We start from the raw sequence: 288,358 nt of genomic DNA on the forward strand, positions 1-288,358 counted from the left end.
TAGAAAAGGAAAACCTGAAACAAAACCCAAGAGATAATGGCAGTAACCTCAGACTGACTGACATTAAAAACTACCAATTTTTATTTAGATTTTTTTTTGAGCTGCAACTCTTTGGAAAAATTCAAAGCTGGACTGAGCCATAATCCCTTCTGTCCACATCTGTTTCTTCACCTTGTTTTTATAGCTGTTTATGTGAGAAAGAAAATAGTTGAAGATCTATATATTCTACTTGCATCTTGTCAGAAATATCTATGGTTTTGTTTGGGATCTCTTTGTTATATATGATGACTGATAGCCACTTGCAATTTAATAAACAGATACTTTTTCAAGTTGTGTTGGACAGTTCACACTAGGGAAGGCTTTATAGAGCTGATCATGAATGGTACAGGATGTCCTTATTCTGAGCAAAATTGAGAAATCTGTGGAAGCTTGCTTGAAGCAGTCCTGGTTTTTCTTACCTGAGTTCACCCATTTCCATCCATGAGCCCTGTTCTGAGGCCTGATTCTACTTTCCCATGGCTGTCAAAGACCTGGTTTGTGCTTGTTTGATATAAACACTTGGGTTTTTGTGAATTATGGAAGCCACTTCTGGGAGGAGAAGGGCTCGAACCTGAACAAATCACTGGAGTCCAGCCGTCCAGGGTTCTCAAGAGAAGAGCTGAAGCTAAAGACCTTCCCTAGCTGGGCCATCAATCTGAATCAAAAAAGTACCTGTTCATTAAATTGCAAGTGGCCATCTGCTTGCTTAATCATGTGCTACTTTTTAGAATTTTGGGCTGATCTTTATTGTCTGGTCTGGCCCCTTTTACTAATTAGCCTAAACTTGAGCTTTAGGCGAGCCTCTTCCATTTGGTTAAGCCATTTGAAGGCGAAAAATATTGTTATTCTAAAGTTTACAAGGACTGGTTATTCAGAATTTGAGTTGATATTTGGCTTTTGTGGAGTACATTTGAATACTCCCATATGAATTGTTATATTTTATTCTTTTTCTCAGCTTGGCAGTGTAGATAGTAACGTTTACATTTAGGGTTTCTTAGAGCTAGATAGTATTCTTTGTTTCTTAAGATACATACTGTAAAAGATTCAGTTGTAAAGTTTAGATAACCAGGGTAACCGTTTGGTCTGCATTCTTTTGCTATGTCTGTAAAATACATGTTTGTGTGGGATGGGCTGATATCTAAATGTAGCAAATAAAACTATAGAGAATATTTCCATAATGTGATGGGGTGGAATGTGGAAATGAAGGAGGGAAGCTTCTTAAGCAAGATGGAAAACACAGAAACTTGGAGTCAGATTTGAATTAAACATTTAAACATTCTGAAGATGATATCCGGTTTGGGAATTGTTTATAATTCCCAAACAATTGAATGTTTATTTCACTAAGCATAATGTTTTCAAGGTCCATCCATGTTGTTGCATATATCATGCCATTTAGGAAAGGAATTCCAGGGTTATGGGGACTCAGGGCATGTTCTGGAAGGGGGATGCCTTTATGTGGGGAGGAGTGGAGTGAGAGGAAGATGAGAGCAGAGGCCCAGGACAAGATATAGTGCATGGGGATAGACATTGCATCATTTATTGAAGCAAGTAATTAGAAATATTGAACTGCCTAACAGTAGAGGAAAAGTTGAGTATATCCCTTTCATAAGCCACTAAACTATAAGCAACAAAACCCTTAATTTTGGGGACTCTATAGCAACATGGAAGCTATTTACTGTAATATCTATTGTGAAATATCCAGGCTGCAAAATTGAATGGACACTATGAATTTAACTACATAAAACCTCAACTAAAGGAGGTCTGCGTCTTGGAATTTATCCCACCAATATACTTGCATATCTGCATTAAGATTAGAGTACCAGAAATGCTGGTTGTGGCCTTGTTTGTAATAATAAAAAATTACAAATCAGTGATTTAGTATTCTACTGGGACTAGGTAAACTATGCTACATTCAAACATTGAAATAATATGCAGCTGTTAAAAGTAGTGAGACAGCTCTGAATAGACACATACATATATATTTTTTAATAAAAGAATAGATCCCCTAATCTTCTGTTTCTCTCATACTGTCACACTGTTAGAAATTTGTTTTTTAAAATCCAGCATAATTAACGTATGGTGTTATATTAGTTTCAGGTGTACAATATAGTGATTCAATAATTCTACTTGTTACTCTGTGTTCATCACAAGGGTACTCTGTAATCCCCATCACCTATTCCACCTCTCCCCTATCCCACCCCTCCTCTAGTAATCTGTCCTCTGTAGTTAAGAATCTGTGGGGCATCTGGGTGGTTCAGTTGCTTAAGTGTCTGACTTAGGCTCAGGTCATGATCTTACAGCTCCTGAGCTCAAGCTCCACATAGGGCTCTGTGCTGATAGCTTGTCTGCTTCAGATTTTGTATCTGTCTCTCTGCCCCTTTCTCACTTCTCTTTCTCTCTCTCTTAAATATAAATAAAAGTTAAAAAAAATGTTTCTCTTTATTCCTTTGTTCATTTGTTAAATTCCACATTTAAGTGAAATCATACAGTATTTGTCTTTCTCTGACTTCTATTGCTTAGCATTATATTCTCTAGATCCCTCCATGTTGTTGCAAATGGCAGGATATCATTCTTTTTTTATGCCTGACTAGTATTTCAGTGTGTGTGTGTGTGTGTGTGTGTGTGTGTGTGTGTGTGTATGCCACTTCCTTATCCATCTATCTGTGAATCTGTGTTTTCATATTCTTTGGACAAGTACCCAGTAGTGGAATTACTGGATCATATATATGGTAATTGTATTTTTTAAAAAAAAATGTTTATTTTTGAGAGAAAGAGCATGAGTAGAGGAGAAGAGGAGAGGGGAGAGGGCAGAAAGAGAGGGAGAGAGAATACCAGACAGGCTCTGTGCTGTCAGTGCAGAGCCTGATGCCGGGCTCCAGTCCACAAATTGTGAGATCATGATCTGAGCTAAAAACAAGACTCAGATGTTTGACCAACTGAGCCACCCAGGAGCTCCTGGTAATTGCATTTTTAATTTTAAAAAAGTACTTAAGTAATCTCTATACCCAATGTGGGGCTTAAACTCATGACCCTGAGATCAAGAGTTGGATGTTTTTCTGACCAAGCCAGCCAGGCATCCCTGTTTTTAACTTTTGAGGAAACTTCATACTGTTTTTCATAGTGGCTGCACCAGTTTACATTCCCACCAACAGTGCAAGAGGGTTCCTTTTTCTCCACATCCTCACTAACTCGTGTTGTTTCTTCTGGTTTTTTTTTTTTTTTTTTAGTTTAGCCATTCTGACAGGTGTGAGTGATACTTCATTGTGGTTTTGGTTTGCATTTCCCTGATGATGAGTGATGTTGAGCATCTTATCATGTCTGTTGGCTATCCATATGTCTTCTTTGGAGAAATGTCTGTTCATGTCTTCTGCCCATTTAAATTGAATTATTTGGGTTTTTTTTTTTTGGTGTTGAGTTGTATAAGTTCTTTATTTTGAGTACTAACCTTTTATTGGATATGTCATTTGCAAACATCTCCTTCCATTCAGTAGGTTATCTTTTAGTTTTGTTGGTTGGTTGCTGTGCAGAAGCTTTTTAGTTTGATGTGGTGCCAGTAGTTTATTTTTGCTTTTTTTCCCCTTGCCTCAGGAGACCTGGCTAGAAAAATGTTGCTATAGGGCTGTTGTCAGGGAAATTACTGTCTCTGCAGTCTTCTAGGATTTTTATCGTTTTAGGTCCCACATTTTGAATTTATTTCTGTGCATGGCGTAAGAAAGTGGTCCAATTTCATTATTTTGCATGTAGCTGTCCAGTTTTCCCAACAATGTTTGTTGAAGAGACTTTTTTTTTTTGCATATTCTTGCCTCCTTTGTTGAAGATTATTTGACCATATAATCATGGGTTTATTTCTGGTCTCTATTTTGTTTGGTTGACCGGTATGTTTGTTTTTTGCCAGTACCATACTGTTTTGATTACTACAACTTTATAGTATATCTTTAAATCTAGGATTGTGATACTTCCAGTTTTGTTCTTCTTTTTCAAGAGTGGTTCAGCTATTCAGGGTTTTGTTGTGGTTGCATACAAGTTTTAGGATTGTTTGTTCTAGTTCTGTGACAAATGCTGTTGGTATTTTGATAAGAATTGCATTGACTCTATAGGTTGTTTTGGGTAATGTGGACATTTTGACAATATTCTTTAAATCCATGAACCTGGAATGTCTTCCTATTTCTTTGTGTGGTCTTCCAATTTCTTTCTTCATTGTTTTATAGTTTTCAGAGTACAGGTCTTTCCCTTCCTTAGTTAAGTTTATTTCTAGGTATTATTATTTTTGATGCAATTGTAAATGGGGATGTTTTCTTTATGTCTCTTTCTGCTGCTTCATTACTAGTGTGTAGAAATGCAATGGATTTCTGTATATTGTTTTTGTATCCTGTGACATTACTGATTTATCAGTTCTAGTAGTTTCTTGTGGGGAGTCTTTAGGATTTTCTATATATTGTATCATGTCATCTGCAGAGAGTGAAAGTTTTACTTCTTCCTTACTAATTTGGATGCCTTTTACTCCTTTTTCTTGTCTGATTATTGTGGGCAGGACTTTCAGCACTATGTTGAATAAAAGTGGTGAGAAAAGACATCCTTGTCTTGTTCCTGATCTTTGGGGTAAAGCTTACAGTTTTTTCACTGTTGAGTGTGATGTTAGCTGTGGGCCATATATGGCCTTTATTATGTTGAGGTATATTCCTCTAAACATTCTTAGTTGAGGGTTTTTATCATGAGTGGATGTTGTACCTTGTCAAATGTTTTTTCTGCATCTATTGAAATGATCACATGGTTTTTAACCTTTCTCTTGTTGATATTATGTATCATGTTGATTGATTTACAAATATTGAACCACCTTTGTATTCTGGGAATAAATCCCATATGTTCATGGTGAATGCTTTTTTAAAAAATGTGTTGTTCATTTTGGTTTGCTAATATTTTGTTGAGGACTTCTCATCTATGTTCACCAGAGATATTGGCCTGTAGTTCTCTTTTGTTTGTAGTGTCTTTATCTAGTTTTGGTATCAGGGTAATGCTTGCTCTGTACAGTGAATTTGAAAGCTTTGCTTCCTCCTCTACTTTTTGGAATAGTTTGAGAAGAATAGATATTACCTCTTTTAATGTTTGGTAGAATTCAGCTGTGAAGCTGTCTGGTCCTGGACTTTTGTTTGTTGGGAATTTAAAAAATATAATTTATTGTCAAGCTGGTTTGCATACAACACCCAGTGCTCATCCCAACAAATGCCCTCTTCAATGACCATCACCCATTTTTCCCTCTTCTCCACCTCCCGTCCACCCTGAGTTTGTTCTCTGTATTTAAGAGTCTTTTGTGGTTTGCCTCCCTCCCTCTCTGTTTATAACTGTTTTTTCCCCTTCCGTTTCCCCATGGACTTCTGTTAAGTTTTTCAAGATCCACATATGAGTGAAAACATATGATATCTGTCCTTCTCTGACTGACTTATTTCACTTAGTATAATACCTTCCAGTTCCATCCATGTTGCTGCAAATGGCATGATTTCATTCTTTCTCATTGCCAAGTAGTATTCCATTGTGTGTATAAACCACACCTTCCTTATTCATTCAACAGTTGATGGACATTTAGGCTCTTTCCATAATTTGGCTATTGTTGAAAGTGCTGCTATAAACATTGCCCCTATGCATCAGCATTCCTGTATCCCTTGGGTAAATTCCTAGTAGTGCTATTGCTAGGTCATAGGTTAGTTCTATTTTGGGGGGAACCTCCATACTGTTTTTCAGAGCGGCTGCACCAGTTTGCATTCCCACCAGCAGTGCAAGAGGGTTGCTGTTTCCCCACATCCTCACCAGCATCTATAGTTTCCTGATTTGTTCATTTTAGCCACTCTGATGGGTGTCAGGTGGTATCTCAGTGTAGCTTTGATTTGTATTTCCCTGATGATTAGTGACGTTGAGCATCTTTTCATGTGTCTGTTGGCCATCTGGATGTCTTTGTTGGAAAAGTGTCTATTCATGTCTTCTGCCCGTTTTTTCATGGATTATTTGTTTTTCATGTATTGAGTGTGGTAAGTTCTTGATAGACTTTGGATACTAGTCCTGTATCCAGTATGTCATTTGCAGATACCTTGTCCCATTCCATTGGTTGACTTTTAGTTTTATTGATTGTTTCCTTTGCAGTGCAGAAGCTTTTTATCTTGATGAGGTCCCAATAGTTCATTTTTGTTTTTAATTCCCTTGTCTTTGGAAATGTTTTGAATAAGAAATTGCTGTGGCTGAGGTCCAAGAGGTTGTTGTTGTCTGCTTTCTCCTCTAGGGTTTTGATGGTTTCCTGTCTCACATTTAGGTCTTTCATCCATTTTGAGTTCATTTTGTGTATGGTTTAAGAAAGTGGTCTAATTTCATTCAACTGCATGTTGTCCAATTCTCCCAGCACCATTTGTTAAAGAGGCTGTCTTTTTTCCATTGGATACTCTTTCCTGCTTTGTCAAAGATTAGTTGGCTATACACTTGTGTGTCCAATTGTGGATTCTCTAGTCCATTGGTCTATGTGTCTGTTTTTGTGCCAATACCATACTGTCTTGATGATTACAGCTTTGTAGTAGAGGCTAAAGTCTGGGATTGTGATGCCTCCCACTTTGGTTTTGTTCTTCAATGTTACTTTGGTTATTTGGGGCCTTTTGAGGTTCCATACAAATTTTAGGATTGTTTGTTCTAGCTTTGAGAAGAATGCTGGTGCAATTTTGATTGGGTTTGCATTGAATGTGTAGATTGCTTTGGGTAGTATTGACATTTTAACAATATTTATTCTTCTAATCCATGAGCAAGGAATGTTTTTACATTTCTTTGTGTCTTCAATTTCCTTCATAAGCTTTCTGTAGGTTTCAGCATACAGATCTTTTACATCTTTGGTTAGGTTTATTCCTAAGTATTTTATGGTTCTTGGTACAATTATAAATAGGATCAGTTTCTTTATTTCTCTTTCTGTTGCTTCACTATTGATGTATAAAAATGCAACCAATTACTGTACATTGATTTTGTACCCTGTGACTTTGTTGAATTCATGTATCAGTTCTAGGAGTCTTTCAGTAGAGTATTTCAAGTTTCTATGTAGAGTATCATGTCATCTGTGAAATGTCAAAGTTTGACTTCATGTTTGCCAATTTTGATGCCTTTTATTTGCTTTTGTTGTCTGACTACTAATGCTAGGACTTCCAACACTATGTTAAACAACAGTGGTGAGAATGGACATCCCTGTCATCTTCCTGATCTCAGGCGGAAAGCTGTCAGGTTTTCCACATTGAGGATGATATTAGCTGTGGGCTTTTTATGGCTTTTATGATGTTTAAGTATGTTCTTTCTATCCCGACTTTCTTGAGGGTTTTGTCAAAGGTTTTTTCTGCATCTATTGACAGAATCAAATGGTTCTTATCCTTTCTTTTATTAATGTGATGTATCACATTGATTGATTTCTGAATACTGAACCAGCCCTGTAACCTAGGAATGAATTCCACTTGATCCTGGTGAATAATTCTTTTTATATGCTGTTGAATCTGATTTGCTAGTATCTTGTTGAGAATTTTTGCATCCATGTTCATCAGGGATATTGGCCTGTAGTTCTTTTTTTGTTGGCTTTCTGTCTGGAATCAAGGTAATGCTGGCTTCATAGAATGAGTATGGAAGTTTTCCTTCCATTTCTACTTTTTTGGAACAGCTTGAGAAGGATAGGTATCAACTCTGATTTAAATGTCTGGTAGAATTCCCCAGGGAAGCCATCGGGTCCAGGACTTTTATTTGTTGGGAGCTTTTGATTACTGATTCAATTTTATTGCTGGTAATTGGTTTGTTGTTATTTTCTGTTTCCTCCTGATTGTGATTCAGAGGTTATATGTTTCTAGGAATTTATTCATTTCTTCTAGGTTGTCCAATTTGTTGGTGTATAATTTCTCATAATATTCTTATTCTCTCTTACAATCCTTTGAACTTCTGAGGTACTGATTATCTTTTTTTTCTTTCATTCGTTGTTCTTCTTTGTTTTTTTACTCTTTCATTTCTGATTTTGTTTATATGAGTATGTGTGTGTGTGGCTAACGGTTTATCAATTTTGTTGATCTTTTAAAAGAACCAGTTCCTGGTTTCATTGACCTGTTCTATTTTTTTAAATTTATTTATTTTTTGTTTATTTCTGCTCTAATCCTTCTGATTTCCTTTCTTCTACTGTTTTTGGGTTTTGTTCTTTCTCTAGCTCTTTTAAGTGTAAGGTTAGGTTGTTTGTTTGAGATATTCCTTCTTGAGGTTGACCTGTATTGCTATAAACTTCCCTCTTAGAACTCTTAAATACTGAGAACAAACTGAGGATTGATAGGGGGTGGCAGAGAGGGGAAAATAGGTGATGGGCATGGAAGAGGGCACTTGTTGGGATGAGCACGGGATGTTATATGGAAACCAACTAGACAGTAAACTATATTAAAAAAAAAACTTCCCTCTTAGAAGAGTTTTTGCTGCATCCTAAAAATTTTGGACCATTGTGTTTTCATATTCATTGGTCTCCATGTATTTTCTGATTTCCTCTTTGATTTCTTCACTGACCTCTTCATTATTTAGTAGCATGTTATTTAACTTTTGTGCATATGTGCTCTTTCCACATTTTTTCTTTTGGTTGACTTCTAGTTTCATTGCACTGTGATCAGAAAAGATGCATGATATGACTTCGATCTTTTTGAATTTGTTGAGATTTGTTTTGTGGCCTAATATGCAATCTGTTCTGGAGAATGTTCCATGTGCACTTGAAAAGAATGTATATTCTGCTGTACTGGGATGAAATGTTGTGAATATTTCTTTTAGATGTATCTGGTCCAGTATGTCATTCAAAGCCACTGTTACCTTGTTGATTTTTCTGTTTGGATGATCTGTCCATTGATATAAATGGGGTGTTAAAGTCCTCTGCTATTATTGTATTGCTATCAATTACTTCCTTTATGTTTGTTATTACTGTTTTATGCATTTGGGTTCTCCAACCTTGGGTTGGCTCTCTCTGCCTCCTGGATCTGGATTTTTGTTTCTTTCCCCAGATTCAGGAAGTTGTCAGCTATTTCTTCAAATAAATTGTCTGTTCCCTTTTCTCTCTGTTCTCCTTCCAGGATCCCTATAATGGGAACATTGTTGTACTTCGTGGTGTTGCTAAGTTCTCTTAATCTATTTTCATTCTTTATTAATTTTTCTTTCTCCTGTTCAACTTGATTGTTTTCCATTACTTTGTCCTCTAGGTCACGGATTTTCTTCTGCTTCCTCTAGTCTGCTATTTATTCCATCTAGTGTGTTTTTAATTTCAGGCATTGAGGTCTTCATTTGATTGGCTCTTTAAGGCTTCTGTCTCTTATTAGGGTCTCACTGAGGTCCTCTACTCTTTTCTCAAGTCCAGTGAGCATCTTTATGACCATTACTTTAAATTCTCCATCAGGCTTATTACTTATATCCATTTTGTTTAGCTCTTTCACTGTGGATCTGTCCTGTTCTTTAACTGGGGCATGTTCCTCTGTCTCCTCATTTTGTCTAACTCTCTGTGTCTGTTTCTATATCTTAGGAAAGTCAACTACATCTCCTGTTCTTGCAAGTAGTAGCATTATGAGGAAGAGGTCCTGTAGTGCCCTGTAGTACTGTGTCCTCTGTTCTCCAGGACCTGGTGCTTCAGGAGCATCTCCGATGTGTGTTGTATGCACCCTACCATTGTGGATGAGCTGCATTTGCCTTCAGTCCAGTCATATGCAATGGCTCTCTTTACCTGCTATGGGCAGTGTTTGGGTCCTGTGGTATGAGTGTGCGTGTCAGTGTCACCTTGGACTTAGGTTGGGTCAGACTAGGTGTTTGCCAGAACTGTGGTCACTCCAAACTGCAGGATGCCTTCCCTGTGTTGTCCTTTGGGAGGTTTTCACTGGTGGGCAGAGCCTGCATTCAGGTCAGATATCTGCTCCCAGCCCACGTGTGGGGCTGCAGTTGAACTGGTGGTGTGTGACTATTTTCCCTTCTCCCAGGGGCAAGAGTCATCTTGGAATGGTATTGGCTTCTGTTGGCATTGCTTGCACAATGCCATACTTGTTCTGCTGCTTTGTATGTATTCTTGTCCTTGCTAGGTTAGAGGGGGCATGTCCTCAGAAGAATGAAGGGACCCATCATGCTTTTAACAAGATAGGTAGAGAGTGTTTGTGCTGCACTGGTTACCACAGGTGTCTTTCTTTAGAGGGAAATGGTATGCACTGGCTCTTTTGTTTTTGGAGTAGTCTCCAAATGATACCTACTCCTCTGATATTATTAAAGAAATTTCTCTCTTGGGGCACCTGGCTGGCTCAGTTGGAGGAGCACAGGACTTTGGATTTTGGGGTTGTGGGTTTGAGCCCAATGCTGGGTGTAGAAATTACTAAAAAAAAAAAATAAACTTGGAAAAAATTTTCCATCCAGTATACTTTGGGCATTTTTCACATTGCTGCTTCTATGCTGTATCTTGATGAGACTGTTTGTTGTGCTGTCTCTCTAAGCGTGGGGACTCAGTTTCCTCTTGCCCTTCTGGCTCTCTCAGAATTGAGTGCTGATTTTGAAAGTTGTAGGCATGAAGCCTGGAACTTTAAAAACTATGATTGTAAGAACTCAAGAAGCTAAGCTCCTCTGGTTTTCAAAGCCAAATGTGATGGAGATTTGTCTTCCCAATGTGTGTCACCTGTGTCTGGGGTCCCTGGTTTGGGGTTTGTTACTCTTCTTTCTCTATGTCTCTGGTCTCCCTTCCTCCTGTGACAGTCCTGCAGATCAGCTTGGCTTCCTATCACATCTCTGCTCTTCCTAACCCTCTTCAGTGTGGCTTCTTCTCTACATTTAGCTGTGGAGATCTGTTCTGATAGTCCTTGGTTTATTGATGCTGATGTAGGTGTATTCTAGTTGTATCTGTGGGAGGAGATGCATTTAGGATCCTCTTACCCTGTCATCTTCATGTCACACTCTAAATACCAATACGAAAGTAGCTCCAGTAAGTATTTTGGTACAAAATAAAGGATTTTGTGTACAAGAAAAGGCAAGACTGGACAGGAACATTACAAATGGCAATAGTTTTAAAGTGGCAGAGATGTCGGTAATGGCTTTTTTAATTTTCTAAACATTGTTTAGTGCTTTTGTAACTTAAAAAGGAAGATAAAGGAAAAGTAAATGCCTAAGCAGCCGTAAGAAGAAGTTTCTTTAGCTCTAATGACCTCTCCCTATGCTGTTGAATTCTGGTGCTCCTTAAATTTAAGCACACTTGTCCATTTCACAAGTCTTCATCACCCTTGTTATAGTCAGAGGCAGAGTGCTAGGACTTGGCTTCTGTTAACACCGTCATTTTAGCATCTAGTGTGTCTATGCATTATAAAGTGAGAGTTTCATGATATAGCTACATGCAGGAGGAAAGACAAGTCGAGAGGAATCTTTGGCTTTGGTTAAGATTTCCTAACTGGTTTATTTCTGTTAATGATATCTTCTATGGTGCCATAAATAAAGTAAGCCATCTGGATGCTTTTCCTGGCTTTTATAACTGGGGCTTAACTGGCATTATTTTCCCTTTAGACATTGTACTTCCATTTGTACCTACACTTGGGACTCTTGATAACAATTTGGTCCTAATAGAAAAATTAAGGCAGGTAACTTCTATAGCAAAGTGATCTGGTACTATTTTGAGAAGCATGGGGTGTTGAAATAATAAGATTATTTAAATGCACTGAATTTTTTTTTTCACTTTCTGTGTTCCATGAGATTTAACAAACTTATAAATCTTTCTGTTTCATTGACCTGTTTTGCTGTATTGATGACCATTCAAGGGCTAATCTGTTAACTATTTCTTATTAGTAGTACCTATGGAAGTGCCTGGATTATTAGTCCATTTTAAATTGCCAGTTGATGCTGTATTTCTACTCTAGTTCTTGAATTCCAATACTTTGAAATTTTTTCCAAAGCCTTGGTAATAATTACATTAAAAAGTTACTACTTTTTTTTTTTGCACAGATGAAAAGGAAATGATCCTAGATTGATTAAATTTTATTCTAGATACAGGCAAATTGTTGATGATTATAGCTTCTGTAATTGGCACATAAAGTATCTTTTAACTATGGCTTATCTTCTAAAAGATATGATTCATTAAAATTGGAGAAATTCTCTTGATTTATGTATAGTTTTCATGTCTCCTATATACGGTTTCATTCAAATTAGTAAGTAATCAAATTGCCAAGTTGTGCTCGCAACTGATGTTTTAAGTAGTTTGGGATGGCAGCTCATTCGTATGAACCCACATAATAAGCCAGAAAAATGGTGTTATTTTTTTATTTGTTGTCGCAGACCAGAGTTCTATTTATTTATCTTCTATTTTTTGAATTTGAAATCTCTGTTTATACTCAAGAGACACTATGTTCTGTATATTCCTTAAACTTTGCCTTCCCCCACCCCTCCAGATTATCAGATTGATAATGGAGAGAGTAAGATATTTTATAAGCAGAGCTCCTGACTGGTTGAAAAAGTGTATCTATTTCATTGTAAAGTTTGGCAGGCTGCAGAGTATGGTGAAAGCAACATAGATTTTTAAGTTAGGCCAAGGCTGGAATGCTGATGTACTAATTTCTAGTTACTTTACACAGCTAGATGTGTACATTGGCAAATGGAGCTTTCTAACACACACTTCAAACATAAACACTTCGAACATAAAGGCTTCAAACATAAACCTTTGTCTTGCTCAGAAGTTGTGAGACCTAATAAGAGAATACATAGAAGTCTGATTTTCACTTTGGCCTTCAATTCAATAAGCTTTCACAGAGTACTCACTGCATTCTTAATATCTTTTAAAAATACATCTTCCATGAGAGACTCTTGAATACCGAGAATAAAGTAAAGGCTGATGGGTGTGTGGGAGAGGGAAGGGAGCTGATGAGCATGGAGGAGGGCACATGTTGGGATGAGCACTGGGTGTTATATGGAAACCAATTTGACAATAAACTATAAAAAGATTCATCTTCCATATGACTTGTTAATAAAAGGATACAGACTGGATATTGTACTATAGTAAAAGAGTAATTGGTATTCTATTGTCTAGAAACCTCTCTTACTATTTATTTCTGCATATCTGTTACATAATAATGGTGATTAATATTTATTATGGTAACCCTGAGCTCAGAGAATCCATCCAAATGATTAAAGATGGAGTCCCATACTTTCATCTTTAAGCATTTTTATTGTGTTCTAATTCCTTAGAAGTTGGTGATTCAATTGATTGGGTTTCCTTTGGGGTACAGGCAAAAAATCTATAATTTTATCTCACATATTACTTTTAACCCTGATAAATATGGAAACTGCCTATTGACCAAAATATCATTTTTTATAACCATGCCGTATAACCAGTCCATTGAAAATTAAGAATAACATTATAATAGCACCCATTAGCCAGTGCTTACTATGTGCTAAATTAGTGTGTTTGTCATCTAGTTTCATTTAACACTAACTTGAACCAGGCAGGATTATGTTATTATCCCTACTCATAGATTAAGAAACTCCAAGAGGTTAAGTAAAGTGCTCAAGGTCACATAATAGGTTCATGGCAGAACCCATGCTCGAATCTATAACCATCTTATTCAGCCATCTTATTCTAAAGGTTGGGTTCTTAACTACCATGTAATTCTAGATGGCCTTTTGTATATACCTTCTCTTAAATATTTTTCATATGCCCTGTGATCAAGCTCTTTGAGTGGGTCTATGCTGGGAAAATATGCCTTATTACATATGCTGTGATATATAAGTCAATACGTTTTCAAAAGGAGGGAAAATGTACTGGCAGTAGCAAAACAGCACTATCTACCTGATTTTAATGGTGTTGAAAGGTCATACCAACAGTGGGGGTTTAGCAGTGTGAAAAGTCTATTGTGAGTCATTTCCCAACATCATAGATGGAATGCAGTAATAGAATGCTACATTTCATTTCTGTGGAGGATAAAAGCGAAGAATGGGAAAGCTTACTGGTGATATCTGCAGAGAGATGACCTGACAACAGTAGCTCATGACTGAAGGATTCTAATCTGTCAGTGGACACATCCTTAAAGTTTGCAGCCATCTATACTGTTGGATGTGTGGTATGTGTTTTTTTGTCTGCATGAAGTGTACATAGCATTGTCAAATTTCCTACGGACCTGCAGCCAAAATAATGTTAAGAACCAGCTTAAGGCTAAGTTTAGCCTTACAAAAATGATTTTAAAAAGGTAAAGTTTAAAGCTATAATTGAAGATAATTTCTGAGGATATAATTTGTGTGTGTGTGTGTGTGTGTGTATTTTTGAGAGAGCACGTCCATGCTTCGGGGATGGAGGGGCAGAGAGAAAATATAAATTAAACAGGAAACTCTGATAATTGGGCTCATAATGTACTCAGTAAATGATTGCAGTCATAGCCTTTATTTTAAAACTTAAAACAGCCAAGCTAAGCTGGGCATGGAGAGAATACCAAGCAGGCTCCACATTGTCAGCTCAGAGCCCAGTGAGGGGCTCAATCTCCTGTACCTCATGTACGGTGAGATTATAACCTGAGCCGAAATCAAGAGTCGGAAGCTCAGATGACTGAGCCACCCAGGCACACCATTTATATGTGGTTTTATGTTCTCTACTCCCATGAAGAGAACTCTGGGCAGTATTGCCTAAGAGCAGTAGGTTTCAAAAGTCACTAATTGATTTGGAATCATTATCACTGTCCTGTCCATTTCTTTTATATATATATTTATTTATTTTTGTTTTTTGAGAGTACGTGTGTGTGTGTGTGGGGGAGACACATGTGCTTGCAAGTGAGAGAGTGACAGAAGGAGAGAGAGAGAGAACCACATGGGACTCAATCTCACGACCATGAGATCATAACTTGAGCCAAAATCAAGAGTTGGACATTTAACCAGCTGAGCCACAGAACCGCCTCTGTCCTGCCCATTTCTAATTTAACTTCTGAGGCTCAACTCCCTCTTCTGTAAAATGGCAATAGTAATATATTCCTCACTGTGTTTTTATGGAAACTATATATGAGGAAATTTGAATTATCTGTACAAAGAAAATATAAATTAAACAGGAAACAGTATGACAATTGGGCTCATATGTACTCAGTAAATGATTGCAGTCATAGCCTTTATTTTAAAACTTAAAAACAGCCAAGCTAATGCAGCCAATATCTCTGACACACACACAACATAACAAAATGACTACGTTCGTGTTCGTTGAAGTCAAGGAAAGGGAGTTTTCAGCAAAACTGAGGCAGGAAGTGTGAGAGAGGGCACAGTTCACTGTGTTAGAAACAGCGTTCCAAGTTTCCATGAGGAGGTACGGTGTGGGAATGAAGATTTAGGAGGGATCTGATGGAACAGTTACAGGAAGTGTGCGCTGTCACTTTGGAGTTACATGGGATGTGAGAGTGGGTCCCACTGTACCGTGTTCAGGTATTCCAGTGGTTAATTATTTAAGTGACTTCTGGGATAGTTTTAGCTGCTCGCATTCATACCTCATTTATCGTAGTTGTGAACACACAAGAGCCCTCATATGAGAAATACATTTGTTTATAACAGGGAGTGGAAGGGAAAGGCTTGATAACTAAAATTTCTCGAGTTACTGTGTTTCCACGTTTCCAAATTTGACAGTTATAAAATAGGCAGGTATAGAGCTTCACCTCCAGCAATAGGGAGACTCTTCACACATTAAATCTTCCAGGGCTGCTTCAAGTAAAGGTGTTCATGTAAAAGAAAGCTGTGCTTTTCACAGTAAAACTTAAAATTTCCAAACAGCAATCAAAACAAGAGAAAATTTTATTTTTTGTACTGAGATTTAATTGACCTATAGCATTATATTAGTTTCAGGTATACAACATAATGATTCGATTTTTACGTTTATTGTGAGATGATCACAGTAAATTTAGTTAACATCCATCACCACACACAGTTACAGATAAGAGAAAATATTTTAAATGACGATCAGCAATCTTTAAAACTTGAAGACAGAAACTAGCATTTAAAATGAGCTATTTCCTTAATGTAACTATATTAAGTTTCCTAGCATGTAGAGCCTGGCACAGAGTAAACTTTACATATTTTTCCTTCTCCTGCCCTTTCATTGGCCAATGAAAATTGCAAGCTCATTAGGGACTCCTCTGCCCCAGTACTATAGTGGTGTTTTCTAATGAATGACAAGACACATTTACATGATAAAATATCTTTCTTTCTTTTTCTTTTCTTTTTTTTTTTTTTTAACTTACAAGAATATCCTGCCCCTTCAGTCAAACATTCTCTGTTCTCCCAGGATATGAAAGCTGAACCCTTTTAACAAATAGAAACAGTGGATTTTCTTTGCTCTGCAATAAAGGCCATAGAAAAGTTTATGGATTCGTCCTTGGGTTTTATGAATGGAACACGAAAACACCCACTTCGCTTTTCCCAGAGGCTGTTTCAGAGAAAACCTCTTTTCTCATTCTACTTACATTCTAAATCCTTGCACAAAGCTACTAATTTATAATTGCTGATTTGACTGAATGTATAATCTTAAAGCATTTCAAGTTCTTTTTGGCAACCACAGGAAATTTCCATGTTCTAAAAGAGAATGTTCAGTTTACTTTCTTTAATTAGATGAGATGGTGGTTTTAACCCTATCAAGTGAGGCAAATTTTGATTGAAAGAAAAAACCTAGATAGTATGTTAGGATAGTGAGAGAAGAATAAATCATGAAGAATGTTAGGCAAGTAGTAACTTAAAATTGAACTCCTGGCCTTAGTTCTAGGAGACTACCCAATAGTGAGGATTTGTTTATTCGGACATACAAAATAGATTCCAAGCCTCCCAGTAGTATCCTATTACTTGGAGTGACAAACATCTCTTTTCAACCAGATGACTCCTAATTTTGTGTTATAGGAGAACTTTGGGCTAAATTTTTCTTTCTTTTTTTTTTTTTAATGTTTTTTTAAAATTTATTTCTAGGAGAGAGAGAGAGAGAGAGAGAGACAGCGTGAGCAGGGGAGGGTCAGAGAGAGAGGGAGTCACAGACTGAAGCAGGCTCCAGGCTCTGAGCTGGCAGTCAGCACAGAGCCCGACGTGGGGCTCGAACCCACGAACCGCGAGATCATGACCTAAGCGGAAGTCAGACGCTTAACCAACTAAGCCACCCAGGTGCCCCTATTTCTATAATAGAGTCATACTTTTACATGCAGCATGGCAATTTATTGGTGTCTAGTTTTTTTTTTTTTTTAAGAGCATATTTTGGTTGCACAGGATCATCCCAAATTATTCCTTAGGGGACACTGTAAATTCTAGGCTTATAGCAAATTGGGAAAAGATGGTAGAAGAAGTGCAAGAAGCCTTAACAAGGCATTTGAGAATCTCTAAATGACAGGGTGGATTTGGGACTCTCAGGATCTCCTTGTGTTTCTCTTGCTAGAAGTCTAATATGAAATTGGAATTAACCTTGGAATCTACTTGGGTGAATAACAGAAATCCTCTGTTCTGGGCATAAACCAGACTTACAGAATTTCAGGAGTATCTGGAAGGTAGATGGAATTTTGAGAGCTCCTAGCACATTAAAAACCTCACAGTAATAGGTGGCAAGCTGTGGTCTATCTGGTCAGATTGCCCGAGTTCATGTTCTAGCTCTGCCACTTTCTGGTTGTGCAACTTTGGGAGAGTTACTTAACCTCTCTGTGCCTTAGTTTTCTCATCTATAAGATGGGAAGAAGATAATAGTAGAGTTGTTTTGAAGATTAAATAAGTTAATTTTTTAAATGTTTATTTTTGAGAGCAAGAGAAAGACAATGTAAGTAGGAAAGGAGCCGAGAGAGAGGGAGACAGAATCTGAAGCAGGCTCCAGGCTCTGAGCTGTCAGCACAGAGCCTGGCATGGGGCTGAAACCCACAAATCGAGAGATCATGACCCGAACTGAAGTTGGATGCTTAACCGACTGAGCCACACAAGCTCCGCTTACATAAGTTAATTTTTAAAAGCTGAATATAGTAGCTGTATATGTTTAAAAAAGAAAATACCAGAGAAGAAGAAGATCAATGTAGGCTAGATTAGGGTTTGGTAAATTATGGCCCATAGGCCAGATCTGGCCTACCACCCATTTTTTATAAATAAAGTTTTATTGGGACACAGCTACATGTATTCATTTATGTATTATCTATGGCTATTCTTATGATAAATCAGCAAAGTTTAGTAGTTGTGACAGAGACCCAATGGCCTACAAAACCTAAAATCTTTACCATTAGGCCCTTCACAGAAAGAGTTTACAATCTCTGGTCTATATTCTTCAGTCTTTTGCATTGGTATATTTCCTTGAATCAGTAGTAAATGCTTTTGCCATAGAGCCAGCAAAAGTGCTTCCAGCTACTCTTTCCTTCTTTAAATGCGTGAGAGTCTGTAGGTCATGAAACTCCCACGAAGTAGCACATTGTTCCAAGCTGAGAGGCTGCCCCTGTCACAGAATGAATTGTGACTGGATCTTTTGTGGTGGTACTGTGGACCATTGAAACTAATATGAAAATTACCTTCTGAGTATTTATGCGAGATAATTTAATTTTAGAGCTCATAAACAAGATCAGAGTTATGTGGTTTAACAAAAGGTCTCCTTATGTGTACACACTCTTGCCAAAAACATGATGAAATCCTGAAACATGGCAAACTTAATGTGTACTTTTAGATTTACATGTGGCAAACAGAATTGACTAGTGTATCTCCTTCATAAATCTTCTTGGTGCTATTAGAAGGTATGTGGGAAACCTAGATCTATTAAATATGAAAATGATTTCCTCTTTTGCTGTGAGGGCCCAATCCCAAAGGGTACACTTCTACCAAAGTCTTGCAGGCAGTTTTTCTCTTTAAAATTTTCTGTTCCATTGCAAACATGCTCCTCTTTTCCCAGCATCTTGTTCATCTAAACCTGTCATCATTCAGACTGCCTACTCATTTTGGTATGAATGCCTATCTTGAGGTTGCCCTGGAGTCCCATCTTCCTGAGGCTCCTGAAGCACAGCAGTGTGCAAGAAAAGTTAAGTCTGCATTAGTCCTAGGTTACAAGTTAGATTGGATTTATTTATCAAACTTCCAGGTAACTTTAAAATGGAAAACAACCTACTTTCTTTCGACCTAATTTGAAAAGACTAGACTAAGTCATGCCTGCATGTCAACTGGAAAAGAAATGGTAAAGGAAAATGTCTTCAAATTAACTCAGAATTATGGAGAGATATATGACCACTCTGCAATGCACTGTTAGGGGCTGGTTTTATTACCATTGTTGATGAATAGCCACTAGCATCAGTGATCAGTTTCTTTCAGCAAGGTCTTCTGGACAGACTATGTTCTGTATGGCCATGTGTAGCCATACTTCTTTAAATTGCATTAGATATATTGGAACCAATGTTTCAATTACCTGACTACAGATTCCAATAAAGACATTTTAGCAATTTTGATTCACTAAAATAATATAAGCATTTAGGGGTGCCTGGTTGGTTCAGTCGGTTAAGTGTCCGACTTTGGCTCAGGTCATGATCTCATGGTTCGTGGGTTTGAGTCCCATGTCAGCTCTGTGCTGACAACCAGCTCAGAGCCTGGAGCCTGTTTTGGATTCTGTATCTCTGTCTCTCTCTGACCCTCCCCTGCTCACGCTGTCTCTCTCTCTCAGAAATAAAACATTTTAAAAAATAAAAAATTAATGTAAGCATTTAATCACTATAAAATAATAGTATGTATGAAGAAAGAACAGTAGTAGTCATCTTATTATAAAAATGCATATTAAATATAACCTCAATGACAATTAAAAGAAGCAGACCAAGATATGATATCATTTTTTACTTAAAGGCTGGCAGAGATGAAACAGTTTCATAATATGCCAATTTCTTGGGTGTGAAGAGAAATGACTACTCTCTTACCTTATTGGTGGAAGTTTAAATTTGACAAAACTTTTTGGAAGTTTGCAGTTTGGCAATATATATGAAAATTCCTTTGATTCAACAACTCTCCTAGGAGTTTATTCTATGGATATACTCACACATGTACAAAGATTTCTATACAGTGATGTTCATTATACCATTGTTATAATAGTAAGAACCATTACTGGAACCATAAGCTGGAGACCATAGAATCTATAATGCTTCTGTTATAAACTGAATTGTGTTCCCCCACCCCCAAGTTCATATACTGAGGTCCCCTAGCCGCATTCTCCAGTATCTTAGAATATGACTATACTTGGAAACAGGACATTTTAAGAGGAGAGTAACTTTAAAATTCTAAGGATGGTGTCCTAATTCAATATGACTGATATGTGTCCTTATAAGAAGAGAAAGCACCAGCGGGCACGCACACACAGAGGAAAGGCCATATGAGGACACAGCAAGTAGACCGCCATCTGCCAGCCAAGAGGAGAGGCCTCAGGAGAAACCAAATTTGCTGACATTTTAGTCTTGGACTTCTAGCCTCCGGAACTGTCAGAAAAGAAATTTGTCATTGACACCTCCCAGTCTGTGGTATTTTGTATGGCAGCCCTAGCAAACTAATACATCCATCTAATGAAGTACTATGCAGTTTCAACATCAGGTATACTGTATTAAAAACACTTTTTAAAAGAGATATTATGCCATGCTAGTGTATTTAAAAATTTTTTTTAATGTTTTATTTATTTTTGAGAGAGTGATAGAGACAGCATGAGCAGGGGAGGGTCAGAGAGAGAAGGAGTTACAGAATCTGAAGACAGTCTCCAGGCTCTGAGCTAGCTGTCAGCACAGAGCCTGATGCGGGGTTCGACCCATGAACTGTGAGTCTTGACCTGAGCCGAAGTTGGATGCTTAACCAACTGAGCCAACCAGGCGCCCCACTTGTGTATTTTTAAAAACATGTTGTGGCTGATTTTGGAGAGAGGTTTGGCAGTAGAGCTTGAGAGTAAGTGAGGAAAATTCTCATTTCTCATTACATACCATTTTGTCTTATTTGAATGTTTTTAGAAGAATGTATAGGGAGGGATACCTGGGGGCTCAGTAGGTTAAGTGTCCAACTCTTGATCTCAGCTCAGGTCTTCATCTCAGGGTTGTGAGTTCAAGCCCTGTGTTGGGTTCCACACTGGGCATGAAGCCTACAAAAAAAAAAAAAAAAAAGAATGGGGGCACCTGGATGGCTCAGTTGGGTGTCCAACTTCAGCTCAGGTCATGATCTCGTGGTCAATGAGTTTGAGCCCCACATCGGGCTCTGTGCTGACAAATGAGAGCCTGGAGCCTGCCTCAGATTCTGTGTCCCCATCTCTCTCTGCCCCTCCCATGCTCATGCTCTTTCTCTCTGTCTCAAAAATTAACATTAAAACTTTTTAAAAAAATGTATAGGTATTATAATAATACATTTAGTTAAAGGAGCATTCTGCATACAGTATAAACTTTTGACAGGTATGGGATGGAACAGCACTCCCACCACTGTATCTGCTTATAGAACAGTGTTTGTTTTGTTGTTTTTTCCCATCCTAAGTTCAGCATTCAGGAATTTATCCTATGAAATGATCAGAGATAGGGAAAATGGTAGTTGCTCAAAGGTGCCTGTCATGACTATGTTTGAGAATGAAGTACTGGGAATTTCAACAACCAGGAGTAGTGTAAGACCTAAAAGTAAGGTTCAATATTATGTGCTGCCTTGACACTAAAATTGGGTATGTGAGGCAGGGGCTTGAATAGCCCAAGTGCAAGTTCCCCTCCCCTTTCTGTTCCCATAGGTAAGATAACCTGGCAGAAAACCCTCTTCATCATGGGGACCAAGCACGGTGCTGCTTATCCCTGAGTAACAGCTTTCACTTCCCTACTAGTCTGCGAAATTATTCAAACAAATCAAATTGAAATTGCATCCTCCTTGAGGAAGCAGGGGTCACCTCACCTTCTTGTTATTACAAAGCCTGCCTCCCACCAACCCTGCTTGTTCACTCTGTTCCCAGGTGTGACCCTCATGTGCCCTGTGTGGCATTCACTGTCCTCCCTTGGACTGTGAGTGTATATGATTCATAAACTGCTCCTCATCTCATCTGTCCAGCATCACATGTTTGCCTATCCCCATAACCCGAAGCTGGAAATCCCTCTCCTACCAATGGGGTGAAGGGGAGGGGGTGGTATATAAAATACAGTCAAATGAATTAAACTGCAGTACATCCCAAAGCCAACAGGCTATGCAGCCATTAAAAACCATGTAAAATATTTAATAATATGCAGAACTGGTTATAATAGATTAGGTCTAATGAGTAACTGCTTTCAGCTATTGTGTCATCTGTCAATCTCTGGGTAGTTGCAAGGACTCAATCTCTGGGTAGTTTCAAGGACACAATGGAACAACAGGAGGCAGTACCTGGGGGAGCAGAAGGAAGCCTCCCTCCCCACCAGACTCTGATTAAGGATATTGGACTCTCAGACTGGGAATCTGGAGAGGTCATTTCTTGCCCTGACACTTTGACTCATCTAGAAAATGAAGGGGTTGGGCATCTCTGTTCCATCTCTAAGGTGTCTTCTAGCTGTGATGTTGTGATTCTGTAAGATTATTTTCAGGGGGAATTGCATTCCAGGCTGCAATGTTGGAATAACATTACAGTCCCTTGAGTGTAGGGGCAGCACTTCCTGGAGAGACACAGGGACTGCATGTGTATGTAAGTACACACACAGGTGTACATGTATGCACATGGCACACATGCACACACACAGATATGTGGTACCTCAGAGCATTCCACAGTATTGTTTAGGAAATGGTACAGTGGCTTTGGAAACAAAGGTGGTGTTTCCCCCCCAGCACTTTTACCTTTGAACATTTTAAAGAGCTTGAACAGCAATCTTTATAACAGTCTTTATTTTACTGCTTAGATTCTCATGAAAGAAAGACTAAATCCTAGATAGTTGAGACTGAGGAGAAAGAGCATGCAGTTTTTTAGATCAAAATTTCATTGGAAATGATTTTGTGTGTGTTAATATTTAAAATGATAATTACTTATAACTTATAATATGATATAGAAGGGAATAAAGTAATAAAGGGAAGGTGTAATAAAATTGTTTAATGGAGACTTTGATTTTAATAGGCCTCAAAGAGTTCAGAAGTTTTTTTATGAAAAAATTTTTTAATGTTTTATTTCTGAAAGAGAGAGACAGACAGACAGACAGCATGAACAGGGGAGGGTCAGAGAGAGAGGGAGACACCTAATCTAAACAGGCTCCAGGCTCTGAGCTAGCTGTCAGCACAGAGCCCGATGCTGGACTTGAACCCACAAACCGTGAGATCATGACCTGAGCCAAAGTCAGATGCTTAACCAACTGAGCCACCCAGGTGTCCGAGAAGTATTCTAAAGTAATACTGGAGTCCAATTACATTTATCCTAGTGGATCAAAACCTGAACCTGTCAAATAATTTAGGAGATTGTTTAACATGGTGGTTGAGAGGATAATTTTTGGAGTTGGACTATAATGAGGTCAGTAGAAATAACATGATAAATTCTAATATGTTCAGATGAAGTTTATTAGGGAGGGGATTTAATTCCAGGGATGATTTACAGGGACTGAGAGAACTCTCATCAGAGTGCATGCCTTGAAATTTATAACATGGCTTAATGGGATGAAGGGATGGTAGAGCCTGGTTTCTGGAACTGTGAGAGACAGACTTGTATAGAGAGCAGCATCTTGAGAACAGTGGTGATCTTAAGGGACACAGAAGCTCCAAGGTGATGCTATGGGAAGGGATTCCAGCGAATAGGCACCCCAGGTTTAGTCTCCTCCCTCCTTCTGACCTCTTGCCTTCGCTCCCATCAACTGAAACAACTACAGTCCAGAAGGCAAGGAATCCTATTAATGCAATTCATAGAGGTCAACCACCTGCTTATAAAGTTGGGCACAATTTATAAAATTGGTGCAGAGATTAGGATGGAAAGCAGACTTTATAAATGAAGCGGTCCTGCCCTCGGATCCATCTGAATTTGAGTCACACTGCATATAACTTTGGGCAAATTATTCAGTTATCATAAACTTATTTCCCTATATATGAAACGGGGTTGATGATACCATCCCAGGGAGTTGTTGCAAGAATGAAATGAGTAATTTATAGTTAAGTCCTGGGTATAATGCTCTTCCTGTAGGAAAGAACAATAAATGCTAGCTATTTCATTATTACCATGTACTCCCCTGCCTTTTTATTTGTTCCTCTTCCTTCTCCTCTGAAGAATGTTTTTAATGCATGCCTGCTCTGCTCTTGATCTTGTAAGGATCTCTTGACTAAGACAAGGATCCTAGGGTCTGTTTGAATCTTCTGCAGAGGGGAAGCAGTCTCTTGTGATGTCACTTGGCTCAGCATTGTCCCAGTGTGCTAGATCTTGGAACCCCCAATCTGATTCCTATCAGGAGTCTCCCCGTTACAGTGATAGTATCACTGTATGCATATCTTTCATTTTGGTTTTTAATTTTAAATTTTACATGAATATATTACACTGTCACAGCATAGTAATGTTCATGTCTGCTGTCTGGTAATAACCCTGAAAAGTTCATGAGACACAAAATGCCACTATCATTGGGAAAAGGGCAATTACTTTGATATGTTAACTGCCAGAATCCTTGGAATAGTTTCTGAAAAATCGTGTGTGAACTTTTTCTGGCGCCTAACTGTGGGCAATTCATTTTATTTTTGTTTAGAAGTGTGGTATTTTAAAAATGTCTTTGGAAAAGCATATGTGCCGTTCATGACAAAACACAAAATGAGTGGAAAATGAAATTTCATTGAATGGGAAAACATTACCCTCCTGACAGTATATACAGCTTAATTCATCATAAAATGAAGAAGTGTGAGAGAATTTCTTAGAGTAACCTATTGTCATAATTCTGATTTCTTGGATTGTGGTTGTTTTTCATAACAACCATATACCAAACCTCAATCTGGGAACATGTGAGCTGAGCCAGTGCACACACTATGTGGGGTTTTAAGGTTGGGTCTCTGGGTCTGTTGGCTCGGCCTCTGTCTGCGCTGTTCTCCATTCAGAGGTTGGCAAGTAAAGTTCTTGTTATATAACCCTGGGCTTCTGTGGAAACAAAATCCCATGATCTCTCCATATTCCCTTATGTATTCCCTTATACTGTCAACAGGTTACTGTAACAGGCTGCACTCAGGGATCCTAGGGTTAATATGTGTCCATGACTTCCCTGCTTTGGGAAGGGTGGTTGAAGGGGGGCAGGTCTTTTCATTTCATTTCAGTTTTTAATTTTGGAGAGTATTAGCTATCCCACTGCCTTTATTAGAACTACTTAAGGGATACACTGTCCACTTTCCTTTTTCACTTGAAACAATTAAGGTCAGAAGGATGTATGAAGAAAGTAAAGGTTAAAAATTAAAGTCTGTGTCAATACTGCACATTTCTTTTTCTAGGAATTCAGAACACTTTTCATGAGGCACAATAATTTCACATGATATCACATGTTAAATAAAACCCATCAGTCCCCTTTCCTTCTCCATCTCTTTCTCTGTCTCTCTCTCTCACATGCATACTCACACATATCATGTGCCAGAGGGGAAAGCAATCATTTTTCATAGAAATGGTGATGGTTTAGTTAACTAAAAACCCAAGTACGCCCCAGATCTTATCCAGTGTTGAAGCACAAATGTGGAAAATCAACTCCAGAAGACCATGGGAGATATTTCCTAACTTCACCAAAGATTTTTTTCTGATGGAAATCTATGATAGTGATTTAAACAGTCTCCAAATTGTGAATTAATTTTGTTCCAAAAGTCTGCTTGTCAGCCAGTTGTCATTGCTCAGAATTCATTTTTCCATATAAGCAATGTTATAATGTTCTGTTCCCAGGCTGGCTTCTAAAAGCTAATTGAACACATGTGCAGTTGAACAGTGCTGTTCTAGATTGCAGATTGTTAATACCTGAAGGATCTTCAGAAATTCTTCAAGTTCAGTAAAAACAAAGGATCAGAGAGGTTAAGTGACTTGTGATGTAGTAGAGCCAGGACTGGATCCGTATCTCCCAACTTTTAGGCCACGATCTTTCTATGGTACTGTAATTTATAAAATACACCACTACTTGCCAGCTTAAATTTCTAAGAAGTTACTTCTGAATAACTGTATATCACTGTGACACTTAGAAAATACTCTCCCATATATTAGGCTTACAAAATCTTCACAACAGTTCTATGAAGATGGTAGATCCTGTCCCCATTTTAACAGTAAAGACATGGAAGCTGCAGGAGGTTAAATAAATTGTCCATAGCCACACAGTTAGTAAGTGGAAGACTTGGGACTCAAACCCAGTCTTCTGAGTCTGAAGCCAGTGTTGGCTCCTCCCCTGACCTTGAAGCAGGAATGAAGCCCTCAAAGCTTGCATCCCAGGGTGTCCCATGGAGGGCCCAGCGGGCAGATGGCATGCATGTGGGAGGCCAGGTCAGTCCTGGAGATGGGGGCACTGCAGAGATGATGGGGAAGCAGAAACAGAGAAAGGGGATGGGGAGCAGAGATCAAGGCCTTGGTGATCGTACAGCTTCGGGTAGTTCCTGGTGTCATGGTGGGTGGTGGGCAATGGGTGGTTCTCAGTGGTAGAAGGCTGGAATAATGGGTGGGTGAGTTGTGTTTGCTGTTGATATGTTTTCTCTAGGTCCCTTTTCTCTAGGAACTGCCTCCATATAAAGGTGACCTTTACTTTAATAGATCACCTGGCATATGGTTGATGTTTTAATTATATTGTTGTGTTGTTTGGGCGTTAGTGCCTTGATATAAATAGGCACTCATTACGGATTTATCGTAAGTCCTTATTTAATTAACCTAACTGGAATTAACCTAAAACTTCACCATAAACAGATGAAATGGCTACCAAATACCTTTAAAAAATGAATATCCATTTGAAGAAAAACAAGTGCTTAATTCAACCATACAAGCTAATGCTTTTATTAAATCTCCCTGTGCAGCTTTATGGATTTTAACCCCTGCCTTTTTAGAAAGAGATGTTTACCTGAAAAAATGGAACCCCCTAAATCTGGAAGGAAAATAGGTTATAGCTTCAGGTTTAAAAAGGCTCTGACAGTGTTCTGCACACAACACAGTAAATGTGATTTTTGAAATCCCCTGGAAGGGACAGAGAAAAAAGCATTCAGAAAAATGCACCTTTTTTTCCTGGCATTTGTCCATTCTGCTGGACGCTCAGCCCCTCGTGCTGGTTAAAGGTGTGGGCAGGTGAGAGTGTGGGTTTAGAGGCACGTTCGTGAAGATTCCTCCTGCTTGTTCAGTAGTAAAGATGGAGTCGGATTCCAGTCTACAACTTGGTGGACTAAGGGGGGAAGAAATTAAATCCCTAACAGCAGCCTGCGGTCTGGAGGCTGCTGCAAAACTGAAAATGGTTCCAGAACAACATGGTATTTCAGTGCCACGTGCCACATTTCTAAGTACTATGTCATGTCAGAATTTAATTTGCATTCCTTGGTGCTTAATTTTCATTGTGAGGGGTCTGCTTGCTCACTGATGCTTTCAATTTATTATCCTGTTATTGCAAAATGTATCACTCAAAGTTGCTGATCCTGTTAACGTCAGGAAAGGGAGGGAAAACCCTGCATGGAAAGACATGGAACTAATTTATGAAATGACTGGAAGGCTCTATCTGCCTTCTCCTGTATGCCATTCATTTGACCCCATGATTTCTTTGTTCCCCTTTCCTCTCTAATTTTTAATTTTGTTCTGTACTCCTTGCACTTTCTCTAACTATTGTCTTTCTCTATCTCCAGGTTTCACCTCCATACCTGCCTCTTCTTATGCCTCCTTTCTTTATAGACTCCTTTCTCTCTGGCTCTCTCCTCTTAGCTTTAGTCTTAGGATTCTTTCTCCTTCCTTTTCCAGAGCTTGCTGTGTTACTGCCCACCTACCTACTCTTTGGTTTCCTCACTTTTATTTCTTTGTCCCTGAGTATTCCCTGAGTTTAATGCTCCTTATTAAAATTTTTTTTTAATGTTTATTTTTGAGACAGACAGACAGTGTCTGAGTTGGGGAGAGGCAGAGAGTGAGGGAGACAAAGAATCTGAAGTAACCTCCAGGCTCCGAGCTGTCAGCACAGAGCTTGATGCGGGCTCAAACCCGGGAACCATAGGATCATGACCTGAGCTGAAATTGGATGCCTAACTAACTGAGCCACCAGGTGCCCCTAATGCTCCTTATTTTTAATTATGTATTGAAGTATAAGAAAAAGAGTGGTTCCAAGCTTGTGGGCTACATCCTGAGATTGAATATTTGGCAATAAGGGATCATTATTTTCAATGGCCTGGTCTAGGGTTACTGAACCAACTTAAAGACATTTGAAAAAAAGGGAGTATGCAAATCCAAAATATATGTCACAATTGTATTATTATTCCTGCTAATAATAAATAACTCTACTTAATGACAAGTTAGGCCTACCTTACAGGTCTTCTAGCTTGGGTTAAATACTAATTCAAGCAAATAGTCTCCATTTTGGAGAGGCAGCACAATATTGCGGGAAAAAAGCCTAAACTTTTGAGACCAACAGATGTGAATTTGAATCTGAGTTCTGCCCTTAATTAGCACTGTAATATGGGTAAATCATTGCCGTCATTTAGTGATTTATTTTTTATTATGAAATCTCTCAAACACACAAAGAAGAATATACAATAACATCTGTTTACCCAACATTTAACTTTGTCAAATCTTATTTTGCCATGTTAATTTCAGATCTCTTTATTTTTGTTAAGAAATAAAACATTATAGCAATTACTTAATTGCTCTGATCTGGAGTGTCTTCTACATTGAAATGGGTCTAATCATATCTATATCCTGGAGTCATGAGAATTAAGCAGCATGATGTATCTAAAGGGTCTGCCATATGGTAAATGCTTAAAAACATTAGCATTCTTTGTAAACAATAATGAATAAATCACTTTAGTGGACTGTTAAAACAACCCCATAGAATTACAAGAAAAGACAATAACATAATTTTGCTGACTGTAGGTAGCCCCTAGCCTTGAGTTTATTATTATCAAAATAAAGATGATTTTCTCTATCACTGCTTAGAAAAATGACCCCAAATTTAATATTTTCTGAAATGAAGTTTAAAAAAAGTTAAAATGTTATAAGCATTTGAATTTTTTTAAATTAAAAAAATGTTTTCTTATTTCTGAGAGAGAGACAGAGCATGGACAGAGGGAGGTGCAGAGAGAGACGGAGACACAGAATCTGAAACAGGTTTCAGGCTCTGAGCTGTCAGCACAGAGCTGGACATGGGATTCAAACCCACTAACTGTGAGATCATGACCTGAGTGGAAGTTGGACACTTAACTGACTGAGCAACCCAGGTGCCCCTCAAACATTTGAATTTTTAAGCACCAACCAACTAGTTCCTCATTAAATGCATTTTGGAAATATTTCATAGTCACTCAACTACTTTGTAAAAAGTATGAAAAGTTACTTTTCCTGGCACATGAGGGTTGAAACACTTTCTAAGTGGGTTTTCCAGATGGTGGGATGGGAAGGGTTCTGATAGCTGGTTCTGCTGAAGCAGCAGCTGCTCCGAAACAAGCTGTTGTCCAGGCAGATGCACCAGGTATGTCCTAGCTGGGGAGAGGGTGGCATATCAGGGAGCTGTGGTTGCCAGTTAACATAGGCCATCACTGCTAGGAAATGCCATGGCCATCTGAAGCCAGCTAAGCAGGAGGTTTGTCATTCCTTTGTGTTTATCAAGTGCCTATTGAATGCTTGGGACTATTCTAGGCACTTGGGATATAGGAATAAACCAGCAGTCAGAAACTCCTTTTGTCATGGAGCTTACATTTGGGAAGGATGTTGAGGACAAAGATAAATTTTTTAAAAAAGTAAACTTACATAATATTAGTGGGAATAGCACTGTAGAGTGGAGAAAAAGGTGGGGGGAAGATTAGGAAGTGCTGCGTGTGGGACATCGTTTACAATGGCTGTGAGTTTACTTAATTTGTTCATTCAACAGACATTTATTGAATAACTATACCACTTGCACAGTGTAGTGACATGGTGCAGGGTTTGAAATTATCTGGTGGGGATAGCATATGTCTGGCAGGGTCTGATTGCGGTGTACCATGGGAAGATAGGAGAGGCCCATTTTAACTCTAGGATCAGCAAAGGGTTTCCTGGAAGAGGAAACAGTGTTGAGTGATAATAGAGTTGTAATGGACAGGACATGACTGCAAGTTGGGGGTGACTAAGGAGAGGCATCTAGGACAAGGCCTGGATCCTGTATGGCCACCTGGGTGGTGGTGCTTCTATAGAAACACGGTGTTTTGGGGGTGGTGATGAGCTCTGTTTGATGCCTGTGGGAGTCTGGTGCAGTTCCCTTCTGTGAGCAGAATTGATTTAGAGGCAGAAGGCAGTCCACCTGGTACTCTCTTTTACATGGGGGCAGCCATGGATCTTTCTGTCCCTGCCACTTGTTTCCTTCCTAAGGGCCTATACCCTAGGCTTTAAGATTAATCTTTGGGGGAAACTAAGGAAGGAACTTTTGTTTAAAAGCTCAGGCAGGTCAACCGTATGGCCAGTCATACTCAGAAGCTCAGTCTCCGTCATCTGTCTAGGGCCTAGACCACCACAAAATTTAATAACTGGGTCTTTATTTTCCTGGGTTCTAAATCCTGTCCTGATATCCTGTTCTTGACTCTTACACCTTTAAGATTGGTTTCCTGCTCCAGAGTTCAGTCCCATTTATTCATGAGCATTTGGTCCCGACACCAAGAGTGCCATGCAGGAAGAATTGAGCTGGTCATATACGCATATAATGATGATTCTGTATGATTTGGTGCAATAATAGCAGAATGTTTATTGTCCAAAGGAAGAGTTCTGCCTAGGAGCAGGGGTCCCCACCTCTGGCCTTAAAGCTACATGTCTGTTATAAGACTTCCCTGTTTGGTGGTTGCTGGCCTGCCCACCACTGTACTCTATGCTGCTTCTACAGGACTGACCCATCAGTGGCTCTAAGCATTCTTTTTGGAGTCTAGCAAGGGTGATTTCACTGCCTTTCTCTGCTAAATGCTTCAACTGTATAGCCTCTTTCCCATTTCTGTCCTCTCCTGTCTCACTTTGGCCTCTTCTGTACACTAGTTCCTAGTCCCTGTTTTTAACATGGAAAATTAGCATCTGTATAAAAATCTCAAATCTATATAAGAATTTGAATCTAGTTTCCCCAAGTCCCAATGTAGCATTCCTTCCACTAAAGCTCCTGGCCACGTACTTGAAAGGAATCTGCATATTCAGTGAGCACAGTATGGTGGTTTTAAAACCCATCTGCAAATTCTTTGACATTCCTCCCATCAAAAGGTGGAATCTAATCCCCTCTCTTTCAATATGGACTACCCTTATTATTTGATTTTAGAGAATAGAGTGTGGTAGAATGACACTGCGTGACTTAAAAGGCTAAGGGGAAGAGGTGACACAGATTCTGGCTGGCTCTCTTTTGTGATGTTAGCATGTGGAACCCAGCCACCGTGTTGTGAGGAAGCCGGAGCCACAAGGAGGGGCTTTGTGTTGTGACTCTCGCCCCACCTAAGGTCCCAACCACCAGCCAACCGCAACCACCAGACTTGTGAGTCAGCGAGCCTTCAGATTGCTTTTGACAGGTTTCAGCCTTTGTGCCATCCAAGATAGCTCTGAGTGAAGCAGAGACGAACTGTTCCTCCAAACTGCATTTAAGACATAAACTTTTGGGGTGATTTTTGATGTAGTAATAGGTCATCAGAACATATATGAAACAATTACTGATTATGCTAAAAGCTGTTTGTAAGATATTTGAAACTTTGATTTTGTATAAGGAAGGCAAGAAAAGATAGCAAATTGGTTTCTTCTTGGCCTAGAATTGGTTGATGGTCTCTAAATCAGACCCATTAACAACATTCTTTTGAGAAACTAAATCCTCAGCTTTTTGTACAAGACTGACTTGTTCATCTGCAGTTAATTATGTCTATCTATAAAAGTGATATAATATCAGCAAATCTGAACAGGAGGTCAGTCTCTAGTTTCTTACACATTAATTTTAAAAAATGGCTTTATTGAAGTATAATTGATATACAGTAACAGCTCATGTTTAGTATGTGCAGATAGAATGGAAGCATTTTGAGATATGTTCACACTGATGAAATTGCCACTGCAAACAAGGTAATGAACATATATCCATCATCCCTCAAAAGTTTTCTTATGCCACTTTGTAATATCTTCCTCTCAACTCCCCCACCTCCTCCCATACCTCCTGAGGCAACCACATTGATCTGTTTTTTGATTAATTTGTATTTTTTTAAGTTTTAAAAAATTTTTCTTTAATGTTTATTTTTTGAGAGACAGAGACAGAGTGTGAGCTGGGGAGGGACAGAGAGAGAGAGAGAGATGGAGAATCTGAAGCAGGCTCCAGGCTCTGAGCTGTCAGCACAGAGCCTGACACGGGGCTCAAACCCATGAGTGGGGAGATCATGACCTGAGCCAAAGTCAGACACTCAACTGACTAAGCCACCCAGGTACCCCTGTGTTTTCTTAAGTTTTATATAAATGGAATCATACAGTATGTGTTTTTTTGTCTGTCTTTTTCATTTAGCATAATTGTTTTAAGATTCATCCTTGCTGTTATGGGTATCATTACTTCTTTCATTTTTATTGCTTAGGAATATTCCATCATATGGATAGATCACAGTTTATTCACTCATTAATGGGCATCTGGGTTGTTTCTAGTTTTTTATTATTACAAATAAAACTACTGTGAACATTTGTGTACAAGTCTTTGTGTAGAATGGTTGGATCATGTGGTAGGTGTATATTTTGCTTTTTAGAAACCAACAAACTGTTTTCAAAAGTGGGCATGCTATTTTCCATTCTCTCCAACAGCCTATAAGAGTTAAACTTGCTTCATACAATCACCAACACTTGCTACAGTGTGAATCTTTGTAATTTTAGCCATTCTAAGAAGTGAGTAGTGGTATTTCATTGTTAGTTTACTTTGTATTTCCCCAGTTACTAATGATGCTGAGCATTCTTTTGTATACTTATTTGCCACGAATTTGCCTTCTTTAGTGGTATCTATCCATACTTTTGCCTATATATTTGTTGGATTTTTGTTCTCATTTTAGACTTTGAGAATTCTTTATATTTTCTGGATACAAATCTTCTGTAAGATATTTGATCTCAGATATTTTCTCCCAGTCTGTGCCTTGTCTTTTAATCTCTTAAGGACCTTTTAGTTTTCATGAAGTCCAATTTATCAATCAGTTATTTTATGGATCATGCTCTCTGTGTTGTAAACTAAGAAACCTTTGTCTAACTCAAGGTTATAAAGGTTCTCCTCTATGTTTTGTTATAGCAGTTTTATATTTTGGGGTCTTAAGTTTAGGTCTCTGATACATTTTAAATTAATCTTTTTACATGGCATGAGGTATTGCTCTAAGTTTACTTTTTGTGCATGTTCTAGCACTGTTTGTTGAAAGATTATCCTTCCTCCACTGAAGTGTCTGCAGTTCTGTTTTTTGTTTTTGTTTTTGTTTTTTTGTTTTTTTTTTGAAAATCAGTTGTTTGGATATGTGTGGGTCTATTTATAAACTATTTATACATCCTTTAATGTTCTTCTTCTTCTAAAACCTTTTCTTTCTCTTCTGTTATTCTAGGTCCTTTGCCATTCCATCTGAATTTTAGAATCAGCTTGTCCTTTTCTACAAAAGCCAGCTGAGATTTTGATAGGAATTATGCTGAATCTATTGATGAATTTCAGGAGAACTGCCATGTTAAGAGTTTTGAGTCTTTTGACCCACAAATAATGAGTAGATCCCTATTTAAGTGTTCTTTAATATTTTTCAGCAATGTACAAATGTTGTAATCATTTTGTCAGATTTATCATATTTTTGAGATTTTTGTAAAGGATATTTTATTTCAATTTCCAGTTATTCATCACTAGTATGTAGGTATATAGAAATGTCATTGATTTTATATATTGTTTATATCTTACAACCTTGTTAAATTTACTTATTCTAGTAGCTTTTAAAAATATTCCTTAGCATTTTCTACATAATCATGTCATATGCATATGACACTGTTTTACTTTCTGCTTTCTTTTCCTTTCATGCTATTAAAAAAAAAAGTTTATCTTTGAGAGAGAGAGAGAGAGAGAGAGAGAGAGAACAAGTGATGGGGTGGGGCAGTGAGAAAGGGAAACAGAATCCAAAGCAGGCTCTGTGCTGTTAGCACAAAGCCTGATGCAGGACTTGGACTCATGAACTGTGAGATCATGACCTGAGCTGTGGTCAGATGCTCAACTGACTGAGCCACCCAGGCGTCCCTACTCTCTTACTTTCTAAGCCTTTTATTCTGTTTCTTGTCTTACTGAACTGGTCGGAATCTCCTGTATGATGCTGAATAGAAAAGGTGAGAGTGGAAATCTTTATCTTGCCCTCAGTGTTAGTTGGAAGGCATTCAGTCTTTTACCCTTATGTATAAGGTTAGCTGTAGATTTTTTGTCAATGCCCTGTACTGGGGTGAGAAAGTTCCCTTATATTCTTAGTTTGCTGAGAGTTTTTTTTTTTTTTTTCAATCAGGAAGGAATGTTAGATTTCTTCAAATGCTTTTTCTGTGTCTAATTTGAGATGATCATGTGGTTTTTATTTTTTAGTTTACTAATATGATTTACATTGATATTTAAAATATTAAAGTAACCTAGCATTATGGGACATCCCCACTTGGTTATGATGCATTATCCTTTTAATATATTGTTGGATTTGATTTGCTAATTTTTTAAAAGAGTATTTGCATCTCTGCTTATGAGGAATATCCATTCTGTATTTTTCTTTTCTTCTGTTGTCTCCATCTGGTTTTTATATCAGGATAATGGTGGCCTCATATAATGAGCCAGAAAGTATTTCTTTCTCTTCAGTTTTCTGAAAGGGTTCACATAGAATTGCATATTATTTTTCCCTTAAATATCTGATAGAAACCATCAGTGAAGCCATCTAGGCTTGGATGGTTTTTTTCCCCCATTGGTTTTAAAGTACAAATTGAATTTCTTTAGTAGTTATAGGGCTATTCAGGTTATGTATCTATGTCTGTAGCTTTATCTCTATGTATTTTGATTGAATGTTGGTAGTTTGTATTTTTCAAGCAGTGTGTCTATTTCATCTAAGTTGTTGAATTTATTGGCACAAAGGTTTTCATAATATTCCCTTATTATCCTAGAAATATACAATAGACTCTAGTGATGTCTTCTCTCTTATTCCTGATGTTGATAATTTTCTTTTCCCTTCCTCACCCTCACCCCCCACCCCATCCCCGATCTGTCTGGTAGAGATTTACCAATTTTGTTGATCTACTCAAAGAACTGAGTTTTGGTTTCATTGATTTTTTTCTTTATTATTGTTCCATTATGTATTTTGCTAATTTCAGATTTGATATTTATTATTTCCTATATTCAGCTCACTTTTGGGTTAATTTGCTCTTTCTGTTTTAATTTATTAAGGTGGAAGCTGAGGTGATTGAAGTGATAATGTATTCATTTTCTATTACAGGCAGTTAGAGCTATACATCCTGTAAGTACTGATTGAGGGACATTCCATGACAGAGTTCTACTTTGGTTACCCTTTCCTGCACCATGACCTGGAATTGCTCTTAAGTCAGTAAACTAAGCAAACGGTAGTTTGTTTCCTGTTTCTCTTCCATTGTCTGATATCCATTATCTTGAAAACCATTCTTTCATATATATATATATTTTTTTTGGTTTTGTTTTTGGCCTTTTCAGGTAGAAGGGTGAATCCCTTGTTAATCCATGATGCTTGGAAGTGGAAGCTCTTATGTACTCTTAAAGATACATCTTAATTTACAGGCATCATTTTGATTGTGGAGTAAAATTTCTCTTATTTCACCCTTCAGACACCAGATCTGGTTTTCCTTTCCTTGAGACACAGTATATTGTAGTAGTTAAGAGCTCAGATTTTTTTTTCTCTTCAACCTTCTGATACGCTATATTGTAGTTACTTTTTTTTTTTTAATTTACCTTCTGTTCTCCCTCCTCCCCACAAGTGCAGAGAAGAAAAGCATTTTTTGTTTGTTGGGTTTCTGCAGAGATTCACATCCTGGATCTGCAACTTCGGGCTAGACAGTACTCCTCTCTGCCTTACATTCATTAGCTGTGAAGTGGGAATAGTAGTGACCAGCTCAGTGTGGGGCTGGCAATGAGATGTTTATAACATTAAGCACTTAGTGCTTTGTACATAGTAAATCATTGTTCTTTTTTTTTTTTAAGTTTATTTATTTAGTTTTGAGAAAGAGAGAGTGAGGGAGGGGCAGAGAGAGAGAGAGGCAGAGAGTGAATCCCAGGCACTGACAGTGCAGAGCCCAACTGTAGGACTCGATATCACAAACCACAAGATCATGACCTGAGCTGAAGTCAAGAGTCAGATGCTTAACTGACTGAGCCAACCTGGCACCTCATTATTCTTTAATTTTTAATTTATTTTTATTTTAATTTATTGTTTTTAGAGAGAGTTTTATTTGTTGTTCTTAGAAAGGGTTTTATTTTTTGTTTTTAGAGAGAGGAAGAGGAGCAAAGAAAGAGGGAGAGAGAATCTTTTTTTAAAAATTTTATTTATTTATTTATTTTCTGAGAGAGAGAGAGACAGTGTGAGCAGGGGAGGGTCAGAGAGAGAGGGAGACACAGAATCTGAAACAGTCTCCAGGCTCTGAGTTAGCTGTCTCCACAGAGCCCGACGCGGGGCTCGAAACCACGAACCGTGAGATCATGACGTGAGCCGAAGTCAGACACTTAACTGACTGAGCCACCCAGGTGCCCCGGGAGAGAGAGAATCTTGAGCAGACTTGCAGACTCCACCATAGTGTGAAGCTCAATACGGGGCTCCATCTCATGACCTTGAGATCATGACCTGAGCTGAAATTAAGAGTTGGATGCTTAATTGAGCCACCCAGGTGCCCTGTATATCATTGTTCTTAGAGATGCTACTGAGTTTTCCTCACAAGAGACTGGACAGGGTAACAAGAGAACAAATGCAAGTTTAGCTCTCAGATGAGCCATAAGCCAGGAGCACTTAGCACACTTTGGATAGGGCTAGATATTGAAATGATCCACTTAAATATGACTATTAGATTATATGTGGCTATAATGGCTATACTACAAATTAAAAAAAAAATTGAACACAAGCTATGAAAAAAGCATCATAGTGCTCCTGAATCCAACACATCAACCCATTTTGCAGTAAAATATATGAATGCTCATACTAAGTGGATAAAGAAAGACTATAAAAAACCCAGCATTGGTTCAGATTAGGTTTTGCCAGCAAAGACTTTGCTGTACACTTAAGAACAAACATTTGGATTTTCAAAACTTTTTGTGTTTTGGAATTGTGGATAACAACTGGGGACCTTTTATCATAAGGCTTTGGAGAGGATTAAGTATGCAAAACGTTTTTATTGTTGTCTTTGTTACTCATTGCCTTAGTGTTGTTAGTAGTACAGTCATAGTGATTGTGACACCATAAAAGTTAAAGGCCTGTTAGGAATGTTCCTCAGTTTCCCTGATCATTCAGGCTTGGTTTAAACTATGGGGGATGTTTCAGAGATGGATTAGCTAGGAAAAGAGGACTGGGAGGCTCACCCTTTGAGGTCTTTCATGTGTTCGCTGAGGGATGAAATGGAAAGACTTGGTGGTAAGTGTATCCAGTGGTGGTGAATGGAGTCCTAGATCACACTGGCTCTCAAAATACTGGGAACTGCCTTTTTCCACCTCCTCTTCCACCTCTTCTACCTCTCTTCTCCCTCCCTTTCCTTTCTCCTTCTCCCCCTCCTCCTATTTTAGTACTGGATCTTATGGATGCCATCTCATGAGTAAAAGGAAATCACTTCAACCTTGGACTAGAAGTTGAGGTTCACTTGTGGGTGGGGGAAGCCAACAAAGAGTTTTTGATTCTGTGAGATGTTAACAGCACATTACCACCTGCACTGTGGAAGGTGAGGCTCACACTGCTTCCTCATGTCAGCGCTTACATGGCCTCCGTCATCCTTGTTCAGCGGCACCTCCTGCTGTGCTCACCATGCCTACGTTTAGGTAGTGAACAGCTGGTTGACTAGGGGTTGTTAAAGGTTGGGGTAGTTTCCTCCAGAAGCCAGGAGACTTGGGATTGTTCTAGCAGTGATCCTGTCTTAACTGGAGAGTGAGACGGTGTACAGAGTCTTGTCTTTCCTCTGACGTAGCATAGACTTTGGAGGACTTTGAATCCTGGATCCTCATGTGTAGGTGTAGGCAAGTTATTTAGCCTCTCTGAGCCTCACTTTCATGAGATTTTCTATCTTATGATTTAATTTTTCTAATAAAGCTACCAATATTTTTCTTAGAATTGTGAGAGTTAAATATCAAAAAATATGCAGACACCTAGTACATTCTTCAGTGCATAGTATAAATCCCATAAAAGGTAGCTACATTAACTGTGTGTCATGTTAGCTTTTATCTAATGAGAACTTGCTAATAGAATTATCACTTGAAGATCTTAATAGTTAAAAAATGATGAGTTGTAACAAATGTATTACTCTTGTGGGGGGTGTTGCTTGTGGGGTGGAGAAATGCTATGCATGTGTGTGGATAGAGGGTACATGGAAATCTCTATACTTTCTGCTCACTTTTGCTGTGAGGCTAAAACTGATCTAAAAAATAAAGTGTATCAAAAAATAATAAGAACTTATGGTATGGTAGCTGTAATAGCAGCCACAGAGCTATTCAGCACTGCACAGTAAAATAAATAGTTCGAAAGTATTTTAGAACATGATGGGATTGTGCAAAGAGCCTGCGATTTAGTAACAGAATACTTGGCCTCCAGCCTGGCTTTGTACTGGTTGTATGATCTTGAACAAGTCACTTAATTGGATTTTGGTTTTAGTTTCAGTAAAATGAAGATTATGATGTGGACTTTGCCTACCTCCTAGGTCTGATGTGAAGATCCAGTGACAGAATATATGTGAAGGTGTTTTATAACACTGTCTGTCATATGTCATAGATGTTACATTGATCATTGTCTTGTAAACTTATTCTTTTCTTTGCTATTTTGGCAAAGGGACCCCTGGTTCTGCTCCAGGGGAGAAGAGTTAATCACAGCGTAATAGTCTGAATTCAAAAGGAACCTTCTCATTTCCTGCCAAACCAACATTTCAGTTAGAGACAGGGGAATACCATCACCGAAGCAGCAGGGAGAGCATAGAGATGACCTTGAAAAACGAGGTAAAATGAATAAAACATATAGCAATTCTCTGTTTTGGCTATTCTCATTTCATACCTAGCTCATTCTTGGCAATGTATGCTTCCCTCTTCTTGCTGGGGTTTCCATTTATGTGAACTGATTTATTTTCATTTATGTAAGTAAAATTAAGAGTGTAATTACTTGAAAAATTGAGAATGAGTTCTTGCTGCTCTGTGCATTGATGGTGAGAACTGGGCTGTTGGAACCTCAGATTCTAATTTTCTTTCTGTTACTGTGTTGTCAAGGTGTTTTACTTCAGTCCTTCATGCTATGTCAAATGCTCTCCTTTGCTCTCACAGCCCCTTGAAAATTAGCCTAGGAATTCACTGAAACTGGCTTAATTGCGAGATGGACCTGGGGAAAGGCAGCCTGGCACAGTGGCAGGAGCATGGGCTTAGAGACCTCAGACGTGCCTTTGGGTCCCAGCTCTGCCACCTGATAGCTTGGTGACATGAAAAGTCAAGTCCCTTCTCCGAGCCTCACCTTCCTCATATGGAAAATGAGGATAACACCTTTCTACCTTTTAGGATGGTTTTGAATGGCTATACATAATGTAGGACAGGGCTCAGTACAGGGAAGTTATTTTTTAATTATTAGCAGGAAAGGCTTTGGAATTTGAATCCAGTTCCATAGCCTTTAACTGTGGCCAAAGGACAAATCACTTAACCTTCAGTTACTTAATCTCCAGACTTCTCAGATGTGACACAGGGATCATAGCATCACTGATCTATGAGGATTATTCTGAAAATTAACAATAATACAAGTAATGTTCTGGAAGGTAGTGTGAACTGGCTCTTTGTAATGCTGCTTGTTCAGTGGCTGAGTTTGCAGCCATGTGGATCTGAGTTTAAGCCCTAATTCGACCACTTAGCCTGTTTGAACTTCATTTTCCCTTTAGTAAAATGGAGGATAACGTCTTCCTAGCACTGTTTTTGTGACAATTTATCCTTGGCACTTCAGTAAAACTGCTCAGTAGATGCTAGGGTTATTATTGTAATCTTTGGTGTTAGTAAGTCATTTGAGTGTTTCATTTGCTAATTGCAAGTCTTCATTTACTGGAAAATATCCAATAGCTAATAGGAATATTTAAACTTTGTTTTCTTCCTAGTATTTGACATTTAGCTCAAGTAAGAAATGAAGCTGGGCAGTAGTCATCTTATCTGAAGGCACAGGAGGGGAAACATTTCAAAGGCCTTCATACTCAGAGGTAACAGTGGGCATGGTTCTCCTCCTCCCATTTAGGAAAGGTCTAATAACTCTCTCAGCCTGCAAGGGAACTGAGTTTATACCTGAAATGTGAACTTTAAGACAGTGGCTCTTATGTTTTCCTTTTTATTTTTTTTAAAGTTTTTTTTTTTTTTTTTTTTTTTTTTAAGAGAGAAAGCATGTGCGTGCATGCATGCAAGTGGGGGAGGGCCAGAGAGAGAGGAAGAGAGAGAATCCCAAGCAGGCTCCACATTGTTAACACAGAGCCTGATGTGGGGCTTGATCCCCCATGAACTACAAGATCATTACCTGAGCCAAAATGAAGAGCTGGATGCTTAACTGACTGAGTGACCTAAGTGTTCCATTTTTTCCCTTTTAGAATATAGTTTAGAACCTGCTGGCCAAGGGCATTTGGGAGGCTCAGTTGGTTAAGTGTCCAAGTCTTGATTTTGGCTCACATTTTGATCTCATGGTTTGTGAGTTTGAGCCCCGCAGCAGGCTCCCTGCTCTCTGTGCAGAGATTCTCTGCTTCCTATCTTTCTGTCTACCCCTTCCTGACTTGTGCTCTCTCCCTCTCTCTCTCTTTCAAAAATAAATAAACTAGGGGCGCCTGGGTGGCTCAGTCGGTTAAACGTCTGACTTGGCTCAGGTCATGATCTCACAGTTTGTGGGTTCGAGCCCCGTGTCAGGCCCTGTGCTGACAGCTAGCCTGTTTCGGATTCTGTAGTTCCCTCTCTCTCTGACCCTCCCCTGCTCACGCTGTCTCTCTCCCTCTCTCAGAAATAAATAAAACATTAAAAAAATAAAAATAAATAAACTAAAAAACAAAACAAAACAAAACCCTGCTGGCCAAAGCTCAGAGGTTATTTGTATACTGAGCCAGAAAACAAGGCACTGTAGACAGTTGGTCTAGGTAACTCAAACCAGACATTTTCTTAAAATCTGAACCCTTGAGATTGAATTTAGTCCTACAATTTGAACAATTTTCCAAATTGTTTCTCCTCCATGTAGAGCCAATCAAACATAATTGTTGAACAGTAGTGCAGAGTGTTTTCTGATGTTCAGCTTTGCAGGCCAGCTTGCCTATAGAGGTAAGGGCACTGACTGACCCTTGCCTGCAGTCACAGAGTGCTAGGTGCTGGATACTAGAGCAGAAAGATAATTCCCTTATCCCTAGTTAAGTATTTTAATCAGTGAAATGATTATAAAGTAACAATTACAAAGTTACTCTGTAATCAAGACACTCAGTTGAGAAACTTCAGGTTCAGGGCATGTGTTACTACCTGAATTCTCTAGCTGAGACCTGGCTAGAGAACATATTTTCAATCTGTTGATCCAAATAATGGATGTATTCATTTCTTAGGACTGCCATAACAATGTGCCACAAACCAGGTACTTTAAAAAACAAATTTATTATTTCCCAGTTCTGGAGGCCAGAAATCTGGTCTGTCAAAGTGTCAGCAGCAGGCCCATGTATTTTCTGAAGGTGTTGGGGAAGGATCTATTCCCTGTGTCTCTCCTGGTGGGCTCAGGCTCAAAGATCCATCACTCCAGTCTCTCTTCATGTGGTATTTTCTCTGTGTCTTCATATCACCTTCCCCCTGTGTGTGACTGTTTCTGTGTCAGAATGCCCCCCGCCCCACTTTTTAAATAAAGATACCAGTCACATTAGAATAGGGCTCACTCTAATGATTCATTTTAACTTGATTACCTCTACAAAGACCCTGTTTCCAAAAAAGGTTATGTTCTGAGGTATTGGACTTTAAGACTTTAATGTATCTTTTTTGGAGGACACAATTCAACCCATAAAAATGGGTTTAGGTTTCTTACTAAAGAAGACTTACGAACCTTTCAGTATTGCTTGCCCTTGGACAATCTGGGGTTAGGAGCACCAACCCCACATAGTCAAAGTCCCTGTATCACTTTATTCTTAGGATAAAGTAAGCTAGAGAAAATGTTAAAATCATAAGGAAGAGAAACTACATTTACAATACTGTATTTATTGAAAAAAATCCACATATAAGTTGACATATATAATTCAAACCTGTTGTTGAAGAATCAACTGTACCCTATGCCAAAGGAACTCTCTGATAGTCTTTTCCCTCATCACACTCTTGGAGATGCATGTCTTTTTTTTTCTTTCTTTTTTAAAAATATTCACAGCAAACCTTTAAAAAATTTTTAATTCCACTATAGTTAACATACAGTGTTATGTTAGCTATAAGTGTACAATGAAGTGATTCCACACTTCTATATACTACTCAGTGCTCATCATGCTATGTGTGCTCTTAATCCCTTTCACGTATTTCACCCCTCCCCTGGCCAACCTCCCCTCTGGTCACCGTCTGTTTGTTTTCTATAGGTAAGAGTCTGTTTTTTGGTTTGTCTCTTCTTTTCTTCTTTGTTCATTTGTTTTCTTATTCCATATATGAATGAAATCATATGGTATTTGTTTTCCTCTGACTGACTTATTTCACTTAGCATAATGCCTTCTAGATGTATCCATGTTGTTGCAAATGGCAAGATTTTATTTTAATGGCTAATATTCCATGGTGTGTGTGTGTGTGTGTGTGTGTGTGTGTGTGTGTATGTATAACTCCATTTTCCATTCATCTACAGATGGACACTTGGGCTGCTTCCATAATTAGGCTATTGTAAATAATGCCTCAATAAACACAGGGGTGCATGTATCTTTTCAAATTAGCATTTTTGTATTCTTTGGATAAATACCCAGTAGTGGAATTACTGGATCATATGGTAATTATATTTAAAAATTTTTGAGGAACCTCCATACTGTTTTCCACCATGGTTGTAGTAGTTTGCATTCCCACCAACAGTGCTGTTGTTTTATTTTACTTTAGCCATTTTGACAGGTGTGAGTGATATCTCATTGTGGTTTTGATTTGCATTTATCTGATGATGAGTGATGGTCAGCATCTTTTCATGTGCCTGTTGCTTATACATATGTCTTCTTTGGAGAAATGTCTGTTCATGTCTTTCTATTTAAAAAATTTTTTTTAAGTTTGTTTATTTTGAGACAGAGAGAGAGAGAGAGGGAGGGAGAGAGGGAGAGAGAATCCCAAGCAGCCTCTGCACTGTAACTGCAGAGTCTGATGCGGGGCCCCAAACTCACAAACCATGAGAACATGACTTGAGCTGAAACCAAGAGTCAGACACTTAAATGACTGAGCCACTCAGGCACCTCTCTTCCTATTTTTAATTGGAATATATATTGTTTTGGTGTTGAGTTGTGTAAGTTCTCTGTATATTTTGATCCTAACCCTTTATTGGATATGTCATTTGTTGTATCTTCTCCTATTCAGTAGATTGTCTTTTGTTTTGTTGGTTGTTTCCTTTTCTGTGCAGAAGGTTTTTGTTTTGATGTGGTCTCAATAGTTTATTTTTGCTTTTGTTTTCCTTGCCTCAGGACACTCTAGCTAGAAAAATGTTGCTATGGCCAATATCAGAGACTGTATTCTTTTCTAGGATTTTTATGGTTTCAGGTCTCATATTGAAGCCTTTGATCCATTTTATTTTTGCGTATGGCATAAGAAAGGGGTCCAGTTTCATTCTTTATGTCCATTCTTTAGCTGTCCAGTTTTCCCAACATTATTTGTTGAAGAGATTTTTTCCCATTGCATCTTCTTGCCTTCTTTGTCATAGACTAATTGACCACATAATCACCAGTTTATTTAGGGGCTCTCTAATCTGTTCTGTTGATCTCTTTGTCTATTTTTGTGGCAGTACTATACAATTTGATTACTGTAGTTTTGCAGTGCATCTTGAAATCTGGAATTGTGATACCTCCAGTTTTGTTCTTCTCTCTCAACATTGCTTTGGCTATTTGGGGTCTTTTGTGGTTCCATAGAAACTTTAGGATTATTTGTTCTAGTTATGTGAAAAATGCTGTTGGTATGTTGATAGGAATTGCATTAAATCTGTAGATTGCTTTGGGTAGAATGGACGTTTTAACAATATTTTTAATCCATGAGCATGGAATGTCTTTCCATTTGTATCATCTTTATTTTCTTTCATCACTGTTATATAGTTTTCAGATCACAGATCTTTTACCTCTTTGGTTACATTTATTCCTAGTTATTATTGTTATTTTTGCTACAATTATAAATGGGACTGTTTTTTAAATTTCTCTTTCTGTTGCTTTATTATTAGTATGTAAAAATGAAATGGATTTCTTTTTTTATGTTTATTTGTTTGGGGTGCTTGGGTTTCTCAGTTGGTTAAGCATCTGACTCTTGGTTTCTGCTCAGGTCATGATCTCACGGTTTCATGGGTTCGAGGCCTGCGTCTGGCTCTGACTGCACTGATAGTGCAGAGCCTGCTGGGATTCTCTCTCACTTTCTCTCTGCCTGCCACTCTCTGTCTCAAAATAAATAAACTTTAAAAAAAAGTTTTAAGAGGGGGGTTTGATCTCACAAACAGTAAGATCATAGTCAAGAGATTAAGTCACCCAGGCATCATGAAATGGATTTCTGTATATTGGTTTTGTATCCTCTGACTTTACTGAGTTCATTTATCAGATCTACTATTTTCTTCATGGAGTCTTTAGGGATTTTTACATAAAGTATTGTGTTACCTGCAAATAGTATAAGTTTTACTTCTTCCTTACCAATTTAGATGCATATTATTTATTTTTGTTGTCTAAATGCTGTGGCGGGGAGTTGCAGGACTGTGTTGGATAAAAGTAGTGAGGGTGGACATCCCTGTTTTATTCCTGATCTTAGGGGAAAAGCTTTCAGGTTTTTCACAATTGAGTATGATATTAGCTGTGGGTATTTCTTTTATGGCCTTTATTATGTTGAGGCATGTTCCCTCTAAACCTGTTTTGTTGAGGGATTTTAACATGAAAGGATGTAGTACTTTGTCAAATACTATTTTTGCATCTATTGAAATGATCATATAATTTTTATCTTTTCTCTTGTTGATGTGATGTATCATACTGGTTGATTAGGGAATAGAGAAACATCTTTGGAGATGCCGGTCTTAAAGGCACAAAACATTTGCAAATTCCAGTGGCTATAGTTCCTTTAGGTCTGAGAAGGTCCTTGATATTTGTACTATTTTGTTTTTTATAATCTGTAGAGAGAAGTAACTGAATATTTTATCCTGTATCCATTATTTAAATGATAATGTAATGTGTTTAAGTGATTCAAATCACTAGTTAAAAAACAAAGTTTATTGTAAGACAAAGAACTGAGAGTTTAGTTCTAAGTATGTATGACTTAAGATTTTCAGAGCTGGCAAACAAAAATGCTAATGCAAAATTTGTTGTTGTTGTTGTTGTTGACTAAGCACATAAAAATCCATGGTCAGTAGAGCAGAGCTAATGTAGAAAAGATTTCAGAGCCTTTAAATTGGGGCTTGAAAGGGGGGAAGGAAGTATTTCTGCTGCTAAAGAGTTTGAGGAATGTTAGTTTAAAGAGGGAAACATGACACAAATAAAACATCAAATTGGTGGTGTGGTGGGCTTTATTCAATAGATATTTGCAGTGTACTGGCTGTGTGCTTACATTCTAGACATTTAGAACTTCTCAGTGAACAAAACATAAAAGTCGGTGCCCTCATGGAGCTTACTTTCTTGGGGGGGGTGTGGAGGGAGGGAATAGAAAATAAATGAATAGGTGTATATTAGAAGGTGGTAATTATTTTAGAGAAAGGAAAATGTATATGGAAAGGGAAAGAGGATTGGAGTACCAGAGAGAGGGTGGTTGCAGTTTTAAACAGGCGTTCCAGGCACGGGTCACTAAGAAGGGAACACTTGCAGGAGGTAAGGGAACTTTATGGCTATCTGAGGGAAGAGTATTCTACAAAGCGAGAAGCACCAGGGCGAAGAATCTACGGGAGGAATGTGTCTGATATGTTTGAGGAAAAGCTAGGTGGCCACTATGAATAGAACAGGTTCAGCAAAGGGGAGAAGTGGCAAAGGAGTCCATTGTGAGGACTTTGTTTCTATCTGAGTAAAATGGGTAGTGATCGCAAAGCTGAACCAGAGGAATGTAATGATATGACTAATGTTTATTTCATTTTTGTGTCTGACACATAACATTATTTTTAATTTTTTTCTTAGATAATTTATTGTCAAGTTGGTTTCCATATAACACCCAGTGCTCATCCCAACAAGTGCCCTCCTCCATGCCCATCGCCTCCCTCCTCCCCCACACCCAACAGTCCTCAGTTTGTTCTCAGCATTCAAGAGTCTCTCATGGTTTGCCTCCCTCGCCCTCCCCAACTATTTTTCCCCTTCTCCTTCCCCATGGTCCTCTGTTAAGTTTCTTCTGTTCCACTTATAAGTGAAAACATATGGTATCTTCTTTCTCTGCCTGACCTATTTCACTCACATAACACCCTCAAGTTCTATCCACGTTGCTACAAATGGCCAGATTTCATTCTTTCTCATTGCCATATACTATTCCATTGTATAGATAAACCACATCTTCTTGATCCATTCGTCAGTTGATGGACATTTAGGCTTTTTCCATGATTAGCTATTGTTGAAAGTGCTGCTATGAATTTTGGGGTACATGTACCCCTATGCATCAGCACTCCTGTATCCCTTGGGTAAATTCCTAGCAGTGCTATTGCTGGGTCATAGGGGTGTTCTACTGTTAATTTTTTGAGGAACCTCCACACTGTTTTCCAGAGGGGCTGCACCAGTTTATATCCTCACCAACAGTGTAGGAGGGTGCCCGTTTCCCCACATCCTTGCCAGCATCTAGAGTACTCTGATTTGCTCATTTTAGCCACTCTGACTGGTGTGAGGTGGTATCTCAGTGTGGTTTTGATTTGTATTTCCCTAATGAGGAGGGACGCTGAGCATCGTTTCATGTGTCTGTTGGCCATCTGGATGTCCTCTTTGGAGAAGTCTGTTCATGTCTTCTGCCCATTTCTTCACTGGATTATTTGCTTTTTGGGTGTGGAGTTTGGTGAGTTCCTTATAGATTTTGGATACTAGCTCTTTATCTGATATGTCACTTGCAACTATCTTTTCCCATTCCATCAGTTGCCCATTAGTTTTATGGGTTGTTTCCTTTGCCATGCAGAAGCTTTTAATCTTGATGAGGTCCCAGTAGTTCATTTCTGCTCTTGATTCCCTTGCCTTTGGGGGTGTGTCGAGTAAGAAGTTGCTGTGGTTGAGGTCAAGGAGGTTGTTTCCCGCTTTCTCCTCTAGGGTTTTGATGGTTTCCTGTCTCACATTCAGGTCCTTCATCCATTTTGAGTTTATTTTTGTGTATGGTGTGAGAAAGTGGTCTAGTTTCAGTCTTCTGCATATTGCTGTCCAGTTCTCCCAGCACCATCTGTTAAAGAGGCTGTCTTTTTTCCATTGGATACTCTTTCCCACTTTGTCAAAGATTAGTTGGCCATACATTTGTGGGTCCAATTCTGGGTCCTGTATTCTATTCCATTGGTCTATGTGTCTGTTTTTGTGCCAATACCGTACTGTCTTGATGATTACAGCTTTGTAGTAGAGGCTAAAGTCTGGGATGTTGATGCCTCCCATTTTGGCTTTCTTCAATATTACTTTGGCTATTCAGGGTCTTTTGTGGTTCTGTACAAATTTTAGGATTGTTTGTCCTAGCTTTGAGAAGAATGCTGGTGCAATTTTGATTGGCATTGCACTGAATGTGTAGATTGCCTTGGGTAGTAATGACATTTTAATAATATTTATTCTTCCAATCCATGAGCAAAGAATGTTTTTCCATTACTTTGTGTCTTCTTCAATTTCCTTCATAAGTTTTCTGTAGTTTTCATCATACAGATCTTTTACATCTTTGGTTAGGTTTATTCCTAGGTATTTTATGTTTTGTGTGTGTGTGTGTGTGTGCAATTGTGAATGGGATCAGTTTCTTGATCTCTCTTTCTGTTGCTTCATTATTGGTGTATAAAAATGCAACCGATTTCTGTACGTTGATTTTGTACCCTGTGACTTTGCTGAATTCATGAATTCAGTTCTATTATGCTTCTGGTTGAGTCTGTCGGGTTTTCTATGTAGAGTATCATGTCCTCTGCAAAAAGTGAAAGTTTGACTTCTTCTTTGCCAATTCTGATGTCTTTTATTTCCTTTTGTTGTCTGATTGCTGATGCTAGGACTTCCAGCACTATGTTAAACAATAGTGGTGAGAGTGGACATCCTTGTCGTGTTCCTGATCTCAGGGGGAAAGCTCTCAGATTTTCCCCATTGAGGATGATATTATCTGTGGGCTTCTCATAAGTGGCTTTTATGATGTTTAAGTAAGTTCCTTCTATCCCGACTTTCTCAAGGGTCTTTATTAAGAAGGGATGCTGTATTTTGTGAAATGCTTTTTCTGCATCTATCGACAGTATCAGATGATTTTTATCTTTTCTTTTGTTGATGTGATGTATCACATTGATTGACTTGCGAATATTGAACCAGCCCTCTAACCCAGGAATGAATTTCACTTGATCATGGTGGATAATTCTTTTTTTGTGCTGTTGAATTCGATTTGCAAGTATCTGAGGATTTTTGCGTTCATATTCATCAGGGATATTGGCCTGTAGTTCTCTTTTTTTGCTGGGTCTTTTTGTCTGGCTTGGGAATCAAAGTGATGCTGTCTTCATAAAATGAGTCCGGAAGTTTTCCTTCTGTTGTATTTTTGGAATAACTTGAGAGGAATGGGTATTAACTCTGATTTAATTGACTAATGTTTAAAAAGAATATTCTTGCCTCACTAGGAGGAAAGGATAGAAGCAGGAAGAACATTTAGGAGGCCTGTGGGGGTAATCCAGGTAAGAAACAATGTAGCCTGGATCAGGGTAGTAGCTTTGGAAGTAATGATGTAATGGACTGGATATACTGTTTTCTTGATGGTTTTTCTTGTATCCAGTAGGATTTTCTGATGGTTTTAATGTGGAGAGTGAGAGTTAAGTGTGACACTGAGACCTGTCTTGAGCAACTGGAAAGATGGAGTTGTTACCAGCTGAAAACAGGAAGCTTGTAGGGTCTGTAGGTTTGTGGGGTGGTGTAGAGAGCAACTTAGTGTTAAATTTGGGATATTTAAGTTTGAGATGTCTGTTAGACAGCCAGATGGAGATATTATATCGGCAGTCGTATGTAAAAGTCTGGAACTCAGCAGAGAGTTTGAGCTGAAAATACAAATTTGAGTCACTGGCATATAGAGACTGAATGAGCTCTCCAGGGGTGAAAGTATTGATAGAAAAGAGAGCCAAAGACTAAGCCCTGGGACCTTTCAACATTAAGAGGAGAAACCAGAAAAAGAGACTGGGAGGGAGGAATCAGTGAGATAGAAGGAACAGTAATAGGATTTGCTTGCCTAGAGCAGAAGGTTAACCTTCTGTTGAGACAGGACAAAAAGGATACATTGGTAAGAGGTCTTGAAGACCAAACGTACACTTCTGATCAGTGGAATTTTAGAGAAGCTTCCACAGAGCCACCAAAGCCAGTAGGTCAGCATTACTTTATTAAAACTTAGTTTTAATCGTACACTTGATAAAGGAGAGGCTTCTGACTTGAAAGCCAGACTTAAGGATGGAGTTTATTGAGTCCTAGTTCTGGCCTCATGCTCTTTAGTTTTTGCTAAGATCTTGGTCTTGCTTGTTGACCTTAACTTGGGAGCTTGGGTTTTCTTTTTGCAGTATAGATTCTGAAATTAAAGCCCAGTAGATTCCATAGGAGACTGAAATGATATCTTTGGAAACTCAAGTTTGATGTAAAAATATACTAGAGCAAAAGATATGGAAATTCAACAACATCCCACAAGAGAGATGAAGACTCAGAGGTGGTGGTTTGACACCTCCTATGATTTACAGATCACAGGTGTGTCAGCCCTAACTCTGGAAAACAATTCAGCATCATGCAGAATTTTCATTAATTTTTGTTTGTGACTATTGGGTAATTGCTGACTAAATTGGTGCCTCAAAGAAATAACTAAGTGTCGGCATTTAATAGCTTTTGAAACTCACTTTAAGACTTTTTTTTTTTGGTTCCATTTTCCCTGTTGCCTTTTTGATCTAAACTCTCAAACTCTTTGAGAACTGCAGCAGGAAATTTAGATTTAACCTCAAGTCAATGTTTTGTCTTGTGTCTCCTCTAATATAACACAGATGTTAGGATGGCTATATTTTACTCGAACACTTATTGAATTTCTTCCTTAACTCCTTTCTCTTTTTAATGGGAAACAGTCTGACTCTAGTCCTCATTAAACTCAAAGAATCCAAATTGTAATCTTAAGAATGTACATGGAGAGAAGATCTATTCAGGCTATTTAGTTAGATTACAAACCCTTAAATTATTTCACTATTTGAGGAAAAAACCTCCTGTTCAAGCGAAAGACACTGAAAAACAAACAAAAAATGTTAAAGATTAGGAAATTATTTCAGGACTGAAAAAGTACATCTCCACAATGCTTTGTTTTTTTTTAATTTAATTTAATTTTTATTGTTTTATTTTTGAGAGAGAGAGAGACAGAGTGCGAGCAGGGGAGGGACTGAGAGAGAAGGAGACACAGAATCCAAAGCAGGTGCCAGGCTTGGAGCCGTCAGCACAGAGCCTGATACGGGGCTTGAACCCACAAACTGTGAGATCATGACCTGAGCTGAAGTCAGATGCTTAATCAGCTGAGCCACCCAGGTGCCCCCACAATGCTTTGTTTTGACCAGAGTGAGTATCAGTTCATTACGTGAGCAGTCTGTAATAAGGGTGAGATATCACTTTTTACCACTCTGCATCCTGAGTTTTTAATGCCTAGGTTATCTGTCTAGAAGTCTAATTCTCCTAAATTGCACTATTTCAGAGAATTGTACAAACCATCTGAATATTTCAGCAATTCTGAAATTATTTCAGCTCCATGCTATGTATACCCTCTCTGGGTCAGAGAAAGACCTGTGTGTCCAGTGATTGTAATATAAACAACAAAACCTGCCACCTTTGGCTAAAGTGCTGTATTTATCTATGAGTACTCAACCAACAGTGTGATTTTTTTTTTTTTTTTGGTGGTGAATTTATTTCAGAGTCAAGCCCACTGCATAATGTACATGTGTAATATGAGCTTACTCATATGGTTTAGGTACCATTTCTTCCTTGGCTCAGTGACTTGATCTGCTTCAACTAGTCTAAACATATGTGTCATAATTTTTGTAACCTCTTTAGATTTGCTCAATTACAGACTTTCTTGTTGATTTGTGTTACAGAGGAAAATAAACATGTATCCATGTCCTCAGACCAGTCACTGATTTGTTTACTCTGACAAAACGGATCATCAAACAGAGATGTCCAAAATGGAATGATGGCCTCTCCTGGAGTAGAGTGGGCTCTTGGTCACTGTAGCCAGGTGACAGGGCATGACTGGCATGTAGCCAGATGGCTCTATGGTAGGGACCTTATAAAGAGACTAATGCTCTGAATGAGTTAGTAGGTCTAGTCTCTTCTCCTAGATGTTTTGATCAATTCATTTGATTCAAAGCTGTCAGGACTGAGTGTCTGGGAGGCTTGGTTATAAATGAGCAATTTGGAGTCATGTTCACATCTGGCCCATTTTGTGCCAGTGAACCTGCTAATAATTACATGTGTACACTTGGCCATGGTATGTAGAATCAGGGTTCTGTGGGAGGAATATTTAAAATCATCTATTATTTTGGCATTGACATTTGCTTTGAAATTTAAATTTTCTATCTTGTGCTCATTAGGAATGCTGGGCATCTGGTTTGAAAAATACCCATACAACCTGTGTTAACTCTTAGTTCTAAAATAACATATATATAAGATCATAATAACAAAACCAGTTATGTTAGTGATACTATTGCAGCAGGCAGCAATTTCATGTATCTGGTCAAGGCTGTATTATTTTCTAATAAGATAAAAGATTTCTATTGTTATCACTATGATACACCTTATTATTGTAGGATTATAACAAATATTCATTTATGAATGTCTCTTCCTGCCTCCCCATCCTTCCCGATGCTTCTTACTCTTCTGCAGACTTAAAACAACATTTACATATCAGTTTAAACCTAAGAAGGTAAATTAGAAGGCACGAGAGAAGGAGTAAGGAGCTTTTAGTATGGATTGGCCTGGGTTTGACTTAGCTGTGAAACTCACTAGCTGTGTCTCATAGTTTCCAACTTCTTGTAGATTCTTTAGAAAAAAGCCCTGTGCCCCCTGAAATCTGCTTGATGCAGGTCCTGTGCCCAGAGAGAGACCTCTTTTTCCGGAGAGGGACCATTGTTCCCACTTGGACCTGAGACATCAGTGGGAGCAAGGAGGAGTGAAGTAGCTGAAAGGCAACGTCTGATCTTCTCTCATCCTTTTCTATTTTATTGGCTTGTACCCTGTGGAGCAGTAGGTAAATCAAAAGTGGAAGGGGGAAAGAGCTGCAAGGCACTGAAACCTGCATGTGCTCAACAATGAGGATCTTGATGTTCTTGAAAGCTAGTACTTGGCTCAAATCACTCTGTGTGACAAAAATGAAAGCATGTTCAATTTCTGAGAGTTATGGGATGGCTAGAAAGTCTCTGCTAGGTATTTGTATGTTGTAGGGCATAGCTGAAGAAAACCCTGAAGAGAGAGAGTTTTCAGGAAGTTTTGTTCCCCTTGGTATCTCCTTCCCTCGTTTTCCCTCCTTACTCTATGAGTGGTCTTACTCCATGTGACATGTTGACCAGGCAGTCTTGCCTGTTTATATTTATGTCTGTATATATTTGTCTTGCTTTGTCTAGTGTGACTGTAAGGATCTCAAGCCCTCACTAGTGTCTTGTACCTGGCACAGACCCTTCCAAAGTAGAGGTGTGAATCCATGAACCAAGTCTGCTTTGACAAATTCAGCCAGTATATACATGGCACACTTAATAATCATCCATTTTTCTTTAAAAAATTTTTTAATGTTTATTTATTCTTGAGAGAGAGAATATGAGTGGAGGAGGGGCAGAGAGAGAGACACACACAGAATCCAAAGGAGGCTCCAGACTCTGAGCTGCCAGCACAGAGCCCAATGTGGAGCTTGAACTCACTAACTGCAAGATCATGACCTGAACTGAAGTCGGATGCTTAATTGAGCCACCCAGGCACTCGAATAACCATCCATCTTTTGAAAGAGCTTCAGGTCTTTGGGTGCTGGGGATAGCTAACATGATTTCAGGATGCCCTTCCCAGCTTTGATGATCCTATGTAAAGACTTGGAGTTTATATGGGTTTGTATATAAACTAAAATTTAAGTTTATACTCAAACTTATATATACTTATATGTAAGTATATACTCAAATCTTAGTTTTAAGATTCTTAAAAACTAAAATTCTTGGATGCAAAGAACTAGGATTTAGATCATACAACTTGTATGACCTGCTAACAATTACAGATTATTATATAAGTTTATTTCTGGAGGATCTAGCAAAATATACTCTGAATATGATGACATTGATGTTCTAATTTATGATTAATTTATGATATTACTGACAGATTTCTTTTTTTTTTAATATTTTTATTTATTTCTAGGAGAGAGAGAGAGACAGCGTGAGCAGGGGAGGGTCAGAGAGAGAGGGAGTCACAGACTGAANACAAGACTTAAGAAATATTATGGAAGATATATAATCCTTCTAACTGAGGAGTAATTATGGAAATTGTACAAAAGTGATCCCAGCGCAATATAATATTATACTCTTTTTTTTTTAAATGTCTTATTTATTTCTAGGAGAGAGAGAGAGAGAGACAGCGTGAACAGGGGAGGGTCAGAGAGAGGGAGTCACAGACTGAAACAGGCTCCAGGCTCTGAGCTGACAGTCAGCACAGAGCCCGACGTGGGGCTCGAACCCACGAACCGTGAGATCATGACCTAAGCGAAAGTCGGACGCTTAACCGACTAAGCCACCCAGGCGCCCCTATTACTGACAGATTTCAATTTGTTTGGTTAACACGGGGTGATAAGCCTTATGGTTCAACAGCAGCTTCAAAAGGACTCTCATGCATGCGGTTGATTTTGTCAGGCACAATGAATAGTGAATTGCTTTCCTTCTCCTCTGAAAGGTGTTGAAATTGGGTGACATGGGAGGAACCTCAGGGCTACTGGAAAACTCCTGCAATTAGAACTGATTCATGTCCAAACCACTCCACTTGGCAGGCTTGGAGTTGTAACAGATTAGGTTCCTGGAGCCGGAGATGGGTGTAGATCAAGGGCAGTCTGGCCTGGCCCTTGGGCTGTAGGGCAGAGCCATAGGAGATTGAATGACAAGCATCTGGGCCAAACCTCAAGTGAGGTGCCAGACTAGCTGAAGAAGCCAGATTAGAGAGAGAGAAACTGGGCACAAGGCTATGGCAAGGAAACTGAGGGCATTAGACCTAGGAAATGAGGATATAAGGGCAAGCAGAAGGCAGAACACTCCAGGTGCCTGGGCAAGGTCAGGCAGCTGAGCTCATTGGAGAGCCACCTGTAACCAGCTTGCTTTCTTTACAGTGAAAATGTCTTAAGGCATATGCACTGTGCAAAAGATCAAATCACTGGAATCCCTAACCTTGAATCCTCAGGATCCCTGGGCTTGTAAGAGCTGATTACTCAAACTTCAGGAGAGTGAAAATGACTAGGTCATTCTAGGAGAAGCTGGGGATATCCGACCCTGCACTATTCTACCTTCTGTTACCAATCAAATAAATAGACTGCACAGGTCTCAGGAACTGTCATGGTTAAAGGAACATGCTGGAGAAGAGGTAGGAAACTTTGCTCTTTTACAACTGGTTTGAAGCTTTACACTCTGGCAGCTAAAGATATATTGATTCTACATTCCCTGTTATCTGCTTTTGCTATTTGGCCTGCAATATAATGCATTTAATGTATGTCTACTCTTTAATTTTGGTGTGGTCCTTCAAATATTAGAAGTCAACAATGAAGGGGACAGGGCATTTTAGTGGAGTAAATCATTAAAATGGTCTTAGTGTCCAGTTTCATTTGATTAAATGATGGTTTGTTCATTTTAATTTGTAATACAAAGAAGCTATTGAAATGGAGGACTATTTTCATGTTCTCCTATCAGAGCCAAATGAGCAAAACATCAAAGAATAGTAGTTGAAATGGTTTCCAAATCAGAAAAGCCATATTTCTCTATAATTTTCTCATTCTGGTTCCTATTTATATTTTCTGTGGAGGCTGAACTGTGGTTGTCATAGCAATTCCTTTTTATATATGAAACTCTGATAGTTGGATTTTTATTATTTGTATCTCTATTCAAGTTATATTCAATTCTAGATATTTCTTTTTAGATAATATCTGACTAGACTAGGTCTTTTAACATTCACCTCATTACCTTAATATTTTTTGACCTTTGAATTACAGAATTTCTTAGGACTGTATTTTGGTGGACCAGTAAATATTCCTATGACAGGGTGGTTTGATGATGAAATCCTGTGAATCCTGGTACCCACCACTCTTTCCTTTGTCACCTTCAGTGGCACTGAAGCCATTGGGTATTTCCATCCCAGCTGCACACAAGTGTTCCTGGCTTAAATACCAAAAGTCTTTGCAAGATTTGTTTCCTTTTCTTTCTTCCATCCTCGTGATTTCCCTCCTTATGCATTTACATTTTTTCACACAATTTTCATGTATTGTTTTGACCCCTCTACTAAAATTTTTGTTTGAAGCAATGACCTATTTCTTGTCAAATCCATTTAGTGTCTTGTAGTTTATCTTTTGTCTTTCCTTTTCTTTGATATTGTTGGCCATTCAGTCCTCCTTGAAGCTGTCCCCTTTGGTTCTTTTCTTTCTCTTTTTGATCTCTCCTTCTATCTTCCCACCCATCCATTGGCTATGTCATGCCAAGATACTCTTCAGGGCCCTGCATTGTTCTGGTCTCTGAGTCGGCCTTTCCCAGCATCTCCTGAGCTCTTCTTTAATTCATTCTTTTTTTTTTTTTTTTTCAGACAACACAAACACATTTATTTCAAATTTCCAGGAGGTAAAAAAAAAAAAATCAGATACCAATGCTTTATGCATGCTCAGGGCCAGCTTATAAATACTCCATTTAGTGATATTTTAACACAAGTTTGCATCAGTGAAAAGAAACTGGCAAAATCCAACCTCTTGTCATTCAACTTGTCAGATGGTGAAGACCAAAACAAAAAGTTCCATCAGTTTTAATTTTTAAATACGATTGTCACAATGGGAAAATGAAATAAACACAGTAAAATAAACTGTACAAAGGCAAAGTAGAATAACAAAAAATATTTTACTAAAACATAAGATTTACAGAAGTTCCAGACAAGCCATACAAAATGGTCACAAGCTTTTTTTGAAGGAAGGATTCTACACTTGACAGCAAAGTCACAATGTTATTAGTGAGGGCTGTGATGTTTGTTTAATGTTCCCATTTTGGTTCAAACAATCAAGCTTGTCCATCTACAACATCTAAATAAAGTTAGACTTGGCTAGAGAGCATATTCTAAAGAACTGGTTAGCTGCTTTTACCCAATGCAATTAGATCACCATAAAAAGGGGGGGAAGGAGCCCACAAAATTAAAATAAAACTACCTCCCCCCCCAAAAAAAAAAATAATAGAGAGAAAACACCCACACCCCTGCAGCTAACCCTGACAACTACCTTCATTCACAGTGCTTTATACCTTAATCATCATGGGGGAAATGGATAAAAGCAGAGAGGTGCCACTGCTTTTAAACATTTCACAACAATCCAGATGGTACTTCTAGCCTCTGCTCATGCTTTACAACAGTGAATCAGGACAAGACAAAGATTTGCTAATGTGCATTTAATCACCAAAGGACTGTAGATGTCTGGGCTTTTATTCTGTAATGTTTCTAAGACTGTGTCCATTAAATGCAAACAAAAAAGGAAGAAGTCTTGGCAGAACAGGAGAAATGATGCACACTGGATGATCAGATCGATTTTAAATATTATTCATGGCATATAGCCTAGTCCATGCTCTAGCTGTTTCTATGGCTTGGGCTTCGTTGGTCTTCCGCTGCTCTGCTACATCGTTTGCTAATGGATAGTCTGGATTGGGAGCACTTAACAACGGCTGGATCGATAGCAGAACTGTGCGTATCTGCAGCGCTGGGGACCACTTATCTTTCAAAATATCTAAACATATTCTTCCCAACTTGTCTACATTAGGATGATAAATTTTGGTCATGAAACGTACTTTAGGGGCTGCCATCGGGTATTCTTCTGGAAGGAATAGTTCAAGCTTAAAAGTCCCTCCCTCAAAGGGGGAATCCTGGGGGACAGCAATGACCACATGAAAATAACGGGCGTTGCTCTCATCTGGTTCTGCTTTAATGCCAGGAACTGGTTCCGCCAGCAAACGCTGGGTTTCCTTGATAATCCTGCGGGGCAGCCCGGCCATCTTGTCAGATCCCGAGTTCTGCCTCTGGTCTCGACTCTGGCTCCGCTTGCCTCACGCACGAGTGGAAGTCCAGTTCTTTAATTCATTCTAAAAGGAGCCCCTCACCTCCAGTTGTGCCTTGAACAGCTCCATGTTCTACATTCACTTCCTTCATGGGCTTATTCACCTCTCCATGTCACCTGTCGCTAGAGAGGGCTAAGCCTCAAATCCGTATCACTGGTTCTGACTGCCTACCTCCCTGAAGTTCTCTGTCTCCAAGTAGAGGAGGAGACAGGGCATCTCCACTTTTGGGATCTGCCATCTAAGGGTTCATACCTTCTTCCTTAATCCCAGTCTGGCTATTTTCAACTACCAGAGGCAATAGTCTTCTGCCAGTTGTCTAGCCTGAGAACCTTTGAATCTGGCTCTCATTTCCTTTTCATTTCCTACATCTGGATTCTTAGAAATGACCACTGCTAATTCACAATATTTTTTTGATCCAAGCCCTCTCTTTTCAACTGTGACCTTCTAATTTTATAGGTGAGGCCAGGGAGCTTCTTCATCCTCTTTATCAGTTACCAAAGAGAAAAGCCAGGATCTGATTTGCTGACTTGAATGCAAATCCCTGGTTAAAAACCATAGGTACGGAGCAGTGGCTCTCATACTTCATGGTTTCAGACCCAATTTAGACTCATAAAAAATATTGAAGACACCAAAGGGTTTTTATTTATTTGGGTTATAATTATTAATATTTATCATATCATAAACTAAAAGTGGGAAATTAAAAATATTCTTTTTAAAAAGCAGTGAGCTCATTATATATGAACATGGCAAAATTTAATAAAAAATTTTCAAAACAAAAAATTAGAAGAGTGATTTTATTTATTTTTTTTGCAATTTTTCTTGAGGTCTGGCTTAATAGAAGACAGTTGAACTATTAAATCTGTTTCTGCACTTTCTGCTGTGATATCATACATCTTGTAAACTTTTGAAAGATCCATTGTTCACAGTGCAAGAACGAGAGTGAAAAAAGGCAAGTAATGCCCCAGTATCATTAGGAAAATGACTTTGATTTTGAGGACTCCATGAAAGGTTCCTGGGGTCTCTCATAAGGTTCTATGATCATGTTCTGAGAATCATTGGTCTAGAGGGTGGCTAAGTTGTTTTTCTAACTCAACATTTTATCTTGTTCATGACCTTTCAATTTTGGCTTTGAAGTTTACAGAAGAAAAGTTCAAAATTAAACACAATCATATAATTATAATCTAATATTTATCTGTGACATTCAATCTCCAAAGCTTGAAAATATATTGTGATAAAGTGGTAGCTTTTTAAAGATCATGATGTAATATTTCCATGCTCATGAAAATCAGGTCACACTCCACTGTTCTCTCCAGTTCTGTATTCTCATCTCTCTATTCTTCTGTCCACATGGACTGTAATTTTAATAGAAAATTAAGTTTCTGTTACTTGTGTTAATGGAGAGCAAGATGGATATATGGAAAATACCCCTAAGCTCTATCACTGTACCATTCCTCTTCTTTATTTGGTAAACATACTGAGTTTTTTCTATGTGCTTAAAATCCTGGATGCTGGGATATTAAATTTGTAGACAACATGGTCCCATATCTAAAATCATACCCTAATATGAACACTAGCTTAAACACCAGTGATCACAATATAATGTGTTAACAGAGAAGACCTACTCTTTTAAGAGAAACACATGGTGACACAGCACAAGGTGCATTGTCTCTATGACCCTTCTAGGTGACCAATGATTTCCAGTCCTGTTTCTGTCAAGAGACCATTTAGAACGTGTAGATCCAAAGATTTCCAGCAATTAGTGTTAAGCGGAAAGCTCATCATCTCCCACTTAACTATGGAAACTTATTCTTCTTGCAACTGAACATAAACCAGAAGAGTTCGGTGTATAGAAGTGGGTGGATTGTGGGGCGGGGAGGCAGGAATTTAGAGGTAGAAAGGAAAATGGTGGCAATGGGGGATCTGAAAAGGAGCAGTAGTGTGGGTACTATCTCTGGCTAACAGCCTGTCTCTCTGGAGAGCTGAAAGAGTATCTCCTTTCCACACCACATTTCAGTTCAAGAATGGATTGAGAGAAACAATACCATCACTACTACCACTACTACTCCGCCTGCTAATCGCAGAGGCAACAAATGTACTGAGTACTAATTGTGTCCCAGGCACAATGCTAAGCTGTTTACATGCACACATGTAACTATTATTTATTTGTTTTTACTTGGTTTTTAAATTTTTATTTGAGAGAGAGTGAGTGAAAGGGCAAATGAGCAGGAACAGGGAAGAGGGGCAGAGGGAGAGAATCTTTTTTTAAAAGATGTCTATTTAGAGAGATAGCCTGAGTAGGGGAGAGAGGGGAAGTAACAGAGAGAGAGGGAGAAGGAAAATCCCAAGCAGGCTCCACACTGTCAGTGCAGAGCCTATGCAGGGCTTGATCCCATGAACTATGAGTTTATGACCTGAGCCTAATTCAAGAGTTGGACACTCAACCAACTGAGCTACTCAGGCACTCCACATATAACTCTTACTTACTGAGCCCTGCGGATGTGCTAGACTGTGGGCATACAGCAAGACTACTGTTACTATCCCTGTTCCAGATAGGCAAATTGAGTGTTTCAGTAAATACCCTCATAACTTGCCGGACTACAAAGATGGGTCCTTATGCATCATGCTGGTAGATGAGTCACTGAGTGCATGTGGATGTGTCAAAGGGTGTACCATCTGTGGGGTCACGGTCTTTGCTGTGGTTTTCTTCATCAGAGGTAACCAAAGCAGAAGGTGCCATCTTGTCTCATCAGGCCATTGGGAGCTAGTGTCATGGTGAATGTGGCAGAGGCTGAATTTCCTCCCTGGATATTTGGAAGCTGGGAATACAGAGACAGGTAGATAGTGTGATTTCTATGTTGAAAGTGAGGGGCATGTGCCGGAAAATATGGTTTTAAAATTATTCCTGAGCTGTTTTTAAAATCAGAACCAATAAAGAAATCTATCTAGAGGAAGCATTTCCCATTAAGCTCCCCTTTGGAAATAGCCCAGGTTTTCTTGTCCTTAGGATAAGGAAGGCAGTTTCAGGAGAAGGAAGTTTGGGGGAGAGAACAGGGCAGGAAGAAGAGGAGATTTCTGTAGGTAATGGTGACTTATAATGGGTTTCCTTTCACCAACACTGTCTCCCTGGGTTACCTCACAGTGTGCCTCTTTGTTACTTCACAGTGAGGAGGGATGGTTGCCAGGTTAGTGACATCACATTAGAGCCCTTCCACTGGCTCTGTTTCCTCCTGGTCCTATGCTCCTCTCCATAGCTCTAGAGCTTCTGGAAAGCCTGGAGAATTGACACGCTTCCTGTTCACTGTGTCATGTGCAGGGCAGACGGTGTAGCAAATATAGGATCTTTTCCTCCTCCTTAGAAGAGAAAAAAAAAAAAAGTGCCAGAAATAGGATGGAGGTGGGTGAGGACATGTCCTTACTGCCGAGAGGGAGGCTCATGTGAAAGCTGGGTGTGGTATGTAAGGGGTGACTTTCTGGTAGTTTCCACCTGCTCAGCTGCCTTGGGAGGAAGAACTGAAGAGGCAGCAGGTTGGGTAGACATACTCCTTGGCTGGACACTGAGAAGTTTGGTACAAGTCTCCAGAGGAGAGTGAAAGAAGAGAACAGAGATAGTGTTTAACTAATTTGTGTTGACAATTCACTTTGGATCTGTGTTTACTCATATTCCATTGGCTTAGGAAGTAACCTTAGATCAAGTGAGCGAGAAAAAAAAATTTAAATCCAAGTGCCCATGAAAGTGGTATTTCAGTTCAAACAAATTTTAAGCACCAACCGTGCCTCTAAAACCAGTTTTATTTTGCATTCAGCCTTTTTGTTATATAAGGTAATTAAGATGCTAAGCCTAGGGAGCCATCCCTTCAGGGCCATGTTTTGATTGTGTCATTTGCTACAATCAGAATTTTTAAGAACCAGAGGGACCTCAAAGATGATATAGTCTCTCATTTTATGCTTTCATTTTATGAAACTCAAAAAAGTGATGTGCCAAATTATGTTCATGCAGGTATAGCAAAAATACATTTCCTCTGCACGATGTCCACACAAAGCAACAACATAAACTTGTCTTTCACTATTAACTACATTTCACTGGTTATCTGTTGCTGCATCACAAACCACCCTGCACTTAGTGACTTAAACCAGTTTATTATTTCTGTTTTGTGGAATAGCTGGCCAATTCTTGCTTGGGGGCTCTCCTTGCTGTGTGGATGCTCAGAGGTATCTGAAGCCTCAAAGCGGCTGGAGGTCCGAGACATGTCTTCACACACATAGCCACCAGATGAGGCTGGCCTGTGGCTTGAAGCTCAGCTGGGCATGGGATCAGCTTTGGAAGTCCCTTCTGCTTTGTAAACTCGGGCAAGTTAGTCCCTCTCAAGAGCCTCACTTCATGAGAATGTCTTAGGTTGCAAGGAAGAAATTTATTTAAGTTACTTCTCTGACTTTAAGATTACACATACATGTCACATCAATAAAACTGATCAACTGGATTTCAACAGCAAAACAACTGGTGAGTTGTTTAGGGTTCAAGGAAGCTTCAAGGAAGGAAATGCTGTTCCTTGGTTCTTGCTTGAGTGTCTGTTTTCTTTTCCTTTTGGTTCTTCTGTTTTCTGTTTAAGAGCATCTTCTTTATGTATAACATCACTTGCCATGATCCTTTCTTGGGGCTCCCTTCATTCTGCATCTAAGTCTAGTTTCCACTCAGTCCTCAATCCTTAGTACAAATGAGAGGGAGAGGAGGGCAGGGGACCCTGTGATTGGCCCAGCTCATAGAGTCAGTCTATTTGGTCACTGGCAACCCTTGACTGAGTGCCCCTGGTTTAGAATGTCACTCCGGACCGTCAGCTGTGGCTGAGTGGGGACAGGATCTTGGAGTATAACCTATGACTTCCTAGGGCTACTCCTGCAGGTGTAGGGGGAGCAGTGGGCAGTGCTGAGATGTCTGGTACAAAGGTAGTGACAGTATTCTAATATCTGGATCACCTCCCTCATGGACTACCAGCACCAAAATCAGTAATAATAGCTAGCAACTATTTATTAAAAATCTATACGCAAGGTACTTTATCCATGCTATCTCATTGATTCTTCAGAAAGACTTTGCAAGGTAGGTTTAATCTATGTATTCAGATGAGGAAACAGGTTAAGAAATGATACGCCAGTTGCTTAAAATCGCACAGCTAGAAATGACGTGCCTGGGATTTGACTCCAGGTCAGAGCATTTTAAGAGCCTATTCTTGTTTTCCTCTACATGGTTGTTTATTTTACTTTTAATATTTTTTAAAATTCCAGTATAATTAACATACAGTGTTATTAGTTTCAGGTGTATAATTTAGTGATTCAACAATTCTATATGTTACTCAGTGCTCATCACAAGGGTACTCTCTAATCCCACTACCTATTTCACCCATCCTCCCTCCCACCTCTCTGGTAACCACCAGTTTGTTCTCTATAGTTAAGAGTCTGTTTTTTGGCTTATCTTTTTTCTTTGTTCATTTTTCCTTCTTTTTTTTTTTTTATAGTTTGTCGTCAAGTTGATTTCCATATAACAAACGACACCCAGTACTCATCCCAACAAGCGCCGTCCTCCATGCCCATCACCCATTTTCCCCTCTCCTCCACCCCTATCATCCCTCAGTTTGTTCTTAGTATTTAAGAGTCTCTTATGGTCTGCCTCCCTCCATCTCCTTAATTATTTTGTCCCCTTCCTTTCCCCCATGGTCCTCTGTTAATTTCTTCCTGTTCCACGTATGAGTGAAAACATATGGTATCTGTCCTTCTTTGCCTGACTTATTTCACTTAGCATAACACCCTTGAGTTCCATCCATGTTGCTACAAGTGGCCAGATTTCATTCTTTCTCATTGCCATGTAACTACAATTCTTGATCTGTTTGTCAGTTGATGGACATTTAGGCTCTTTCCATGATTTGGCTATTGTTGAAAGTGCTGCTATGAACATTGAGGTACATGTACCCCTATGCATCAGCACTCCTGTATCCCTTGGGTAAATTCCTAGCAGTGCTATTGCTGGGTCATAGGTGAGTTCTATTGTTAAGTTTTTGAGAACCCCCCTCACTGTTTTCCAGAGCAGCTGCACCAGTTTATATCCTCACCAACAGTGTAGGAGGGTGCCCGTTTCCCCACATCCTCGCCAGCATCTAGAGTCCTCTGATTTGCTCATTTTAGCCACTCTGACTGGTGTGAGGTGGTATCTCAGTATGGTTTTGATTTGTATTTCCCTGATGAGGAGGGATGCTGAGCATCGTTTCATGTGTCTGTTGGCCATCTGGATGTCCTCTTTGGAGAAGTCTGTTCATGTCTTCTGCCCATTTCTTCACTGGATTATTTGCTTTTTGGGTGTGGAGTTTGGTGAGTTCCTTATAGATTTTGGATACTAGCTCTTTATCTGATATGTCACTTGCAACTATCTTTTCCCATTCCATCAGTTGCCCATTAGTTTTATGGGTTGTTTCCTTTGCCATGCAGAAGCTTTTAATCTTGATGAGGTCCCAGTAGTTCATTTCTGCTCTTGATTCCCTTGCCTTTGGGGGTGTGTCGAGTAAGAAGTTGCTGTGGTTGAGGTCAAGGAGGTTGTTTCCCGCTTTCTCCTCTAGGGTTTTGATGGTTTCCTGTCTCACATTCAGGTCCTTCATCCATTTTGAGTTTATTTTTGTGTATGGTGTGAGAAAGTGGTCTAGTTTCAGTCTTCTGCATATTGCTGTCCAGTTCTCCCAGCACCATCTGTTAAAGAGGCTGTCTTTTTTCCATTGGATACTCTTTCCCACTTTGTCAAAGATTAGTTGGCCATACATTTGTGGGTCCAATTCTGGGTCCTGTATTCTATTCCATTGGTCTATGTGTCTGTTTTTGTGCCAATACCGTACTGTCTTGATGATTACAGCTTTGTAGTAGAGGCTAAAGTCTGGGATGTTGATGCCTCCCATTTTGGCTTTCTTCAATATTACTTTGGCTATTCAGGGTCTTTTGTGGTTCTGTACAAATTTTAGGATTGTTTGTCCTAGCTTTGAGAAGAATGCTGGTGCAATTTTGATTGGCATTGCACTGAATGTGTAGATTGCCTTGGGTAGTAATGACATTTTAATAATATTTATTCTTCCAATCCATGAGCAAAGAATGTTTTTCCATTACTTTGTGTCTTCTTCAATTTCCTTCATAAGTTTTCTGTAGTTTTCATCATACAGATCTTTTACATCTTTGGTTAGGTTTATTCCTAGGTATTTTATGTTTTGTGTGTGTGTGTGTGTGTGTGCAATTGTGAATGGGATCAGTTTCTTGATCTCTCTTTCTGTTGCTTCATTATTGGTGTATAAAAATGCAACCGATTTCTGTACGTTGATTTTGTACCCTGTGACTTTGCTGAATTCATGAATTCAGTTCTATTATGCTTCTGGTTGAGTCTGTCGGGTTTTCTATGTAGAGTATCATGTCCTCTGCAAAAAGTGAAAGTTTGACTTCTTCTTTGCCAATTCTGATGTCTTTTATTTCCTTTTGTTGTCTGATTGCTGATGCTAGGACTTCCAGCACTATGTTAAACAATAGTGGTGAGAGTGGACATCCTTGTCGTGTTCCTGATCTCAGGGGGAAAGCTCTCAGATTTTCCCCATTGAGGATGATATTATCTGTGGGCTTCTCATAAGTGGCTTTTATGATGTTTAAGTAAGTTCCTTCTATCCCGACTTTCTCAAGGGTCTTTATTAAGAAGGGATGCTGTATTTTGTGAAATGCTTTTTCCGCATCTATCGACAGTATCAGATGATTTTTATCTTTTCTTTTGTTGATGTGATGTATCACATTGATTGACTTGTGAATATTGAACCAGCCCTGTAACCCAGGAATGAATTTCACTTGATCATGGTGGATAATTCTTTTTATGTGCTGTTGAATTCGATTTGCAAGTATCTGAGGATTTTTGCGTTCATATTCATCAGGGATATTGGCTTGTAGTTCTTTTTTTTGCTGAGTCTTTGGTTGGTGAATGTTGGCTTTGTATAATGAGACTGGAAGTTTTATTTCCACTTCTGTTTTTTGGAATAGCTTGAGAAGAATGGGTATTAACACTGATTTAAATGTCTGGGAGAATTCCCCAGGGTAGCCATCTGGCCCAGGGCTTTTATTTGTTGGGAGATTTTTGATAACTGATTCAATTTCTGCACTAGTTATGGATCTGTCTAAATTTTCAATCTCTTCCATTCGAATTTTGGAAGTGTGTGTGCATTTAGGAATTTGTCCATTTCTTGTATATTCAGTTTGTTGGCATATAATATTTCATATTATTCCCTGATAATTGCTTGTATTTCTGAGGGATTAGTTTTAATAAATCCATTTTCATTTGTGATTTTGTCTATTTGGGTGCTCTCTCTTTTCTTTTTGAGAGGCCTGGCTAGAGGTTTATCAATTTTGTTTATTTTTTTCAAAAAACCAACTCTTGGTTTCATTGATCTGTTCAACTGTTTTGTTGTTGTTGTGTTGTTGTTGTTGTTGATTCTATATTTATTTCTGCCCTGATCTTTATTATTTCTCTTCTTCTGCTGGGTTTGGGGTGTTCTTGCTGCTCTGCTTCTAGCTCCTTTAGATGTGCTGTTAGATTTTGTATTTGCACTTTTTCTAGTTTCTTGAAATAGGCCTGGATTGCAATGTATTTTCCTCCTAGGACTGCCTTTGCTGCATCCCAAAGAGATTGGATTGTTGTATTTTCATTTGTTTCCATATATTTTTAAATTTCTTCTCTAATTGCCTGATGTGTCCATTCATTCCTTAGTAGGATGTTCTTTAACCTCCATGTTTTTGGAGGTTTTCCAGACTTTTTCCTGTAGTTGATTTCTTGGAGAATGTACCATGTGCACTTGAGAAGAAAGTGAATTCCATAGCTTCAGGATGTATAGTTCTATCTGGTCCAATGTGTCATTCAGGTCCATTGTTTCTTTAGTGATTTTCTGTCTAGTTGACCTTTCCATTGCTGTAAGTGGAGTATTAAAGTCCCCTGCAATTAGCACATTCTTATCAATAAGATTGCTTATGTTTATGATTCTTTTATGTATTTGGGTGCTCCCGTATTCGGTGCATAGACATTTATGATTGTTAGCTCTTCCTGATGGATAGACCCTGTAATTATTATATAATGCCCTTCTTCATCTCTTGTTACTGCCTTAACTTTAAAGTCCAGTTTGTCCTGATATAAGTGTGGCTACTTCAGCTTTCTTTTGACTTCCAGTAGCATGGTAGATATTTCTCCATCCCCTCACTTTCAATCTGAAGGTGTCCTCAGATCTAAAATGAGTCTCTTGTAGACAGCAAATAGATGGATCTTGGTTTTTTTTTTTTTTTTTTTTAAATCCATTCTGATACCCTTTGTCTTCTGATTGGGGCAATTAGTCCATTTACATTCAGTGTTATTATTGAAAAATATGAGTTTAGAGTCATTGTGTTCTCTGTAGGATTCATGTTTGTAGTGGTGTCTCTGGTACTTTATGTTCCTTGTAACATTTCCCTCACAGAGTCCCCCTTAGCATTTCTTAAGGGCTGGTTTAGTGGTGATGAATTCCTTCAATTTTTGTTGGTTTGGGAAAAACTTTATCTCTCCTTGTATTCTGAATGGCAGGCTTGCTGGGTAAAGTCTTCTTGGCTGCATATTTTTCCTGTTCATCAAATGAAGATTTCCTGCCATTCCTTTCTGGCCTGCCAAGTTTCGGTAGATAGGTCTGCTACTATTCTGATGTGTCTCCCTTTGTATGTTCGGGTCCTTTTATCCTCAGTTGCTTTCAGAATTCTCTCTTTATCCTTACATTTTGCCAGTTTCACTATGATATGTTGTGGTGAAGATTGATTCAAGTTGCATCTGAGGGGAGTTTTTGTGCCTCTTGGATTTCAGTGTCCGTTTCCTTCCCAAGATTGGGGAAGTTCTCGGCTATGATTTGTTCAAGCACTCCTTCAGCACCTTTCTCTCTTCTGGAATTCCTAGGATATGGATATTGTTCCATTTGATTGCATCATTCAGTTCTCGAATTCTCCTTTCATGCTTCCGGATCAATTTATCTCTCTTTTTCTTGGCTTCCTCTTTTTCTATAATTGTCTTCTAATTCACCTATTCTCCTCTCTGCCTCTTCAATCCATGCATTGGATGCCTCCATTTTATTATGCACCTCATTTATAGCATTTTTAAATTCATCATAACTATTTTTATCTTTGTAGCAATAGCATATCTGGTGCGTTCTATGCCTTTTTCTAGCCCAGCGATTAATTTTATGACTATTGTTCTAAATTCTTGGCCAGTTATGTTGCTTATATCTGTTTTGACCAATTTTTTAGCTGTCACTTCTTCCTGGAATTTCTTTTGAGGAGAGTTCTTCTGATTTGTCATTTTGGCTAGCTTTTTGTCTCTTGTAAGTTTTAAAAGCTTGCTATGTGCTCAGCCATAAAAAAGAATGAAGTCTTGTCATTTGCAATGACGTGACTTGAGCTAGAAAATATAATGCTAAGTGAAAGAAGTCTGAAAAAAACAAATACCATGTGATTTCACTCCTACGTGGAATTTAAGAAAAACGTACAGATAGGGCAAGATGGCGGAGAAGTAGTGAGTTCCGTGCTTCCTGCCTGCATCTCTCAAACAAAGGGCTAAAGCAGTACCTGTGAGTAATACTATATTAAAGGAGGCTCAAAGACTGTACAGGGCCTGTCCATTCAGGAAGTGTTCTTTTAACGGTGTCCCCTAGTCTCTCTTGTTGTGACTTTATTTCCCTATTCGTAGCGATATCTGGGACTCTCCACCATGTGTACTTTGGTTTGTTTCTTGAGGTAGCCCTGGAAAGGAAAACAGACAGACAAACAGAGAACAAAAGCACGCAAATGCACAAACAAATCAAACAAACAAGCAAACCGAAAAAGAAAAAACAAAAACAACAAAAGACAAGAACAGTCTAAAAGCATAAAAACAGAAATCCCAGCTACAAATAAAGAGCAGGTGGAGGCAGTGCTGATGCTTCCATCAGCATATAGAAAGAGAAAAATGACAGGGGTACGGAGAAAGAGAAATTGAACATTGACCAGGTAGAGACTAAAAGTCTTACTTCTGAGAGAGAAAAAGAATATGGCAGGAGGTGAGAAGGAAAAAAAGAAACAAAAAAACAACAATGAAGATAATGTTACCCTGAGGAACTATATAGTCTGATTATTTCAGAGAGAGAGAAAGGAAAGTAATAGAGGAGGTGTAGAACATGCATCAAGAAAATGGATTAAATATACCTGTTTAAGCAAACCTATAACCAGAATAACCAGTCCAGTGGAGGGGAGAGATAAGAATGAAATGAGGGAGACTATATCTGAATAGCAAGAATTGATCTAGAGTTAATCACAGCAGTGCATCAGTGCTGGTCTTGGGGGCGGGGCTGTCTCTGCAGCATCGATCCAACTCCAGTAACAAAGCAGCTACCCAGTACAGATGGGTGTGGTTTGTTGTAGGCGGGTCTTGCCTCCACTGTGGGTACAGCGGGCTGCTCCCTGAGGCCCTGCCTTGGTGGTTGTGGGGAGAAAAATGGCGACCCCTCTCTTCTCGAATCAGGTGTTCCAAATCACTCCTTTGGGTCTGATCTCACTGTGCCACGGGCGCAGCCAATGTGAGCTGTGTTCTGTGTCCCACATCCAGCCGCGTTTCAAGGTCTTGCACATTCATGATACCACCCGAAATGTAATCCTGCAAGTGGGGGCACTTCCTAGCAGGGTCCAAGCAGGGGACCGAGCAGGGGGCCGGTTCCTCCTGATGCTGACTGCATCCCTTGCGCACTATCTATCCCAGAGGGAATTTCTGGGACCGGAGCGCAGCTCAAAGAAAGCTCCGCAGTTAGAGATGGGATCTCTCTCTGAAAGCCCTGAGGTTAGATATGGGATGATAGGATCCCTCTCCGTCTGGACCTGAGGTTTTTCTCTTCTCCAGGTACAGTTGTACAGTTTCCTAGCCACTCTTTCTCTTCCTTTTGTCTCTCTGCAGAAGGGGCTCCCTCCCCTCCATGCCTCTGTGTCCTGGGCCTGTTTTTATCTTTCCCAGGTTGCAATCACACACCTATGAGGCTGTCTTCTTAGTGGATTCCATCTCGTTCCCTCCCAGACTCTTGTGGTTCAGAGTCCTTTGGCTTTAGCCCTTTGTTTGAGATGCAGGCAGGAAGTCCGGAACTCCCTGTCTGTTCGTTTTTCTTAAATTCCACATAGGAGTGAAATCATATGGTATTTGTTTTTTTCTGACTTCTTAAACTTAGCATTCTATTTTCTAGCTCAACTCATGTCATTGCAAATGACAAGACTTCATTCTTTTTTATGGCTGAGTAATACTCCGTTGTGTGTGTGTGTGTGTGTGTGTATGTGTAACACTTTTTTATCCATTTATCCACAGACATATGGACATTCAGGCTGCTTCCATAATTTGGCTATAATAAATAATGCTGCAATAAACATAGGAGTGTATATAGCCTTTCGAATTAGTGTTTTTGTATTTTTAGATAAATATCCTCGAGTGCAATTACTGAATCATACAGTATTTCTATTTTTAACTTGAGGAACCTCCATACTGTTTTCCACATTGGCTGCACCAGTTTGCATTCCAATCAACAGTGCAAGAGGATTGCTTTTTCTCCATATCCTTGCCAACACTTGTTGCTTCTTTAGGCATTCTGACAGTTTTGAGGTGATATCTCATTAGATTTTTTTTAAGTTTATTTATTTTGAGAGAGGGAGAGAGAATCCCAGCAGGCTCTACATCATTCATGCAGAGCCTGATGTAGGGCTTGAACCTACGAATTGTGAGATCATGACCTGAAGTCGGATGCTTAACCAATTGAGCCACACAGGCCCCCTAATTGTAGTTTTGCATTTCTCTGATGATGAGCGATGTTGAGCATTTTTTTCATGTCTCTGTTGGCCATCTATATGTCTTCCTTGGAGAAATGTCTGTTCATGTCTTCTGCCCATTTTTAATTGGCTAATTTGTGTGTAAGGTGTATAAGTTCTTTATATATTTTGAGTACTAGCCCTTTATTGGAGATGCTATTTGCAAATATTTTCTCCTATTCAGTAGGGTTGTCTTTGTTTTGTTGTTGCCTTTGCTATGCAGAAGCTTTTTATTTTGATGTGGTCCCAATCATTTATTTTTGCTTTTGTTTCCCTTCCCTCAAGAGACGCACATCTAGAAAAAAGTTGCTGTAGCCAATGTCAGAGAAATTATGGCCTGTGCTCTCTTCTAGGATTTTTGTGATTTCAGGTCTCACATTTAGGTCTTTAATCCATTTTGGGTTTATTTTTGTGTATGGTATAAGAAAGTGGTCCAATTTCATTCATTTTCATGTAGGTGTCCAATTCTCCCCAACACCATTTGTTGAAGAGATGGTCTTTTCCCTATTGTATAATCTTGCCTCCTTTGTTGAAGATTAATTGACCATATAATTGTGGGTTTAGTTCTCAGCTTTCTATTCTGTTCCATTTATCTCTGTGACTGTTTTTGTGCCAGTGCTATGCTGTTTTGATTACTACAGCTTTTTAATATAACTTGAAGTCTGAGATTGTGATACTTCCTGCTTAGTTTTTAATATAACTTGAAGTCTGGGACTCTGATACTTCCAGCTTAGTTTTTTAAGATTTCTTTGGCTCTCTGGTTTTGGGCAATATGGACATTTTGATATTTGTTCTTCCAATCCATGAGCATGGAATATGTTTCCCTTTTTTTGTCATCTTCATTTTTTTTTTCATCAATGGTTCATATTTTCCAGATAGTTATGGGTCTTTAACCTCCTTGGTTAAGTTTATTCCTAGGTATTTTATTATTTTCGGTGCAATTGTAAATGGGAATGGTTTCTTAATTTCTCTTTTGGCTGCTGCATTATTGGTGTATAGAAATGCAATGGATTTCTGTATATTGGTTTTGTACCTTACAATATTACTGAATTCATTGATCAGTTCTAGTAATTTTGGGGGGGGGGTGGTCTTTAGGGTTTTCTATATTTGGTACCATGTCATTTGCAAGTAGTGAAAATTTTACTTCTTCCTTAATAATTTGGGTGCCTTTTATTTACATGGTCCAATTGCTGCAGCCAGGACTTCCAGTACTATTGAATAAAACTGGTGAGAGTCCATACCCTTGTCTTGTTCCTGATATTAAAAGCATTCAATCTTTCACCATTGAGTATGGTATTAGCATGGGTTTTTTATATACGGCATGAAAAATTATTTTTAAGTTTGAGAGAGAGAACATAGGCTGGGGAAGGGCAGAGAGAGGAGGAGAGAGAGAGAATCCCTATTAGGTTCTGTGCTGTTAGTGCAGAGTCCAGTGTGGGGGCTCAAGCCCATGAACCATGAGATAATGACCTGAGCTGAAATCAAGAGCTGGTTGTTTAACTGAGCCACCCAGGCACTTCTCATATATGGCCTTTATTATATTGAGGTGTGTTCCCTCTACACCTACTTTGCTGAGGGTTTTTTTCATGAATGGATGTTATACTTTGTCAAATGCTTTTTTCTCCGTCTGTTGAAATGATCATATGGTTTTATCCTTTCTGTTGCTGATGTGATATATCATGTTGATTGATTTGTGAATATTGAACCATCCGTGCATTCGAGAATAAATCTAACTTGATCATGATGAATTTTTTTTTTTTTAAAGAATTGTTGGATTTAGTTTGCTAACATTTTGTTGAGGATTTTTAAATCTATGTTCATCAGTGATATCGGTAGTTCTCTTTTGTTTGTGGGGTGTTTATCTGGTTTTCATACCAAGGTAATGCTGCCTCAGAATGAATTTGGAAGTTGTCCTTTTCTTTTTTTGAATAGTTTGAGAAGAATAGGTATTAACTCTTCCTTAAATGTTTGGTAGAATTCACCTGTGAAGCTGTCAGGTCTTGGACTTTTGTTTGTTTGGAGTTTTTTGATTACTCATTCTATTTCATTGCTGGTAATTGGTTTGTTCAAATTTTCTATTTCTTCCTGATTTAGTTTTGGGAGGTTATAGGTTTCTAGGAATTTGTCCATTTCTTCCACCTTGTCTAATTTGTTGGCATATAATTTCTCCTAATATTCTCTTACAATCCTTTGTAATGCTGGGATGTTGGTTATTATTTCTTCTCTTTCATTTATTTGGGTCTTCTCTCTTGTTTCCCCAAGAGTCTGGGCTAACAGTTTGTCAATTTTGTTGATCTTTTCAGAGAAATCAGGTCCCGGTTTTATTGATTTGTTCTATTGTTTTTGTTTTAGTTTCTATTTTATTTCTCCTCTTATCTTTGTGATTTCCTTCCTTCTACTGGGTTTGGGTTTTATTTGTTCTTTTTCTAGCTGCTTTAAGTGTAAGGTAGATTGTTTTGAGATTTGTCTTCCTGAGGTAGGCCTGTATTGCTAAAAAGTTCCCTCTTAGAAGAGTTTTTGCTGCATTCTAAAGATTTTGGAACATTTTGCTTACATTTTCATTTGTCTCCATGTATTAAAGTTTTCTCTTTGATTTTTTGTTTTTGTTTTTTTAATAAATAATTTACTGTCAAGCTGGTTTCCATGTAACCCCCAGTGCTCATCCTCACAAGTGCCCTCCTCCATGCCTATCACCCTCCTTCCCCTCCCCCCATACCATAACCATCAGTCCTCAGTTTGTTCTTAACATTCAAGAGGCTCTCATGGTTTGCCTCCCTCCATCTCTCCCCCATTTCCCCCCTTCTTCTCCACCACGGTCCTCCGTTAAGTTCCTCTTAATCCTCCTATACGTGCAAACATTCTCTTTGATTTTTTGGTTGACCCATTTGTTGTTTAGTAGCATGTTATTCAACCTGTGTATCTGAGCCCTTTCCAGATTTTTTCTTTTGGTTGAATTCTAGTTTCAGTGTTGTGGTCAGAGAAGATGTATGGCAATGACTTTGATATTTTTGAATTTGAGACTTGTTTTTTGCCCTAATGTGTTAGCTATACTGGATAGCTTTTCATGTATACTGAAAAGAATGTGTATTGTTTTAGGCCAGAATGTTCTGGATATGTATGTCTTTTATATCCCTCTTGTTCAATGTGTCATTGAAAGCTATTGTTTTCTTGTAGATTTTGTTTGGATGATCTGTCTATTAATGATATGGGGTGTTAAAGTCCTCTACTATTACTGTATTACTACTGATTAATTGCCTTATTTTGTTATTACTGCTTTGTGTATTTGGGTGCTTTCATGTTTAGTGCATAAATATTTACAATTTTTACATCTTCATGTTGGAGTGTTCCTTTTATGACTATATAATGTCCTTTGTCTCTGTTATAGTCTTTGTTTTTTATTTATCCTATATAAGTACTGCTACCCCGGTTTTCTTTTCACTTCCGTTTACAGGATAAATGCTTTTCTGTCCCTTCACTTTGAATCTCCATGTATCTTAAGGTCTGAAATGAGTCTCTTGTAGACACCCTATAGATGCGTCTTATTTTTTATTTATCATCCTGTGTCTTTTGATTGGAGCATTAGTCCACTTACATTGAAAGTAATTATTGATATGTATGTATTTATTACCATCATCTCTTGACTGATTTTTATAGATATACTTAAATTTACGTCTTTTATGCTTCCTACTTAGGGCATTTCCTTTCCATTCAAAGAACCCTCTTTAGCATTTCTTATAAGGCTGGTTTAACTTTTGTTTGTTTGGGAAACTCTTTATCTCACATTCCGAGTGATTGCCTTGCTGAACAGAGTAGCCAGTTGCAGCAGATCCACCCCCTTCAGCCAGGTCTTAGTTCTGGCAGTGGCAAGCCCTCTTTCACAGAGGACCAGCATGCAACCCTTGCTGCCACTGTGTGGGCAGGACACACAGTGTGCACACGACCTGCACATTATGGATCTGTCCCCTCTAAAACTCTTGACTGGAGACCATCCAAAGTGGTGCCACAAGCATGGCAGTGTGCAAGCAGCCCCAACAGGGGCCAGCACCACTGCACAGTAACTCCGGCCTGGGGGGAGCGGGAAAGGTAACCACACCCACCAGACTGCAGGCCCTGTCCACCAATGAAAGCTTCTCAGGGGACAACACAGGGAAAATACCCTGCACTTGGATGCTAACTCATCTCTAGCAAATAGCTGGTCTCACTCAAGGCCAAGGCAGCCCCAGGATGACCCACTAACACCAGAGGGACTGAACCCTGCCCCCAGCAGGCAAAGAGAGCTCCTGCTGACGACTGGACTGAAGGAAAAAGCGGCTCAGTCACAATAGCTGGACACATGCAACACATGTAGGAGGCACCCCTGAAGCATCAGATTCCAGTGACTAGGGGACACTAGAGGACCTCCTCTTCAGAAGGCTGCTACTGTCAAGAGCAGACAGAGCTGATTTTCCTAATGCAGAAACGGACACAAGAGTTAGACAAAATGAGGAGACAGAGAAGTATGCCTCATATCAAAGAGGATGAAATCACAGCAAGAAACCTCAGTGAAATGGAGGTAAATAGTATCCCTGACAGAATCTAGAGTAATGATCATAAAGATATTCACTGGATTTGAGAAGAGAATGGAAGACATCTGTGAGACCGTTAACAGTGACCCCAAGACTGGCAGAACAAAGTCCATAGCCAAAAGTAGAGGCAAGGCCAGGTCAAAGATGGCGAGGAAGGGTGGGGATGCGGTGGGGAGCTAAATGGACTTGCAGGGCTGTCTTCCAGAGGAAGGGACCTGTGGGCACAGAGAGGGGAGAGAAACAGACTGTCACACTGGGGATTCCACATGGGGAAGAGGAATCCCCAACACTGGGCTTTGGGCCAAGTTTCATGAGTTCTTAAAACCAGTGGGATTAAAATGTGGAATTATAAAAATTAGCGGCTCTGCTCTGTGCGAGGAAAATGAATCCCCACCCTTAAAGAGACAGCACAACAAACAGCCTGTGGAGATACAGCATAAAAGCAACAGTTTGAAAAATGCCTGGGGCCTACATCAGGAAGAGTTATTTAAATCTCAGAGTGTAACTAGAGGGACAGAGATGGCTGGAAGACCCCTCCAGGAACAAAGGAGCTATATCATTTCCCTCCCCTGCTCCCAACGTAAGCAGACAGCCACTGGGGGAACCAGTGGGGTGCCAGCACACTCCCTAACTTGCTGACCCCACTGCCCCCAACTCCCACCCCCTTTTTACCATTTTATCCTGGGATGAAGCCTGAAACTCTGGGAACAATTTCTGAGCATGGACAGTTTTGGGCCCTAGTAGATTGGTTTTTATTGAACTGCATCTTGGCATCATGTCATCAGGGATGACTAATAGGAGCAGGCCTACTAGAAGGTTCCTGTATTAGCTGTGAGATGCTGTGACCGTCAGGCTCCCTACATGATTTGATTTCTTCTTAGGAGCCATAGAGAAATTTCTCTTAGACCTAAGTATGTCCACTCTGTTTTCAGCTTATGGACTCTTTACGTTGAATAATGCTTACTTACCTCTTGGTATTGGCAACTAGGAAGCTCAGTGGTAATTCTTCCCCTTCATCCTAGTAAATTCTAGAAGACCTTATGGTATATGTGAGGCTCCTGACCATACTTCTGGCTTCATCCTTTCCCTCCTCCTCATTTGTCTTCACTCTGATTTCCTCACTTAGAAATGTAATATACCGCTTTAAAAAAATAAACTGCTTTACTCTTTTTTGGACTGAGGGAAGGTATGGATTCAAAATGTCCCCTCCCCCCTTTTTTTTTAAAGTTCCATTACAGTAACTGAAGGATAGTGATGTGGTATTAGGAGTAAAAAGTCACTATTGACTTGTGTTCTACCCATTATTGGTGCTAAGCTTTTGAAAACAATTAGAGGAGAAAACAGAAACACCCGCCCCTTCCCTCTGCCTTTCTTTAGCTTAAAAATATCTTTTGGGTCTGAGGTGGTAGTAGCAGCCTTCTTGGATATGGGTTTTAAAGAGTGTCTATTTTTGGTAGTATTTCCCTCTATTTCTTCTTGGGAGGACAGTTAAGTCAATGCATATATGTATGTATACACACACACACACACATATATATATACATCTTTTCAGTACAGAAACGTGCCCAGGAATAAACACCCTTTCTGTGAATCCGCAACCTGTTACTGCTCTGGTTTCTAGGGCATGGTTTCTCCAGAGGAGCAATGGTAATGCAACCCATGGCCAAAGATCTTCCAGGGACAAGATACTTGGAGCCATGGGCTTCTCTTGTGCCAAAGCTGCAGGCTTGGTGGAATCCTCGTACCAGCCCTTTGCCCCCTGCCCACATCCGTTGGCCTTGGGCCGCCGGTCCTGGTGGTCCCCCCCACCCCACCCAGGGCCTGGGCTCTTACCTTGCCTTTCCTATGAAGTGAGCGCATAGCTCCTGCCTCAACGTAATGTGTTCTTGTGGAGCTGCGTCTGGGTTGATGATGAGATCAAGCCCCCCTTCACCCCATGCGATTTTCAAAACAGGAACAAGTAACTTGAAGGATACTGGATTATCTTAAAATATCTTAAAAGGCAAGAGCAATCACTGCTTAAACCACTGTTACCTCTTATCATTGTCCCTTTTGCAGACTTTCCTTCTCTTTCCTTCAGTAGGAAAATCGTATAAGGGGACTGCCAATGAGCCGGAAGAGTAGTGAGGGACGAGGGAGCTGAAAGCTCTTGTAGGCCCAGCTTTGACAGGTCCAACCGTTCAAGAGTCCTCCTTCTAGGTTTGAAAAGCCTCAGCAAGTCCAGCCCCATAGCACACCCCATCAGGTTGGGGGGCACTTGTATGGAGAAACTCACCATTTGTGTTTTTCTTTGTGGAATGCAGTGTAGTCCCATAAGAAAACAGGAGAGGCAGTTCACAGCCTGGAAGCCAGTGTGGGGAACAGAACACTCCAGTGCAGGATGCCCAAGTCTGCCCATCGTTCTCACCAGTTAGGGTTTTGAGAAGTTAGAGGCGGCTTTTTCACAATGTTATGTACTGAGTGTATGGCTGTGTGGCCTGGCATATCACTTTTTAAGTTGCATGTAAACTGGCTACTATGAGTGTTTTCAAATAAATATTTTGGAGCCTCTAATTCTCAGAGGCTAACAAAATCGTGTATTCTAATGAGGGTTACCTATGCTGTGAAGTCTTTGCTTAGTAAAAACGGTGAAGATACAAAGACATGCCTGCAATTTCCAACATGATGTTTTCAGAAGAGGAAAATTACTACATTTGATCCTTTTTAGATCTGTTGGTATGACAAATCCAACCATTCACTCTGTGGTTATTAAATCTTTAAAATGAGTATGTTTTTCATCCTTAAGTAAATGTTATCGAAATTTAAAAAAAGGAAAGAAAACTAGGACCCTGGATGTTGTATGGATAATAATGTCTTAGCTTTGACTGGTCAGCATTCTATGACATTAATTTTTAAAAAATTTTTAGGTTTTTATTCATTTTTTGAGAGACAGAGTGCAAGCAGGGAAGGGGTAGAGAGGGATGAAGATACAGAATCTGAAGCAGGCTCCAGGCTCTGAGCTGTCAGCAGAGCCTGATGGGGGGCTCGAACTCCCGAACCATGAAATCATGACCTGAGCCAAAGTCGGCTGCTTAACCGACTGAGCCACCCTGGTGGCCCTGTGACATTAATTTTAAAGCCACTCAAGAAAAAGTGAAAATGTTCTGAGGTAAAATTCACATTTTCCTTTCGTACCCATCACATGAGCTAAAAAGGCGGGGGGTGGGGGGGGGTCTGTGTCTATAGGCCAGGATGATCCCTGAACCTATCTTTGAGAGAGCTTAGCCCATGAGAGATTGACATTGAAGGTAATTTTCTGTAATGTCTCTCTGGAAAAACTTTGAAAAGCTGGTAAAAAAATTGTTTCACTGGAAGAAGGTCCCATTTCATCTGTATGGTAAACATATCAGACTGGAAGAGAGTGTCCCAGTAGTAAGCCGTGAATTTAGATCGGATTAAAACTGTGAATACATTTATGGGAACTTTTTCTTCTCTAATTTCTAAAGGTTAGAAATTAAGGCATGAGAGCAGTCAGATTGGACCAAAAATTTTTAGTGAATAAGATAAACACACTTTGAAGTGAAGAAAGTTATAAACTTCAAGATGTAGAGAAACAGCAGAGTGTAAAAATATGAGGGACATTTGCTGCATAGCTTTTTTTCTGAGACAGAACACCTTTAGGTACTGGGCTAGTTCCTCCTGAATATCATAAATTCAGAACTATGTTGATATGTTACTGCCTTTTAAAAACACTTAAATACCACAGGAAACGTGCTGAAGAAGTTAAAACTTGACAGGCTAAAAAGGTTCAACATTTTCAGTGGAAAAAGAAAGATGCATTCATTTTTATCACAATCCTAATCCGGGCACAGGAGGTGGCCACAGGTGCTGGGGGCAGCATGCGCTCACTGCGAAGCTGGGTCAGGGGAGGTTTGGTAAGATAGTAGCTGTAAGGGTCACGGTAGCTGTGTTCTAGAATGACGAGGAAGACTAAGGAAGACCAGAAATGAAGTTACGTGTTTCATTTTAGAGAACTGGCATATAATAACGTAGTGGAATTACATGAACTTCTCTCTGCTCCCTCCTTCCCCCGACCCCTGGGTCTACCCATAATGCCAGTAGGAACGCACTACATTTTGAAACCATCTCAGATTTAATCAATGGAGTTATTTCACTGCTCTTGTACCATTAGTGACGTGTTTACTGGAGTCCACCAGTGTGCCTTTCAAGTAAGAGAAATCACATGTATTCTTGACTATTTGTGTGCAGATGTCTAAGTGTAGCTCTAGTGTTTAAAATCTCAGGGTTAGGCAATGAAATGGAAACACATGTGCGTTTTGCACATGAGCTTTCCCAGCCCAGGCGACGGCTCAGATTTCTGTCACGAACTTACCGGGTGTAGACATGAGTGTAGATGACGAAGAGTGGTAGTATCTTTGTCTTCTGTCCCTTTCGCACTTCTCTGCTCTTAAAGGGCCTAAAGGCAAGTGAATGGAAAACAGTCGCCAAAGGACAGTATAAAAAGAAACTGGCCTCTAGGTGGTGCTTGAAAGCAGTTCAGGGAAGGCTGGTCTCTGCAGGGTGGAGTATGGGCTGAGCCTCAGTAACCTGCCAGCTCCTGGCCAGAGTCTCCCGCACACTGCCGTCCCCTGTTCCAGTCTCTCCAGGTGGCTCACTGGGCCACTCCTAGTACATTTCTTTCTTTCGCCTATTTCTAGGCCTCTAAGTTTGTATTCTATTTATGTGTATAAATCATCACTGTTAGTCACAGTTGTCAAACTCGAGGGGGACAGTACACCTACCCCAAGTGCTTTTTCCGATCCTAAATCACTGTGCCATGACGCCGTACTCTGAAACATATGCCTGCTTCTTTCACGGCTCCTATTTGCCCAGGCTGGTCTTGCCCAGCTGGAGCAGGCTGGACCTGCGGGGGCTAGGCTTGGCTTACCTGCAGGCCGAGTATTTCCTAAAGGGATGGCTTATCCTGATTTTGGATGAAGTTTTTAAAAACGTATCACAGCTGCTACATTTGATATCAGATACTAATCTTTAATTCCTGTTAAAACATTTGCCATCAATAAAAGCAAAGACATGCCCCTGTCCTGCCCCCTGTAAATCTTAAGAAAATGTGGGTAGATGCGTGAATTCATGTCAACAGCCTATTCATACACACACGCTGAGAAGGAAACCTCTAGCATAAAAATTTAAGAATCTGTAAATCCAGTCCTTTTAACATATACTTTTTTTTTATTAAATATGTAAAAAGATAAACGCAAGTCAAGTTATTCACATATTCAGAGACAAAAAAACTATTCTACCATGCGACAATAGGCGGGTAATGTAAAATGAATGAGATACATCTGAATAAGACTTTTTCATCTATTATGTCATTACTTATCTATATTTATAATTAACAATACATATGTTTACATTCCTTTCAGTTTACATTTAATATATAACAAAAGCTTTATGGTGTACTATTTAGTAAAAGTAATCTGAATGCATATTAAACCTTAACGGAATAATGGAAATACTCACCAGGGAAGGGAGGAGTTCTTGGTTCCCTTCTGGAGTTTACTTCTCTCTGGTCAACAAGGTGTTTGTCTTTTCTTTTTCTGCTTCTCTGCTTAGGAAGAAGATGGGCTCGCTCTCTCTGCCCCCTGCTTCAATCACTTCCTATCTGACATGAGCAGCGGAAGTGCTATAACTAGCCACAGGCGTGTGACTAAGAACGATGTCCGGCTTCCAAGAAAGAGGGGGAGCACACGAAGGGGGTACTTCTCAGCCCAGCGTGAGGATGTGCGATGGGTGCGGGGCCGTGGTGTAAAGTATACTGCCCTGGATGCCGAGATGGGAGAATGATGGGGTACAGTCCTCGGGGAGGAAGGAACAGCCCTGGTAAAGGGAGACATGGTCTGCACAGAAGCAGGGGTGCAGCCAAAGAAGACGGAGAGAGCTAGCTGTTAAAGATTTCCCAAAGCTTCCGTGATGTCACATGCCGTTCGGCACAATGGAAGAGGTTTCAGATGGAGACAGAAAGAGGAACTTGTAGCTCTTTTCTAAATCAATGAAGAGTTGGCTCCAAGACTCTCTGATGGAGAATCAAGTATGGCCCCTGGGAAAGGGGAGGGTATCGGACCAGTATGTTTTTCCAGCTGAGAAGGCTGGGGCTTTGGGGACAGAGTGGTGGTCACTGGTGAGGCTGAGGCCAGTTGCACAGTGATCACACAATCACCCCCCATGACAGGAATCTGGGTCACAATCCCCCTGGCACTGGGTATTACTGAGATGTCCAGGGCAGGCAATGCACTCCCTAAGGCCCACTGGAGTACCCTCTGCAGGGAATCACTTATTGTGCCGCTTTATAAGAGCTATTTTCTGACAAGGAAACTCAGGACAAAGGGCTGGGAGGGGCCACACAGTTAAGCATGATGCCGCGTATAGCACAACCACTACCTGTAACCAGGTGTGGGAGGGATGTCACTGCTGAGAGCCAGGCTTTGCAGCCTGAGAGAAATGAGCTGCCACCATTGTGCAGAGCAAGCAGGAGAGAGAAGAAAGGGAAACCGAATACCACAGAACATCTGTCCAATTCTGCACAGTGTGTTGTAATAACCTCAAAAATACAAGCAATCTCTTTCACATGTAACTCAGATACCACTTTGCTGCAAAAGATTTTGAGAAGACTTCTTTTGGTGGAAAGCTTCAATGGTGGAATTTAGAATTAGTAGTTCATCAATTAATAAAGAAATGTCAAAGCTTTATGATACATAATTCAGAAATTTATTTTAAGCTTTTCAGTTAAGAGGCAAATGGGGTGGGCACACTTGTTTTTGTTGCACCTGCTAAGTCAAATAACAAGTGAAGTAAATCTGAATTTAGAAACCAAGTGAAATGAATGTTCCAGGAAGGGATACCATCTGTCAAAGGAATAAAAGAGGCAAAGATTTGGAAAGATACTAAGAAAATGTGCAAATATTAGTTAAAAAAATAAGGAATGCTTTTAATTCATTAATGTTTCCTCTCTTTATGAATTGCCACGGTTATCAAAGGTCAATGACAAAGAGGGCCATAGTATTAATGAGGGGAAATTCCTTATTTCAGAAGGTGCTGGGAGTCCTAGAGCTTTTGTGTTGTCATTCCAGTGTCAACACCAGACTTGGGAAGCAGGCGTCTCCCTTGGAATGACGTTCCTAGGAAGAAGGTCTCCACTTCCGGCGAGTGTGCAGCATGCTGCAGACCCTGCGGCTCGGGCCGCACACCCTCAGCTCGTTCTGTAAGAGCCGCCCCCTAGTGTGGAGGACAGGCTTGGGGTGGAGCACCGGGACCTCCGCAGACCCCCTCTGGACTGGAGCTGACTGATGACAGCTTACGGGGAGAGGGGCTGCCCAGCAAAGAGGACCCTGAGAAAGAAAATAGCACGAGAACCTGGGTAGGGGAGGGAGGGGCGAGCAGTCGGAGGGCTAAGTTGAGATGGTGTTGTCCTTGAGTGAATGTCTTTCAAAACATGTGTGGTTGTCTAACATGCTCAGGGAGAAACACTGGGCCCTGAAGTCCTAGTTTTGATTCCATCTTTTTTCTTCCCTTTAGTGTTGGGAATAGAGGGAGAAACTGGTTTTCCCTATAAAACAAGTCACTGTCCTTATGGCTTTCATATCAAGTATCTCTTTCCCTTTGCTCCAATTTATTATTTGACCAAATTTATGTTCAGAGGTTAGACTTGCAAACATCAAAGCACCACGAATGTGTGACATCTAGTGACACTGGGCTGAGAAATGCCAATATAAATACCATATATCAAATTACCATTGTTTCACACCAGGATAAAAAGGGGGTGTTGGTGGTGGGGGAGGGGAGAGTTGTTCTGGAAAGAAATGAAAAGAGCAGAATCAATCTCAAGCAGCCAAGTGAAGTAGAAGATGTGTGACCCCATGATCTCTCAGGTGGGCCGCCACGCGGCCGGCTGCTAACGGGTCTTGGCAAAGGAAACGGGAACCGAGTGCGGTGGCTGGCGAATGCAACAGTGCGTTGGTGTTAACGGCAGACTGGGAACGACTGGTTTCTGCTGAGCTTGAGGCCACACGTTTCTCCAGAAGAAAAGTTCCCACGCAGAGTTGAAGTTGAGAGGTGCCAGGACGCTCAGTACTCTTCCTGCTGCGGCGGCTGCTGGTCGTGGACTTGTTCCTCTGCCTCCGGCTCGTCTGGGTGGCCCTCCTGCAGCACAGGAGAGATGTTTCGGCGGGAAGGATGCGCGTGTGGGAGGCCCCGCAGGGTCCACAGCCCCAGGCCCCGGACAGCACGGCAGCTGCAGGCTGGAGGGAGCGTGGGCCACACCTGGCCCCCTAAGTGCTTCCACCCTCCCAGGAGCCAATGCGCGCACCAGACACCTGTGCTTTCCTGCTCAACGGACGGGCCATTCGAGAACACACTTGTCGGGGTCTATGCACCAAACATTCCTTCTGTTTTGGAAAACACTCTTCATAGAGCACGTTTTGTACTCTCCTACCCTTGGGAAAGAGCAGCCAAGGTACTGCCTCAAAAGCACCTGACAACCACGAGGGAACCCGTGTGAGACAGCACAGGGCCCCAGGCCACCGCCGTGTGTCCGGGTGCTAACCCGCGCTGATGCCTGCCCTGCCCAAGTAGCACGTCTGCCTGAAACCGGCCCTGCGTTCCGATCCGCACTGCTGCCCAGCCCCAGCTCGCTCCAGCGGTAAGGTGAGGCGAGGATGACACACGGGTTTGGGGGCCTCTCCGCCAGAGGCGCGCGGCAGCTGGAGCTCAAGGCCTCCGCTCTGGGTACGTGAGGCCTTTGTGCGTCCCCCATGGACCCCCACTCCAGGCAGGGATCACTGACCCGAGTCAGCTGACCTCACAAACAACAAGCTGCTCTTTTTATTACCCAAGGAGAGGGAGCGTGGCCCATCAGTACGGCCGTGGCTCCCTCAGGAAGGCACTCAGGGACCCGGAGCCGTGCTTCTGGCCCCTCACAGCAGGCACATGCACTCCTTTCTCAGCTGGAGGACCCCCCCCACCCCCCCGCCCACTGCTTAGGACAAGCCAGTCCCCCTGCCCAAGGTCCATCTTCTCCCTCGAGCCGCAGTTCTTTCTCTCCCTCGTCCTGTAGCACATTGTTTCCTGCTTGGCTATAAAACCTGGGCTTGTAATCTTGTTTCCACACTGTGGCCTCAGCCACTGGGCCTGAGGTTACTCAAGGCACGGATAGGGCCTCATCTGTCTGTGTCCTACCTCACTTATTTCAGACCTCCATGCAGGCTGTGTTGAGAGGAAGAAATCCCCAAGGACAGAACAACAGATGATTTGAGACTTTCAGCCAAGGCCCCATGCTGCGTATTTTCTCAGAGACAGTAAAATGTCAAGGTTCTAAACACAGACTGTGGAGTTCATGTCCGGGTTCTGCTCTTTACCATCTGGGTGACTCTGGGCATGTAATGTAACTGTCCCATGCCTCAGTTTTCTCATCTGTAAAATGGGGGATTATAACAGTTTTCTTTCAGATTCACTGATCAAGGAGTCAGTGGAGTCCCTGAATTCAGCAGAGTCAAAGCGTTAAGGTAGGTAGAGAATGGTGTTTAGTTCATAATACATACTTGTGTGAGCTGCAATTATCATCATCTTGGTGGGAGAACTCTCAAATGTATTCTAGAAGTGAACAATTTTTAAAAAGTCACCTTTTCTGCAACAGTATAAAGGGACATTGTATTGAAGACCCTGGTTCAAATTGAGCGCTGTCCCTTACTGGGTCCGTGTCAAGAGGCATGTTACTTAGTGACGGTTCGCTCTCTCCACGCCCAGGACCACACCCTATCACCAGCACCCACAGCCACCTGGCCGCTGAAGTGTGAAGGCCCAGCATCCTACTGTGCCTGCACAACGCTGTCCTCTGGCACAACCCCCCTCCCCCGGCACTGTGCCAACTTGTTCCCAGGCCCTCGTGGCAGCCGCCTGCTGCCCTCCATGCAACAGCGGGGTCCTCTCTGCTCCGAAAGCTTGTGACATTCTTGTGGGAGTAGGGGAGTAGCTGTTGTGTAGATAGCGTGAGAGGGGGAAAGTCACTGGCCTCTCCCAGGAAGGGTTCTCCCTCTCATCTAGGGGCAAAAAAAGAAAGCTAGTGGTCACAGGACTTTACCCAGAGCGGTGCCCTGGGAACTTGAGGTGACTGTCCTGCCGATGTTCCCTGCGGACGCCTCTTCTCCCTGCTTTACCCCAGAGCCAGTCACTCCTCTAAGCCACACATCCTTGTTCATGCTTCCCTCAGGCTACGCACTGCAGCCCCGAGTGTATGCATGTGTGTGCGCGCGCTCACTGGCTGGCTCCACAGCTGCCTCTCCGGCCGAGCGTCCACCCCCGCTGAGGGTTAGGGGTGTTAACTCACCCGTCATTCTAACTCTTCAATGCTAGTGTGGTGCCTTCATTTCACTCTGCTAGGAGTTCGGCAGGTCTCCAGGGTGCTTTTCTTACCTGTTTTGTGCACATTAGGCTGCAGGGAAGATCTCAAAGAGGAGGACCCATTTTACCTTTTATAGAAAATCTTATTTGCTCACATCACAGCTGAGAGTTACCCCAGGACTGAAAGTCAAAGCTTGGGTTCAAATACCTTGGGCCTGAAACAAGCTGTAGGACCAGGAACCTCTAAGATCAAACCTCACCCGTGGCCTCCCCTTTGTCCTTATCCAGCCAGGGTGCCCTGTGGTCTCCAGCCGGCCAAGGGCAGCTCCCTCAGTCATAGGACCCCATGGGGACGTCCTCCGCCTGCAGGAACTGCCAACCCCCGGCCCTTTGTACTGGGATAAAGAGCAAACCTCCCAGCTTACCAATGGATGGCTAATGCTAGGGGTGCAAGTTCAGGTGGTCTGAAAGGCTGCAGATGTATCTCTAATTCAGAGGCAGTGACACTGCATCTGAGTGCTCCCCACTCACACAGTACGGTGTAGGCTCCCAGGAAAAAACAAGATCTTTTTCTCACACACCATAGTACAAAGAACAACTTAAATGCGCACGTAAGCAGGAGGCCGGACAAAACCAAAGCCCGATATGTGACTAATGCCCTAGAGTGCCACCTGCTTATTTCTGATATTTGCATATCAGTCCATCACCTCTTTCTGGATATTTAGCTGTGAGTAATGTTAGAGCTCCTTATTCTTACGATAATCGTTAGAGAAGTTGGAAGACAGTACTGAAGAAGGCTCTTGCCTGCAACAGGAAGAAAATGGGGGCAACGGGCGCTGGAAGGGTCATCAAGAAGCGCTGATGGGCCCCTCCTTCCTAGATGTATGTGGTGGCGCTCTGCTGCCCCCACGCACCCCACGCACCCCAGCCACATCCGGCCAGTCTCTCCCCTCGGCTCTGTCCGTGCTGTTTTCTCTGCCTGAAAAATCTTCCCCCCGCCTCCGCCCCAGGACTGCTGATGTTCCTGGCCACTCCTCAAAGCCCACACAAATGTGCTCTTCTCTGTCAAGTCTTTGCCGTCTCCAGCCTGCCTTTCCGTGCTCTCCCCGCCCCCCGAGTTTACGTCTCTGTGATCACGTGTATCCTACTCTGGCAGTGGCACCCCTGTCTGCCTGCCTCACTAAGGCACTGGCTCTGCCCCCTTTCTGTACACCCAATGCCTCGTCCAGTGACAGAAACACAAGCTCTTCCCAAGAGATCTTGGTTCGGGGTGGTGGGGGGGATCATCAGGTCACTTAGCAGTGGCTTCTGTGACAGTGCCTCAGGAAATAAGTCACCTGTTTATTTCAGCAGGTGCAGCTCAGCTGACAGATGGACAAGGGAGCAGTTAACCAATGAATAAGTCGAGATACCTGTGACCCCTGAGGGAAAAGATCCTGAAAATGATAAAGAGAGGCACTGGAGAGAGGTCTGATGATCCGCTTTGGAGCCTGCCATGAGGTTTCTACAACTGTGCACTGAACCGCACCTGTTAACTTCTGTACACAAACTGCTCTCTGGATTTTACATCTTCCAAACATTTTATTCTAGGACTGACTCCAAGGATCAAAGACCAGCCACTATCAAATAAAGACTTAAAGAGGCCTGTCCAGCAAATATCTGCACCTGAAATGACCACATAGGGCTCACGTGTGTTTTCCTGAAGACCAGGCAGGACCACACTCAGAAGGCAAGAACTGTCACCTGCGCCAGCCCTCCTACCTGCTGCTGCCACCAGCATTCAGTGGCCCGCGTCGACTCTGAAACTGGAGTTCACCTGAGAGGGCTCCTGCACAAGGACTCCATCAGGGGGCATGATGTGGCTTGAGGTGACCATCGCAAGGGTTTTCTTCCTGCAGCCAGCGCAGGGCTGGGAAGATCTGACCCTGCATGCTGTCTTCCTCCCTCAGTGGGCACGGCCCTTCAGAGACGCAGTGCTGAGGGGACCGCACCGGATCTGGCCTCCCACAAGCTTGTGGGGAGAGAAACTCTAACTCCCGTAGTCTCTGACAGACGACCAAGTACTCTGGCGGGGCAGGCACGCTAGACAACAACCTGAGGTTCCTGTCGTCAGATCTGAAAATACGGAGAACCATATTTTGTGGAGCCATCACTGCCTCCGGGGCCTGGTCAGGCAGCTTCCCATGGCTCCAAGACCTATAGTCTGAGCCAAAGGTAACGGAGAAAGAAGCATAAAAAAATGAGGCAGGGCGGGGCAGGGAATGAAAAAAGTGGTGGAGAGGCTCAAACCTCACACTGGATCACTCGGATTTCAAATCTCACACGGAGTAAACATTTGTCTGGGACTGGGCTGGGACAAGTCACAAAGTACACCCTCCGGTGACTTGTTCCAGTGTGTTCAAGTGCTAATACACGCAACTCGACCACAGAGTTGTGGGAGCATCCCCAGGCCTCCTGGTCCTACAGAGTCAGACACTTTCACCAGCTTCAGCGCCGCCTAAGGAGGAGTTCGGGCCCCCACCCCACTCTTCTGCACCTTCCCCAGGGCAGCTCCGTCAGGCTCCCACACTTGCCTTGGGGCCGGGGCCCCTTGCTCCCTGCACGGGCAGACTTCGTCTCTATTTATCCCACCCCTTTCCTTCCTTGATTCTTGAGCTCTCTGGTCCTCTGCTGCTCCTCACGCCTGCTTTCCATCACCAGGATGGATCTACCTCCTGGGTACCCCCTCTTCTCCGCACACTCCCGAGTAGCAAAAGCCTGACAGCCAGCTCCTCCCCAGAGAGAAGACCTTCTAAAAGCATTTTTCAACTAAGGCTGTTGCACAGCACCGGTCTGTACCGGCAATGAATAACCAAGACAACCAGCTCTGAGATAAAAATTGTGGGCTTATGGGGACGAGAAAAACATCCAGACTAATTCCTCCTCTAACCATACTCTGGTCTGTCATGAAGAATCCTTACATACATTTTTATTGCTCATCTGCTCAGAGCTGCAAACCACTTGAAATCTGGCTGCAGGAACCTATTTTTCTCAATCAGTCCTCCTACTCTCCCCCTCCCACCCCCATCCACTCATCTTCTCCCGGATTAATTCACGAATGCACATCCCACAAGCAGGGGTCAACGGATCACAATGATGATGATGATGAAGACACTTATCCTCTGGGAACAGAAAACGCACACGAGTCGTCATAATTCTCAGGGATCCCAGGGCAGCACCCGAAGACACACTCACTACTGCACCTTGACCAAGAGCATCGCTTTAGAAGCCAAGAGCCAAGGGCTCTCCTCACACTTACGTGTTCATCCGAAGCATAGAGGACTTCCATTAGTCGCTGCACGAGGTCATCATTTTCCTGCCCATGCTCTTGACAGAGGAGCTCAATCTCTCTCAACTTGCCAAAGTAGAAATCTCTTTCCTTTTCCACACCTTCGAGGGCAAGTTTTAATGAATGTACCTGCAAGGGAGTAAGGATGGAAGGAAAATCCCCCCAAAATACAGTATAAGAAACGTGACCAACTATGGCTGCCTATAAAGACACGAAACATGCAAAAACAGATGTGCCCAAATGATTGACAGGCAGTAGAGCTTGAGCCTGGGCCACCACATCAACTTCGACAACATGCTAGTCATTCCCTCTGCCAACTGAGCGTTCATAACCACTGAGGGAGGGGCTGTTCCGCTCAAGACGGTTGCCTCCAGACCCTGAATGAGCTTTCCTCCTCTCCTAACACGGGCTAGAGCACATCCTTCTACCCTGTTCGTCCTCTGCAGGGAGGGGAGGCAGAGGAGAGGGGCTGGCATTGTGGTTACTGGAGACGTATTTTGAGGACCCTCCTTGCTTCATAACCATATTTTGTTGTGGATCCCTTCATAAATGTTCCTAAGCCACACTAGATAAAGTCTCTCCTGAGAAACTGGGTCTTAGCTACATGAGGAAAACTGGGCAAGACTGTAAGCCCGGTTCAGTGGATGTGTCTTCATTCCTCTGGTTCTAGCTTTGGGGACATCGCAGGAAATAGGGGGAAGATGAAGAGAAAGAAGCTTCATTCCCTCAGAATAAGAACCCTAATTCCCTTTTCCCTATGATGCTGGTTCCAGGACCTTCCAGGGCTGAATGCCCTCTCATGGTGATTACAGAGATGGTGCCAGGGAAGGAGCCCATAGGGAGGCAGTGTCACCTGGGCGAAGGAAAACCCACGGCGCCACACTCCTACAGGCACGGTAGCTACACACAGGCCTAAACCAGTGCCCTGTTCCTGCTTCCTGAGAATCCCCCTCCCACTTTTTTTTTTTTTTAAACCCCTTGTGCATTTATATTTACACAGGGAATATTTTTTTAGGAGGTAAATCTTTCCTTGTCTCAGTCAGGTGAAATCTTTTATTGTCTCTCATTCAGTGTATTAAAAAAATCACCCCAACAGTATTTCCAAAAATGACATCTGGAATGGAAAATTTTCTTCTCTGGTAATTCTAGACCTTTGCACATGTTACTTATCAAACCTCTACCAAACACATGCAGCGTTGGTTCCCTTCCTGCACACCCGGCAGAGGACTCAAGGATGTGGCCCCGGAGTCCACCTCACGGCCTCCTCACACCCTGCTCAAAAAGCAGCTTTCCCTAGCTTTCACTCCTATTTCTGATGATACTACAGTTGGAATATTAGTAAGAAATGAAGACAACCAGCAGCCTCAAGTCTAAGTAAAAGAAAACTTCCCTTTTTTTCTAGAAATCCATCCTTGTTTTACACCAAGCCAACCCCCATTCCAGACTTGGCCACAGAATTCCTGTGTAGCCTGCGTGGGTGCCAGTGGACAGATCTGTGGCAGTTTAGGAGTCTTGAGTTGGTCAGCTCTCCCTGGAGCAGGCAAGAAGGGGCTCTGGATGCCTTCTACCCATGGAAACTAGGTTTGTCTGCCTCTCCAGGGTGCTTTGGTCTGTACAGTGTGCAAAGAGCTGAGGCTTTTGTAGAAATATCCAGCCCAGGTTGGCCTTGGGTGGTATTCCAGGTGCACCTGGACAGGGTGGAAAATGGACAGGGGCCGAAGCGTATGAGGATAGCCGACCGGCAAAGGGGAGTCCGTGTTCACGGTCCCACTCATGAAGACTGATGCCACCCACGCCTTCATGTATCAAAGGAGAAGCCTAGGAGGTGGAGGGGATGCTGGGGATGGACCCTTGAGTAAGGCAAGAGGAAGAGACAAGAGGGGGACGTTCTCTTCTCCAATTCTGCCCTCCCTCAGCGTCTGCACACTGCACGTCCTTTGAGCCAGGCCGCCCCAGCCCAGCATCTGCCCAGGCCCACTGACGCCCACTCTCCAGCCCCCAGTGGTCCCTGAGCACAGTGGGGACTCCACCCCACTTCCTGTTTGCTAACCATAAACGGCCCCTAATTATTTTAGTTCCGTCTTTTTCTCCCCTCTGTCTTTTGATTCATTTCTATCACTGGAATTGTCTAGCACAGTGGTACTTTTATAGCGTGTCACGGGACACTGCCTGAATAGAGGCAGGAGGCCAAGTAAATGAGAATTCTTCAAGTTTATGGCACTCGTCACTTTCTCTATTACGACGGTAATTCACTCTCCAGCCTAGGCATTTCCTCATCCTAGAGTCCTGAGTCCCAACACAGCAGTGCCCCTGCGGCTACCCACCAGCTCCAGGGAGCTTCCCTGCAGGCTGCAAGGACAGAAGATGGAGGAGGCAATAATAGACAACCATGGAAATGGATCTGGGGTAAGTGTTCAGTAAATAGTTGAATGACTGCTCACAATTTGGGGTGTGTATGACCTTCCCTCTGAGGGACTGGAGAGGGGAGGAGGTGGCATACTCACGCCTCCTTGATGTAAATGCACCAGGGGACAGGCAGGGGAGTGCAGCCCTTTGTTAGTAATAAAGGGATTATAAGACCACTGGAAAGTTCCTTTCTCTTCTCCCTCTCCCCCTCTGGAGAGACATTTTGGATGGTAGGATGAGGTCTGGGTCCCTTGGGGAAGGGAGGCTCTTTGTGTAACTGGACAGCTAATGACTGTAGAGCCAGCTCCAAGGAGAGGCAGTGGTGGATCTGGTGACTAAGGCTGAAAGGGAGAGAGGGAGGAAGGGTCTCAAGGTTTCTTTGTGGTCATACTTTGGACTGGAAGCTTGGAGACCTGGGTCTGGTAGAGGCAGATGACAGGGAGAGAGAAATCATGAGATAATTAAGATATCAAAAGAACCTGGGTTCCTACGAGAAAAGGGTCATAAATCTAAAGCATTACAGACCCACGCCTGATGCTCTTTAGGTCTACTGTGATTTGCTCAGAGCCTTAGGCATGTGGCCCAAGGCTCATGATGTTGTCATACCTGCCTTTTATGTGAGAAAAACTCATTACTGGAAATACCATATGGGCTCAAACTGAGAATCAGCAGGTAATTAGAACATTCCAGAGTTTCTAAATCAAAGTCCTGCCCATTGGATGACTTAAAGTTTCACTATTTTCATTAAAGTGATCAGAATTGTAAAGAAACACCCTAACTAAGCAGCTGCCTGCTTTTAAACTATATTCTTGATTGCAAATATACAATTATCTCAAAAATGGTTTCCAGACTCTTTGCTGGCTCATCAGGTATCCGGTTAATCACTGGGAATGGCCCAGCCACTTGGCTGGGAACAGCCTAAGAACCTTGAATAAAAGGCTCCGCTCCCAGTGGTGGGAGTAGCCAGGATAAGAGACTCGGCAACCCAGGGTCAGAGCGGGTGGCAACTTCATTGGGCCTCATGCTACCAATCGTTTTATTCCCTTTAAGCTACATATAATCTTAGGCAAAATTAGCTCTTGTTAGGTAGAAAGCATACCTCAACTTGTTTACTGAAATTTTCAAAGGTAGTAGAGCTAGATTTACCGTAACCACGAAGAATATTAGACAGAAAGTTCCTAGACTTAAAACACAACCGTGGCCCTTTTGATTCCCCCAATATTGGGTTCAGTGGTTCTGTGGCATCAGACTTCTGCTGTCATGGCAAACGTTAGGTTCTCGCTTTCGTTCGCATGATCACCCACCCCGCACAACTGCTGAAAGCTCTAGGAGGGGAGGGTTACCTAGCTCACTACCATTATATTAGCACCAGGCACTGAGTCTGTCACACACAACAGGCTTATTAACAAATAGCGCCTGCAGGAAAGGAAGGAGGAAGAGAGACTAACCCTAGCTAAAGTCATGAATGCTATCCAGACTGGCCGGAAGTGGGCAGACAGGCCAGAGTCTGGCCTGGAGCTCTGGACATGCCCTGAGGAGGTGGAGGGGGACGCTGTCTATAAACCCGCATTTACCTGGGGTTGAGTCATCTGTCCCATATGTGCAGCTTTGAGATTTCTGACTAAGATCTTATATTCCTGATGGGCCAATGATTTCATCTGCCTGAACGATTCCTTTTATTCTTACTCCCTTGGAACCAGATTCCGTCCCCTGCCCTCCCTTATCTCAGACCTGCAGGTGTCTGGTCCCTCCCCTCTCAGAGACAGGGCCAGGGCTGAGGAGTTACCTGCTCATTAAGCTGTATGACCTGTGTTTCTAAATCTTTATCAGATTTGGATGCTGAGCTGCTGGACGAAGCCCTTTTGGCTGATGAGGGACGAGAAGGTGTAGATCCTGGCTTAGATGCCGGACTTGATTTAGCTGCGCCTGAAAGTAACCAGAATAGATTATAAATATGGGCAACATTAGGGATGCTTTTTAGATATATTGCAAATGTATAAAGGAGTTTACTAGGAAGTATAAAAGCTACTCCCAATGACCCTTTCCGATTCCAAAAGTAGCCTACCTACACTTAGAATAAGCGCACACAATGAAAGGACAGTGTCATCTTCTACAACTTCTTTAACCTCTGAGTACTCCACCCCTTCAAGTTAATAGAAGATTAAGCTGTCCTTTGATACTAAGAGATTTTAAGATTTTTTAAAAGAGGAACAGTTCTGAGATAACCTCAAAGCATCACCAGAGTTGAGTTTCTGACAAACAACAAAAAAGAGTTTGAATGCTTTAGAAAAAAAATACAAAGCTAGTAAAGGGTTTTCTCTCTCTCGTTTCCCAGGTTATTAGCCACCGAAAGCACCCGGGGGCAATGACATCTTCGAAGCAGCATGCGTTCCTGGTGCCAATGAACTGGTGTGTAAGTTTTATTCTAAAGGAGGAACTTCTTGAGAGATGGCAGATGCCGGGGTGGGGCAGGCAAAGTACGGCGTGAGCCTGGGACACCTTCTTGTGTTGAAACGCAAGGATGTGCTCAAGGACTAAGGTCAAGGGGAACAGGGGCAGGTTTGAAGATGCTTCCAGCTAGCCACAGCTGGGACAGTTTACATATCAAAAGAGGAATGGCTCTCACGTGCTACAACACACTGGATAAATAAAAATCCAGTCTATAATGACAGGGGAAGGAGCGAGGGTATGAAGATCTTTATAGAACAGAGACAGCTAGTAAATCTAGAAGAAATGTTAGAACTTAAAAAATCATGATGTTACAACAAACATAACTGATCCAGGAAAGGTTCACTGAGGGACTCTAAAACGCTAAGTGGGAAGTTTGGAGGTTAACAGATATTCACGGGTGTCAAGATAGCAGCCTAGGATTTATTTACTACAATGGAAGAAAGATCTACCTTTACAGTGGGGGCTCAGCATCTTAAGTGATTAAATAGCATCGCTAATGATGACAGAAACTAGGGGAAGGAAGGTCATTAATGTCAGGTAAGAGCTCACCCATCAGAGGCTCAGCTTCTAATAGGTGCTCACAATCTAGAACATGACACAGACACAGGGAATGGCTTCTGCAGTTAAAACAGAAGCCACAAGGTAGATGCGGTGAAGTTTACACACCACATGGATTAAGAAATTCAGGGTCATTACCAGGGGCCCACCCAGGCCTTCTACTCTGAACACAGTCTCGACCATGTGGCAGCTCAGGCTGGTGGAGAGGCTCCTCTTACATGTTTCCATCAGCCCAATTCCCCCCACATCCCGCACACTCCTCCTCCAGAAGGCTCCGGGGACACAGGGACCAGTGTTCACACCTTTGTAACCCCGGTACTTAGCACCATGCTGGGCTGAACCGATATTTCAGGAAGGTACAAATGTTGAAATAAATAGACGAACAAGTAAATACAGCTTGGTTATATGGTTTCTGGCCTCACGGTTTATCAGTACCAACAGATGAGAAACAGGCAGGGGGGTCATGAAGCCAAGTGTGCTGACAGCAGTTACAAGTTTCAAGGAATCTCCTAATTACAAGGTGGTGAACAGGAAGAATTCTGGTGCCTGGACACATCAGTTATGAACGTGAAGTCATTCACCCCCTCAGGAAGCACGGACAACATCATACCCTTTAAAACCCGTTACAAAGAAAAAAAGAATTTTCTTCTAAAAATACAGGGAAAGGCCTAATAGATTTTAAAATGAAAAATTAAGTTGGGGATATATTTTAAAATGAAAAATTAAGTTGGACAGGACTTAAAATAGTTTGAGTATCCAAAGGTAAATCTTGAGTGACCTGGGAACCTCGCCCATGCAGAAGACCTTCCCAAGGATTCTAGCATTCACAAATGCTCCATCTGTGATTCACATCAAGTTGCAAGGACCCTTCATGTCCGCAGGAGCCCACAGACACCACTCCTGGAACGCCACTTCCAGTCCCACTGGCCAGGCTCTGTACAGGCCGCGCCGGCAAGGTGGAGGAGACTGTGAGTAACAGCAGAGGACGCAGGGTGAGGAAACGCTGACCAGGCAAAGTGCCTCTGCTGAGGGTTGTCACCAGCCAGCCTGACTTGGGGGAAAAGCTTCTGAAAAATCAAGTTACTTCAGACCTTTTAACAAGCAATACGTCGTATTTTAATGTCCATCAAATCTAACAGAAAGCAGCATCCCTTATGTAGTAAATACAGGTTTATCCAGTGCCTACCATGAACCACGTCCCACTGGACATCTCTGCTCCCCAGGCGCTCACAGTCTCACCGAGTGACAGTGGTGTAGGAATGCCCAGCAGGGCCACACTCACCATTCCCGGGGACAAGGCAGCGTTCCCGACCACACGGTCACAGGGCGTGATTTGGGCTGTAACCCACCCCTCCCCAAACACTCCTCTTCCCCTCTGAGGGACTATGTGTAGCACCCTGCAGGTAGCGGCGTGGACGCTGCCGCTCTGGGAGGCCGCAGCACCTGTCCACTGTAAGAGCGCAGCCCTTTCTCCTGTTCCCCCACTCAAGTCCACAAGGTAGGGGTTGCATCTGTTTTGTTTACCACTTAATGTTCCCAAGGCCCATCTCCATGCCTGACCCAGAGGCCACAGGCAATAGAAGCCTGTTAAAACAACTCCATGGAGAAGGACCTATCCAGGGTAAACAAACTGGGGAGAGCTCAAGGAGCTGAAGCCAACGTCAATGTCACTGATGGCAAGAGCTGACAATACATGAAGGAAACCAAACCACACATCATTGGGTTCCCCCAGAGAGCTGGGACTTGGTTTTAAGATCATCTTCTGTTATCACCTGGGCCCTTTATAGATGGAACCAAAACAAAGTTCAAGTAGGGAAATGGAGTCAATAAGTGTTTAAGTCTGAGGAGGGAGGAGCATGCTAGTTTGTACCTTGCTGTCCAAGTCTGCCATGTTTATGCCTCTTCTGAAACAAACAGCACCCTGCAGAAGGGACTTCCCTCTATTGTGTGCCCCCTGCTACCCCCCAGGCACATCTCCCTATGCAGGGCAGCAGCTATGATGTGGCTCGTTGCAACAGCTGATCTACGTTCATCAGACACTCATTCTCACACCCTGCCCTATCTAGTCCCATGTAAACTTTAAAAGAAAAACAGAAGGAAGAGAAACCTGATTGCTCATAAAACAAAGCCACTACTAATTATGTTTTTAGGACATCATCAAATGCAGCCTGAGAAAAAAAACCTGAAGTGTTTGATATGAAGTAAAAGTGGAGGGGTCAGGGGCAAGCCAAAGCCCCCTAGCAAGATCAAGTTATCAGGGAAAAGAACTATAAATAAGCAGAGGAAGCTGGCTCGGGGAGGAACGGGGGGCTGCAGGAGACCCTACGTGGCTCCCGGGGGACAGGCCAGAGCTGCTGCAGTGACTGATGCTGTCCCGGCTACAGCTTCTTCTGCCTGTGGCTCACGGGTCCTGCACAGGTTGGCTGGAGCACAGAGCCCCTGTCTTTCACCTGATACACACTCATGCAACTTGTGGATCTCTAGAGATGGGAAAGATGAAAACAACGGGTATCAGACATGGCACCCTCTGCGGTGGGACAGGGCAGGATAGTGGAGAAGAGGGCATTTGGTCCACACTACAGCACTCATACTCGCTACAGAAGGAATCGCTTCCGCACTGCCCTGGACAGTCACTTACAGGCTGGACAAAGGAATGGAAAATAAATTTGAAAAACTGAGTTAACAGATGAAGTAATTAGTATTTGAAATTTAAAATGAGGGGTTTTGAAATTCTGATTAAGTTGCTTGGAAAAAATTGTTAACAAAGGGAAATAAATGTCTAATGAGGTGTAAGAGGGCAGCGCTAGTCAATTGTGCATTTATTTTTAAATGTTTATTTATACTGAGTGCATGCGCATGCGGGAGAGGAGCAGAGAGAGAGGGGGAGAGAGAGAATTCTAAACAGGTTCTGTGCTGTCAGCACCAGGGCCTGATGTGGGGCTTGATCCCATGAACCCTGAGATTGTGACCTGAACCGAAATCAAGAGTTGGATGCCTAACTGACTGAGCCACCCAGGTGCCCATCCATCAAGTGTACATTTATATAGCTTCTAAGGGATGAAGAAATTAAAGAACAGGAAGGCCATGCAGAACTTCTTAGTATCTTCAGAGCTTTAAAGTTTCAAAAAACTAGACAATTAAGCGTTAAACTAAAAGCTCATTCCTCAAAAGAATGTAAAGTGAGCTCTTTAAATCATCACAAGCTATAATCTGAAGTGGAAGTAATTTGCCCCTCACAGCTATTTTTCACATTGAGAAATACTAAATAGTAAAATTCATAAAAATAAAAATGAAGGCTTTTGTTCATTCTATTTAATGATTTCATGGTTTACTTTTTAGAACAGTAAACAATATCCTAAAGTATATGACACTCATTAGACAGTCAAGAACTCTATTTTTGTTTATTTGCTTTGAACATCTTGTTGTCTCCTTTCAAGCAAACATACTCCAAAGTGTACCCAGCTTCTGGGGTGCCAGATATTTTCTTCCATTTATCTGGGTTGCTAGAATAAGGATGCTCTTAGGAAATTATAATGATCAATGTCAGCAAATTTAACACTGATACATTACTTTTGTGTAAGTTACCATTTATATTCCAATTTTGTGAAACGACCCAATAATTGATAGCATCTAGTCCTGGTTCACATATCAGGGTCCTCAATAGTTGCCTTCCTGCTTCCTAGAACACACTCAGGGCCACGGCGACCTCGCTTTTGTGCCTTCCATGCCTCTGTGCTCAGTGATGCTTACATGAAAAATATTTACATAATGGCTTTTAAAGAGAGTGCAGCTCTTTCAGCTATAATGCAGATACATATTTTTTTTCCTCGCAGCCATCATTCCAAAAATTTTTTTGAAGCTGCGTTTGATGTCCTGAAAACATAATTAGTGGTAGCCTTGTTTTATAAGAATTGTTTTTTCCCTCAAGCTTTTCTCTAATTTTCCCTTTCAAAATAAAAAGAAGTTTCAGAAGCAGAGAAAAATAGACATAAATTCTGTACAAGTCCCTGTAATTCTCTGACTTTACTCACTGGACATGGACATGATTTACAATGGTAGTCTTTGAGCAGTGTGTCTTAATTAATGCCTTTAGGATTTGGTGTATAAATATGATTCTAAGACATTTTAACCATAGTTGTAAAAAAACAAAGACTGGCCTTATTCATTGCCTTAGCGAAGCCACAGCATCACTGTCTAATGTCACTAATCAGTAGCTTAATGTTTATGGAAAATGCTACATTTTGGGCATATGAGGCCCAATGAATTCTTAACGATAAAGCAAAGAAAAGCATTGTACTCAGCTTTATCCTTCATGGCCGGAGCTCTGATGGAATTTAAAAATTCTTCTCACTTAATCTGGCGTATTCCTTCTGCCAAACTCATAAACAGAGGAGCTAAAAATATGACATTAATACTGTTGACAAGAACCACAGAGACATTAAAAACATGTGCACACATGCATACACACTCAGGAGGCAACCGACTTCTGGCCATCCCCTGCTTTGAAAGCATATTCCCCTCCAACCCTGCGTCCTTCTCACTCAATTAAAACCCCACAGAGGTAGGGGCTGGGGAGCACGTGAAGTGCGTGAAGGTGGCCAAAAGGTAGAAACTTCCAAGTTATACACAATGAGATACCACATCACACCTGTCAGAATGGCTAACATTAACAACTCAGGCAACAACTGATGTTGGTGAGGATGCAGAGAAAGAGGAACCCTCTTGCACTGTTGGTGGGAATGAAACTGGTGCAGCCACGCTGGAGAACAGTATGGAGGTTCCTCAAAAAGTTAAATATGGAACTACCCAACAATCCAACAATTGCACTACTGGGTACTTATCCAAAGGATACAAAAATGCTGATTTGAAGGGGCACATGCGCTCCAATGTTTATTTTTATTTCTATTTTTTTAAGTTTATTTATTTTGAGAGAGACAGAGACAGTGCAAGTAGGGGAAGGGCCGAGAGAAAGAGGGACAGCACAGAGCCCCATGTAGGGCTCCAACTCATGAACTGTTGAGATCATGCCCTGAGCTGAAGCCAGGAGTTGGACACGTAACCGAATGAGCCACCCAGGCACCCCGCACCCCAATGTTTATAGGAGCACCATCAACAACAGCCAAATTATGGAAAGAATCCAACTGTCCATCAACTGATGAATGGATAAAGAAGTTATGGCATATATAGACAACAGAATATTACTCAGCAATCAAAAAGAATGAAAGTTTGCCATTTGCAACAACCTGGATGGAACTAGAGTATATTTTGCTAAGCAAAATAAGTCAGAAAAACAAACATATGCTTTCGCTCATATGTGGAACTTAAGAAACAAAACAAATGAACACAGGGTAAGGGAAGGAAAAATAAAATGAAAACAGAAAGGGAGGCAAATCATACAAGACTCCTAAATACAGAGAACAAACTGAGGGTTGCTGGAGGGGAGGTGGGTGGGGGAAGGGCTACATGCGCAATGGGCACTAAGGAGGGCACTTGCTGGGACGAGCACTGGGTGTTCTATGTAAGTGATGAGTCACTAAATTCTACTCCTGAAACCAATAGTACACCAACAGTAACCAATAGTTAACAAATATGTTAACTAATTTGAATCTAAATAATACAAAAAACTTCCAGTTACAAAATAAGCCTGAAGAACTCAAGTCCAGCAAGGTGGTTATATGGTAACACTGTATGTTTGAGAGTTGCTGGCAGAGTAGATCTTAAAAGTTCTTATCACAAGAAAAAAATTCGAATCGTATGGTGATGGATGTTAACTAGACTTATTGTGATCATTTTGCAATATATACAAATATTCAATCATGTTTATGCCCAAAACGATTATGCTGTATGTCAATTATAGCTCAAAGAGAAGCCCCCACAGACCTAAGAGGTGACGGAAGATGGAGTGCACCTGCACTGATTAGTTATTTGTGGATGACCTGCCTTCACTTCCTTATCCTTTTTACCTTGGTCAACAGATTTTATTTTGTGCAGGAAGCACATCAGCCATGTGAGGGGTGGGATCGGGTATGGAAGCGCTGATCCTTCAGCTTGCCCTTAGGGAGGCAGTGGCCGGGCGTGGGGGCCCGGGAGCCAGGTGGCCTTCCCAGCAGTCCTGGCTCTGCTCTGGCTGAGCCGTGCAGCTTGTGCTGCCACCCGGATCCCTGGATGCTGAAGACCGCAAGAGTAGTGCCTGTTTCCCCAGAATTGGGAACAACATGGGGGAAGTCCTTACGCAAGAGCCTGGCACCTAGTAGGCACTCGATAAATGTTAGCTCGCAATAGCAGTACTGTTACTCAGCAAATGTGATCTGACCAATGATGAAAAACACGGGTTTCCCATTTCCAGACGCTAGCAACATAAACTGCTAAGGTAATAAGAACATCAGACTCTCTTTCAAGAAAATCTCTATAAAAACATTTAACCCATAAACCGCCAGTGGGCACCAAGGCCTAGGTTCTCCCCTTCCATTCACCCTCTATCTTGAAAATCAGTAGGCTGGAGCCCAAGTCTCTGTGCTCCTTCTTAAATTACCCTGACTCATTCATTCAAGCAGCCAACATTTACTGACCTCCTGCTGTGTACCTGGCAAGTTATAGGCATTCATTGATAAATCAATGAATGAAATACAGAAGATGACTTTGTGGAATTTACATTCTAACAGGAGAAATGAGATAATAAATAACATGATAAATTAGTAAGTCCCGTAATAAATTGGCAAGGAAATGCTACGGAGAAGAGACAGAGCAGGGAAAGGGTGAGCAGCCGTCAGCAGCAGCAGCTGCGGGGCACCTGAGTGCCCAGCTTCTCCGGTCTCAACTCCACAGACCCAGGAGCCTCCCACGGGCCTCACTAGTCCCAGGTCCCCTCAGGACAGGGGTAGGAAACACGGAGCCCTCTTGATGGGAGTCGTGCCACAGGCCAGCAGAGATGAGAGGCAGCAAGATGTACGCCAAGCCCATGTGGCAGTCACCTCAGCCTGAAAGTCCTGTTCCTCAATGAAGCCGACATCTCTTCTAACAGCTCCAGAGTCGACATCTTCCAGAATCCCTGGAAGGGCCATGCCAGGTGCAGGAGTAACCCTTACTTCAAGGCCTCACTAGGAAAGTCAGATGGAACAGAGGCCTGAGAGAGGCGAAGCTGGTCCCCCGGACAGCCAGGAGCAGAGCATGCCAGGCAAAGGCAAGGCCCGACGCCCACACAAAGGCCTTGTCTGTCCAGGGCCAGCTGGGATGCTGGAGCAGAGCACGTCTGGGCCAGTGCAGGAGGGGGCAGAACATCGGGGCCTCAGAGACTGCGGTTATGAGGTGGGCTTTCATTCTGAGGGAAGAAGGAAGCCACCGCAGGGTCCTGAGTGGAGGAGTGACACGGCCTGACTGCCGGGTGGAGAATGGACTGCAGGAGGGTGAGGGCAGAGGCAGAGTGGCCAGTGAGGAGGCCGCTGTCGTAATCCTCCCGGGTATGAGTAGTGAGTGCTCAAGACGCGGTTCCTTTACGGTGAATCACTTCCAGCGCTCCAGTTCAGAAAGCCCTATCCCGTGCCCTAGAAAACAGGCACCGAACGTCTGGCCGTTTTACACGGCTTACACTTTGCAATGTTAACAGCAACCAAAAAGACATTTTGTGATCAATAGCATTTGCTATGGAGGAGGAGAAGGCTGAAGAAAAGTAGGCAGTGACAAGGGCTAGGAGTCAGTGTGTACCCGCCCCCCCTCGCCTTCACTGCTCCGGGGTCATTATGCAGAGTGATATTGGGCTCTGCCCTGGGAGCAAGCCAGGGAGCTAGCTACACTCCGAGTCAGAGGCCTGGGATGGCCTGGCTGCCTCTGTACCCTCCGCGCCTAGAGCCCCGGTACCTGAGGGCACCCCTTCCCCGGCCAGGGGTCACAAAGCCTGCCCCGCAGTGGCCAAGAGGGACCGAGCTTGGCCGGCCAGCGTGAGCATTCAGAAAACTGAATTACTTCTGCTCTGGTTACTGTCCCTGCTGTAGATGATGTGCTTATTTTTAGCCATCATGTGATTCTCCAGTATTTCCAGGCTCTGCTTGAGTCACTATGGTTTCAGAGAATTTTTCATAGTGGGAAAAAATGCAAAGAACTCCTTCTCTTAGAATGGCTCAAGTATGAAAATACCCAACTACTGAATAGTTATTTGAATGTGATGTGTATTTTCTTATGATAAATGGACTTCTCTCACATCTTGGTAATTAAGTGTGCTTTGAAACACATTAGGTGCCGACCAATCACTATCTTAGTTCAAATTCTTGTTTTTAAATTGTCCTCGGAGCAATTTGTCTCTAGAAATGGCAAGGGTCCCTCACTCCCATGAAAACAATACACAGCAGAATCCCAATAATTTAGGGGGGCACCCCCTTGCCTGTTTACTGCAGCAGTAAGAAAAGCTGGTGGGTGAAACAGCCCAACAAACCCAGCCAGACCATCAGGAGTTAAAACACACAGGCATCACCATGACATCACAGTGTCACTGCACTCCTGGCAGACAGCAGTCCTTTAAGCAAAAGGCTTTCAAATTAAGGTGGCTACTAGGTGGGCACACAAGTACTTAATTACTTCATGATGTACAGATACAGTCCTGACTCCACTGTCAAGACCAGTATTTTAGGTTATTTTTCTGATGGTGGCAAGCTGACTATGCTCCATTAACAGGTTCTTATCCACACTCCCCTGCAAACAGAGACATAGTCTGAGCCCACAGAGCTGGAGCTCAGGGAGGGGAGAACCAGAGCGGAGTCCCATATGAATCTGCTACTTTAAATGGTTCCTGCTCCGGCTTCTCTGCTTCCACCAACCAACCACCAAGCCAGAAAGATGTGCATCATTTATCCCTGGCTTCCTTTCTCCTTTATTTCTCACATCTAATCATCAAGTTTTGGTGACTGTATCTCCTTCAAGTCTCCATAACCCACATGGCCCATGACCTTTGTTTACGCCAACCTCCTCTCCTACGTGGTTTGTTGTAACAGCTTCTTAGCTAGTCTTCTAGACTGTAAGTGTGCCACCCTCCATGTATTTTCTATACCAAAGAGCAAACTTGTACTTAAAACTTTTCAGTGACTCCTAACTGCCCCTTTAAAGTATAAACCTCTGTGACCAACAGAACTTGAGGTGACCCCCTCTCTCCAATAATCTTCACCTCCTGGTATTCTAACCTTTGTATAGTTCCTTCCTCTAGAGTATGGGTGGAGCCTGTGCCCTGTTTTTAACCAACAGAATATGACAAAGATGATGGGAGGTTGCCCTCATGATTGTGGTACTCTACAGAACTCTGTTTGGCTAGCATACACGGTAGAGAAAATCTTACTGGCCTAGAAGAAGCAAGCTGCTACACAGTAAGCACCTATGTTGGAAAAGCCCATGTGGCAAGAAGTGCGGGTAGCCTCTGGGAACTGTGAGCAGCTGTCACCAAGAAACAGAAGCTTTAGTTCTGCAGCCTCAAGGAAACGGTCACAACCCAAGAGAGCTCTCCGCAGTTAAGCCTCTGATTAGACCACAGCCCCAACAGATTATCTGGATTGCTGCCTGGTGGGACCTTGAAGCACAGAACACAGCTGAGCTCGGAACACAGCTAAGCTCGGTGTGGACTTCAGAAGGTGTAAGACAACAGATGTGTATTGTTTTAAGTTGCTAAGTTTGTAGTAGTTGTTTTGCAGCAACACAATATGAATACCACCTCTCCACTCCTTATATGGGGGCCCCACTAACCTCTGCAGCCTTACTTCTCAACACCCATGCAGAACAACATGCACTTTACCAAATACAACATATTCTCTGTTGACGTCAACATTCTACTCTTTTTGTTTGCAGTGCTCTTGTCCATCCCTTAACCTGGGTAACTTCTACACATTCAGTCACTCTTAGTCAAACCTCACTTTTCCCAAGAAGCCTTTCTAGAACACATAAGACCAGCTCAGATGATCTTCCTACATACCCTGACAGCACGAATCTCACTTTATTGTTATTGTCTTTTTATTGGGAGGTTTTCATCCCAAGACTAACTTCTCTGAATCACAGTGTGTCTCCAGAACCTCTTACAGTGCCTTGATAAATATGTGTTGAGAGACTGAATGAAAATTCAAGTAAAGCTTTCATAAAAAGAGGAACAAATCCAATAAATGGGAGCTGTTAGTTTTCTGAGCTACTGTGCAATACACCATGCTATTTCCTCAGCTATAGTACAAGGGGCTCCTCAGGTGACGCAAAGGACTGGAGAGAACGTCGAAAATAGCCATACATATGGGCTTAAGTGCTGCATCTTCCTGGATCCAAATGGACATGCTATGATTCAACTGAAATCAATTCAACAAATTCTAAATGAGCAACTTCTACATGTCTGGTAATGGAGAATTAATAATTCTTCAAAGTAAAAAATGTTTTCTATTGCCCAACATACGAAGTGACAAAGAATGGCACCAATAAGAAAAAGAGACCTCTCTCCGCCATCTTGGAGCCTGTGGAGGCCTGCTGGGAACAGGACTCCTAAAAGGACAAGTATGTCTGGAAGGCTGTGGTCCAAGGCCATTTTTGCAGACTAACGTGGGGTCTCTAAAACGAGAGGGAGCACAGAGCTCTTCTTAAAACTGAAGATGTTTATGCTCGAGATGAAACGGAACTGTATCTGGGCAAGATATGTGCGTATATGTACAAAGCAGAGAACAGCACAGTGACTCCTGGTGGCAAAGTGAACAAAACCAGGGTCATCTGGGGAAAAGTAACTCGTGCTCATAGGAACAGTGCTGTGGTTCGTGCCAAATTCCAAAGCAACCTTCCTGATAAAGCCACTGGCCACAGAACCCATGCGATGCCTTACCCTTCAAGGATTTAAACTTACTGTAAATAAAAGCATAGATTTGTTCTCTTATTACAAAAAAAAAAAAAAAGGAAACGAAAAAGAATAGGTCCATGGGTGACCTGTGATATTCTGTTTATGGAAATGGAGAATAAATGCTATATCATTGCCTTTGAAACCTCACAAGTTTTATCTTGAGGCAGAGAAGCCAAATGCCGAGTTATTATTCCTACGGAGAGAAAAGGGATGATCGGAGTAAGAAGCGGGATTTAGCACAAAACCAATGAATATTTCAACATACACAAGGAGCAGGGAAATGACCAAATACCAGTCATGAAAGGGATCAATGCTGTTTAAAAGACACCTCAGATGCCTTACTTCCCAGTGCAGGCGGGACAATAATAACGGAGGCCATCTGTCCTCTCCAGCAAGGTCCTGAGTGAGAGAACAGAACCTGGCAGGCCAAAATACACAACAGTTCCATCTGAGGGGCTTACTCTTCCCTTTGAAATCACCTAGAGCATCCATACAGAGAATGAGGTCATTCTCAGACCTCTCAGAACTCAGAGGTGAGGAATCCTGCTAATCTAGGACCCAGTATCCCAGGCTTTGCGTACATTTCTGCTTCCGGGCTGCAAAGAGGCCTGGAACGAGAGGCTCAGTTTCCTGCATTTACAAACCTATGTAAAATATACTAACTCTCACCCAGAACCTGTGGCAAGGATGAATGAGTTGTTTTTAATGAACACTCATTAAATGACTACTGGTTTTAAAAATAAAAATAAAGGCCATCCAAATGGAACGGCACATGCTCGGGTTCAAGCCTTTATGACACGGCAGAGACTTGTATTTCCTCCTCCACATTTCCTCGGCTATGCAATTTGAATCTTGTTTAGTGAAAATTTATTGTGGTTCAGTACAATAAGGAGAAGATCAGAACATAAAACAAAACCACATCCATGATACTTCAGAGGCAATATAATGGTTTAAAGTGCAGGCTTTGGAATCACAGGGTCAAGCTTCAAACTTCGGGTCCCCTATTTCTAGTATATGACCTTGGTAAGTTACTGAACCTCTCCATGTTCCCTACCTCTACAACTGGGCTTGTAAGTTTTGATCTCTAAGCTGTCAAATATTCTAGTTTTACAGAAAACTAGGTCATGGTTTGATTCCAAAAAGCCAAAGTAACTAAAAGTTGTAAATTGAATTAGTAAATCCTCTGTCAAAGATGCAGTCTCAGTAAGCAAGCACATTGGGATGGCAATGGAAAATGCATGGCTGTTCCTATGAAGAAGGTCCTCAGCCTTGGCCACAGATACTGCCAGAAATTCCTATCTGAAGCTCCTGAATTCTTTAGGTCTCTGTTCCTCACGGTGCTCTCACAATATTCCAAACTCACAGATACTCAGTATCCTGGCAAGGCAGAGCACCGCTCATATTGTATTGCTGTGGTTTTATCATTACAGGTTGAGAAATGCAGTTTTAATTATTCTTTGAGGAGAAAAGCATCCTAATGCCCAGTGGTGTATCTTATACATCTTACATAAGATAGACGTGTAACTGGAGGGACAAAACCACCAAGAGCTTTCTCTTTCCCACGAGCAGCCATTACCTATTACGCAGCTTAGCAGTGGGACGGTTTCTTAATATGAGGAGGTCAAGGGGATGCAATGCTGATATAGGGCAGGGACTGAGTGAGAGACACATCGTTCATATAATAAGTGCTAATATTTGCCTGAAGATCATTCTTGCTACTTATGGGACTGGTAAGAAAAATGCACCTCTTCCTTGTTTTGAGTTGTTAGTACACGATCTCTTAAAATGAATGTTCGATCCTTGAAGAAGCAGGCAGATATGTGGGTGGTATAGTATGTGGTTAGGTGACTGGGGCCTCTGAGAACAGTTAACAGCAGGAGCACAGCGGGAAGGTGCAAGAATAAACAGGCATGACTCATCCTGATGGGGAGACCATAAAGGGCCAAGAAGGATGCCTGTGCATACCCTACAGCTCTGAGAAGTCAAATGCCACCATGGACTGGTCTGGTCTAAAGAGCAGACGAGGGAACATGCCTTTCTTGGAATAAATAATGGCTCTGGGGTGAGAGCAACATTTGTGTTTAAAGGGCAGATGGTTCTCAAAAGGTACATGAACACATGTGATTTGTCAGTAATAAGGAAAAGAAGTCCTGCATGAAGGCACGGGCCTGAGGCCAAGGTCAGGACCCTCTGAGTGAAATTTAACTTCTTGGGTACTTTTTACATGGACTCTAATTGAGTCCCTGTTAAATCAAAAACGTCAATACTCTTTGGAGCAATACACCAAAAGCCACAATGTTCACCAAAAAACATCACAAGGTCTACGATATAATCCAAAATTACTCAACAAATGAAGAGCCAGGAAAATGTGACATGTTCTCAAAATCAACAGATGCCAATGGTGAGGTGGTCAGAATGGTGGCATCAGCAGAAAGGAGCTTTAAAGCAGCTATCATAACCATGCCCAGGGGACTAAAGGACGTTCACAATAAATGAAAGTAGGCAGTATATATAGAGGAAGAAAAAAGGGAATTGACAACTGAAAACATACAAAGTTGAAACTTTAAAAATGCTCAATTGAAGGGAAATGACAGAGGACAAAGAAGATAAACCTGAAGATGTATTAATAGAAACCATCTAATCTAAAGAAGAGAGAGTGTGCTGTGAAAAAGGTGAACAGAGCCTCAGGAACCTGTGGGAGAATTTCAAAAGCTCTAACATATGGATAAACGGCGTCCCAGAAGGACAGGGAGAATGGAGCTGAAAAAAATGGCTGAAAATCTCCCAAATACGGTAAAAGACATAAACTTACAGATTTAAAGTAGCTTAATGAACTCCAGAACAAGACAAATTCAAAGAGAACAATGATTAGGCACATCCCAGCCCCACTAACTGAAAACCAAAGATAAAGAGACTCTTGACTGCACCCAGAGAGGAACAGCGTGTTGTACATGGGGAAGAACGATTAGAAAGAGCACTTCTCAACTCTGGAGGCCATAGACACTGAAGCATCTTTAAAGCGCATAAAGCAAGATCAGGTGGAATTTTCTATCTATGGAAATTTTCAATAATGAAATAAAGACACTTACAGAGGAAGGAGACTAGAAGAATTTGTTGCCACTGCACCTGCTCTACAAGGAACACTAAAGCAAGTTCTTCAGTAGGAAAAGAAATGAAATCAGTAGGCAACTCAGATCTTCAGGGATGAATGAAGACGACTAGAAACGATAAAAAGATCGGGGGGACCAACTCTTTTTTTTCTTAATTTCTTTTAAACACATATGATTGCTTAAAGCCTCCTAGAAATATGTTAAATAGGTAATTAAAAAATTTTAAGACATGAAATGTAATATATGCAAAATACATATAATATATAAAGATTATAATTTCTACATGTAATCAATAAAATTATTTTTCCATACTAAATCTTCTACATCCAGCATGCATTTTATACATACAGCACATTTCAATGGAGAATAATTATGCACATTTCAAGTGCTCAAAAGCCACTTCTTGAACAGTGCTGGTCTAAAACAAAAGTTGTAACATTGTCCTGGGGGACTTATAATGTATGTGGATGTAACACATGTGACAAGTGTAATAGTCATACAAACTATATAACAAAGTGGGAGGAAGGGTTGCCAGGGTTCTGCATTTTAAGTGAAGAGATAAAATAGATAAAATACAACCTTTAAGTACACTGTGAAAAGGTAAGTATATACATTGTGTTTCTTAGAGCAACCACTGAAAAACTTAATGCAAAGAGCTATAGTGAGAAAGGCAATTCAGACAATATCTGAAAAATCCAGAATATGGATATGGCACCTAAAGCTCAAGCAACCAAAAAACACAAGTGGGACTACATCAAAGTAAAAGGCTTCTGCACAGCAAAAGAAACCGTCAAGAAAGTTCAAAGACAACCTAGAGAATTGGAGAAATATTTGCAAACCATGTATCTGATAAGAGATTAATATCCAAAATACATAAAGAACTCCTACAACACAAGAGCAAAAAACCCAAATAACTCACCTCAATTAAAAAAAAAATGAACAAAAGACATGAATAGACATTTCTTCAAAGATATATGAAAGGCCAGTGGCTATATGAGAAGATGCTCAACATCAGCATTCATGAGGGAAATGTCAATTAAAACCACAATGAGAGCCGGGCACCTGCGTGGCTCAGTCAGTTAAGCATCTGACTTCGGCTCAGGTCATGATCTCATTAGCTTGTGAGTTTGAGCCCTAACTGGGGTTCTGCGGTAACAGCTCAGAGCCTGGAGCCTGCTTCAGATTTTGTGTCTCCCTCTCTCTCTGCCCCTCCCCTCCTCAGGGTCTATCTCCTTCTGTCTCAAAAATAAATATGCATTAAAAAAACCCCACCACCACAATGAGTTATCACTTCATGCCTACAAGAATGACTATCACCAAAAAGATAAGAAGTAACAAATGTGGGGGAAAGGGCACCCTTGTGTACTGTTGGTGGGTATGTAAATTGGTGCAGCCACTAAGAAGACAGTAGGGAGGATCCTAAAAAATTAAAAATGGAACTACCATATAACCCATCAATTCAACTTCTGGGTATTTTTCCAAAGGAAATAAAAACACTAACTCAAAAAGGTGCCTGGACCCCTGTGTTCATAGCATGATTTACAATAGCCAAGACATGGAAACTACCTAAATGTCCACTGATGGGTGAATGGATAAAGAAACTGGTACACAAGCACATGAGTATTTTTCAGCCATAAAAAAATGACAAAATTCTACCATTTGCAACAACATGGAAGGATCCTGAAGGCATTATGCTATGTGAAATAAATCAAAGACAAAAATTATATGATCTCACTTACATGTGGATTCTTTAACACAAACAAACAAACAAACTCAGAAAAAGAGATCACACTTGTGGTTACCAGAGGCAAAGAGCAAGGAGAGGTGAACTGGAAGGTAGCCAAAATGCAGAAACTTCTGGTTATTAGATAAATAAGTACTAGGGATTCAGTGTATATATGATGACCACTAACACCGATGTATGATCTATAGGAAAGCTGTTAAGAGAGTAGATCTTAAGAGTTTTCATCACAAGGAGAGACTGTTTTCTTCTTTTCTTCTTATTGTATCTATACAAGATGGATGTTAGCTGAACGTACTGTGGTAATAGTTTCACAGTACATGTAAATCAAACTATTATGCTGTACTCATGAAACTCAGAAACAATGTATGTAAATTATTTCACAAAACTTGAAAAAATAATTGTAAAAAATCCAGAAGACAACAGGAAAACAGAAAAAAACAGAGGAGATAAGCAGAAAACAAATGATAATATGGTAGACCTAAATCCAGCTAAATCAACAATTACAGAAGTTGTAATGGACTGGATACTCCAATATCCAGAGATTATGAGGATGAATAACAATGCAAGACCCAATCACATGATTTTTATAAGACACACTTTAGGAGCGCCTGGGTGGCTGAGTCGGTTAAGCGTCCAACTTTGGCTCAGGTCATGATCTCACAGTTTGTGGGTTCGGGCCCCGTGTTGGGCTCTGTGCTGACAGCTAGCTTACAGCCTGGAGCCTGTTTCAGATTCTGTGTCTCCCTCTCTCTCTGACCCTCCCCTGCTCACGCTGGCTGTCTCTCTCTCTCTCTCTCTCTCTCCTCTCTCTCAGAAATAAATAAAAACATTAAAAAAATTAAAAAATAGAAGACACACTTTAAATGAGCTCAAAGATAGGTAGAAGTTGAACTTATTATGGGGAAAGATATACTATACAAGCAGTAAGCATAATAAAGCTAGCATGGCTGTTTAGTATCAGATAAAAATACTTTAAGACTGAGAGTTTTAACGAAGATGAAGAGGGACATCTCATAAAATACAAAGGTCAATTCACTGGAATTATGTAGCATAACCATGTATGCACCTTACAACAGAGGCCTAATACAGGAGACAAAAACTGAGAGGACATAAAGGGAGAAAAGACAGTTCCACAATCAACGTAACATCCTCTCCACAGCAGACATTAGAACCAGACAGAAACAAAAATCGGTAAATACACAGAGGATCTGAGTAACACTATCCACTACCTTGATCCGATATTTCTAAAATACTACACAACCAACAACTGCAGAATACATATTCTTTTCAAATGCACAAGGTATACTGACCAAGTGAGACCATATTTTGGGCCATAAAATCAAGATCGGAACAAGGACAAAATCACTATAAACCGCTACATTTCACCGCTTCTCCTACAAACACAAAACAGAAACTTTGTGGGAAATTAAAGCAACTCATCTTTCCCCAAAGGAGGTGACAGGCAATGCTTACTTAGATTACAGGTGCTCAACAAATGTGTAAACATTGGTAATCATATAAAGCAATAAACATGAACACCTTGTTCAGACTGTATGAACAGCCCTGGAGAAAACAAGTTAAAGATAATTGGGAGAGTATTTATATATTCAATAGTTTTGGAACTACACCATTAGGATTTATTTGTACCTACATTTAGGGATTTAAGTATGATTGTGCAAGTACTTTATTATACTTCTTAGATTGCTTCCTTTTTGAAATCATTTTCTAATGTTTTCCATTGATCTGATTTTAAGGCTGAACACTCAAGTCCCCGAGGAAAAGAGAAAGCACAGCCCTCAATTTCCATAGCAACTCTAAATCTATCACACTATATTTGTATATGAGAATTTGATTTAAATGCATTAATATATGTGAATGTGCAATGTGTCTAAGCTGTGGTTGCCATAGGAACTGCAACTTCAAATTTCCTTTTAAGTTTAGTAAGTGCTCGTACTTGACAACGGATCTCCCCCACCCTGACAGCTATGTTGAGTTGTGGATATGGCTCACTGCAATAAACTTATAAACATCATGACTCACAAGGACAGATCCACTTAATAGATATCTATCATTATGAAAATGGATATTTTAATACATGCACCTCCTTGGTAGATCAAAAGTAACTACAGAGGCAATTCTTCAGAACGCAGACAGAATAAGATTTGCCAGGCAGCCATTCACCCTTAGGTGACAGCCTCTGCTTATGCTGAAGCTTGTTTTAGTCTAGGTAAGTCACTCAACCACACACACACACACACACAAACACACACACACACACACACACGCCAATGGGCTCTGTGGCTTCTATGAAACTACATGAGGACATTTTGTGTCTGTACTGAAATGGCAGAAAAATCTAGCACATTCTCATGACAACTGAATGCCCCAAGTATGTGGAGTGCATCTATTTTATAAAAAGTCAACAATCCATGGTGCAGGCCTATAGAAGTAGTCTGTGTGATGAAAAGCCTTATTATTATTTTTTTTGCCACTGTAGATAATACTTTTTTTTTTTACACCTCAAATATACACAGTTTTATTTGTCAATTATACATTAGTAAAGTGGGGTGGGGGAAAAAAAATCAAGCCATGGTCCAACCATACTTTCTTAATTATCAACATGTGGAGAATCCATTCCAGGATCGCATTTCCACTTTAATACGGGCCCTTTGCCACTTATTGCTGCTCTTAATGTATTAGAGTCAGGACACGCAAGCTAATTTTATTATTAGCCTACAGAAATATGTGGGGAGAGAGAAATCCACTGCAAAATCAATCAAGTATTCCAAGGCCAAATGAAAAAATAAAGCCCATCGCTTGCTTTCAATTCTACAAGCCATTACTTGTTTCCACTAATGTAAATGGGTGAGAAATGACAAGGCTCAGGGGTGGAGGGAGCCTGGGTGGCTCCTTCAGTTAGGCCTCTGACTTCGACTCAGGTCATGATTTCACGGTTCATGAATTCAAGCTCTGCATCGGGGTCTCTGCTCTCAGCATAGAGCCTGCTTCAAATCCTTTGTCCCCCTCTTTCTCTGCCCCTCTCTCACTCATCGTCTCTCTCTCTCAAAAAAAAAAAAAAAAAACCCATTAAAATAAAAAAGAAATTAATTGGGCACCTGGGTGGCTCAGTTGGTTAAGCATCTGACTTTGGTTCAGGTCATGATGTCACAGTTTTTGGGTTCGATCCCCATGTTGGGCTCTGTGCTGATGGTTCAGAGCATGGAGCCTGCTTTGGATTCTGTGTCTCCCCCTCTCTGTGCCCCTCTCCCCACTCATGCTCTCTGCCTTCCAAAAATTAACATGGAAAAAAAATTAAAAATAAAAAAAGAAATTACTGATATGACATTACTGTCAGGTAACTGAGCTATCCATCTGAGAATTCCCAGAGAACTGACCCTCACCTCATCATGACGCACTTAAATTTTGGGTAGACAAAATCAGACTTGTGTATGAAAAGAATGGTTTTGAATGGTTTCAGATCATAGGCAGGGGACCAGGTCAGAGACTGTAAATAGTTCATGGAGGAGAGGATTTTAAACAGAATCTTAAAAATTACAAGGAAACCCTCAGTGGATCAATCAGTGCAGGCTGGTGTCATACTGACCCTGAGCGATACAGAGAGGCATGGAGTTATGTGATCCTCTAATAAAGCATTCAGAGTGCTGGGCTGTTTAGTAAGGTTTTCTGAATTTTTTTGGCTCTTTTACTGATGCTTGTACTTTCTATTGCTAGCAGTCTACTCCTTGCCCTAATAAGTTATGTGCTGAGAAACCATATCCTCATGTTGGTTAGAATTACACCTTTTGTATCACAGATTTTAGAAGACATTTTGGCTTACATTTTCTTGGCTGTATTCCCAAGAGCTGAATACAGGACCTCGAGAAAAATGAGGTCTTACTGTATTTATAGGAGCCTTTCACCTATTAAAGCTTTTAAAACAGTGTTCTACATGTGATGTATATCTTGGTATAATTTTTTCCACAGGGTAGTTCTTCTACCCCACAATATCCAAGAGACAGAACCTATTTTATTAAAAAGGGTATGACTAGGTTGACTTCTGAAAATATCCTTTCTTCCTGATTAAAACCAATGAGGTGAACATGGTCAAGATAACAAGAACATGAACTAAAGAAAAATTTTTTTGTAATGTTTGTTTATTTTTGAGAGACAGAACACAAGCAGGGGAGGGGTGGAGAGAGAAGGAAACACAGAATCTGAAGCAGGGTCAGGATGTGAACTGTTAGCAGAGAGTCTGACATGGGGCTCGAACTCACGAGCCATGAAATCATGACCTGAGCAGAAATCAGATGCTTAACCTACTGAGCCACCCAGGTGCCCCAGGAACATGAATCTTAAAAGAACCACTGCCTTCTGGAACATTAAGAACCTTATTTATTTAAAAAAAAAAAAAAAAAAAAAGTAAAAACCCTATTTATTACTTGTTGACTTTAATGTTTTCTGAGCCTTGTCAACCAAGAGGTTAAGCTCTGGAAGAAATCTATTTCTCTTCCAGGTTCACAGACATTCTATCAAAATGGCACACATTTCTCTGTGGCTTCTGTGAAAGACGGGCGGAAAAAGTGCTAGAAAATAAGGCCAAGGCAGCACCATGGGCAGTGGTGCTGATTCAAGGACACACTGTGATTGTGGAACAAAAATGTACTCCTAAGGCCTGTCCAATTTCACTACTAAAAACTTGAAGAATCAAGTGGCAGCTGAATTTTAAGATGAATCTGTACATCATTAACAGCTATAGGAAAAGACCCTAAGATTAGGGTCAGCTAAATACCAGCTACTCTGGGTCTCACCTCCCTCCCGCCCCCATGTCTTCCTACTCCATCTGCCCATCAAATCCCCTGCTCCGGACAAAACAAACCCCTCTTCTTCTACCCCATCTCTACAATGATCCAAGTTTCTGACCAAACTTAAAGGCCAATTTGAACCACTGTAATTTTTTGTTCCCCAAACTCCTTGTGGCTTTTTACCCAACCTCTAATTAATTAATTAAGAGCCAATTAATTAATCAATTACCCTGCGCCTCTAAACCTTTATCAACACTCTTGACCTTATTTTCTCCCTCCAGCTTCAGGGTCCTGCTCCATAGATTTCCCCTCCTTTTTCCTATCATCAACTAATTCTCCTCCAGGGACCTTTCTCTCATCTTACAAACTTGCTCACTGTGCCTTGTCCTAGAAGCAAACAAAAACAGATCAAGGACACCACCATTCTCCTTCCAGTCTCACTTCTCAATGCGGTCTGCTTTCCCCCACAACAACTAAATGTTTTTCCTCAGCTGTTGTCCTGACAAATGTGGGGAAGGTGGGATCTCCTCTCACTGTGTGACTTTCCCACTTGTCAGGTCATGCCCTCGCCTGGTCTCTGCGATCTAGGTGTATGCATTCAGCACTTTAACAGACCAGTTCTCAAAAGAATTATTCACTGCCTCCGAGGAGTCAGGTATCTTCGGGCTATTTGGGCTATTCATCCTCTTTGATCACTTCACAATTAATATTCGGCAGTGCTGGTGATCCCTCTTTCTAGAAATTTCCTACTGTTCGTTCTCTGATGCTGAGCTTTCCTAGTTTATTCCAATGTTCGTATCTTTTTCGTAGCTTCCTTTTTCCTCCTGTTCCTTATTCCTTAGCTTATTTTATACAAGCTCATTCATTCTATGGCTTCACAGCTAGGTTTTCATGCTCTTAATTTCCGTCTTCCAATTCCTCTCCCCATTGTGGGTGCCATCATTCCACTGAGTGACCCCTAATGTGAGAAATCCAATGGGCTCTTCAAGGCCTCATTTTACTCAACTTCTCTCCACACATTCAGACACTGTTGGCCATTGTGTTCCTTTCCTTCTGCTTCCTTGACATGTCATTCCCTCACTTCCTTTAATCTTTCTGGCATCTTCCTTCTTCTTGTGCAAACCCTTTCTTTTCTGCCCAAACATTAAATGTTAAGTTCTTTAAGCCAACTGAGAGCTCACTTCCAGCTTCAGTTATATGGATATATGGAAGACTCACAAATATATACTGACAGTCTACACAACATGTTGGTGTTGTTTAGCATTAGTTATTGTTATAACCACCTCCTGATTGGAGGCTGGGCATAAATAGGGAATTCGTATTATTTACGAAATTAATGTTATTGATTTAACAAGTGTGAACACTGGTTTTCAGAATGGAACGGATTGTTTTCTGACTATTTCACTGTTTAACTGTCCAGTGCCACAACTGGTGTTTGTAATAATGGCTGTAGTTTTACAAGAACACCCTTCTGCTTGATCAAGTCTGTGTTTTATGGAAGGACGTTTGTATTTTTAAAAGGTTTTTATCCACAAAAGTTTAACAAATTTTAAAGTTCTGGGTCTTCATCCTCAATGACTTCACTTTTGAGCCAAACTATATAAAGGAGGTCTTGCTGAACATTATCACATAAAAATTGGCACTGACCATACAGGAAATAGGATGCATATTTCAATGTCTTTTGTTTGAAGGATTCTAGGGAATTATTAATATTTAAAAGTATAAATTGGTTCATATTCTGGTTTGTACAGCCAGAAATTAAGCAGTAAAAATATTTCAGTTGATATCTAAACAGACTTGATATATTTTAGAAAAATGTACTAAGAAAATGAAATCTATCCCTGGAGTATTGTTTTAACATACAGCTTCAATCATTTAAAAAGAGCAACTCTGCCTTTCTGAGATTAAATCATGATCATTAGACTTATTACAGATAAGGCACTGCTATGAAGATAAATGTGGTCAAATAGACAACAATAAAAATCACCCAGAAGTCTAAAGAGATTGACTGCTGGAAGAATCAATCAAACACAGTAAAGCACAGAAGAGCCTGAGCCACTTTCCAAAATTCAAGCAACTGTGCGACTTCACTGTTCCCATACCTGCGGTGGGGGAGTTTGCGTGGTGAGACTTTTTCGGCAGGTTGAAGATCTGTTCGCCAGGGTCAGGGGGAGGGATCGCATCTTGCCCTTGCCGTGCTTCTACAGGATCGTACTCCTTCCCATCGTAGTTAGCATCATAGAATTTTTTAAACCACTGAATGAAATCCAGGTTGTCCTGGAAACGCCCCTTCACCAGCTTCTCCACCGGGATCACCTGCAATATAAAATCGCCACGTAAGCTGTGAACCTGTTTACAAGTACTTAACACAACTGAAGCATTTCCTATAAGCTATTTTCTACGTGTCCGTGATTATTCACTACTGGTCTCCCTCTCGGATTCTTGGCCAGCTATATTCTAGAATTCACCTATTTTTTCATCATATTCAAGCAAATTAAAATGCTGTAGGTGGTTCTTCTGAATTATTTCACACCTCTGAACCAATGAGATGAAACAAGGAATATCCTAGCTGTCAGAAGGGGGCTGATCCTTTTCAGGATGTATTTGATTACACAAGCATCTCCATGCAAAAATGGGCCTAGGATGTTGTGCTAGTTCAAGATTGATGGGTTTTCCCTATTTCTTTCTTTTTTAAAAAATGTTTGTTTATTTATTCTGAGACAGAATGAGGCAGTAGGGAAGAGGCAGAGAGGGCTGGCAGTGCAGAGCCTGATACAGAGCTTGAACCCATGAACTGTGAGATCATGACCTGAGCAGAAACCAAAGAGTCAAGACACTTAACTGAGTGAGCCGCCCTGGTGCCTCTTCTGTATTTCTTTCTAACACCTGCTGCTGTCGGGCTGCAATAAACTCCTGTAAGGATTACAGCCTCCAAAGGATGTGAATGAATGAGACTCAAATCAATGCAAACATACACATATCTAACGGTTTGTATGAAGCAAAATGAACTTTCCTGTTTATTTTGTTGACAATGTAGAGAGACAGCATTATAAACAACTGCCTGCTATACAGGGCCTAGCAGTTCACAGAGTACACAGGAGCACAGCTAATGCCCATGGGGGTGCACAGGGACAGACATGGGGTCTGGAGGAGGCCCTGAAGGCATTCTAGAAGAGGACGTACTCCTTATTCACCTCAACTTCTGAGACACATCGCAGCTTTTCATAGAGTAACCCTTCCTACTGGCATCCTAGACAGCCAATAGGTCCTCCCTTTAGAGGTCGTATGAGAACTCTCAGAATGATGACAGAAAGAAATGTGGGGTGACTCAGTAGCTTCACTTCAATGGGCAGCTATTTTTGAAGGAAAATGGAAAAAGAGTTATGCAAATTGTGCCATTACCACATTCTGACTTCCTCATATTTGAGTCGGAATCCTAGCTGAATGTAGGCCATGCCAGTTACAAAGCTAGGGAGTGAGTCAGATTTTGTGCACACAATTCAGACACATACCTAGGGTTGAAAGCACACAGCTTCACTGACTAAGAATGTGAACAGAAGCCATATAAATTAAATTTTCAGCAAAGCTTTGCCATCTCAGGAACTAGATACCACTGATATCCTAAACTAGACTGTCAGCACCACTTAAAAAATAGAGAACGACCTCTATCAATGATTGCTTGAAGAAAAAAAACCAACTGAAGCACTTTAGGCTAAATCATTAGCAGTACATTTTTATAATGTTCTTTAATATATTTTTTATTTTAAAGTTTTATTTATTTTGAGAGGGAGAGAGAGCACACGTGCACACAAGAAAATCAGGGAGGGGCAGACAGGGAGAGAGAATCCCAAGCAGGTTCTAAGCTGTTAGCATGGATGCTGACATGGGGCTTGATACCCATGACCCTGGGATCATGACCTGAGCCGAAATCAAGAGTCGAACATTCAAGTGACTGAGCCACTGAGGTGTCCCAGCCCTAAGTATATTTTTCAAAAAATGTTTTTGATAAAGCTAAAACTGAAATGAACTCAAGTCGAGAGACAAAGACAAGCAAGCTTTGGGAGGAGACTATTTTTCATGAAGACTTCCAATGAGGGAGACTTGGGTGTAGATCTCTCTCTTCCCAAATCTCACTGAAGTCCACCCACAGGGAAGAAGTCCTTCCACACATGCACTTAATATTTGACTTTTTATTGTATTAAATATTTTCATGTCTTCTGATTTATAATTTTGTTTATGCTGATACGGATTTTTAAGTGCCTTCTTAGAGCATAAGTCCCTTTAATTAGCAGGCTACTTTGTTTTATTTTCTGCCCAATGTGAAAATTTAGAAACAGTTTTAGATGATGGTCCTACATTAACTGTTCCAAGTAGGCATTTAACTTCTGTTAATTTCACATTTCCCATCAAAATGAAAGTTTTGGGGCCTAAGTTCAAAATCTCGGTGGCAAGCGAATCCTCACGCAGATGCTTTCTGCCTGCTGTCCTGCTCGGACAAACGTGCACAAGGACCACTGTCTATGCATGGATCCTTGGTAGAATCATCACACAGTATGCTCGAGAGGCCAGGAAAGGTGACTGGGGCCAAGCTCCCTCCACTACAAGAATTTTATCCTAAACATTCTTTAAGTATACACTTCCACGGAGATATGGAGCCCCCTAATCTGTTACATATCAAGTTGTGACTGGATGTTTTTCTTTTTAATCTAGAAGCATGTATAGAGAAAGGATACAGAAATGGATAGAGAAGTTATGCTGTTAATGTGTAACGAGAACCTATACAGCTCTGATTTAGAATAGATATATATATAAGAGCTAACTGGAAATTAACCACAGCAAAGGACAAAGTTGAAAAGACTCCAAAAAGGTTTAAATGTTAGGGGTTATATCTTTTGAAATAAAAATTCAGAGAAAACAAGGCAAGATTTTAATATTTTGGTAAGAATTCTTTCATTTAGGATGATAATTGCATTAAAAATGTGTGTGGTTTAGCAAACTTTTCTCTTTTCCTTTAACCTGTCTCTTACAACACAGTATTTAAAATTTTTGTTTCCATGTAGCCTATTTATTGCTATGATTGATGCAAAGTTGTTTGTTCTTCCCCTGCTGCCTTTTTTCTTTCCTTTATTGAAAATTTGTTTCTTCCCAAACCTATTCCCTGTAAGAGATACAGCCATGGTAAAGAATATGGATTAAATATGTATCTGAGTAACAGGAGCCATGCAGAGTGGACTTCAGTGATAGTACTCTGATGGGAGAAGAAAGGACTCCAATCTACTTTATCGGTACCACGCTGGGACACAACTCCAATATTTAAAGGGCGGGGGTGGGGGGAGGTAGTTTATGGAGACTGAACAAGAAGCTGAGTGTATATACTATGCTCAACATTTTGATACACATTCCCTCACTTTCACATCATAACTACAGAGAAAGGGGTTATAGTCCCACTTTATAGATGGGTAACTCAAAGAATTCAAGTAACCTGCTCCAATCCTGGACATGGGATACAAACGTATGCCATTTCCACTGTAACCTGCCTTTTCCCTCCAAAGGAACAAAATACACAAAGAACCACAGTGGCATCTGGCAAACAAAAACTTCTCATCTGCAATGCTAAAAAAGAACATTTTTACCTGTGTAATTACTTTTAGTTTTTAATCTAATGGCTGTTAAGTTTAGAAATTTCCTTAAATAAAAGCGTTATACAAATATAGGAAGTGAGAGCTGAAACTTTATGCTAGGTACAGACCCCCAATGACTTTGACAATATTGAGGTATATGCCTTCAGATTTTTGCATTTTGGCACAAAAATAATTTTCAGGAAAGATTATGCATTTTATGGAGGTAGAAGTTTCTTACCTTATCAACATTCATTCGCTTAAACGATGCTTGCAGAAGTTTAAAATTGTGAATATACTCATGCTCCAACTTTGCTTGAAATTTTACTTTCTTCAAACTAATGCAGCCTGGAAAGAGCATGTCCATGAACTGGCAATAAGCAGCCCCTGGAAAGAAAGGAGAAAAAGGCTGATTAAGTCTGACTGTTCCCAAGTGTGACTGAGGACTGTTAGGCAGGAAGGAGCCCCCCAGCTGTGTGATCCTCTCCTCAATGTGCTGGGAGCCCAAGATGGAAAGGACTGTGCCTCCATGCAGCTCCCGCCACTTTTCCCATTCCTAGCCACTGTGGCATTGATGCTGTGTTCACCAGAGCATCCCCACATTCCACAATGAACAGAAATACTTTTTTAAAAAATGCTTATCTATTTTGAGAGAGACAGAGAGAGAGAAAGAGAGAAAGCGTGAGCAGAGGAGGAGCAGAGAGAGAGACAGAGAGAGAAAGAGAGAGAGAGAGACCTAAGCAAGCTTCACGCTGCTAGTACAGAGCCTGATGCAGGGCTCCAACACATTAACTGCGAGATCATGCCCTGAGTTGATACCAAGAGTTGGTTTAAGCAATGGAGCCATCCAGGCACCCCAATACGTTTTGAGAGAGAGAAAATGCTAGTGTGCACAAGGCGGGAGACAGGGAAAGGGAGAGAGAGAATCTTAAGCAGTCTCCACACCCAGGGCAGAAAGAGGCGAGGATTGATCTCATGACCCTGGGATCATGTCCTAAGCCAAAATCAAGAGTCAGATGCTTAATCCACTGGGCCACCCAGGTGCCCCTAGAAATACTTTAATGGCAAGGAACTCAGGGTTAGAATAACTCTTCTTAGCTTCTATCAGAAAAAAAGGAACACTTTTTTCTTCCCTCTAGATGCTACCTTCTCCAAGTTATCAAAATATACAGATGAAAACAGAAATTTTAAACATAAGAAAACTACAAAATTTCTCATGAAATGCCTAGCTCAAAAAATACACATGCAAATACGAATATACCCAAGCTGTTTTATATCCATCTTGCAAAATGACTTAGGTGAAACTGGATAACTAAACCATCTAATGCCAAAAACAGTTGTATACCAATTTAATTCCAGTCTAGAGCAATGGGGTCCTATATTAACATGAAGGATGAAGACAAGGAGACTCTGAAACTTCCAGAAGTTCCGAGTCATGCTGTTTATGACTGAGAAATAAAAATAACAGAAATGTTCAATGAGTCTCCTGAGGAAACGATCATAGAAAAAAGGATTAAGCCTTTCATATGTATTTTTTTAATGAAGAACTCTTACATCATGACAATTTCCACTAGAAAATCCTAGCAAGATCATGTTTATGGATTCATATCTTCTTAATAGTTAGGGCTATAGGCATTCAGAAAAAGAAATTCAAAGCCAGAAGGAGGAAAAGTAATTGAGTGGCAAGAATGGGAACAAGATGCCATTTCTGTCCCCCCCCCCCCGCCCCCTTCTTCAGATCTCTTGGTCTGTTTCTATCATGTGCCCACGATGGCTTTTCTGTAACATGAAGGACTTCCCCTCATCTTCTGGCATTAAGGTTTCTGTGGGAAGCTCTTTATTCTATTCGGGTGATTTACCTTTACATGGGAAGAAGCCAAATGATCTCTTATGTCACACAGATGTTGAGCATCCTTTACTGAGATAGGAATCTAAGAGAGAGAGAACAAAGTGTCCGGGATCTAAGGGTTGCCTCAACAGGAAGTGGTGCGGCAACTCCTTGTTCAGAGGTAATAGTATACAGGCATGAAATATAGTCCATGGTAAAACCACCTCCAGAGTCTTTGCACCTATGAGGTTTCTCCTTAGATGCCCATACCCTGAGCATGAACTAGTAACATTCCTACTCAAGCAGATGGGTTCTGTTAAAAACAAAACAAAGCCAAATAAAAACCACTGGAGGAGAGAAGAGAGACATCACAATCTTGGGGGACATTCTTACAGTCATAATTCAATTATTCAGGTCTTCCTTTTCAAGTACCACCAGATGGAACAAATTCAAATAGCCATTTGAACATTATTTTTGCCAGAGATGAGGAGGTCTATAAACACAACGGTCTCATCACCTGCTTTTTGCAGAATTATTTTTCTCTAGCATCCAGCATAAAATGTACTTATGAAGATCCAGATACCTATGTATTCTTAAAAACCAACCAACCAAGTCACTCACTTCCAAAATTTACAAAGTAGTAACAGCTTTTGGATAAAAAACAAACTTGAATACAGGGAGGGGAAAAAGGAAAAACCCTCTCTAGTTCACCTAAAGAGAGGCACTTTAATGTTCTGGTATATACCATTTTAGTATTAGTTTTTAAATTTTAGGAGACTGATCCTCATCTGGGTCACATTTAAAACTGACATTATGTTTTATTTATTTCTGAGAGAGAGAGAGAGAGAGAAAGAGAGAGAGACAGACAGACAGCATGAAAAGGGGAGGGTCAGAGAAAGAGGGAGATACAGAATCTGAAACAGAATCTGAAATCTGTCAGCACAGAGCCCAACGCGGGGCTCGAACCCACGAACCATGAGATCATGACCTGAGCTGAAGTCGGATGCTTAACCGACTGAGTCACCCAGGCGCCCCATGTCTGACATTTTTAATGGCTGATTTTCATATCATGCTAAGCAACTTCCCCAAACCAAGATTAGATATTCACATATATTTTCTTCAAGTATTTTGTGGTCTCAAGTTTTACATTTACATCCTGAATTCAGGCAGAATTTATTTTGGTCTAGGACATAGAAGATGGCTCCAATTTTAGTTACTCCAAATGTTAGTGGGAATCTGTCATTTTTGGCTCCCCAACACTTGGGCACTTTCCCACCTGGTTGATGCTACAGTGCCCTGAATTCCGTCTCAGTACAGATAGGGGGCAAATATCCTTTTCCCCATCCCCAGCAGTCAACATGCAGGCCTGTGACCTGGGCTATGTTTGGGGCTCAAGAGTCTTGACAGTGACAGAAATACACAAGAAATATTAGAATTTAATCACAGTAGCATTGGTGGGATCTAGAGTCCTGTGACAGCAAAACAGTGGCATCCTAGTCCAGTAGCAAGAATGGTTGCTTGGTTTCTCAAGGATGCCAAGCTACCAAATATCCTTCCTGTGAGTTTGTCTCTGCTTAAGCTTCCACAATTATTTTCTGCTATTTTCTTTCCTTTCTTTATGGGGGGGGGCGCGTGTGTGTGTGTGAGTACAGCTTTTTGTTCTATTTTTATTGAAGTCCAGTAGATTTAGAGTAGAATCCAGTGATTTATCTCTTACATATGACACCCAGTGCTCATCCTGAAAAGTGCCTTCCTGAATGCTCATCACCATTTACCCCATCCCACACCCCCCACCAGCAACCTTCATTTTCTGCTATTTTCAACCATAAATGCCAACTGTTAGAGTAAACTAAGCGTTGACATCATTTCGTAAATAATCTATATTTTTCCCATTATCTTCACTATATATTCCTTTACTAATACATGCATTTAGGTCTCTTTCCAGACTTGAAATAATTTTGGTCTGTCCCAGTGATAGGTTCATATTATTTGCTAATTACATGCTATAATGTGTTATTACCTATAGAGTAATTTCCCCTTTCTCAAAATTGTCCCAAACTTTATCATTCATTTATTCTATTTTTGTGTTTGTCATTCATGGCATATAGAAAATAGATTTCCTTTGAAAATTAATCATTTGCTAAGTAACAGCTCTATTGAGATACAACTCCTTTATCATAAAGTTTAACCTTTTAAAATACAGTTGATTCTTGAGCAACATCGGGGTTACAGGCACTGACCCTCCCATACAGTTAAAAATCTACATGTAAGTTTAGACTCTCCAAAATCCAAACCACAAATAACCTACTGCTGACCAGAAGACTTAATAATAACAGTTGACACATTCTGTAGGTTATGTATTTTCTATTCAAATACTGCCTTCTTATAATAAAGCAAGCTAGAGAAGATGTTAGGAAAATCATAAGAAAAAAACATTTACAAAACTGTACTGTATTTATCTAAGAAAACATACACATGTAAGTGGATCAGTGCAGTTCAAATCCATGTTGTTCAAGGATCAGCTGTAAACAATTCTGTGCCTCTGAAGATATTCATAGAATCGTGCATCCATCACTACTATTTAATTGCAGAAGATTTTCATTATCACCAAAATAAACTCCATACCTCTTAGGGGCCACTCTATCCCCTCCCCTCTGCCCTGATCCTGATAACCAACCAGTAATCTATTTTCTGTCTCTATGGACCTGCCTCTTGTGGATATTTTATATAAACACATACAAAATATGTAGTCTTTGGGTCTGGTTTACCTTAGCAAAATCTTTTCAAGGTTAATCCATGTTGTGGTGTGTAGTGGAACATCATATTCCTTTCTACAGCTTAATAATACTCTATTGTATGTATATGCCACATTTCATTGATTTACTCATCAGTTGGTGAACATTTGGGTTTTTACTTTTGGGCTATTAGGAGCAATGCTACTATGAACTCTCGTGTACAAGACTGTATGCGGACTTAAGTTTTCACTTCTCTTGGGATATGGTACACCTCCATGTTTAACATGTAAGGAACTGCCAAACTTTTTTTTATTTTACATTCCCACCAGCAACATACAAGGATAGTAATTTCTCCACATCTGCACTAGCGCTTACTGTCTTTTGGATTCTAGCCATCCTAATAGGTGTAAATTTTGATTTAATTTCCCTAAAGACTAATAATATTAAACCTCATTTTCATATGCTTTTTGGCTATTTCTATATCTTCTTTGGAAAACTGTTTATGCAAATCCTTTGCCAATTTTTAACTTGGGTAATTTTTTCCTTTTATTGGTAAGGTGAAAATTCTACATTTTAGATACAAGTCTCTAATCAGATATCTAATTTGCAAACACTTCCTCAAACAGATATGTAATTTGTGGACTGCCTTTTCACTTTCTTAATGGCATCCTTTGAAGCACACACATTTTTATTTTTGATGCAGCACAGTTTCTTGCTTTTGTCATTTCTAACAAACCACTGCCTGCCTAATCCAATATCATAAGGATTTACACCTATATTTTCTTCTAAAAGTGGTATAGCTTTAGTTCATGCACTTAGGTCAGTGGTTCATTTTGAATTATTTCTTATACATGGTGTAAAGTTTGGGTCTTTGTTATTTTGCATGTAACTATTCAGTTGTGGCACCATTGTTGAAAAGACTATACTTTCCATTTAATTGTCTTGGCACTCTTGTTGAAAATCAACTAGCTATTGATGGCACAGTTTACTATTTCTGGAGTCTCAATTCTATATGTCTAACTTTGTACAGTAACTGTCTTGATTACTGTAGCTTTGTAGTCAGTTTTGAAATAAAAAGCAGAAGTCCTCCAACTTTGTTTTTCCTTTTCAAACAGGTATTCTGGTTCCTTTGCATTTCCATATTAGTTTTAAGATCAGGTTGTCAATTTCTGACAGGGATTGGATGACAGAGGCTTGGAAAGTATTAGCATCTTAACAATAATAAGTCTAATCCATGAACATGGGATATCTTTAATAATGTTTTAAAGTTTCCAGTATATAAGTCTTTCACTTAAAAATTTTTATTTTCTTCAATTCTACTGTAAGTGGAACTGTATTCTTACTTCTATTTTTGGATTGTTCATTGTTAATAGAAATATAATTGGTATTTGGATACTTATCTTGTATATCCTACAACCTTGCTTAACTCATTTCAGTTATTATAGTTTTTTTTTAGGGGGGGTGCTTAGGATTTCTCTGCATAAAAGATCATGACATCCATAAATACAGATATGTTACTACTTCCTTTCCAATCTGAATGCTTATTTTTCTTGCCCAAATGCCCTGGCTTGAACTTTAATAGAACGTTGAATAGAAGTGCTGTCAATGTACATCCTTGTCTGGTCATAATGGGGGAAAGCATCTAGCTTTTCACCACTAAGTGGGCTGTTAGCTGCAAGTTTCTCATTATCAGAGGAAGTTGCCTTTTTAAACATTTATTTCAATGTTTATTTTTGAAAGAGCATGAGGGGGTGGGGCAGAGAGAGAGAGAGAGAGAGAGAGAGGGAGGGAGGGAGGGAGGGAGGGAGGGAGACACAGAATCCTAAGCAGGCTGCAGGCTCTGAGCTGTCAGCACAGAGCCTGATGTGGGGCTCAAACCCATGAACCATGAAACCATGACCTGAGCCGAAGTCAGACGCTTAACCGACTAAGCCATGCAGGCACCCCAGAGGAAGTTGCCTTCTATTCCTAATATTTTTTTATAGTTTATTTTACTTTTGAGACAGAGAGAGACAGAGCATGAGGGGGGAGGGGCAGAGAGAGAGGGACATAGAATCTGAAACAGGCTCCAGGCTCTGAGCTAGCTGTCAGCACAGAGCCCGACGTGGGGCTCGAACCCACGAACCGTGAGATCTGACCTGAGCCGAAGTCAGATGCTCAACCGACTGAGCCACTCAGGTGCCCCCTATTCCTAATATTTTTAACATAAAAAGGTGAATTTTGTCAAATGTTCTCTACATCTAAAGATTACCACATGGCTTTTGTCCCTTATTTGTTGAGAAACTGGGTCTATATTTATAAGAAATATTTGTCTGTAGTTTTGTTTTTGTTTTGTAGTTTTCCTGTGTATCTCTGGTTTGGGTTGATACTGGCCTCACAACGTAAGTTGGAAAGTGTTTCTTCCTCTTATTTTTTCAAAGAATTAGTGGAAGGTTGGGTTTTTTTTGGTTTTGTTTTGTTTTAACATTTGGTAGATTTCACCATTGAAGTCATATTACTCATCAGATCTCTTATTATATACATCTATTAAGAATTACTATTTTAGGGGCGCCTGGGTGGCTTAGTCGGTTAAGCGTCCGACTTTCGCTTGGGTCATGATCTCGCGGTTCGTGGGTTCGAGCCCCGCATCGGACTCTGTGCTGACTGCCAGCTCAGAGCCTGGAGCCTGTTTCAGTCTGTGACTCCCTCTCTCTCTGACCCTCCCCTGCTCATGCTGTCTCTCTCTCTCTCCTAGAAATAAATAAAAAAAAAAAAAAAAAAAAAAAGAATTACTATTTTAAGTTTCAGTAGTTATGTGTTTCTAAGTGTTTATCCATTTTATCTAGGCTATTTGGTTTTTAAATATTCATTTCCTAACTTATGAGTTCTAATAAATTTTCAACTGTTCGTCTTTAGTTTTCTAAGGAGAAATACATAAAAAGATACATTTTTGTACTATATTTTTGTGTACGTATATATATATGTTTATATATGTAGTTTTTCTTTAATAAAATATCTCATATTCTTCCTCTAAGTCAGTTATTGGCCACTGGTTTCTGATAGAAAAGAAGTATTTTTCTGAGTTTTACCAAGAGTTGTTATCAGGAAGGGATCCTGAGTTTTACCAACTACCATTTCAGCAACTGTGGAGACAATAAAAATGTTTTTCCTTTGATCTATTAAGTTGATCAATCACATTCACTGATTTCCTAATGCTGAATCATCTTTGCATCATTAGAGTTAAGTCCTACTTGGTGATATTTATGAAGTTTTTATTACAGTGCTGGTCATGATCTCACAGTTTGTGGGTTTGAGCCCCGCTCACAGCTCAGAGCCTGGAGCCTGCTTCGGATTCTGTGTCTCCCTTTCTCTGCTCCTCCCTGATTCATGCTCGGTCTCTCAAAAATGAATAAAAATTAAAAAAATACACTGGGGGAAATTTTCATAATTTGGGGAGTCTAAAAGCTTGTGCATTTATAAAAAAGAAAAGGATTTGATTAGGTTACTAATGGCACAGTCTACTAGCTGTATATGCTCAGCTTCTTCCACCTTAACTATGCTTTCAGAACCACATAAGCATCAAACAGATGGAGTAATTTTTCTCCAATAGGTAATGCAGAAAGAGTAAACCATATTAACATCTCAAATAATCATTTAAGGTATTCTATCTTAGGTCAGATTTTCTGGAGTCAAAGGAACCCCTGAAAATTTTTAAGAAATATTTTATTGACCTTGGGGAGCTACGCTTAAGATTTGTTGTCGCTGCCCCTGGGTATGTCCACTTGGGTATTTTCAACTTCCCCTTTCCCAAATCTCTAGTGCACAAGAGCCATCATGAAAAGGATACTATGAAATTAATTGTTGTTACTAAGAACATGGTTAAGGGTTCTTGTTGGGGTAGAAAACTATAATCATGGCACAACTTGAACAAGGCTATTGTAGTCTCCTTTCTGTCAAAGGCTAACCCCCCAGCTGTGCTCTAGATCACATCTCAGCTTATCCTCTCATTGAGGTCATGACTCCTACTACCTTCAGTCTGTTAGAAATTGCAATGCTCTGATATCATTTGACTTTGACAAAATAAAAATCTTTCTTCTTAATTTCACATAATCCTTTAGCTATTGTACCATTTGTCTCCTCCTATTTACAGCAAAATTTGACAAAGTTGTCCTTATTTCCATTGTTTCATCTACCATTCAAACCAATTCTATTGTTTTCCAATCTTACCAAGTTTTCGCCAAGGTCATCAACAGCTTCTGTTACCAAAACTAATAGTCCTCTTTCTTCATCCAGCTCAACACCTCTGAATACTATCTGTCTTGTTGCCCATTCTCTTCTTGAAGTTCTGGATTTTCTCCCTTACACAGAATGGACACCAAAGAACTAATCAATTCAGCAATCATTACTCTTGCCCTTGAAGTCTCCACAAATCTGAATGCTCTTCGCTGACAGACACACAGATTTTTGGGCCATTTCATTAACCTTGCAGTAACATGGCCTACATTTTGCACAGATCCCACTTCCATCAAATTATGCTAAGGCTGCCATTATTCAGATCACATACCACTCCTTACTAAGGAGACTAACATGGTTTCCTAGGAAGTCACTATGAACTCCTTTCCTGGTCTATAGTGACCTGTGACGTGGCCTCTGTCTACCTCTCCCTTGTCTAACTTCCCTTAGGAAGCTCCTTTTGCACTGGCTTCCTTGCTGTTTCTGGAACAATCCAGGTCTGTTTCTGGATTATGACCTTTACATAGGCTGTTTCCTCTGGACCTTTACATTCTTCTTGCCATTCATATCAAGGCTTGGATGTCACCTACCGGGAAAGGCCCTCCCATCCCATACCATCTGAAGGGATTCTCCTGTCACTCTTCATCACATCATCCTGTTTTAGGTCTATTTTATTAATTCATATGTTAGTGTGTGGTTTCCCTTGCTGCAATAGGCTTCAAGAGAACTTACATTTTATCTGTCAGGTCCCTTCTGTATCCAAGCCTTTCATAGTGTGGCCTTTGATATCTGGTCAATGAATCAAGGTTTACAGGTTGTAGCAGTTGAACCCCAACAAGGGCTGGTCAATCACAAAATTCTAATGTTACCGAAGTCCCAAATAAGAGGAGAGGAAGGAAGAGTTGCTACATATTTTAAGAACTGACTGGGGCAAAAAAAAAAAAAAAAATTGACTGGGGCAAAAACTAAGCAAAAACAAAAACAAAAAACAAAACGAAAAAAACCTAAAAAAAAACAAACACAAAAAAAAACCCAATCTAAACTAAGAACTGCTCTGGAAACTGTGCAGAAAGGTGAAACATAAGCTTCAAAAGGCTAAATATAACACTCTTGTAAAAAGCAATCCAAATTGTAGGATGCTGTGCTTAACAAGATCATGGTGGGCCATGCTCTGAGCCTGTGAACTCAAGGTACTACTGCAGTTATGAAGATCAAGTTCTGAAAATGAGGAAATAAGTAGAAAATAAGGAAAATACTCTGTCATTATACAGTGCCATGCTATGCCTTCACAAGGTTCCAGTTGTTACACATCAAAAGTGACATAACGGAGCTAAAAGTTTTAGGACAGGAATCCAAAATGAATAGGTGAGGCACTGTATAAAGGCAGAGCTCAAAAATGAATACGTAACACTCAAAAGATTCAAGAATGTACAATTTAAGTCTATGGAATCATGAAAAGCAAGAGAAGACAATCTCATTTCTACCAGATTCCAAGATTTAACATTACATTAATATCAGGATAAACTGACATTTTTAAAAGGAAATGTTCAGACAACAAAAAGGGAAATATTAATTTATAGATTATATCATGCCAAGAAATAAATGAAAGTACTCACATTTATGTAAAATCTGTTAAAGCTTTCCTATCGATTTTTAACCTTTGGAACCTCACAGAAATATTTTTGTTATCACCATCCTGTTTTACAGACTTGGGAACAAAGTGAAATAACAGAAGTGGAATTTATACTCTATCTGAACCTCAATTTCTTAAACATTTCCTCTTCTCTATGCTGCTTCTAGGACATTATAAGCAAAAATTCAAAGAAAGTTCGGAAATTTTCTAGATTATATTCTGAAAGAAGTCATAAAACGAACTGGAGAACACATGAACCTTTCAGACTGAGGTCAGGGGTAGAGGGCCAGCTGTACCTTTTCTAGTTACAGGAGAATTTGGGCTGGACAGATAGTTCATTTACCTGTCCCTGTGTCGTGATTTTATATTTTAGTATATATACGCTCATAAGAATTTCATTTTACATATTTTTGTAATGTATATACGAAAATATATTGAAAATATTATATATATTATTGTCAAAGTCTCATAGCACTTTCCCTAGAAATGTGACATCATCTGTGGAGAAGACCTTACTTAGGCTATATTGGGTTTTGCCACAAGAGCTACTCAAATTGCCCATCTGATGTTCTCACAGGCCAAAGAACTATTACATAGAAATGTTTGTATCATCGGATTCAATTTCAACTTTCCACCATCTTAGGTGTTCTTGATGAAGGATCCTAAGAAGGACAACCTTAATTTACTGGACACATCTTCTATCTGTCATTACAGGTAAAGGACTTAACAAAGCTTCTTCAATTACAACCACAAAGTGGGCAGAGAAGGACAGAGAAATGAGCTGCTGGTCTTTGGAGCTAAGCCTTAATCATCTTGAACAGACTATGACAGGTCATCATACCTTTCTAAAACAGCAGTATTCCTATCTGCAAAATGTCAAGTTTAGATAGATCTCCAAGCTCTAAACTTAAATGATTCTCCAATTCTGTCACCAACTTCTCTTTTAAGGGATACTTGATATTTCTGCTAATTAGAAGACAACAATGCTTCATTCTCATGACTAAGTCTTTTCCCAGCACTCCGGCCCAGTCTTTGCCATCTTTTGTCATGGTTGCTGGAAGACACACTAGGACACCACTGCGTTTGGAGTAATGCTCCCAGGGGCACACCCGCCCTGGGAGGGCAGTTCTCCCACGTATTCCTCCTTGAGCTCTTGACATTTATATACTCAGCAACATAACTGTGTTCTCTGTCACCTTCAACAGTTGAACTAAAGAGCTTTCACATCAGAATACTGTTTTTACACAATCATCGCAGAATCATTTCGGCTCTATTTTTGCATCTGGCCCTGTCATTCCTTGAATATGGTCTGCAAGAGCATGTCTGTAACTAAAGCTCCCATCTCATGTTGAAGGCAGTATTCTATTCCCCTCTGGGAAATCAGCTTCCTAACAAGGAAAGTGAGGCTGCAAAATACAGGGTTACAGATTTCCAGCACATCAGCAGAAATCTCCCTACCTACACAAAGGCAAGGCTTGAGGAGCTTAATGGTAACTGTGAAAATAATGCTTTGAAACACTAACATTTTAAAGGAATTAAAAATCCTAAAGTTCAGCTGCATCTTTCTAATCCAACAAAAATACGATTAAGTTTGTAGTAGCTCTGTTTTTGTTTTTCTAGGCATCGGCTTGATAGCTTCAGTTACCACAGTATGATTTAACTTCCTTAAACTTAGGGCACTGTCGATTTCACCTGCCCTGAGTCCCAAGTGCAAAAAATAAAGATCCAGAGGTTCAGAAATCTGGTTTCATCGGAGCTTGTTCCCTGGAATTCCCACAGTCCTCAACTGAGCTTCCTGCTTCTTCCCACTGTTTGGAGTGATGTCAAACTTTTTATTCATATTTTAAATAAGTCCCAAAGACAAGTAAGTTTTAAATGGATTCCATAAAGAGGAACAGGAGTAATAACCAGCAGGAAGATTTCAACTCCCGCAGACATAGACAGAGAAGGCTTATGTGAATTGTGCAAGTGCTGAAAAGCACCCCATCCTTACCCTTCTCCACATACAGAGTAAGTTGTCAAAGGACATTTTCATCTCTTCTTTCACACAAGAAATATGCCAGCGATCACTATTCAGGCAGATGGAGTTTTAAGAGCATCAGCAGAAAGACTACATGCCCTTGCCAATCCATGTGGTTGGGCTCTCATCTGATAGGTACACTCAGGTTTTTACTAGTTCAGAGGATGTAAAGCCTTCTGAAATATCTTATGACTTCCAATTATTAAGTAACAGAAATGGTACGTACAGCATAAGAAATATTATCGATAATAATTATACAGCAACAGATGAAATATACTTACTATGGTGAGCATTTCATAATGTATTTAATTGTTGGTCACTATGCTGTAACCAGAAACTAATATTATAGAATACCTTATTTCAATAAAAATAAAAAATTACAATCATAAGGCTAAAGCAAATTGCAGTTAAAGGTGTTAACATTCTCTACTTACAATCTACCTTCAAGAAGCAAGAATACTTTTTAAAATGTACTGTTACATTTAGACTGGATTTTTATTAAGAAAATTGCAGAGCAAGGTTGAAAGTGAGACCTGCCATAGAGAAAAAACTGATCAGGTATTAAGATCAATGTACTAAGGCGATTTCAAAGTGCTTTTTCACCAAATAAATAAATAACCATGGAAGAATAAAGATTTTATTTTTCAAAAGGACTGTCAATGTAGCAAAAAATCTACATATGAAACAGCCCTTAAGATCTTATGTATCATTTTTTTCAAAAATTTTTAACATTTTAAATTCTATTGAGAGACAGAACATGAGCCAGGGAGGGACAGAGAAAGAGGGAGACAGAGAATCTGAAGCAGGCTCTAGGCTCTGAGCTGTTAGTACAGAGCCCAATGCAGGGCTCAAACTCATGAACCATGAGATCATGACCTGAGCTATTAAGTGGGGCCCTTAAATGACTGAGTCACCAAGGTGCTCATATCAATATTTTTAAATAAAAGGTCAATTTTAGCGAAATAATTAGAGATTATAATGGATAGAAATGTACAATACACAGAAGAGAGCTGCTATTTTAAGGGTGGTATTTGTGAAATAATTGTTGCAGAAACTATTCTAACTCTCAGCTGAAAATTAGAATGTGAAGAATGCTTAAGTAATAACTGGACTATTTCCAGTTGTTGTTTTTTTTTTTTCAACTAAATGGTGATTACCCTGTAACTTGTCATCTTGTGTTTCAAAGCTTTTAGGGAAAAATATAAAACTTCAAATCTGTCTATTGATACAAAAAAAGATTCAGCCAAATAAAAGAATAAGGAAGTGGGAGATGAAGAATCATCTTGTTGATTTGAAATACTTTCCATTTGCTAGTCGACAATCCAGGGCTGGAAACTTGGTTTCGCTTCTAGTTTCCAACACCAGGGATTTCCTTTAGGGTAATGCACTCAAATTTTACCAAAACAAGCTGTCTTGACACATCCAGCTTCATACGGAAAAGACCTGGCCTCTATATGGGAATCAAGAATGAAGGAAGTAGAAGCACTTGGAGCACAGGCAGGCATGATGTGCAGGACAAAAGGTCACTGACTTCCAGGGAGTCTGATACTGAAACTGGCAGCGAGATGTCCCAATAGCTGAACTCCCAGAATGGAGCTAAAGTTAGCATTTGGCATTCCAGACACAGGAAAAAAGGAAGCACAAAATGCCTTTCTTACAAATGAAAAACAAGGTAGAAAAGTACATGTGAAACCCACTCTGAAGGGGTCACTTTTCTTTTAGGGTCATCAAAACAAAAACTTCTGTAAAGCTATGACATCAGGGGACAGTTTCCTTACACGTGCACTCGATATTTTCACGTTGTTTTGAATCACCTTCTCTACTTCAATGGACAATTTTTAAGTGTTGAAATTACCGGACTGTTTAAAAAGGGAAGATTTTAATTAAGAAAAGCTTGAGGCGGTGACTGTAATCAGAAAAGATGAATTTTGTACCTAATTTTTGTGATTATAGATCACTGCTTTTAAAAAAAAAAAGCCAATCTGTAGGTGACATATAGGTATGTCATTTTATTTATCAATGAAAAACCAGTGAACCACCAAATACTTACTGAGGAATATGATTTTACTTAAAGAATCAAGTTTGAGAGACCAGAGACATAGGAAAACCAGCCAACGCACCAGATTGCAAGTGCTAAAGTGTATGGCAGAGACACAAATACTAGAGGGCTTAGTTCAAAAATTTTGCCCAAGAAAAAGCCAAGAAAAAGTAATCAATATTCTCAAACAGATGAAGTCAAGTCCAACTTGCATGGTCATTTCCAGTCCTTAAATTGTTGAATAACCTCCAATGTTGAGGTTATAATGACCCTAAGAGTTTGTAGAACTCTGAACATTAACATCAGGGAGAGCTCACATTTTGGTGAAGGTGACCTGGAAGAAGAGGAAGATGGCACTGGAGATGGACCTCAAGGGCAGCATTCCAAGCAAAGATAAGGAATTAGAACCTCTGATGAAAGAGGATTTGAGGCAAACGTAGGTGAAGGGTAGGCTGTATGGGGGTAGATGCTGGAAAGATTGGTTGCAGCAACTGCTCAAAGCTTTAAAAGCTAAGAAGAGAAGCAACTTAATTTGGTAGGTAGTGGAGAACCAATGCTTATTTCTGAGCATAAGTGTCTTTATAGAAAAATGCCTCCTTAAATATGCCATTTTTAAGGTCCAGTTTTTAGAATATATCTATTTTAAGGGGAAATGAGATTAACGGCAAGAAATCTAAAGCCTATACACCCTTCCCAATTTTTCAAGGAATTTCTACAGAATTATTATCCATATATATCTTTTCAAGTTTTATTTATTGGGGGGGGGGAGTGTATGAGTTGGGGTGGGGAGCAGAGACAGAGGGAGAGCGAGAATCCCAAACAGGCTCTGCACTGTCAGCATGGAGCCTGACATGGGGCCTCACATCTCATGAAATGTGAGATCATGACCTGAGCTGAAATCAAGAATTGGACCCTCAATGGACTGAGCCACCCAGGTGCTCCATTGCCCATATGTTCTATCAACAGTTCGACATGCTAGGCCACTATGCAAATACTAGGTGTCATCGATGATGAAGCAGCTTTTAGTATAGTGCATGATGGAGTGATATGAATTGACCAGCACAAACCCACAGTCCATTTCTACACAATGGATTACTCTCTATGTTTGCTCTTTTTGTGGCCAAGGTCAATGTCCCTGGGAATTCTTCCTAGATCTAAGTTATTTCATCTGTTCACCAAGGCTTACAGGTGAGGCCTCCTTACTCACCAGCACAACTCCAACAAATCCAGTCTACCAGCTCTCACCAATGTCAGTAACATGCTCTACTTTCCAGAAGCAAGCATTCTCTTTCCCACAGGTCCCTGAGAAGAGGCCTGGTGGCCAGAGAGAGCCCAGAAGATCAGGTGTGGTATCAAAAGAAGCCCCCAACAACTTAGAGAAGAACCACCATTTAACATTCATGTGGGTTGTGACACAGTAGAGAATTTTTCTATAATAAGTTGCTTTCTTTCTATTTCACAGATTTAGCCCAGAACACTTTTGCTTTTCTAAGTACAATTCTAGTGTTAGAAGAAATCTAAATTAGTATGAGGAGTGTATGAGCATTTACTTCATGGATTTAATAACAGGGGAAATTAAAAAAAAGAAAAAAAATAATTTTAAAAAGTTTTAAAAAAAACCACAATTACATATAATTCTAGAGTTGACCTACATATTTTCATTAAAATTTAGCACCTTATTCAGTTTCCTGAAGTCCTTCCATGAACTGTCCTATAACGTAACCCAGAAGAAATCAAAGTGGAGAACGATCCTCTTAAGGAAGAGAGAAACTGCAGGAAATCGTGTTGGCATGAGTTTCCCATTTACATGTTTCTTATTGTCAAATAATTTGGTCATAAAAGCTTATGAATGTTAATACTTGGGTAAGATCAAACCCTTGGAAGGGAGGGGACAAATACAGAGAGGTAATTTGCAATCTGTCTGAATTATGTAATGGTTACAGAGTGGAAAAAACCGAATGTGCAGAACCATGTTGCAGAGTTGCCAAGCAATTCAATTATTTTTTCCAGGTATGCAACCCTAACATGCCCAAGCATTTGACAGCAACTTTTTACACTCCTTTTTTATAGTGTCTACATGGTTGATAAGCTGTACATTTAAAAACTTCATTCAGAAAAAAAAAATAGATTGGAAAAAGTATTTTCCTTTGAAGAACGGGAAAACTTGAAGCTACTGGCTTGATCATCTTAATTGTGTGAAAACTAGACAGTTCGCTTTGGTTCAGACTGTCCCATGCACAAACTGCTGTGGCCCATTAGTGCTGTGGCCACCTCAATGGGGAGACAGTCTAGACATTTACTTTTCTCCAGGGACGATGTTCCACCTTTGTTTTATACTTAGGGAAGCTGGAAAAAAAAAGGAACCCAAATGCTCTGGCTACAAAAGTATCCAGGATAACTTTAGTAGTAAAGGAATAAACTGGTCTCCACTGGATATGACCAGTATTTTTATATACCTATATCCCCACATCCCCACTATCACCTGACACACTGTAGGCACTCAAGAAGTCTGACTTTGGGAACACAAAGCCATATGTTAGAACATCAAAATGACATCTAAATAGTACCGTTACTCAGGGTACTGCAGTACCCTGGGTGGTGCAGTGGGTTAAGCGTCCAACTCTTGATCTCGGCTCAGGTCATGATTTCATAGTTCATGAATTCAAGCCCCACATTGGGCTCTGCTCTGTTGGTGCAGAACCTGCTTGGGATTCTGTCTCTCCTCTGTGCTCTCTCTCTCACAAAATAAATAAACAAACTTAAAAAAAATTTAAATGATACCTTTAGTCAAAATCCCCATCTTCCTCTTCTTGGCCTGAATCTTATCCATACTAAAACCTAATTTGAATAATATCTTAATTAAATTATGGTTCATAAATATTCACCATCCACTAAATTTGCATGGCTATTTGGCCAAAGACCCAAACAATGCTAAGACAAGAACATTTTCTAGACTTGGGGCGCCTGGGTGGCTTAGTCGGTTAAGCGTCCGACTTTCGCTTGGGTCATGATCTCGCGGTTCGTGGGTTCGAGCCCCGCATCGGGCTCTGTGCTGACTGCCAGCTCAGAGCCTGGAGCCTGTTTCAGTCTGTGACTCCCTCTCTCTCTGACCCTCCCCTGCTCATGCTGTCTCTATCTCTCTCCTAGAAATAAATAAAACATTAAAAAAAAAATTTAAAAAAAGAAAAAAAAAAGAACATTTTCTAGACTAAAATAATCTTTCTTTGGCTACCACAGCATTTATTACTTGAAACATTCCTGTCCCTTTTCTGCTGTCTTGAATCCCAATATATGTTCCAGAGTTTTATGCATCCATGTACATGCATACAATGCTGCATCTTTTTTCTGCCTTCAGCAAACATTTTCTGCCTAAAACGTCCTTTTGAGACTTTTTACACTTGAACAGAAATTTCTCATTCTTTAAATGTTAGTCCAAATATCATTTCCTCTATAAAGTTTTTCTGTTTTTTGTACAGAGTTAACTATTTCACTATAATGGGTATGGAAGCCCAACAGCAGGTTGACTTGCATTTTAACTAGCTCTCTCTCTCCTAACTGACTGGTGAGTAACTCATCAAGACTGAGAATGGTGTCTAATCCATCTTTCAACTGCATTAGTATGTTGTCTACTATGATTATAAACCACTGACAGCTCTAGAATTTCTATTTGGAAAATAGGAGCAGCAGCCTGGGTGGAGTTAGAAAAAAACAGATATGGGGAAAAGGGGATAGAACTGGATGGGAAATGGGTGAATATTCCTCAATGTTGCATTAGCATGTCCCTGCACAAAAGGCTAAGAAAATCAACTTTCCATGCTGAAGGGGTTGGATAAGTACTGACAGAGCATAGCTACTGCAGCCCAGGTTTGCTGAACGTGGTGAAATACTAGGGAAACAGCGATACCTTGATGTAGAATTCCTTTGGGGGGCCATGCCTGTAAACAAAATTATTCTGAAAGATGTTATTTTTCCTCAAGAGCACAGAAAGGAAGAAATGAGGATGTGAAGTCATCTCAAGTACAAGCTTGTTAAATCAAGCCTGGATTCAATGTGAGGAAAGGGCTACATTTTTGAGATTCAAATGGTGGACTGTGCACCCATGGGCTTCAGCGTATCTCTAAAGAGGTATGACCCACACTAATGCTTCAGTAGCCAAGGATCATTCTGAGAGAGCTGAAGAGCTTGTCCAAAGTGGGTGGTGAAATCTCAGAGCCACCAGGTCTTGCTTGGAGGAAAAAGGAGAGGGAACCTAAAGGAACAGGCGGAGAGAAGGAGAGGCTCTTTCTCTACTCCGCCCTTGGTAGGTAGAGCAAGGAAGGACTTAAGAAGACTGGGAGCAAGTGCCTGTGAGATTCTACTAGTGTCTCACTCCCTTTGGTAAGAAAGATCTTGATGAGACTACTGGGTCACACCCTTGTCATCTGAAGAATATCAGATACATCTCATTTCTTCAAGTAGTAATAGAAAGAATAAGGATGTGGACTTCGGACTCCTCCTCCTCTAACATCCTAGAGATGTTTAATGGGTTCCTGATTAGTGGATATGGGGGGGAAAATCAGACACACGCATGTGCACACAGCGACCCCTCCAACCCACAGCTGCCATACATACTGCCAGGAAAGCATAAGGTTGTGATCCAAGGACACCTCAGTTCTAGTGTCAGCTGTGAACATTTGGTTTCCCTGAGCTTTTATCCTCTTGTATGAAATAGAAATTAAAAATTCCTATTCTTCCACACGGGGCTGTTATAACAATTAAAGTAAATACACATAAAAGCACAATGAAAATGGTAAAGAGCAATATATAAAAGCTGAGGCCTTAGGACATCATTAGTATACCCCTCAAGTATAAAACTTTGCATTATGTTCCTGGTTAAAATAATGAGAGCTATAAGAATGAATAGGATTGAGTTGGATTGTTTCAGATATGAAATATGAATCTTCAAAATGCATGTTTCAGATTCAAAGGGCAAAGAACCAAAGAACAAAAGGAGGTCCTTGGCCTCCCACCAGCAGAGAAAGGCTATGAACACATTCCCGAGATCCTTCCAGTTTATCTACTCAAAAACATCCGAGGGCTTCTCCAGGCCTGAAGTCTTTCCCCAGATAAACATATGAGGTGCTTAAGTAATCACAAGTTCATTTATGAAAGGAAATGACTATTTTTCCCCAATTTTATACTCTTCCTGTTAAAGTCTTTAGATGGCTTTAGCTGAAAAGGCAAAGAAAAAGATAGCAATATGAATACAAAACAATGTTTTTAAGGAATATACCGTGTAAAGTAAATGACATCTTTAGAAAAATCAAAACAGCTCACAATATATTGGAACACACTTTTTTTTTTTTTTAACACGTAAGATGCTTGTTTTTATACATCTTGGTGAATGACCTCAAAATAAACATATGCTTTAAAAGTAAGCAAACATCTTATAAAACAGAGAAAAAGTCCAAGGGGAGGGGGCTCTAAAGGTTTCTGACATTAGAATTATGAATTCCAAAGGAGTCATAAAATCTACCATGTCCTTGGACTCCAGCCTGATGCTTCCCAAACTCTTCACCGAGACTCCTGGAACCATGGAGTCAGCACTCCACGCAGTATACCTGGCAGGGTTCATCAATGTCGGGGCTTCTGAGGTGCCTGGATTGTCTAGGCCCTTTACTTCCATCAGTACCACCCTCACCAGATGGACTTACCCACATTACAACAGTGCTCATCTCTAGACTCATAACCATGGGTTCATTCACGGTTTTTGAGCAGGTAAAACTCAGTAGAGTCTTACTGTAGATTAGAAGAAAAAAGAACCTGATTCCATGAAATTGCATGATAATGAGTTTCTTCATGAATTAGCAATATACTTACTAAGAACTCTGAAGACTGCATTCATCTATGACATTTGGGAATTCTCTCAGGTAAGGGAAAAAAATGAGATACAAGTCTAGAATTGAAAGGATCGCTTTGTACAAATTCATGTAATTACTGTTTTTGTGATTTTATTGAGAATTCTCAAAGGTAATCATTTGAGTTTTTAATAATATGTCATTAATTAGCTTTGTTTCTGTTAAGATACTATATTTAGTTCATTGTGATTACCTGTTCCTTGGTTTTTTGTTAAGTATAAATACTGCCAGTCTTCAATAAAATAAGCACATTCCACGTGATGTACTTTCCCTAGACTATTTCCCAGTGTTCCTCATTACCTATGAGAGACTCCAGTAGAAATGAGTAAGTACATAAAGGATGCATCTTTAGATCTGCGTCTATGAAAAATATTAATGGAGTCACATAAACTTATGTAGTTAGGGACTGAGTAGTTATTACAGAGGACTGGCTTTATGGAATTTAAAGTATTAGTTGAGGGGCACCTGGCTGGCTCAGTCAGAAGAGCATGTGGAGACCCATATTGGGTATAGAGATCACTTAATAAAAACTGAAAAAAAAAAATTAAAGTATTTGTTGCCTTTCTCGCAAAGAAATGAGCAATTCTATGGTTTCCTGACATCTCACATGTATGCATAGTTGCTTCAAATAGAGTAAAAACAATCTTCACATACTCCTATGATGAGATCATGAAGAAAAACTATTTTTCTTAGAGATGACAACATGCTTCACGTATTTAAGGGCAGTACCTAATAAAACACATATTATCTTATGTACTGGCCACCCTATCCTCCTCAAGAGGGAAGATTTCTGAGGCTTTCCCAAACTATGGCCATTCTAAGTCATCCAGGCAGCACCCACCGACTCCCAAACAACCTGCAGGAAGGTCTTTCTCCACAAACTCTCCATGACCCACCCCCACCCCTTCTTTGTATACCCAAAGCTCTTCCAAAGTAGCACTTACCACAGCGTGGTCTCTAATCTTTTGCAAGACAGCACCCTGCTGTATTGAGCTTCTAGAAGACCATGACCAGGTCTTATATATATCTGGGTTCCCAGGACCCAGCCCAAGGAAAGGTTCAAAACATGTATGCCAAATAAAACTCAACTCATTATCAGAACCAAATACTCATTAGTATGAGGTAGATGAAGATGTGGCTGACTGCTTTCAAAGATGTATCTTCCACATACATAAAAAACAAAACTTACACGGGCAATCTGATCAATGAAAGTATAAATGCATACACATCCCAACACACACCCCAACAAAAACAAAAGCACCAATTCATGTTAAAGTATCAAAGTATCAAGATATATGTCAACACATTTAGAAGTGGAAAAAAATACTAGTTTATTTTATATTCTGCTCAAAAAAGAAACTCCCTGTCATCCTGTTCATTAGTTGGGACACTGCAGTGATAGAACCTGAAGCTGGACCACCCCCTCCATTAACCAACTTACTCTCTGCCCCTTACTCTTTAATTAGTCAGTATGTAGAGATAGAAAGTAAATGGATTTTAAAATTAAATTAAGCCAAATAGAACTGGAGAAAGAAACTGTCAAAGAAAATCCCCTAACAAGCAAAAAAAACCAAAACCAAAAACCAAACCCCTACCTCTTTACATAATACATCACCAATATGAACAATATTGCATTATAATATAAGTGCATCTATAATCATAACACAATCCAGGATGACATCAATTTCTTACAGCAAATAATAGTCTGATGCTATAAAGCTAAGTAAGCTCTTGAGCTATCAGACACTGATAAAATATCCTTACTTGGTTTCAGTTCAAGAGAGCCAACAAGAGAAGGTCTACTAAATTTAGACTCTGAGCTGATTTCATCACTAACCTGTCCTCCTGAAAGAGGTCTCTGCGGACAGAAGAAAGAAGGCACAGGGGACACCACACTAGGATGGGATTAACCTATTTAACAGGCACAGATCGCAGCCAAAAATGGTCACGTAGAATATTCTGCTAAGGTTCACAGCACCTGTACAGGCCCCGGGGCATGGCAGACAGCCACACCTTTTGTGAATCCCAGAGTGTTTCTGTGAAGCCTCCGCTCCTTCCACAGAGCCATCAAGGACCCAGAATTGTAAATGTGACTATGACTGCAATATGACCAGCTGAATCCAGAAGTTTTCCCAGAAGAGGAAAAATACCAGACACTTGATCCAAGACAGAGCTTGAAACAATTTGGAGAAGTGCAAATTGAAACCTCAATCAAATACTGATCATTTTTCTTTCTTCTTAAGCTAGTGAAGAAAATACCTAAATTTTCCATTGGAAAAAACCCGTTTAATTTAAATTACATTTTGCTAAAATACTAAAATGCTGAGGAAGATAAATGAGCTGTTAACCAGTATGGTGGTGACAGTACAGGCAGTGTCCACCTGACTGGGGTCTGTAGCTCTGAACCTGCAAAAAGTCAGTGGTTTGCCTGTCCTGTGAAGTGGGTGAGGAGGAAGGGAAGGTTGCACAGAGAGCAAAGGGCAGTCTGCACTAGGCTCTGGAGGTATGGGAGAGTCACCGGTCACGTGCTTGCTGGCCAAGCATAGGCAGTGACTCAGCAGTGGACCCAATGGCTTTGCTGCTTTAGACCCCAGTTGATAAGAGAGAATGGCGACACAAAAATGGATGCCAAAAGAGCATTTCAAAGGAGATTTGATGTATTAGAACAGGGGAAGAGGGGTGGAGAGGAAAAGGTACATTTCTTCCACCCCAATCAAATTCTTCTTCCCATTTCTTTTCCACTCCTCCCCTCCATATAGTCTGCTACCTTTTCTGTCACCTCCAACATGCTATCTCAAGTTGTTAGAGCTGTTTTTAGGGATTTTTAGCACCATCCTGACCATCCTCGCTCTGCAGTACCTTATATAATATTTAGTTCACTGGTCTGAACTGTGTATTAAAGTAAAAAAAAGGTATCTCAACCCGACAAAAAGCACTAGGAATTTTGCAAAGCAACTCAAGTATACAACAAAGTATTCTGAAGCTGAATCAACCTGGTATTTCATGTGGTTCACTCTCCTAATTCAACTGTGGGGAAAGCTACAAATATTGTTCATCTTTAAAACAGATTTAGGTGAACAGTATAGTGTCCTGTTATTCCAGGTAGTATTCACATCCATTGATACACTGCTCTCTATTTTATACAGCCTAATTTTTTACTTGAGACATAAAGGTTGCTTTTCATAAGTGAATGCAAACTAAATATGCATATGATTACATGACCCAAATTTACTGTTCAAATTTTTTTAATGTTTATTTTTGAGAGAAAGAGAGTGTGCGGGCACCTGAGTGGGAGAAGGGCAGAGAGAGAGAGGGAGACACAGGATCTGAATCAGGCTCCAGGCTCCAAGCTGTCAGCACAGAGCCCAATGTGGGCCTCAAACCCATGAACCGTGAAATCATGACCTGAGCTGAAGTTGGATGCTCAACCAACTGAGCTACCCAAGCACCTCCCCAGATTTACTGTTCAAAGCAAACTTTCATAAGGTTACATCCCTGGGATAAAATAACAGGAGATAAGAGTGAGTCACTTTCATTGTTTTGCAACTTACTGCAATCTATTTCCAAGTGTTAGGCCTTCTCACACCACCTCTTCTTTAAAGAGCTTTTAAAACAATTACATAGGAAACAAAAGCTATATGAAGGCAGAAATTTCTGAAGAAAAAGGCATACAAACATGAAGTCATATGTTACTTCTCTATGAGCTAAAGAAAAGGTGTCATTTGTTTTAATATTAGCTGGATGGAAATCTTTTAGCTGGAAATAAAAAAAGAAATAGAAAACAATGCAAATGGGGGGAAAATGCCAAAAGAGAACTGCCAGAATTAGAGCATAAGTCTTTGGCAAAAAAATTTTATTGAAGAAGAAAAAAAACAGTTTAAATACATGAAATTATTTTTTTAAAAAATTTAATATTTATTTTTGAGAGTGAGAGCGAGAGAGCACAAGCAGGGGAGGGGCAGAGAGAGAAGGAGACACAGAATCCAAAGCAGGCTCCAGGCTCTAAGCGGTCAGCACAGAGCCCAACATGGGGCTCGAACCCACACACAGTGAGATCATGACCTCAACGGAAGTCAGAGGCTTAACTGAGCCACCCAGGTGCCCCATAAATAACGTGAAATTATTTTATATTTTACCACAGCATGCTAAAATACAACCACACTCAGTAAACTGAAGTAATCAAAATAAAAGTTGAAAAGAAAAATACCATCCAAGAATTTGACTACTTTTAAGTATGATGAGGAGAAATCACTTAGGTCACCAGTATTTATTTGTTCTTGTCCTAATAGCACTGTCCTAGCTGTCTTAAATGTTTTCTAGAACAATGAAGGGTATAAATAAATTCATAAATAAATAAGTAGAAAGATAGCATCTTCCTGCTAAATGCCACTGCTGAAAAGTCACAGACTAAATTATGAATGAGGAAACTGTGCCTGATAGGTTTTGGATATTTTAACTTCATTTTCAGTGGTTTGGGGTTTCTCTAAAATGCATTGCAAGCTCTTGGCTACAACACAGAAGTACGTGGGGTGCTTGTTCAAAATGCAGACTTTAGGCTTCACATCCGGAGATAACTGGTTTACAAGGTCGAGGATCCTAAGAATCTGCATTTTTAAGCAGCCTCGCAGGAGATGATAAATGCACATGGTCCACAGTTTGAGGAAACTACTGCTTTAAAAAAAAAGACCTCCTCTGTACTATACGAATTAACATGATTTAAGCCAACAAAACAAAACAAACACTCTCTGTACTCTGTACTCCAGAGGTTATAGTAAAACCTGTCTCAGAGCAGAAAGGAACCTTTAAATCTACTTTATTCTTTTGAACAAACCATCAACCTTGTGACCTTAGGTAGCCAGGGTGTCATCTTAATGAAAATTATCTGTTCAGTGGTGAGCAAAATGGTTTCCACAGGTGTCATCAAGCCACACTTGATAGCAAGGTAGCTACAACCGGTTGTAAAATGCATACCGATGCTTTAAGATAAGTGCACAAGAATCTTTCAAAAATTCTGCTTAAAATTTTGCATTTGCCTTATTAGAAATCTGAAAGGTCTGCAAAGAAATTACATACATTGCTCAAACATCTATTACGACCCTATCTAAAAATCCTAAATGGCCCCTCATTGTATTTGCTTGCAAACCTCTCCCCGGTCATTAGTGAGAAAGCTGTTCATGTGCTCCTTTACCACCTAACTCCTTCCTTCTGGTCTCTTTTCTTGATAACCAACCCCGTTCCCCTTATCCACATGTGCATACACCCGCTCGGAGAGTTAAGACCCATTTCTGTCTTTGCCCCTAGCAGTTGCAAACTGATTTTCATTCCCCCTAAAAGGAGCATTTCTGAGGAAACAGTTATGTGCCAGGTCTGTGGAGAAATGGAACCACAAACAATGACAAGGTTGAAGGGATCTGGGTGATTAACAAGGGAACTGCTAACATAAAACTCTGAGCTTTTCCTCAGCAAGTCAAAAGTAAAACCCACTAGGAAAGATAGGATCTGTTTTTCTGCTGCACAGATAACACTGCACCAGCTAAACCTGCTGATACCATTTTCATGCCAGAGCCAGAGAGGAAATCTCTTACCTGTTAAGTTCACAAGTAGAAAACACTTCCTATTTCCAAAGTGTTACTTTACATGTTTTTATAACATGCTCTTGCTTTATCATCCAAGTTAAATCTTACTTATTTTTTCTTAAATTCGACACGTATTCCCCGCAGACCTACTTCATACCAAGCATGGTGCCACCTCAGGAATGTGACGAAGAATAAAACACAGTCCTGTCCTTAAGGACTCCTGGTCCCTTCAGGGGAGTGGGAGCTGGACCTTCTGACAGCGTGGTTAAGTGACAGCGTGGTTAAGTGTACTCTGGAAGAGTGGGCACAGTGTTTTCGGGAGATCTGGGAAACCCTTCAGCAGGGCGGCAACTGAGTTGGATTTTAAAGTGTGAATGAGATGTTAACACAAATGAAGAGAAGAAGAAAGACCTTCTCAGCAAAAGAAGCATGAAAACAAGTTATGGGATTCGAAAGGCCATCTGTAGGGAACAAAGAGTATGTTGTGGGCCTGAGGCACCGGGGGGCAGGCAGGATGGCAGGGGGCGGGTGGTGTAGATGTAGAAACTGCAGAGACAGGATGCAGCAAGAACACAAAGGACTTCATCAGTCATGCAAAAGAATGAATTTTATCTCGTAGGAAGGACAACGTGGTGTCCGGAAGATTTTTAAAAGAAGGGATTATAAGCCAACTTGTGTTTTAGGAATACATGCGTGGTGGCTGACAGGATGACAGGGAAGAGGCTAAAAGACCCATGAGAAGGCATTACAGAAGCCATTCGTAATATGCACCGAGGCGGCTCTATGCTCTTAGATGCCCAGTATCATCCCCCATACACATTTCTTAGTTATATCTGAGTTTTCCCCCCTTTAATTATGTATCAGTACTGATAAATATTCTCCCCATCCAAGATGTATCATCTGTGGTTCATAAACTAATATTCCACAGGATAGCAGTAAACATTTAGGTGAACACATGCTTAATAAAATAATCTCTTACCTGAACAGAGCTGTTCCACTTTTGTGTAGTTTAACGATACTATGTCATTAACCCATGCGATGATGTCATGTCTGCTCATAGTCTCTTGGGTTATCGAGGTAGAATACACATTGACCGCCATTCCCCAACTAGAAAAAGACAAACGGAAAAAATTAACTCCAGAACATAAAAGATACCCATTTCAAGGTCAGGTACCCTGGCCCAGACCCTAAAAAGGTCTGCTTTGGCTGAGCCTTTTCTCTTCTACATGTCTGTTATGATACCACTAAATTTCATGTGTTGTTATGCAGTACTATCTCACACCTCCCTCCCCTGGACTCCCATGTCTTTTAGGTTCTGAGATACTGATTTTTCTCATGTAATTTAAAGTCTCATTTTCATCCTTAAATCTATGTGTATTAAAAAGTCATCTGGCCCCTAATGGTGTGCACTACAGTCACCTTTATCTTTATACACAACTTCGTGGTACTTTCATTACAAGCATTTGCAACCGGTGCCTCCTTGTGCTCTCCTCTTTGGAGATGTAAACGGGAGCTCCACTGTATCCAGTTGGTCAGGCTAAAAATGTAACGCCCATTCTTGCCTCCTCCCTTTCCCTCACATCCAATCCACCAGCAAATTCTACTGGCTCTACTTTCCAAGTATTTTCAAACTTCAGTCAATGCTCACCTGATGTTTGGCAACAGTCTTTTCATTGGCCTCCCAACTTGTACCCTTGCCCCCTCACCACGTGTTCTCAACACAGCAGCCAGAGTGATCCTACTGGCAAAAATCAGATGCCTTCTCTTAATTTAAAACCCTCCAGGGGCTACTGGGTGGCTCAGTCAGTTGAGTGTCCAACTCTTGATTTCAGCTCAGGTCATGATCCCAGGGTCATGGGATTGAGTCACACATCAGGCTCCTTTCTGAGCATGGAGCCTACTTAAGATTCTCTCTCTCCCTCTCCCCCACTTGTGTGCTCTCTAAGAAATTGGAAAAAAAAACTTCTAGTCCTTGCTCATCTCACAGTACAATCCTAAATTCTTCCCAAGCTTTACACGGCTTTCTATATTCTGCTCTCGGCTACCCTCCCTCACTTTACTCCATCCAGACCAGCCTCGTGACTGTGGCTTGGACACTTTCAACTCACTTCCCCTTCAAGACTTTTGCATTTGCTGTTGCTTCAGCTAGGACCATTCCCCAGTTTTGAGGTGCACTCTCCCTCATTTCTTTCAGGCTCCCCTCAATGCCATTTCATCAAGGAGGCTTCATTGTTATCTCCTGTTCTTTTTCTCTATTCATAGACACACAGGACATAAGCTCCATGGGGAAGGGATTTTGTCCATTTCTTTGTATATACCCCTGGTGTCTAGTTCAGTTCAGACACAGAGTAGGCTTTCAATAAAATTGCCGAAGGCAAGTATGTACTCCTCTGCTGCCTCCACCCCACGTAACACAAGCAGGGCAGTAGGTAAGCTACAAGCTTTTTTTGCTGTGCCTGGGTGGCTCAGTCTGTTAAGCGTCCGACTTCGGCTCAGGTCATGATCTCATGGTTCATGGGTTTGAGCCCCGCGTCGGGCTCTGTGCTGACAGCTAGCTCAGAGCCTGGAGCCTGCTTCAGATTCTGTGTCTCCCTCTCTCTGACCCTCCCCTGCTCACGCTGTCTTTCTCTCTCTCTGAAATAAGTATTGTTTTAAAAAAAGCTATAAGCTTTTTAAAAATCAGCTTTAGAGAAAACCCACTTCAGAAACAGGCTTCATATAGGTTTCATTAGAAAAAAGAAATCCTTGCCTGGCACTCTCTAAGCTATGGACAAAGCCTTCACAAAAAGTATAAAAACATCTGAACAATTTGAAAAATATGTACTACCTAACTGCATAAGTCTTTCCTTTATGAAACTGGGTAAGAAGACTTTGTTAATATACTCCTCTGACCATTTCATGATACCGACTTCCCCAACTTTTCATCAGAGTGGCATATACAGAAAAGGTTTTGTTCAAAATATTTTTTATCTATAGTTCTGAGTAATTGGTTTCCCTTTTGTAAATTAATAAACTATTTGTTTTAGAGCTGTTCACAGCAAAATTCAATGAAAGTACAGACTTTTCCCATATTACCCCACCACTCGTCCCCACACACAACCTCCCCCACTATCAACATCCATATCAGTTGGTATATTTATTACAATCAATGAACCTACACTGATACATCAGTATCACCCGAAGTGCATAGTTTACATTAGGGTTCACTCTTGGTGTCCTATATTCTATGGGTTGTCACACAATATGACATGTATCCACTACTGTACTGTCACACACAGTAGTTTTCCTGCTCTAAAAATCCTCTACTCTGCTGATTCATACCTTCCTCCCACCAATCCCTGGCAACCACTGAACTTTTTACTGTTTCCATAGTTTTGCCTTTCCCAGAAAGTCATACAGCTGGAATCATACAGCATGTAGCCTTTTCAGATTGGCTTCTTTCACTTAGTCATGTGCATTTAAGGTTCCTCCATGTCTTTTCATGGCTTGACAGCTCATCTCTTTTTAGCTCTTTTACACTCTGTGAATGTATCGCTCACTAACTGACGGGCATCTTGGTTGCTCCCAAATTTTGGCAATTATGAATACAGCTGCTACAGACACCCATGTGCAGGTTTTTGTGTGGACATAAATTTTCAATTCATTTGGGTAAATACCAAAAAGTTCTATTGATAGATTATATGATAAGAATATGTTTACTTTTATAAGAAATTGCTAAAATGTCTTCCAAAATGGCTGTACCCATTTTGCATTCCCACCAGCAATCAATGAGAGTTCCTGTTGCAGCATGTCCTCAGCAGCATTGGTGTTGTCAGTGTTTTAGAGTTTGGCCATTCTAATAGATGTACACTAGTAAAAAAAAAAAAAAAAATTTTTTTTAAATGTTTTATTTATTTCTAGGAGAGAGAGAGACAGCGTAAGCAGGGGAGGGTCAGAGAAAGAGGAAGTCACAGACTCTGAAACAGGCTCCAGGCTCTGAGCTGGCAGTCAGCACAGAGCCCGACGCGGGGCTCGAACCCACGAACCGCAAGATCATGACCTAAGCGAAAGTCAGACGCTTAACAGACTAAGCCACCCAGGCGGCCCCCCCCCCCACAAAAATTTTTTTTAAAATATTTTAACCTGGTTGAAACTTTGTGATTTTACTAGTTCTGTGCAACATGTAACACTTAACATGGCTTTATGTAAAATGTGTGTATGAACTTTTATTTGGAAAATTTTTATATATATAAAACTTATTTTGGAAGTTTTTTGATACATGTGGAAGTAGAGAGAACAGAGTAACAAACCAGTTGTATTTACTTCTTGGCTTCAACAGTTACCAACATTAGCCAAGTCTACTCCATCTAAGCTACAGTCAATACTCTTCACCCCAAAGCCTATCCTCCATTCCCCAAGCCAGTCTATTTTGAAGTAAATGCCAAGCATCTTATCATTTTGCATACGAGGACATCAGTATGTGTCTCTAAAAGGACATTTGAAAACACTTCAAATAGCATTATCATATCTCAAAGTAAAAATAATTTCTTAATATCAAATATGCATTGTAATATCTTATAATTTTTTCAGTTTGTTTGAATGTGGACTTAAGTAAGATTCATACATTGTGATTCTTTGATATGTACTTTAAATTTCTTTTATCTATAGATCTCTTCTCCATTTCATGTACATATATATGTACTTTATATATATACACACACATATATATATAAACTGTATATTTTGTTGAAGGAATTAGGTTGTCTTGTACAGTTTCCAAAATCTGGATTTTACTCACTGCATGCCATTGCTGTCATCTGACATATTCCTCTGTTCCTTATATTCCTATAAATGGGTCATTTGATCTGGAGGCCAGATATGATTCAAGTTCTAATTGGGGGTTTGGACGCAGGACTTCTTAATTGCAGTGTTTGAACTTCCATCAGGAGGCACATAATGTCTGACTCCTTTTGGGATACTGTTAGCTATTAATGATATTTGTTTAGAGACTTCAAAGTAATATTCTGTTATTCATTTTTTATTTATTACCTAGCATAACTCTACAAAGAAAAATTTCCCCTCCGAGGTACTGGTCATATTAACAAAGACAGAACAGATGCCTGATTCACTTTATTGACTATTTTTTCAAAACAATGAGGTAGTTCTCTAATAGTCTTCAAACATGACTAATGAGGTTTCAAATTTTGAAGTATAATTATGAACTCCTAGCAAGTAGGTTTCAATCCATGTTTCAACCCACCAGTGTATGTCTTTCCTGATGTAAGCTGGTAAGAACTTACTCAAGCTGGTTTGAGTTCTGCTGACAAGCCCCTGGGGGTCTCTGACAACTTCCTTGCTTTCTGGGATGACAAAATGTTCCAGGCCCAACTTGGACATTTCTCGCCTTAGACCTAAAACCAGTATTTCTCCAAGCGTTCCTTATTTCTTTAGTCACAAATGGTATTCAGAGATAAATAATATTTTTAAGCATGGTGATATAGGACAGAAAAATCTCATTTTACACAAAAATCTATATATTTACAAAAGGCTTATATTTGGACTGCTTATTAAGTCTACAGCAATAAAGAACTGCTTTCTACTTGCAGGGCTAAATAAAGATTTTATTTTTAAATATAAATATTCACCCATCCCCAGAAGCACCCTCATCTCTAAAATTCTCTTCCCCTGAAGCCATTAAACACATACACACACACACACACAAACCCAAAACCTCATGATACTGGCATTTCAGATAATGTGACCATTGTATTGCTTTTCCACAACATATGAAAGGTTTTTGAGTTTCTGGTTAATAAGGTGTGCTGTTTTAGTCTATCATTTATTAAACAAAACCATTTGCTTTTAATACCTAGTCAATTTTGTATGACCATGTAAATTATATAAAACCTTAGTAGAGATAATTCAAAATTTAGAACATTTTGAACTGCTTAATCTTCTTTTACTGGTATAACTTTTGGCAGTTGATGTATGTTTCTGATGGTTTTTTCTTTAGGCAGTACTGAAAAGCTTTTGCTTTACTATGCGATGTATTGTTGCAGGATGAGGCATTGAGGCCCAGAACTGTGCTAGATGACATCCAGCCAAATTGGGATGAAATTTTTTGTCCAGATGATTTAAAAAACAACTAACCAAACAAGAGAGATACAGTCAGGTCTGTGGTTTAGATAGATAATCCACATGCAAGTGAGTGGAGGTGTTCTGTGGTTTCCTAACAGAAATGTGCAACAAAGGAACAGGCAGCTATGAGAAGAGGGAAGCAAGTCATTCATTTGCTAGAAGTTCTGTCAATGATTCCTATTCTCCTCTGGGTGATTATTGATAACATTCACCTAAGGGGAACAATCTTTCGATAGCTAAATAAACATTCAGCTCACAAAGGCAAGTAAAGCACTATGTACCTTGAAAGAGTTCATTAGGAAGACCAAATAAACAATGAAATAGCACCTGATTTTTCCTTTAGAAAAACTGTTAGTTACTAAACTCAGCACTCTAACCTCTATCCATCCCCTCTCTAAACAACACAGCTGCAGTCCCCAGAAACAACACACCCCACCCCCAATGGTAAGAGTAATCTGCATTAGGGGACCTGTGGGAAAAGCAGAATGGAGGGCAGACCAAGAGTAAGGGTGAGTAAAGGAAGGTTAATCTTTCCTTCCTTCTTTTTATTTTTTTAAAAGTAAGCTCTACACCCAATGTGGGGTCTGAACTCATGATCCCAAGATCAAGTGTCACATGCTCTACCAACTCAGAAAGCCAGATGCTCCTATTTTCTTAGGTTTTCTAAAATAAAACAATGATAATGCACTAAAGAAATAGATTTCCATACCTACTTCAAACTAATAGCAATGGAACCATACAGATAATTTGTATTTACAATCTGTGCTGAGTAAAATATTCTTAACTACCTTCCTCCAAATGTCACCAACATACTGACAATTCATTTCACTTTGTGGTTGTCTTTTGCTCCCTTTATTAGTTCCCCATCCAAACGTGCAAAGCCTTCTGATTTTTGAGGGAGAATGCTGGGCCAGACCCCCTCTCTGCAGAAGGACTGGTGCTCTTCCTAACCTCTAGTAAGTCAGGTGGCGCCAAAGCACAAAAAGAATTCCATTCCTGCTTTGCCATACATGCTTTTCTCTTCCCAATTCCTTGAGCTCCCTCTTTGTCTACAGGTGCAACTTCAACATATTCAAGCCTAATTTTTTCAAGTGACCACACAGTTCACAGAAGCAAATTGATCTTTTTCCAGGTGTTAAACTCAGGGCTGGTAAGAGTATATTTAATGGTCTTAGCTTCTCTGTGGACACATTCTAAAATCCTAATATTTCATTATAATTTTTTAGCTGCCAATCTAGATTAAAATATAAAAGTACCAGCTCCTGATTATTCAGAAATGTTTGAATAACACAAGGAATTTTTCTATCATTTTAAAACGATTTCATGCTCTCATTTTGATTCTTGAAAGAATCCTGTGAGGAAAGCAGGGCAGGAATTATGGACATCGCTGAAAAATGTGGATACCTAGTCTTTTTGAAGGTAGGAAAATTAAAATAATTCATACAAGACATTGATGAAAGATGTTCATGGATCAGAATAATACTGTTAAGATGCCCATACTACCCAAAGCAATCTATAGGTTCAATGCAATTCCAATGGCATTTTTTATAGAACTAGAACATAAAAAATTGTATGGATCCACAGAAGACCCCCAAAAGCCAAATCAATCTTGAGAGATAAGAATAAAGCCAGAGGTCTCATGCCCCCTGATTTCATTAAAAAAATTTTTTAAATGTTTATTTATTCTTAAGAGAGAGAGAGACAGAGACAGAGCATGAGTGGGGGAGGGGCAGAGTGAAAGAGAGACACAGAATCAAAGCAGGCTCCATCAGCACAGAGCCCAATGTGGAGCTCGAACCCACGAGTTGTGAGATCATGACCGGAGTCAAAGTTGGACGCTCAACCTACTAAGCTGCCCAGGTACCCCTCATGCCCCCTGACTTCAAACTATATTACAAAGCTATATTAATCCAAACAGAATACTACTGGTATAAAACAGACACACAGGGGTGCCTGGGTGGCTCAGTTGATTGAGCGTCCAACTTTGGCCCACGTCATGATCTCACAGGTTGTTGAGTTTGAGCCCCACACTGGGCTCGCTACTATCAGCGCAGAGTCCACTTAGGATCCTCTGCTCATGCTCTCTTAAAAATAAACATTTAAAAAATTTAAAAAAATTTTTTTTTAATGTTTTTATTTATTTGTGTGTGTGTGTGAGAGAGAGAGAGAGAGAGAGAGAGCGCGTTGGAGGGTCAGAGAGAGAGGGAGATACAGAATCTGAAGCAGACTCCAGGCTCTGAGCTAGCTGTCAGCACAGAGTCTGACACAGGGCTACCACGAACTGTGAGATCACGACCTCAGCTGAAGTCGGACGCTTAAACTACTGAACCACCCAGGCACCCCTAAAATTTTTTTTTAATATTTTTATTTATTTCTAGGAGAGAGAGAGAGAGAGAGAGAGAGACAGCGTGAGCAGGGGAGGGCAGAGAGAGAGGGAGATACAGACTCTGAAATAGGCTCCAGGCTCCGAGCTGGCAGTCAGCACAGAGCACGACGCGGGGCTCGAACCCACAAACCACGAGATCATGACCTAAGCGAAAGTCGGACGCTTAACCGACTAAGCCACCCAGGCGCCCCTAAAATTTTTTTTTAAAAGACACACAAAGCAATGGAACAGAATAGGGAGCCCAGAAATAAACCTACACATATATGTAAGATCAATTAATTTAAGACAAAGGAGGTAAGAATATACAACAGGGAAAGACCATCTCTTCCATGAAATGGTGATAGGAAAACTGGACAGCTACTTGCAAATAAAACTTGGACCACTACCTAACCCATATGCAAAAATGAACTTAAAATGGATTATAGAGTTCAATATAGGATGTAAAAGGATAAAACTCCTAGAAGAGAACAGGTGGTAAGTTTGTTGCTCTTAACATTGTGGTTTTTTTTTTTCCTTCTTCTTCAGATGTGACTCCAAAGACAAGGACCACAAAAGCAATGATAGCTGAGTGTGACTACATGGAACTAAAAAGGTGCTGCACAACAAAGCAAACCATCAACGAAATGAAAAGGCAATTTACTGAATGGGAGAAGACATCTGTAAATGATTTAACTAATAAGGGGTTAATATCCAAAATATATCAAAAACTTCTACAACTCAGTAACAACAAACTAATCCAATTAAAAAATGGACAGAGGAACTGAATAGACATTTTTCCCCAGGACATAGAGATGACCAACAGGCACACAAAAAGGTACTCAATCTTTCTGACGATGCCCATCATGAATCATCAGGGGAACGAAAATCAAAACCATGATAAGAGATCACTGCACACCTGTTAGGATGGCCAGCATCAATAAAGACAAGAAATAACAAGTGTTGATGAGGATGTGGAGAAAAGGTATCCACACATACTGTCGGTGGGAATCAATTGGCACAGCCACCATGGAAAATACTATGGAGTTCCTCAAAAAATTAAAAATAGAACTATCTTGTGATCCAGCAATTCCACCTCTGGGTGTTTATCCAAAGAGTAAAAAATACTAATTTGAAAAGACATATGCACCCCTATTTCACTGCAACATTACTTATAATAGCCCAGACAGGGAACAAGCTATGTGTCCATGAAGATAAAGACGTGTACACACATACATGTACACACCAGAGCTACTTAGCCACAAAAAAGGAAATCTTGTCATTTGAGACTATGAGAGTTTTACCTTAATCAGACAGAAAAGACAACTATTTTCATTTAAGTATGAGTGACAAATGATTTCACTTATAAGAAAACAAAACCCAGACTCCTAGAGTGAATACAGTGGCAATTGCTAGAGGGGAAAGAAGGGTCACCTGTGAAATGGGCCAAGGGGTCAGGAGGTACAAATTTCCAGTTATAATTTCTGGGGATGTAATATACAGCATGGGGAATACAAATAATATTGTACTAACTTTGTATAGTGACAGATATTAACTAGACATTGTGATCAGTTCCAAATCTACACAAATGTCAAATCACTACACTGTACACTTGAAATGAGTAGAATACTGCATGTCAATTACATTTCAATTTAAAAAAATTCAAAATAAGTTTTAAGAGGTTTTTTAATGTAATCTCTATACCCTACGTGGGGCTCACACCTACAACCCTGAGTTCAAGAGTTACATGGTCCACCAAGTGACCCAGCCAGGTGCCCTTCAAAATACTAATTTTAAGTTTACTAATTTCCTAAGACTCAGTCAAGAAAAATAAATGGCTAATAAAGGTAAGTAATACCAAATTCTACAGAGTAAAGAGAATGCACTGTGCAAGGTTTATTCTGTTTGGATCTTCAGCATGTCTTTCACACAGAAACAATTTATTCTTCTATAACCTGCAATCTGGTCTCTGGGCCATAAACACTTCTCTCTGTGCCATCCTTGCAGAGAAAGAAGTCAAAGCATTGCCCTCTACTTTGTGGCTTTCAGTCAGATTTTTAACCAGATCACTGTGTGTCTAAAATCTGGTAAGTACAGCACCGCTGAAAGTAGATAAAGGACAATTCTGAAGCATGATGGTCTCTGGGCCACCATAGTTTGACATGGCATTTAAATTTTAAAATGAATTTGTGTTCACTGTTCTACCTAAAAATAAACCAATAATCACAATGTTAATACACAGTTTTCATGATATTTGGATGGTCTTTCTGAAAAGCTGGCTATAAATCTATTTTGCCATCAGGAGAAAGACAAACATACAGAAAAACAGAAATCCCTGTGTACCTCCAGCAGGCAAAGTCACGGTTCTGACTTGTCCATGGATAGTGACTTCAGAAAAAGGACAGCCTCAGCCTGGGGCCAACGTGTTGATTTTGTGTCTGTATTCAACAAGTGGTGGCGGGCAGGGGAGAGGTACAGCCAGTCTACGCTTTGCAGCGGTTATTCAACCATATAAAATAGAAAGTGCATTTCTGCTTACCGAGACCAACGGAATTTTATGGGACAGACTTGAGTTTGCCTACTGAGCAAAGCCTGGAGGAAGACTTGGCAAGCCCCACACCATGGCAATCAAAGCATGAATTCTATCACCTTCCCAGTCACAGGCCCCTGAAACTCATTACAAAATATCCTACAATTTTGTTGTCCAAGAACAAATTTGACAAGGTTTGTGAATTATTCCAGACAAGCGTCTCCCTAAAATTTGACAAAAACAGAAGATGTCCTCTAACATCATGTGTGTCCCTTAAGTGAAATTATTTCTTCCATAATTCATTTTGTCTCTCGGCCCCACCCTAACCCTTACAAATAAATCACAGCCATACGTGGGGGGTGGGGGTGGGAGGCAGCTACTTCTCATTTCCTCCCTTCACACATGGACTGATCACTCCTTTTTGAAGGAAATACTGTTTCTTTGGGCAAGGCTCAGGATAAGCCAGGTGTCCCAGGATCCTGGCTCTGGTCCTGTTTTGGGTGTGCGGCTATAAGGAGAAGAGTTTGAGGAATTAATCTGGGGAAGGAAGCATGTGGAACTTATTTTGATTTTGATTTCTTCCCCCTACAACTAACGTCTGAGTCTGCCAGGCTTCCCAAGTTTAGCCGCGACCATCTGCAGAAGAGCAGCCCTCTCTAAAGGGTTGACTACTGTCTGCTGCTCTGTGAGGAGGCTCTATTTGGCTTAGATTGAACCCAAACCCATTCCAAAGCAGAACCATTAGAATACCTTCCTGACATAAGTTACCTTCTTTATGCCACTCCCTAAAGGAGTCAGAATGCAATTGGTAACTTCGCCTTCAACATAAAAGGTTCTGAAAATTGAACCCACGCTATGCCAATACATTCCATTCACACATTTTATACTGACATCTGACAGCTATACCCATATTTGTGACTGTCTTCTCTCTCATAACAATCTCTATTTTCAACATGCTCCCCCATCACTGGGAGAATATACCTCTACTAGTATATTCTAGTAAATATGCAGCTAAACATATGCAATTCACCCTTCACCTGATTTCACATAAATGAAAACAAAGAGCAGCCTGGAAAAGAGGTACAAAGAATAATGGGGATTTTTCTTTCACCTGAGAAACTTACTGGAGTTTGAGCACATAAGGATTTCTGAAGCCCTTACAATAATCCACACCCCAAGTGGTTTCTTCACTCATGCTTAAAGAGATCACAGCTTCACAGGAAGCCATGTCCTGCTGATCAAGCATTAACGTTCCTTTCAAAGTGTCTCAGATGTTGTTTGTACCATGTCTCCATACCACATGCCAAGGGGGAAGAAACACCTGTGAGCCAGGAGAACACCTTTTTTTTTTTTTAAACATTTTTTTTTTAACATTTACTTATTTTTGATAGATCAAGTGTGAGCAAGGGAAGGGCAGAGAGAGAGGGAGACACAGAACGTGAAGTGGGCTCCAGGCTCTGAACTGTCAGCACAAAGCCCAACGTGGGGCTTGAACTCACAAACCGTGAGATCATGACTTGAGCCCAAGTCGGACGCTTAACCAACTAAGCCACCCAGGCACCCTAAGAACACCTCTTCTTTACCAATCATTGGACTTATACTTGGTCCAGGTCAAGGCCTCACTTTTAGTTCCAATCTCACACTAAGATTGGAACTAAAGGTCTGTCAGTTTTTAAGGTCTGTCAAGGCTGGCCTATTCCTACTTACCAGGTAAAGGGTGGGCGGAGGAGTAGGACATTTCAAATATACCTGCACGCACAGCTTTTGATTCAGAAATAATTGTGTCATGTTAACAGAAATGCCCATTTTGCAAATACTTCAAAGCTTTAACAAATATCATAAACATTTACAAAGAGATTTAGCCAATCACTGGTATAACACTGCATATTTCCTTCTCTTACAAGTGGCATAGTTCTAAAAGAACCTGTAAATAGTCTGAAAATACTAAGCCAAAGGAATAAATCCCGAAGGTTGTTCTCCAAGACCACTTCTGCATTAGAATCTATGTTATCAACTCAATCTGAGGGGCAAAGAGATTCAGTCCCACAGCAGACACTTAAATCAGTGAGTTTTTGTTTGAAAAGCCTTGTAACAACGCTCCACGAAGAGACTCTGCCTGAGTGCCTCCTTCCTGACTCCCTCCCTAACAAAAGGCGGATGTGAAATCTCCCCGTGTCTGTCCCTCATAATGAACTGGCATCAGCAGGGAGTGACGAGTAAATGTGTCCCCTGAACCAGAAACTTCCCTGCTTTTCAGCTGTGCATAACTCATTCTCTAGATTCAATACCGTGAGGGGTGGGATTTAAACATTCCACCAAGGAAAGACTATCTCCAGATAATTCTCAATTCATCACTTTCTCTTTACTTGTGACCTGAAATGTGGGGGCAGGGACACAGTATTTGTTCCAGGAGGGAGAACAGGAACATGTGAGGCCAGAGTCAGAGCGGGTATCTCTGAAAGACAGACCCTGACAAGAGGAAGTCTCTCTGGAGAGACATCGCAGAACCCGTACTGAGTTTCATTTAAAGTTGGGTGTTAGAGCGTCCATTTAACTTGTGGAATAACTGACGGATACATGAATTGTAGGGCTGGGATGAGAATTTAAGAGGTCACTTATTGTCTTCAGGTACTAATCATGCGCTTAAGCTGCCGTGGGCAGACGCGCATCTGTTTTATTCTCACAGGTGTGACATTGGCATTGGATTAGACACACAACGCGAGGAGAGGCCAGCTCCCTTGGGCACGGGTCCCCCCCCCCAGGGGGCTCCACTGCCCGGGGAGCAGAGTTGAGCACAGCACTGACCTCGGACAGACACCGGGATGTGGCCACGATAATAAAATACTCATTTTGTTAAAGCAGATATTGTGATGTATTTTCTCAAGATTAGGCTATTCACCATGCAGAGCTAGTGAAGAAAACCAACAAGAGGAAGCTTTAATATTAAGCTGCTTGGAGAAACGCTGGATCAAACAGGAGCTTTATCAGGGGCTGGAGTTGCCTGCTTGTTATTCCAGGCTTTTCTAGGCAGCCTACCACTGCAATTATTAATGTGCTCTTCAGTATCTATCATCGCTCAATGATAATGCTTTTAATGTGTGCACAAAGTTTCACTTAGTCTGACACTCAGAAGTCTTTTTTTTTTTTTTTTTTTTAGTTTATTTCTAGGAGAGAGAGAGAGAGAAAGAGAGACAGCGTGAGCAGGGGAGGGTCAGAGAGAGAGGGAGTCACAGACTGAAACAGGCTCCAGGCTCTGAGCTGGCAGTCAGCACAGAGCCCGACGCGGGGCTCGAACCCATGAACTGCGAGATCATGACCTAAGCGAAAGTCGGACGCTTAACCGACTAAGCCACCCAGGCGCCCCAACACTCAGAAGTCTTAACTCTAGCTAATAACTGCCACCTCTCAGTAAGAGTGAACAGAAAATACTCTTTTTTCACGGTGCTCCTATCTTTTACCATTAACTATTACTTTTAAAAACAGATTAAAGTTGCTTTTACCGGATCCCTACCATATATCCCAAATACATTTCTTTTTTTGAGAAACAGAGAGAGTGCTCGTGGGGGGGGGGGGGGGGAGGGGCAAGGGGAAATGGGAGGGGGGAAGGAGGGATAGAGAGAGAATATGCATCTTAAACAGGTTCCAGGCTCAGCACAAAGGCTGATGCAGGGCTCAATCCCATGACCCTGGGATCATGACCTGAGCCAAAATCAGGAGTCAGACGCTTAACTGATTGAGGCTCCCAGGTGCCTCCCAAGTACTATTTTTCTTAAAAACAGAATGATTAAGGGGCACCTAGGTGGCTTAATTGGTTAAGCGTCTGACTTTGGCTCAGGTCATGATCTCATGGGTTTCTGAGTTCGAGCCCCGCATGGGGCTCTGTGCTGATAGCTAGGGGACTGGAGCCTGCTTCAGATTCTGTGTCTCCCTCTCTCTCTGACCCTCTACCCCACTTGCACTCTGTCTCTCTCTCAAAGATAAACATTAAAAAAATTTTTTAATAGAATGATTAAAAGATTTCTCCAACCACCTGCAAAAGGAGATTCTATAAGTAGCCTTGAAAATCCACCTCTATTTTTTTTAAAAAAATATCTTTTTAATGTTTATTTTTGAGAGAGAGACAGAGTATGAGCGGGGAGGGACAGAGACAGAGGGGGACACAGAATCCAAAGCAGGCTCCACACTCTGAGCTGTCAGCATAGAGCCTGATGCAGGGCTCGAATTCACAAACTGTGAGATCATGACCCAAGCCAAAGTTGGATCTTTAACCGACGGAGTCACCCAGGCGCTCCTACCTCTATTTTAACAGCCATGTCATTACCTGCCTGCACCCCGTCAGATACTATTCAGTAGGTGCCTGACTTAGCCTGACTGCACAATATTCTAAGTAGACAAAACAAATACATGCAACTTTCAAAACAGCATATATAGATTTTTTTTTTTTAACTTGGAATTAATGAGTCAATAGTTACGGCCCTGAAGTGACTTGGAAACTTGGCTTTTATCCCAAGAATGAAGAAATTTTTGAATCCTAAAACAGTTCCTGGTGGCATGTGTGATGTTCACCAATACAAAACTCAGCTGTATATATCGAAAGAGTAAAAAGCTAAGGCCTTACACACACACACACACACACACACACACACACACACACACCAGGCATACATTTCTTCTTATGGTTAGAAGTGCAGCTGATTATAGCTGATTGTATTTGCCTAAATGTCCATCTGTTTCAAACAGTGGGTGGCTTGGTCCATGCTCTGAAAATAATTTCAATGACCCAGGGCTCATTCCCATGCCACAGCACTTGGCTGGTTTCCTCAGGGCACCAACTTTTGCTCAGTGCTCCTTTCACCCCCGCCCCCAACTTGGCTCCCAGTCCATCCACTCGTTCTTGACCATATGTCTTCTGTTTATTTTCCCAGCCCTACTTGGCCCTGTTCCCTCTCACCCTGACCTTAGCTCTCTCCCCAGAGCCAAGTCATTGCCAGTCAGGTCCCAAGCGCCCCCTCCCCCGCCCCCACATAACCCCAGGTCGACCTTTTGGGGCATGAGTGTTGCACCCACCATGGTAGATGATAATGCTCAGTCATTAATCTATCATGCACAAAATTAGGTGCATAAGGTATAGCAAAAGAGTATGTGATGAACATGCCAACACTAGGCAAAGTTGTGCGGTAGGTCAATTGTTTGTTTGGTATTGTCCATTGTCCCCCTTCCTGATTCTGAGCTACTGTGTGCCCTTGGTAGTGTTGCCTCCTCCTCAGGTACTTAGCACGTTCAGCTGACTGCCTTCTCTAAACCTTCTCATAACAAAAAAACAAAAACAAAAACAAATGAAGGATGATAGCTTCAAGGATAAGCCTTCAAGGCCTTAGGCAAAGGAAGAGGTCTCTCCCAGCATTTGGCACCTGCATCTCGTGCTTCCGGTGCAGTTCAAATCTAACTCTTGAGCAAGCCCTCGCTGCCCACCCTCTGCAGGGGCCTCCTCCAGGTATTCCCACATCACACTGTTCTTCTCTTTGTGCTACTAACACAGTCTGTCATGATCTCATCTGTTTGTTGTCTGTCCACTACCTCCTGCCCCCACAATGTAAGCTCTATGAAGGCAGATCCTTTACAGAATCTATTTTGTTTACTGCTGTGTCTTCTTTGTCTCAAGTAGGCACATAGTGGGGGCACAACAGAAAGTAAATGTCCAATGAATGTATGTGTGGGAGAATTTCGTGGGGAGGGGAAATTCACAGGGTGCCTGAAATCATACCTTGTAAGGCAAGGTATGTGAGAGAGTCAGGAGGGAATACATTATGGTTAAGCCGATTCAAGGCCTCAGTCTTCTAGGTCTAAAAAGGAAAGAACCATGCAGAGAAATGTGCCATTTTTCAGGTCTCCAACACGGATCAGAAAAGTTCACTAGCTGTACTGCAGCTTCACTGAGAGCACTGATCTAGGAATCAGGGGCACTGGCTTCTAGGAGCCAGATCTGTAAACTTGGGACACATGTGCCTCATCTCTTTAGATGTCTTTTTCTTCACTGGCGTGGGTAACATACATTTTCTCATTTTGTCTGCACAGCAGTGCTATGGGATAGCTATTGCTCTCGTGCCATTAGGTAGAAAAGACAAACTCTGGTTTAGTGACCTGTCCACTCACTGCTGAGTCGAAATACAGGGATTTGGAACTGGGGCTAATTCTAGGATTCTTGATTCTTTCAACAAAGCCCCTTTCTACTCTATTATGTCATTAGAGTAAGTAGGAAGAAAAAAGAACTCCAAATGGGATACAATTGTGCTCTTCAATAAAACCATTTTTGCTTTTTATAGCTCTACCAAGACCTCATCATACATTTTCAATTTAACCAAATGAGTTTTCCTGAAGAAGAGCCCAAAATGTAGACATTTGGGTGGCTACTTAGTTTATTGCTGGGAACAATTTTTGGCACAAAAACCTGCCAGCTGTAACATATAAATATGCTATGCTAATATTTTAAGAATCACCATATTTTACATTTCTGGTTACTACTTATCTCGGACTCAAGTTATCTCAATATGCTTTTGTATTAGTTTAATCAAAATGGATAGAGAGCATGTATATTACCGCTTATAATTTTTTTCAACCGTAATAAAATACGTTAGTGTCTTGACTACATGTTTAGAGAAATCTATTTGAAAAAATACATCTCTTGATATTTCTCTCTTAGAGGCCTATCCAAAGTTCTTTATTATGGTAAAATTCATTTTTAAACTCATGAGAACATTTTGAAATGGAAATGGAAAGTGAAATACCAATAAAATTAAGTCTAAAAGGATGAGGGATGTGCGCACCAGTGTTAAAATATATTCTGGTAAATCTGACTTCAAAGTGGCTAATGTACATCCATCTCCCTCCAGCTCTAATATTGTTTAGTCTTAATTCTTCTCATAGTAGACTCTGACACAGAACCAAACTGGCCAATTGTGGTAACAGTATAACATTAAACTTCATAAATATTACATAAATGTGACAAGGTACTGATAAATTTCTACATCAAACCCACAACACCCTGCCACAGAGAACATCCTGTAAATTACATACAAGATGGCTGCACATTAGAACAGGAAATGTAAATTTTAGTTATTTAAGCTAAGATTAGTAATGTTCAGCCAAATGCGTGTTTCAATAGGGAAATGCTATCAAAACCAGGCACAGTCTTTTGTCATCAGTTCACCAGGCCATTGTTCCCAAACGATTCCTTTCCCAGGTTAAAAGGTCAGAGAATGGATTACTTCCCATCTCACTGAATTCTACCCTAGAATCACAGTTCATCCTTCTCTTCTGCCCCTAATTACTCTTGTTTGGGCAACTAGATAGCAATCCTATCTTCTATCTTCCACAATACTGGAGTAGAAGAAGTGTTTGTTATTTTTTCATTTATTTCTTTTTAATGTTTATTCATTTGAGAGAGAGAGAGAGAGAGAGAGAGAACGAATGAGAACAAGCAGGGGAGAAACAGAGAGAGAGAGGGAGATACAGAAGCCAAAGCAGGCTCCAGGCTCTGAGCTGTCAGCACAGAGCCCAACATGGGCCTCCAACTCACGCACTATGAGATCATGACCTGAGCCAAAGTCAGATGCTCAACTGACTGAGCCATCCAGGCTCCACTTGTTTTGCTTTTAAATCAATAAACTCATTTACTTACTGTAATGAAGAGACCTGACAGCCTTTTTTTTTTTTTTTTTATCAGATGTACCCAACAAAAAGCAAATTACACAGACACCATGCACTACCTCTTCTCTTCACTCTCCTGTCTACTGCTTTCTTACGGGTCAAAAGTTAAAACACTTTGTGCATCAGTGTGTTAACACTATAATTCTCCAAGAGAAGTGAAGAGACTGAGCATTTGAGTCAAGAGTAGATAAAACGTGTGCCATGTCTAGGCTGAATCAGATACAGCAACTACAGGAGCAGATACATGGTAAAACCCTCGGGTTTGAGAAAGAATGGAAGCATAGAAGTTTCTTGAAGTCTCCTTTCCTTTCCTTTTTTTTTTTTTAAGGTTTATTTTTTAGAGAGAGAGCACAAGAAGGGGAGGCACAGAAAGAGGGGGACAGAGGATCTGAAGTGAGCTCCATGCTGGCAGCACAGAGCCCAACATGGGCTCCAATTCACAAACCACGAGATTATGACCTCAGCTGAAGTCAAATGCTCAGTCGACTGAGCCACCCAAGTACCCCTGAAGCCTCCCTTCCTGATTTGCCTTTCTATAGTATGAGGATTTACAGGAGCAAATGACAAATTTAATATACTGTTGTCATTTAATAAATGTGGGGGGTCGTGGTTCTCTCCTGAGTTTAGAATGTTTTGTTAAACTTGAGGAAACGAAGACAGGAAAAAATCCAAGTGATTAATGAGCATTCAGCACTAATTAAGGGAAAGCATATTACCCAAGAGAAGCCCTTATGAACTTTTGACTAAATAACTAGAGCTGTTACTACAGACAAAGTCTGAAGAATAAGAATTGGTGGATGAAATAAGTGCTAGAATAGATATTGTGTGTTAGGAGTTACCTAGGATTTGAGCCAATATGAACACATGAAATCTGGTAAAGTGCATCCCTATCCTATCCCCATCCATGACTAGTTGTTTAGTTTCTAGAATTATTTTGACTTAGAGACTTTAAAACATTTAAGAAATTAAATTTGAATTCAACTGACCACACTTTTGTTTGTTTGTTTGTTTTTGACTCCCCAGACTTAAACACCTGATATTACACTGGTTTACTCAAGGTCTTCAAGACCTAGTGTACATTATTTCAGTTTTGGCTATTGACAGGATACTAAACACAATAAACCTAATATCATAAAATATTGACTCATATACATATTTGTGTGTGTATATATGCTACAAAAGAGTCTTATTTTAAGATTAAGTGTTTTCATTTGATTAGGCAAAGTAAACAAACTCAAAGTGGGAGGTTAGTAAAAAAAAAAAAAAAAAACCCAAAAAACTAAACAAAACCATTTCCCCCCCAAATTTGAGAGACAGGGAGACAGCACAAACAGGAGAGGGGCAGAGAGAGAGGGAGAGAGAATACCAAGCAGGCTTTGAGCTGTCAGCACAGAGCCTGATACAAAACTCCATCTCATGAACCATGAGATCAAGAGTTAGATGCTTAACTGACTGAGCCACCCAGATATCCCCAAAAAACTCATTTTTTTTTAAAGGTAGGTAACAACAGTGCTATTTTAAAAAAATTTTTTTATATTAAATCAGCATTTTTGCACTATGGAAAAAGCAGAAATAAAATTAAAGACATCTTTTACCTTTTATAGGAGTGTGTGGGGTATGTGTATGAATTTTATATGTACTTATTAAAATGGGTGTGTATACACACACATACTATGGGAATGGGTTGAACAGAACTTGAAACCTTCGTATATAATCTCATTAAGAAACAGTCAAGGCAGATGCAATTAGCTGGAAGTTACACTGGATTAGGGCTCTAAATCCACCAGCTAGTATCCTTATAAAAAGGTCATGTGGAAATAGAAAAGACACAGACACACAGAGACGAAGGTCATGGAATAAGAGAGACAGAGATTGGAGTGAGGTAGCTTCAAGCTTCAGAGGGAGCACAGCCCTTCCAGCACCTTCATTTCAGACTTGTAGTCTTCCCAACTTTGAGGGCATAAATTTCAATCCACCCAGTTTGTGGTAATATGTTAAAGCAGCCCTGGGAACCAATACAGTCCACACATACTTTTGTACTAATCAACTTGCTCCTTTTAACCTATTGTGAACACTGTTCTATCTTCTTCGTGTGTAACATGTGCACTACATTTCATTTTATTGGTGTACCACAATGTACTGGCTTCCAGAATTTTTATGGGAGCATAACTGTTTGTATGGTAGCAAAAATTGTTTAATTCCAAGAACTCCTAGTTTGGTCATTTCCTCTTTTTCAGTTAATTATTATTTCAAGACATGAGAACTGGAGGTCTCTTAAATGCTGATAATGACCAAACCATTGTTGGCTCACATAAAGAGACAACGACATTTTTTCATGTCCCAGAATTCTTCAGGTGATTTTTGGCAGTCATTCAGCTGTTTGCTAGTTAGAGTCCTTTAAGCCAAATAGACATTACTGGTTCTGGGCTCCTGTGTTAACAGGAAAGGAAACAAGCAATCATCTTACTTTAAAAAAAAAAAAAAAAAAAAAAGTCATGTCCTTGGCCACCATAAACTAAGGGAATCACAGGATGTCCTGTCTAATGGTATTTGGCTTCCTTTCACGGAACAACCTCAATTAAAGCAAAAAGAACACACTCAATTCTCAAGTGATATTTAAGTGGCTGTGACCTGCTCAGTCCCAACTAGAACACAGAAAATAATCATCTATAACCTAGATTGCAAGATTACTGCCATCATGGAAGCAGTAACTCATCTGGAATTTGGCCTGAAGGTTTTGCAAAAAGATGAATAAATGACAGAGGAAATAAGTTAAACTCACAAAATGTACTAGTAGACCTAGGGCATTTGTGAAGTCAAAAGTGACCTTAAATTTTATAGTATCTTTGAATTTTGAAACATATGTGGTTAAGAAATTTGGCTCTCAGCAGTGAAGATTCAGGAAGCTAAGCTTCCCCACTCGCTCAAAAATCACAAGGTTCCTCAGTTGATCCTTTCAGGTAAACCAAAGACCTTGCTGGATGTTTGTTTCCCAGGTTCTCAATTCTACTTAAGGCAATTTCTCCTTGGGGGTTTAGAGAAGTCTGGAGTCAAACTAACAACAAAGATGCCAAATTAGGAGAATGCATCGAGGAAGAGTTGGGGGAGGTTTGCCTCTGAATTAAAAAAAAAAAAAAAAAAAAAAAAAAGGGCATTCAATGCTTAAATACCCTGGGCAGTTTTGTTTTGTTTTTTAAGTGTGAACATTCATTGTTCCTTGCTACCTATAAAAATGAAAACATTTCGGGGCACCTGGGTGGCTTAGTCGGTTAAGCGTCCGACTTTCGCTTAGGTCATGATCTCGCAGTTCATGGGTTCGGGCCCCGCGTCGGGCTCTGTGCTGACTGCCAGCTCAGAGCCTGGAGCCTGTTTCAGTCTGTGACTCCCTCTCTCTCTGACCTTCCCCTGCTCATGCTGTCTCTCTCTCTCTCTCTCTCTCCTAGAAATTAAAAAAAAAAACAAAAACAAATGAAAACATTTCTACATACATTTTCCTCAAACTTAGGAGTGGAAAAATTGATCCAATGTCAAGGGGACACTCAATACAAAGAAAAAAGTATCTATGTAATTACTGGGTTCTTCTCCACAGAAAACAAACATCCCCTAGATATCAAGATGCCAAAGAAAACCTACCTCTAAAATTTAACTCACTCATATGCAACTTTTCAAATGGATGTAGTAATTGTTTCCCACTCCCTCGCAAAGTAGAAGAATGATCCTGTTATCTTACTTTTTAAAAGTCTATTTTAATAGAGTCTGTTAATACACACTTACAGAGAGCTGGACCTAACTGCTAGAAAAGGCACTGTAGCCAAAGACCGGGTAGATCAACTCTTCTTTTTTCTTGAGATTATATGCAGGTGAAGAACACAAGACCCATATCCATTAAAATCAAAGGGAAGACAATATTACAGTATCTATAATACATTTTTTATAATCCTCTTAACGACAAGAAGATGAAACACCTCATTTAAAAAAAAATAGGCAACTGATTTGAGCAGACACTTCACAAAAGATACAAAATAGGCAAATAAGCACACGGAAAGGCAGCTAACACCGTTTATCTCCAGGAAAATGTAAATTTAAACCTCCATGAGATATGACATCTGCTAAGGGTGGCCAAAATTTACAAGACTGATAACGCGAAGTGTTGCCCAAGAGGTGAAGCAACTGGAACTCCGGCGCACTGCTGGCAGGAACGTACAACGGCATGGCCAGTCTAGACACTTGCAGTTTCTTAAGGTGGGACTATATGACTCAATCATTTCCCTCCTAGGTATTTACCTCAGAGAGATGAAAACATACATTGCCATAAAGGCTTATACGTGACAATTCACAGAAGATTTATCCATAACTGCTAAGAACTGGAAATAACCCATATGTTCATCAACTGGTGAATGATAAAATATGGGGTAGTCATAAAATGGATTGCTACTCAGCAACCAAGAGTGATGAACTGCTGATAAATCCAATCTGGATGAATCTCAAAATTATGCTGAGTATAAGTCAGATCCTACAGAGTATAATCTGTATGCTTCCACCGACATCAAATGTAACCTACTGGTTGGTGACCATGTAAGCAACCACCAGTGTAGAGCAGTGGCTGCCTGGGGCTATGGACAAAGGGTACCAGGCATCTTTTGGGAGTGATGGCTTCAAGGGAAAATACACTGCCTCACTGAATCATACACTTTAAATGGATGCAGTTTAGTGCATGTAAATTAATTCTTAATAACGTTGGTAAGAGGGAAAAGGCTACCGTGTAATTTGTTTATTTTTTTCCTCCAGATTCAATTTAGACTTTTAACTAACATCTGCTACATGCCAGGTATTGAGGCCACAAAGATCATAGATTATTATAGGGAAAGGGTGACAAAAAACTGGAACTCCCAACGACAATACTAGCTGACGTATTCTATTCTATTCTAATTTATCTGAGAGTGAGGGAGAGAGCATATATGCAAACAGGGGAGAGGGACAGAGGGATGGTGAGAGACAGAATCTTAAGGAGGCTCCACATTCAGCACAGAACCTGATGTGGGGCTCAACCTCACAACTCTGGGATCATGACCTGAGCTAAAATCAAGAGTCGGATGTTTGACAGACTGAGCCAGCCCGATGCCCCTAACTAGCTGACATTTTAAGAGATGTTTACTTTGCACCAGTCACTGCTTGGTATACTTTATATTCCATAGTTCATTTAAATCCTCATTAAGAACTCTGTGAGGCTGATGCTATTATTTCCATCTGCACAAGAGGACCATGAGGCTTAAGAGGCTTAAAAAGTTTGCACTAGATCATCTAGTTAGTAAAGGGTAGGGATGGCACAGAGATCTGTCTCTCTCCAGATCCCGAGCTTTGCTCGCTATACCTCCCTGCTTCTCCAATAGCAACCTGAAACTTTGAGAACCCCAACTGTTCTGAAGAGGAAGTAGAAATGGAGGTGGCGGACAGTGCAGGCCATCTGCTCAGTCCACTCCAAGTTCTGAACTGGGGTGGAGGCGGCAGTGAGAGTCATCACATAGGCTAGAAATGTTTGCTGTTATCCATGCCGACACCTTTAAGTCAATGTTAGGACAGTGCTGTCTGCAGGTCAGAAATCCCAGGGAGAGAAAATGTGGCTTCTCAGACACCAAACCTACTTTTCAATTTACTGTGCACTGCTAGCCCCACTAGGGGATTTTTTTCAAGACTTACAGGTCCCTGTTCCCTCTGCCATCAGTCCCCCTGCCTCACTGGCTGATGGCTCTCCTCTCTTTCTCCTCCTCTCTGGAGAGCTAGTGTTGGAGGGGCAGATTCTCTCTGCTCCCAGACACAGAAAGAGAGAGGTCCAAGAGCGAGGAGGGAGAGGCTGGCACACCTGTCTGGGAAGCCTCACGCTGTACCCACTGAGCACCCCCTCTTCCCCATCCTCCTTTACTAGCAAGACATCCAGCCCACAAACTCCACAAGCGTTCTAGTTCGCGGTTATTGATGGCAAGCAGGTCCCTATAGCTGGGATATCGCACTCAGAGCTCCCCTCTTGTTTACTCCTAATTGGTCAGTCTCCATGGGGATTCACTCAGCCTTCACCCAGTCTGGTGGGTGAGGGGGCTGGAGCAGGAAGGTACTGTGAACGCAGATGGCTGGTTTCCTGCTGGCATGGCACGATCACAGGGGTCACATTAAGGCCAGATATTGCTCAATAACTTTCAGAAGGTAGGAGGCTGGTATAAGAGCTGAGGAGGCCAGACGACGGCAGCAGAGCGGCTAAAAAAATGGCACTGACATGGTACCTCCAGCTTTAGGGCCCACACACAGCAGGTGCTCTAACGAAGAGAAACCCAAAATTCCAAGGGGTATCGAGACAGAAATCTCCCAGAGAATTATTCTGCAGTGAGTACAATATTCCTGGAGCATACTAAACAGGCCAGACACATCACAGATGAACACAGGCAGCGGCCCCAGGGCAGCCGGGAGAAAATGAAACAAAATCTGGACCATGGGCTGCTAATCACGGCCTCATGGGGCAGATGCTGGAGGAGCACACTTCATTTGTGATCTGTGACCTTTGTTAATATCAGAGTAATACCTGCATTAGGCAATTCTTTAATATCATCCACGTGACGTCAGGAAGTCAGTATTTTCAGATGCTTCCCTTCATATTTCAGCACGTAAACATCATGATTTAAATGAAAAGTAATTAAAAAATTTTTTAATGTTTATTTATTTTTGAGAGAGAGACAGAGAGAGAGACAGAGAGAACTCGAATCAGGGAGGGGCAGAGAGAGAGGGAGACGCAGAGGCTGAAGCAGGCTCACAGAGCCCTACGCGGCACTCAAACCCACGAAACATATAAGATCATGACCTGAGCCAAAGTCAGACTCTGAAAACTAATTTTTCAAATTTGTGCTATTAAAGTATTAAATGAACCACCACTGATGAGGCAGTACATTTACAGAATTCCAATTTAAAAACAAAACATGTACTTATCTGTGCAGTTACCACTATTATTAGTATATGCCCTTTCAGTTTCTCTGTGCACATCACGTAAATGGGAATGGACAGTCTCATTTTCCTTTCTGTATAATGGTATACTATACTATTTTTAACCTAGCAATGGTCAATGCAACTATCATAAAAATCTGGAGATCAAAAGAGATAAGCCTTTTACTCTTCCCACGTGACTTTCTGTCAGGATAAAGGAACTTCCCCATGCAGGTCCCTCAACATTGCTCAGACTTGTACTTCATGGCTGTCTTAAAACTTATGTACAGAGGTCATGGTAAGGGACACACACACACACACACACAGTTTTTATTTACAATGCTTCATTTCTGAAAGCTTGTGAAAATTAAAGGACTGATAAATCCACTTCTGCTGGGTATTACGACAATGATCACAAAAATCAGGGTCAAGTGTGGGTCCCCCCACCTTCTCAGATGCCTCCTGCCAAGTACTATGTGGCAGCCTGCTGTCCCTGACCCTAGGGGCTTTACGAGGAGGGGCTGTGCAATATTTGTCACTGCCCAGCAGTACAGTGGAGAAGAAATCAGTAAGGTTACAGAAAGAATAAATTCTTAAGCAACTGTGGGAGTTTGGGCTTAAATCTAAATTACTGTATAAAATCCAGAGGTGGGAATTTAAAAAGCTACATTAGCAACAGCTTGAAAACATGTTTTGGTATTTCAAAGTGACAAAAGGAAAGGGACGTAGTAGGGAATGGAGCCCACTTTGGAAGCTTCACTTTCTCCTGATGTGTGGACCACCAAATGCAAACCCTGCAAGGAATCATGGGGTTGAGGGCTTTTAGATAAAGGGATACTTCTATTTATTATCAAAGTTGACACTGAGCTTGGGAAAACATCTCTGAAATGCTCATGCCTCCGGCAATTTTTACAGGTAACCACTCAGGGCTTTGCCAGGATAGGGTGACACTCATTAAAAAATTAATGTCTTTAAAGCAAGGCAAAACAAAAACAAACACCACTTCTGGGATCACAGAAAGCTAAGGAAGAGCACTGGAAGACAAATTTCAGGCTTATGCAACAACCAACAATGCTGACCATCAACTCCAGGACCAATTCTCTACAATAGATGACAAGTTCTATAGACTACCAAGGCACACTATACATTAAAAAAAATTTTTTTTAAGGTTTTTATTCATTTTTTTGAGAGACTGAGCATGAGCAGGGGAGGGGCAGAGAGAGGGTGACACAGAATCCAAAGCAGGCCCCAGGCTCTGAGCACAGAGCCCGACATGGGGCTCAAACCCAAAAAACGATACAGTCATGACCTGAGCTGAACTCGGCCACTTAACCGACTGAGCCCCTTAGGCGCCCCTTAGCACACTCTACATTTTTAACTCCTAACTCTTCTCTTCTCAAATCTCTTGCTCTTTCCCTCTTTTGTTCCAAGTCATGGCCAAAATCTGATTCCTCTGGCATACTCTACCTCTAGCCATATTTTCTTTATTGGATAAACTACACAAAATACACCATCACTAAAAGAAGCCATATCAACTTGACTATCCTATGTATATATCACCACCTTCTCACTTTTAGAAGCAAAAAAAAACAAAAAACAAAAAAACATACCTAAAGAATAAAGTTTGTCCTGGTTCAAGTGAGTGAAATTCTAATTAGCCGGAGGAGATCAGACAGTGAAAACACACAAGTTTGTTTTTGGTTTTTTTTTAAAGTAACCTACTAATAAATTATCTTAGTGGCCTATAAAAACTGTTTAATCTTAGGGTGCCTGGGTGGCTCAATCGGTTAAGCATCTGACTTCGGCCCAGGTCATGATCTCACGCTTCGTGGATTTCAGCCCCGTGTCCAGCTCTGTGCTGACAGCTCGGAGCCTGCTTCCGATTCTGTGTCCCCCGATCTCTAAGCCCTCCCGGGCTTGCACTCTGTCTGTCTCCCAAAAATAAACAAACATTAAAAAAAAAAACTGTTTAATCTTATCCCACTATTTTCATTAAAATAAATGATCACCCTTTGGGGATCCATTTAAGAAAAACATTTTGGAGAAATTTCTTTGATTCATACTACAGGTTGAAACATATTTCAGTTTTTGCCTATGTGAAGTATATACATTTCCATTTTGAAAGAATTTGCTCAGGAAAATACAAATTCTAAGGGCCCTAAATAGTGAGATAAACCCTCAGAATTTTGAAATGAACTAAGATGCAAGGTTCCAATGATACCGACAGGGTGTGTGTGGAGTATTCTAAAGAGTGCTGACCCTGAATGCCAGGAAGAATGAAACTATTCTAACTATATATATTCTAACATATTTCATCGTGAAGAAAGATGCTTTTCACAAGAGAGGAACAAATTAATTTTTTTTGTTTGAAGTGGAATGTATACAATTCAAAAGTAAACGAATCTACTTAATCCAGGTTAAAAGCTCAGACTATTCTAGAACCTGCCATCATGAGGATCACCTTCTAGCCGTACAAGGAAGTGGCTCTGGAGCCATATGGAGTGCTCCAGGGAGCTTCATCTGAGAATACCTGTACATTTACTGGCCTTAAATGACTCAGAAGGATCCCTCACAATGAAGGATCCTACACCCTGCTTCTGAGTTTGGGGGGATGAGAATAGTGCCCACTTTATACACTAGCCACCTCTTGAGGTTCTACAGCTAACTATGACCTGGGCTTCTGCAAATACAGAAGTCACTGTCTGACCTAAACTGCCAGTCCTGTTAAGGAACAAAGCTGCACTGGCTGCTTCTAATCCAGGGAAGATGACTCCAGTCAGGAACCTATACCTGGATCTCTAGGGCAGGGCTCGAGAATTTGCTCAGGGCAAATGGAGCATTCTCTAGCCCTCTAGGGTGGAGCACTGGAGGACTCCCCGTTTCCTTCTAACTCCCATTTCAAAACAGGAGAGCAATGCCAGCATGCACTTCTGTTTTCATTATGCTGTTTTTCCATTAGCCTTCAATTTTCAAGTTCTGACTACCCTGCCTGCCTTTCAATGCCTCTGCCTTATCTTCCACTACTGCCCAACATGCACACCTTGTCAGGCCAATGAAAATTCTGATTCTAAAGCCTATACTCCTTTCACCAAAATTTTTGGTCTTCTGAAGTGTTCTTTAGTTTCCTAGAGCACACTGGCTTTGAGGGGATCTTTTTCGACTTTGAGTCCCTGAGGACTGAGGAAATGCAAACCACTTCTGCTATTAGATCAAGCCAAATATTCACAACAAGGTAAATCTGTTACACAAGGAGTTGCTGATATGTCGGACTTTGCTCCAACTCAAGGTCCTTAAGGGGCATCTAGCTCAGACCTTGGGCCAGAGTACACTCTCAGAAATTTGTCAAATTGTCTAAACCAAATGGAATATTTAGATTAGTCCCAATATTTCCCCTCCATTAATCTAAGGCATCATTCATCGAAGCTTCAAGAGGTCCTCTCGATACAGAAAAGATACTGCATATTGAAATCAGCGTCCTCAGTTCAGAAGACCATCTCCAGCCACTGCTGGGCTAGGATAGTGCCCTGTAAACAGATACAACCAGTGACAACCACTACTGAATACGGATGAGCATCTCAACACAGATGCCCAGAAGACCAACCCCTTAGCAGAAGTTCTGACAACCCCGAAGAGAAGTTAAAAATTAGGCACCTAATAGAAACCATCAAGTGATCCATTACTTTTTACAAATGTGAAGAAAAACATGAAGGACCAAAACCACTCTTTCTGAAAAGTTCCTATGACAAGTAAACCCAGACGATACTATTACGTACCCAATAGACAAGTGAAGCTAGACGTTCGCTGTCTGCAGCGGCTGTCGCGGGGAGTAAGGACTGGAAATCTACATTCTGATCCGAGCGAGCCATGGTACGACAGCCTCTATTAAACGGAACATGCCTTCATAACTCTTTTATACACATGCAGTATTTTTTATTTTTCTTAAGAGTTCATTTTTCAAAAATGGCAACGTTGGGTGGGAGAGCCAAGGTCTGAGGCTTAAATGTTAAGTTTTGCCTTTCTTTACAGTCCACTTCCTGGGGCCAAGTCTTTTTTTTTTTTTTTTTAAAGAATTCAGAAACATATGCTACTGTAGTTGCATGTCCAAACAACCATGTGGAAATAGTCCCCTGGACTTATACATTCATTCTTAAAAGACTGGAGTATGCAAACAAAGATGCAGTGGGCAGAGGGCCAGTTAATAAATCTCATTTCCTACTAGCATCTGCATGAAACAGAGCTACAGGGAGTAGCTTCTCCAGGGAGAGCCAGAGCACGACTCATTCGCTCTGTGAATTAAACAGTGTCACCTCAGATGGCCCACACCACATTTATTTTTTAAGCAGCTCTTAAAATATATGGATTTCTAGTGCTCATAAATGGACTGAGGAAGCTGGGTCTAAGACAATCACACAGTAGTGAACATGAACGGTGGAAACATCCACACAGCCCTGCTGAGCCATTTTTGCACTGGCTCCTTTCAACTGAAATTACTAATGAGAATAATTTCCAAAAGGTAACTTGCTCTTCCCATCAAAGTGCACAAGGGTTTCAATAATGGTGTACCACCCTCTCCAGTCCAGGCTATAAAAATGGGCTTGGTTTACACAAAGAGATACCTGGATGAAGATAATCTGGGTCATGAACCATATTTGACCCTTATCTATAAACAATCTAGTGCAAATGTCATGACAATAATGTCTCTTACTGGGAAGAGTGACCATTTGCCCACTCGTCGGTGCTGGCAAGAACAGTGCTGTTCCCTAGTGTCCTCTCCTCTCCTCACCTCTGCTGGCTATTGTCCTGGAGCTCCCGGAAGATCCCTTTTCAGTACTCATGTCATTCTTCTTGTATTTACATAGATCTTTTAAGAAAGTCTTTGTTTTAAATGGCTGAAGCTAACGAGCAAATACAGAAAATAAAGCCAAAGGTAAGGGAACCGCTTAGTCAGCAAACAGTCAGGAAAAGAATTCCCTCTCACCAATCCCAGGGCTCTGGCCTTACCCAGGCATTCCATGGGACTCAAAGAGAACTCTTAGGCACATATAATTTTTGAGGGCTATAATGAACCCACCACCAAAGTAGACTTTATTTGGTTAAATCTCTCTACTTGGGCTTCCACAGTACCTTCCAAGTCTCCTCGGCAATTACATGGCAATATTATTCCAGTCTCAGAATGCCAAAGTAATTATGGAACACTTCCTGGATAGAAAAATGTCTCACATTTTTCCTTCCCCTATGCCCCTCCAAAAAAATACATGGTAGTTATACTACACTGGCCATCCACTTTGAAAGGAAAGCAGATCAAAGACAACATAAGGTGTGTCTGTCTTAGCGGACACCCTTTGTATAATTTAATACCAATGCCACTTTGGAGGATTCCTTCCTCATTTAACCTATGACATCTCTCACTATGGTGTCCAGTAATCCTATTATATAAAATACAAATGCAATAATGCTATTACTGACTTCAGAATTTGTCCAGTCAGATCTTCTTTAAATTCAGTTTTCTTTTTCATAGAATTTCACGTACCTTTACAGGGACTCAAAACAAACTGGAAATAACTTAGGACATGGGAATAACTTAGATTGAATTTAAAAGGTAAATAAGATTTCATTTTATAGCAACAGCTTGTCACCAAAAGGTAATATTTAGCCTTTCCGCCAAGTAATTTTCCATTGCCATTTCAAGTTTGTTTATATGACTAATAAAACCCAACTAGGCAACTTCCTTTGGCGTATGTGGTAAAATTCGAACTCTGTCTTACAAGCAACTGCTGCTTATATGGAAGAGATTAAATCATTTAAGAAACAAGAGCTTCAAATGTACTACCTGTGAGAACAGTTTAAAGAAGTGAGGTTTAAAAGCAACTCAGGGTTTGGGTTTTTGTTTTTCAACTCTATTTTAGGCTTTGGAATGTTCACAGGGAAAGGTGGATGAGTAAGGGAGAGAAGGGACCCAATGTTCCAATCACAAGGATCTCCAAAAGGAGACAGTCCCAGAAGTTGTGGACCAATTTTGGTTTATATAAAGAGAGTAACAAGTGCTTGGAATCTGTAAGGATGCCATGTCAACCTCTTAGCCGGAACCATAAGGCATGAGATTTTGGTGACCTCATGGGCATGGCCAAAATTAACTCCAAGTATTTATATAACTGCCAGAGATGACAGGGCAAAGGTTGCTTATAAAAAAAAATTTTTTTAAGTCAGCAAATAGGGTTTCCTTGGTCAAAGAGAGAGGAAGAGGGGTGCTCTTGGTCCTATTTTGTAACTATGTCATATTTATACACACCACTGAATACTCTACCCACAATACCATCTGAACAAACGTTTAGATGAAGGCATTAAAAAAAAAAGTTATTTCCTGTTGCTTACTAGCTGAGAGGATGCGCTTTAGAGGTATGTGGGCTCTGCCTCAAAGCAAAAGCATTGTTAGTGGTTATCAAGGTAACATTTAAAAATAACTACCCTAGTACAAAAGAACTTCAGAGGAAATAGAAGGGAAGCTATCAGTCTCCCCTCAGGTCTGGCCTTGAGCTGCATTAGACCCTAGCTGCATTCTCCATTACATTGTTATCCTATCAAACAATGCAAACAATTTTAATGAGCTTATCTACTGGAACATACTGCCAGATATGCTAATGTAAAAATGATGCCAACCCTACAGTCCGACTCATTAATCAAACAGTGCACAATACAATGACCAAGATCAGTCCCATCCTCAAATCAGACCTCAGCAAAACAGCAGGCATTACCTTCCTACTGTTTAAACAAGGGCGGGCTCCCCCGCCCATGCGGAGGCTATAAACTCCTAAGAAAATGCATAACGGCCCCAGGTTTTCCTCAGGTCCTTTGCAGTCCAGTCTCTTTCTAATAAACCACGGGTTCTATGGAGAAAATTTTGGTGAATGTCTGACACGGTGACCTCTGCTGTCAATCCTGGCGCCAATCAGCGAGCAGAATTCTTACAAAGCTCCATCAATCTGGTGGTTTAACATCACAGACTGCAGCTTAATCTAGAGGATTCCATCTTTCCTGCACACACACCAGGGCAAGCGCAAACATTTTTCTCGCCATCCTCCCGTTCGTTCTCTGCCTTTAGGCACAGCCTACCTAATGGTTCCTTTCAAATCTCAAGGAAAGGAGGAAAGGAAGTGCTACAGCCTGTCTCCCTTTGGAGAAGGGAACAAATTGCTTGCATTCTGACCAGTATGGAAGGAAGGCGATGGAAAGAGACCCCTCGCAGGCAGCAAACCTATTCACAAAATGCTCTCCATCTGCAATCATGAAGCCTCAATGCACGGCTAACATGACACATGGAAACAGACAGCAAACGACCGCAGGCGCCCTCGTGAACGCACGTCTGCAGCCCGGTCCGGGCGCAGTGTCCGCTCCATTATATAACGGGCCGGATTTCCGCGAGCCCCCGCCGAGCTCCCCCGCCCGGCGCCACTCCCGGTGCCAGCCCCATTACCTGTAGGAACGCTCCCCGCGCACTGTGTGCTTCCGGAAAGGAATGATGGTCCCGTTATCCTGGATGATGTCGTTGTTGTTCTCGCCATTTGGGGACAGGGTTTGGGTCGGACCAGGCATTGGCGCACTCCCGAGGTAGGGAACAAACCGCGGCGGGCTGGCTGGTGAGGAAGGTGGCTGCGTCTCGTCTTCCCGCTCGCCTGCTCCTCGCGCAGACCTCGCCTGCCGTCTGCTCGCTGGCTCCCTTCTCCCAGCTCGGCTCCCGCCCCGCCCTCCTGCGTCCCGCCCTCCCCGCTGCTGACGTCAAAGCGCCGGCAGCAGCACCGGGTCACGTGGCCAGGCCGGTCACCATAGCAACCCGCTAACTCATCACCTCGCCTCAATTCGCACTGGGCCGAGGCGTGACCATGCCAGCAGCTCCAGGCAGGCACCGGGGCAGGCCTACATCTGGCATGTAAAACCCCAGGCCACCCCTAGCCCCCCTCGCAGACTCGCCTCGTCTGAAAACCAGCTCTTCCTCTAACCATTTCCTTTCCGACCCGTGCTCCAACTGCAGCTGTGTACACAAAAGAACGATTCAGGCAGAGGGGTGTGGGAGACCCTTTAACTCCTTCAATACCAAGTTCTTACAGCATTCAAATTAAGCTCGGCTTGGTTTAAAAACATATATATGTAGAAAGATCTGGTGGCCTGCTCCTAGAAAATGTTCACCTTTCCAGCTTCCTCCCCCATTCTTTCAACAGCAGCAACCTCCTTCCCAAAAGAAGCCCCAAAGCTGAAAACCTAAGAGAAAGCTGTTTTTCCTTCTCATCACTGTAACCTTTCCTTTAGTAATGTGAAGATTAAAGGCTGCAAATTAAGAGATTTTCTGCACAAAAGAATTCTCAAAAGAGTTTAAAAGAACAGCCACCATTTTAGAACATGATGGTTACCCAAGACCTCCCAATACAAATTCTTAAACTGCCTCTTAATACCAATAATTAGCTTGTCATTTATTTTATTTTCATTTGAATTAAACAAGTCAACACTTAATTTAGTATGTGGAAGCTCTCAACGTTCTAGTTGTTCCATATCATTGCAATGCAGTTTTCAAATTCACTGCCTATGAGACAAGTACTATTATCATCACCCCTATTTTAAAATGAGTAAACTAGTGAGATTAAGTAACTTGCTCCAGGTCACAGAGCTAGGAAGTGGTGAACTGGAACATCAAAATGACATGCTTTTATCAATGCAATTGGACAGTACTGATCTATATTTAATGTGAGCTCATAAATATAGATCAAGGTAACAATCAAGTACTTTATGTACATTTGCAACATGACCACTGTGAACAGAGCTGTGAGCAGAATTGCTAGTACTAGGCAGTCAATGGATTAGATTATAAACTCTCAATAGACCCCAGATGCATCCATTGCTTTCCTTCAGAGAAGGGAAGAAGAGTTTAAAGAATTCTCTGCTTATCAGAAGTGGTCTCTGACCTTTTGTGGGGTAAGAAGGGAAGAACCAGGGTATAAAAAACAGCATAAATGTATGTAGCAGAAAGTACTAGGCTATCTGGCTCATCCTTTCACATCACCGTATGGTTCATCAGGTTTATCATTTTGTGGTATAGACATTAAAACACACACACACACACACACACACACACACACACACACACACACAACTTTGTCTTTCCTGACAATTCTCCAGTGTATCTCCCTGGTAATAAGTTATTTCTGGCACCAAGCTTCTAGATTTAGAATCAAATAGTTCACAACCCAGATGGTAATGATAATCTCAAACAAGAATTTTTTTGTTTTCTTTTTTTTTTTCTATTTTATATTCTTCTTTGGGGCTATGTTTTAGAGATTTTTGGTTTCTGCTTTTCCAGGGAACTAGTAGTGTACAAGTGGATTTTTTTTTTATCCATTTCTCTGCTTACATGAGATTTTTCCCCCTCATACAGTACTGACTTAAGACTTGCAAGGTACACAGATAAACATACCTAAGTACAAGAGATATACAGCAAGCTTCACATTGTACCCTGAGCAAAAGAGGCTTGAGAGTGTAGTCATTGCTACAAAGATCCACAGTTCCTCTTACTATTTCTGTTACTGGTCCCACCGTTGTCAATTTCCTCACGAATTTGTTCCCTTTCACCAAAGCTTCCTCTTTCTTTGGGGATAGTCTGAAGGCTAAAAGCACAGTCTACAAATCAAGTATTTAATGTTTTTAGAGTACATCCTTTCATTTTGGGTTCTTTAGTAGAGCCTACTTCTCCATGATCCCATACTGAAGTAATAGTCGGTGTTATCATGGGGACTAAATTTTTCAGAATTTGAATGTATAGCCAGCTCATTGACTATCCCAATTTATTTTGTGGAAATTATAGTCCCACTGTTTCTATGCTGCTTATGAAGGAGAGGACTATGGCCAAGAATTTGGGTTGATGGGCTAAAAGGGAGGGGTAGTGAGTCAGGTAAAGGAGGTATCTAAGAGTCCTTGTAAATCTTCTTCTAAGACTGCTGTGAGCCATGATACTATAAAGGGATCCAGAGAGCTCCAGAGACCTGTGATTACCTTCTGAGACACTGGGGTAACCGGGGTAATAATTTGAAAATACTAAACAGATGTGTTTTCATTCCTTTCCCCATAAATCAAGTAGCCTGGCAGCCATTCTCCCGTTTAGCCCTAGGGAAAAGGAGAGGGCAAATTCCACTTTGGGAAGGAGGATGTAGGATACAGGGAAACTGTAAAAAAAGGCAGGAAGGGCGAAGGAAGAGTCTACCCCTTCCAAACCCGATTGAGTATAAGGAGGAGGAGATGAAAGGAGGAAACAGCACATCCCCAAAGAGAGATGTTACAGAGGTTTCGTTTTGTTCTCAGCCTTAGAGACTTACTTTGACCTCCTTTCCCATTTGAGACTCTGACAAATAACCACCTCAACAAGTATCTCCCCAACACTTCCCTCCCCAAGCAAGGTACAGTCCCAGCACAATAAAGACTAAGGTCAGTGGCATGGTATGGGTAGGTGGAAGGGCCAGGGAGAAGGACATCTAAAAAACTGAACCATCACCCGAGAGATGGAGCTATTCAAAGACAGTCTAAACTCTAAGAGGTTAGAATTTTGTGAATTGGCAAGTTTAAAACCATTTGTTTTCCTACCTCTCACCAGGGTAAGAACTACCACATAGATCAATTATAGAAAAAATAATCATGCAAAAGCATCTATGAACATCTCATTATGGACTAAGGTTTTGTCTTATGTACATAGGTGTTTCTAAAATAAAATATATGCAGACCATTGTATTACATCTCCAACTGCCCCATGGAGAAATGGCTCCTCTCACCAAACATCAGGATTAAAATTGGGCCTCTGGAGCCAGGCAGATATGGTTCCCCTGCCTGGTTTCTCTACCTGCTAGCTGGCTATGTGACCAGAACAATTTACTTTGAATCTTTAAGATTTAGTTTCCTCACCTTCCTCACCTAGAAAGTAGGTGTAATAATACTGTTTTCATATGGTTGCTGTGCAGATTAAGTTACAGAATATATTTAAGGCAGTTAACACTGTGTCTGGCATATGACAAGTACTCTTTAGCAGTAAATGTTATTTTAAAATAACATGTAAGGGGGCGCCTGGGTGGCTGAGTCAGTTAAGTGTCCGACTTTGGCTCAGGTCATGATCTTATGGTTCATAAGTCTGAGCCTGGCATGAGGCTCTGTGCTGACAACTCAGAGCCTAGAACCTGCTTCATATTCTGTGTCTCCCTGTCTCTCTCTCTCTCTCTCTCTCTCTCTCTGCCCTTCCTCTGCTCATGGTCTATCGCTCTCTCAAAAATAAACATTAAAGAAATAAAATAATATGTAAGGCATATTCTTGTATATTAGAAACTGGCACAATAGGGAAAGTCTTGGACTTTTCCTCGAGGAACTCACAGGGTTGTAGTGTCCAAGATAAAAATACCAACAATTATAATACAACATAATGCTGTAAAAATGGTACCAAATAGGGTGACATAAACCCATAGAAGATGAGCACCTAATTTAGAATGGAAATTAGGAAGTCGGTCTGAAAAGTTTCCCCAAGGAACTATCGCCTAAACGTAGGATGACTAAAATAATATGTAAGTCATTATTATACCTTTTTTTGTTCACTTCCTATGTGCAAGATAGAATATAAGATCCTTTAGGGTAGGAGCTCCAACTCTTTTGTTCCCTGCTATCTCTGCAGCTCCTAGAATGGTGCCTGGCAGGTAGTAGGCACTAAATGAATACCCAATTCCTTCAGTTATTCAATATCTGATTTGATTCTCACAAAAACCCTAATGACAAAATGGAGGCAAAAAGAGGAAAAGCCACTTGTCCAGTATTGGCCCAATTTCTTGGCCCAAAAGTTCATATGCTTATCCATTAGGCTGTATTGCATTAAAAGAGAATGGTAGTGTAGTGGGAGGATAAAGGATTTCTCAGGCAGATACACTTAGGTACAGAGGTAGAAAAGGGAGTGAGGTCTCTGGGAAACAGCAATTTGTTTAGTGTGGACCAAGAGCAGAGTACACAGCAGCAAAAGATAGGGCAAGGACCAGGTATAGAAAGGTGCCATGACCCAGTGAAGGAGCTTGCCTTAATTCTGAAGGTGTTTTAGAAGCACGAAGTGCTGTAGGGAGAGAAATTAATGGTGCAACTTGTGGATCGCAAAGGCCTGATGCTGGTTGTAGTGTGGAGAATATTGGAGAAAGCTAACATGAGCCACACAGCAATAAAGCCCTCAACTAAACCAGTGGCCAAGGGGCTGTAGAAGAAAGCACAGATCTGAGCTCTTTGGAGGGTAGAATTGTTAGGATTTTCCAACTAACTGGGTGTGGGCACTATCACTGATGGAGATTAAGGGTGGTTAGTGAAGGAGAACGACATTTCAAATGAATTCCAAGTTTATGGCTTGGGTGAACAAACAGGTAATGGGATCCTTTATCAAGCTAGGAAATTACAGATTGAATTGCCCTTCTGAGCTGTCAAGGTGTTTGTATATAGAGAAGTACCTCTAGGACACCTGAGTGGTTAAGAATGAGTGGTTACTGGGTTTCACACATAGTGGGTGTTCATTAAATATTTATTGAATAAAGGAATATATGGGTCCTTGAATTTATTTGGTATGCTTGACTTGGAGATACATAGGATTTGGAGGAAATTATCTCAAAAATGATCATTGAAGATGTAGGTATTGGTGCCCTCAGAGTGAAAGAGAAGGCTCAGCATGGAACTCTTTAAAAACCCAGGAATAAAAGAGAAGCCTGCAAAGACAGGGGGATTTTGCCTGGTGGGGCAAATCAAAGAGGCAGTGGTTTCACTGTGCCCAGAGGAGACACTAATTTCAAAAAGAAATCTCTCAGGACAAATGTCACAAAGTTTGAATCATAGAAGGGCAGAGAAGGGTTTATCAGATTTGAGGTCTTCTCAAAAGGTATTTTTAAGAAGTTGGACTGCAGATCAGACCCATTAATTATTACTGAAGAAAATAAAGAAATAATCAAGCATGGAGAACTGTAATTCTCTGCAAAATCACTAATATTCTGACTAAACCAAGATATTCAAAGAAGGAGGAAAGAGTAAATCAAGGTTCATACATAGTGTTGGCAACTAACAGGAATCAACAAGTATTTGCACTAAAAAGTTTCCAGCAATATTGGAGGGGCCAATATGTTCATTAATGAGCATGTGTTAAGCACCAGATGAACTGACTGACCTTTCCTGTAAGCCCCCATTCTAGTGGGGTCATGACCCACATCCCAACAAAATGATAAAACATATTTAAAATGCATGTTTAGGGAACAGGATTACTAAGTCAGACCCAGAGGACACAGAGCCATGAGAGTAACAAGCAAGAAAAGGAAACCATGGGATGTCTCAAACACAGGCCCACTCAAGGAAGAGCAACCTGGGCACCAACACAGATTTTAATTTTCAGAGTTCCTAGGCTATAGCACAATCACCTTTCCCTAGAGACTTCGGCCAGCAAGCACTTGGTCTACTTCTCTAACACGTGAAGTTCTTCTAGGACAGGGATTTTGTACTATCTTGTATTTGAGAAATCAAGAAGACTATCCAGAGAAGATCTGAAATTATTAGCTAGGAATGGATGTTAATCCTGATTCTCTCCCAAAGCCCTTACTCATCACAAATGCCTTTTCCAGGTGAAAACGTATTCACTGAAGCTGATAATCGCTGATGTCAAAGGCATTCACAGCTGTCACACCACTTTAGATGGGGGGCTTCCTTAGATTGTTATCACCTCCGAATGCAGACAGAAGATTCCACTTAGCAGTCACACTGCTGCCCTGGGACAAGTAATTTCTCCCATGTGTATGTCCTAGGACGTTTTCCAGTAGAGAATGACAGAGACAAGTTATCAATCAATAGCTTAAAAATATGCTCCACATCCAAAATAATAACAGTGGAATATACAATGTGCCAGCCAGTAGTGCTAGTCCTGAATTGCATTGGTGGCATAGAAATGTATTTGGGATTGATTCTTTCTCACTACTTTTAATCCCAAGGCATGGAAGATTTTTATTAGTTCTTTCTTTAGATCTGATGAGAATTTTATGGTATGTAGATGCCTCCTGATTTTTAGTAATAGCCTTTTACTTAAAATTAGTGAATAAGGTTCCCCCCCCCCATGAAGCCCCCTTTAAAGACACTTAAAAGGTGTGCTCATTCATGACTGACTTTTGAGATTATTTGTCCTTGATTCCTTACCAGCCATATGTATCGCTATTTTGATATATTCATATAGAATTTTGCAATCCTCCTCCCTATCTGCTGGCAAAATAGCAAGGTTTCCATAATGTCAAAACACAGAACATGCCACTGCCCAAGATGTCTTGTGTGTTGGAATTTTCTGATGTGCATTTCCTTGGATTTTCTCAAGCTTGGATGTAATTCTGTGGAATAATTCATAGACCATGATGGGAATGCAATTTAAAAACACTCAGAGCATTATGATTTCTGTAATCATTCAATCAAATCTGTGCAATGTGAGGTTTCAGTCTATTAAATAAAAATGTGCTTTTGAATTATACCAGCTGGCTAAATTTAAGAGCCTTAAATATGTTTTCCATGAAAATACAATGTGATAAATGCTATTATTGAAAAATGTATTAAGTATCCCAGAAATATAGAAACTAAAGTAACCATGCCTGGGGAGAAAGGTAAAGCTTCACCCAAGGCACTGATATTTTTACCAGGGCTCATTCATTCAACAAATATTTACAGAGTACCTACTATGTGCCAGGAATAATTCTAGGTATTGAAAATACAGAAATTAACAAAAATAGACAAAATTCCCTGCTCTCATGGAACTTACACTTGGGTGAATGTGTATGTCATGGAGTTGAGGGGATAGTCAGAAGAGAGGAGTTCAGAAAGATAACAGAGGGACCAGAATGTGCAGGGCTTTGAATGGCCATCGTAAAGACTTCCACTTAAAACCAAAGTTAGAAACTATGTATTCGTAGTTGTGTTAGCAGCATCTGCTCACACAGATGTGGAATTCTAACAAGACAACAATAGCAATAGGAATACTTAATGTTTACTGACTACTTTTTAATGGGCCAAGTACTAGTCTTTAGTTGAACAGGTACTTTTAATCATCAGAAGTTTATGAGGAAGGAGTGATTTTAAATCTCACATGTCAGAGAAGGTAACTAGTTAAAAATAACTTAGCCTGATCACCAGCCAGGAAGTGGCAAAGCTGGGCAGGAACATACCTGCCAGATGTCAGAGTAGTCATTCTCATTCACTAACAACAGCTTGCCTTCCACTGGAGGCTGATAAAACCTGGGGATGAGAATGCAGAAACTAAGGTTGGAGAGTAGCAGGGACGAGATAGCAGAAGGACATAGAGGCAAGAGAATGTAGATTGCTGCTCTGAAGGCAATTAATTTGGTCAAGGGAGTAAGGAGGTAAAGCCAGAAAAAGACTGAAGGCAGGGACAGCAAGGACGGGGTGGGAAGTTGTGCTGAACAGCACTATCCATGGGAAGGGGTTGGAAGAAGTGGAAGGATAGAAGTTGAAAATTATGGTTAAGGAAAAGGTGGGGTGGGGTGTGGTAGGAAGAGATAACCAGGATTTGGGGTTAGCAATATACATGATTAATAGAGACAAAGGATTTTCTTACCCTTTATTGAATGTAATTAACTTTTTCCTCCCCCCTGAGTAAACCTCAACTATCAATGTCCATTTCTTTGCTCTCTTCTGGAGGAAGACAACAGGCACTTTTTTTTTTTTTTGATACTTGTTTCCAAAGTTAAAATCTGCTTTCATTTTCACTGTGCCAAGATCGTTATAATTCAACCATCCAGCTATAGACATGATTATTTGAGTGCTCTCATGGAAATGTGTCTGAGTCCAAGTTCATGAAATTCTTTTATTTCCTTCCCCTATTTTATTTCCATCTTAACTAAAGCACATCTTGTTAAATTGAAGGGACAAAAGTCATCTTGGGCTCAACTGTGTGGCAAGAGAAATGATGAGACTGTAGGTACAATTGACAAATAATCTTCCAGAAGGCCTCAGAAGTTTTCAAGAGAGGATTTCCTTAGGGCTCCCAAAAGTCAACTCACCTATTTGGCTTTATTTCTGATTTGATATTAGGAAGTTCAGACGGAGTGAAGAGACTCATTAATATAAATGTGAAGCCAGGAGGCAGCCAGAACTCAGGCCACCAGCAGCAACCAGGGACATTTTGGGAGGGTGGGGCTTCTCTGTCAAGTATGATGTACATGACAGCAGAGCTGTGGCTCATGGATGTCTCCTCTACAGAGTGTCAAGGGAACATGAGGCCAGCAGCTGGGAAGCAGTGTGAGTAATGGAAGAGAAATTCCCCAATTTCTGACCTCATCCAAATAAAATTTTTAAGAAGAAAATTAAAGAAGCTTAGTTCATTAAAAAAAGAAGAATGCAACTGGAAATCATGAAGACTGTTTCTATCAGAAATGTTTTAATTAGAGCTTATACTGTGTTTAATCAAGAGCTCATAAGGCCAAGTACCTTCATGTCCTTAATTCGAATTCACTGAACATCTACAGAACATGAACATGAAGGGCCCAACTACAAAGTAGAGCACATGAAAACAAAGGGTCACCTTCAGCTAGCTTCCATTTGATTCTATATGAAGTTATCAGATTCTTAGGAAAAACAAAAGGATCTTAGGCTCAACAACATGGAAAACCACAATGAGTTAATAATCAGTTGACAGAGCTCCAATCAATTCTTTGGATTAGATCTCCTCCAAGGCTTACATCTCATACTTTCCCCCAAGCACTTAAATTCCAGTCTTCAGGGAGGATCCTATCAGCCTTTCAGGATGCAATGGGATCATTATAAACAAAAAGCGATGGCATGTCTAGTGAAATTTTATTACTTTTTATCTTTCCATCCTTCTGGGAACTATTCCTTCAAACCTTGTGATACTGAGTTTGACAGTTATAATATTCCATATTCCTGGCCCTAAGGTTCAGAGTTAGGCCTATGATCAAGCTATTTAGAATACTCTAGCTTTAAAAAACATTAAAGCTGCAGTGTGTGTGTGTGTGTGTGTGTGTACACACACATGCATATGCTTGTACTTGGGGTAGGGCAGAGATAATAGCCTCCTTACTAAAGATAGCACTCTAGAATTGAGAAAATATTGCATAAGTTGTTAAGAAATAAAAGGCATCCAAATCTGAAAGAAGTAAAACTGTGGCCCATGACATGATATTACATATGAAAAATCCCAAGGACTCCATGAAAAACCTGTTAGAATAAATGAATTCAGTAAACTTGCAGGGTATAAAAATCAGCATACAGAAATCGTTGCATTTCTAGATACTAATCAACTATCAGAGAAATTAAGAAAGCATTTCTAATGAGATCAAAAAGAATAAAATACCTAGGAATAAACTTAACCAAAGTAGGTCAAAAACCTGTACCTTTAAAACTATAAGATACTGATGAAAAAACTGAAGACACAGATATTCCATGCTCATGGATAATATTGTTAAAATTTTCATACTATCCTAAGCAATCTACACATGCAATGCAATCCCTGTAAAAGTTCCAATGGAATTTTTCAGACAAATAAAAACAGAAAATTCAACTTTTATAGGAAACTACAAAAGATTCAGAATAGACAAAGCAATCCTAAGGACAAAGCTGGAGGCATCACACATCCTGAGGTCAAACTAGATTACAAAGCAGTAGTAATCAAAACAGTATGGTACTGGCACAAAAACAGACACATAGATCAGTGGAACAGAATGGAGAGCCTAGAAATAAACCAATATACACAGGATTAATTTATGACAAAGGAGGCAAGAATATATAATGGGGAAAGAACAGTATCTTCAGTAAACGGTGCTGGGAAAATTGGACAGCTATATACATTAGAATGTAGCTGGACCCCTACATCATACAGATAAATGCCTAATAGATTACATACTTAAACAGAAGACCTAAAACCTTAAAATTCCTAGAGGAAAACATAGGGGTTAAGCTCCTTGGTATCAGTCTTGGCAATTATTTGTTGGATTTGACATGAAAGCAAAGTCAACAAAAGCAAAAACAAACAAGTGCGACTACATCAAACTAAAAACCTCCTGTATAACAAAGGAAACAATCAGTAAAATGAAAACAACCATTAAATTAGAAAATATTCGCAAGTCATATTTGCCAAGGTGTTAATATCCAAAATACATAAAGAACTCTTACAATTAAATAGCAAAAAAAAAAAAAAAAAATCTGATTTTAAAAATAGAGGGGAACTCAAGACACATTTTTCCAAAGATGATATACAAATGACCAACAGATACTTGTAAAAGTGCTCCACATCACTAATTATGAAGGAAATACAAATCAAAACCACAATGAGGTTATCACCTCACACCTATTAGAATGGCTAGTATCAAAAAGACAAATGTTGGCAAGGATGTGGAACAAAAGGAATCCTCATCCATTGTTGGTGAGACCGTAAATTGGTACAGCCACTCTGGAAAGTAGTATGGAGTTTCCTCAAAACGTGAAAAATACAGGCACCATATGATCCAACAATTCTACTTCTGGGTTGTTATAGGAAGAAAATGAAAAAAAAAAAAAAAAAAACCTGAAAACTATCTGCACTGCCGCATTCATAACAGCATTGTTCACAATGGCTAATACATAGAAGCAACCTAAATGTACAAGGACACATGAATGGATAAAACAACAACAACAAAACCAACCATGATAACATTTCCCCCCAGATTGGAATAGTATTCAGCCATAAAAAAGAAAGATCTCTTGCCATTTGGGACAACATGGACAGACCTTGAGGGCATATGCAAAGTGAAAAAAGTAATAAAGAGCAATACCAAATGATCTTATTTGTGGAATCTAAACCAACCAGCCAACCAACCAACCCCCTAAACAGAGATACAGAGAATAGTTTGGTGGTTACCAGAGGTGAGGGTTGAGAGGTAGGTGAGTGGGTAAAGAGAGCCCAAAGGTACAAACTTCCAGTTATAAAATAAGTCCTGAGAATATAATGTACAACATGGTGACAATTGTAATACTGTATTACACATTTCAGAGTTGAGGGAGTAGACTTTAAAAGTTCCCATTTTCAAAAACAAAAAAACCCATTTGTAACAATGTGTGGTGATGGATAGGAATTAGACTAATTGTGATCATTTCCAATATATACAAATATCAAATCATTATGTTTTACACCCAAAACTAACACAATGTTATATGTCAATTATATCTCAATTTAAAAAAGAAAATATAGTATAAATTGTATAGTTACTATCTTTGCAAGGAGTAGATGTTGAATGAGATCACAGTTAGGATTAATGGACTACTCAGATTTGAATCCAGATGCTGGTCCTTCAAAATTAAGTAACTTTGACAAATTACTTCCTTCTAGTTTCAGCTTTTTCATCCATAAAATGGGGCATATAAAGATTTACGAAGTAACACTTTGAGATAAAAGTGAGGTTCTTGCTTTATCCACGGAGGCTTCAATTTTTTACACTTTTCCCTTCAGAGGTTTGATCTATTTCTCCTCTCTTTGAATCTAGTGACAGCTTTGAGGAATAGACTTTGAGCAATATATTTTATTGGCATAAAAATTATGCCAACTAGTTCCTAGCCTTACAATAACTAGCAGCTTGGTCTCTTGAAAGCCAGCTGCCCTATAAGAAGTTTAACTATCCTCCATCAAAATGCTGTGGGAAGTATAAGTCATGGAAAGAGGCTCTGTAGGAACAGATCATGGGGAGGAGGAGAGCAGGGAAAGAAAAGGAGCGATAGGGAAAGGCGGTGAACCCGCAGAGTTCCGAGGTCCATGACTGAAGAAGCATTTTATGGTCCCAGCCACCACAGCTAATAGTGATCCACTATGTGGATCAGAGATAAATTTCCTAGCCAAGACCTTCCTAAATTCCTGATCCACAAAACCAAGAGCTATAACAAAATGGTTAAGTTGGGGGATCACCTGTTTGACAGGAATATAGATAACAACAACACCCTACTGATTCCCTATTGTTGCATAAGGGATCACTCCAAAACTTAGTGGCTTAAAACAGCAATAACTATCTTTTATTTTGCAAGCTGACTGGATACAACTAGCAGGTTGTCACTTATGGTCTCTCAAGCAGTTGTAATTAGAAGGTAGCCAACTACTGAAATCCTTTTAATGGCTTTCTCAGCCTCAGAACTGGTGGTTGATGTTGCCTTCTGGTTGGGACCTCAGTTGGAGCTCTTGTGCAACACCCACACACACCTCTCCACATGATTTGGGGTCCCTCACAATATGGCTGCTGGATTCCAAGCATGATTATCCCTAAAGAACAGGCAGAAGAGCATGAGGTTTCAGAATCTACTCTTAGAAGTCCCAAAGCATAACTTCTATCATACTTTGCTGGTAACCCAGATGCAAGGAGGGATACGGACTCCATAAGAATCATAAATGGGAGGATGTCAATATCACACTTTAAGAGAAATGCATGGTAGCCATCTATGAAAAATAGATTCTGATACCCACACACTCGGTTCTTCCTCCTTACTCCCCATTTTTTCTTCACAAGGTTGTTTAAGAATTTGAGAGAAGAAAAAAAACTGGTGCTCAAGTACCGAGTTTCAAAAGAGACCTTAAAGCCCCTGGCATGGAGAATAACCTGAAAAAAATTTGTGAGCCTCAGAAGTCTGATTTTCAAGTATTAAAGGCTTAAGATCTTTGAATGACTCAGAACTTGAAGTTCATGCTATAAATCACAAGACCACATGAATAGTTGGAGACTGTTGAGGTAGGAGGATGATGAGTGATCCTGAGAAGGGTTCCTGCCCTCTCTCCTGTTCCCAGCCATGCCTCAGGCCAATGGGAATCCGGAAGTAGAAGGAATCTGTCCTTTGCTTTATATCTGGAACCCTAAGTGAAGGCAAAGCCACAGAGAAGTTTCTAACTCATCACAATGTAGAACATGAGAGGACAGATGCGACTGAGGCTTAGCAGCATATGGATTTTTCTGCAGAGAGGCCAAATATTTCTGAGGAGAGAGGGAGAGCACACCTGACCCCATGGGGTAGCCACAGAAACATTAGCAGAGAATAGATGTCGTCTGCTGACCAAGCAGGTTTTCCTGAGGGAGAGTTGCCAGGAGAGCTACTTGAAAAATAAGACCTTCATTCAGGTTTCTAGAAGCACCTTGTAAAAATATGGTGTGGTGTCCACAGTCATCACTGTCTTCCCTCACTTACTGAATAAGCAAGCCAGAGGTGGAAGCAGAAATTAGGTTGGCGCCACTGGTTTGGATGATGCACGGTGCGTTTAATGAGGAAGCGTCTACCTCACTCGGCCCCCGTCCTTGTCACCTCTCCTGCTTGAACTGTACCCACATCCAGCACTCAGTTCTCACTCCTCACAATCTCCACCCCCATCCTTGTCTCTGATTCTGTCACTGTCTCTGTTCATTTCACAGCGACACACAAGCCACAGAGGCCCCTCCTTTTTCTTCTACCTCAGGTCCTACTGCACACCTACTATCTCATGCCTAGATGAGAAAACTCCTGAGAGGTTTCTTTACTTCCTTACTCTTATTTCTCAAGGCTTTTGACCTCCCACCATAAGAGATATCTTTCATCCCCTCTGTTTCAAATGTCTTCACTGGTTTCCTATCACTTTCAGGATAAACATTCCAAGTTCTGCTTTTGACGCCGAAGTGCCCTATACAATCTAATTCCCTTTAGAAACCTATCCCTCACCATATATAGTAAGGATGGGATTTAATTTGGTTTTACCTCTTCACCTGGAATGCTAGTTCTGCCTCCTGTTGTCAGCATAGGAAACTGAGAGAAGAGTCTGTAAATGTTTCTATTTTGTTCTTTTGTTTCTTAAGTAGGCTCCCTGACCAGCGTGGAGCACAACTCAAGGCTTGGACTTATAACCCTGAGATCAAGACCTATCTGGAAATCAAGAGTCAGATGCTTCACTGACTGAGCTACCCAGGCACCCCAATATTTCTATTTTGAATCCTTCACATAGGCTCTTGTAGAAATGGATCCTTCCCTCTGATTATTGTATTGGATTATGTTCAGTGGGACTGCTAGACCTCTAGGCTATCATTTGAAAATAACTTCAGCTTGCCTCAGGATAAAGCAAGGAAGAGGATAGCAACTCAGGTCAAATGAATTATGACATAAGTGTAACAGTATCTGAGTTGTCGTCTCTTTAGAGTCCCTGTCCATCCAGGACATTCAGGACGAGGAGAGAAAGCCAGGAACATTCAGCTACCACCATCTCATCTTCACAACTGCACTGACTAATCAAGTTACATCATGAAAACCAGAATCTCTGTTTTCAGCAGATTAAACTATCAGCTTAAAAATTGACACGCAATTCTTGGGTGGCTCAGTTGGTTAAGTGTCTGACTTTGGCTCAGGTCATGATCTCATGGTCCGTGAGTTTGAGCCCCACATTAGGTTCTGTGCTGACGGCTCAGAGCCTGGAGCCTGCTTCAGGTCTATCTGTGTGTCTCTCTCGTTCTCTCAAAAAATAAACATTAAAAAAATTCACAGGCAATTCTTGCTTGGAAGAAATAAGGCTGCATAGTGTTGCTATTTCCTATGTTCAAAGTTCTGCAGAGGGGAAGTTCTGAGGCTGGATATCAAGTCCAAAAAAAGTTTCTCTGGTTGGTCAGTTACATTTGGACACAACCTGCTGAACAGCAGCCTTGCATTCTGCATGCAAAACACTCGACTCTGGGTAAAGTAAATCATTCCACAAGTGGTCCTCCTCCCACATTCACATTACTTGAGAAGAGTTCCTGAAGTTTGGACACAGCTCTGTGGAGCTGAGCCAGCAAACTTCACAGTGGTTATGAAACAGCTGCAAATCCACGCTTAGGTCATGCCTTGTACAAATACTATATAAAGGACACATTCACATCGAGAAAGGGAATGTGGCTTTGCTAGTGCTCGTAAAGGTGAGCCGCCTGATTTCACGAAGATGACAGTAACAACCTCCTGGGGGGGTTGTTTCCTAATAAAGTGATTCTAGGATGTACAGTCAACCTGGATTACTTCTCAGATTTTCTTTTCCTAAAAAAATTTTTTTTCATATTTTCTCCAATCCCCCTCCTCCAAATCAAAAGAAAATAATTTACTTCCCTCTTCTAAATCCATCACTTTAGCCGTTCACAACATGGAAGCCAAGAACCCAACCACAAACCAAAACAAAAACAATCTGACCGCTCAGCTTTTTCACTCAGATTTTACCTGGAAAAACAGAATGCCCTCCAGCAAGGGGAGATGTTGTCATCTCCAAAGATTAGGGTTCCCGAGAAGATCTCTTTCGGATACCCTTGAAATATCAGTCAGGCAACTGTGAGAGCCAAGTTTTCTGTGTGATTTTACACAATTATCATTCTCTGCAAAATGGAAAATAGGAGCTCAGTGAAGCTTTGGATTCTGTTTCAAAGATTTTATTAATTTTATTAATCTTGAGATTGTTTCCATTTGCTAAAGAGAAGTTCTATGGTTCTAAACTGAAATGGATTTTGTAAAATGCTTTCTTCTAATTGCAGTATGAAAAAAGTGGCATTTTAGTCAAAAAGCCTTCAGCAAATAATCCTGAGAGGGGAATGATGTCAGGCTGTGAATGAGGAGGAGGACCTGGAGAATTCAAAGTTTAGGAGGAGGTTTCAAAAGAGCTCTATTTTTCCCAGCTTCAAGTTAGGTGTTAAAAAAAAAAACAAACAAACTTGTAGTAAACAGGATCAAGTAAATAGGATCAAGCACAGGAAGTTGCTAAAATCCCAGCTCAAGGTAGCAGAGCAGGATTAGAAGCTCCCTGAAAACTCTAATATTCAGAGCCCTGGAGCTTTGAGAGTTTCGAATGCAACAAAACATGGGCATTTTCCCCCAGTCACAAATCAAATCATCGAAAGATTCAATAGAGCCCATATACACACTATTAACCTGAAGCATCAGTTTTTGTTGACCTGAAAGTTTTGACCAGAAAAGTGCTATTTTGTTTATTCTTTCCTTTGGTCAATGGAGGTTCTTTAGGATAATATATTTGACATTTATAATTAAATAAAAAAATATTTGACCTAATGACAAATATCACTTAATACAGTGGCCACATTTTCATTTCTTGGGCAGCCCACAGAAATACTATTAAGGAACACCGAGGCATCAGTAAATTTAGAAAGAAGTATATTATCTGTATCACTTTTTCAGTAGCTTCAAGTTTAGATTATGCTCCTCAGAGTCTGAAAGGATTATACATCTTTGTTTTATTCCTTAAAAAACAAACAAACAAAAAAAAACCCCATCCTGTTCTGTCATCTACCAAACCACCAAATCCTACCCATTCTTCTCCAGTTGCCTCTTTGTTTCCATTTTTTTCTTTGTTTCCATAATCCTGTCATATGAAATACAGACAAATGTGAAAATTTCCAAGAGTCTATCAGTGCTCTTCTTTCAATCCATTTAACACATGTGACTGTTAGTAATTTATAGAATCTGCAGAAGAATTTGAGGACATACAGAATGTGTAACATTAAAAACAAACATCTCTCTTACTACTTTCCCTTACCCCTATAGTCCCATTTTAGATAATTAATCTTTTTGAACTATTTTGTTTTTAATTCTCCTGGGGTGACAATTGTAGCTTTAAAAATTTAGGAATGTTCTATTCTTGATTTATCAACCCAGTATATTCTACAGTGAAAGAAATCCAACACCACTTCTGTTATTTCTTGCATGTTTCAATTATTGGTACTCTTGCCCAATATTCCAGGGGTTACCATTATAATTTTAAGCAACAGTCTTTAAAATCCTACTTCTTGACTCATTCCAAGGAAGGTGACCTATTGGCTCTCCATTTTAGGTCTCTTCTCAACCTTTTCTGTTTTCAATTTTCTTGGTTTTACCATTATGTCTCCTTGATCCTCTATATTTACATTATATTCTCTGATTATAGTTAAGGCTTCTTTGTTTTGACTGGAGATTGCTTCTAAACTTGAAGTCTAGTAAATGGCACTTATGAATAGGTCATTTCTTTTCAAAATCAAGAGGTATCACCCTTCATAGATAAAGAAATATCTCATTAAATCTTGCTATCAGAATATTAACAAAACCATCAAGGTCAAATGGATCATCTTTCTGGAAGAGGTCATTAATTATTCAAAAACATGCCTCATTTTAAGATTAAAGTTGAATCTTACCATATATATGTATTTGATCTATCTTTATCTAAAAACCTGGGCTTTCCTAGAGATTTTAACTGTTTTTTTCCCGCCAGAAGAAACCTATACCATCATTGTCTAATAAAGAATACTCAGATTTCAACTCTAAATTTATGTAAAATTGGACTTTTTTCTGCAAGACCTTCCTCATTGAACTTATTTCGACCAATTGCTTTGATATTATTGCTGGCATTTTGGTATTTGTTATAATTGGACCCTTCCCAGTATTTCCATGGTTTTTAGATGCTATGTTATCCTTTATGTTTTTTCTCTCTTATTTTCCTAGGCTATATCTTCAAGTTGTTTGAAAAGCAAAAGAGGTAAAGTTTTCAAGCCTTCAGGTCAGAAAAGTTCTCCTTGCTCTCATACTTTCATAGTTAGGCTGAGTACAGAATTCTAGTTCCAAAATCCATTCCCACAGAGCTTTGAAAGCCTGGTTCTATGGTCTCCCAGCCTCCAACACTATGTACCAAAGTTTATGTCATTCAGGGGAATACTTGTGTTGATAATCTTCTTATTGTCTGACTTTCCACTCCAGAAGCCCTAAGGCTTTTCTTTATCTTGAAATCTCACCAAGATGGGTAAAGGTTTGGCCTCTTTTCAACTGAATCTTTAGACCTTTCTTTCTGATGTCTGTGTTTTTTCCTTTCAAGACTCTTAAACTTTGTTGGAACTTCTAGATCATCCTTTGGAGACTATATTTTCCACGTTTTTTTGCTTTATACTCTGGAATACACTCTGTTTACATTCACAAAGTCTTCCCTTGACTTTTTTTTCTTTTCATTTCTTCAATGTTTATTTTTTATTTTTGAGAGATCATGAGTAGGGGAGTTACAGAGAGGAAAGGGGCACAGAGGATCTGATGTGGGATCTGTGCTGACAGGCAGTGAGTTGGATGTGGGGCTAGAACACATGAACTGCAAGATCATGACCTGAGCCAAAGTTGGACACCTAACTGATTGAACCACCCAGGCACCCCAATTTTTTTTTTTAAAGGAAATGGGTAGTATATGATGAACACAATACTTTTCATTCTAAGGATTGATTTTTGTTTTCTTCTAGTCTTAGAAATATTTCATCTGGATTATAATAATTCTTTGAATTGTTTCAACTTTTCTTTCCCCATATTTTTGTCTTAAAAAAATTTTAATAGCAGTATAATCCTGTCCCTTTTCCATATTCTAGAAGTTTGTCAATTTCTAGTCCTTATTCCTATTTTCAGAACTGCCATGAATTTTTCTTTATAAAATTTTTATTTCAACTGATCATCTGGAGAGAAGAAAAGCAAATCTAGGTTTAGATGACTGTCCTAGAACTCAACATTTCTAGGTGACTGCAATGTGTTCATTATTTCCTACTATCTGAAATACGAAGTTTAAAGACAAAGTTTAAATGAATTAGTCTGGTACTTGGAATTCAGCACAGTTTGATCATAGTTCATCTTTTTTCCTTAATCCTCCAGTTATCACATTAAAGAATCAGTCATTCCCTCAATGGTCTCTGCTGTTCCTTATACCTTCTGACTGGTACCTGGAATGGTCTTTTTCCTCCTCATCTAACTCATGGGTTTACAAATACAGGCTCAGTTCAAAGTCCATCTTCTCTGAAGTCTTTATGACCATCCTAGGATAGTTTCAATTCTGTAATATTTAAAACCATCTATTGGAGAGCCTGGGTGGCTCAGTTGGTTAAGTACTCGACTTCAGCTCAGGTCATGATCTCAAGGTACGTGGGTTCGAGCCTCACATGGGGCTTTGTGCTGACAGCTTAGAGCCTAGAGTCTGCTTCAGATTCTGTGTCTCCCTCTCTCTCTGCCCCTTCCCCACTCATGCTCAGTCTTTCTCTATTATAAACATTAAAAAATAAAAGAAATTAAAAAAATAAAACCGTTTATTGAGTTCCATTTGAGTAAATTGTTCTTTGGGCCAGCAATATCAATTTTTTTCAACTTGAATTCTCTGCCAGTTTTACCCTGAAATACAAAATAATTTTATCTAAGTGGAATTAAAGTTAAAAGCAAATGCTTCATGTTTTGATATCTTCCCATATATAAAATATCAAATTCTTGATTAGGTGCACAAGACATGATGAGGGCAGAAGGATAGACACTTTTCCAAAGAAAGTCTACAGATGGCCAACAGACACATGAAAAGATGCTCAACATCACTCATCAGAGAAATGCAAATTAAAACTGCAGGGAGATACCCCCTTACACCAGTCCAAATGGCTAAAATCAAGAATATAAGAAACAACAACTGTTGGTGGGGATGTGGAGAAATGAAAACCCACTTACACAGGTGGTGGGAATGCAAATTCCCCAGCCAATCTGGAAAACAGTATGGAGTTTACTCAAAAAGTTAAAAATAGAACTACCCTACAATCCAGCAATTACACCATCAAGTATGTACCCAAAGAATACAAAAATACTGATTTGAAAGGATACGTGCACCCTAATGTTTACAGTATCTACAATATCTACAATATTGTCAATATTCTACAATAGCCAAATTGTGGAAAGAGCCAAAATGTCCACTGACTAATGGATAAGGAGATGTGGTACATATACACAGTGGAATATTACTCAATCATAAAAATGAACGAAATCTTGCCATTTGCAATGACACGGATGGAGCTACAGTGTATTTTAATAAGCAAAATAAGTCAGAGAAAAATACTATATGATTTATCTCATATGTGGAATTTAGGAAACGAAACAAAACTAATGATCATGGGGTGGGGGCAGAGGCAAATCAAGAAACAGACTCTTAACTATGAACAACAAACTGATGGTTACCAGAGGGGAGGTGGATGGGACATGGGTTAAATAGATGATGGGCATTAAGGAGTATACTTGGGATGAGCACTGGACATTGTATGGACGTATTGAATCACTAAATAGTACACTGCAAACTAATATTACACTGTGTTAATTAAAAAAATTGAGTAGTGTGCCTGAGTTAGGCAATTTCTTAAATTTTGTTTTGAGCAGAAGGCAATAGTGATTGGATATTCTTATTTGAAGACCTCTTTCTAGAAGAATGGTTATCCTGGCTGGAGACAATAATGTCATTATATAACTCAATTCCCATTTTTTCTTTTTGACGAACCAAGCAAAGCATTTCTCAAAGTTAGGCACTAGAGAACGATGCTTATGGTTCAGTCCAATTTGTAAGCCAAAGCAATGTTGTCTGAGTGGCATTACCTCACACAAGTCTGAAATGTGTCACTCCCCAAGAGCAAAAATAAATTTGAAGCACGAGAATCCTGTGAGAGAAACTCTACCAAGTAGATATTATGTAGCCTAGTCATTGCCTTGGAAAATCATAACAGAACACATCAGCATTTTGAAACATCACAGTCCAGTGAAGGACTAATACCATACTCCAAAACAGGAGTATGAAGTATTAAAAAAAAAAAAAATCCTCATGACCTAGAATTTAGTTCTCTAGGGAGGCACTGAGGCTTATCTTGACCTTTACTATTCATGCTCCCTAACACAGTTTGATGTTAACCTGATAATCTTGGATTCATTTGAACTGCTTTCTTGAAGACTGAAACATGACTAAGTTTAGAACAGAGGGAAACACGTCAGTGCATGCATTTTAAGCACAATGATATTTGAGGTAAGGAAGGCTGAAAATCTGTCATCCCCAGTACAAGTCTCTGAGCAACCTCATACCAAGCCAGTTTCATAGATTATGCAGAATCTACAAAGTATAAATTAAGTGCTTAATGCCTAGGATGGGAATAGTAATTAAAATAGAATGGATCATGTACTTTTCTTTAGAATATTATGTTTGGGAAAAATTACACTTAAAAAAATTTAAAATCCAAGGCAATACACACTCCAGAATAACATAGTATAATAATTTTTCTCAGGAGATGTGGAAACACACAGGTATAAGACTTCCAGTCAGTGGGATTATTTAACCAGTTAAGATTCATATGCTTAAAACCTACCAAAGTTAGCTTTGAAATAGACTTCTTAAGTCAAACAATAGCAGGTTGGAGTAATAATAGTAGGTTAATTCTATAAACTATACTATTAACCTTAACACTCTAATCATGAACATGTATTGCACAGCATGGAAAACTGCTCATGACATAAAATGAGATTAAAAGGCAGTATACTGGAGTATGCACCTAGTATGGTTACAACTGTGTAAAATGATATGAATGAGGCTTAGAGGGAAAAGAGAAAAGTAAATTGTTAGGGTAGGATTATATGTGACTTGCTTTTCAGGATTTCTACTATTACTTTTGATAATGGAAATTTTGGAAAGACTACAGAAGTAGAACATCCTATATGTAAGACATTGAAGAAGAAAGGCAGAGGGTGCCTGGGTGGCTCAGTTGGTTAAGTGCCCAACTCTTGATTTTGGCTCAGGTCATGATCTCACAACTTCTTGGGTTCAAGCCCCGCATCAGGCTATGTGCTGATGGCATGGAGTTTGCTAAGGATTCTTGCTGTTTCTCTATGCCCCTCCCCCACGTGCAATGTCTCTGTCTCTCTTGAATAAATGAACTTAAAAAAATAAAGGCCGGCAATATCGGAGCTGTGAGAGACATTTGATTAAGTGATTGTAGATAATCTACTTCTTGTAAGATATAACATAAGCATACTTTATTACCAAGTAGTTTGACTTTTGCCTAGATGGTGAAAGATGATGGTATAGGTCTGTTTCTTGAGTAGTTTTAATTCAAATAGTCAATTGTACATAATCTATGGCCCTAATAGTTGTATTTCCAGGAAGGGTAACCTATAATAAACATAACTGAACTGGTGGGAGGGTAGCGAGGGCAGGCAAGCAGGGAGAGGAGAAATACAGGTAACAGCTTGAGATAATCAGAACACACACACACACACACACAGTCATTTGCCTCCTATTACCCCTATCTCACTTCCAATCCTACCCTGAAGGTTTTCTGCTCCTCTGGTAGTGGCCAACATGTATATCTAGCTGTGATTACTGATTGTGGAAATAGGTTTGGACTCACACTTGCTTGGGTACTAATCTTGCCTCTACTACTTACTAAGCTAGAGGCTTGAACAAGTTAGTAAGCTCTGAAACTCAATTTTCTCATTTATAAAAAGTATAAACCAGTTTCATGTAGGATGTATAAAGGTTATCAAGGCATCCTACATGGAGTGGCTAACAGTACCTGTGTACAGCAGCTGTTAAATAAAGTTTGTTCTCTCCCCATCTTTCCCCCCACCCCCTTTGTACACAGGACTCTGGTATTCAAGTATTTGACAGTTTAGGTAAAATGAAGGTAAATCCACTTTAGCTGTAGGTTGTTTTCACATCTTGCCCCTTCCCCTATATTTACCCTTAACACAGACCAGAAACCCTAGGCTATAACCAACTCAATGGCAGAACGAGGCCGGGCCAGACTTGTTTGGACATCAAAGACCAGAATGAGTTTCCTGGGTTGGCTCTATTTGTAAGCTGTATTTAACGCTGCAGTTCTATCTCATCTGGCTTTTAGAGCTGGCTGCCCAATACAATAGCCACCAGCCGTTCACACTAAGAATAAAGAAAATGCATTTGAAATGTTGATAAGTCACATTTCAAACACTCAGTGGGCACATGTAGCTAGTAGCTATCAAATCAGGTGGCACAGATATAGAACATGGTCACTGCAGAACATTTGGAACTCTGCTTTAACGTTCTGAAGGTATCAGTGGGACTAAGAGATGTCCTAGGATTAGTGCCCATCATATTCGTTATTTTGCATCTTTTGGACTGGAAAAATAAACTCAGATACTGATGGAGGGAGTTGGTAGAAGAAACACTTGATTAGGGGCCTCAATATACACACGCATTCCAGGCATCAGCAGCCTATGAGACATCAATAGCATTCTTTCCCACATACCACAGCCCAGTTGTAAAGTGATAAGGTAGTTCAACCTCAGAGTAATTTTAGTGACATTTTTGCTAGCAAGGATGAGCATCAAATCCTTAACCAAACCCTGGTGCTCTGTGCAAAAGGTTAAATCTCTCTAGATCCGCCCACACTGTTGCATACAGGATTGTTGAATCCCTGTATTGCACACCTGAAGCTAATAGAATATTATATGGTTAACTATACTGGCATTTTTTTTAAAAGCAGCAGTATCATATAAAGATATACAGCATTAAAGATTTCCTAAGCAGTGACGGTTTTTTGTTTCTGTGCAACAGAGTAGTAGACTGTGATGCTACAAGTATCTGTGATGGGCATTGGTGGGGAGGAGGGGACACCAAGCTACTCCAGCTGTTCAGTTTTCACTCTGAATTACTCGAATCAATTGTTAATTAAGGCTGGTCCCTAATAATCTGCTTTGTCAACAGAGGGCCCTCGTGAGTTATCATCCCTGCAGTCATCTCAAACTCATTATAAGCCACAACATATCAGCCAGTCACTAGGGACCTACAATTTTTAAAATAAAGCATTAGCCCACTTTAAATAAAATACATGTATTGTCCTCATGATCAAATGTTCATGTTTCTCCCACAAAGGAGCTCTTAGGAAGTTTTCATCCACTCAGGCACATGTGCTTCATCTGGACTGCTGAGCCCTACTGAGACCCCTGGGCGGTGGGCAGGAGGAGGGGAGCGAGGGGGTTCTGCCTAAAAGACCAGCACAACTATAAGTTCATGGTCTCCCAACCTGAGTGGGTGTCACCACTTCCGGATCATCCCTCTGCCTCCCTCGTCAGCACTCTGTCATTATTCATACACCAGACATTTTAATACTCTCAGTTTCTTTAGATCTCTGACCCTTCCACCTTCCCCTCCCTCAGCAGATGGTCTTGCCTCCGACTTCAGACGGTACAGAAGCCATTAGATGGGGATTTAAGTTTCCTGCCCCCAAACCTACACATTCACCTACAAGGAAGCCCTCTCATTCTATTTCTTGCTTGCTGCACGGAAGAGGTATATCCAGACCAGTTACCTCCTGTCTTCTCGAAGACTTCCCTGGTCACTTTCTACCAGACCTTATGTGCCCCTTTCTCTTGGCTCCATCCCAGCAGCACTGAACTGTACAAGTCCCTTTTATTATTATTTTTCTTAATTTTTAATGTTTATTTTATTTTTGAGAGAGAGACAGAGTCCAAGCAGGTAAGGAGCAGAGAAAGAGAGGGAGACACAGAATCCAAAGCAGGCTCCAAGCTCTGAGCTGTCAGCACAGAGCCCCATGTGAAGCTCGAACTCACGAACCTTGAGATCATGACCTGAGCCGAAGTTGGATGCTGAAGTGACTGAACCACTCAGGCACCCTTCTTTTATCTTAAATCAACTTTTCTTCCCCATAGATTCCCCTTTCTCTCATCTTTATAGCGAAATATCTTAAGGCTTATCTAAACCTACCTTCTGCACTTGCCCTTGACTCCACCTTTTGCCTTCTGGATTCCAGTTTGACTAGGCCACTGAAATTATCTTCATCAGGATCACCAACTACCTCTTTGTTGCTAAGAATCAATAGGCACTTTTTAGTCATTATCTTACCCTTTACAGAGCATTTGGACTTAACAACTCTTTGCTCATTCTTGAAATGTAATTTTCTTTAGGCTTCCATGACAACATACTCAAATGCTCTTTCTCCTGTGTTTCTGGCTCATCATTAATCTCTCTCATTGTAGTAAATACACGGTACAGAAATTTTACCATTTTCACCATTTAAATGTACAGTTTAGTAATGTCAAGTACATTCACATTGTTGTGTGACCATCATCAGCATCCATCTCCAGATCACTTTTCATGTTATAAAACAAACTCTATATCCATTAAGTAACTCACCTTCATCTCCCTCTCCCCAGCCCTCGAAAACCACCATTCTACTTCCCCCACCTACGAATTTTATTCCAGGTAACTCATGAGTGGTATCATACAATATTTCTCTTTCTGTGGACAGCTTTTTCAACATAATGTCAAGTTTCATCTGCATCATAGTATGTAACCTAATTTCCTTTAAGGCACAAGAATATTTCATTGCATGTATATACTATGCTTTGTTCATCCCTTCCACGGTTAATGGAACTTGGATCGCTGCTACCTTTTGCCTGCTGTCAATAATGCTGCTATGAAAATGGGTGTATTCTTTTTCTTAATCTACCTCCTCAATATTGGTCATCTTCAAGGTTTTACTCTCCTGGGGCGATTTTAGCTATACTCACGGCTTACTGCTTATATGCTAGTGTCTCCCAAAGCTGTATTTGTGGTTTATTTCTCTTTTGGGGTTCAGATCCCAAATCCCCACATATTCATTTAGATGTCACAGGCACCCTAAACGCAACATGCTCAACACTAAGCTTCAGATCCTTGACATCACACGTGTAATGTTCCATTACCCTGTGTTTCCTATCTCAGCAAGTAATACCATCAAACCACTCATACCAGGCACCTGGCTGTCACCCTCTGGCAACCGTAACACTGCCACTGACAGAACTTTAGGGAGCCCACTCAATTCCATGGTCACTAGCAGGCTGTTTCTCACTGTAGCATGGGGGTCCCAAGGGTCAGTCTGTGCTCCTCCAAAACACCCCTCTCCATGAAACATTAACACCTCCCTGTAGCTCTTACCTTATTTTTCTTCTCAGCACTGAAATAGTGCTTATTACATAGCAAGCCCTCTATGCACATGTCCAGTGAATTAAACCTTGACCTCTTCCTTACCCAATCCTGTCTATCTCACATTCACCCACCTCGCTACCCCAGCTGCCAGAAGGACCATTTTAAAATATGAAACTGGCAGTTTTACTTCTCTACTTAAAGCACTTCAACGATTACTTTCCAGAATACAACCCAGGGGTGCCTAGGTGGCTAAGTCAGTTGAGTATCTGATGTTGGCTCAGATCATGATCTCACAGTTCAGGGGCCCTGCTTTGGGCTCACTGCTGTCAGCACAGATCTGCTTCAGGTCCTCTGTACCTGCCTCTCTCTGCCCCTCCCCCGTTCATGCATGTGGGCTCTCTTTCTCTCTCTCAAAAATAAACATTAAAAAATTATATATATATATGTATATATATATATATATACATATATATGTATATGTGTATACATATATATAAATAACCCAAAGGTCTTCGCTGGCCTGCCAAGTCCCTTCTTGATCTGTCTTTCATGCCTCTCTTGATGCTGCTCATTACTGAACCTCTTTTAACTCAGCTAATATGCCATATGCTTCTCTTATTTTCTTTCCAAATCTTTGAAGAGGCTGCTAGTTTTTCTACCTGAACAACACTCTCTTCTCTACAGTCCCCTTCTCCTCAACACCTGCTGCCTCCTTGTTTTCCTTCAGGTCTTAGAGGAGAGGTCCCTTCCTCTTAGAAGCCTCATCTAATCTCCCTGCTCCAGATGTGGCTTCGTTGTCACTGCTGGGGGCTCCTGTGGCCTCCTACCCTTCTCCCTACACAGTGCTCAGCACCCTGCCATGGGGCTGCCTGCTCTGTGACTTTCCTACATTGGGCCATAGCTGCATCAGGGTGCAGACTCTGAATTTCTTGCCCAAAACCTACCTTCCGCCTCTTGCACAGTGGTGGGGCCATGGTCAAGGCTTAATATTTTAATATGTAATTTTTAAAAATTAGCCTGAGACATTTAAAACATGCAGAAAAATAGAAAAAATTATATAATAGCATCAAATACACTCCTACTCACCAGCTAGATTTTGTAATTGTTAATATTTAACTATATTTTGAGTAATCTCTGTATGTGACACATTTTAGAGTTAAGTAACAGAAAATTCCTAACTCTTATCAACATGTCCATAAACCACATAAAACAAGCTGCTGAAGGGTGAAGAACCATGAATAAAACCCTCTAAATTGCTCCTTAAGCATAGATAAATGAAATTCAGAAATGAGGATATTAAGTTCTGCACCAGACACTCTTATAAATGTATTCTCATTGCATCATTTAATTGTCCTGAGCTTTATAGGGTAAGCTTATTAATACATAAAATTCTATATATAAAATTGACCCCTGTCAAGAACCTGTAGCTCTAGGAGGGAAGGAGAAAAAAAAAATACTCGCTGAGTGCCCATGATATATCTAACACATTATCTCCAAGTGTTCTACAACAAACTCAAGAAGTAAAAACTCACTGTGGCCAAGTTATTTGCCCAGATGCTAAAGGGGGAAAATGGCAGATGTGGGAATTTGTTCTGCATTTCCCTACTACTCATCCATTCATCACTGTTTAAAAAATTTTTAATTACTTTAATTTTAAATTAAATTAAAATTAAAATTTTAATTTAATGTAAAAATTAAAATTTAAAGTTTGTTAACAGGGGTCTGAAATGGGTAAAACACATATTGCTTCTACATGCAGGAAAAAAAATGCATAGGCTAATTCTCTTTTTAGTTCTTGTTACTAGTACGGTATGGATAGGCCAGGAAAATTGCAGCACTGAGCAAGGAACAAGCAGTGAGGGAGTCAGAAGCCAGGGTCTGGTACCTGGACTTGGTCAAACATCCAATGGTAGGTTTGTTACTTAACTCTCCTCACCCAAGAATGTTCATCTTTAAAATGGGGGAGTTGGATTAGATTGAGGTTCCTTCCAGCTGTTTAAAGAACAAGATACACATGAAACCCTTTTAATTCTTAGTGATTTGCTTCAGTCCTCAGCTGGGGAGGGCCAGAGACACCCCCCCCCCCCGGCCCCAGCTCAGTGCATTCTCAGCGAATATACTCACCAGGGACAGAGCAGGGAGGGGGCTATAAGTATAGGCCAATTTTAATTGGAATGCTGGGTCAGCCAACTAGAATAACCTTTAAACTTAGAGAAGCACATCTCCCACAGATTATGATATGGAAACTAATGAGGGAGACTGTGAGAAGAGGAGCCAAGAAAAAGCTCCTCTTCCAGAGAGGACTCTGGCTTCATCCCTACCCCCAACGGATCCTCTACTAGACAAGCCATCCTACGTAGCATATATTTTTTAAAAGGGTCAATTCCATTAGATGCTAAGCTTTAAGAGCTCTATCTTGTTTACCCTTATAATCTTAGCTTTTAGTGTGGCATGTGGCACATAGTCAGCTATCCATAAATGTTTAAGATATGAACAGCCAGTCTCCTCACCTGCGTATTCCAATCCAACTCACCTCCAAGGTTCAGCTCAGATGCCATCTCTACCTCCACCCCAACCTAGCCTTCAACCTGCCCTCCCAAGCTCCCAACCTTTCTGTATTTCTCCCATGGTGTATCTCATTTTGTATACAGTTATAGAGATTACATATATCTCTCTTAGCTTCCCAAGAAGGTTAGACTCAGAGACATAGGCTATCTTCTGCTCACCGTGGAAACTCTACAATATATAGTTTAGAGCAGGCACTCAATGCATGTTTGTGGAAAAAGCTTATTGTTTACACATGTATATTAAAGCAACTAGTACGGTTCTTTCCATATAGGAGACACTCAAATATTTTTGAATTACATGCTCTTTCTGATCAAGTTGTAATGAGGCTAATACTCTTGGTTTGGGAAGAAATTACAAACCTTTTGGGAAGAAATGTGATAAATTAGTTTAAAAGTCCTAAAAATGGTCCAATCTTTGAATAATCCACTTCTAGGATTTTGTACCAAGGAAATAACAACAATAAAAATATACAAAGTAGACTGAACCAAGCCAACCAACGATCACAAAATTGGAGGCTAATATGTATGGCACATTGATATAATAGTATTCTAGGGATAGTTCTAGAGATCTTGAAAGAGGCTTATGACTAACACTAAGTAAAACACAAAGTTCACATCCAATATAGAAAAATAGGAATGTTTGTGAGAAAAGAAAATATACAAAAAATAAAACCCACAAAGTTATTTTGGGAATCATGTTGTTATGGGTTATTTTCTTCTTTCCAAACTTTCCTATATCATTTTTGTAATAAAAGTTGGTATAGTCAACATTAATATTTCCTTAATGTGGCTATAGTTTCCATAGATTTTCCATAGGCCTATTTAGTGAGAACCAAAGCATAATATCAAATTGTCTACTCAACAGCTATGCTCCGGGATTTAACTCTAGGATTCAAAGGATACCTCACTAGGGAGGCTATTCTGGGTCATGAGGTAGAAGGTACAGGTATTGTTGTGTATAGTGCAGAAACGGATCTGGATAAGAAGCAAGCAGCTAGACTCAGTCAAAGATTCTCAGGAACCACAGAAGTGAGTGAGAAGACTCACTCAAGCAACTATTAATACTAGAGGGTTAAATAAGGAGGCTGCAACCCAGAAGGGATATGAAGAGAAAGGAGAGGAATTAAGAATAGCAGTCTTCTTGGTAAGGGGATAGGAAATGGTGGAGAAATATTATCTCACAAGGGTCTATAAACTATGGCCTGCCAACCAAACGCCATCTACTATCTGTTTCTGTCAATAAAGTTTTATTGGAACACAGCCAAGGCCATTCATTTATGTATTGTGCATGGCAGTTTTCACACTACAATGAGTTGAATAGTTGTGACAGAGACTGTATGGCCCATAAGGCACAAAACTTTCATGATGTGGCTCTTTACAGAAAAGGGAGCATTTGTCCTGTAATCCTAGATATAAAGACATAAACAGACGCCCTGTTTTAGGCATTACGATAATTTTTTCTAGTACTTTTTCTTTGAACATACCAGCCTAGGAGATAGCCATCTATAGAATTTATCATCCATATGCAGATACTTTTGAGGGTGAAAGGGGGTGCTAATGAGACCACGCTCTAAGACAATGAAGTAAATCAGGACTGTCTCAGACACGTGGGGCCCCTACTGGAAGGGCGTAGCAAAAGAGGTTTTAAAGAGCACTCAAGGTCTGCTTCTATGAAGCAAGCTGAAGTGACTTGTACCTCCTTGGCTCTTTCTATTTCAATTGCCCTTAGATGCTTTTCTACTTCCTTCTGTCCCAGACCTGGTCCCTGAAAAGTCCAGCTGTTTGGATACAATTGAGAGTTCAGTATCTCCAATTTCATTAGAGTGAAAGGAGAAAAGTTTACTCATCCCACTTAAATAATTTATTTCACATCAATACATGAATTTCATATCTGCCAATTTCATGTGGTTTAATATCAAGACAACTCCTTAAAATGCTCTTCTTTTTTAGGATTTATGCTTTCTTTTCTCAAATAATTCAGAAATGACCAGGAATCACAGCATTTGTCACAATCAAACCCCAAACCAAACATATTATCCATTGATTTGGGCTTTTAATATTGATACTTTTTTTTGGTAAAAACTTTTCATATTGAGGGTAAAGAAATAAAACTAAAGATGTTTAGAGTATTTTTTGGTGAAGTTGGACGTTTTACTATGAGACTGTTCTCTGAACAATAGTAGCTCACAGAGTTGAAATCTCTGTGGATGGCTTTCTAAAGATTGCCATCTGGTGGAATTTCAGTTAATCGTTCCTTTGTTCTAGGGAGTTGCTGGAGGTGAGTGAACCTCAAAGGCATTAGACAGACTCAGAATGCCAGTGAGAAGTAAGCAAAATTCAAATGATAGGGTCTCAAACACAAATCCAAAACTGAAAAAAAAAAAAATGAAGCTTTGAGTCTTTGCCTCCTTCCCAAATCCTCTCCACAGTCTATTGTAAAGTCTGAGCATTTGTCTTCATTTGATTATAAATAAATGAAATAAAAAATTTGTTCATAAGTAACACTAAATGTCCTGAGATTACTTGACCACATCTTGATATTCTCCCTTCGCTTATCACTAATAATATCTCCAAAATTAAACTTTAATTGGTTTGGCCATTTTTAGAGGAATTGCTGACAGCAGTTAATTAGCCTTAATACACTTGGGAGATGGATTATAGTTTGAAAAATAATGTTTTAATGGAGCATGTTTACTGGAATACTTTAACTGTATAAGAAATTTTGAAAATAACTTGTTACAAAGACATCAATATTTCAATTTCATCCATAGACAAGGATTCCCACACCATTTTATATTTAAACCTTACCTTGAGCATCCAGGCTCTCTCCCTGGCTGTCGAGACGAACTGGACCGGTGAGAAGTGGGATTCTGGGATAATAAAAAAAAGAAAAAGAACATTTAATAGGATGAAAACATAGGAGCAAAGAGTTCGTTGGGTGTGGTTAGCAATGAAAAGGGACATGGAAACATACACACAGTAACAAAATACAGTTGGTTTTACCATAGGAGAGAGATTAAGTTAGGCAAGCAAGAGGGCTCTCCATCTATACTTTAGATCAATTTTTAGGTTAATGATGGTTTGTGAATATTTAGTATGTCATTTTAATGAAAGTAATTTATTTTTTCACCTTTCTCCCCGATAGTCTGATGTAATGAGAACTCATGTATTAGCAAGAAGCAGGGCCTCTACTGGGGTATCAAAGGCCAACATCAAACTTCCTTAAACTTCAGCTTATTTGCAGGTTTTATTTTATTTTTTTAGAGTAGGCTCCATGCCTTGCACAGAGTTCAATGTGGGGTTTGAACTCACCACCCTGAGAATCAAGACCTGAGCAGAGAGATCAAGAGTCAGATGCTTAACCGACTGAGCCACTTAGGTGGCCCCTATTTCAGGTTTCAGATCTAGTGTCAACACAGGCTGATTCTTAGTCAAAAGATATTTTTAAATAGTTTATTATATTTATTTTTTAAATTTATTTAAATTATAAAAAAATCTTTATTTTTGAAAGAGAGAGACAGGCCGAGCAGGGGAGGAACATAGAGAGCAGGACACAGAGAATCCAAAGCAGGCTCCAGGCTCTGAGCTGTCAGCAAAGAGCCCTACATAGGGCTCAAACCCATGAACAGTGAGTTCATGATCTGAGCTGAAGTTGGATGCTCAACCAACTGAGCCACTCAGGTGCCTCAATAGTTTATTCATTTTTGAGGGAGCGTGTGAATAGGTGCGCGTGCACACACACACATGTGCACACGCATGCATACACACATACACAGACACACACACACACACACACACACGGCTGGGGGAAAAGCACAGAGTGATCGGGAGATAGAATCAGAAGGGGACTTCCTGCTGACTGCAGAAAGCCTGATACAGGGCTGGAACTCAATAAACTTGAGATTGTGACCCGAGCCAAAGTCAGATGCTTTACTTACCGAGCCACCCAGGTACCCCTAGTCAGAAGATTTTTAAGAGGACAGTCATTCTAAACAAGCCAGGATCCATCTTAAAAATATATACACCAACAAATCCCAATTTATGTCAATTAGCTATTTCTCTTCAAAACATGCTCTCACTATGTAATAAGAGTAAACTGATGAAGGACAGATCTAATTCATGAGGCTAAGAAATGTATCTCTTCCAGATTTGAGGGTACAGTGTCAGGGTGGGGAGTGGATGGTTACTGGGGAGACAGTTTATGGCTCAAGCTGATGCTGCTAAAAAAGACCCAATATGTCTATGTGCACATCTGATGTGGTCTTTCCACCACCCCAAGAAACAAGTCAGAAATGACTACTGCCTCCCACCTAGGCCCTCACCCTGCACATTGCTCTTCTGAAATGGTCCTGGAACAGAAAACACAAATACCTTTGGTGCTTACTTGTTTTTTCAAAAAGTCAATTGCATAAAAATAAAGTATTTGTGGCTTATCTGATGCAATGTGATTAATCCTAGACATAGTTCTGGAGATGTTGCTTGGAGATATTTTTTTAAAGAAAGGAGGGAGGCATTTTACACCTTTTCTGTAAGAGAAAGTGAAGACGGTAAGACAGTAGAAGAAAAAAAATATAAACAAGACAGTAGGATAATAGGTGCTGAGAGTATATAAGTAAAGGTAAGAGCTGATTTTTCAGTGTTAATACTATTCAGTATGGGAGCTTAAAAGGCATTTGTTAATTTGGTTTGTCTAAAAAAAAATCAGAAAATTTAATATACATGGTCTTAAGGACTGAACTCTGAAGAAATAACTATTTTTTTCTTCTAATAGAATAAGTAGAATTTCTTTACATAATTTAGAACAGAGTTTAATTTCATGGGTATTTCACATCTTTCCATAAATTTAATGATAGCTGATTTTAAAAAATCAGATAAAAAACGTTCCCCCCATGTCATTTTCCTATGTCTTCCAATCTTCCAGCAATTAACTGAATTACAGTAAAATTTTCATTTGCCCTATTTAGCTATGTTACCAGGGAAAGTATTGGCCACCTAGCTAAGAAGCAAGAGTACAAAAGTTCCTAGTTTACCTATAAACTAGATAATTCGCCCTTAGAAAATTCAGGATTGGCTGTATACAATTGGCCTTTTTCTGTGTCTAACAATGACCTATTGCACATTTTTCAACAGCTGTAATGGATCAGTTTGAATCAGATCATTTACTGAAAACTGTACACCAATCATTTATACATTTTATCTAATTTAGTGTTCAAAGTCTTAATACCAATTAAGAAACTGAGGTTCAGGGTAGTGGTGCAAGATGTCCATATCATGTATCTAGAAAGTAACCCTTTTTAAGAGTCTGATGGACTCTAGTGTCTGCTCAACCTTTCATCCATAGCATACCATTGTAAAAGCCAGGCCTTTGCCATAGATTTGAAACCCACGGACAATCTTTGCTCTGCTCTTGGCAGATAAGTGCTCAATAAGGCACAGCCTTGCAAGGGTGGGGGCGGCAGGTGAGACAGTGTTTTCTGTGATGTGTGACAGCAGCAAAGCAGTTCTTATCCATAAGTTTCACACCTTATGTAAACATTAAAAATGGAGCACAGTATAAATACAATATAGAAAACTATGAAAAACCTAGAAAACCTTTGAGACCTAGGACCTGGCAAAGAATCCTCAGCCTTGATAGCAAAATACGTTCCATAAAAGGGAAAGTTAACACTGGGTTTATCAAAATTAAAAACTTTTGTCCCTGTGAGTTGGATATAAGTAAAGGTATAAACTAAGAAAATACTTGCAAAGCATAAGAGTAGGACTAGTTTCTAGAATATATAGAGTTCTTAAAGCAGAAAAAAAATTCAGTTGGAAAGTGGGCAAAAGACATGAACAGGCATTTATCTGAAGAGGACATATAAATAGTTAATAAGCACATGAAATGATATTTAACATTAGTCACTATGTGGGTGAAAATTAAAACCCATAAGGAGATATCACTGCACACTTAGCAGAATGGCTAAAATAGTGACAACATGAAATATTGATGAGGATGTGAACAAACGAGAACAGTCATATCACTTGTAAGAATGCAGAAAGGTTCTGCTACTGTGCCAAACATTTGTTTTGTTTACTTTTTTATTATTATTATTTTTTTTTTTAGAGAGAGCAGAGTGTAAGCTGGGAGAGGGGCAGAGAGAGAGGGACAGAGGATCTGAAGCAGGCTCTGTGCTGACAGGCTGACAGCAGAGTGCCTGACATGGAGCCTGAACTCATGAACCATGAGATCATGACCTGAGCCAAAGTCAGACGCTCAACCAACTGAGCCACCCAGGTGCCCACATTTGTTTTGTTTAACATGCAACTACCATACAACCCACCAATTGTACCTCTAGGCATTTTCCCAGACAGCTTAAAACCTATGTTTAGAGCAGTTTTGTATTGTTTTAGCAGTAGCCAAAAGCCAGAGACAACCCAGATGTCCTTCAACAGGTTAACGGATAATCGAACTGTGGTACATCCTTACCATGGAAAGCTACTTAGCAATATAAGAGAACGATTGATACAAAACAACTTAGATCAATCTCCAGAGAATTATCATGAGTGAAAAAAGGCAATCCTGAAAGGTCATATACTGTACGATTACATTTATCTGACAGTCTTGAAATGAGAAAAGTGTAGAAATGGAGCACAGATTAATGATTGTGGAGGTGGAAGGGGGGAAAAGGAGGAGAGGCAGGAAGAGGGGGTAATTATAAAAGGGCAACATGAGACATCCTTGTGATAGAAATGTTCTGTACCTTGAACATGTATCAGTGTCAATATCCTAGTGGTGATGTTGTAAGTTTGTAAGCTGTTGGGGTACCTGGGGGGTTCAGTCAGTTAAGTGTCCATCACTCGATTTGGCTCTGATTGTCATCTCCTAGTTATGGGATAGAGTCCCCTGTTGGGTTCTTCATGGGCAGCATGGGCCTGCTTGTGATTCTCTCTCCCTTTCGCTCTCTGCCCTGTACCCAACCCTCCAATGCCAAAATGACCAACATAAAAATTTGTAAGATGTTACCCCTGAGGGGGAGAACGGAATAAAGGGTACATAAGAGAGAGAGAGAGCTCCATATTGTTCCTTACAAGTACATGTTAATGTACAATGATCTAGAAACAAAAAGCTTAATTTAAAAAAGATTGGCCAGTAACTACAACTGAGCAGGAATCTCTCTCATTTTCTTATCTTTCCAGAGAAGAACAAAAGCCCCAAAGAGTGGGCAAGATGGGGTTGGGAGTTTGTCCCACTTTGCACAGATCCAAGAAAAAATACCTCACGCATGATTCTAACATTCAGAAACCACTGCTGACAGCCCAATCCTGCCTATCTTAGAATTCTCTATTATCCCCCTTTTCCACGTTAACCTTTACAAACTTTCATTTCAAGTCAAAATATTGATACAAATATCTTCAAGACCAGAACTAACTTCTAAGTAGCAGTTTGATATGCTCTGCATTTTTGAAATGATCTCTCCTACCTTCAAGTTCATGCTATCCAAGAATTTCCAAAAATTCCCACCCTTACTGGCCTAGGACTAGCATTTCATCTCCCACGGTTCTTGTGGATGCAAGGCAGGTGTTCTGTATTCTAAATTGAGTCACACTAAAGAAGCGCACACCTGCAACCACCCCTACACAAGAATGAGCTTGCAGAAATAAACTGAAAAAAAAAAAAAAAAAAAAGAATGAGCTTGCAGAGTTTTCTTTCACTTTAGGAGAGACCATGTTGACTTCTATTCTTCCTATTTTAAGCGTTAGGCAGTTTCTCAGAAATGAGCCAGCCACTTTCTCTGGGCCTGCTGGTTTTACCTGAAGAGAGCAAGTATCTTTGTTAGAATAAGAGTCACGACACAGCCAAACTCTTTAACAAAGCACACTCTCAGCTGCTATAAAAGTCCATTTTCTCTGGTCCTCTAGAAATTTCAAATCCTCTTTGAACAAACTCGGAATTCTGGCATCCTGTGTGTAGGACGTAGAACATCTGTCCTAGCTTGAGAGTCGCCTCTAAACACTGCTTCCATGGCTGACCATAACGCCACAGGTGCCTAAGAGGTATCAGAACCAAGAACGGGTTGTAAAGATTTTCTAGTCATGCCCCACGATTAAAAGATCTTACTCTTTCTTCAGTGTCCTATATCTAGCCAGTGAGGCTTCTGATCAATGCAAGGGTTATAGCGTTCTCTGCACACAAAAGATGGGAGTCATTGCCTCTTCGGGTGCTTCTGGTTTTCCTTTCTAAGAAAGGAACGCTGTTGGGACGTGAACAGAGGTTTTCCCCTCAGGGGAAGGGCCAAGGGATCTTTGGACCTTCAGAATGAGGGGTATCCTCAGTTCCAAACTCCCGGGGCTGCTTGGAGATATTGAATCACTCCAGTTACAGATCACATGCTTTAGTGTGGGAGGTCCACAGCTTTCTAGGAATAAAGCAGAATGTAAGCATTAACAGAAAGTCACAGGCTGTTAATCCTTAGGCTGAGCCTACTCCATATTAGCCTTCTCAAGAGCCCTGCCTCTGCCAAGCACCACCTCAATCAGCGGCCTCAGTTTAGTTGGTTGGACTCAGGGCCTTCCCCAGAGCAGCTGATGGAGGCCAAGAGCTGGCCCAGTTCGACTACCTCAGGGGACCAAGAGGCATGACTGCCGGGAAGCACAGAGCTGAGCACACACCAGGGAAACCAAAACCAAAGGAGATTATCTGGCAAGTAAAGGAGGTCAAATTACACTGAATCTTGGGCATGGAGTGTGGTACAACGCATTCCTCTCCTTAAGGAAGGCAGACTACAAAATGACCCATATTGTATATTTAAGCGCTTTTGAAAAATTACAGCTGGCAGATAAAGGGATTTTGGTGGTATACATTAAGAATGGTAATGATGTTATAAACTTCTTTTGGTCGTGAGATTTAGGCTTCTATAAAAATAAAATATAATCCCCCCAAACTGTCTTAAGTCATAGCTATAATAAAATAGGAATTCAGTTATTTTCGTACAAACAGAGCCTCAGCCCCCTCTTAGAATCTTCCTTTATCCATCTGCTGCTTCCTATGTGAACCAGGATTAAAATAATTGGAGAGTGCCCTTTCTATTCTAGAATAGACCATCCACAGTGCTAAAGGCATGAAAGTAAAATTAAGAAGACAGACCTGAGAAACGACATGAGAAATACCACGTGTATTAATTCTGTGAAAGGTTCTTAATAATTACATGACTTCATTATCCTTTCATCTGTTTTTAATCAGATATCCTTGAAAACATTTGGAATGGAAAAACAGCTCCTTTCTTCACAGGCTGACCGCTAATAAAATGTAGCAGAATGTTCATGAATAAGGAAAGTAGCACAGTGAATGGTATCAGATTCACTTCAAGAGCCCAGCATCCGAATTTAGGGTTTGGGTTATAGTGGAAACGAAATCCTCCCTTTACGTGGGTCCTATCTTTATAGTCTCATTCTTTTGACCATCCCAAGAAGAAATACAGTTACAGAACTGTTGGAAGGGTAACAGGGGATCTAAGTAAGACTTTGGCCATGGCAAGAAGGTTGTTACGACGCCAGGTAGGAAGGGTTGCTAAGACTTCTCTCTAAAGATGGATAGCCATTGTCCAGTTATAGTGTTGTGTGGGAAGATTTTCAGCAGTCTGTTAGAAGTGTTAAGTGGGTGAAACTTCTTGAAATATGCAGGATTATTTGCTTAGCCTCAACCCCCCAAGTTTTCTGGTTGGGGCTGTTGTGCATCCCGTAATGCTCATGTGACCATCACCAACACTGTTTTGGGGGGCCCTACTGTGGGGTTTTCTAGGGGAGATCCACTTATAAAATATTTGGGGGCTGGCTCAGTAATTATTTAATGGGGAAATTTATGCTAAATTCCACTCACCTGGAATCTAGTGAAGCTCCAGAAAGGAAGTACAAATTATGTTGTCATGGATAAAACTTGGGTGGGTAGGTTGCAGAGTATGGGGAAACAAGCCCCAATCTGTTATAAGAACTAAATCCGGGCAAAATACCCAACTTGAAATGTTTCTTAAAACCTTTTCTTTCCACAATTACGCAGGTCTATAGCTCTTCATTTTTTTTTTTTTTTTTTTTTGTGTGTGTGTAGTTCTATGGTGTATTAACACCAATACAACATGCACATAAGCTGTTATTTTCTCTTCTGGACAGCCTGGCATTAGGATTGGTGACTGATAGCCAGCTGGACTGCTCTTTCCACAATGGCTCTGTGGTTCTTACAAGAGACGTTATGAGTAATCTCTACACAGTAAGATTTGTTGCACATCAGCAGCACTGCAAGCTTCTTGATGTTGTGGACCAGAAACTTCTGGAAGGCACTGGAGACAAGGTGCTTCATTTCCTTGTTGCTCCTGTAGTCAATGTTGGGCACAAGGTCTGGCCCTTGAATCTTCTGTGTTCCCTATGGTCAGTGCCTCTGGGTTTCTACCAATTGTGCTTAATTTTGACACATCGGTCTGACCGGTGCCGGACGAATTTCTTTGCCCTTTTTTTTTTTTTTTTTTTTTTTTTTTAACAATCCTGGGCTTCACCAGAGGTCTCAGGGTGGCCAGGACCCCAAACAGGAGATGGCTGCCACCTCTGCAGGCAGCACCCAGTAAGAGTATGGCTCCATTTTATAAAAATGTTTCACGCGGATCATCTCACCCAGATCTTGAAATCTCAGTTCTTTCTCCACGGGTTCACTGTGCTTGCCTTTTGGCTACTGCCTTTCGCTCCTTGATTTTTCTTCCTTAGAAACGCTCATCCACTATGGAGTTACAGAGCCATCTAAATCAGTTTTTCCCGGATGGCTCCCCTCACTCTCTGCCTTCCAAGGAGCCTTTTTAGACATTCCCTCCTGGTCACCTCCCTCTACCTCAAAGAAATTAAATACTACCAAAAATACCAAAAATATATTTTGTCTGTTAGGTTGAGGCTTAGATGGCCACAAACCATTGTAATATCTAATTTTTGTCCCCAGTGAGAGGGCATGCTCCAATCCAATTGAACACATCATGCAAGGTCTCTGAGCTGAGATGTAGGGATACAACCATGAGCAAGGCGGCCCTTGTCCTCTCACTCAATCAGATACAAAACCATTTTTGGCCTAACCCCTAAAGAGATCATCAATCACAGGAGCTTACTGTAGGAGGTCACACAGATGAATAAGGACAGAGCTGGAACCCAAACTCTGGTCTTCCAAGTTCAAATCACATGCTTTCCTATGGATTGGTTCTGACCCACTCCCCCTTTTCCTTCCCCCATGTCAGGCTTTCTTTGCATTTTAAAATTCAATTTCATATTTTTGAAGCAACAGAGCACCAAGTTTTAACCTTCTTAAGTTTTTTTTATATGTAGTTCCTGTTCATTCATTTGTTCAACATTTATTGAACACATGAACACAGTTACCACATAAGTACAGCTATTGTGTGTCAGGTGTGGTCCTAAGTATGTTCCCTGAATCTGTTCACTTACTACTCACTATAACCCTCTGAGGGATGTGATTTCTTAGTTTTATCTTACAGATCCATGGAGGCTTGTGGCAGGGCCAGGACCTTGGACCTCATGAACACCATGTTACACACCTGTTGTGTCCTAGGCACCCTGCCAGACGCTGGGGCTCTACACGGTGAGCAAAAGACACTGCAGCCATCCAGCGGCTGATAGACACACTAATAACTATACATGAGGCTCTGACTACAAGCACATGGACAGGGAGGGTCAAGAACAAAAAGGAAAAATGTAGTTCTCCTGGATGATCTGTAGGATTTGAAAGCCATTGTTTTCGTCATTCTGAAAATTAGAGAAAAATAAGTATTTTACTTTTTAGGTTCCTTTATGCCAGTGTTTTTCAGATTTCGAGGGAGCTGGGAATCTTAAGATTCAGATTATGATTCTATAGGCCTGGGGTGGGGCCCAAGATTCTGCCTTTCTAGAATCTTCTAGAGGATACTGCTGGTCCAGGAACTACACTCAGTTTCAAGGCATAGAATCTGTGTTTAGAGCTCTTCCCACAATCTGCTATGTGCTGAGTTAGATGGACCATTCATTCAGATGATCCCAGCTGACGTAAACTCATGTGTAGCTCAGACCTTGTCACTAAGGATGGACCAAAGCAAAATTTAGGAGGTAAAGTCCATCCTTGGAGCACATTTTTTTCCTTACTTCTCTGCCCTCCCCCAACATCCCTAATCCTCCAGTGGTCATGCACTCATCAAGAGTTTCAGGTCCTTAGACAAAGTTCTCTGCTTTCCAGGAGGATATGTACCTAATTAGCTAATCTGTGCAAATGCATTAGGGAGTGCTGATCACAACCATTGTTATTTCTTCTCTGCTGACCCGAACAGCTGGTTCTGGATCTGGTTACACTGGCACCCTCAATGAAGCCATGGTTATCACCGCTTGCCTAGAGAAGGGACTCTGCTGAATTTACCACACACACCCCCAGTGTGCTTGAGACACAGGAGGACGCTCAGGTGAGCTACCAAGTAGTCTCTCTAAAGCAAAAAAGGACAAAACAAAAAAACACTTAAGTTTGCAAAAGCTAATGCTTTTTGGTAACTCTAGTATACTTGAACTGTCATTTTACCTAAAAACAGCAGGTTCAAAGTAGCTTTTGAGATTGCCAGGACTTTCTAACAACACTCCTGGTCAAGTCACGATGACTTCTCTAGGTGCACTTGCATTTTTTAAAAAAAATTTTTAATCTTTGTTTATTTTTGAGAGGGAGAGAGAGAACAGGAGAGGGGCAGCCAGACAGGGAGACACAGAATCTGAAGCAGGCTCCAGACTCTGCTCTGTGCTGATGTGAGGCTTGAACTCACAAATTGAGAAACCTAATCTGAAGTTGGATGCTTAACCAACTCAGCCACCCAGGCGCACCCCCTCTTTTTTTAAGTTATAACTTGCACTTTCAAACTGAGGGAAAATAAGCAACCCTCGATGCCAGAATATTAATAGTCCTCATTGGTGGTGGGCTGTATATCAAAATGGATTTATCAACCGATTTTTTGAAACCCCATGCATCTTTCCATGGGAAATAGGAGGCTGTTACAATTCAATAGCTTTATTAATGAAAGGGAACTTTGAGGATTCTCTACTTAGAGAATCCAACTCTCCTTTGTAAACCTGCCTGGCATAAAGAGCACTGGATCTGGAGTAAAATTCCCTGGGATTGAGCTTCTCCTTTATGTGACTGCACGTACACCATTTAAACTCTGGACTCCAGTTTTTATAGTTTTCTGTCAAGTGCAGCTACTTAGAGTGTTCCTGTATGTAGAAGGAATCCTTTAACTACTGCAAATTTCTCTGTAAATGGGAAACACTCATGGTCATCATCACTATTAAATAACTGAATTTGAACCACATCTCCCTTGTCAACTGGATCTGACTATTAGTTATAGGATTAGGAAATATTGAAGTACAATCAGTTCTAGGGAAAACCAACAGCTAAGAATGGGAGAGAATGCCCATTGAAGGGAACTTGTGGGTGTGGCCTTGACTAGGACCCTCACTCACAGTAGGTGAAAACCTATTGTGCTGCCTCTTCTGTTGTCTGCGACCTCAGCAAACCCCATGGCTTGACCATAAACGTTGGCAGTGGAGGGAGGGGGAAAAAAAAGAAAGCAAAGAACAAAGCTATTTTTTGATCACAAGTGGAAACTTTCCTGTTAGCATGAGGTCGAATGCTAGTTAGATCAGACTTTTGTAGGGATTTCATGGTTCATAGATATGACTGCACTTAATGCAGGGTTTGTTTTTTTTAATGTTTTTTAAATTTATTTCTGAGAGAGAGAGAGCGAGAGTGAGCGAGCACGAGGGAGGGTCAGAGAGAGAGGGAGACACAGATTCTGAAACAGGATCCAGGCTCTGAGCTGGTGGTCAGCACAGAGCCTGATGCGGGGCTCAAACCCACGAACTGTGAGATCATGACCTGAGCCGAAGTTGGACGCTTAACCAACAGAGCCACCCAGGCGCCCCAATGCAGGATTTTAAGATTCTTCCTTTCAAGTCATTTGGGTCCTTCCTAGAGAAGCTAGTTTTTCTGCCTTCTTGTTCCTCTTCATCCCACCCACAAGGTGCTTCCTTTTTGCTCCTGGGGAGATCTAGTGCATCCCCTGGTCATCCCATCAGCAGAAGGTGCTGGAGAGCCAGGAGGATGCAGGCCTCTGGTTTCTGCCTGTATTTGGGGCAGCTGAGTACAACTCATCGCTGGACTGGGTCAGCAGTCCTTCCTTGTCCAGGTCTTCCCTGATCTCTAATAGGGTGATATCTAGGACCTGTGTATAGCTCAGCCCAGGCCCACCAAGGGAGAGAGGACCGAATGCTAACAACCAGGTACACGGGGAAAAGGGAACTCAGCAGGCTATCCGAAGGGATGCTCTTTAAAATGTGTCTGGTCTGCCAGAAATCATACCACTTTCATGCTTTGAGCTACAATGGGCTCATATGTCAAACACAAACTTAAATCCTACCACTACTTCTACCCTATTGCAGCTTAAATAATTCAAAGTGCTAACGCGCTATTAAAATGGTATATTTTCCTCATGTTTTGAAAACCTCATGGATTCTCTCAAGTACAGTGCCCATTATATTTTCATTAACAGCTACCTTTTGGAGTGCTGGGATATCGTGTGGGGGAAGCAGAACTAAAGAGCCCCTCCTAATCGAGGAGGCTAGAGGTCACAGGTGAATGGAGTTGTTAAACAGAGTTGGGACATGACCAATATCCCTCTACAATCAATTTAAGTTGACTTGTTAATAAGAGCAGTAAGGATGATGTGGGGTCTAACCTGCAAAGATTGTTTAAGGGTGGGAAGACACAAGCATTCTTGGTCTTAGCTCCTAACTCACGCTTATTTTTCTTTTGAAGATTTTCGTAGATGTTACTGCTTCCTCTTTGACTGTATTTTCCCAAAACTTTAATTCTTCATAAATGGAATTTAACTCCCTCTTAGTTTTTTAATCTCTAGAGCCCCTATTCCTGATCATTAGTAGATAATTCGCACAGTTTTTCAGATAGGGAAATTTAAGTATGTCAGTCTCCCCAAGTCATACAAAATTAACAAGAACAAAGTTATTGACTACCTAACTTTTTTTTTTTAATTTTTAATTTATTTCTGAGAGAGAGAGGGAGACAGTGTGAGCAGGGGAGGGTCAGAGAGAGAGGGAGACACAGAATCTGAAGTCGGCTCCAGGCTCTGAGCTAGCTGTGAGCACAGAGCCCGATGCGGGGCTCCAACCCATGAATCATGAGATCATGACCTGAGCCGAAGTTGGACGCTTAACCGACTGAGCCACTCAGGCGCCCCTTGACTACCTAACTTTTAAAACCAAACTCCTCCAAATGTCAAAAACCAAAAAATGCATGTGGCTTTCAGATTCCAAGAGCAATGCTCAAATGACTAAACCTCACACAAACTGTTAAAAGTCCCTTTCCTTGGGATGGGCCACAAACCCCATGGGAAAACATGACTCAAACTGACTTAGGCTTGAGGTCACAGTGTATAGAGCTCAATTGTTCTACCCATCCTGCATGGCTCACCTGCGTCAGATTGCTCAACAATCTACACTCTGAAGGTGTCAAACGACTCTTAAAAACCCCACCCAAGGTCCCTGTCTAGGCAAAATTACCATGAATAACATCATCAGACACACAGATAAGCAGCTTAGGACAGAAAAACAATGTAATACACTCTTCCACAAGAGAAGCCACACTCAGATGCACCACTCAAGTTGGTGTCCATGGTGATGGGTCAGCACAGCGACAGGCTCCCAAAGGGGAAAAGAAGCCACGCATTCTTGAATATAGTTATACTCCTCATGATCTATGGGGCTAATTGTGAGAGCCGTTGGTAAGCAGTACCAGGAGCCTCTCATTCCTTTCAAATAAGACAAACAATAGCCCAGCAGGACAGACATTTCTTGTTTCTGGGTACAACTTGATTCCAAAGCCCTCATCAGTCTCTTGCTAATTCAAAACAGCAGCCTCCCGGGCTGAGCCTCATTCTATCAGATTGTCCACCCTTGAGTTCCCAAGGTATTCCTTCACAGTGAAGGGACCAAGTGGTTCCTGAACACAGAGAAAGCTCCCTGCAGTTCAGCTGCTGTTTCATTTTAGTAGGAGTTCAGAAACATCAGTGTAGAAGTCCTTGCATTTGGTCTACAAGTTTTAAAACCAGTATCCGGAAAAAAAAAAAAAATCCCCAGGTTATCAGGGGTTCACTTTGAAAGTGGGGCTGGACGAAAGGCTGAATGGTGAATAGTCCTATCATGGGATTTGGGGATAACAGATTTTTTTTTTTTAAACAGAAAAGTGTCCAATGGTAGGATTCAAGATAAAACACATTGTAACATCTGTCAGGATTAGAAATGGTTTTGCAGCATTCCACGGTTTCCCTTTCCTAGCACCTATGAGTGTACTCCATCTTCTGTCAGGAACCATTGTCTCCAAGCTTTACCAAACGCTTACCAGAATCCGCCCCTGCTACACCTTAGACTAAGTGTAAAGTGCAGGGTCTCTCAGAGATGTTGGTGTTTAACAAATATGAAATGCCTTAAGCAAAAAGGATAAAGTTCCAACAGTGGTCTTTCTGAAATTTTTCACAGAAAGAGAAGCATTTCTCTCCCCTCAACCCCAAGTATATTTTCCATAGTAAAGACTGCAGTAAAAGGCTCCCAAACATGGACCAGTCATCTTGAGAATCCTGAGTACCCACGTTCCCGGCACAGAAACAAACTTCCATCTGTCTCCTTTCATCTACAAAGTGGGGTCAGAAAATAACAAAACAACTCCAAATAGTGAATGCTTACGTATCAATTGTGCCGCAATTGGACCTGGGGGATGCAAAGATGAATACGAGTCAAGCCCCGTCATCAACGAATTTATGTGCTAGGGAGGTCCACGTGTGGGGAATTAAAGGCAAACTGCAATGAATCACCTGATCTATCCTGGATGGGTGGGGCTGTGGGAGGAGGGGAGAGGTAATGGCTAGGAGGTTAGGAAAGGCCTTCCAGAACAACCTTTCTCAGATGTTAATCCACAACACCTGAGACTCTTACTACAGTACAGATTCGGACTGAGAATGTCTGGGGCGGAGCCCAAGCTTCAGCATTTATAAGATGCACCCAGGTGGTGCTGTAGCTACTGGTCTGTGGAGCACACCCTGAGTGGCAAGGACCTCGAGGAAAGGCTGACAAAGGCTGAGCTTGAGTTAACCAGGGAAAGACACCCTGGGCAGAAAAACATTCGGTGACAAGGAATCTAGAAACATCATGTTGGATGTGGGAGGCAACATTAAACAGTCCAAGGGAGAGGATTATGTGAAACATTGAGTGTGAATACGGTCAATAAAAGCTTTACCCAAAAAGGGAAATTGCTTTTTTTTTAATAGTTGCACAGAGGTGGTAAAATTAGGAGTGATCCTACTCACGCCCCTCCCTCATCTTTTTCAAATTCTGCTCATGAATTTTATGTTGTATTTATTAACCACAGAAAGATAAACTGGTTTTTCTTCCATGAACTGATGGGAAGAATTCTGTACTTGGGGGTCTTTGGACAAAATGACCATGAGGCTTCCTCCAATCTGGGATTATGTGATGGGCGAAGATACAAAGTTACTTAGTGACTGATTGCAACCATTATGTAGTGACTCGGTTATGATCACTACAGAAAAAGCTGTGTTTTTGAAGGAAAAATATTTTATAGAAGGAGTCAAGGAATTAAAATATTGAAGCATGTTTTTATAATCCATCAGTAAAATTTTGCCTGGGGGGAAAAGTGTGAAAGGAATTATATAAAATTCGGACAGAAGAAAAAAACACCAAGTGTTGTATCTTTTGACTTCACAGAGCCGAGAGTGGCACCCTGGTGAGGGATTCATGGCTTGGTATCCCAGCGCATGTCACTGTCACAGGCAAGGGGGAGAACTTTAAGTTCCTGAGGGATAGCAGGGAAGGTTGTGATTGCTGAGGATATATGGTCACAAGCTATAAGTCTCTAAGATACATGCTCTGTGCTTCCATTCCAGTGCACACATGGAGCTCTTAAAATGAACATCACCTTTCTTCCAAATTAGGTGTGTTGCAGGAAACTACACATATAGTATTTAGTCAACTTCCAGCCCCACATGAAGGTGACTAAACAAATCTATGACTGTGCCACTATACATATCATAGTCTTCATAAAGACTTACATGTTATGTGAGTCTTACAAGAATCCTGTGAGACAATGACAGACTCTACTGCCCCTGTTTGACAGATGAGACAACTTAACTGGAGGGGTGTTGATGAAGGATGGTAACTAACATCTCCAAAGGCAACCAGTCAGTCAGCAGTGGAACTAGTTTTAAGCATCAGGCCTTCTGATATTCTTACTGCAGTTCCAGAATTTTTTCTGTGACACAACACTGTAGCTTCTTTTTAAAGCTTTTTTTTTAGGTTTATTTATCGAGGGAGAGCGAGAGAGCACTCAAGCAGGGGAGGGGAAGAGAGGGAGTGAGAGAGAATTCCAAGCTGACAGTATAGAGTCTGATGTGGGTCTTGAACTCACGAACCACATGATCATGGCCTGAGCCAAAGTCGGATACTCAACCGACTGAGCCACCTAGGTGCCCCTCAACACTGTACCTTCTAAAAAAACAGGTGGGCAGACAAAGGATGTGAGGATTTTGAACTTGAAAGGAATAAAAATCTATGGAAACTTTTCCCTGACTTTTCAAAACTCAGAATTTCACAGACCAGTTTGGAGTTTGCCATACACACAAACTGCATGCCCGCTGTTCAGTTTCTTTTTTTTTTTTTTAATGTTTATTTATTTTTGAGAAAGATGCAGAGAGAAAGAATCCCAAGCAAGCTCCTCAATGTCAGCACAGAGCCTGACATGGGGCTCCAGCTCATGAACTTTGAGATCATGACCCAGGCTGAAATCAAGAGACAAACACTTAACCCACTGAGCCACCCAGGTGCCCCACCCTCTGTTCATTAGGGATACAAATACATAAATGTATGATGTTGGCATATAAATATCCACTGACAATATTCGAAAAGAAGAAACACAGGTTTGTTGGTAACTTTAGGCCCAGGAAGTGTGTGCCACCTAATTTATGGGTTACTGATGAAGGACAAACTAGAATGTTATTTATAATAGGTTGTCTGGTAAGTCTTTAGGAGAGTCTTTTTCTTTTCTTTTCTTTAAAACAAATTTTTTTTTTTAAATTTTAAGTAGGTTCCATGCTCAATATGGGGGTTGAACTCATGACCCCGAGATCAAGAATCCTATGTTCCACTGACTGAGCCAGCCAGGTGCCCCATGAGAGTCTTTTTCAAACTTACACTTATCTTATTTCGTTAAATACATGCATTATAAAACAATATTAGAAACGGTCATTTAGGATTTCATAAGAAAATAGAAATATAATAATTGCATATTAAAGACCAAAAGAAATGATTTCTTCTTAGGTGTTAGAAGGGAGTTTTGTTAAGGATTATTTCAACATGATATTAAATCAAAAGGCCAATTTATGTGTGAAAAAGTGAATCCTCTGTTTCAGGGTTTCTCAAACTTTCATGGGCATGTGAATCACCTATAGATCTTGTTCAAGTGAAGACTGGTTGAGAAGGTCTGGGGGGAGCCTGAACTCTGCATTTTAAGACACCCCCCGGCAGTGCTGAAGCTGCAGGACCTGGGATCTCCCACAAATAATAAGGCATCACTGGAATCCTCTGGGAGTGAACTTCCTTGGAATCACTCAAGATCATCCAACTTTATTAGCAATGTCATGTGGATGCGGTTGACCCTTCCCCAAGTACTCACTTGCTAACAATCTAACTACCAATGCATCTATTCTATTAGAAGGTCTGTGAAAAAATAGAAGGTACTTTATAATATCTTACAAAATAAGATGGCTAATTTTCTAGTTCTGGGTTTACTTTTTATTTCCCCTCATTGTGCAGAATACGCAGATAATGACTTGATTTATTCTTTAGTAGGTGAAGGCAGCTCAGACATTTTAATGTATTATCTTGGACACAGAGTCTCAGATCAGATATTTTACAGACCAGGAAAGCTAGGCATTTTGTGATTTATTATGGGATAAAAGTAGGGTTGCAAATTTGTAGAAAACAAGAAAGAGAAGAGAAAAACTAAACAAAGTTCCAAACAACCAAAAAACGGGATTCCCAGTTATGTCTGAATTTTAGCTAAAAGACTAATTCTTTTAGTATGAGTATACCCCATGTAATACATATATGTAATATATGGGACATACTTATACTAAAAAAAATCATTGCTTATCTAAAATTCCAATTTAATTAGACATCCTGCATTTCATCTGGCAACCCAAGAGAAACGCTCCCCTCACCCCCCACACAAATTCTAACTTACCCTGAAATGCTGAGAGAACAGGTAGCATGAAGAACAAACTCCCTGACAGTGCTGTTTAAACACTCCAACTGCACAGAGAACTGCTTTCCCGATTTGCCAGTAACACATACAGCAAGCACTTGGTTGTTACTGCTGTTGATTTGTGGAAACTCCTATTAGAAGATTTGTGCCCTGAAGACCACACTTGAGAAAAAAGTTATGATAGAAGGCAAGCTGGAAGCTAACAATAGTCTTTCATCAATAGTTTTCTTTTGGGGAAGGACCAGGGGGATCAAAGCAGAAAGGTTTTCCTTCTAGCTCCCTCTTTATCCCGCTTTTGGAGACTGAAGATCAGTGGGAAAATGGGAACGGTGATTTCTTGGTTAGAATCATGAAAAGTTGTTTGTAACAGATCAAATTCTGGCAAGCTGCTTGGGCTTAAAATTACCATAGAAAGAAGGGAGGAAAGTGTAAGGTGGTTGCAGGCACGCTCTCACCTCTTGCTCATCAGTTGTTGAAAGCAGCCTCTACCAGCTTTTAAAGAGGGGAATCTACTTTGGTACTGATGGTGAGAACGCAAACTACTGCAACTGCTCTGGAAAACAGTGTGAAGGTCTCTCAACAAAATAAAAATAGAATTACCTTATGACCCAGTAATAGCACTGCTAGGAATTTATCCAAAGGATACAGGAGTGCTGATTCATAGGAGCACATAGACCCCAATGCTTATAGCAGCACTATCCACAATAGCCAAATTATGGAAAGAGCCCAAGCATCCATCAACTGATGAATGGATAAAGAAGATGTGGTTTATATATACAATGGAATACTACATGGCAATGAGAAAGAATGAAATCCTGCTATTTGCCACAATGGGGATGGAACTGGAGGGTATTAGGCTAAGTGAAATAAGTCAGAGAAAGACAGATGTCATGTTTTCACTCATATGTGGAATTTTAGAAACTTAACAGAAGACCAAGACAGAAGGGGAGGGGAAAACATAGTTTTAAACCGAGAGGGAGGCAAACCATAAGACACTCTTGAATACAGAGAAACTGAGGGTTGATGGCAGGGGGGAGGGTTCAGGGGAGAGGGGGAAATGAGTAAGGGGCATTGAGGAGGGCATTTGGGATGAGCACTGGGTGTTGTATGTAAGTGATGAATCACAGGAATCTACTCACGAAGCCATGAGAGCACGTTGTGTATACTGGATGTTAGCTAACTATTAAAAATTATATTTAAAAAAAAAGAGGGTAATCTAGTCCTTTGGGTACACTTTTATGCATGACATCCAATAAATAAAAAGTTTCACACACTTTAGCCTCATTGTCACCTGCCTTTTCTGGCTTATTTTATGTTCTCTGACCAACTTCAAATACCAATAGTTGTTCTTGTCATGTTTATAATTAATTCTAAGTTAAAACCAAAGTTTACCTGTTAGGAAAATGCTTGAGTGTTCTGCCCCTGTTTAAGCAATTGAAATTTATAATTTTCTTATTCTGGTAAAAATATAGTAAATTTTAATTTTAGAACTACTTTTTTTTAATTCAAGTTTTTATTTTAATTCCAGTTAGTTAACATATAGTTTTATATTAGTCTCAGGTGTACAATATAGTGATTCAACACTTTCATATATCACCCTGTGGATATCACAACAAATGCATTCCTTAACTCCCATCACCTATGCATTCCATTCCCACCCACTTCCCCTCTGGTAACCATCAGATTGTTCCCTATAATTAAGATTCTGCTGGGTGGTGCCTGGGTGGCTCAGTCAGTTAAATGTCCAACTCTTGGTTTCGGCTCAGGTCATGATCTCCTGGTTCATGAATTCGAGCCCCTTGTCAGGCTCTGCACTGACAGCATGGAGCCTACTTGATTCTCTCTCTCCCTCTCTCTCTGCCCCTCCCCCCCTCACTCAGTCTTTCTCTCTTGAAATGAGTACACTTAAAAAAAAAGTTTTAAAAAAGAGTCTGCTGGGTTGCCTGGGTGGCTCACTAGGTTAAGTGTCCCTCAGTTTTTTCTCTGGTCATAATCTTGTGGTTTGTGAGTATGAGCCACACAGAGCCCATCTGGGATTCTCTTTCCCTCTCCCATCCCCTCTCTGCCCCTACTCTACCAGTGCTCTCTCTCTCTGTCTCTTTTGAAACAAATAAACTTAAAAGTAAAGAGTCTGTTTCTTGCTTTATGTCTCTCTCTCTCATTTTTCCCCTTTGTTTGCTTATTTTGTTTCTTAAATTCCACATAAGAGTGAACTCATATGGTATTTGTCTTTCTCTGACTGACTTATCTCGCTTAGCATTATACTCTCTAGCTCCATCCATGCCATTGCAAATGGCAAGATTTCATTCTTTTTCATGGCTGAAGAGTGTTCCAGTGTGTGTGTGTATGTGTGTGTCTGTGTGTGTGTGTGTGTGTGTCTGTGTGTATATCACATCTTCTTTATTCATTCATCACCTGACGGACACTTGGGCTGCTTCCATATCTTGGCTATTGTAAATAATGGTGCTGTAAACATTGGGATGCACATATCCCTTTGAATTACTATTCTTGTATCCTTTAGGTAAATACCCAGTAGTGTGCTGCATCGTAAGGTAGTTGTATTTCTAATTTTTTGAGAACCCTCCATATTGTTTAATTTTGGAACTACTCTGGGGAGAGCTACATGTGATATATGTGCAGCACGAGTTATATTAAAGAATATATTGTTAGTAAAATATGAAATCTAAATAATGATAAGGGAGGAAAGTTTTTTAACTTGAACTGGTTATACAATCTGCCTTCAGTTGCCCCCCTTCACCTTTCTCCCCCAGTTACTCCATCAGGAGCAAGAGTAAGTCACCTTAGGAGTTAGATATCTATATGCCCTTACTGTCAATAATCCTAAGATGAGGTTAAATGACTAACAATTTTTTGTGTGTTGTTTTTAGAAATTACTTAGCTGATCTCAGGTACCTCAAACTTTATATTATCTGTAATGCACTGTTTGATGTAGTGAAAAAGGAAGTCCAAACTATCATTTTTTGGTTTCTAAATTGCAGGTGTACTGATTCGGGAAGGGAGGAAGACGGCAAGTTATATATAACCCCTGAAATTGCTCTATTAATCTAAGTGAAACTCATTTGCAAACAGTCAGTAGCATTCACAAATCATCAAAAAGAGGAAGCTCTCTTAACTGAAGGAAATTTTATGAGGCAACACTTAAAATATAAAATTAAGACAAGTTCCCATTAATGTAGTTATTGCTCTTTCAAACATTCTTTCTAGAATCTTAATAGTAATCTGCCCATCCTTAAGAAGAAGGCAAATAATTTTCATTTCTGGATCATGATCTGATCTGTTTCTGAATTTGGAAGTTTCAAACTAAATTGTCTATGGCATAATGTCAGCTTCTAGAGATGTAAGTGACTATAAATCTGCTTTTTATTATTTTTTAATTTTTTACTGTTTATTTTTGAGAGAAAGAGAGAGAGAGAGAGAGAGAGAAGGTGAGCAGGGATAGGGGCAGAAAGAGAGGAAGACACAGGATTGGATTGGATGTAGGCTCTAGGCTCTGAGCTGTCAGTACAGGGTCCGATGAGGGGCTTGAACTCACCAACCATGAGATCATGACTTGAACTAAAGTCCATGCTTTACCAACTGAGCCACCCAGGAGCCCTAAATCTGCTTATTTTTTTAATGATCCTTGCCTTTGTAAGTAGAGAGCAATTTATTTTAAATGTATACTTTAGAGGAGGAGTGCGATTTTCAAAACCAGCAAGTTTCCACATTATGTTTTAAGGTATAAAATGACAGTCAATGAAAAAATCTCAAATCTAAATAAATCTTCATATTACGTCTTCATATACTAAATCAAATAAGCAACAAATGCCCTCACAGGTTTGATGGAAAGGAAGTTCCTACTGCTAAAGAGTAAAGGCACGCGTCACCCTGGGCTCCCTGTGAAGGGTGTGTTTCCCCATTTTCTGGAGCACTGGGAACAGTGACACAGCTCAGTGTAAGTCAGTGCGGCACTGATTGGGCCTGTTAAGGTTCAGAACTTTTACAGTTCGCCATTCACAAAAACTCACATACGCTTTAAAAAAGTACTGTGGTTGCGAAGTACATGCACACAAAAGGGAAATATGAAACTAAATTATTTTTAGTGATCTACCTATGTTTGGAAACAATTTTTTTCCCTTCTCTAATGGAGAAATAAAACTGAAAAAAGACTAAAGCTTTAAGTGAGCAAATTCTCATTTAAAACTGAAGTATGTTGAATAAGAGTAAATCAAGGGTATGCAAAACTTGTATATAAATATTTGGTGAACATTTAGGTTTTGTGGCCCAGATGGTGTTTGGTGCAACTGCTGTGTTTCCATAGCACAAAAGTAGCTATAGACAAAATGTAAGTGAAAAAGTATGACTGTATAGCCCAATACAACTATTTTCAACACTGAAATTTGGATTTTGTAGAATTTTCAATAACCCCAACATACTTTCTTTTCTTTCTTTCTTTCTTTCTTTCTTTCTTTCTTTCTTTCTTTCTTTCTTTCTTTCTTTCTTTCTTTCTTTCTTTCTTTCTTATGTTTTCAACAATTAAGAAAGCCACAAAAGCCAATTTTAGTTCATAGGACATACAAGCACAGACAGTGGGACATAGTTCGCTGATCTACAAAACACATGGAGCCGTGGCTTTCAACTCGACACAAGCCTTGTGCCATCACGTGGAGTTCGTCAGCAGTCACTTTTGAAGAGTGTAGATTATTAGGTTTGTTGTTAGGAACTTTGCCAATAATCACCTTCTATAACTCTGGGGTAACAGAGTTATACATCACAATTTTGAGTATTTCTCTTGAAATTGATGGTTTCGGGAAGGCACCTGGGTGGTTCAGTCTTTTAAGTGTCTGACTTCAGCTCAGGTCATGATCTCACTGTTCGTGGGTTGGAACCCCGCGTCGGGCTCTGTGCTGACAGCTCAGAGCCTGGAGCCTGCTTCAGATTCTGTGTCTCTCTCTGGCCGTCCCCAGCTTGTGCTCTGTCTCTCTCTCTCAAAAATAAATGTTAAAAAAAAAAAATTGATGGTTTCAAATTTGGTGCAAAAAAATTGTGCAATTAGTAGATGTGAAACACTATAGCCAGATCTTCCTGATTAAGGAGAATAAGTTCACTGTAAGTGTTTAAGATGGGTGCAGCTAAATATGTAAGATAGTTGGATTTTATTCTTTGTGGTCTCCGATGGGTGAATGCCGTAGACAGTGCTTTGTGGATGCAAGGTGCTGTGAGGGAGACATTGACACATACATTGAAGGACTATTTAGTAAGATGCTATACAGGGCGTTTAAGTTTTTGTTGGATGGTATGAGCCCTGTAAGGGCCCTTCAGACAAGAGAGTTTATGAATCCATGATTTGGGCAAAGATTCTAAAACTTCCTACTTCTGTTCCCTGGATAAAAAGCTAATGACAGCTAAGATTTTGGAGGATTGGTCTAGTACAAAGGTTGACTACTTTAGAATAAAGTCGGTGAGAGCATAATATATGTTAGAACTGAACTTGTCTAGCCAAAACGTCCAAGCAAGACTATTTTCCACCCTATTCAAGAAACGGCTGCATGATAGCATAGACACTGGACACGGAGTCAGTACCCCTGGCTTCTCACCACTTTAGAGTTTCATTTAATTTTGTGATTTGTGCTCTTGGGTACATGGGAATTCTCTCTACCCAGTTATGTTTAGGCCCTCTTATACTAAGGTGACCAAATGGCTGTATAAATTTAAGATTTAAAAAAACAACAACAAAAAACCTGAATGATTCTCATCTGTCTCAAAAACTTCAGTTTCTGAAACTGAGGTGACACCCCTTCTTCTACCTCACCCTTTCTGGCCCACTTATAAATATTACAGAACTACACCATCTTCTGATGAACAGTTTCTCATTAATCTGAATTAGACCCATTCTTTTAGACTACGTTTCAGCCTTTCAATATCTTACACCAGTGCCCTTCCTTAGTTACACAGAAATGAAATTAGAGTGGGTTCATTTCCACCATTTTGGCCTTTGGAAATTCTTATTAACCACTTATTTTTGGTGGCATCTGTCAAACAATACATCCAACTTCTCATTTTAAAATATGCTGGCTATTATTTATTTATTTAAAATTTTTAAAAAAATTTTATTTATTTCTGAGAGAGAGAGACAATGTGAGCAGGGGAGGGTCAGAGAGAGAGGGAGACGCAGAATCCGAAGGAGGCTCCAGGCTCTGAGCTAGCTGTCAGCATAGGGCCCGACGTGGGGCTCGAGCCCATGAACTGTGAGATCATGACCTGAGCTGAAGTCATATGCTTAACTGACTGAGCCACCCAGGTGCCCCTATGCTGGCTATTTAAATATACTTGTGGCATTAAAAAAAACTTTTTTTAATGTTTTACTTTTGAAGGAGAGAAAGAAAGAGAGAGACAGAGACAGAGTGTGAGTGGTGGACGGGCAGAGAGAGGGAGACGCAGAATGCGAGGCAGGCTCCAGGCTCTGAGCTGCCAGCACAGAGCCCGATGCAGTTCTCGAACTCATAGGCTGTGAGATCATAAGCTGTGAGATCGTGACCTGAGCACAAGTTAGACGCTTAGCTGACTGAGCCACCCAGGTGCCCCCTTGTGCTATTTAATCAAGGGTGATGACAATAAAAGCTGTTTGACTATTAACTTGCTATGCTCTGAAAGAACTCTCAGAGTTAATGAATTCCTTTAGGCATCAACATAGTTGGATGTGATTTTTCCATAAAAATGGGCAGAGAGCAAACTTTTGTGAAGTGAATCTTCACATGAAAGTGTAGTTAAGTATTCTAACAATTACTAGTTATGCTCAGAAGGCTAAGTTATTTTTATGTAAAACTATAAATGAACAAATGAGCTACCATTTCATAGCACTTGAGAACTGTAAGGGACCTTTCGCTCCTGCATATCCAGAATGTCTGTCTTGGAAAATAACAACTGAATGTACTCAGGATGCTCTGCTTTTAAATGTTCTCCCCACCATTTGATTATGTTCAGTATAAACAAGTAGCATCCACAACATGAAGGGTATTATGCTCTGTGCCGTGGGAGCTGCACACAGAAGGGCTCCTAGGGGAGAATACAAGCAGGATACATAGGGGCTAGAGAGATTCCAACAAGGTTCTGTGGCTGATAATACTCAGGGCTTGCTGTGTGCCAGGCACTGCTGTTCCCCCTTAAAGAAACAGTGGGGAAGGAAGCGGAGTAGACTCAGTCATGGTGATATAAAGAGTAACAAAGAAAGGAATGGTCTAAAAATTCAAGTTAATAGTAATAAAAATAAGAAAAATAGGTTTATTGACAAACCATAGAGACTTAAAGACAGAGAACAAACTGAGGCTTGCTGGAGGGGTTTTGGGTGGGGGTAAGGGCTAAATGGGCAAAAGGGGCATTAAGGAGGACACTGTGGGATGAGCACCGAGTGTTATATGTGAGTGATGAATCACTCAGTTCTATTCCTGATATCATTATTACACTATATAATAACTATATTATACTATATAATAATTAACTTGGATGTAAACCAAAAAATAATAATTAAAAAAACAAGTATGTAATAACCTGTGTACATTAAAAGTTTTTAAAAATGTTTATTTACTTTTGAGAGACAGAGAGAGACAGAGCGCGAGCTGGGGAAGAACAGAGCGAGGGAGACACAGAATCAGAAGCAGGCTCCAGGCTCTGAGCTGCCAGCACAGAGCCCAACGAGGGGCTCCAACTCACAAGCTGTGAGATCATGACCTGCCTGACCTGAGGTCCTATGCTTAGCCGCTTAGCTGTCGGAGCCACCCAGGTGCTCCCTAAACTGTGTAAATTTTATTAAAAAAATTTTTTTTAATGTTTTATTTATTTTCAAGACAGAGAGAGACAGAGCATAAGCAGGGGAGGGGCTTAACTGACTGAGCCACCTAGGTGCTCCCTCAACTGTGTGCATTTTATTTAAAAAAATTTTTTTGATGTTTTATTTATTTTCAAATAGTGAGAACATGACCTGAGCCGGAGTTGGACGTTTAGCCAACTGAGCCACCCAGGCGCCCCATAACCTGCGTATAGTTTAAAACAAGTTATCATGTCTCAGGGATTATTTTTTTTAAGCAAGAAATCATTGATTAATAGCAAACATACTCACGCACAATGTTAGGTATAACCATTTCTATTTAAATAGATCCTTTAATCTACCACTGAGTGTGTGATCAAACAGTATTTGAGTGTTCTGTACTCAAACCTTAAGTACTGCAAATTCATCCTACTTCACATAATTGAAATAACCCAAACCAGTTCACACTCTCAAGTTTGTTGTTGTTGTTGTCTTTTAATTTGCCTTCCACCAAGGAAATTACAAGATGTCTAGTTGGTTTTGTGTCTCCTCCTCTAACAAGAGAGCACATTATAATGAAGCAAGTGGAATAGGGTGCTGGAAAAGGGATCGGCTTCAACAAGCAAACATGTCCTGATCGGATATTCAAATACGCTTTCAAAGGAGTGGAAGAGTGCGCGTCAAAAAGCTACTGGATGTAATTACTTCCTATTCCCGGGGCTCCGCCTTAGAGTGAAGTCTGCTGACTCACCAGGCTGCTCCCAGTTAGTTTCTGCTGGCTTTCCCCACTGCCTGTGCACGTGAGTCATCTCGGGGAATGAAAGTTTCTACCATCTCCTTAACAACCATGCAGAAACCAGACACTGACAGTGAACTTCGATCTTTCCAATAAGAACTAGACCTAAGCAAGAGGGGGTGAAAGATGATGTGGCAGGTGTCACCGCAGCCAAGCTGCCCGATGACAGTCCCCGCCCTAGGGCGTCCGTGGGCGGCACTCCAGTTCCAGATTCTCTCCCCCGCCCCCACCCCAAGTAGTTACACTGGCATCTGGTCTTTCAAGGCTTGCAGCTGCTGGCCACTGAACTCCTTCTTTGCCTCGGTGGAGCTCAGACTTTGCTGTATAATGGAATTACTTGAAGATTAAAGATGAATAAAACAAATAACAAACCGATGCTTGGCTCTCATCTCCAAACAGTCTGGTTTAAATGGGTTGGGATGAGATGTGGACATCAGGATTTTCCAAAGCTCCCCAGGTAATTCTAATAGACAGCAAAGTTTGGGAACCTTTGCAATGGAGAAAGTCACTCTTCCCATGCAAGTGAAACTTACCAGTTAGACATAACTAATGACCACCTGGTGGCCTCCCAACCCATCCTGGAGATCTCCTGACACAGAGCCCCTGATAACTTAATTAGTTTGGCAATCACAAAGAACGCTAGCAACGCAAGGGGGCATTTTCAGAAGAGACACCGGCTAGACAAGGACCATCTCCCTTCCTAGCTTACCAGAAACTTGGCTAAATTTAGGGCTCAAGAGAAGCATCTCAAATGTTGCTATTCTTTCTGTTACCTTTTGATCTCTGTTCTGTTTCATTCCAGAGTCTTGCTCCGCAAAGCTGTAAGCTTCGGGTCCTCTCAGATTAGAAGCAGGTGCTGCGTCAAATCACAATCAAGACGGTACTGCACGCCTCACTTGGGCTGGGACCGAACCGCCGCCTCTCAGCGCGGCCCCAGGGTAGATACTATGCTAATCAAGAAAGTTCTTCCGTCTCCTCGCTGGCGGGCGGGTGCAGGCTTGAACACTTAACCCTTGATTTTACATGACTGCATTATAGTGCGTTTAGTGACTTCCTCTTGCTTAGCGCTTCTGGACCACGTACCATGTTTTTGGAAGAGAGGACGTGAGCAAGTGCTGGAGAAAACCCGCAGGGAGGGGACAGCAGTGTTGGCTGGTGCCAAAGTGAAGGGATGGCTAATGTTCGGAATATTAATTGCTCCACGCGCTACTGACCCAGCGAAGACTAGCAGAAGGGGACTGGGGGTTAAGACAAAGGCGCCTCCTGATCAAATGGCTGCAGCGCCCCTTCCTCCTCCTCCGAGGTTATAGCTCTGCCTTCTGCGCTGGGCGGCACTTGGCAAGGCACTGGCAAAGTGACTCAAAGGGTGGCCAGATCCACTATCTGAAAGTCTGCATTACCGAATGCTCCAGACTCAGAGCGGACGGTCTTTCTGTGCCCACCCCTCCTTCCAGCCCTTTGTGGGATCTGTGGGCTTCGGCGCAACCTTCCTAAGTGTGGACAGAAGAATTTCCTACGGAAGCAGAGTGAGGAGTCGCCGAGTAGCCCTCGCCCTGCGCCCAGGGTGCTTTCTGCAGAAGAATCCCTTGGGGTCAGAACAGCAACCCGCTCTCATTTCCCCAGACCCGGATCCCAAGTCCCGGGCGCCAGGAGCACCAGCGGGAGCCGAAGTTGGAACGGGGAGCATTGGGGTTGGTCTCCGCCGGAGGGCGAGCGCCCGGGGCGGCAGGAGGGCCGGGGGTCTAGGGTTTGGTCCCCAGCAGGCCGGCGGCAGCGCGCTGCACTTCCTGGTCTGCCCCGAAGCACGCGGCCGCTGCCAGCGCCCTCGGTTCTCAGTCCTTGCGCCCCAACTCTGGCGTCTCCAGGTCTGCGCGCTGCGGGCGCGCACCCCCAAGCCCCCTCTATAGCAGCGCCCAGTGTCCGCGTCGCGGACAGTCGGGCCCTCACCCCAGAGCTAGTCTACTTTGCTTCTGCCAGCGTGGCAGCCCGGCTCCCTCCCGTCTCCCCGGGTGCGCAGCGCTGGAGCTACGGAGAAGGGGTGCAGCTCGCGGGAGCACACCCCGAAGCCGCGGCGCCGACCCCTGCACAACTTCTTGTGGGGCACCCGGGACCCGGGGTCCCGCTGGTTCTGCGACCCGCAGACTCCAGCCCCCCGGCGGCGGGAGGAGGCGCGGCCAGCGCTCGGCCTGGGAGGGACTGCGCCAGGGCAGGAGGTGTCGGGGTGCGCCAGGGCGGTACCGCTTTAAATGCACTTGACTCACCTGCTCCGGCGCGGTCGCCTCCTTCCTCTACTGACAGCTGGGGGCTTTGTTTTCTCCACCCACCCGGCCCGCTGCGCTCCGCCCCCACTGCCGCACGTGACTCGCCTTCTGCCACCGCCGCGGCTCCGCCAGTCCACCCTGGAGGGCTGGCCGCGCCACCCTTTCCCGGGGGTGCGGAGTGCGGGTGGAGACCCCAGCCGAGCACAGGTCGGGGCAGGTCCGAGGTGACCTGTCTGTCCCGCTGGTTGGTTGGAAGGTTGCGCTCAGGTTAGGGCCCTTGGAGGCCCGAGTGACTTGGTGACTTAGAATAAAGTGCCAGCCAAAAGGAGCTGGGCTGTTGGGCCCCGCCCAAGAAAGAGGAGGCCAGCACGGCTGAGAAGGGTCTTGAAAAGGCGACTCCACACCCTGAATTAAGTACCTGTAGCTGGGGGGCGTGCTCCCTTTTTTTTTTTTTTATACCAAGTGTTTGTACTCATATCTGGGGAACAATTAATAATAAAGGGCAAACTAATTTTGTCATGAATATTGTTAATGAAACGAGGCAATTCTAAACCGAATAATACGATTAGCAATGCAATCATAGCACGTTTTATTGAGGTTTCAAATCTGCTTTTTGGTGCTGTTGATATTTGGATTCTATTTGGAAAACGGAATCCAGGCTGGAGAAGCTAACTCCAGATTATTGTTGTGGGCATTGGTCCATTTGGAACAGTACTTATTTTTAATGAAATGAATTGAGAGAACATTCAGGCTTCAAGACCCAGCTCAGTATCTGCTGCTTTTGGAAGTGGACCTTCACTGATCTTCAGTGTTGGAAACTCAAAGAATCTGTTGTTTGAATCTGTTGTCTGAATCCTTCCTTTTGCCCTTGGAGAGCACATACATTACCTCTCCCCTCCCCACCCCCTCCTGTTGCAACTCAGGGGAAAGATTACCTCCGTCTTGGCAGCATCCTTTAAAGTGAAGTCTGTGTAGTGGAGTGACTTAGCACAGTGTGTCCGGAACATTAATTAAGTGCAGAGGGATCACCTGGGGGCTTTGTTTAAACCAAATTCTGATGGATTGGGTCTGGAATTGGGACTGAGATTCTGAATGTCTGGTGAGCTCCCAGGTAACATTAATGCTGCTGGTTTGAAGATCACACACTTGCTCTAGCAAGGCTCAGAGCACCCACTTTGGCATTGGCCAGCCAGTTTTGAGACCTGATGCATCACTTAATAGCTCTGTGACCTTAGGCAAGTTTTAACAACTTGAGCTCCCCAAGTTGTAAAATAGAAATACTACTCATATCCACCTCCTAGGGTTGTCTTGAAGATTAAATAAGAAAACCTGTGGGGCGCCTGGGTGGCTTAGTCAGTTAAGCGTCCGACTTTCGCTTAGGTCATGATCTCGCGGTTCGTGGGTTCGAGCCCCGCATCGGGCTCTGTGCTGATTGTCAGCTCAGAGCCTGGAGCCTGTTTCGGAGTCTGTGACTCCTTCTCTCTCTGACCCTCCCCTGCTCATGCTGTCTCTCTCTCTCTCTCTCCTAGAAATAAATAAAACATTAAAAAAATGTTAAAAAAAAAAAAAGAAAACCTGTAAAAAAGTACCTTGTGCCTCGCACGTGCACTTAGGGTTCAGAAAATGTCAGCTGATTAACTCTTGGGATCATTCTTACAGGAGCAAAGCTGGCACAAAGCCCAACATACAGGGGGAACAGCGTCTGCAGTGGGGGTGGGGGCAGCCGGCCCTAGAATGACCAGGGCACCCCACGTTGCCGAGCTCCGGCCAGAGGTATAGAACAATCCTGTTGAATACATGGAGGACCATAATGCAGACTGAATTGTACACATTTAAAAGTTCTGTTTCTTCTGCAAAACTTTAAATCTTGATAAATTAGTTCTGGGACATTGAATTAAAAAATCATTTGCTTTTTATTACAGATAATGTCCAGCTGCCTGTAACATGGGTAATCTATTTTAATATCTAAGAGAGTAAATGGATTGTTAAGGAGTAGTACATTTTTTATCCTCATTAAAAACCTTGAAATTTAAATTTAAATGAATTTATTAATGAAGATATGGTATTCTTAGCTCTCAAAATGAATGGGTATTGTCATCAGAGTTCTCATATCTCTCTCGCTTGCTGCTTCCCTCTCTAGCCCTAAATATGAGTGTTTCCTAAGACTCATTTTTTTTTTTTTGCTTTTTATTTTTCTACTTTTTCTGTTATTTCCTTTGGAAATTTTACTCACGCTTGATGTTCAACTTTCAAGTGTATGAAGATGACTTTTGGATATGTACCCACATTTTTAGCCTGTTTCCAAGCCCCATGTCTGCATTACCAATCACTTGCTGGGAATTTCCAACTGAATATCCCACTAGCCTAGAAGTTTCAGTGTGTTCTAAATTAAATTCCTTCTTCTCATAAAATTGATACCTCTTTAGTAATAAATCAAGAAGGTAATTTGCATTGAGAAGCCCTCAGTGACCTGATTCAGGGACCTGGCAAGGGTGTGGGACACACCGTGGGACCATCCCAGTACCTTCCTATTGCTCCCAGCTGTTTCTTGGCACCTTCGCCTTCAACAGTGACTGAGGCTGATTCATCATATAAACACAACTTACTGGTGTAACGGCCACATAAACAGCTACGGGTTGCTGCATAAATGGTGATCAGTGTGAATTGAGCTGGTGAGAAAATGCATCAGTTAGGGCAGGCTAGATTATGCTGCTGTAACAAACACTACCAAAATCTCAGTGGTTTAATACAATGGAAGTTAATTTCCTGCTCGTGTAAAATCTACAGGCAGCTCTCAGGGCGACTCACCATTGTAGCCCGCTTCCTTCCTGTGACTTCTCTGTAAGCACCATGGCAGGGGAAGAGGCTATGGAAAACTGGACACCAGACCTTCAATGTTTTTACCCAGAAGAGACATATCACTCTTAACTTTCCATTGGTCAAAGGAAGTCACATGGTCACTACCTAACTTTAAGAGGGTGTGTACTTAGAAATAGATGGAAATGTAGAAATCTTGGTGAACAGGAATAATATTTGCCATATGGATCCATTTAACATAGGGGGCTCGGGGATAAAATCAAATGGAAGATAGGGTAGTGACAGTAGTGGATGAGCAGAGATTACCAGTTTGAGGAAGGTACCTAGTTGTGTGTGGAGTCTTTGGAAAAGCAGTATTGTTCTTGTTATTATACAATACAATTATGGAGGGAGACACTGAAAAGCAAAAACTTGTGTCTCTGCCTTCCAGGGTAACCTTGTGATTTAACCAATGTCAGTCTACTCCAGACATTTGATCATCCAAAGTTTTCTGTGACACCGGGGCCAGGAGATATCTTCCATCTTGATTATAATCTTGGTGACACATCAACCATTAAATAAGTAAGGTTACATCAACACAAGTAAATTTGCTAATTTTGCTGACATTGATGGTCATTCTTTGCTTGAGGATTGAATATGTGTATATGAAGAGTGGAATGTTTCAGCAGGATCAAATTGTCCCATGTTTCTCCTATGATTGCCTGAATTATGCCTTTGACATCCTCAAAGGAATGTTCAAATGTAGCCTAGTGAGTAAAAATGAGTGCATAAACTAGAAAAAAATCACTATCAGTGTGAGAAAAATAAAATCATGGTTTTCAATAAGCTTTGAGGTTTCTTTCTGCAGAGAGCAGAGTTTATGTCAGTAAACTTGCTTCTTTTACCTCCCCACACTTCATACGCTTAAAAGAGATAAAGCATTGATGAATGCTACAAGCTCTAAATTGCTCTACGGATATAAATTATTATAATGTGTTGCTGGGCACTGACTAGTGCTTTGGATCTCAACAATTGTGTGTTGTTTCTGCTCACAGCTATCGGTGGCAACCCCTTTAAAACATTTGCCTCTCATAAAACTGTCCCCAAATAAATATTTTTACATAACATCAGCATCTTCCTAAAGCTAATATTCTGAAAGCTTCAACCACACGTTTCCACAAATATCCAAAGTGAGGAATTAGAAAGGAGAAGCAGAGTTTATCAGTTAATATTTTAAACTGTTTGCTCAAATCTTTCTTATTTTATCTGATTTATTTTTAGCTGCACGTCCTTGCTGAACCGTAATACCTCTTTAAGTATAAATCATAACTTCAAGAGATATGCTACAGTGAGCCACTTATAAATGTACCAGTTAGACCATGTAAGACTGAGATGAAGGTGTTCATTACTGAGATATGATAGCATTTATCAAGATGAGTAGTGAAGGTGGCACAAGATGACAGCTTTACAGGGATCAGTGCCTTGTGAGGACTCTAGTGTCTAGTTACAGAGTCAATATTGAAGTAAGAAACAATGCCACCTTCAAAGCACTGTGTGAGCTTTGAGTAAATACTGGTGAATTAGCTAGAAAGTATTCTGCAGATAAAGTTAAGGAGAGAGCTTAAATGACTCACCCAAGTCCCAATTTCTAGTTATGTCCACTAGCAAAAGCTGTGTCTCTATAACATAATATAAAATGCCAGAGGGAAAAATATGCTCATTATATAATTTATATTGGTGTATACATCATAGGCTATGTTTAACGTACATCAAAAGGAGGAAAATGTTACCTTGACTCGTACAAACCCACTGTGTGATAGAGATGTCCATGATTTTATACCAGATTGAAAAAACCCCTCAGATAAAATGAAATAAGGTGGACATCGGTATTTATATATGCTGTTTAGAATGGATGTAGACCAGTTGTAGAAGGAGCAACTCTTTCTGGATTCAGTATTTTGAACACAATACATTTTGAAGGCAGCCGATAAAATTAGTTAATTTGTTGATTAGTAATTACCTTTTAAATGGTGGAGTTATCTTCAAACTTACCTGCTTGATCTCTGAGACCAAGAGATGAAACCTACTAAAGTTTCCTGTTGCAGCTCCATGAAACGCAAATGGCTTTGATCCCCTAAGAGATGGAGAGGATTACCACCGCTCATTGGGACTCCATGGGACACAGTATAGCCAATTCGTGATGAATTCCTGGTTTATTAAACATCACCTTGTCCGTTTTATTTTCTTTGCCATTTCCCTATATCCTGTCCATCAGTTGGTCAGCCACTGTGAGAATATCAGGAAATTGATTCCTTGAGTTTCTTTAGAATCTTATTTCTAATGGTCTTTGATCAGCAGAGATTTGCTCATTTTTCACCTTTCTAATTTTAAAATTGTTTCAATCTTTTTAAGTTGTAATTTATTCAAGAGTTTGGTGATGCCTTTCTCTGGGCAGTCACTCTGACAGGTGCTGTGTTTCCCCAAATGGTCTTTGGTCTTAAGGGACTTAGAGTATAGGAAAAGATGGATGTGTGCACAGTGTGGCATGAGGCATATTACAAGTTATGAATATGGAACCTGGGTGGCTCAGTCAGTTAAGTGTCTGACTCTTGATTTCAGTGCAGATCATGAACTCACGGTTCATGGATTTGAGTACTTCAATGGGCTCTATGCTGACAGCACTAAGCCTACTTGGAATTCTCTCTCTCACTCTCCGTACCATTCCTGTACTCTCTTTCAAATAAATAAGTAAACTTAAAAAAATTAAAAGGTATGAATAAAATGCTAAGAGAACACTGGAGAGTCAGGAAGAAAGTCAGACAAGGCTTTCATTTATGTTGGGTCTTGAATGGTGAAGAGTGTACTAGGTAAGGATGGTTTGGGGGAAGGCAGAGTATGTGGGCATATATTCCAGGGTAGTAATGTGAAAGCAAATATGACCAGAAACTCACAAATCATGAGTTTATGTGACTGGAGGATAGGGTGTGTGGAATGGAAAGGTCAGTGGGATAGATGAGGAAAGGCCTGGTGTGTCCAGCTGAGGTGTCTAGATGTAAAACATTGGCCAGTGGTCTCCATGCAGGGTGAGATCACTCTAGGGTTGTGGGAGATGATATGCTGGGGTGTGGAAGGAAGGGTGAAAACTCAGATGTCTATCTGTAATATGAGAAAGGATTTAGTGGCATATGGATTGACATTGGTGCTCTTCTTGATCTGTAAGTCAGACAGACAGAGGCACTTATCAGGTGTAAGGAATTGTGAGGGAAAGGTTGGAATCTACCCACTGAGAGAGTTTCCCTAACCTACTTCCCTCCTTACTCATTCTCAAAGCAAACTGCAATTTGGTAGTGGTTTATGTGTGCTTGCTTAAGTGCATTTATGTATATTATCTTGATTAACTAAGACTGAAAAAATGGATACATGACTTAAAAAGATTAAAGATAACATGAACAATACAAGCATTAGTGAGTTTTCACAAAAGCCCTTGCAAAATTGGTAGATGACTTTGAAAAATGAGTATCATAATTTCATAAGCTCATCCAATGATCTATTTCCTGTGTTTGTACGTGTGGTTCTCTGTGAGATGTGCTGTGCAGCACAGACAGCCATCAAAGAAACATGGAAATAAAGTGCACTTGGGACCAGGTTTCAAGTTGCTTTATCATGAGGCAGTAAAGCTTTCTAAAAAGGATGAAGCATTTTCAACCACATTACTCTCACTAAATAACATTTGACTGGTAAGAAAATATTTTACCTATCATTCATAAATGGAATATAAAATAGTGTATATTTCATCTTTACCTCACCCTTTAAAATGTTAATTTTTATGTTTTCTTAGGTGTACAATGTATTAATACAGCAGTTGTATATCTATATTATTTACAGATGAATATGTATGTATGAGATAAGAAATGTAGTCATAGGAGTGTAGAGGCAGAAGCAAGCTAAAACAGGTATTGGAGCAAAGATGTCTATGATCAGGATTGTTGGTGCCAGTGTGGAATGAAGGCTGTTCTGGAAATTCACTTAGAAGGCTAGTATCCTGATCTGGAGGAAAGCTGGTAAGGGCCTGGAAAGGAGAGATCATTAAAATCTGTGGTCTTCAGTAGGAAGGGATGTGTATGGTGGGGGAGTGGAGGGAGGGAGTTAGGGAGAGAGGAAGGGTTTGCGGGTCTGCAGCTTGCCAGTCTGAGTAGAAGGAGAAACCATTACTTGAGATGAAATGGAATACTAAATAAGATACAGAGTTCAGTTTAGGACACATTAAGTCAGAGATGCCCAAGGGATTCCACGGCGATGACTAGAGGGTGTTTTAAATATAATTCCGAAACTCAGGAGAGCTTGGAGATACAGAGTTTATAATAGCTTTAATTTCTCCATCTGCAGCCCTCCCTACATCTCCTGGTCTTAAAATATATCCCTTCATCTAAGACAAATGAACAAAATGGCTTCACATTTATAATTACTTATAATAAAATGAAAATTAAGAATCAGCTCACCAATGCATAATGTGAAGGCATCACGCAGCAGATGATCTTAGGATTTTAACTGGGCATTTAGATGAATTTTGCATTCTGCCAGACCTCTGCAGAAGTGTCTTGTCCTTCACTAGTTTTCTATGTGTACTGTTTTGGTTATTTCTCAAATGTTTTCTAGACTACAGTTTATTATAAGAAAGTCAATCTCTCTCATACTACATTCTATCTTTTCACACTGAAAACCTTGTTGTTCAAGCCAGACATCTATTTTCTCTTGTTGTACCAGAGCAATTGGGAATGTTTCTGATTCTGTTGTACACGTGTCCCTTCTTTGGGAATCACAAGCATTGTGAAACCATGGCCATCATCCTCTGCATGTTGTTAATTGACCAACCTGTCAAAGTATATTCTTGCTAACTTATGAGGATGCCTTTCATACCATGCCATTTTCCCTAATTCCTTACCTTGCACTTACTAAGAATTATAGATAATTTACCTGTTAATTTTCAGCTTCCATATAATTCTATTTGTTTTTTTATTTTATTTTAATTTTTGAAAGAGAGGGAGAACGTGAACAGGGGAAAGAGGCAGAGGAGAGAGAGTCACAAGCAAGCTCCACACTCAGCACAGAGTCTGACTCAGGTCTCGATCTCATAACCATGAGATTATGACCCAAGCTGAAATCAAGAGTTGGATGCCTAACTGGCTGAGCCACTCAGGTGCACCCATACAATTCTATTTCTAACCATTTATCTCATGAATAAGATTTTGTAATTAATACCAAATAAGTATTTATTTAAAATTTGAAATGTTTTATGGCATGGTTTTGTGGCAGCTCATTATTTAATATCTCAAGAGCTTATGCATTGTCTCCTTTATTAAAATAGAATTAATTTTAGTGCAAAGACATGTCTGTGACCACTGGAATGCAAATCCCATGAGGGTAAGAATTTTTGTCCATTTTGTTTTACATTTCTTTTTTTTTTTTTTAATGTTCTTTATTTATTTCTGAGAGACAGAGAGACACACACAGCATGAGCAGGGGATGGTCAGAGGGAGAGGGAGACACAGAAACTGAGGCAGGCTCCAGGCTCTGAGCTAGCTGTCAGCACAGAGCCCGACACGGGGCTCAAATCCACGAACCGTGAGATCATGACCTGAGACAAAGTCGGCTGCTCAACCGACTGAGCCACCCAGGCACCCCTTGTTTTATATTTCTATCTTCAGTGTATAGAACTGTGTCTGGGATATGACAGATGATAAAGAAATATTTTTGAATAATTAAATGAATACATAAATAAGCAGAATAGAATCATAAATGTCCTAAGTTTAATTATCTTTCCATTAAAAAAATCTATACTATTTCTCTATAATTTAGTAACTCTATTAATTTTATTAAAAGTGTAGCTTAAGCTTTATTGTGAGATAGTTACTTTCATACATACGACAAATTTTAATCTTTCCGCATCTAGGAGAAAAAAATTCTTTTAATCTTCTTTTAGCTTATAGGTTTACTAAAGACTGCAAATATATCTTACTGAGTCCCCCAGGAATATTTTGGTAGGAAGGTTTAAGTTTAGTTTAAAATTTAAAGCTAGCATTTATAAGGAACAGTTATTTATAGGATATGGAAAAAAGGAAATAAATAAAAAGGAAATCTATAAAATATATTAAAATAATAGAACCTGAGACCAAGAAATCAATTTCTTAAAGATAATAGCTGCCTGTACCAGTGAAACTCTCAGCATATGGTGCATTTCAAGGCGGTGCTAAAATCGCATTTAACCACATCCACAAATTCATTCTTCCCATTACCATAACCATTTCACAAAACGTTCTTTCCCCCATCTAAAGTCTGAGAAGAGTAATTGGGGAAAAATGCCACTTAACTGTCTCCGAGAAATCCAGCTGCTGGGAGCTGTCATTGGCTCTGGGGACCCGGACAAGGCCCCCTGTCAGTGAGGATAATGACGAGGACTGAGATCTGCAGTGAGAGCAGAGTCAGGCCCTGAAACTCCCCAGTCAATTGTGCTTTGAGAAACACTAATGTGGTTTGCCATGCTACCATGTGTCTCTTTGTTCTCCAAGAACGTCCATTCTGTTCACCACTCATGAGTGCACATTTAGTTTTATCTCATAATTCGTAGTGTAAATGAGTAGACACAGAGGGCAGAATATGCTCCCGTTGAGATTCCATAAGGCCCGTTCACAACTTTTCTTCCTCCTCTTATTTTCCTTGTTTATTTTTATTCTTTTGAGGACCTTAGAAGATTAAACAAATTTTGCACAACTCGAAAACATTGCTATGTTAATTGCAAACAGATGCATGCTCTTCATAGTGATAATGACATAGAAACGGGAACCAGGGGCCCACATCACAGCCACAAAGACCTTTATGGTGGGTATAGATTTTCGGGGTTCTCTCCAGAATTGCGGTATTTTTTGATGCCAGGTCAGACTCACTCTGGCTAAATTCTGAATGGCCAATAGGCTCTTTATTCATAACAAACCTGAGCCAGGACCAAATGGAATCAAGAGCAATGCTTTTTATTTTTTTGACACAAAAAAACTGTACATATTTAATGTACACAATTTGATGAATTTGGAAATAAGTGTATGTCTGCCAAATGCAACACTTTTGCTCCTGACTTCTAGAGACATCAGATCCCAGAAACAGCACCCAGCTGGGGAGGAAGTGCTGTGAATACAATGAAATCATCAAAAAGCCCAGATATAGTCAAATAGTTAACATACAATATATTATAGTTCAGTTATTTGATGGATTATTTGGCAACTGCAAAAAAATGTTCAAATATTTAAGAGCATGGAAAAAATAATACTTTATTAAGAAACAAAAACAAGATTCAAAAGTTTTGATTCTTATATATCCAGTATGATGTCATTTGAGTAAAATGTTTCTCTGCATAGGAAAGTAAATAAGTAAATAAAGTTGGAGAAATATTTTAAAGTGGTGGTATTTCTGGATTACAGGGAATTTCTATTCTCATGCTTTTCAGGTTGATCTATATCTATATATAGATATAGAGAGAGAGCCAGAGAGAGACAAGGAAGAGAAAAGGAGACAGGGAGAGAGGTTTTAAGGAATTGGCTCCCACAATTGTAAGATATTGTGGAGGCTCGCAAGTCAGAAATCTAGAGGGCAAGCCAATAGGCTGAAGATTCAAGTGAGTTGATGTTGGAGTCTTGAGAGGAATTCCTTCTCTGGGAATCTACAGTCATTTCTCTTGAAGCCTTCAACTCACTGGATGAAGCCCACCCACATTATGGAGGGTTAATCCCATCTAAATCCCATCTAAAAAATACTCTCACGGCAATATCTAGGCTAGTGTTTGGCCAAACAACTGAGCATCATAGCCTACACAAGAGGACACATCAGACTACCCATCACAGCTTTCACAGCTTTCAAGCAATTCCCACCCCTCTTTCTTTCTAGAAATAGGCAGATTTTCCAGGTGGGTGTTACTTCCTTCCCCAGGCAGTCAATGGACTTTTCACATACATTTTCATTTTCCCACCAACAACCATGGTTCAGGGGGGTGAAGTGGCCTCATTGCCCCAGTGATGCAGGGGAATTTTGGAATTCTTGTCCAGAATGCTGGGACAGCAGCCCTACCTTCAGTGTGGAATGAGGAACAGCTGGGAAACTGCAAGATGGACCCTGTGGAAGGCAGAACAGAGAGATGGCCTTCAGTCCCTGAATTAAACCAGCCCTAACTTCTGTCCCTCCTCTGCATTTTCAGTTACACAAACTCTGCTTATTTCACCTAGTTCTTCTGCTACAACCATGTTTCTGTGAATGTGTTGTCTTTTCCAGTTTTTCAACAAATATGGATTACTTTTCTAAGGAAACAATTTATTATATTCATTGATTCTAAGGAAAACTTTTTTTTTGCATTTTAAAACCTCTGAAATTGGGATGTGTCACCACATGCCATAACTTAATATAGCTTTCTTTTGTAGCATATATAAAAAAACCATGATGTCAGGAGCACCTGGGTGGCTCAACTGGTTAAGCATCAGACGTCAGCTCAGGTCATGATCTCATGGTTCATGGGTTTGAGCCCTACATTGGGCTCAGAGCCTGGAGCCTTTTGGATTCTGTGTCCCCTACTCACTCTCTGTCTCTCAAAAAGAAATAAAACATTTAAAAAATAAAAAAACAAACAATCATGTGTCTTATGTTCAGTAATGTTTTAGACTTGATAAAAAAAAATGTAATGGTCTTTGACTGGATAAAAGTTATTTTTAAGAGAGATTGAATGCAAATGTCCGGGATACTTGGAGGGATGCGTTGTATACTCCTGGGATCATATGGTGACCTGGATGCCTCTGCATTTCTGGAATGGGCCAAGAAGAAATCAATAACCTAGAACCTGGCCTTGCTGTACTAAATATTTAAAGACTGACACAAACTTGACTAATAGAGAACACTTAGTTCTCCATATTGAAAATGGGAGCAAATCTTTTCCTTTCAAAGTCTCTGATGTGTTTTCAATGTCTATTTTCTTTTTCTTGGACTCTATGGTTTGGTGCTACTTTTAGTTTCAAATGGTTTCAAGATCAACTCCCTCAATCATGCTATTTCAGGATCTTGTAGATATGACTAATATATGAACAGTTTTTAAAATGTTTATTTGTTTTTGAGAGAGAGGGAGAATGCAAGTGGAAGACGGGCAGAGAGAGAGGGAGACAGGATCCAAAGCAGTCCTGAGTAGACAGCAGAGAGCCTGATGTGGGGTTCAACAAACTCGAGATCATGACTTGAGCCCAAGTTGGATGCTTAACCAACTGAACCACACAGGCGTCCCAACATATGACTAATACATTAATAATAACAATAATAATATCATGCACTTCCTATATATAGTGTTTTTAAAACTTAAAAAAATTTTAAGATCTGTTATGTGATTTGATTCCAGTAATACTTCTGTGAGTTAGGCAGGTTATTATGATCTTTTTAGTATTCAAGAGACTTGCTTGGTGTCACAGAGTAGTTGGTAGAGGTGGGACTTCCAATGGACTAGAAAGGAAAGGCTGATAAATGAAGTTTTATTGCCTGAAGTTATGATCTGTGTCATTAGCAAAGACAGAATATAATTTTAGAGTTTTTTCAAACTCTGGTTCAAGGTTAAGGTCACCAATTCATGACCATTTTTTGTTCTCATGTATCTTCCTCACTAAACATGATCATTGTTTAACTGAGGCCATTGTGCTTCCCCTGTCTTGAAAAGGCCCTATTTATTTTGTGCTAACTCACACACTGTACTGTAAATAATTCAGCAACGAACCATCCCAAGAACTAAGGTCTTAAGCACTATTATAACTTATTAGATTAATTTGAATTTTTAAGATAGTTTGGAATGTATATTGTATTTATATTTTCCTAAACTGGATCAGGCAGAAGTTATAGACAGTGGACAGAGAAATAATGACAAGTTAGAATATAGGAGGTAGCATGAATTCAGGGAAAACTCTCAGGAACTACATCTTTTACTTCTACTCCTGTTTATAAAAATCTCTGCTTGTTATGAATTATGGTCCCACCATAAGCTAGATCTTATCCAGCTGCACTTACTATATTTTGTTTTAGTTATTTTTTCCCACATCCTTCTCTTCACTATATGACACATTTCTGGAAGGCAGGGACTACGTCTTACTTTTCTCTCAGGCATATTCTTCCTAGCGTACCTCCTGGCACATAGCAGATGCTCAAGACATGTTGGCTGCACGGCTGTGCAGGAGGAGAGAAGGTGGTCTTTATCTTCCTGGAGACGTCGGCAGGCTCATCTGTTGAAAATTAAGGAGTAGGATCTGGTTTGGGGACCTAAAAGTGTGAAAGAGATATTTCTAAGTTTAAGTCAAAGGATTTCCGGGGAATGGAAAAGATAGATAGACCAAGGACATGATTCTGATTATTTTAAAGGGGGTGGAGAAAGAAACAATGGAGATCCAAAATTTCTATTCTCTTTACCTTGTGAATGGTTGAGGTATAGAGAAGGTCATTGGCATGACTATGTACTGTGGCTGTAGATCAGACAGTGGCAAAATCCAGCTGAAGGTCATTTAATATCTCTGAGAGTTCTGGCTCTGACAGGAAGAATATGAAAATAATTTCGAAAAGAACCAGGCAGTAAATAGATATTATTCAGAAAAGAGGGCAAAAAGGTTGAAAACACAAATCATTGACAAGAACTAGTAATTCAGCACACTTGTAGCCACCAGACTGCCCCCTTTTAAGATAAGAAGTAACATAGTGGTTTTAAACACGGGCTCACTGCATTCTAGCCTTTTAAAGGGTGAGTCTTTTGGTTGTCGTCAAAATCAGCTTTTGTTTCTGGAAAAGACTATTTGTATTTGCTTTGATTTTTAGAAATTAATCCTTAATTTATTAAAGTTGCAAATCCTTGCACAGCAAAGGAAACAACCCACAAAACTAATAGGCAACCAACGGAATGGGAAAAGATAGTTGCAAATGACATATCAGATAAAGGGTTAATATCCAGAATCTATAAGGAACCCACCAAACTCCACATCCGAAAAACAAACAACCCAGTGAAGACATGGGCAGAAGATATGAACAGACACTTCTCCAAAGAGGACATCCAGGTGGCCAACAGACACATGAAACGATGCTCAGCATCCCTCCTCATCAGGGAAATACAAATCAAAACCACACTGAGATACCACCTCACACCAGTCAGAGTGGCTAAAATGGGCAAATCAGAGAACTCTAGATGTGGAGAAACGGGCACCCTCCTACATTGTTGGTGGGAATGTAAACTGGTACAGCCCCTCTGGAAAACAGTGTGGAGGTTCCTCAGGAAACTAACCATAGAACTCCCCTATGACCCAGCAATAGCACTGCTAGGAATTTACCCAAGGGATACAGAAATGCTGAGGCATAGGAGCACATGTACCCCAATGTTCATAGCAGCACTCTCAACAATAGCTAAAACATGGAAAGAGCCTAAGTGTCCATCAACGGATGAATGGATCCAGAAGATGTGGTTTATCTATATCATCGAATACTACATGGCAATGAGAAACAATGAAATCTGGCCATGTGTAGCAACATGGATGGACCTTGAGGGTGTTATGCTGAGCGAAATAAGTCATGCAGAGAAGGACAAATATCATATGTTTGCACGTATAGAAGGATTAGGAGGAACAAGGGGGAGAAGAAGGGGGGAAATGGTGGGGGAAGGGAGAGAGGCAAACCATGAGAGACTCTTGAATGCTGACAAAAACTGAGGACTGATGGATGTGGGGGGGAGCACTGGCTGTTATGTGGAAACTAATTTGACAATAAACTATTTGTAAAAAAAAAAAAAAAAAGAATATTCAGAGAACAAAAAAAAAATAAAGTTGCAAATCCAAATCTAGTTTTTCCTTAAGATTTAAATTTAAACATGGGGCTTCTGGGTGGCTTAGTCAGTTAAGCATCTGACTTTTGATCTCGGCTCAGGTCATGGTCTCAAAGTTTGTGGGAGCAAGCCCCACATTGGACTCCATGATGACAGCACAGAGCCTGCTTGGGATTCTCTCTCTCCTTCTTTCTTTGTCCCTCCCCAGTTCATGCTCACACTCATGTGCACACACTCTCTCTCAAAATAAATAAACTTAGACTTATAAGTCTAATTACTCTATTTACAAATCTACCCTATTTTGAAAATTAATTTCAAGGAATATATACAAGTTTAATATATTTGATTCTTAAAAAGCAGTTGGAATATCAGAACAAATACTTTGCCAGGCATTCAAATTACTTTTAAAATGTATTAAATTATATTTATAAACATGAAGAATTTATATATATTATTCTAAATACCTCAGTATTGCTTATAATCCCATGATTCTTTTGTATTTCCCTTTGAAATTACAAGTCTAAATAGATTACCTAATCATACATTTCAAATAGGAACCATAAGATTCATCAGACTGATCTTTTCTTAAATTTAATTCTTAAATAGAGTTTTAGTTGAGATATAATGAGCATGTAACATATTCGTTTTAATGTACAATGTAATGACTCAATATTTGTATACATTGTAAAATGATCACCACAATTAGTCTAGTTATGATTCATCACCATAGGACAAAATATTTTTTTCTTGTGATGAGAACTTTTAAGATTTACTCTCTTAGCAACTTTCAAATATGCAAAACAATATTATTGACTGTAGTCATCATGGTATATATTACATCTCCATGACTTATGTATTTTATAACTGAACTTTTGTACCTCTTGACAACTTTCACCAATTTCACCTACCCAAACCTGTTTCTTCTCTGACAACCACCAATCTGTTCTCTGTGTCTATGAGTTTTGTTTCTGTGTATGTGTTTTAGATTCCAATAAGCTATATTCATTTTTAAAAGTTCCTTTCTTCTTTGGCTGCTCTGATTGGGTGAGTTTCACTGCCTTGTCCTCTAGACTGCTGATCCTTTCTTCTACTTCATCTAGTCTGCTGTTGAACATTTCCAGTATATTTTTCAATTCCATTATTGTATTCTTCAGTTCTGTGACTTCTGTTCGTTACTTTCTGATGTTTTCTATCTCTGCTGAAAGTCTCACTGTGTTCATACAAGTTTGGTGGGCGTCTTTATGATCATTATTTTGAATTCTTTATCAGGTCAATAACAAAACAGGTCAAAACTCTGTTTTGTTAAAATTTTGTTATTGTTGAGATTTTTATCTTGTTCTTTCATTTGAAGCATATTCATCTGTTTCTTCATGTTGCTTGACTCTGTTTTTCCTATGTGTTAGGTAAAACAGCCACCTCTCCCAGTCTTAAGAGAGTGGCTCTGTATAGATGAAGCTTATCATTCAACCTTGCTCTAGCTCTTAGTTGTCTCCTGAAACTTTGTGATTGTCTAAGCAGCCTGATTTATTCTTGATAGCTCCCAGTCATTGAGGGTATGTCAAGATATTTTAGTGTTCCAAAAGGAAGGGATCTCAGTCAGCACCTAGATTCAGGCTGATTGAAAGCCAGACCCTCAGGCAGCATCTTTTAAAATATGCATATATGTAGTCCTGTGGGACCACAGCCCTAAACCAGTCTGCTGGTCTCCAGACTAGGAAATCTGACTGACAGTTGAAACCATTGGGTCTTCAGATGAGTGCAAAAGCTCCTTTCTGGAAGGTACCAGTAAACTGTAGTGAGGCCAAGGGAGAGCACAAAGATGGCCTCTCCTGGCCTATGTTTCCTCAGAGCACCTCTGTAAACTTTAGAAGTGTGACAAATTTGAAACCTGTTACTGAAGCTGCAGCTCCAGGACAAGTAAAGAGACCTTTTTTCATAGGAAGGCTGGGGGGTGTTTCAGTCTGCTGTCTATTCCTGGGGGTGGGGGTGTGGGGCAGAAGAGGGGTGCTAACCTGCCAAGAACCATTTTTCTGACTGTTTCTGTTCTATGAGGCCCAGAAACATAAGCCCTCCAGGCCACCAGAGCCAGGCAATCAAGGGCATCTGCTGTATGTACTGCACCTGCCTGCCAACTTTATGGAGTCAATAGAAGAGTGCAAGACTGAGGCATATTGGTTGGTTTTAGCGAGGAAATAAAGGGTGCAGGGATGTGGCATGCCTGCTGGCTTTAGTGGAGCAGTGGGAGACTGCAAGCCAGCACCGGCATGGAAGGAGAGCACAGAAATGGTGTCCACTAGCTCCTCTGTCCCTGGAGAGAGTCCTATTGGTGCTGTCCCTCCAGCAGATGCTTTAAGATTAACAAGTGAATCTCCTTCATATATAGCCTAGGTGCTTTTGAAACTTCTGCTTTTGCACTGGGTCGTGGGGCCAGTGAGTCTGTGTGTGAGCCCTTGAAGAACCGAATCTCAGTTTCCTACACTCCTTTGATTCCTGTAGAGGTAAGCCCTGCTGGTTTTTGAAGACAGATATTTTGGGGACTTAAGTCTCTGGTTCAGGTCCCAAGAGTTGTGGGGCCTGATGTGGGACACCAATCCCTTGTTCCTCAGGGAGAAATTCTCTATGTGTGGGATTCCTTCCCAATTGTGGGTAGCCATGCCAGGGGGGTGGGGATTTTGGTGAGACTGTATATTTGCTTCTCCTACTGGTCTTGATGTGACCCTTGTAACCTTTGTTGTGGAGGAGTTGTTCAGCTAATTTTCATGTCTTTTTCAGAGGGAATTATTCTATATGTAGCTATAGATTTGCTGTAAATTCAGGATCTTTCTACACTTCCATTTTGAACTCAATTGATCTTTTATTCTCTTAATAAGTATACTCTTAATGCATATGCTTTTCTAACATTTAATATAAGAATATTATATGTTTGATTTTCTTTTTCATCTCTCTCATTTAATCTAAGTTTTTCCCAAGGGGGGAGTGGGGAATAAAGGGGACAATTTCTACCTAGCAAATTAGGGTTATTCTATTAATGCCTTCTCATATGGATAGGTTGCATATCTGCTGGTAATTTTATTTGGATCAAAGGAGGTGTATTGTCCTAAGACACTGCCAAGGCCCTGGGGCAGCATGAGTTTTCTGTATAGTGGCTCTACTAGGTCCTGACAAAAGGAGTAGACTCTCAGCCCACTCAAGTCCCTAAGATTCAGTTTATACAAAATCTGATTCTTCTTCCATGCGATTGCATAAAACAAACACTGGGAAGTTAGAAAGGGATGGAAGCCAACCAATAAAAAGTATATTATCAAGCCAGTCATCACTATGGGCTACTGGAGCTTAAGGTGAATGAGGAAATGCTGGGAGCCCGCATGAAACATGTGTCTCAAAGTCATCTCATTCAAGAAGTAAGGTAGCTGGCGTATTTATGTGCCAATTCCTGTTGATCGTGCGTTGAATGCTGTTCCTAGAGGTAATTAATTCCCAGCACTTTCTGGCTACTACACAGAAGGGCAAAGTGGCTTCAGTGGTCAGAGAATGCCCTCAGGGAAAGGAATACAGGGGCTGAATTGGTAGGAGACTGAGTGTGCTTGCCAGTTTCTTTCTTTAGAGCGTCAATTGCACTTAGCACCAACAAGCTGATTTCATCATACTTAATTACTCTTACCTTCAAGTCTCCCAAATCCTGGAGATACTGCATAATCCAAAACATCCTCTTTCGCATGCATTGTGCTCCAGTTTACCACAGGTGAGAGTCTTAGTACTGGGGTTACCACAGCATGCCTGGTATTGTTACCACTCTACTTACCACCAGTAATGGAGCCTTTGGTGTCTTTTGGATGGTCTCACTCAATTCTAGAGTCCCAGCCTGAGGATCTTCTTTTCAGGACATCTTATCTCACTGAGTGTCTTAATTTGGATTCTCACAGAGGCAGACTCTGAGAAACAGATTGGAGTGTAAAAAGTTTATTTGGGAAGGTGAAGCAAATATAAATAGGATAGTTGAGCAGTAAGACAGGGAGGGAAGACAGTCCATAAAATGTATGTTTGGCCAGACACCACTGTGTGTTACTGGGCTTAATCTTGCTGGGGGGTCATGGGGAGCCTATGTAGAACACACATTTCAGTGTTATCTTCCCCTCTCTTGGCTAAGGGGTCTGGATTTTATTTACTACCTCTCTTTCACACTGGTGGACAGCTCCTGCTGAAGCATGCTAATTCCCTGGCATTTTTGATCTGCTGCAAAGTGGCTAGAAAAAGCCCCCAAGGAAGGTAACACAGGTGTTGGGTGTTGGGTGTTGAAGTCTGGCCTGAATGCACCAAGGTGGTATGAACAAGGGGATTATTTATGGGGCACTCGGGGTATCCCTTACACCATTGTTTCCTACTTCTTAGGGTTTTAAAATTTTTTTTATTTATTTAAGTATTCTATACATTCAACGTGGGACTCGAACTCATGACCTTGAGATCAAGGGTCATATGCTTTACCAACTGAGCCACCCAGGTGTTCCTTAAGTTTTTTGTTCTGATTTGATGTTAGGTGTTGATATAAAATGAAAACATTTAATGATTATTGAACAAATTAGAATGTCCAAAATTGCCAAAGCCTTTTATTTTTATTTAATTTTATTTTTATTTTATTTTTTTAAAAATATTTTATTTATTTTTGAGAGAGAGAGACAGCATGAGCAGGGGAGGGTCAGAGAGAGAGGGAGACACAGAATCTGAAGCAGGCTCCAAGCTCTGAACTAGCTGTCAGCACAGAGCCTGATGCGGGGCTTGAACCCACGAACCGTGAGATCATGACCTGAGCTGAAGTCGGAGGCTTACCCAGACGCCCCTGCCAAAGCCTTTTGAACAACTGTGAGGCATTTGCAGAGGGCTGGAGAGTAAGTGTGAATTTACAAGGGAAGACAGATTTGCTAAGCTGAGCTATTTGAGCTAAATTATTTATTTTTTACTTTTGCTAATAAGACTCCCAGATGTAGATGTGAAGGAATAGAATAAACATGTTTCTTGGATCACTAGAGGAAGGACAGACTATGAGTCATGTGTATATAGCCAGACTGGGATTTGTTTAGAGAAGAATTAGCAGTGCTGGGCATTAATATACCTATTTTACAATAAGTAAATGAGCTAGCTTTGAAGGTTGGGATCCTTCTGGTACAATGAGGTAGTAACAATGGAAATAGAAAAGTTTTGTTTTAGTATTTAGCATGATTAAGTTTTCTTTCTTCCTTCTTTTTTTCCTTCTTTCCTCCCCTCCCTCACTTTCCTCCTTCCCTCTTTCTTTCTTTCCTCTCTCCCTTCCTTCCTTTCTTTTTAAAGGACACATTTGGTAGTGGAGCCTAGGTAGCTTGGTTGGTTAAGCATCTGATTTCACTCAGGTATGATCTCAAGGTTCCTGAGTTCTCCATAGGGCACCTCTGCTGTCAGCAGAGTCCACTTTGGTTCTTCTGTCCCCATTTCTTTCTGCCCTTCCTTGTTCCGCACATACGCACACACTTTTCTGCACACATATTGTCTCTCTCTCTCAAAATTTAAAAACACATTAAAAAAAGAGAACACATTTGGTAGAGATTCAAGGAAATTATTGCTGATAATACATGAATAAGGTCTTGTATTAATGTGATGACCATGTTGAAACTTCTGGTTATCTGAAATTTTATAAAAACCAAAGTCTGAAGTGAGGAGCGTGATATCAGTTATCCAGAAAACTTCTTAAAACAAAATTCTTTGTCTGAGTCACTTTTAAATTACATATGTATTCTGAAGATATATTACAGGAGCACAATTGTGGTAAAGTATTCTGACTAAACAATAGCAATAAAAATAGATAATGTGTGTGTGTGTGTGTGTGTGTGTGTGTGTGTGTAGGAAAAAGAGAATCCTTTCTTTTGATTTCTAAAATTAGCAGTTTTCATTACCACCCATCAAGCATTAGGTTTTCCATTTTTTGAAGTCTGCCTATTCATCTGTTATGTGCATCTATTATTGGTATTTCTTATGAGCAAAACATTTTTCTCTGGGCACTATGGATAATACGAGGTCAATTCCACAGTTTTTGTCTGCAATATTGCTTATGAGAGCAGGAGAGAAGACCCAAAGTCAGTGAGTTATAATACAATGGGGAGCCTTAAGATGTTTATAGAGAAGAAGTGTCATCTGACTTCCAAGGAGGGGCTAGTGACTCCACCATAAAATTAGATGCTGAACAAAACTCACCAGCTGCTGAAGGAAACTGTTGGTTGTACTTGGTTAGAAAAGTGAATGGGAACTTCTGAGAAGAGTTTTTGAGTTTAAAATATGAAGGGTGCTAGATAGATTCATCCCCAATGTAAATCTCTTGGGCAGGTCACGCTTCTCATTTGGAAAGAGGCTAGTCTCCCCTTCACAGTATCTCTAAGTAGCTACAGAGGTGGGATGGAGATCCCTACAATACTCAGGAGCACTGAGTATATTTTGGTAAATATAAACTCTATGAAATGAGCTGAATCTCTGTTAGAACCTTCATTTGCATGAGCCAATTTATATAAGCCATTTAGCTGTGATTAAAGTTGACTGTCCTGGCCCAGTTGCATGGTGGTCAGTGAATGGATCCGCTTCAGTATCCACTTTCTCAGATTAGAAAGACCACTGGGGAGTCAGTAGTCCTGCCAGCCCTCTGTGTCATGATAGCAAACTTGGAGGAACTTCTCTGCACTGTCACGACAACTTTCCCCAACTGTCTCCTGGACAGAATCCAGGTCTGAGGCTCCTCTTCTCTGTTATCACCCATAGAGCTACTTAGAAAGCAGAGATCAAATGAGTCATGGTTAATATGCTTTCAAAAGAATAAGAAACAAAGCTCAATCTAATTCAAAGGCAAAACTAACATTTCTTTCAGTTACCTTTCTGGGTATGATTTTTAAGATGCAAAAACAAAACCCAGATCATAATCTGTATTTGTGCCTTGACTAATGATCAGATGAAAATGGGCCAATCAGCACATTCGGAGCTGGAGAGAGCCTAACTATTAAACAGGAATTTGTTATTCAGAGTAGAGTACATTGGTTGGTGTGAAAAACAGTACCACTATATTTTAATTTTCACTTGGAATCAAACCCTGGACCCTACTTACATCTTCAAATCAACCAATGTGGATACATCATACCCCAGTTTGAGATGGATGGTCTCCAAATCCTCTTAAGCTTCGTATTGCACTGACATCATTGATGTGCATTTGCCTCAAGCTGGTACATATTGGGCTAAACAGATGCCATGTGGTCTATCATCATTGACAAGTGCCAGGCTTTGGCTTCAGCAGGAGGTTAGGCTATCCAGCCCACCGTGATAGGTGGTATGGGTAAAGGACCCCCAACTATGTACATAGGAAGTGAGTCTAGCAATGACTCTGGGAACTGAAAACAAAGTTATCATACACTCCAAGGAAATGCCATGCTAACTAGGACCACAACATGTGGTGGTCTATTGTCCAGAATGGTGGAACATTTGATTAGAAAGAACACGGGGCTGAACACTCAGCTTTGGAAGGCAAGAGATGAAATAGGGAGAGAGCTCAGATCCAGGTCTATGCCAACAATCACGCTTGAAACAAGGTAGGGGTGAATGAGAGCAGAGCTCAGCCCTTACAAAATGGGGTAGGCTGGAGTCAGGTGGCAAGTAGCTCCTCTGTCAGTCACAGGACAGACAGAGCAAGGTTGGAGGCAGTGGACACTGTAGCAAGTGTCAGTTTGGTGGTTCAAATACTGCAATCAGATCTAGGAGGATGTTCTTCTAGGTTTGGGGGATGGGAGGGTAGGAGAAGATATAGAGAGATGGATGGTGGTAGGTGGCCTTCTCACCTTACAAATATATTTGGGATGAGAATACACTTGGGGGTTTGCCTCTCATGTGAGATACTAATAGCAATTTCTAAACCTGGCTGATATGTAATTGATTCATTTCCTCATTCCATACACATTTATTGAGTGACTGCTATACACATACACTGTCACTGGTCCTGGGGCTATAAGTACATTCTTCTAAGTGGTACATGAATAGTTAGTTACAGCAATGTGGTAATTCAGCCATAGGAATATACACGTTGGGAGAAGAAGGTGACAACTGTTCAACATAGACCAGAGACTGGAGAGGAAAAGCATCTTAGAGGAGTTGGCATCCTACAAGCAGAGGAGACAGAGAAACAGGCACAGTGGAGAGAGAGGTTTGGTTCCCAGGGGAAAATACAATACAGCAGTTTAGCATTGTTGGCCAGATGGTGAGATCCAGAATATGAGATGTGACTAGAGAGGGAAGCTGGCTGTTTTCATGGCTTCAGGGAAGAAGGTAGATCCATACGTGCCATTAACTTACCGCTCATAAAGAACTGCTACAATAATAATAATAATATTTAACCTTTACTGATGCTTATGATATTCTTGGCACTATGTTAAGCATTTTATGAATCTTAACTTATTTCCTTCTCACAATCATCTCAGTCCTAGTATTATCTTTATCACATGGGTGAGAAAGTTGAAGCTTATAATGGGAGTTTACGCCTAAGGGTAGGGGTGGGGGTAGGGTGCCAACACAGGACTGTTTGCCTAGAAAGTTCATGCCATTTCCAACCACCATGGCTGTCCAACAGAACCGCCTGGGAACAAAGAGATAGGAGGAGGTGGCTCATGCACATCAGAGACTTCAGGCCTGGGTTTGAGAACAAAGACAATCATGAATATCAGTCAGGACACCAAATCCTGAGTCCTACCTCATTTTCTGTCTTCCAGTCCTTGCCCATCTATACTGTGAGCTTCCCCAGGGCATAGCTTGTGCACATCAATTCCATCACTTTAAACTCTCCATCTGCTCATGATTATCCAAATGTGGTCTGCTGACCACTGTGGGTCCCTGAGACCCTTTCAAGTCTGTGAGGTCAAAACCATCTTTTTAAATTGGGGTCTAATTGCCATATAACATTGTATTAGTTTCAAGTGTACAACATAACACTTGGATAAAACCATTTTCCTAACAATACCAAGGCATTGTTTGCCTTTATCAACATGTTGGCATTTGCTTCAATGGTGCAAAAAACACTCTCAGTAAAAAAATGGTCGATTTCACTTAATGTTTTTAATGAACAAAATGATTACTTTTATTAAATTGTGACCCGTGAGAACACATTTATGTGGTCAGCTGGAAAACACAGAAAATATTTCTGTTGCATGTTGAAGAATTGTGTTTGTCCTGAGGAAAAACACTCCTGTGAATGAGTTAGTGAACTGAACCAGCTTTCTTTATTTTTGGCAATATACCCTTTTACTTTAAAGAATGACTACTGGGGTGCCTCGGTGGCTCAGTCGGTTGAGAGCCCAACTTCGGCTCAGGTTATGATCTTATGGTTCGTGAGTTCAAGCCCTGCGTCAGGCTCTGTGCTGACAGCTCAGAATCTGGAGCCTGTTTCAGATTCTGTGTCTCCCTGTCTCTCTTCCCCTCTGCTGTTCACGCTCCATCTCCATCTCTCTCTCTCAAAAAGTAAACATTAAAAAAATAAAAGAATGACTATGACTACTGGACAAATATAGTTATTTAGATTTTGGTAACTTGGTATATGTGTTTCTCAAAAATGAATGAGTTAATCTGTCACCTTAAGGAAAATAGTGGACATTTGTCATTGTTGATAATGCTAAAACCCAGTCTTTCAAGTGCAAATTAGAATTTTGGGAAACCAGACTCTGTTACTAAGAGCACGATAACTTTCGAATACTTTTCTGATGAGATCAGTGGTGATACTAACAAATGTGATTTTCATAAATGTTGTATAATAAAATGTGTTAATATTTGGAAGAGCTGCATAATTCAGCGAATTATATTTTCCAAATGAGCAGTGCATGATGTTACAAAATTATGTTATATATTCAAAGGGCAAGACAGACCAATGGATTTTAATCTAACATGGCAGAAGTATTCATTGATATGGTTGCATATTCCACCTGGCAACTAGTCTTTAAGAAACTAGCACTTGCTGAATTTGGGTATAATATCAGAGAAAAATATCCATAATTATTTGAAAAGATTTTGAAATTAATCCTTTAAACCACATATCTGTGAGATGCAGAATTTTCTTCCAAACTTCAACGAAAACAATATATTGCAAAAGAGAATGAAGAAGCAGTTATAAGAATCCAGGTATTTTCGGGGCACCTGGGTTGGCTTAGTCGGTTAAGCATCCGACTTTCGCTTAGGTCATGATCTCGCAGTTCATGGGTTCGAGCCCCACGTCGGGCTCTGTGCTGACTGCCAGCTCAGAGCCTGGAGCCTGTTTCAGTCTGTGACTCCCTCTCTCTCTGACCCTCCCCTGCTCACAATGTCTCTCTCTCTCTCCTAGAAATAAATAAAAAAATATTAAAAAAAAGAATCCAGATGTTTTCTATTAAGTCAAACTTAAGGAGCTTTGCAAAGTGATGAAACAATGCTACTCTTCTCTCTAAATACTTTTTTGTCTTGGAAAATATGGTTATTATTCATAAGAAACATTATGTTAACATGCAATGGATTTACTATTGTTATTTTAAATAAATACTTAAGAACATTTCTGTTTTAAATTCTAATATGGTAAAAAAAAATTCTAATATGGTAAATATGGATATATATAACACATATAAATAAAGTGTAAAGTATCTCTGCTAGCAAAATATTTGACTGGATGATACATTTCTTTTCAGATTCTCCTTGATAAAGTATCTTCCCCCTATGTTTTGCATTCAATGTAAGCTGTCTGATACTTACATGTTGATGTGTACTTTGAGAATTCAAGGGTCACAAAAATTTCTTTTTAACTTTAATTTTATTTTAGAGAGAGAGAGAGAGCGCGCACATGTGAGCAGAGGAGAGGGGCAGAGGGAGAGAGAGAAAATAATCTTAAGCAGGCTCCATGCTCAGAGTGGAACCCGACTCAGGGCTTGATCCCACAACCCGATCATGACCTGAGCTGAAATCAAGAGTCAGACGCTCACCTGACTGAGTCATTCAGGGGTCCCAGTTGAGTTTTTCTTTAAGGAAAAACTTTTACTTAAACACAAGCCTCTACCAGCTAGCCCTTTATTGCTCAATACCACATTTTTAGATTGGAAAGGGATCTAATTTGCAAGATAACCTGATAGACATTCTTTAACATACTGTGCTTGCTTGCTGGACATAGGAGCAGCCCCTTGACTTATTCATCCAACCCACCCCCAAACCTTGGACTGTAGTAAATTCATCTAAGGGGGAAAAAGGCTTTATCCAGATATTTTATCCAGATATTTTCTAATATTCCCCGGAGTTATTCTGGTTGAATGGTTGGCCCCATGTTTGGTAGCTCTGTGGTGGCTGCTTTAGGTCAATTGAGATCTTGGGCCTTCTGCCTTGAAATGATGAAAGATCACTTTACAAAACCAGCCCATGTTTTGGAACAACTAGTTATTTTTGCTTTAAAGAAGGTAATTGGAAGAATTTATACAAAGTGTGAAGGAAAGTACAACGTTTCATATTCTATGCATATTTCAGTGTATCTGTCCTTCAAAATGTGGTTTTCAGCTGGCCAGAGATCAAAAAGTTTAAATACATGTGACCAGCACCTTATGTACTTAGGCTTTTAATGCTGATTTAATAAACACTTAGCTGCAGCTTATACAATATAAGGCATATCTGTCAGACTTTCCCATGTGCAGGACATTTTATTAATTAAAGGTCACAACCACATCATTCTGTACTTCAGGAATTTAGATAATGAGTCTCCTCTCATTTCTTCTGTCTGCTACCAATTTTAATGTAGCCTAGTGATAAATGTTTAAGAATATGTGCTTTCAGTGTTCTGATAAAAATGACTGTCAAAATATGAACACACTCTACATTTCCTACGTATTCCATTAGTCATTATTGGAGGAAAAATATGAATAATTTATTGGTGAAAGTTTGAATTAATCTGCTGACAACTTAAATCATGCTTAATGGGTCCTGAGGGTATGAGGCCTTGGAGGGGGGAAAAAAGGCATGCTTTTTGTTAATAAGAAGAGTAACTCCTTGACAGACCAAGAAAATAATTTCATTTCTTGCAGAAAAGGTCAGCACACAATCATGTAATCAATTTTCTCATAGTGTAAATATCTCAGGAAAACATTTTTCTCTTATTATATTTATAACTGGTGTTTTTAATTTTACCAATTTGATGTGGATTCATCCACAGATATATAATAATGTAATATAATTGGCTTAAAATGGATTTTAAAATGCAATTATTTTAAAAAGATCAGTTTTAGATTATTACATTTGAAAAGATCCAATGCATTTGAGTTTAGAATAAAAAATTTAAAAATCACAAAAAGTAAAAATTATATAGAATAGCAGCAGTGTACACAGTAAAGGCAGGTGGGGATAGAGATGATGTAATGTGAGGTTTGAAAATGGGGAGTAGAGAGGCAGAAACAAATGAATGAGAATCTTTGAGTTGCCAATTCTAGGCAAAATCTAGGTGAATTAGAATAATCACAATTACAAAGGTAGAAAAGGATGGAACATTTATAATGCTATGTGTGCAATGGTTTCTATTTAATCTTCAAAACGACTCTCCAAATGGATTTTCCTGTTTTCAGATAAGGCACAAATGGAGGCACACATTTGTTTCTTAAGGTCAAACAATTTGTCAGTCTTGGAGTCCGCATCGCGATTGAGAAGTTGGCCCCAGAGTTCATGCCCTTTAGCAACGTGCTTTGCAGTCACAGGCTGCTGTTTTCCTGTCTGGGGATTCGCCTGTCCAGGGATATTCCACTGTTCAGGACCATATTCTATGAAGATAATCAGTCAGATAATTTTCCACAGTGATCTTCACTCACTGACTCCACTTCTCCCGTTCTCTGATCAATTCTGCAATCAGGCTTCCTCTCTCACTACTTTTTATAAAATATATTGTTTAAATTTCAAAATAATTTAAGATTCACAAGAAGTAGCAAAAATAGTACAGAGCTGTCTGTATCCTCCCCAACACTTGGTATTATCATCAAAAAAAAAATTTTCAGGGGCGCCTGGATGGCTCAGTCAGTTGAGCTTTCGACTTTGGCTGAGGTCATGATCTCACAGTTTGTGGGTTCAAGCCCCGCATTGGGCTCTGTGCTGACTGCCAGCTCAGAGCCTGGAGCCTGTTTCAGATTCTGTAACTCCCTCTCTCTCTGACCCTCCCCTGCTCACGCTCGCGCTCTCTCACCCCCTCTCTCTCAGAAATAAATAAAACATAATTTTTTTTTTTAATTTTCAGCTGTCCTAATAGGTGTGTGGTGATATCTCCTTGTAGCTTTTGTTTGCATTTCCCTAATGGCTAAAAATATTGAAGATCTTTTCATGTGCTTACTTGACATTTATATACCGTCTGATAAAATCTCTGTTCAAGTCATTGATCTGTTTTCCAATTAGATTATTTGCTTATTTTCTGCTGAGTTTAGACACTTCACACATTTCAGATACATGTCTTTTGGCAGACACAGGATTTGCAAATATATTCTCCCAGTCTGTGGCTTGTTGTCTTTTCATTTTCATATCAGGGTCTTTCTCACAGTAAGCATTTTCAATTTTGATAAATCCAATTTATTGATTGTTAAAAAGTGTATAATTTAGGGGCGCCTGGGTGGCTTAGTCGGTTAAGCGTCCGACTTTCGCTTAGGTCATGATCTCGCGGATCGTGGGTTCGAGCCCCGCATCGGGCTCTGTGCTGACTGCCAGCTCAGAGCCTGGAGCCTGTTTCAGAGTCTGTGTCTCCCTCTCTCTCTGACCCTCCCCTGTTCATTCTGTCCATCTCTCTCTCTCTCCTAGAAATAAATAAAAAAAAAAATTAAAAAAAAGTGTATAATTTATTTTGAGAGAGAGAGCACAAGCAGGAGAGGGGCAGAGAGAGAGAGAAAATCCCAAGCAGGCTCACACTGTCAGTGCAGAGCCTCATGTGGGACTCAATCTCACAAACGGTGATATTATGACTTGAGCTGAACTTAAGAGTCAGGCACTCAACTGACTGAGCCATCCAGGCATCCCTATTGATTTTGTAACCAAAGGGACACCATGACTTTGGTGTCCTGTTGAAAAACTCTTTGCCTACCTTCAGGTCATGAAGTTTTTCTCTGTTTTCACCTAAACATTTTAAGTTGTACGTTTTGTATTTATATCTATAGTTTATTTTGAGTTAAATTTATAAGGTGTCTAGTTTAGGTTAAGGTCTCTCCCCCCCACCCCCCGTGATTGTCCAATTATTCTAGTACCGTTTGTTGAAAAGATTACTTTTCCTCCTTTCGATTTTTAAAAATGGTTGTCACCAAGGTTGCTAATGGCTTGTTTTCCTGATCAAAGGTACAATGGCCCATATGTGCATAAGCGTGTTGATGTTGAGTGCATGCTTCCTACCAGCTCATGCACCTGGCTGTTCAGAGGCTGGAGGAGGTTCCTGGGACTTGGCCACTACCCACTGGGGGAGGCAGTTCAAGGATGTTCAAGGATGGCAGGCACAGCCCTGAGTCTGCACACTCCCTGCTTAGATCCAGGAACCAGGTCTGTCTGTCCAGACTTTTCCCAACTGTGACAGAAAACAATTTTCTCAAGAATGCTTTCCATCTGTACTCCTTGAAATGAAAAAGCAGTATTGTAGTTTAAATTTTTTAGTTTAAAAGTGATTTTTTTCCTATCACAAAAGTAGTATATGCTCATTATAATCAGTCTGGAAAATAGGAAAACATTCTCTCCTCCTCTTCCTTTGCCTTCTCCTTCCCCTCTTCCACCTTCTCCTCACTTATGGGAACATGAACTTTATTTTATACTTTTGTGGAAGAAGAAGAAACATGAGAGGGGCTCAGGCAGATGGATGGATATAGAGATTGAAACTAATATAGCAAAAAGTTAACATGCTTAATCTTGGTGGTAGGGACATGGGAGTCTATATTTGTCTACTTTGGTCTCTAGGCTTGAAATGTTTCAGAAATAAAATGAATAAAAGCCCTCAAGGTGTTTATTTTCAGATGAAGAGACACAAAGCATTCATGATCTTTATTATTAAATTATACAGAATTGGGAAGTTAGAGGAAGGGTGTCCCCATCATCCCAGAGATGGTTGAATGATACTCTTTACTATTTGAGATGCACCAGTGCTTTTATTAAATGGCATGAAAAATTGGAGAGAGTATAATCTGTCCTGGATGTTTGGGTAGGTGATGGATGAGAGACAGATGAGAAATTTTCTGTCCTTATTTTTATAGGCATGCTAGTCCTTGGTATAGGTGACAGAATGAATAAATGACTGTATGGCAAATTTGGGAAATTTCCACATGTGTTAAGATAATAAGGGTGGGCAAGGGAGTTGACTGGCAGCTATTAACTCAGCAGGTCAGAATTGCCCTTCAGAGTCAAATCACAAATTTTAGAGAAGGTTTTCTAGGTTTGGTTTGCTGATGGGTCAGTTATATTTTAATATGTTCCTTTTCCAGACATGGCGCCCATCTGTCACCTAATTAAACTCTGGAGATTTAATATCAAAGTATAAATATTAATAGGTTCTAAAGAGTGACATTTCTGTCTAAAAGGTATAGCATTTTAAATTTGTACTTTATAGTGGTGTCCATGTATTAAAGTGAAGCAGAGAATTAGGGCAATCATCTAGATGATTCAAGAAAAAAAAAAATTACAAGTCTTTAATTACCTGAACAGTTCAGGCCAAATCTATTTTTGGTATAAAATATTCAGATACTACTTCATTTTGTATAGACATGCACATGTATAGACATGTACAAACGGGACTTGTTTGCCTGTACCTCAATACACAGTTTTACACATACACTTTTTTCCCCTTTTGGGAAAATGAGAGCAAAGCTTGGAAAATTTTCCCAACATTAGAATCTTGTCTCATCTTGCACAAGCCACTACTCTCCCTGGATCTCCCTCTGCCTGGCTGTAGAATGTGGGGTTTGGACTTTATGAACTGTAAGCTACCTTTTATCTTCAAATATCTTTTATCTTTTAAATAAAAATCCCTATGAGTCCCCCTCCCTTTTTAAAAAACAGACTTTTCTTAAAGTAGTTTTAGGTTCACAGCAAAATTATGTAGAATGTAAAAAGATTTTCCCTGCCCCCACACATGCATAGCCCCCCCTTTATCAATGTCCCCCATCAGAGTGGTACATTTATTGCAATTGATAAAACTACATTGACCCATCATAGTCACCCAAAGTCCTTAGCTTACTTTAGGGGTCACTCTTAGTGTTATACATTCTGTGGGTTTGGACAAATGTATCCATTTGGAGAATTGACATCTATCCATCATTATAGTATTATACAGAATATCTTCATTGCTCTAAAAATTCCCTGTGCTCTCTCTCTCTATTTCACACTCTCCCTCCACCCCACTTAACCCCTCATGACCACTGATCTTTTTACTGTCTCCAGAGGTTTACTTTTCCAGAATGTCATATAGTTGGAATCATATAATATATAGCCTTTTCAGATTGGCTTCTTTCACTTAGTAATATGCATTTAAATTTCCTACATGTCTGTTCATGGCTTGATAGCTTCTTTTTTAAAAAAATTTTTATACAGGGGATGGGCAAGAAGGCAGAGAGGTAAGGAGCTGCGAACTTGCACTCGCGCCCATACATCACACGGAAAAGATCTGAAGCCATTGGAAACCTTACAAAACCTGAGAGACTGGGAGAAAAAGGACGCAGAATCCACTGAGAAAGCCTTCTAAAGTGAGTGCGAACAAGAGAAGATAAAATCGGGCAGGGATAGGAGACTCCAGGGTAGGAGGCGATCCCCCTCTACGGGGAGTGAGAGGGGGAAAAAGAGAGAGTCCGACACAGAAAAACCTCTGCTCCGGGGGAAAAAACCTCTACTCGGTGCATAGAAAGACCGTACTTGCCAAATACCTGCACACCAGGTCCCCTCGCGCCAACTGGTCCTGGGGGGTGCTGAGCGCACAGACTGCTTCTTTGTACTGGCTCCTGGCGGCTGGACTTCAGAGTGGTGGCGCGCCTGCCGCCATTGTAGCTCCCGGGCGGCTGGGGCCCCTGAAAGAGCCGCGCAGACACCGGGCATCCGCGCCCCTGGCTGGCTGGGACTCGAGAGGGAAGGCAAGGAACTAAAAACTGGGAAATTAGCCTGTGAGTTCGTGTTTTGGGTGACGAGCCATAGAGGGACCTGGTTTTCCTCACTCCAGCGGGCTCGGTGCACCCAGCAGGCAAGCCCCCACCCATGCGCGCCAGCCCCACCCAGAGAAGGAAGCAGCGATTCTGACTCCACCCCCAGAGCTCGGCAGGGGGCCTGGAATTGCCCTGAGGGGGTTGCCTGGGAAGCTGTGTCTAAGGCAATTTCAGCGGGGCGCGCGGACTGGGATTTGGAGATTGGGACTGGCCTGAGTTGAAGAATGCAACCAACTTCGGCTGCGCCCCCGGTACGGGGAGTTTACACGCCCAAAAAAGCAAGGTGCAGTGCTTGGTTAAGAAGGGACTGGAGCACCGTCACTCTCCTCCCTACAACCGCCAGGCAGAACTCCCGCCTGAGGCATAGGATCACGCCATGCCCATCCCTGCCTGAGAGGTGCCCTCCTCCTTTTTCTTCCTTTTTTTCTTCTTCTTTCTCTTTTCTCTCTTTTTTCCCCAGAACACTGACCTGTTTAACTCTGGTCGCCAGCTTGCTTAAACAATTATAACGAGTCCATTCTGTAGATGTAAATTTTATACCTACCGACATTTTTATCTCTTTCTCTCAGGAGTAATTAGACTATATAGTTTCTCTGGATAATACCAGCATCCTTCTCTCACCTATCCAACCATATTCAACCCTTTAACTCATTGAAAAAAGCTTCTTATCCCTTCTGCCTGTTCATTCTATTTCCAAATATGCCTCATCCCACCCTGTCTTCTCTCTCTTTCTCTATGCTCTTCAACCAGCACTGCATACACACGGCTATTTAACTGTAGCTGGGAAATCCAGGTATATGCTTTAAACCGTTCTTTGTCCATCGGTTTTCTTCTTTTTTCCTTTTCTTTTCTCCTTTTTGACCCTTTTATGTATGTTATACTCTCTATTAGTCGCTCTACCTCCACCGTCTTTTCCCTTAACTTTTTCGTTTTCCCTCTCACTTTCCCTGTTAGTTGAATTAGCCTGTGTGTTTGTGTGCTCCTGCTCCCTGTGTGTTTGTCTGTCTGTTTTCTCTTCCAGAGCTACCTCAAGAAACAAGCCAGAGTACACAAGGTGGAGAGTCCCAAATATCACTACGAATAGGAAAATAAAATAACCAAGGTCCCTCCAAGAGAGACCAAGAGATACCATTCAAAAAACAATCTCTGAAAGGATAGGCCCTGGATGGTCAAAAAGTCTTCTTGGATACAGCAGCGCTCATAGATACAGAGAGCATAACAGGTCTTTAAAACCAACAAGAGCCGGAAAGCTAACTAAAATGACGAAACGAAAGAGCTCTCCTCCAAAGAAACTCCAAGAAGAAATGACAGCTAATGAACTGCTCAAAACAGATATCAGCAGCATAACTGAACAAGATTTTAGAATAATAATAGTAAAATTAATAGCTGGGCTTGAAGAAAAACATAGGGGACATCAAAGAAACTATGGCTACAGACAGAATAGAAAATAAAAAATAGGCGTGAAGAATTAAAAAAATGTGATAAATGAGATACATAATAAATTAGAGGCCTCCAATGCACGGATTGAAGAGGCAGAAAGGAGAATAAGTGATGTAGAAGACACCATTACAGAAAACCAAGAAGCTGACAAAAAAAGAGACAAACTGATCCAGGAACAGGAAAGAAGAATTCGAGAGCTCAGCGATAGGGTAAAACGCAACAATATCCGTATCATAGGAATCCCAGAAGAGGAAGAGAGAGGGAAAGGTGCTGAAGGAGTCCTGGAACAAATTATAGCAGAGAACTTCCCCGACCTAGGGAAGGAAGAAAATATTGAAATACAAGAGGCTCAGAGGACTCCCCTCAGACTTAACTTGAATCAATCTTCTGCACTGCATATCATAATAAAAATGGCAAAATACAAGGACAAAGAGAGAATTTTGAAAGCAGCTAGGGAGAAAAGGGCCCTAACATACAAAGGGAACCCTATCAGAGTGGTGACAGATCTATCGACTGAAACTTAGCAGGCCAGAAAGGAATGGCAGGAGATCTTCAATGTGATGAACAGTGAAAATATGCAGCCAAGAATCCTCTATCCAGCAAGCCTGTCATTCAAAATAGAAGGAGAGATAAAAACCTTTCCAAATAAACAGAAATTGAAAGAATTTGTCACCACTAAGCCAGCCCTACAAGAAATCCTGAGGGGGATGCTCTGAAGGAAAGGTTGCAAGGAACAAAGATACCAGAGACACCACCACAAAAATGAACCCTACAAAAGAAAGAAAGACTCTAAACCCACATATTTCAATAATAACACTGAATGTAAATGGGCTGAACGCTCCAATCAAAAGACATAGGGTAGCCCAATGGATAAAAAAAACAAAATCCATCTGTATGCTGTCTACAAGAAACTCATTTTAGACTGGAAGATACCTTCAGATTAAAAGTAAGGGGATGGAGAACTATATATCATGCTACAGGAAATCAAAAGAAAGCCGGAGTAGCGATACTTATATCAGACAAACTGGACTTTAAATTAAAGACAATCACAAGAGATGAAGAAGGGCACTACATAATAATTACAGGGTCCATCCATCAGGAAGAACTAACAATCATAAATGTCTACGCACCGAATATGGGAGCACCTAAATATCTAAAACAATTAATCACAAACAGAAACAAGCTTATAGATAAGAATGTGCTAATAGCAGGGGACTTTAATACTCCGCTTACAGCAATGGATAGGTCAACCAGACAGAAAATCACTAAAGAAATAATGGACTTGAAAGACACATTGGACCAGATGGATCTGACGGATATATTTAGAACTTTACATCCTGAGGCCAGGGAATTTACTTTCTTCTCAAGTGCGCATGGCACATTCTCCAAGATAGATCACATACTGGGACATAAAGCAGCCCTCAATAAATATAAAAGAATAGAGATCATACCATGCACACTGTCAGATCACAATGCTTTGAAACTTGAAATCAATTACAGGAAGAAGTCTGGAAAACCGCCAAAAACATGGAGGTTAAAGAACACCCTTCTAAAGAATGAATGGGCCAATCAGGCAATTAGAGAGGAAATTAAAAAATATATGGAAACAAATGAAAATGAAAACACAACAATTCAAAATCTATGGGATGCGGCCAAGGCAGTCCTAAGAGGAAAGTACATTGCTCTCCAGGCCTATTTCAAGAGATTAGAAAAAGCACAAGTCCAAAATCTAACAGCTCACCTAAAGGAGCTAGAGGCAGAGCAACAAGAACGCCCTAAACCCAGTAGAAGAAGAGAAATAGTAAAAATTAGAGCAGAAATAAACAACATAGAGACCAAAGAAACAATTGAACAGATCAATGAAACCAAGAGTTGGTTTTTTGAAAAAGTAAACAAAATTGACAAACCTCTAGCCAGGCTTATCAAAAAGAAAAGAGAGAGCACCCAAATAGACAAAATTATGAATGAAAATGGACTTATTACAACCAACCCCTCAGAAATACAAGCAATTATCAGGGAATACTATGAAAAATTATATGCCAACAAATTGGACAACTTAGAAGAAATGGACAAATTCCTAAACACACACTCACTACCAAAATTCACACGGGAAGAAATAGAAAACCTGAACAGACCCATAACGAGTGAAGAAATCGAATCAGTGATCAAAAATCTCCCAACAAATAAGAGCCCTGGACCTGATGGTTTCCCTGGGGAATTCTACCAGACATTTAAAACAGAATTAATCCCAATTCTTCTCAAGCTATTCCAAAAAATAGAAGTCGAAGGAAAACTCCCGGACTCATTTTATGAAGCCAGCATCACTCTGATTCCCAAGCCAGACAGAGATCCAACAAAAAAAGAGAACTATAGGCCAATATCCTTGATGAATACGGATGCAAAAATTCTCAACAAGATCCTTGCAAATCGAATCCAGCAGCATATCAAAAGAATCATCCACCAAGATCAAGTGGGATTCATTCCTGGGTTACAGGGCTGGTTCAACATTCGCAAATCAATCAATGTGATCCATCATATCAATAAAAGAAAAGATAAAAACCATATGATCCTGTCAATAGATGCAGAAAAAGCATTTGACAAAATACAGCATCCCTTCTTAATAAAGACTCTCGAGAAAGTTGGGATAGAAGGAACCTACTTAAACATCATCAAAGCCATCTATGAGAAGCCTTCAGCTAACATCATCCTCAACGGGGAAAAACTGAGAGCTTTCCCCCTGAGATCAGGAACACGACAGGGATGTCCACTCTCACCACTGTTGTTTAACATAGTGCTGGAAGTCCTAGCATCAGCCATCAGACAACAAAAGGAAATCAAAGGCATCAGAATTGGCAAAGAGGAAGTCAAACTTTCACTCTTCGCAGATGACATGATACTCTACATAGAAAACCCGACAGACTCCACCAGAAGCCTACTAGAACTGATCCAAGAATTCAGCCAAGTTGCAGGGTACAAAATCAACGTACAGAAATCGGTTGCATTTTTATACACCAATAATGAAGCAACAGAAAGAGAAATCAAGAAACTGATCCCATTCACAATTGCACAAAAAACCATAAAATACCTCGGAATAAACCTAACCAAGGATACAAGAGATCTGTATGATGAAAACTATAGAAAACTTATGAAGGAAATTGAAGAAGACACAAAGAAATGGAAAAACATTCCATGCTCATGGATAGGAAGAATAAATATAGTTAAGATGTCATTACTACCTAAAGCACTCTACACATTCAATGCAATTCCAATCAAAATTGCACCAGCATACTTCTCAAAACTAGAACAAACTATCCAAAAATTTGTATGGAACCACAAAAGACCCCGAATAGCCAAAGTAATACTGAAAAATAAAACCAAAACGGGAGGTATCACCATCCCAGACTTCAGCCTCTACTACAAAGCTGTCATCCTCAAGACAGTATGGTATTGGCACAAAAACAGACACATAGACCAATGGAACAGAATTGAGAACTCAGAAGTGGACCCAAAAGTATACAGCCAACTGATCTTTGACAAAGCAGGAAAGAATATCCAATGGAAAAAAGACAGCCTTTTTAACAGATGGTGTTGGGAGAACTGGACAGCAACATGCAGAAGAATGAAACTAGATCATTTTCTCACACCATGCACAAAAATCAACTCAAAATGGATAAAGGACCTGAACGTGAGACAGGAAACTATCAACACCCTAGAGGAGAAAGCAGGAAACAACCTCCTTGACCTCCACCGCAGCAACTTCTTACTTGACACATCCCCAAAAGCAAGGGAATCAAGAGCAAAAATAAACTGTTGGGACCTCATCAAGATTAAAAGCTTCTGCACAGCCAAGGAAACAACCCAGAAAATTAATAGGCAACCAACGGAATGGGAAAAGATAGTTGCAAATGACATATCAGATAAAGGGTTAATATCCAGAATCTATAAGGAACTCACCAAACTACACGCCCGAAAAACAAACAACCCAGTGAAGAAATGGGCAGAAGACATGAACAGACACTTCTCCAAAGAGGACATCCAGATGGCCAACAGACACATGAAACGATGCTCAGCATCCCTCCTCATCAGGGAAATACAAATCAAAACCACACTGAGATACCACCTCACGCCAGTCAGAGTGGCTAAAATGAGCAAATCAGAGAACTCTAGATGCTGGCGAGGATGTGGAGAAACGGGCACCCTCCTACACTGTTGGTGGGAATGTAAACTGGTACAGCCCCTCTGGAAAACAGTGTGGAGGTTCCTCAGGAAACTAACAATAGAACTCCCTTATGACCCAGCAATAGCACTGCTAGGAATTTACCCAAGGGATACAGAAATGCTGAGGCATAGGAGCACATGTACCCCAATGTTCATAGCAGCACTCTCCACAATAGCTAAAACATGGAAAGAGCCTAAGTGTCCATCAACAGACGAATGGATCAAGAAGATGTGGTTTATCTATACGATGGAATACTACATGGCAATGAGAAACAATGAAATCTGGCCATGTGTAGCAACATGGATGGACCTTGAGGGTGTTATGCTGAGCGAAATAAGTCATGCAGAGAAGGACAAATATCATATGTTTGCACGTATAGGAGGATTAGGAGGAACTTGACGGAGGAACAAGGGGGAGAAGAAGGGGGGAAATGGTGGGGGAAAGGGAGAGAGGCAAACCATGAGAGACTCTTGAATGCTGACAAAAACTGAGGACTGATGGATGTGGGGGGGAGGGGGGATGGGCATGGAGGAGGACACTTGTGGGGATGAGCACTGGGTGTTATGTGGAAACTAATTTGACAATAAACTATTTGTAAAAAAAAAAATGTTACCCACATAATAAAAAAAACATTTTTATAATTTATTTATTTAATTTCTTAAAAGTAGGCTCTTAGCCCAGCTTGGAGCCCATCATGGGTCTTGAACTCATGACTCTGAGACCAAGACCTGAGCTGATTTCAAGAGTTGGATGCTTAACTGACTGAGCCACCCAGGCACTCCTAATTTATGATTATTTTCAACCAAGCCAACATAGGAAAGGGGGTTTTTAAGCAGATTTTGTGGGAACTATTATGTAGCCTGTTTAAAAAGGCAGAATATTCTCAAATTAATGTTGTTTACTCCAAGCCCTTAGCTCAACACCTGGATTGGATGTATGGTGGCAGAAGTATCATTTTTAGGTGAAAAGTATGTGCTCTTGATACTAAAACACTGTTTATGTAATCTTCAAGTACCACCCATATTGCATTTTTGGGGTCATCCATTTAGCAGTAATTGACAATTATTTACTGAGCATGTCTTAGGTGATAGGAACATGAGATACGTAGTAAATGAAACATGGTCACTGCCATTAAGAATGTGTGAGCCAGTGGAAGGGTGCCTGGGTGGCTCATTTGGTTGAGCATTCAACTCTTGTTTTCAGCTCAGGTCATGATCTCAGGATTGTGGGATCAAGGCCCACTTGGGGCTCTGCACTGAGCATGGAACCTGATTAAGATTCTCTCTCTCCCTCTCCTCTGCTCATGCACACATTTGCTATCTCTCTTGCAATAAACAAATGAACAAACAAACATTTAAAAAAAAAAAAAAAGAATCTTTTAGCCAGTAGGACAAACTAATAAGTGAAGAGGAAATCACGTTTCAGTGTGATGAGTGCTGTGGTAGGAGAAGCCTAGGGGGCATGGGCGCCTTCAGGAAGCTTCACACCCAATCCTGGATGTCTTACAGAGAAAAGAGCTTGGCTGAGACAACCTGGCGAGGAAGAGCTGGCTGGGAGGGGAATTCTAGGTGGTGCAAAGGCCCAGAGACACAAACCACATAAAATGGCTTGCCAGGATCAATATCAAAACAGCTACTGTGTTCTATGTTGCCTTGCATTTTTAAGACCAGCAGTTGGGATGATTGCTCTTATATTTGTCCTGTCAAAAGTTTCATATCATAATTAGCAATAATTGTCATTAAAATTGTAATATCAATATTTCTAGAAGTTACATTTATTATTCATTCATTTAAATGATTAGACATCCCTCTACTTTTGATTATAATTAGAATCTATTTCAAATTTGAATTGTCATAAAGCATAATAAGTAAGTGGTTATAATTTATAAATGTGTTAGGCAGAGTAAAAGACATTTGTCTATTACTAAAATGTTTGAGAAATCTGACAAAGATTATTTAAGGACACATTTTGTCAGAGGGAAAGGATTTGGGATGAATTTTTAACATCCTTATTTATTAGCTTTTCTAAAGTGTTTTTTTATAATCCTTGGGCATTTTTTGTTAAGCCAGTATTCTTCTCCCAAGCAAGGTTGTTAGAAAACTTTCATGTGACAGCCTTAAACTTATGGATTCTGGCAACACTTGACATTGTAAGCACATATATTTTTTGAGGAATGGAGCTTTTCTATAAATATTCACTCTGGATGAATACTCTTCTTGGGAGCGTTCTTTATTTCAACTCAAATAAATTTCACATTGGTTTATCTGTCCTTTGTTTATGAAATAGGAGATGTAAGTGGTTTCAGATGTGTTAGGAATTCTTTTTCTTCTTCAACTTTTATTTAAACACCATCTAGAGAATACTTATTTGTAACTAGAGACTTGTATGCTTTAAGACAGTTTAAAAATTTCTAATGTTTTTTGCTTGTTTGTTTTTGTTTGTTTAGTTATTCCACTTCCAGACTTGGTGTTTGAAAAGCAGTTTGGGATTCTTTGGAGAAATGCCTATGAAATTACATGGTTATGTATTTAATATTAAATTAGCCATTTTCTCTGACTTGTGGACTGGAAGTGTATTGCTGTGAACAAAAATGGAGAACAGTATTTTAAATATATGGTCAAATGACATTTGCCAGTTATGGGAGCTTGCTAAGGGATCTTGTACCATATGAGAGGCCAGAGTTTATTACTGGTGTAAGAAATATCATTGTGAGTGTTTTCGTTTGTTTGTTTTTAGGAGAACTCTGAATTCCTAGAACTTCTGCAGAAGAGTGCTGTACCTCATAAGAAATGTGTTATTTATGTCACTGCATTTTCATAATGCCACTGTGCTTTCAGTTTGATGACATAATAGTTATAAATGAGCATTTGGGATAATATTTCTTGAAGCCATTCAATTGATATATTTGAATTAAAATTCTATCTCTTTTTCTCTTTGCTATTTGAAGTGGATACAGATGTTGGAATCATTGGTAGAGGGCACTGAGTTGCTTTGTTTCAGGGGGTGAATGGAATTATGTTAGTAAAAGAAGTTATTTTTTAAAAAATGGTTTCAGTAAAGGGGACAGAAAAACTACCAAGTTATTCTTGGTATCTTAGATATGAATTATTAAGTAGCTAAATATGGAAAGTTTACACCACAGAATTACAGCCAAGAGAAAATTTATATTTGCTTTAGAACAAATGTAGCAGAAAATGAGTTTCAGGAATATTCACCAAGGCTTGCCTGGAGTAATGGCTCCAAACCCTTTCTCTGTTGTGGTATCCATGACATTCACACATGTGAGAGTCCCATGGAAGTACCAGATACTGAAGAAAGTCAGGATAAACTTTCAGGATAAGCTGTGGTTATACACAGTTCTCACATATGTAAAGGAAATGAATAAGAGAGACATAAGGACATGCTTGAGTTTACTCTGTATCATGTCTAAAAAAAGAAAATAATTTGAAAATGTTTATACTTTATTGTTTGCAGCAAATATAGTGAAGCATGCCTCATGCTTCATTGTCGTACACCAGTCTGCTCTGATGGCATGTTTGATGACGGCTGGCCTAGAGGACTCTGGCTAGGGAGAACACCCAGGCAGCATGAGTTCTCCAGATTTCACTATTCTTGTTGAAAAGTGGAATTCAAGACCTGAATTAATTGCAACATACCGTTTTTTATTGGAGTGAGCTGTTCACCAGCAGCACTATTGATTATGTTTCTAAGAAAAATGCTTTGATGGAATTTTGAAGTCAATACATCTATTTCCATTAGGACTTTAAATCATTTGTCATTTTTATGGAGGTGAGGTGACCCATCTGGGCATATGATTTGATGAATTATGGATAAGAATAATGGAATGTATTTCATTTACATCAATCAGGATTTTTCAGAATCTCTGATTGAGTATCATTACTGAGAGTCTGGAGAATTAGAACTTGGACATATTTGAATAGATACTATATGTTAGGAATTGTGCTATATATGTCTTTGTTAGAATTAAGGGAAGGATTGTTTTTCTTTGTCAACTAAAATGCTATATAAAGGTTGTAAAGACATGGTCACGTTCAATGACATGAATCACAATATCAGCAAAATGGAGACAATGAAGACATGGATAAGAGCATTTCTCAAGTTTCTGTTTTTTCAGCAAAGAAATAATCAAAGAACAATGAATATTTGAAGATATTTTAAAAAGAATTTAAAGTGAAGAGTGTTATTTTTGTCTTAAGAATAGCTGAATTAAATATTTTCCTTTAAGATGAATTCAGATTTTACAGAAGCAGGAATGATAAATCAAGGTAATAATATATAGAAGAAATAATGCAAGCTTTATTTCTTTTTTCCTCATAAAATATCTCTAGGGCAAAAATAAGACTTTTATGAGACAGACAGAAAGACAAAACATTTGTGTAGATTAAATGCTAAGTGATGTACTAGGTAGTTTAATGTACAGTGTAGAGACATATAGTGCTGACTCGTTTCTGTAAAGAATGAAAGAATGAGTCAATTTGATTGTTCCCTCAGGTAATTCTTCAAATAATAAAGTGAATTTACCTACCTATCTAATAATGAAATCAGTTTCATCACCAGAAGAAAGTTCTGGTAGACTTCTGGGCTGTTTTTGCAACAATGTGGGTGATCTGTACTGGCTCTGCCTAATGGGTCCATCCATTTATTTTTTATTCAACACCTAAGTACTAAATTTTAAAAATTCTCAGAAGCTCAGCTTACTGAGAAGAGTGAATCAAACAGAAAGCATTCATAAGGGAATAAACAGCAATGTTCTCCCCAGTCTCCACCTCTGCAAAAAAAAATTTAAAAATTAAAAAAATAAAAAATTATAATATAGCCAAGTCACTGTGACTGTTCGTGCAGAGGCTCTGCTCTCTAAATACCTATGTACACCCACAAATTCTCTAATACCTCATACTAGTTAAATAAGGTCATATGACTAGTTATGGTCAATAAGTTGGGAGTAGAAGTAGAATTGGTGTGGGGCACTTCTAGGTCAAAACATTTATTAACAGGTGTGTGGCTCGCCGGGTCTCTCTCCCCTAATGTGGTGACCCAGAAGCCATGTGTTCTGGATGACATAGTTGTAAAGGTGAATTAGACTGAGTCCCCAAATTGCCACTTTGAAGGGAGCTGCCCTGAGAGCCTGTAAACTCATGGCAGACTTGCTATGTGTTAACCCACTGCTGTTGGTTTTGCAGTACAGCTAATTCTATGCTGACTAATAAACAGCCAATATCTGACATTCCATTGCTATTGCCATCAGATTTCCCGGGACAAAACTCCTCACTAAGCACGTTGACCTCCATTCTTCAATTCCTTCGCTTGTACATTAAATGTAGGTTTTCATCATAATCTCTCTATCTAAACCTTTCCCATATTACAGAGGGTTTACCTAGGGCCCAATATTTTAGCTGGACAAAGAAAGTGTGCTAGATTGCAGTAGGTCATATTTATTAAATATGAACCTGTTGAGGGCAGCATATGTCAGCCCAGGCAGTTACCAAGTACCCCAGACTGGAGCTGATAAGCACTCTGATGACTCCAATTGTCTAGATGATGATGGTGGCGATGGTAATACTAATACCAGCTAACGTCACTATAATCAGTGGTCTAAATCCTTTCTAGATGTTAACTCATGTAATTATTTCACTTCTAATTAATGATTGTCTCCCTAATTTCTACTTATATGACTTCTACTCATTGTGAATACCCACCTCATTTCCCTACTTTGTGACACCCTTCCCAACTCCTGAAGAAAAAAATTGTCGCTCCTTCTTCTGAGCTTCCTTACCACTTGGTACATATTTTTATCTAAAAACTTATAACATGATACTGTAAATATTTGTTGTGTCTGGATCATCACATATGTTACAAGGGCTGTTTCTGGTTCAGTTTTATATTCCCCAAGCTTATACGTTGTCTGTAACATCAATAAGTGCACGAGGAATGGTTGAATAATTGAATGAACAAATCAGTAAATAAAAGACTAAAATTATATGAGGTTTTTTTGTTTCTTATGATCAAGGGAGGACTGCTAAATAAGAAATTGAAAAATATTTTTAGAGTTAAAACATAAAAGATTTTTAAGCTTGAGAAGAACTCTGAAAATTTATTTATAATTTCTAGGCTCATCTTCAAAGCAAGTTTTAATCAGATGCCTACATTGGCCTGAATACTAAGATGGGGCCCAAGGGGGAAAGTGACAAAAGATCATTAATGGATTTTTTTTCAAGGAAAGTTCCCCTTAGTACCTAGAAAATCCTGTTTCAGACCACTGGGGACATGGGCAGAAATGGTCTAGGGAATCTTAGCAAGGGTCCAAGGACTAATTTTTTCATGATAAGGAGACATTAGACATCTTCATGTAACCTCAAGGCAATGCTGTAGAAGCTTAAAACCTAATAGCAAAACAAAAGTGCTCATTGATGCTTCACTAGGATTAATAGTTAACATTAGGATTATATACTATTTAATCAGACAGAAATAAATAATGCAACTGAAGGTTTTCTTTGTAAGTTAGAGCCTTCAGATAATTGAATCCATTGAAACTTTGACATATTTTTATTGCAACAGGTTAAATTCAGGGTCACTGATGGATCCTTTCAGGCAAAAGGATAATCTCAGGAAATAACTTCTCAACATTTCTTATTGTAATGTCAACTTGGATAGCATTAAAGCTTTGTGACCCTAAGGTCTAAGAGGGAAATAAAAAACCCCCACATTTTTGTTGCTCCATTTGTTACTATTAGTGGAAACGGGCATTTGTTGAGTCTCTGCTGTGTGCCTGGAATGCTTCTAACTCTGTACACTTTTACCCAATTAATTCATCTCAATGTCCTGAGAGTTCTTCCACTATCTCCATTTTACAGATGAGGAAACTAAGGCACAGAGAGCTTAAGTCAATTGCCCATGTCACAATGTTGCACAGTTACTAGATGACTCTAGAGCCCTGTACTTAACCTGCATAGAACACAGGCTTCTCTTGAATGGAGATGTGGTCCTCTAATCTTTTCGCTGTTTCCTAGGCTAGCGGACAAGCTGGGCTAGTGCAGGGCTCATTTCTTTGAGCACTTTTCTGTCAGAAAGTCTTTACCTCCTTGTTCTACTATGATTGGTTGGGAGGCTGGAGGAACACCTTTTTCTCAGGATCTGTCACTCCCCACAACTCTAATTTGGGTTTTGGGCTAAGGTTGGGGAATGAGGACTTTACATAAGCTACCTATCCTCCTTACTATTCAGAGGGGAAGTGTGGGATGCATTGTCCAGATATCTATCAATTTTTTCATGAGTCTCTGTGTGATAACAGTTTTAAAGAGACTGCATGTTTTCAGGCGAAAGGAAAGAAAGGAAGGAGGAAGGAAGGAAGGAAAGAAAGAAGAAAGAAAACCAGAGTCTGGATTTCTATGTAGGTTTAGTGAGTATCTGGAACTCTTCTGAAAGTGCTTTCAGCACAAGTGGTTGGGTCATGTATTTTTCTTCAATAGCCCTTAGGTATCTATAAAGAACTATATAATTATATCAATTTCATCTTTGTAGTGAATGCAAGTAATTAAGGAGCTCTGAAACTATCTGAGTATGGATTTGTAAGAATAACAATAAAAATAACAAATAATCTAATTAAAAGTGGGCAGAAGACACGAAGAGACATTTCTCCAAAGAAGACAAACAGATGACCAATAGACACATGAAAAGATGCTCAGCATCACTCATCACCAGAGAAATGCAAATCAAAACTACCAGAGATAATCTCACACCTGTCAGAATGGTGAAAATAAACAAAACAAAACAAAACAAGAAACAGCAGTGTTGGCAAAGATGTGGAGAAAAAAGGAACACTTGTGTGCTGTTGGTGGGAATGCAAACTGGTGCAGCCACTGTGGAAGACAGTATGGGGGTTCCTCAAAAAGCTAAAAAGAGAACTACCCTACGATCCAGTAATTACACTACTGGGTATCTACCCCCAAAACGCAAAAACACTAGTTCAGAAGGATACATGCCCCCTTATGTTTATTGTAACATTATTTACTATAGCCAAATTATGGAAGCAGCTTAAGCGTCCGTTGATAGATGAATGAATAAAGAAGATGTGGTATACCTATATGCAATATTATTTAGCCATAAAAATGAATGAAATCTTGCTGTTTGCCATGACATGTCTGGAGCTAGAGGGTGTAAGTCTAGGTGAAACAAGTATATTAGCAAAAGACAAATGTCCTATGATTTCGCTCATATGTGCAATTTAAGAAACAAAACAAATGAGCAAAGAAAAAAAAGAGAGAAAGAAACCAAGAAACAGGCTCTTAACTACAGAGAACTGATGATTATCTGAAGGGAGGTGGGTGGGGGATGGGTGAATTAGGTGATGCGGATTAAGGAGGGTACTTGTCGTGATGAGTACCAGGTGATGGTATGGATGCGTTAAATCACTATACTCTATACTTGAAACTAATATCACACAGCATGTTAACTATTTGCAATTAAGATAAAAACTTAATAAAATAATAAAAATCACATTATTTTTAGCAACTGAATTTTGATAATGTTTGCACAATTTATAAAGTACAGTAAAACCTTGGTTTGCAAGCATAATTTGTTCCAGAAACATGCTTGTGATTTAAAGCACTTATATATCAAAGCAAATTTCCCCATGAAAAATAATGGAAACTTCAAGCCCAAGAATATTCCTATAAAAATGATTACAATACTGTAATATAATACAAAATAATTTAAAAACTACAAAATATAAAGGCAAGTAAACAAATTAACCTTCACTTACCTTTGAAAACCTTCGTGGCTTCTGTGAGGGAGATGAGAGATGAAGGTTGTGTGCTATGACTTTCACTAATGGAATCACTGCTATCTATTTGTCTCAGTGGAATCATTTTCTGCATGGAGGTCATTGTACACGCTCGCACGGATGTTGACTACAGTGCAGTATTAATAAACTCTTGTCATACACTATATTTAATGTAACTGGCAGAGGAATCACTGATTTCTGCCAAATACTATGGCCTGAGACAGAGCATCCGGGTATGGGAACCAATCCCTCACAATCCCGCGGGGGTGGGGGGCAGGCCGGAAGGAGTAGAGAGAGAGAGAGAGAGAGAGAAAGACTATTGGCTCAATTGTGATCACGTGACATTTGGCATCACCTACTACTCATATTGCCAAACATCGTTCATTTATCAAGTTAAAATTTATTAGAAATGTTTGCTCGTCTTGTGGGACACTTGCAGAACAAGTTAATCACAATGTACTTTTTTTCGTATATTATAGAAACAGTCTGTGAGGCACATGGAGTGAGTGTTCTTAATTCCTATATTATAGATGAGGAAACAGCTGAGGTAATCTCATGAGATTACATGACTTGACGAAGACAGCTGGGGACTCACATTTTGTGTTTTGACTTAAAGCTCATAGCTCCAGCATTACAGCCCCTGACCCTCCTACCCCTCTGTGACCCAGTTCTGTGGGTGGCCTCATGGGGAGACAGAGGAGAATCAGAAGAGGAGGAGAGAAGACTGGGTAACACTGTCACAAATGATTGAAAGTTTACTTATGGGACCTGGAAACTTCAAGTGTGGGAATCGTAACTGACTTCGCAGATTTTGATTCGTTGCTGGGGGTTCTACTCATTTGGCTCACTGACAGAGGGCTTTAGGTTTTCTCTCTGTCTCTGTCTCTTTCTGGAATTTGTTTACTACAGCAACTTATGATTCACTCAATAAATATTTACAATGCCTCACCCACTTGCCTGGGATATATTTTTCCCCTGATACCAGCCCAGCCCCACTGGATTTTTACAGTAAGTTGTGAAAGGAAGGATGACAGCTTTGCTTGTGTTATTGTCAGTTCAGTGCTGCCTGGCTCCTTTGCTGACTTAATTGGCACTATAACTGGGAGCAGAAATTTACATTATTGTACACATGTTATAAGTAAGGCATTATGCAAGATATTTGGGGTGTGCAGAAATGACGACACAGTAAAACATTCCTTAAGGAGTATTTAATCTAGTAAAGTCGTTTCTAGGCCTAACAGTCATGTGCCAACTCCTATTCTTTTCTATTCTTTCTTTAGCAGCATAGATTGTTCACTATTCAAAGACATAGTGCAATTAGGAAAAAAGACATTTTAATTTATTTAATAAATAGTGGGTGGCTGCTATGTGATTGGCCGTGTCTCAGGCCCTGTGGGTGCAATGGAGCCAGACCACCTTATCCCTTGCCTTCTCTCAAATAGGGGATGGGGTGCCTGGGTGGCTCAGTCATTTAAAGCGCCCTACTCAAGATTTCAGCTCAGGTCATGATCTCATGGTTCATGAGTTTGAGCCCCACATGAGGCTCCCAGTGTGGACCCTGCTTGGGATTCTCTCTCTGTCTCTGTCTCTCTCTCTCTCTGCCTCTCCCCAGCTTTTGCACTCTCTCTCTCTTTCTCCCTCTCAAAGTAAATAAATAAACTTAAAAAAGAGAAGTAAACATAAAAATAAGTGAAATGGTACATTATGTTACATGTGATGAGGCATAAAGTTGCCCCATACCCCCCCCAAAAAAACCCTCCCAAAACCAACAATGGACTAAGAAATGGAAAAGCAGATTTTAAGAGAAGATCTTTAAGCAGGATGTTTGGGAAAGGTATCCCAGAGGAGGTGACATTTAAACTGAGACCTAGTGGGGACAAGAGTTAATCTTGGGAAAAGGGAGGGAGGGGGCATCTGGGGCAGAGGGAACACAGATTCTAACTCAAACTAGCAAAAGCAGAGGGAGTTTAGGCTGTATGAGCGGTAAGTCCAGGGGCAGATCACATTTCAGGCACGGCCAGAGTCAAAGCCTCAGCTGACTCAGTCAGCATTTGGTCCTGCTCTCCGCCTCACACCTCTGCTTTCCTATGTATGTATGTCTTAAAAAGATTACTCTTGCTGCTCTGGGATGAATGGGTTATAAGGTGCAAGTGTGGGATTATTTGAACAAGTTAAGAAATTTCTGTAGCAACCTGGGTGAGATAGGATAGTGGCTGGTATTAAGGAGACAGCAGATAGATGGAAGACATTTCATTTTGGGGGAAGGTGTCATAAAGCCAGTAAGATTTGCCAACAGGAAGCAAGAGAA

At 40.4% G+C, this 288,358-nt stretch overlaps 2 protein-coding genes across 3 annotated transcripts; both read right to left on the minus strand.

Annotated features, from left to right (window-relative positions):
- Window positions 1-56,642: 56,642 nt before the first annotated feature.
- LOC120236232 (ubiquitin-conjugating enzyme E2 N-like) lies at window positions 56,643-57,857 on the minus strand. The gene has a single exon (XM_039238873.1). It carries the CDS (start codon window positions 57,793-57,795, stop codon window positions 57,337-57,339), a length of 459 nt encoding a protein of 152 aa, XP_039094804.1. The 5' UTR covers window positions 57,796-57,857; the 3' UTR covers window positions 56,643-57,336.
- Window positions 57,858-82,041: 24,184 nt separating this feature from the next.
- MAPRE2 (microtubule associated protein RP/EB family member 2) lies at window positions 82,042-211,387 on the minus strand. 2 transcript variants are annotated; one of them, XM_039238889.1, is made up of 7 exons: window positions 211,326-211,387; window positions 147,467-147,594; window positions 120,790-120,935; window positions 117,033-117,246; window positions 93,212-93,351; window positions 88,990-89,148; window positions 82,042-83,495 (listed from the first exon to the last, which is right to left on the minus strand). In XM_039238889.1, the coding sequence occupies exons 2-7, from the start codon at window positions 147,585-147,587 to the stop codon at window positions 83,421-83,423; spliced, it is 855 nt and encodes a 284-aa protein (XP_039094820.1). In that variant the 5' UTR covers window positions 147,588-147,594; window positions 211,326-211,387; the 3' UTR covers window positions 82,042-83,420. The 2 variants fall into 2 exon arrangements, with proteins under 2 accessions (XP_039094820.1, XP_039094819.1); XM_039238888.1 differs by lacking the exon at window positions 211,326-211,387 and adding an exon at window positions 179,641-179,899.
- Between the last annotated feature and the right edge of the window lie 76,971 nt (window positions 211,388-288,358).

Source organism: Hyaena hyaena, unplaced genomic scaffold (assembly GCF_003009895.1).
Source record: "Hyaena hyaena isolate Hyena2069 unplaced genomic scaffold, ASM300989v1 scaffold_150, whole genome shotgun sequence".
NCBI lineage: Eukaryota > Metazoa > Chordata > Mammalia > Carnivora > Hyaenidae > Hyaena > Hyaena hyaena.

What these genes read in the sequence shown, in the direction of transcription:
- LOC120236232 (XM_039238873.1), bottom strand. Translation starts at nt 57,795, where the DNA reads ATGGCCGGGCTGCCCCGCAGGATTATCAAGGAAACCCAGCGTTTGCTG.
- MAPRE2 (XM_039238888.1), bottom strand. Translation starts at nt 179,759, where the DNA reads ATGCCTGGTCCGACCCAAACCCTGTCCCCAAATGGCGAGAACAACAAC. An exon ending in CGCGGGGAGCGTTCCTACAG is followed by an intron (nt 147,595 to 179,640) that starts GTAATGGGGCTG and finishes GTCTTTTTCTAG; the next exon opens with TTGGGGAATGGCGGTCAATG. An exon ending in AGTGGAACAGCTCTGTTCAG is followed by an intron (nt 120,936 to 147,466) that starts GTAAGAGATTAT and finishes CTTTCTTTCCAG; the next exon opens with GGGCTGCTTATTGCCAGTTC.